The following is a 248,084-nucleotide window of genomic DNA, read 5'->3' as shown; positions in this document are numbered from 1 at the left end:
AACCAAGCTCAAAAATGTGGAAGAACTTGCTCAAGATCACAGGACTGGATTCATGCCAGATTTCCAAAACCTCTAACTGTATTGCTACCCCGTATGGACCAGGGTAAAGCAAGTGACCAGGGCCCTTGTTCCTCTCCTGCCTGCCCTCTTTTCATTTGCTGGAATGCTGGGAACATGAAGAGACAGGCTCAGGGGCATGGAGCTTAATTCCTCTTGAGATCTGGCTTTGATAGAGACATAGACCCCACAAAGAGATGCAAGGGCCCAGGAGGGCACGCAGCTGACAGACAGGACCATGAGCCTTTCAGAGGATGGATAAGCTCTACACAGAGGAACGTGCACAGGCTGGGAGTGAGAGCCTGCTTCAGTGTGCCCACGTGCATTAGATTCTATCCCAACACAATGTGCAAAGCTCCTAAGGGCAAGAAAAACAGGGAGGTAGTCATTTCCAGCCTTTGTTTCTCTTTCAGCCTAACTGGGAGTGGTCTAGACCTGTTCCGGCAGTTATGAGTGAAGATCCGTGGCCTTCCATCCTGCAGAAGAAACTGGGGTAAGCATGTATAGACAGATTCAGGCAGGTCCCATGCAGCTCTTAAAATCAGCCCTAGGCACCAAAGGGAGGAAAAGGTTCAGAATTCCTCCCTTTCCAAGCAACCCCTATCCCCCCACCCCCAGCACTGCCTCTTAGCCCCTGCTGCCTCTCACACAAGCAACTCCTGAGCCCCCTAAGAATCATCCAGGAGCCAGCGTGCCCACCTTCCTGCACACTTGTTTCTGAAAGGATCCAGAGATGTCAGCAGTAGCCCAGGTGCAGCCACTAACCAGCTTCTCTTCTCAGCTCTGTCCTCAGTTTTTTGGGCTGTAAAACAAGGGAATAATAATACTTTCCCCGCCTATCCCACAGGCCTGTGGTGGAGAGCAATGAGATCATCCAAGGAAAAGCATTTTGTAAATTATGCTGATGATTATTATCACATTAATACATTGTCTGGTTTGAACCAAGAGACCCAGGGAATGAATCCACATGGAATCTGGAGACAACTTGCAGAAAATAAGCCATAAGGGTGAAGGGGATGAGCTTATTAAAATGTCCCTGGATGACATTTTTAGGGCTAGGGAGTGAATGGGGCTGCTTAATTCCCAGAGAGATATACCCTAAGCATGTCCATGGCCTCTCTCTGGAGGAAGAGAGATGTGGTGGAAGCTCCACCTGTAATTAGTTCCCTGCCCACTTCTATCAACAGCTAAGCAGAAAGTCTAATCAGAATTCTCTGGTCTGGATGATTCACCTTCCCAGGAATAACACCTGCACTCCCAGCTGACACTAATTGATTCTTAGCATCAGTTCAATTCCTTGGCAGAGTCACTACAAATCCAAGAAGACCCGGCACTGAGCCAGGCGTGGTGGCGCACACTTGTAATCCCAGTACTTGGGAGGCTGAGACAGGAGAATCCTGGTTTGCAGACAGCCTCAGCTACCTAGTGAGGCCCCTCCCAACTTAGTGAGACCCTGTTTCAAAATAAACAATAAAAAATAGAGCTGGAGGTATAACTCAGAGGTAGGATGCCCCTGGGTTCCATCTCCAGTAACACACACACACACACACACACACACACACACACACACGACAAAAAACTGATGCTTCTCTGCCGGAGCGGGCCGGCAAAAGTACGGGTTCCGAAGAGAGGAGTGAGGATGAAAGAATTCGATTCTTAAGAATTTAATTCTAAGAATTTTAATTTACTTTTCTTGAAGCACAGAAGGGTTGCTAATCTCTACTGGGCCCACCCTGGGTTCATTTCCCTTGAAGCTTTTATACAGGTTCAGGTCAATCACCACCTGAACACAATAAAGACAGATCCAAAACACATACATCACAGGCAGGTCAGTCAATACCCTCGTGCCATCACCACCTGATCTTTTCTCAGACCTTTTACTTTGCAGTTTCCATGACCCAAAATCTTGTTGACTCTGGGCGAAGGACAATCAGCTGAGTCAGAAATATTCTTTTAGGGGAAAACCTTAATGGCTCCCCACACTTCTCAGCTTTACAGAGGCTAAAGAGGTGGCCTTTGCCCTGAGGTTTCATTCACAGAGTTGGGCCATCCTTTACCACTGGGACAGGTTCTGTCCAAACAGCATGTAAGGCACCCAGTGTAAGGGAACCTAGAAATACCAATTAATTTGGTAGCTTATGAAGCCGTCTTTATAAGTCATACCAGTCTGAGTGGGTTTGTGAATCAGTTCAAAGCAGCCTGAAGTTCAAATCTAAACATAATCTCCTAGAAAAGCTTAATAACAAGATTTTGAAGCTGGTCATGGTGGCGCACTGTCTCCGCCTTCCAAGCACGGGGGATTACAAGCGCAAGCCTGGCCCTCATCAGTTGTTTTATACATCAAAGACAAGGCACGCCTGACAATTAAAGTTTATCACTTGAGATAACCAGTGTTTCCAAAAGGAATAAAATGGTGTGGTCCTGGGCAGCTGTGCTGTAGACCAATGTGCCCTTTCAACTAGCCTGTTGCAACTGCTGAGCATGGCTTGAGGTTCGCCCTAACCTCCCGCCCAGAGGCCCCTTGAATTCAGGTTCCTGTCTCTCCAGCTTTCCCCCCTGGCTTCCCCAATGTGGCACTTTACACATTGTTCAAACAGAATTGTCTGCCAGTTGCTAGATAAGCCACGTTCTGCTTTGATACCTCTCCCCTTCTTCTCTTGGGAAAGGCCTACCAGCTCTTCAGGTTAGGCCAAGGAGTCCTTTTCTCTGGGAAGTCCACTGTGCCTTCCCCTATGCCCACCCGACAGCCCCTGAACTAATCTCCCAGGATGTGCTTTGAACTTGTCCATAGCGCTCAGCACTCACAGCTACCATCAGCTACTTGCTTGTCCATCTCTCCTGTAGCTACTGAGTCCCGCAAGAACAGAGGACTGCATCAAAACACCTCTTTGTGTCCCACCCTCAGAGTGGCACCTGACGTATGGACAGGTCTATCTGAAAGTCTCACGAGGGTGCCGGCTCTTCTAGAGATGCTGAGAGGGCTGTTGTCTTGAGACAGTTTAGAGCTTCTGCTGAACTTTGTGACCAGAGGTCAGATGGCCACAGCAGCCCACAGGGAGTTTGCAACCAAATTATTTCTCTGAGGCAGTCTGATGGAGATTGGACTGATTTGAGGCTGCAATTCAGCCTTTGTGATGCTGCTACTAATTTGCCCATGTTTCAAGGGCACAACTCTTGAAATGGCAGCAGGAGCCTAGCGGTTCCCCTGATTCCCTCCTGCTCAGCGTGGGGAGACTGCTAAAGCTCTGCTCAAGTTCTCAGCCTCTTGCTGATTTATCAGCTGCTTGTCTATAGACAAATGCTTTACGGAGAAAAGGATCTCATACTATCCCCCTTGCCTCCACAGGCTCCTTTCTCTTTTGATCTCTCTTTTCCTGACCTCACAAACTTCATTTATGCCAAAAGTTCTACTTTGCCACCACTTTCTGCTTGGCAGCTTAGTCGCTCATAGTATGCTAATTGTGAGCTGGCAAATTTCTTGAGGGGGAAAAGCAACATAAAATGTGAAGCTCATCCCCATGGGCTTCCTTCTCCTTCAGACAACCTGCTGAGCCCCTCAAGTTCTGCTTCCCACGGTAATTCTCTAATGCCCTCAACTATTTTTATTTTATTTTATTATTATTATTATTTTTTTTTTTTGCGGTACTAGGGATGGAACCCAGGGGCATTCTATCTCCGAGCTGCACCCCCAGTCCTATTTTTTATTCTTTTTCTTTTGCGGGTCTAGGGGTGGAACCCAGGGGCATTTGACCTCCGAGCTACACCTCCTGCCCTATTTTTTATTCTTTATTTTGAAACCGGGTTTCACTGAGTTGCAGAGGGCCTCACTACATAGGTGAGACTGTTCATGAATCGCAATCCTCTGGTCTCAGCCTCCCAAATACTGGGATTACAAGCGTGTGCCACCACGCCCGGCTATTTTATTTATTTATTTATTTATTTATTTATTTATTTATTTATTTTGGTGGTACTGGGGATGGAACCCTTCTACTTCCGGGCTACACTCCCAGACCTATTTTATATTTTTATTTAGAAACAGGGTCTCTTAAACCAGCATGGCTGGCTTCGAACCTGCGCGATCCTCTTGTCTCTGCCTCCCAAGCGCGGGGATTACAAGCATGTGCCATCACGCCCGGCTTTTATTCTTTATTTTGAAACAGGGTCTTACTGAGTTGCAGAGGGCCTCACTAAGTAGCTGAGGCTGTCTGCGAACCTGGATCTTCCTATCTCAGCCTCCCAAATGCTGGGATTACAAGGGTGTGCCACCATGCCCAGCTCTCAACTAATTTTTTTTTTTTTTAACTTTCTGTACCAGGGATTGAATGCAGGGGCATTCTATTTCTGAGCTACACTCCCAGCTCTTTTTATTTTTTTATTTTGAAATAGGGTCTTACTGAGTTGCTGAGGCTGACCTCGAATCTGCAATCCTTCTGTCTCCACCACCTCCCTAGTATTGAGATTCTGGGTGTGCACCACTGCGCCTAGTTCCCTTCAAGCATGTTTGAATCCATCTTTCGTTTTTGTTTGTTTGTTTGTTTGTTTGTTTGTTTTTGTTTTTTGGTACTGGGATTGAACCCAGGAAAATTTTACCACTGAGCTGAGCTACACCCTCAAACTTCTTCTTTTTTTTTTTTTGTTTCTTTTTAATTTGATACAAGGTTTTGCTAAATTGCCCAGGGAAGCCTGGAATTTAAGATTCTCTTGCCTTAGCCTCCTGGGTAGCGGGAATTACATGTCTTTACATGTCTGTGCCACTATATATGGTTTAAAGTCACATTTTCTATTTTCCTTATTTGTTTGAGACTTCAAGGTTCAGACTATTGTAAATTAGTTAAGGGTAGCCAATACATCTGAAAGTAGTTAATTGCTTCTTCCTTTTCCTCCTCCTTCTTCTTCTGCTCCTTCTCCTCCTCCTTATTTTTCTTCTTTGTAGTACTGGGGATTTAACCCAATGGTGTTCTACCTCTGAGCTACACCCCCAGCCCTGTTTTATTTTTGTACGTTGAAAGAGGGTCTTACTAAGTTGCTGCAGGCCTCATTAAGTTACTAAGCTAGACCTGGAACCTGCACTCCTCCAACTATTAGGATTACACTAGTTCTCCATCACACAGGTTGTCCCTCTTTTTAAAAATTCCACTAAAAGGTTTCACTGAAAGAGAATTTCTGAATAGATTTTAAGATAATGAACATTTGTCTGAATTATACAGTAAAGGCTCATTATGAAGCAAATTCAACCATGTGCTTGGAGTTAGAGAGTAGGACAGCCATTTAAATACCATGGGTATTTCTTCTTACCACCTTTACAAAAACATATGCTAGACTGACTCTGAGATGGGAAAGACGATTCTGTCATCCCCTTGGCCAGCTTCAGTGCGAGCCCCTTGCCACACTGAACATGGTTCTAGAATGAGAAGGGACAGAACAGTGTTTGTCCAACAAGTTCCCTGTGAACCGCTGGCTCATCTTGTGTCTCACTCCTGTACCGTTTGAAACTATTCATGTTAGACTTGCTGAAAAATGATACCTTTCAAAGTGACACCTTTATAAAAAGGCTTTCTATGTCATTTTGAATTTTATGTAATTTTCACCTTTCATGCTGACTTTCAAGGTATTTCTCAATGTCAATATAACCCTACCCAGGGACGCCCAGGTTTCTGCTCTAATGACTTCACAGATTCCACCTCTGTGGGAGCAGGGTTGGCACGCCCTTCTAGGAAGCGTGCGAGGTGAGAGCCACCTCAGGAGTAAAAGGAGAGGACAAGAACCCAAAAGAGCTTTCTCTTCCCAGGTCGCACAGAGCCAGGAGCCAAAAAGAAGCAACAGAGAGGCTCCTGAATTTTAATCCCTTGTGTTTGTCTTTTTGATGTCTCTGCCTGGTCCCTTTGGGTGGTTAAAGTCACTAGATGAAAGGAGACCCTCAGGGTTGGGTGGTGGGTGTGCCTGGCGAGAGCCTTCTTGCTGCAGGATTCCATGGTGAGAAGCTGAAGGACATGGGTGGTGTATGTGTGAGAGAAGGAGAGAGAGAGAGAGAGAGAGAGAGAGAGAGAGATAGAGGATGAAGGAGGAGGAGGAGGAGGAGAAGGAGGAGGAGGAGGAGGAGGGAGAGCACTGAAGTCCTGGGATCAGAAACCTGCTCCTGAGCTAAGGATCCATTGAAGTTTCCACCTCTCCACACTGTTGCTGGGGATTACCTTGCAAATCGCGGATTCTGAGGGACACATGTAAGCCACGGCAGCAGTGTTCCCTTGAAAGCGCTGTATTCCTTTGCCAGGACTGCCATAACAAAGCAACACAAACCAAGGGTTCCAGCAGAGAGATGCATTGTCCCACAGTTGTGGAGGCTGGAAGTGTGAGGTCAAGGTGTTGGGGGGGACTGATTCCTCCTGAAGACCACAAGGAAGGATTGTTGTCTCCCACCTCTGTGCTTTATAACCCTCGGCATTGGTTGATTTGTAGGGGGACCACACTGATTTCTGTCTTCATCTTCATAAGGTGTTCTGTGCATGTGTCTGCCTCCAAATTTCCCCTTTAATTAGAACACTAGTCTCATTAGGTCCCACCCTAATGACCTTATTTTGCCTTGATTATCTTTTAAAAGAAACCATCTCCAAAGAGAGTCACATTCCAAAGTACTACTGTTAGGACTTCAACATTATCTTTTGTGGGAGACATGATCAACTTGTTCTTTCTCTTATTTCTTACCCCTTAAAGGTTTTAGGGAACTAGGTGTTAGTGGAATTCTCAGGAACATGTGCTACAGAGAAAGGACACTCACAAAAAGAAGGTTAAAGGATCATGAAAACCACAGAAAAACTGAGAAAGACTTCACAAGGCCTCTGGCCACTGAGCTCAGAAATCCTACAGAAAATCCAGGAAAAAGCACATCTCAATGTTTTGTTAAAATCTTGCTACAATTGACAAGGTCCCTGGTAATCTAATCTCAATACTCACTTTGGGTTAGGGATATATATATATTTTGGTGGTACTGGGGTTCCTGGAAACCCTTCTATCTCCGGGCTACACTCTCAGACCTATTTTATCCTTTTTTATTTGGAAACAGGGTCTCTTAAGCCAGCACAGCTGGCTTCGAACCTGCACGATCCTCCTATCTCTGCTTCCCAAGTGCGGGGATTATAAGTGTGCGCCACCACGCCTGGCCAAGGGTTAGGGATATTTTATAGGAAAAGAGAATGCTTAGATTGTTCTTAACAATCCTTTCATTAAACGTCTGATTAAACACTAAGACAACTGACTGGAAACAGGTGGGTGGATAGATGATTAGATTTCTAGGACATATCTTAATCACATTAAGTTAATCAGAAAATTGACAATTGAGTGCTTTAGTAGGAATGGTCATTTCTTCATGGAAGCAGATTTCAAAAGCACATCAACCAGCTTTCAGGTCAGAGGAGGTCAAGGTGCAGCTTTCTTCAGTCGTCCCAAATCCAGGTTCATCCAACACCAGCCACCTCCATCATGCCACCCAAATTTGACCCCAACCAATCAATGTTGTGTACCTGAGGTGTACCGGTGGCAAGGTCAGCGGCACGTCTGCCCTGGCCCCCAAGATCGGCCCCCTGGGTCATCTCCAAAAAAGTTTGGTGATGCCAGTGAGTGGAAGGTGCTGAGGATCACAGCGAAGCTGACCATTCAGAACAGACAAGACCAGATTGAAGTGATGCCTTCTGCCTCTGCCCTGATCACTAAAGCCCTCAAGGAGCCACCCAGAGACAGGAAGAAGCAGAAAAACATTAAACACAGTGGAAATATCACTTTTGATGAGATTGTCAGCATTGCCCAACAGATGCGACACCAATCTTTAGCCAAAGAGATCCTGGGGACTGCCCAGTCGGTGGGCTGTAATGTTGATGGTTGCCACCCTCATGACATCATAGATAATATCAACAGTGGTACAGGAGAATGTTCAGCGAGATAAAATACAGAGGAAAATATATCAATAAAGTATCATCTGATAAAAAAAAATGTTCATCAACCAAAGCGTTCTATTCTAGACCAGATTTAGAGTGTTTTTTCTTTGGCCCGGGTTCCACTCTGCTTCCAGCTGATGTCTGAGCTTCATTCTAAGGATTGGTGTCTCAGTGGCACCCATTCCATGAACACTTCTTGGCCACCATAGCAGCAGCTCCTGCCCAGCCTGTTCTTGCCCTACAAGAAACGGGAGTTATTCTCCTCTTGTGAAATGTAAGCTCCTTCTGTAGACCAGGGTGGTTCTGCCTCTTGCTACAGCATCTCATGCAGATCTTGAGAAAGCTCGGTCAGGGTACCCACAAAGGTGTAGCTCCTCCATAAAATATGTCTAGCATTCTCTTCTTCAAAAAATTATTTTAGGATTATTTGGATCAATATGTATAACTGGAATTTTATGTCTAAGCATTATAACTAAAATTGATGGGCAGCGGCTTGTGAGAGACTCAGACAACAAAGATTTTTTCCCCAAGGATAAAGTTTGGGCCAAAGATTAAGTTCAAACTGACCTTAGTTTGGGCCAATATATATGATTAAGTTCAAGATGGCCTTGTGATAAGACAAAGCATACTTTCTATGATTATTTAAATGTCTGGAACCCTGTCCTGAAGTCTGTAAAAGACTTTCTGTCCTTGAAGTTCCTGTTTGCATGACTATAAAGATTATAACAAATCCTAAAAATAAAATAAAATAAAAAAATAATAAGAGAGAAGCTGGAGAAGCTTCCATCAAAATAAAGTTTGAGAAGCTGCCATCTGGTCTCATATGTCAGTGTCTTCTCTCTCATGACCTCGACTCTTCTCTCACCAACACACGAACCTCGACTCTTGCTAGGGCTGGACCCCGGCAGCCTCTATCTTGATTCATCTCCTCTTGGCTCTCTGTCCTCCATCCACCTCTACCTCTTTGTGTTCTTCAGACTAGCTCTTTGGTGTTTGAAACTTTGGCACTTGCTAGACCCTCTGCCTGGTGTGTTCTGCAGAGCCAGTTCCTTCTCACCACCTGGGTCCCTGTTCATGGTGCTTTTTCTCAGGAGATGTCCTAGCTGTTCACTCTTGTTTGCTTCTGTCACAGCACTTAGCACCGTCCACATGTGTCTTGTCACTTGCTCATGGCCTCCCCTCTTTTCTCTTCTCCCTACCAGATGGTTAGATGCATCCAGTGAGAACCTTGTCTATATTGTTCAGAACAGTAGCCAAGCGTGTGGCACATGTAGCAGATACTCAATAAATTGTTGCTGAATGTGGAGTTTAAGTATGGGGAAACTGGCTTAGAGTAGTTTGCCTATGATCACACAGCTTGTATTGTGTGATCACAATACAAATTATTATTTTAATACAAATTATTGGAAAGGAGAAAATAGTTAGACTCATTCCAAAGCCTATATTCTTTTCACTCTTCTACTCTGTCTTAATTGTTAATCCTGGGGTGCCCACCCCTTTTCCTTCCCTTTTAGGTGTCCTCATTTTATGGGCCTGATTATGTAAAAGCTAATTTTCCATTGGTTCTCCATTTTTAATCCAGAGTACACAAATCCCATCTGATGCTGTGGGTCCTTTGGATAGCCCTTTGGTACCCAGTTTTCTCTAAGTGGTGGCCCTTCTTTCCAAAGCACAAGATGCTCCCTGTGTAGCCACACAGTGTGTCTTCTTCCCCATACTGGAAGCCTTTTATTCCTCACTTATGCAGCAAACCACTCTTAAGTACCTCCTCTACACCAGGACTGCCCTGAGAACTGTAGTCCTGTCCCTTCCTTTCTCAGTGAGGTCTACTGTTCCTTCACAATTACATCTCCTGTCCTTTTATAGTTTCTCTGAATACAAATCAATAACCTTTCCTATCTTTTCTTTTATCAGCTCTTTTCCTTCAGTGGCTCCAGTCCCTGGCCCTGTACACTCCTGCCTGTCCCTGGGATAGATGGAAAACAGCCTGTTCCTGGCTAGGTAAGAGTATTAATATATTTTTTTAAAAAAAAACTCTTATGGTTGCTCTAATGCAGCATAGCACCCAGGGCTTAGATCCAAATGGATTTTGAAATGAATGGTCTCATGCATTAAATTTCATGCATTGATGATTGATTCTCATGGAATAGGGTGAATTGGAAATCCCCCTTCTTGATCCTCCTAGAGAAATAGATACCCAAGCCCTGTGGCAAAAATATCCCAGGCTTCTGCAAACTCCAATCCAAAGGTATGGAGGGGGCAGGTTGGACTGCCAGGCTTTGCCTTGTCTCAAATGTGAGTCCAGGACAAATCTAAAATTAGCCACACCCCCTCCTAGTGCTAAACCTCCTGCAGCAGCCTGGGGGCCAACTACTTTTAGAAAACAGTCCTTTGGGGCTTAGCACTGAGCAACAGAAACAGGTGATGGAAACTGGGTCTGGAGAGGAGAGTTCAGAAGGTGGAATCAGAATGCCAGATCTGAGAACCAGGACTGCAAATCCAGGGCTGATGTAGCCACAGTCAACTAAGGATAATTGACTCAGAATCAAGCCAGAACTGCCCAGAGCTCATATTGCAGTGCCGAAGTCAGCAGGGCAGGATGCCGAAAGGAAAGGGACCTGATGTTTATAAGGTACGCATTTACATATGGTATCTCACTGAGTCTCACTGATAGGCTGGATATTATTTTGCTTCTTTTACTTTTAAATAAATGGGACATCAGAGATGTTCAGCAACTTAGCCAATGTCAAGTAGCCAGAAAGTGGCAGAGAAGGACTCAGTCCTTCACCTGTTTAACCTAAGCCTGGCACTTTCCTTTATGCTGCCCCAGAAGGAGCAGGAAGGGGGGTTTCCAATTCGCCTCATCCCAGGAGAATCGATCATCAAGCCCCTCATCAGTTTTGCTTATCGCCTGGGTCATATCCTGATGATTATCTGGGGACCTCCAGACGATGGCCACTGCTCAGCAACATCACCCAGAGGTTCTGAGCTCATTGTTCTGGGGTATTTTAAAGTCTTCCTGTTGTGCTTTTGGGGTTGAAAATCATGCTCTATGCTCTGTTGTAGGCCAGCTCCTCCTGGCAGGAGAAAGAGGGAAGGAACAGATGGTTATGCCCAACTCACCTGGGTTCTACGCCAGACAGACAGCACAGCTACCTAGCAGTGACACATTTCCACAAAAGCTTTTCTGGTAAAAGATGAGCCTCGAAATTCTGAAGTCCAGGAAAGAATTAAAACAGCATTCCCACAAAGAGGAGACAGAGTCCAGGAACCTGGGTTTAGGCGTCTATAAAGCTGGAGTGTTTCAAGAAGGGAGGATGGAATCAGCACCACTCTTCCTCCTCAGGTATCCCTGTAGCTGGATGTGGGGGCACATGCTGGAATCCCATTATTTGGGAGGCTGAGATAGGAGGATTGCAGATTTAAGTTTGCAAGTCTCGAAGTAGGGTTTCAGTAAGTTGCTGAGGGCCTAGATAAGTTGCTGAGTCTGGCTGCAGACCTGCAATCCTCCTGTCTCAGCTTTCCAGTACTGGGGTGACAGGTTCAAGGCCAGCCTTTTCAGCAACTTAGGAACACCTATCTCAAAAAAATCATATATATACATTATATATAATACATGAACAACTAGTTCAAAGCATTAGAGAGAACAAAAGCAGGAAGAAACTAGACACAACAATTGGGAGAAGGAACTATTGTGCTGGGGCTCTAGTTCAGTGATAAAGCACTTGCCTAGCATGCACAAGGTCCTGGGTTTGAAACACAGTACAAGGAAGGAAGGAAGGAAGGAAGGAAGGAAATGAAAGAAGGAAAGAAAGGAAGGAAGGAAGGAAGGAAGGAAGGAAGGAAGGAAGGAAGGAAGGAAGAAAAACTGTCTTAGGATGAAGTTTTTGATTTGTAGCTTTTAGTCTAAAATTTAAAATATGCAGGGCAGAGAAAAGGCCTTACACTTTAGTGAATAAATTCTGCTCATATCTCTGGCTGACTACAGATTTTAGGCTCAGCAATGGCTTACAAAGGTGAACTATAACTTCAACTGTTACAGAAGAGAGAATTTTGCAATTTGTGTTCAGCCACTTTTAAGTCATCATGAGAGGAAAGTCAGTTCTCCTTAGAAGAATATAATAGAACCCAGGCTTCCTGCAATGCATCATTCAAAGTGACCAGAATACACTCTAAAATTATCCTATATAGCACAAAGCAGGAAAAGATGACTCATTTTAAAGAGAAGAAAACCAACAGAGATCATCTCTAAGATAATCTAGTTGCTAGAAATAACAGACAAGAATTTGAAAGAAGTTATTAAAACTATGCTCAAGTATTGAAGAGAAATAGTTCACAATGAATGAAAATGTAGAAAATCTTAACATAAATATGGAAACTATAAAAAGAACCAAATGAAAATGTAAGGATAGAATAATATAGTATCTGAAGACATAAATTCCTTCAGTTTCTGTTTGTCATGGAAGCTTCTTACTTCCCCATCTAATTTGATAGATAGGTTTGCTGGGTAGGAAATTTTTGACTGGAGGTTGTTTTCTTTCAGAGTTTGGAATATGTTACTCCAAGCCCTTCTGGCTTTCATGACTTGGTTTGGGAAGTCTGGAGTGATTCTAATTGGTTTGCCTCTGAATGTCACTTGGCCTTTTGTTTTCATCACCTTTAAAATTTTCTGCTTGTTGCTGGGCGTGGTGGTGCACGCTTGTAATCCCAGCATTCGGGAGGCTGAGACCAGAGGATCGCAGTTCGGAGACAGCTTCAGCTACTTAGTGAGGCCCTCTGCAACTCAGTGAGACCGTTTTCAAAATAAAGAATAAAAAATAGGGTAGGGGGTGTAGCTCAGAGGTCAAATGCCCCTGGGTTCCATCCTCAGACCCACACACACACATATAAAGATATACATATTTATAGATTCAGAAATATCAAGAAGGGTTAACATCAGAAAAAATAAAAACATCTAGACATATTGTAGACAAACTGCTACAAATAAATTACTAAGAGAAAAGTCACTCATAAAAAGTATAAAAAAAGCCTGGCATGGTGGTACATGCCTGTAATCCCAGTATTTCAGAAGCGGAAACAGAAGGATTGCAGGTTTAAGGCCAGCCTCAGCAATTTAGCTGAGATCCTCAGCAACCTAGTGAGACCTGAGACCCTATTTCAAAATTAAAAAAAATAAGAAGGGCTGGAGGTATAGTTAAAAGGTGGAATGTTCCTTGGTTCAATCCCTAGTGCAAAAGAAAGAAAGAAAGAAAGAAAGAAGGCAGGCAGGCAGGCAGGCAGGCAGGCAGGCAGGCAAGCAGAGTGGTAGCAGTCATTTCAAAACCCACCGATATCTCACTAGAAGCAAAGGAGGCCAGAGGGCTGTGGATTCATATCCTTAGAGTGCTGAAAGAAAAATAAAACCCAGGATTTTATATTCAGTGAAAATATCCCTAATGAGTAAAAGTAAAATATGGTATCTTTAATATAATTTTTCACTAGCAAAGCTGCACTGCATGGTCTTCAAGACAGTCAAATAAAATCATATGGAAACAAGATTATTCAAGAAAGAATGAACTATAATAACTATAAAATATTTTTCTGCTAAATTCATTTAAAACTATGATTTCTTAAGAAAATATGAGCTGGGCATATTGTACATACCTGTAATCCCAGTACTTGGGAGGCTGAGACAGTAAGACTGCAGGTTCAAATCCAGCCTCAGCAACTTAGTGAAGTTCTCAGCAACCTTTTGTTTCCAAATAAAAAACAAAATAAGGCTGGCTGGGTTGTAACTCAGAGGTAATAATAGTAACAAAAACAACTTTAAAATATTCGAAACAGTTGAACACGAGAATGGACAAAATATAATAAGTGAGTAGTTAATAAGCACATAAAAACTTTTATATCTTCAGTCATCATAGAAATGTAAATTTGAACCACTCCATATTTTCCAGCATGGCTAATATTAAAGACTTGACATACCAAATATTGGTGAGAGTGTGAAGTGACTGAGGTTATTATATACACTGTTGATAGGAAGGGAAAATGGTACAAGAACACTGGAAAAAAATCTTGCATCTTCTTATGATGTTAATTATATAACTAACAATCCCACCCCTAAAAATTTACCCAAGGGACCTGAAAACAAATGCCCACAAACAAATGCGAGAGCATGTGCAAAAATATACACATTAACTTTATGCATAAACACCCAAGCTGGAAACCCAAGTGTCCATCAGTGAGAGACCGACATGTTCATACAGTAAACATTATTTAGCAATGAGAAGCAACCAACTTCCTTTTAAAAAATACTTTTATTGGTGCATTATAGTCTCATAGTGATAGAGGCATACACCCACACAACCCTTGGTGGGCTTTCCCCTGCTCTCTCCCCACTCCCCCCTTCCCTATACATGACATCGAGATTGACATTGGTATTCTCACATAGGCACATAATGTCAATGGAAGTGATTCCTTCATTGATCCTCCCTTTACTCTTTACCCCTTCCCCTAGACCACCTCTCTGGTCCCACTGGAGTTTCTCCTCCATTATCTGAAGTCCCTCTGCTATCTCGATTATTGCTTCCACATAAGAGAACAGATGACCTTTCACTCTCTGTGACTGGCTAATCTCACTTAACATAACGTTTTCCAGGTCTATTCATTTTCCTGCAAATGACACAATTTTTTCTTCTTTATTGCTAAGTAGAATTCCATTGTGTGTATATATTATAATTTTGTAATTCATTCATCTGTTGATGAACACCTATGTTGGTTCCATAATTTGGCTATTGTGAATTGTGCTGCTATAGACCTGGATATGCATGTGTTACTGTAATTCTCTGATTTCAGTCCCTTTGGAAAGTCCCTTTGGAAGGAGTGGAATAGCCAGATCATTTGGTAGATCTATTCCCAGTTTTCTGAGGAAATCTTCACACTGATCTCCATAGCAGTTGAACTAATTTGCAATCCCACCAACAGTATAGAAGAATTTCAATTTCAGCACATTCTCACCAGCATTTGTTGTTTTGTGTCTTCATGATAATTGCCATTCTGATTGGGGTCAGATGAACTCTCAGTGTAGTTTTTATTTGAATCTCCCTGATTGCTAATGATATCTACCATTTTTTCATGTATTTATTGGTCATTTATATCTCTTCTTTTGTGAAGTGTCTATTTAGTTCTAAATTGCCCATTTCTTGATTTGGTTAATTTTTTTAGTGTAAAGTCTTTTAAGTTCTTTCTATATTCTAGACATTAGTCATCTCAGGGATAACTGACAAAGATCTTCTCCCATTCTGGAGGCTTTCTCTTTAAACTCTTAATGGTTTTCTTTGATGAGCAGAAACTTTTTAGTTTAATACCATCCCATTTATCCATTTTTGTTTTAATTTCCTGAGCTTTGGGGGTCTTTTTGAGGAAGTTTCTACCTGGAAGCAATCAACTTCTGATTCAAGGAATGACACATGCTGAGTGAAACAAAAATTTCCACAAAAGAATACAAATCGAATTCTTTTATTTTATTAACTACTAAAAGGTAAAGCTAATATATGGTGGAAAACTCAGAAGACTGATTATCTCTAGGAATGTTTAGACAGGGGGTTTGCTGGAAAGATACATTAAAAAACTTTCCACAATGATGCTTCTGTTCTGTATATTTCCTTCCTTCCTTCCTTCCTTTCTTCCTTCCTTCCTTCCTTCCTTCCTTCCTTCCTTCCTCTCTCTTTCTTCTTTCTTTCTTTTCTTTCTTTCTTTCTTTCTTTCTTTCTTTCTTTCTTTCTTTCTTTCTTTCTTTCTTTCTTTCTTTCTTTCTTTCTTTCTTTCTTTCTTTCTCTCTTTCTTTCTCTTTCATAGTAGAGGTTAGCAGCCCAGGGGCATTCTAACTCCAAGCTACACCCCACTCAGCTCTAATTTTATTTTTTTTATTTAAAATGGAGTCTTGCTAAATTGCTGAAGGACTAAGTTGTTTAGGCTGGTCTTGAAACTATAATCCTCCTGTTTCAGCCTCCTAAGTGGTGGTACTACAGGCATGCACCACCATACCCTGCTATGGTCTGCGTCTTGATAGGAGTTTGGATTGTACAGGTATATGCATTTAGAGAGGAACTTACTTAGAGAGTGACGCATTTAGAATTTGTGCATTGTACTCTATATACAATTTTTATATGAAAAAAGAATTTTGAACAAAGATTGAACTCTGGTTATAATATTGAAGTATCTGGGCTGGAGGGGGGGGGATGTACTAATGTCTGCAACTCATTTTGAAAGGCAATAACCAAAATAATTGAGTTGCCTGAAAGATAGAAGAATGGGTAGAAAATCAATACATAACAAAGCAAATCTCATAAAATGTTAATTAAATTAGAAACTAGGTGGTAACTATTTCGGTGTTCACCATAAAATTCTTTCAATTTTTCCCATTTGAAATTTTAGTAGAATGCTAAAAATAAAAGATAATTGAAGCTAATTTGCAGAGTGCCTGTGGTATCTGGGTCCTGGAAAAAGAGCTGAGAGTCTGAGATATAAGGGAATAGGATAGGTAAAGGAAGCTCTGGGGTCCAGAAATTGAGAATTGAGAAATCTTTTCTCCATGCTAACTTTGGCAATGGACCCGAGGGTTGACACAAAGCCAAGGATCAAGTTCCTCATGTATTTCACAAAACCCAGTGGCTCACGCTCTCCCCAGTGGCCACAGTGACCAGATGCTGACCTCAAACATTCTCAGCTGATCTTTTCTAGAAGCCTGGAATGGAAAAGGGCTGGGGTGACACCACTCACTTTCCATCTACTGAGCACTTAACTGCCTGCTACTCTCTGTCCTAGGTTTGAAGACACTATGTTGAACCAAATTTAAAAAAAAAATGACTCCTGCCTTCACTGATCTTGCCATTGATGAAACGCTTTCTCTTTTCTCTTTAATTATTTATACCCTGAGCAGAAGCTTTGCAAGTTACTTTTTGTAAGCCATTTTGACATTTCTTAAATCTTCAAGTTCAAAAATCCTCTTCTGATGTGAGATCTGAATATCTCTCTGAATGGTTCAGAAAGAGATATTTTATTGTTTTATCCTCTTTGGAATGAAACTTGACACAAGAAGGTCTTGAAGCCTCAAAATAGCTCAACAGGAAACTGAATACATGTCTAGTGACCCAGAGTCCGCCTGCACTCTCCTGAAGGAGAGATGTGGGAGACAGGGCGGGCAGTAGTTGAATTCGACACTTTGCCCCACTTCCAACCAAGGTCATGTCAAGAAATCTGGCCCAAAGTTTAAATCAAGGACTTGGCATCAAGAGGAAGTCAGTACCCAGCCCACCGGGGAGCTTGACATGACCTTGAATCCCTTGTTACACATGCAATTACTTCAGCCCCACCTTTAACACACATAAAAGAAAATCCCTACGAAACGCCTCCTTTCCCAAATATTTCTGGTAGAATGTAGGCACGTTTGGAGCTGATATATTTATATTACAAATAATCCCAAATTGGATAAGCGGTGCTATAGTCAACAAAAAGAAAATAAAAATCAGTGGCCTTTGTAAGCGAGGTCACCACACTGTTTTCCTATAATGACTCACTTTTTTTGCTTACATGAATACTTTTACCTCTGCAAAGTCCAGACAATTACCTATATGTCATCTTCGTGTGCTTACAAATCCACCATCTCTGAGAACTTCTTAACAAGGCAATCCTTTCCAGTTTCTTTCTGACAAGAATATCTTTGCTTCTTCTAACCTCCCCCGACCTTCTTCCCCAGCCAGCGGGCATTCTATTTCTGAGCTGCACCCCCAGCCCTCTCCCACTTATTGCTAAGTTGCTGAGGCTGACCTCAAACTTTTGTTCCTTCTGTCTCAGATTCCCAAGTACTGGGATTACAGGTGTGTGCCACTGCACCTGGCTTCCCCCAATTTTTAGCGTTCAGAAGTCTAAATGTACATGTTCGATGGTAGTATTTCCATTAATGAACCGCAGTCTTGCAAGTATTCATTTTCAACATGACTTGTATTATAATGTAAGATGATAATGCACCAATAAAAGCATAGAAAAAAGAAGTCTAAATACTTGTTTTCTTTTCCTAGAGTACTATTTTTCAGACTTTTGGCTTCTTGGGAGATAATGATAAGAGCCAAGGAAATAAGTGCATGGTTTTCCTGTGCCTGGTGCCAGTGAAGGCAATAGGTGCTTTAGGACCTGGTGCGGCTCCTTGAGAAGGACAGGGCCGGTCAGATTCCAGCGATTCACCTTGTGAGGGCTGAGCGTGTCCGGGCAATGGCTGCATAATTTGGATGGAGTCATCACTAATGCAGCAGAGTTGGCTCAGCCAGGGAGCACTCGTTGCTCTTTTAAACTCCACGGCACCAGAGATGAAGTCACCTTTCTTCTTTTAAAACCGAGCGGATTTGCCCTGCGAGTTCCTGTCACTCCTGTTAGAACTGAGAGTTTTTTCCACTGCTGGCCACCGGGACGTTCTCTCAGGTAAGGAAACTTTTACTTAATGGCTTCCCATTCAGGGAAGCTTGATTTCAGAGGACTTTTTTTTGGGGGGGGGCAGTTCTAGGCATATTTGGAGTGAGATCAAGGGTGGCTGGTTTTCTGGCAGCTGGCCCCCACCTGGTGGGGTGGCAGACCCTGGCTGGGTAAGCTCTCCTCTGAGCTTCTGTGGCAAACATGGAAATCTAACCCAGGCTTTGTTTGGTGCCTGTTTTAATAGTTGTGCAGTGAGCACTGTGGTCAGTCAGCTGTAAGTGGTCTCCTCTGGGCTGGCCTTTCTTCCCTCTTTGCCCTTACTGGTTTGATGTGTGGGTAAACCCTCAGAGCATCTCAGGATGTGCGGGAAAACAGCAGCTATCTCAAGAGCTTTGGATTGCTCTGTACCTGGCGTGAATGCTTTTTTCCTTCCTCAGGCATGTAGCGAGGAGACAAAGGGGCCAGGATCCCTGTCCTGACCTGCAGGTACCTGTGTAAACAATCGCCATGCTGCTGTGGGGGTGGGGGCAGAAGTGTACAGACACATCTCAGTGCCTGTCTGTACAAGTTTTCCCAAGAAAGCGAGCATGATATTTATTTCCCTTGTGTGTGTATTTGTGTGGGTACGTGTGTGGGCAGATCCTGTGATCCTGGAGAACACAGATTTCCCTGCAACACTTCCTATGAGTTCTGTGGCTTATTGTCACTGTTAATAGGAGTTCCAAAACTCTCATTAGCTTTGGAAGTTTCAATCAAGACACCTTGTCTATAACAGAGGCGCCTACAGGATAATAAATGGTGTTTGAAGAGAGAGTTGAACCACTAGCAAGTGAAACCACTGAGACTTGTACAGGTGTGTGTGTGTGTGTGTGTGTGGCAAATATTTGGGGGTACTTGGCATATATTTGATAGTAATTGGCAAAATATTGAAGGGATTAAAAAAAAACCTTATTTAGATAAGAGAGACGTTTCCTTTGTTTTAAATGCAATTGCAAGCTGGGCATGGTGGCACATGCTTGTGATCCCAGTACTTGGGAGGCTGAGACAGAGGGGTGGGGGGGGGGAATGTAGGTTTAAGACCAGCCTCAGCAAATTAGCCAGGCCCTCAGCAACTTAATGAGACCTCTGTTTTAAAATGAAGAATTAAGTAGGGCTGGGCAAGTAGCTCAGAGGTAGAATGGCCTTGCGTTCCCTTCCCAGTACCACCAACATTAAATAATAAGTAAAGAAACAAAATGCAATTGTATACTGGCTGCCAGTGTCTGTTTACACATTCATCCCAAACTCACCACACTCAGAATTTGCTTTCACCTGTTACCAATTCTCCCTTCTCTGCACCTATCTCAGCAAAAAGCACTGAATATTCATGACAAATTTTTGAATTTCATCCCTGACCCCTTCTTCTTCCTTATATTTTCACATTTAGTTTGGCAAACTTTCAGCAGATTCAAACTCCCTCTATCTCTCAAATCCATCCAGTTTTTCCCACATCCATGGGTATTATCCTTTATTATCTTCCTCCAGAAATACTGAAGCCTACATAGGCTTCATCTCTCCAGCCTTACTTTCTCAGCAGTAGCAAGAGTGATGAGTCTATAATAATTGGTCCACACCCACAAAATTCTATCCACAACAATCCAGTTGATTCATTTTTCACACCTGGGCATTCTATCACTATCAACTTGGTCCAACCCAACAGTGATCACAGTAGCCTCTTAGCTGGTCACCATGCCTCTGGACTCCCTACAATAAAGTGCTTTAAGCTTTTTGTCTTCCCAAGCTTTTAGAGGACCATTTTAGCAGAGCAGAATTTGAAATGTTTTATTGCCTTATTTGGTAGCCAGAAGCATTAGCATTTTTAATGATTCTTGTAAATATATATGTATTTTTTGTATGGTATTGGGGATTGAATCCTTGGGCATTCTGTTTCTGAGCTACAGCCCAGCCCTAGTTTACTTTTTTTTTTTTTTTTCAAGTCTGGGGATGGAACCCAGGGGCATTTGACCTCCGAGCCACATCCCCTGTCCTATTTTTATTCTTTATTTTGAAACAGAGTCTCACTAAGTTGCAGAGGGCCTCACTAAGTAGCTGAGACTGTCCGCAAACCGCGATCCTCCGGTTTCAGCCTCCCGAATGCTGGGATTACAAGCGTGCCCCACCACTCCCAGCTCCTACTTTACTTTTTATTCTGAAACAAGGTCTCTTTAAGTTGCTGAAGGCCTCAGTTGCTGAGGCTGGCCTCGAACCTGTGATCCTACTGTTTCAGACTCACAAGTACTGGAATCATAGGCATATGCTACCACACCTGGCTTGACTCTTTAGATATTTTAAGGAGCAAGGCCAGGATAATGAGGGATGTGGATTGCAGTCAGAAGGCAGCCTGACAAGTGAGCAAAGGTCAGATTTAGGAACAATGGAGGCCTTCATTTCCATTCTAGCTCCTCTACTTCCTAATGTGGCCTTGCAGAAATGGTTCACCCTTCTTGAGACCCATCTCCTCCATTGTGAAAAGGAAATAACAATGCTGGCCACACTAGGTACTCTTTGGGCCTTGTCCCATCTTCTTGTGGGATTCATGAAAAGAAGAGGATAAAACAGAGAAAAGATGAAGCCAGAGAATTTCCCTAAGTCCTAAGACCTGGTGGAAAATAAATGAAACCCCTAGAAAAAAAGCAAAGATGAGAACTGAAAACAAATTTCAGGGAAAATACAGGGACTAATGATTAAAAGCATGAATTTTGAAATTACATGGCTCGGGGTCCGATCTAGACTCTGATCTTTTCTAGTTGGCTGATCTTGAAAACTATCTAGACATCTCTTGTGTCGGCTTCCTCATCTTTAAAATCTGGATAATGACACCATTGTACAAAGTTCTTGTTAAGATTGAGATGATATTTGTAAGGGGCCTAATAAATGCTCAGTGCATAGCATATGCCTGTTAAATAAATTGTGGCTAATAGCGGTAGTAGTGATATGCTGCTATGGTACTTACTGGTGGTACAATTGTCGCTATCCCAAAGCCAAAGGCTCCCTGGCAAACCCAGACTTTAGTTATTCAGCTACACAAGAGGTACCCAAGAAAAGTCTTTAACAACTGAGTATCTACCTCTGGAATATCTATCCTGCTGGCATTTTTTTCTCTTTTTGACCTCAAATGCATTAATAAAAAGCATCACTGTGCAATATGAACTGAGACCTTGTTTTCTCATTTCTTGTGAGTCCTCTTCTTACCTTCTACTATTTTGCAAGTAGTTGAGTAGTTTATAGCTCAATACAGTCTAACTATTATATTTTAAGACTCTTAAGTAGAAAGTAAAGGTAGGTGACTTTTGCAGGGATCAGGAACCTGGGATGCTCCCAAAATTTCAGGTTTATCAGCCTACAATTTCCACCACTTTGGGTAGGATGGTCAGGGTGAAATATGAAAATCACTCCCAAGAGCAAAGTGTGAATGTTAAGTTCTACTATATTCATTACTGTGTGAATAAGAAATTTTAACCTATGAATTTATTTGTGGCAGCCAGATTACATTGAATTTATGATTAATCTAGTCACATGGAGTTTTTAGACAAAGAGTGATGCAAGCACTCTGTTAATGAATAGCTACGTCACGTATTTTTAAATATTTATTATGAAATATTTATAGATTCATGAGTCCACATCCACTTCACCCAACCTGCCCCAATGTTAACATTTTGTAAAGTATTTTTGACAATTTACAATGTCAAAACAAGGTAATTGATGTTAGTAAAATCCACACCTTTATTCAGATTTTGCTAGTGATATCTGTTTGCTGGTTATATGCTCATTCTCTCCTGTGTGTATATGTGTTTACAATTGTATGCAATTTTTATTACAATATTTTCATATAACTCCCACCACAGTTAAGATGAAAAAACTAGAGCATAAACACAAGGCTTTGTACTACCCCTTTGTAGCCACTTTTAATTTCGAATCCTTTAAAACACTGTTGTCAATCTATATAAATGTTATTTTAAAAGTGCTATATAATGGAATCTGGCAGCACATACCCTTATGATATTCTCTCTTTGCATTCAGCATAATCACCTTGAGGTCCATCCAAGTTGTCGCTTGCTTTGATGTTGGTTATCCTTTGTTCCTGAGTGTGAATGCACTAGAGTTGGCTTAGCCGTTCACCCATTTACCTATCTCAATGCTACTTCGAGTAGCATTCACGTTTTGGTTATCACAAATAATGCTACTGTGAACATTTGTGCACAAGTTTCTTCATGAACGTAAATTTTAATTTCACTAGAATAAATGCCCAAAGGCGTTATGCCTGGCTCTTCTGGTAAGTCCATTTTTAGTTTTAAAAGAAACCACCAAGCTAATTTTCCAAGTGGCTGTAACATTTTTATTACCACCAACAATGTGTGAGTAATGGAACTTCTCTGTATCGTGGCCAGTGTTTGATGTTATCACTACTTTTCATTTTAGTCATTCTGATAGATGGGAAGTGATATTTTATTGTGGTTTTAAGTTCCATTTGCCTAATTGCTAATGTTATTGAGCACCTATTAATGTGGTTATTTACTATTTGTATATTCTTTCAGGGGGTTGTGTATTCATGTATTTTGCCTATTTTCTAAATGGCATTGTTTTTTTTACTGTTTTATGGGTATTATGAATATGAAATCTATTGTAGATTCAAGGTTTGGGGTTTTCAAATATTTTCCATTACTCTGTAATCTTTCAGAGAACAAAAGTGTTTAATTTTGTAAATTCTAGTTTATCAAATTTTCCTTTAACAGATTGTTCTCTTTGTGTAAAATTTATGAGCTTTTGGCATAGCCCTAGTTCCTGAAAATTCTTTCCTGGTTTTCTAAAAGATTTATAGTTTTACATACTACTTTTAAGTTTTTAATCTATTTTGAATTAGTTTTTGTATGTGTCTGGTTTAAGTCAATTTGCTCCTATATATGTTCAATTGTTATATTGCTGTTTTTTTTTTTTATAAAAGCTTATCCCTCCTTCTCTGAATTAGTTTTGCACGTTTGTAAAAAATCTGTTGGACAGATTTACATGATTCTGCCCCTGAGTTCTAGTTCTTCCACTGATGTGTCTATTTCTTTGATAGTAACATATCATTGTGATTACTTATAAGCCATAGATATGTATATGATATTGGTAATTTATACTTATAAGCCATAGATGGATAAATTGCATACAATTGCATATACAATTGCATATACATACACACACATGAGAGAATGAGCATATAACTAAATTAGATATAATCTATGGCTTATAAGTTAAATAATAATTATATAATAACCCATAGGGCTATTCCTTCCACGTTAGTGTTCTTTTTAAAAATTGCTTTGGCTTGCCAGGCGTGGTGGTACACGCTTGTAATCCCTGCACTTGGGAGGCAGAGATAGGAGGATCGCGCAGGTTCGAAGCCAGCCGCGCGCGCTGGTTTAGGAGACCCTGTTTCCAAATAAAAATGTAAAAATAGGTCTGGGAGTGTAGCCCGGAGGTAGAAGGGCTTCCAGGAACCCCAGTACCACCAAAAAAAAAAAAAAAAAAAAAAATTCCTTTGGCTTCATTGGGCCTTTTGCTTTTTATATAAACCTTAGAATAAACTTGTCTGTCTACAAAAACCTTGCTGGATTTTTATAGGATTCCTGTTGATTTGGAGAAAAGTAACATTTTTAGTTATATTGAGTCTTCCAATCCTTGAACCTGAAATTTTCTGTAATTATTTAAGTCTTACTTGATTTATTTCATTAGCAATTTATAATTTTCAGCATACTAATTACATATTTTGTTAGATTTATATCTAAGTATTTCATTTTCTTTGGAGCAACTGAAAATGGCATTACATTGTTAAATTTCAGTTTCTGTATATATAGGTGGTTAATATGTAGCAGTAAAATTAATTTCACTTGTTAATAAATAATTTCCTAGTGGACTCATTTGGACCTGGAAATATCTTTTTTCAGAGCTTTTAAAATAAAATCAATTTCTTAGCCAGAAGTGGTGGCGTACGCTTGTAATCCCAGCGCTTGGGAGGCTGGGACAGGAGGATCGCACGGGTTCGAAGCCAGCCTAAGCTACTTAGTGAGGCTCTCAGCAACTTAGTGAGACCCTGTTTCCAAGTAAAACATAAAATAGGTCTGGGAGTATAGTCCGGAGGTAGAAAGTCCCTGGCTTCCACCCCCAGTATCAGAAAAAAAAAAAAAAAAGTAAAATCAATTTCTTAAGTGGTTGTAGAACTATTCAGATTGTCTGTTTATTGTGGTTTTGAAGGCGTTGGTCCATTGCTTCAAAGTTGTTGAGTTTATGATTATAAAGTTGTCCATATATCACTTACTATTTTTTTTTGTAGTACTGGGGATTGAACCCAGGATCTACACATGTGCTAACACTGAGCCACATCCTCGTCCCTGCTCACTATCTTTAAATGGCTACAAGATCTGTGGCAATAGCTTCTGTTGCATCCCTAGGATTGGTAATTTGTGTCTTTTTTCTTTTGATCTATATCAGTCTCACTAGAGGTTTATCAATCTTATTTATTCCTGCTAATGACCAGCTTTCTATTTCATTGGTTTCTCCATCATTCTCCTGTTTCAGCATCATTTATTTCTGCTTTTTATTATTTACTTTCCTTTGTTTTCCTTGGGTATGTTTTGCTCTTCTTTTTTTTATTATTTCTTGAGCTAGAAGCTTACCTTATTGATTTGAGATCTTTTCTTTTTTCTAATGTAGGTCTTTCATGCTACAAATTTCCCTCTCACTACTCTACCTGTATCTCACAAATTCTAATGTTGGGGTTGTTTATTTACTTGTTTTTTTCATTTTAATGATGATCTCTCTCTCTCTTGCTCTCTCTCTCTCTTTCTTCTCTTTCAGACATATGTATTCATCTATGGCTTATTTAGAAGTGTGTTGCTTAATTTCCATGTGTTTAAAGTTTTCCTAATTTGTTCTTTTATTGATTTCTAGTTTTATTCCGTGTGATCAGATAACCCTATTTAATCTAAATTCCGTATGGTTTGTTAATAGTTATCTTATGACTCAGTCTTTAATCTATTATCATAGTGAATGCTTCCAAGTGGTTTATGTTCTCTTGTTGTTGGATGCAGTATTGAAAATGTTGGCCCTGTTGCGTGGTAGTGTTTTTGGTTTTTCTACATCCTTACTGGCTGTGGTGCAGTTGTTTGATCAATTGCTGAGAATAGGATGAGGGACCCACCTCTAACTGAATTTGTGTATTTTCCTCTGAGCTTTATCAATTTTTGCATTGTAATTTGGAAGCTCTTGTTTTTGCAAATACGCTGTTAAGACCACTGTATCTCATTCATTGACTCATTCTGTGTGTGTGTGTGTGTGTGTGTGTGTGTGTGTGTGTGTGTGCACGCGCACGCACGCGCACGTTTATGACTAAGGATTGAACCCAGAGTGATCTACTTATGAGCTACAACCCCAGCTCTATTTTATTTTTTTATTTTGAAACAGGGTCTTGTTAAGTTTCTGAGGCTGACTTCAAACCTGCAGTTCTCCTGTCTCAGGCTTCAAAGTACTGGGATTACAGGCATGTGCCACCACAATTATGATGTAATTTTCTATTTTGCCTATAATAATTATTTTTTTTCTGACATCTACTTTATCTGATGTTAGCATAACTCTTCCTTTTTAAAAATAAATGCTTACATGATACATTTCATTTTTTCATTTTTTATTTTAACTACCTACATCATTATGTTTCAGTAAATTTCTTCTAGATAGATTATAGTGGGTTTGTAATTTTTGGGGGGGGGTAATACTGGGGTTCCTGGAAGCCCTTCTACCTCCGGGCTACACTCCCAGACCTATTTTATATTTTTGAAACAGGGTCTCTTACACCAGCGCGGCTAGCTTCGAACCTGCGCGATCCTCCTGTCTCTGCCTCCCAAGCGCAGGGATTACAAGCGTGCGCCACCACGCCCGGCTTGTGGGTTTGTAATTTTTTTAAAGCATTCCCTCTGCCAATCTCCATCATTTAAGTGAGATAATATTTTTATGTAACATAAATATCGTGGTTGTTTAATATTATTTTATTTATTTATTTATTTGTTTGTTTATTTATTTATTTATTTATTTATTGGTGGTACTGGGGTTCCTGGAAGCCCTTCTACCTCCGAGCTACACTCCCAGACCTATTTTATATTTTGGAAACAGGGTCTCTTACGCCAGCGCGGCTGGCTTCGAACCTGGGCGATCCTCCTGTCTCTGCCTCCCAAGCGCGGGGATTACAAGCGTGCGCCACCACGCCCGGCATTTAATATTATTTTATTATTCAATTTTTCTTGTTTTGCTGCGAGTTACTTAAGTAATTATTCTTGTGTATATTGCTTTGTATAACTTTTCTAGTGGTTGTTTTAGGTGTTATAATATACATACATAATTTATCAGAGCCTACTGGTATTGACATTCTACCTCTTTAGTAAATGTCTAAAACCTTACTTTCAACCAGGAAACTTAGTGAGACCCTCAGCAACTTAGTAATACCTTATTTCAAAAAAAAATTGGGCTGGGAGTGTAGCTCAGAAATAGAACGTCTCTGAGTTCAATCCCCAGTATTGCGTTCGCGCGCGCACACACACACACACACACACACACACACACACACACACGAAAAAAAACTGTACTTTAGTCCCTTTACTCACCCCACTTAAATCATATAATTGTCTTATCTATTTTCTTTACATACACTGAGTACCACACCAGATGGTGTTATAATTTTTTTTTTTTTTGCTTCAACCATTAAGTAAGTGTTAAGAAACTCTTAAGCTGGGTGTGGTAGAGCACGCCTGTAATCCCAGTACTTAGGAGGCTGAGACAGGATGATGGTAAGTAGTTAGCTAGGCCCTCAGCAATTTAGCAAGACACTGTTTCAAAAATAAACAAAAATTTTTTAAATAAATGAGGCTAGGTATTATCTTGGGGTGGGGGGTAAAATGCCCCTGGGTTTAATCCGCAGTACCTTAAAAGAAGAAAAAGGAAAAAGAAACCCTTGAGAAGGATACCTATAATATTTATCTCTATTTTACCCATTCTATTGTTATCCTTTTCTTTCACAAGTCCCAGCCCTCAGTTATCATGTTTTTCCTGTCCAAAGAGATTCCTTTAGCCATTGTTTAATGGTAGGTCTACTGGTAACAATTTTTTTTCAGTTTTCTTTCATCTAATGTCTTTATTTGCCTCGTATTTTTAAGAGATAATTTTGTTAGATATGATATTTGTGGCTTTTAGTTTTTTCTTCCAGCACTAGAAAAATGTTTTGCTAGTTTATTTAGGCCTTCAAGGTTTCAGATGAGAAACATGTTGCCATTCAAATGGTATGTGTCTGCAAGTGATGCACCATCTCTCTCTGGCTGTCTTTAAGATTTCTCTCTGGCTTTACTTTTGAGAAGTTTAATTACAGTGTGTCTTGATGTGAATTTCTTTCAGTTTATCTTATTTGGAATTCACCTGGCTTCTTGAATTTGAAAGTCTATATGTTTTACCAAATTCAGAGTGTTTTCAGCCATTATTTTTTTAAAACTTTTTCAGCCCCATGCTATTTTCTCTCCTTCTGAAACTCTGAGCATAGAAACATAATTTTTTTGTTTTAATCCTACAGAGCTCCTGAGGCTCTGTTAAATTTTATCAGTCCATTTTTTTCTTTCTTGCCCAAATAAATTATATTGACCTGTCCTAAAGTTGACTGATTCCATTCTCTCTTGTCTCCAATCTACCACTGAGCCCCTCTGGTGAGATTCACATTTGTTATTGTCTATTTAAATTCTGTTTGTTGCATTTAGCTTTTTTAAAAAATAGATTTTATTCTTTCTTCCTTTCTTTCTTTCTTTTCTTTGGTGATGGTACTGGGAATGGAACCCAGGGGCCTTGTACCTCCGGCTATACTCCCAGACCTATTTTATATTTTATTTGGAAACAGGGTCTCTTAAACCAGGTGATGCTGGCTTCAAACCTGCACGATCCTCCTGTCACAGCCTCCCAAGCGGGGGGATTACAAGCGTGCGCCACCACGCCCGGCCATAGATTTTATTCTTTAAAGGAATTTTATTTATAAAAAATAATTTGTAATGGTTGAAACATTTTTATAATGGCTGCTTTAAAATCTTTTGCAAATAATTTCAACATCAGAATCACCTCAAAGTGGAAATCAATTAATTGTCTTTTCTTGTTCAAGTTGTGTTTCTTCTCATTCTTGGTACAATGAGTCATTTATTTCCAGTTTTATCTGGACATTGGGATATTATGTTAGGAGACTTTGAATTCTGCTTGCATCTTTTATTTTTGGTGGGCGGCTATTTGGGCCTAGCATAAAAGTCCTGGCCTACTTTTGTGACTTGACAATTTGATTTCAGAATTCTTGCAATGCCAGTCAAGTGTACCTGTTTCTTATGGCACCCTCTGAGCTACTGCTTTACTGCTAGGAGTGTTTCCTGGACTGTTGGAGGATGGAGAAAGAGACAGGGCCCTAGCTGGGTCTGCCCATGCTGCCCTCGAGGATGCATTGGTCCACATGCTGTCTTGGTTATAGTGGTTCTAGAACAGAACCTCTACTGATGCTGATGCAGATAGAGCTCACTGCTGTTCTGGGTATGGGTGGGGTTCTCGCTGATGTTGACTCTGAATATGGGGGGGGGGTTGACAGCAGGTGTGAGATGATGATTAAGTCTGCTGTGGAGTCATTGCTATTATCTTCCTGTTAGTACTCTGCTAGGTTCACCCTTTCTCTGCCTTTGGCCAGAGAAAGTAGGCTTTCCTTGTTTGTTTGTTTGTTTGTTTGTTTGTTTGTTTGTAATTCTATGTTTATTAGATTCAGGGCTGTAGCCTCTCTGGTGCACAGTATACAGAAGCCTAAGGAAATCGTTATGGTGTCTTGGGTCCTGAGGCACTTATGCTCCTATGATTGTCTGTTATTTCCAGAGCAGTTAGTTCTATTTATAGGAGAGGAAGAGGGAGAAGTCAGGCTGTAAGATCTTGTTCCATTATAAACCTTTAACATTAGAAAATGAGAACAGGCAATTCCCAGGCAGTCAGCAATGTGGGGAATAAACTCTAGCCACTCTAAATATTAAAGCATCTCACAAAATGCAATAAGTAAAATATGGGTACAAAACTAGAGAGGTCAATGGAAAAGACGAAAGAGTCCCCAAATAGACCAAACAAAAGTGACATTGTGGCATTTCAAGCTACCTATACTGAGAGAATTGACTGATACTTGGAAGGAAAAAAATAAAGCTGGATTTCAGTCTCCGAATAAATTCCAGATTAATAAAACATGTGTTAAGTATTAAGCAATAAAATAGTTTTTAAATTGGTAAATGATTAAATAATCTTAAAGTAGCAAAGACTTTTTCAATCATATCACCAAGCCCAAAAGCTATACCCCCAAAGCTGTAACATTTAATTACATAAAATATTAACAACATATATGACCAAAATAATACAAATGAAATAAAATTATAAATGACTAATAGAAAAAGTAATCTGCAACATTTATGTAACAGAGCAAAACATATTTTTTCTTAAAATTCAAATAACACATTTAATAAGAAGAGAAAAAAGTTGATAAAAATAAATACCTACAGCCGGGCATGGTAGAACATGCTTGTAATCCCAGCATTCGGGAGGCTGAGACTGGAAGACACCCTCAGCTACTTAGCGAGGCCTTTTGCAACTCAATTAGACCCTGCTTCAAAATTTAAAAGACTAAAAATAAATAAATAAATAAATAAATAAATAAATAAATAAATAAGGCTGGGGGTGTACCTCGGAAGTAGAATGCCCCTGGGTTCCATCCCCAGTACCACAAAATAATAAATAAATACCTACATTAAACTAGAAAGAGCTGGGTGTGATGGCACATGCCTATAATCTTAGTACTTGGGAGGCTGAGACAGAACGATCTCAAGTTTGAGGACAGCCTCAGCAATTTAGTGAGGCCCTCAGTAACTTAGTGAGATCCTGTCTCAAAATGAAAAATAAAATAGAGCTGAACTAGAAAGATTTCAAATAAACAATTTAATAATGTAACACAGAATTAGGAAAGCAAGAGCAAACCATGCTCAAAATTAGTAGAAGGAAAGAAATAACAAAGATCAAAGCAGAAGTAAGCAAAATCAAGACTAAATAAGGCAAAAGATCAAGAGAGAGGACCCAGAGAGCAAAATCAGATATATAAAGGAAATATTACAACTTTTACTACATAAAGGACCATCAAAGACTATTATGAGTAACTAATTGTATGCCAAAAAAAAAGCCTAGTACAAATGGACAAATTCCTGGACACATTTAAGCCACCAAATGTGAACCACTGAAAGAGAGAAAAACTGAACCAACCAATGCGAAGCACTGCCAAAATGCCTGTGTGTGTGTGTGTGTGTGTGTGTGTGTGTGTGCGTGCGTGCGTGCGTGCGTGCGTGTATGTGTTTTGCTGGATTTGATTCAGGGAGATTCTACCTTTGAGCTACACCCCAGCCCTGTCTTATTTTTTATTTTAAAAGTTGATGAAAGCCTTGCTAAATTGCTGAGGCTGGTCTCGAACCTCTAGTCCTTCTGTCTCAGCTTCTCAAGTACTGGGATTACAGGCATGTGCCACTATTTCCAGCTTCAAAATATAATTTTAAAAAACTATTTATGAATGTATTCTATTAAGATCTGAGAATATCTGTTTCTTCAAATAGTCACATAATTTTCAGATTGATCAATATTTCCAAACATTGTACCTAAGTATAAGCAGAAAAAAGCATTTTTATTTATTTGTTTTGGCACCTGGGATTAAACCCAGGGGCATTTTACCTCTGAGCCATACTTTCAGCCCTTTTTATGTGTTTTTTGTTTTGTTTTGAAACAGGGTCTCAGTAGGCTGAGGGTCTCACTAATTTGCTGAGGTTGTCCTCGAACATGCAATACTCCTGTATCAGCCTCCCATGTACTGGGATTACAGGAGTATACCAACACCCCCAGCTGAAAAAACATTTTTAAAACTTGTATTTTCAAATGAGACAATACCTCATCTCAGTGAAAAATGTATCCACTTTTCAAAACAAAACAAAACAAAATAAAACTTGTATTCTCTGAGTACAAGAACAACTGTTTTTATGTTTATAGTTTATGTGTCATCAGTTCATTTATTGTTATTGTCAGTTTCTTATGGATAAATAGAAAATTTTATAGTATGGTATTAATTTTTTTATACATGTTGTAAATATTGCCTCCCATTCTTACTTTTATTTTACTTTCTTTATTATGTCTTCCTCTATAGAAGTTTTAATTTTGATGTAGTCCAATCTGTCTATCCTTTATCTTATGACATCTATGCTTTGTGTCTTATTTAGTATAATTTTTTTACCAATCCATATGATTAAATTATTTATTCTAACATGCTTAACGATTTGCTTTAATTGTGTAGAGTTTTATTCATTTTAAACTCATATTTTATATACTGTAAAGTAGGAATCAATTTTTTTTTTTTTTTGCAGTACTGGGGATTCAACCCAGGGGCATTGTACCCCTGAGCTACACCTCCAGCCTCATTATTTTTTATTTTGAAACAGGATCTCATTAAGTTGCAAAGGGCCTCACTAAGTAGCTGAGGCTATCCGCAAACCATATTCCTCCTGTCTCAGCCTCCCAAATGCTGGAATTACTACCATGCCTGGCTCAAAATCAACTTTTAAAAAAATGAAATTGATTAACCTACTATTTATTAAGCAGTCAATTCTTTCCCATCTGATTTGAAATTTTTATTTATCAACTTCACTCATTGTCTTTTGGACTTTTTATTCTATCCTAACAAATAATTTGCCTATTGTAGCAATAAAATCATACCTTAACTTTATTGTTTGTGTAATTATCTGGGAAAACAACTTCTTAACCCTTCCATAGTTTTTCTTTCTTTCTTTTTCTTGTAGTTTTTCTTTATCAAGAATTTCTAAGCTGAGCCTATAAATCCAGGCTCAAAAGACTGAGGCAGGAGGATTGCAAATTCTAAGCCAGTTTCAACAACTTAGTGAGATCCTGTCTTTAAAGAAAAAGAAAAAAAAAAAAAGGCTGGAGATACAGCTCATTGGCAGAGTATCCCTGGGTTTAATTGCAAGTACTGCAAAATAACAATTATAATAATTTTTAAAAGGGCTGGGGATATAGCTCCAAGAAAGAAAGCTTGCCTAACAGATGTCAAGCTTTAGATTCAATCCCCAATTTAAAAACTATTTTATTGCTTAATACTTAACACATGTTTTATTTATTTATTTTTTTACAGTAACCAGTACTGTAAAAAAAAAAAAAATCTAGACTAAAACCAAGATATATTAGTAAGAGAAAAGGTCATCCCAAAGGGTTAAAAGTGTGTATATACATATACATATGTATATATGCACAGGGGTTAAAAGTGTGTGTATGCACACATATACATATTTGCATAAGCATAGTGAATGTTTGAAAAGGCACACAAGAAACTATAATAGTCACCTCTAGGGAATGAGAATGCATTCTTTTTTTTTTTTTTTGCGGGTCTGGGGATGGAACCCAGGGGCATTTGGCCTTCAAGCCACACCCCCTGTCCTATTTCTTATTCATTATTTTGAAACAGGGTCTCACTAAGTTACAGAGGGCCTCACTGAGTAGCTGAGGCTGTCCGGGAACAGTGATCCTCTGGTCTCAGCCTCCCGAATGCTGGGATTACAAGCGTGCGTCACCACGCCCGGCTGAGACTGAATTCTTGATGAATAAGATTTTTCACTTTGGATTAGTCTCACTGTGAATATATTCTCTAGAAAGAAGAATAAGAATATGCATTTCTTTTATAATTAAAAATAGCCTGATTTCCCCTGCTGGAAACCCAAGCCTGTGCAAGGGCATATTCTGTATGTCAGTATTTCTCAGTTGTGGCTCACATTAGAAGTACTTGGGGATATTTTAAGAACTGTGGCTGCCCAGGGACCCACCCCCACTCATGCTGATCTCACAGTCTGGACATATTTTAAAAGTTCCTCATGTGGTTCTAACATGCAGAACCACTGCTGAACATAATGTGAGGCGTTCAAGGGTCCCCAGAAGGCCTGTGATGAGGTACCTTCAGAATATAATTACAAAGTAATCCATCACCTCTCTATCAGGCTGCGTGTTGATATGAGACTGAGCGCAAACAAGTCCAAGGGGAGAGGTAGAAAAGAACAGTGCTCCCATTGTGCAAAAGTATCCATCCCTGTGGCAGGCCTTTTTATCAAAATGTAGACTTGCTCAGGCTCCCTCAACACATAAGAGATTCTTGTAAACTAGTTATGACCCTGAGAGATACAGAAATCTCATGAAAGACCAAAAAAATGGCCAAATAGCTGTACCTCAAACTGATTAATAGCCAAAGGTTCCAAAAGAGCTCCAGGAAACAGGTATTTTGAGCCCCTCCCACGGGTTTTCAGATTTCTTTTGTAGGGAGAATCGCTTTGTTCTAACGAAATGGCTCTTGGAGGCCTGAAAACCAATGGAGAAGGAACCAGAAACCCTGCATGTGTAGCACTCTTTCTTCTATTCTTCCTGTGTTGTCTTTTCCATGCTTCCCTGTTCCAGACCGATTCTGCCTCTGCTCCTGACAGATGATCTGATAGACTCAGCTAGCCCAGGATGGCTGGCCACCGATCAGGTGAGATTTTCCATAGCAGGTGACTACACAGATGGGTCAAATGGTTCATGGAATCATGTGACTATCCCTGGTTAGCCGGCCCAGAGAGGGATTGGAGAGCAACACAAGTGGGGTGCATTAAAGCTGCCTTGGGATTAGAGGTGAAGGGTGATTTCCCTTAGAGTGTGAGAGTGGATGGAATACACACCACAATTATCCTGTTCAGGACACGCACTAAGTCAGAGCTCAGTGAAGGCTGATTTGGAGGGTGTGTTTCAATGGGAGTGTGAGACTGCTTAAGTTTAAATAAAGATGGTAAGGGGAAGCGCAGCAGGAAGATGCCTTCTTCAATCCCAAGGCAGCTTCATACATCCCACTTCTATTGCGCTCCACCTCCTCTCTGGGTCAGCTAGCCAGGGATAGTCATATGATTCCATGAACTACTGACCCATCTTGGTAGTCACCTGGTGTGGAAAATCTTACTCAGTCAGTGGCAGGAAGATTCAGGAGTCCCTGAGTGCTGAACGTCTCCATAGGTCTTTTCTGGCTCTAAGAATCTGGGCTTTTAAAAAGGCTATCCACACCGGGCGTGGTGGCGCACGCTTGTAATCCCCGCGCTTGGGAGGCAGAGACAGGAGGATCACGCAGGTTCGAAGCCAGCCGCGCGCGCTGGCTTAGGAGGCCCTGTTTCCAAGTAAAAATATAAAATAGGTCTGGGAGTGTAGCCCGGAGGTAGAAGGGCTTCCAGGAACCCCAGTACCACCAAAAAAAAAAAAAAAAAAAAAAAAAAAAAAAGGCTATCCAGGCCTGGGATGTCAGGAGAATGACATTAATTTTTCCCTTGACATTGGATCTAGGCCACATGTAGCTATTGAACCTTTGAAACATGCCTAGTTCAAATTGATATGTGGTATATGTGAAAATACCCACTGGATTTCAAAGCCTTGGTATAATTTTTAAAATCTAATATTTTATTAATGATTTTACATTGGTTACATGTTGAAATACTATTTTACTATAATAGATTAAGTAGGGTATGTTATTAAAACGAATTTCACATGTATGACTTTTGTTCATGGGGTGCTGTGGATCGAGTATGCCATCCCACTCCATACATATACTGACACTCTCAAATCCTCAATAGGATGTTATTTGGTGGCGGGACCTTTTTCAGGTGATTAGATGATGAGACTGTGAGGGTGGGATTCCCATCATGGGATTAATATCTTTATAAGAAAAGGAAGAGAGGCCAGGAGTGGTGGTATACTCCTGTAGCCTCAGACTTGGGGTTCAGACAGGAGGAATACAGGTTCAAGGCCAGACTCAGCAACTTAGCAAGCCCTCAGCAACTTAGTGAGATCCTGTTTCAAAACAAAAATTAAATAAAATAGGACTGGGGGTGTAACTCTGAGGTAGAATGTCTTTGGACTCAACATCTAATAGCATAATAAATAAATAAATAAATAGGAAGAGAGACTGGAGCTGGATCTCTCTCTAGCACATGAGGCCATAGGGGGAGGATGGTTGACTGAAACCCAGGAAGAAAGTCCTTTTTGGGGAATAGAATCAATTGGCACCAGGCATGGTGATGCATGTATGTAATCGCAGTATTTGGGAAGCAGAGACAGAAGGATGGCAGGTTTATAGCCAGCCTCAGCAACTTAGTGAGACCCTGTTTCAAAATTTAAAAAAAGTAAAAATAGGGCTGAGGGTGTAGCTCAAATGTTGAACATTCTCCTGAGTTCAGACTCCCCCCCCCCTCTCTCTCTCTCACACACACACACACACACACACACACACACACACACACACTCACACACTCATTCACTCACTCACCTGGCACCTTGATCTAGGATTCCTCAGCCTCCAGAATTGTGAGAAATAAATGTCTATGAGTTAAACTGCCCTGATTATGGTATTTTATTATAGAAGCCTAGCTTGCTGAGACATGCAACCATGAAAACATTTAAAATTATATATGTGGCTCACATCTTTCTAATGAACGGTGCTGCCGTTTTCTCTCTCTCTCTCTCTTTTTTTCCTGACATTTTCCTCTGTTCAGCTGTGGTTGTAAAGATCTATGTATGAACAACAGCCACCCCTTGCCATGGGGCCCGGTCGACAGCCTATTTTGGGTTTGTAATCAGAGCTGTGGCAGTTTATCTTGTTCTGGCTCTTTGTCTCCCAGACTTCAGGTTGCAGTCTCTCAGGAAGCACCACTTAATCCTCTCCTGCAGTTTCCTGGCATCCCACACTCACTGGTATTAGCTTATGGCTTTGCCTCAACAAGTCCTTACTGAACGTTCCTCTGCTTCTTCACCTCTGTTGCTCTTTCCTGACTACTTTCTCCCTCCCTTTCTAGAACTGGCACACAGCAGTGGATTCACATTTACACTCTTACCCATTTTTTCCACTGGTCTTTTCCAAAGAAGTGTACTCTGGCCAGCAGACCTCCCTTTGAGATAAATGACTGCCACATAAAGCCTCCTCACAGCTCTGATTCCTCATGGAATGATGAAGGCTGTGGATGAAACCACATCACTTTCAAAGCATCTTTATTTCAAGTGTTAATTATAATGATAATAAAATAACTACTATAATTATTTATTGAGTATTACCAGCCAGGATTTCTACTAGGTATATTATAGATGGCAAAAATTAGGCTCAATGTCATTATATACCTCGCTCACAGATCACTGTCAGTAAATGGTGGATATGGGATTTAAGTCCAGATCTGTCCCCAAAGTCCTTGCTCTTACCCACTAGGTTTAAACTGCCTCCCACATGTTATGTCAATTCCCAATTGGGCAAGTGAGTTGAAATTCAATGCTGTATAGCAAGTGATGTCTATAAGCAACTTGGCTGAAATAAACAGTACAATTGTGCACTGTTTAGATGATTCTCCAGATGACATTTGATTTCCTCTGTTAAAGATGGAAAAAATAGACTTTATGAGACCTATTTTCACACACTAGACAAAGTTTGAGGCAGATAAGGTGTTTTTTTTTTTTTCTCCCAGAGTCACTATATGAAGGGGGAGGAAAAATCCCAAACCAGATGAGAACCCAGTTCTCCTGAAATACTAATTTTATTTCTTCTTTGCTCATCAATTTTTACTGGGACATTGAACTGCCTGGATGGCAGAATTTGGTGATAAATCTTTTGTTACGATTGCTGATTTAATCCTGAGTTATGTGAGGAGTTTGCAGATATAGGCTCGCTTGAATTTCTCAGCTGAAGATACGTCAGTCTCCATCCAACAAGTATGACCTCAGGTCCAAGCTGGCCAGATATTGTGCTAACGGTGAGAATGGACATATGGATAAGATGTAACTTTGTCCTGAGGAGGCAAACTTCTGTTGGGAAAGACAACCATCTTGTAAATATGTTATCCTCTAATGGCAAAACATTGTCCAGATAGGATATAAAGGCTTCTGGGGAACACAAAGGGAGAAGGACCAGAATCTGCCTGGGAAGGTTTCCTGGTAGAGGACACTTCTGAGTTTGATCTCAATGGACTAACTTTAGAGATAAAAAGCCCGAGTCACTGAGAGTTCTGCAAAGGCCCCCATAATTTATTTACTTCACTAGGTTTCCTAAAAATATGCTGTTGCTACAGTTCCTCAGAGAATAGTAGCATACATTATTTATTGGAACACTTAAAATATCAACATCAATAAATTCCATACTAGCTTTACTCTGCCTGGTTGGAAAAGCCAATTTGAAATACTGGTTTTCAACTTACTCAAACTTTCCAATTCTACAAAGTTGATAAAGGTTCTTGGAAACAGTAAGATGCCTAAAATAATCATTTCAACTCTCCAAACACTGGCCATTTCAGACAGAAGAGGATTCTTTCCTCTAGGACTTTACATCCTTTCATTCATGCAAAGAGGTGGTTGCTTAGAGTATGTTTTTTTTCTTCCAAAAAAGTGTGGTATTTAAGTTTAGGCTGAATAGATATATACTAGGGAGTTACGCACAAGGCAAGGGTTGGACACAGGTCCTAATATGTAGAACCGTCCAGTTCTGGATTCTGTTATTTGCAGATTCTTCATTTACCCTGTGCATGCCTCTTTTATGCTTAGCACAATGTTCTTTAATGATATGTCCAGATATTTGTCTCCCTTGCAAACCTGAACATTTCTTAAAAATATTTTCTATCCCAAGTGTTTACCGTAACTAGTATATAGGAGATACTAAATGAATATTTATTAAATGAATGGATGAATTTATTTTATTTATACATATGTATATTCATGTATATCTTGATTTATATATGTATATCTTGGTTTATAGTTATCAGCAAGTAGTCTTGATGCTGTGATCGTGTTCATGTTCCTGAGAACCAGTGGTTGCTAAAATACCAGAATGCTAAAATATGCCACACGGTTCTCCATGCATGTCGCTTCTAGTTAACTCCTCCTCTAAAGATGGAACCATAAAATGGCAGTTAAGACAGGGCAGAAACATCACGGAGGCTTTTCTGAATTTGTATTCCTAGGTCATGTCCCTGGTGCCATAAGTGAGTGTCAACACAGTGGCCAGAGCCCTAGATGTGACGCAGTTGCAATAGGTAGGCAGGTGTCTCCCATGGGGTATCGGGAGCATAGTTTCATCCCAGGCTGGGGAGGAAGACAGATGTGTGAGGGGCAGGGACTCCAGAGCACAGTGGGCAGAAGGAAGGGCAGGTGTGCAGGCTGAAGGAGGAGCCTGGCTGAGGAAATCTCAGCCAGTGGGACTAGATGAGGAGCTTACCATGGGGCCAGGAAGCAAAGGCAGATACGGTATGGTTTGGGGTTGAGAATTTGCCAAAAATGCAGAGGAGGTAGGCGAGGTCACACTAACAGACAATTACAATACAGTGTGCCAAATGGTATTACATGTAAGCACAGGTAACTCATGCAAGCCTTTGAGGAGCACATAGTTGAGTCTAAGATGAAATGTGGTGGCGCACGCTTGTAATCCCAGCATTTGGGAGAGTGAGACAGGAGGATCATGGTTTGCAGACAGCCTCAGCTACTACTTAGGCCCTTTGCGACTCAGTGAGACCTGCTTCAAAATGAAGAATAAAAAATAGGGATGAGGGTGTAGGTCGGAGGTAGAATGCCCTTAGGTTCCATACCCAGTACTGCAAAATTGAAAAATAAATAAATAAGCCGGGTGTGGTGGCGCACGCTTGTAATCCCCGCGCTTGGGAGGCAAAGACAGGAGGATCGCGCAGGTTCAAAGCCAGCCGCACTGGCTTAAGAGACCCTGTTTCCAAATATAAATATGTAAAATAGGTGTCTGGGAGTGTAGCCCGGAGGTAGAAAGGTTTCCAAGAACCCCAGTACCACCAATTAAAAAAAATAAAAAATAAATAAATAAGTAAATAAATCAAAAGAAAGGAAGAAAGAAAGAAAGGTGAAGGGTAGGCTATAATTAGCACAGTGAAGAGGGTGGGCCGGAAGAACAATCATGCTAGAGTTCTAGAAATGGCTGAATATCCAAAAGACCAAAAAGAGGTATTATTCAGGTACTGAAAATACCTTGTCAGAGTTGATTTGGCCTTATACGCCATATTAAGTAGTCCGAGCTTTCTTCTGGAAACAGTGAATCACTGGAGTATTTTAGTCAGGGAGCAACATTATCAGATTTGTGTTTTAAAAATATTACTATAAACTGGGCACAGTGGTGTACACTTGTAATCCCAGTACTTGGGAGAGTCACACACTCATGGTACAGACTCACAGCCAGCCTCAGCAACTTAGCAAGACCCAGTTTCAAAAATAAAAAATAAAAAACATGGTTGTGGTAGCAGAGGTAGAATGCCTTGGGTTCCATCTCCAAAGACACCATTTCCCCCCAAATTCTATAAACCAGGCTTACTGGCACACTTTATTTATTTATTTATTTATTTATTTATTTATTTATTTATTTTTGGTGGTACTGGGGGTGGAACCCAGGGGCTTTCTACCTCCGGGCTATACTCCCAGACCTATTTTATATTTTATTTGGAAACAGGGTCTCACTAAGTTGCTGAGAGCCTCACTAAGTAGCTGAGGCTGGCTTCGAACCCGTGTGATCCTCCTCTCTCACCCTCCCAAGCGTGGGGATTACAAGCGTGCGCCACCACGCCCGGCAGTGGTACACTTCTATAATTCCAATATTTGGGAAGCTCAGATAGAAGCTAAGATTCGAGGACAGGCTCAGCAATTTAACAAGACTCTTTGCAACTTAGTAGAACCCTGTTTCAATATAAAAAAAAAAAAAGAAAGGGCAGGTAACTTGGAGGTAGAATGTCCCTGGGATCAATCCACAGTACTACAAAATAAATAAATCAACAAACAATTATAACAAAAGTGTGGAGAATAGGATGAAGGGAAGTAGGACCAGTATTTCAGTAAGCTAATGATGGATCAATTAAAGCTGAGGAAACAAAAAACAGAAGTACCTATCCATCTTGAGACATTCAGAAGTTAGGACAGAGCTTAGTGGTTGACAGAATGTAAGATGCAGTCATGGATCAAGCGTGGCCAGGTTTCTGACGTGGGTAGCTGGTAGACGGCTCACTGTGGAGGGACAGCAGTGAGAGGAGTATGTCAGTATCGGGAGCATTCTGGTCACGAGTCAGTCAGAGAGTCAAACCTTCGTCAGTCTAAACTGCCTCACGCCACTTCATCAGAGTAGATGTGTCTCTTTAGGGAGTCTAATGAGATATAAGACCTGGCTAAGGTCCTCACTCACTGGTTATTATCATTTAATCATCCACTTAGTCAACTGATATTTATTAAATACCAATATGTGTTCATTCCATAGGCACCAATGTCGTTCTATGCAGATGGCTAAGTTCTATACAATCGATTCTCAGAGTCAGAGTTACAACTGTAAGTTTTCAGTAGTCTTTCCTACTCATCCCAGCCCAACTTATGAATATTGCTTGAACTGGCACGTGATTCTGTAAAGGAAAGTATGTCCTCGCTTCCTGTTCCTATAATTACAGTCACTTTTTTTATTAAATGCTCATGGCTGCCTTAAATTTTCGTTTCTTCTTCATGAACTTAGTTTTTGATAGAGTTTTTACTTGGATGGAAGTTAAATACTTTCGGGAAAACCCTGAATAAGTTGTTTTATATGCCAGAGGCTGGGAAACTTTTCCAGGTTCCAGAGCTTTATGAGCAACTCTGAGTCTTACTGTGACTCAAGGGATAGTGTTGGAGTTTCAGGAACATATGTGATTGATCAAAGTCTTCCTCGCAATACTTGTATCTGATGCAATTTCATTTCACATTTGCTGCTTGGCTTTTCCAAGCTGAGGTGTGAAATTTGAGAAGCAGAGAAATCAGCAGGCTTTGCAGGTTGACGTTAATAAAACACGCAACATGAACCAATGTAGTTCAGATTAATAAAATGAAATGCATACAAGAGTCTAACCTCACATGTCCAGAAGATACCATCTTGCAAATTTGTTTCCTGGAGGTCAAAGGGAGTCTAGGGATTGAAGGAGGAATGGGGAATCTATTTTGAAAACCACTCTGATTAATCAGGAATGGTTAGTTTTGTCAAAGCTCTTAGAATCTCCAACTCACTTCTCAAGGATACTGCTAGCATTCATGAAGTGATTTGAAATGACCTGTGTATTGTAAATTAGAAGAACGTGCTATAATTGTTCATGTTATTTCATAATCAATAAATATATAAAATGTTAGATAGTTATTTTAGTTGATTAAAAGATATCAGTGTAACCCTGGTTCAAAGCTGGATTTTTAATTTTGCACAGAGAACATTATTGCTCAATAGCAGACTATCTCTTGTTCCAATTAGTCACCTCTCATGTATTGTGGCTGGTGTCTCAGTTACCTAATGGATAAACAATACAGCTTCCTCAGCCCCCTGAGGTAGGTGGATAGGTTGACTTTGTATCTAATAGAATAACATTACAGCCTGCAAATCTCGGAAGCCTGAACAGGTCTAACAATGCCTATTCTTATTAAAAATATATTTTTATTGGTGCATTATAATTATACATTATAGTGAGGCTCAAAGTGATGCAACATACATGCACATAGCATTTGGTGTTTTTCCCTCTGGATTCCACCCTGCTCCCCCCTCTCTGCACCTGTTAGTAAGATTAGTAGTGATACCTTTATATATGAACATAACATCATTTGAACTGTTACCTTCATCAAGCCTCCTTTTTCTCCTCTCCACTTCCCTCCCCTACACTCTGTCTATAATTCTACTGGTATCTCTCATTTATCTGAAGTCCCTTGTGACAACATCTATTCTTAATTCTCTTACTTAAAGCTGAGTAAATTTAAGCCCAAAGAAAGTAAGTGGTTTCCCTCAGAGTCACCCAGTTAGTGCCAGAGTCAGGACTAGCAGCTGGGTTTACTATTAAGCCCAATGTTCTCAAGATTGCTTTGTGCTCTGGTCACACTATACTAGAATTCTCTTCTAAAACTATTGGGTGGACTCAAATTCCTAATAAACTAGTACCACTAAAGTGCATTCTAGTCTTTTGTACGTCCTGGTATTTTATTAGAAATTTGTGTTTGTTTGGTGCAGCTCCCACGAGCACACCACTTCTCCAGGCTGACAGCCAAAAAACAACAAGTGGATCCGCCATGTCTGCAGTCTGGTAGGCAGTGCTGGAACCTGCAGGGCAACTTTGAACTGCATTCTAGAGACCAAAGCAAGCCAGCTGGTCTGATTACAGCAAGCGATAATCAGTGCCTATCCTAATTAGGCTGGCAGGATTTCTGCCACAGTGAATGTCAAAACTGGCTGCACTTACAGATGTGGCGACTCAGTTGCGTTCAATTATTCAACCACTTTCCTTTGAAGATCTGCTGCATGCAGAGTGTTATTAACATCTCTTTGTTATTTATTTATTTATTTATTTATTTATTTATTTATTTACTTTGCGGTACTAGGGATGAAATCCAGGGGCATTCAACCTCTCAGCTACAACCTCAGCTCTATTTTTTACTCTTTATTTTGAAACAGGGTCTCACTAAGTTTCCGTGGGCCTCACTAAGTAGCTGAGGCTGGCTGTGAACCTGTGACCCTCCTGTCTCAGCCTCCCAAGTACTGGAATTACAAACGTGCGCCATCACGCCCAGCTCGTAGATCTTTTTATCATATGGGCTCAAGTTTGGCCAGTTTAATCAATCTAGATACAATATATCTGTAGAGATTCTCCAGGATAATTTTCTCAAATATGGCCAGGGAGATGACCTTTCCAGGAGATCCAAAAGCTCTCAGGACGGATACCTTTCTATTGTGATTTTAAAGAGAAAGTGGAAAATTGGTCTCCAGGTTCCCTTGGCTATGGGGTTTTTCTGTAAAATAATAATTACTGCATACTTTTTCAGATTACAGAATCCATACACATTCAATGTAGAAATACGAAAAATTTCAAAGAGAATAAAAAGTAGTCATAATTCCAATACAACAAAAGGGTATGTATGAATATATTCTTCCTTCCCTCCCTCTCATTTTCCTTCCTTCCTTCCTTCCTTCCTTCCTTTTTTTCTTCCTTTTCTCCCATTCTTTCTCTGTGTTACAGAATTGAGACCTTACTGTATACGTCCCTGAAATTCTAGGAGTTTTATGAAACAGGCCTAAGTAAATAAGAAGCTCCTTGCTCAAAGCCTAACACATGTTAGTTACTCCATAATTTGTTAATCAAAAGGACATGGACACTTAGTTTGTGAGCTTGAGCAACCTCATACTCAGGCTGTGCCCAAATCTAGACAACAAACTTCATGCCAGAGGAACATAATGAGATGAAAACTGGCTACTTTTTATTCCCACAAAATCTTCCCATTGCCAAGAGAGCATCAATAGTAATTCATATCCCTTTTTTGTGCTTCTTATGTATTCCAGGAGATTCTGCTTGATCTGAGCGCTGCACATACAAGGGGCTTCCTGGAAATATGGATCTCGGTGAAAAATGGGCTTTGGAGGAAGGAAGCTGGGTGCCCCACAGTGGAGTCCATCATTTTCCCAGCACCAGAGGGGGTATGGCCGCTTTTGATGTCCTCAATACCCGGAGTACCTTCAGCTCCTGCACCTTCTACCCTCGGCCCAGCTGTTCTTAGCATGTGCACAGTACCTGTTGCCTCTGGGTCTGCTTCAGTACCTGAAGCAACTGGGTCTTGTTGAGTTGTGGAGGGTCTTGCTAAGTTGCTAAGGCTGGCCTCAAGCCTGCAATTCTCCTGTGGGATTGCAGGTGTTTCAAAATAAAAAACAAACAAAAAAAAAAGGACTGGGAGTAGGGTTAATAGCGTGGAGGTAAAATGTCTCTGGGTTCAATGCCTAGTACCAAAAAGACCAAAAGAGTGGCCAGGTGGAGAAAAGAGGGAAAGGGCTTTGAAGTCTGAGAGATCTGGGGTCAGGCACCCAATTTCTTCCTTACCTGGGCTCTAGCATGAGAATAACAATGTCTGCTTTTTGGGGGGAGTGGGAGGGAGAATTTCCTTTTTAAATTTTATTGGTGCACTATAGTCTCAAATCGTAATGTGGATCATGTTGACAATGGCTTATATTCACACGGTACTCGGTGCCCCCCACTTCCCCTTTTCCCTCCCTCCCAATACTGAATGTTCATGTTAACAATGTTATATTCACATGTGTGCACATATTCGAATGCAGCTCCTCCATTAATCAACCTCAGCCTTCTTCCTCTCCTATCCTCCCATTCTAGCTTTGGTGAGATTTCTCCTTCATTGTCTGGAGTCCTTCTGGTATCGCTAATACTCCCTAGCCTGAGCATAGTAGAGAAAACATATGCCCCTTCTCTTTCTGTGCTTGGCTGATCTCAATTAACATAATGTTCTCCAGGTCTTTCCATCTTCTTGCGAATGACATGATTTTGTTCTCCATTAGCTGAGTAGAATCGCATTGTGTGTATTTCTCATAATTTTGTAATCCATTCATCTGTTGATGGAGACCTAGGCTGGTTCCATAGTTTGGCTATTGCGCGCACCCACCATGCATCAGGCCCTGTGTTCCCGCTTTGCTCTGGAGGATGCTGCAGGGATGACTAGCTTGCCCTCCCCTTCTTTTGCTTTGTCCAGTTATTTGATTAATGTGACTCAACTTTAAACGATGGTGGGGATGTTGTTACTTGTATGTGTGTGTGGTACTGGTGATTGAACCCAGGGGCCTTGTACCTCTGAGCACCCCCAAACCCATTTTATTTATTTATTTATTTATATTTATTTTTGTGGTACTAGGAATGGAACCCAGGGGCTTTCTATCTCTTGGTTAAACTCCTAGACCTATTTCATATTTCATTTGGAATCAGGGCCTCACTAAGTGGCTGAGGCTGGCTTCGAAACTATGTGATCCCCCTGTCTCAGCCTTCCAAGCGCTGGGATTACAAGCGTGCGCCACCATGCCCGGCTTTATTTTTTATTTTGAAACAGGATCTTTCCAAGTTGTTGAGAGCCTCACTAAGTTGCTGAGCCTGATCTTGAACCTTTAATATTACGGTCTCAGCCTCCCATGTGTTGGAATTACAGTTGTGCGCCACCATGTCTGACTACTCTAGCACTTTGTAGGGGTTATTAAATCAATACCTCTTCACAGCTCATGGAATTAAAGTGAACCACCTTGGCTGAGCATACAGGCCTTTCTGGTGAAACTTCTCTTGGCTGCCTCTCAAGACTTAGGCCTGCCGCTCATCGCTAGAAACACCCCCTACCCTTTTGCTTGAGGACCTCCTTCTGGGGCCTCACATACTGTGGACCTCTGCAAAGCCTATTCCCATTCACCTTCCACTTGGCCAGTCCCTTTTAACCTTTGAAGCTCCAGTTTAAGTCAGCTGTGCAGAGATTTCTTCCTGCCATGGCCACCTGCCCACCCCCATCCTGGTCTTAATGAGAGTCCGTCCACAGTGCGGCCACAGCACTTTGCACATGGCTTTGTGATGGTCTAGATTCTGAACAGCCTGTGAGCTTTGGAGGCAAATATTTATGCATCTTTGCATCTCTTCCACTGCAACATAGTAACCACTTCATGCATATTTGATGACTAGCCCAGTGGCTGGATAAATGAATGGGTGGTGGGTAGGACCACATCCTCTGCTTTCACAGAGAGGCTGTAGCAACCCATCCTCTGCTTTCACAGAGAGGCTGTGGCAATACAGAGCTGCTTCTGGCACCACCATGTCACTTCACCCTTCTTTCAGCACACTGACAACATTTCACTTGATGGCCCCAAGCTGATTTACCAAAACTTGAAGGTAGAGGAGGGAAGGGAAGTAGATGGGTTTGGCCCACTGGTGATTTTGTAACCAAGGCAATAGAATCATCCAACCTAGAATTTTAGAACTGAAAGACACCTTAGGGTTTCCTGTAACAAAGGGGCCACAATGCTTATTGTGACCAGCTTCAGACACCACACCACCCCTTAGTGAGTTCACATGGAATACACCTACACTCTTTGGGGCAAGGTTGGCCAGTCAGAAGGGGAGCCAAACTCGTGTTGAGGTCTGCTTGGAGGGGAGACACTGCTGTTGGGTAAGTGATGATCTTGGTGGCAGCAGATTCTAGAAAATCTGGCCCCTGTTCAGATAATCAGTCTGCAATGATAGAGCTGAACAAGATAAGGCATGGCCTGTGTTCCTGCATAGTATAAGGGATGAGCAGGGCTGAAATTTGAGACTCCTTGCAGGCAGCTGGTATTAGGATGGTGCTAGGCCAGGGCAGGGATTTAGGAAGGATGTGGGTCCCAAATGGACTGAGACGGGTACCAAGAAGGGAATCTGATGGAGTCTTGAAGTGAGATGAGGAAATTCATTTGGAAACAAAGTGTGCTGGCTCCACTGAGCCAGAGCTAAGTCAGAATTGGGTAAATTAAATTAATAAATAACCTTATTAGGTATATGCAATGACACTACACTAAGCCTTTTTTGCATAGACATAAATTATCTTAAACAATTCTCATAACTTTATTAAAATTCTACAAATGATAAAACTGGGCCTGAGAAGGCAGAGAAACTTGTTCGAGGTCATTTGGCTTATAAGTGACGGAGCTGAGACTTGAACCTACATCTTCCTTATCCCAGCCACCGTAGACTATTTGATCCTCAATTCACTCCCCAACACTCCCTACTCTGCCATCATAACTTAAGGTTCTTTTGGTGCAGTTACCAACTTTTATTACTGGAGATTTGTCACAGTAGAAAAGAGCTAGCTCTGAGCAGGGCCAGAAGAGAAACAGTGCTATTGGAACATGTGGATTGTCATCCAAGCCTGCAGCCGCCTCAGCAAATGTCCAAGGCCTTGGCCACCTGCTTCTGAGCATCTTCTCTGTACACTGCATTTCTCGACCCCACCCTTCCCCACCACTAATACCAGCTGCCCCATCTGAACCCTCATGTGGGTTAGTGGAGTTTGCATTTCTAGTGAATTACGAGGAAAATGCAGGAAGTGTCCGGGTCTTGGGAATTTGTTCTTGGCTTCATGGAGTCTGGAGAGAACTGCATTATCTGCCAGGGAGGCTCAGTCATCCTGTTGAGTCACAAGCCTCTTGGCAGACCTACACAACACCTGCCCCTGTGTTATCCCTTAGAGGTTCACAGGCTGCCTTAAGGCTGGGACTGCATCTAGGATGCTGCCTGGGAGAGCCCCAGGTGCCTGGTGGTGATAAGGCCTTTCTGAAGGAAAGTCCCTCTGTCCTAAAAATACTCCCCAAATATTCCCAACGACCTGAGCTAATGGGGTTATTAACTTATTTGCAAGGTCTGAGGCACATTTTCCAAATAAAATTGCATGTAGTCCCTGGCTCATGAAACACAAGGGGACACTGTCGGCCAATGCCTTGCTTCTGACTGTCTCATTACGAGTGGACCTGGCTCTCCCTTTGGTTTGCCCCCTGCCACACCGTGTGCATGGGGATTTGGTGCAGGAGGAGAGGCTCTTCTCAGTGAATCCACAGAACATTTCTTCTTCTTTGAGGTATGCTCACTCAGCTATTTGGAGATCTTGCTGTCACTCACTCTTCCCAGGGGACTCAGCCTGCTTCCACTCCTCATTAAGAGAGAGGCAGGAAGTCTGGGAAGCACAGCCAGGCTGCGTGGGCAGGTGTACCACAGAAATCCAGTGGGACTGTCTCCATGACGCTTCCCCAAACAGGAAGGAGCAGGTTTCCCTTCTGGGGCCTCTCAGGGTCAGGGAGAGTTTTAACATTGCTCCGGAAGGAAGGAAGCTACCCTGTCTGAAAGCTGTGTGCCAAGCAATCCCATGCATGGGATTTCATTATTCAAACCCTAACTGGAACCTTGAGAAGTAGTTACTCTCATTTCCATTTTGCAGATGAGAAAATAGAATCTCAGAAAGGCCAGTGGCTCCTTTGGCAAAACAGTAGCAGAGCTCATGTTTGGACTCAGGTTTTACACTCTGGATCCATTGTCTTATCCTTTACTTTTCTGTTGGTTCCAAAGAGTGATGCCATTTTACATTTCCGCCTTTCTGTGAAGTTTGATGCTATCTTGCTTGCATGAAAGACGAAAATAAAAATATAATAGATTCTGTTACCCATGGTGTGTGGGGGGGGCACAGGCACCATTGCGTGCACGCGTGATGCTGGGCAGTGAACCCAGGATCATTCTACCCCTGAGCTACACCTCCAGCCCTATTTTATTTTTTATTTGGAAACAAAATCTCCATAAGTTCCTGAGGCTGGCTTCAAACCTGTGATCCTCCTGTCTTAGCCTCCCATGTATTGGGATTACAGGTGTGTGCCCCCACTCTCAGCTCCCTGTGACCTTTCCAATGTGCTTGTTCCAGTATGCTTGCTCTTCTACCCCATCTGTTTAATGGACACGAGCACAGACGAGGCAGCTTTGGGGACTCTTAACAGATAGTGATGAAACTAGGGTTAAAGCCCAGGCCCCTGCTGTCCCTCACCACCTATACTATGAGGACAGCTGAGGCAACTTACTGGAAAACACACTTTTATGTCGAAGAGGAGAGGTGCCCATGCAGCCTAGAAGATTCTATTTGCAGCTCTGAAAGAAACATTCTCACTCAAGCTTCTGTCCGGGACTCTGGTGAAAAATATAAGATCACGGTAGTTTCTGAATTTCAGTAGACACTCATATTCATCCAACAGATTTTTAAGAATAGTTTAGTCATAGATTTCAATTGCGGCAAATGCGTTTGCCCTTAATCTCAACACAGGATATTTTGTCTGATTTTGCTCGATAGATCCAACTGTGTATAAGTTGGAAGTATATGATTTTCCTCAGCAGGAATCTTTTTCTGTGTGTATTTTTGGAATTGTTCTTTATTCTGATTCATGTCTATGTCTACATACACCATCTAGTATCTTCTTGGCTCAGCCTTTTATTTCCTTTGAAATGATGTCGAGTGAGGGTTCTTTTGAATCTTTATCTTTGCACTATACTTGGCAATAGGAATCTGGGGTGGGGGGCTGGATGGATATGACTTGTTTGTGTATTTTATTTTGCAAAACACCTGGCTTTTGTTAATAGAATCTCTTGCATTGGTGTTTAGATTTTTTAAAAAGACCATATCTAGTATTTTCACCAGAACAAAACCTTGGCTTCCCAACACACTTCAAGTCTGATTATCTTTCATATTGTTTCTGCTAAGGACAATGACTTTTTTGGGGTGAGATATAGTTAACTGTCTTTTTTTTTTTTTGCGGTACTGGGGATGGAACGCAGGGGCATTCTATCTCCAAGCCACAGCCCCCCCAGCCCTATTTTTTATTCTTTATTTTGAAACAGGGTCTTGCTGAGTTGCAAAGGGCCTCACTATATAGCTGAGGTTGTCTGTGAACTGGGATCCTCCTGTCTCAGCCTCCCGAATGCTGGGATTACAAGTGTGTGCCAACACGTCTGGCTTAAACTGTTCTTATAGAACCCACTTCTTCTGGAATTTATAAAGAACTAAGGCAATTATCTAAGGTTCTGTTTTAATTTAGGGGGAAATAAAGCAACTGTATTTTCTTCCTTCTTTTTTATCAAATATTATAAAGTGAGCTTGTGCTAAAAGAGAATAATATTAAGCCCTAAGAGAAGTAGTGCATGATGGTGATCCCAGTATTTGGGAAGCAGAGACAAGAAGATCACAGGTTCACCGCCAGCCTTAGCAACTTAGTGAGACCCTGTCTCAAAAAAAAAAAAAAAAAAAAGACTGACGGTGTAGCTTAGAGTTAGAATGCTCCTGGATTCAGTCTCCAGTAACACACACACACACACACACACACACACACACACACACACACACACACACACCCTAAGAGAAGGGGAATGTCCGTTGGGCCAGTTCAGCCCAGGAACTAATGCTGTGACCAATTCATTACAAATTCTTTCTGATACAGCCTTACTAGTGGGCCCTGCATCTGTCCTTGGTGTCATCTGATGGCATGTCCTAAGAGATGCAGATGAGAGACAAGGACACAGAACAGTCTTGCTGTGCTCAGGAGGCCACAGATCTTCTCTTCCCTCCCCAGTCAGCCCAAATCTGGGTGGACATTGCTTCTCTGCTCTCTTCTGCTATGCTGCTAACTAGCAGAGGCCCCCAGGAGCCAGATGGTGACCTGCAGAGAGGGCGGGCAGAGGGCAAAGTCAGGCTAGAGAGAAAGGCAGAGAGAGGGCTCCACTCACTTCCTCCTGTCTTTCATACTTGAAATTGGTGACCTCCCCAGGAACTGCGTTGGGAAGGCAATGAACAGAAGCTGGCAGGCCCCAGCCAACATTGTAACTTGTTATTTTGTCATCTCTGGGGCTCTTTCTTGCAAAGAGAATTGATAGCATACCTTGGCTGGAAAACAACTTTTTCCCCCATATGGCACTAACCCCCTCACCAACTTCTGGGAAGAAGAAGTATATCTGGATAAGAACCAAACTCCTTTGTTCCTGAACCTAAGTGTTTAGTCCCTGAGGGACCCATAGAAGCCCTCTCTTTGGACTCTGCTTCAGACAAACCTGGCAGTTGAGGCAGGTCCCGCCACCTCTGCAGCAGAGGCTGGCCAGGGGCTGATGGCATTCCCAGACTGCTCAGGGCATGCTCCTGGCTCAGGGCTGGAGACCCTACACACAGTGGCACGTCAGTGCTAGGCATTCTGCTAAAAATTCCTTTGATCCCAGAGTTGTGTCCAGTATTTCTGTGACTGTGTGTATCCCACTTACTAAGACATGAGGGCTCTGACTGTCCCACAAGACTGAAGTATATACTTTAAACAACTAAATTGTGCTTAAAATTTCACTGATTTAATAGCTAATAAGGCATTCTACTAACCCTTAGGACTTTGTAATGCACTATCTTGTCTTACTAAACAGAGAATAGGCATGCTTCAGCTTATGTTAGGGGCGGAGAAAATTTTCAATTAAAAGTGTATTGCCTTTAATTTGGAATCTCTATTATATCCAACTTATTTAATAATTCATATACTCTTTTAAATATGCCTAAAAATATCTATCAGGATGCTCTGTAAGCTGTGGGGAAGGTTTCAGGCTGGGGATGGAAACTGGGATAGGGTAGGATAGGATAGGAAGTTGTTATTTTTCAGTTAATGCCATATGTACTAAATTTTTCTTTACTTCAAACAGATATATATTTACATAATAAAATTAATTTAAAAGGTCTAGAGTAATATAGAGAAAAAATATTGAACTGAATGGGCTTCCAAAGGCCATTCAGTCCATCATGTGTCGGGTAAGTAGTAACAGTGACTTATGTAAACCTCACCTTGAGCCACTGACATACTTCTCCTGTCTGTGTCCCTGCACCATGGGTCCCACTCTCTAGTAAATGCTGCCCTCAAAGTAGGAGCAGGGACCCCCTACTGCTGTCTTCAGGGGCCATGGCTAACGGGGGAACAGGAAAAAGAGGGCACTTTGGCATGCTCTATAACCCTATTAAAAGGAAACCGAACATTTAATAAACACCTGTCGCATGCTGGATACTGTGGCTGGCCTGTCTCATACTTTATTTTGCTACTTCCAACAATCCAAAGATATAAGTATTTTTAGGAAACTGAGACTCTGGGAGAGTTAGTGACATCTCGGAGAGATTGCTCCTTAAAAATTGACAGCTGAGCCAGAGCTGAGACACATGCCCAGTACTTGGGAGGCTGAGAGAGGAGGATCACAGGTTCAAAACCAGCCTCAGAAACTTAGCAAGGCCCTCAACAATTTAGTGAGACCCTGTTTCAAAACAAAAAAAGTTTGAAAAGGGCTGGGGGTGTGTAGCTCAAAGGTAGAATACTCCTGGGTTCCATCCCCAGTACCATATACATAAAAGAAAAAAAATTAACAAAGCTGAGATTCAAACCTATAAACTTGTGCATTATCTATTATAACTCAGTGGCCCTCTAGCAGAACCATTTCTCTGTTAAGAAGCCTAAAAAGGTCATATGACTAGGCTGTATAGACATTGCCTGAGATTCAAGAAGGCGGAGGGCATGAGGGTGCGGATTATCTCTATGTCCCCAGTGCCTAGCACAGTGCTGAAAGCATGATCAATTCCCAATAAATGTCAGTTTAATATTAAATATTACTGTTTGCTTTGCTTCATCAGATAGAAAATTGGAATAATATTACTTAGAAGCATTTTCAACAGTAATTATTGAGTCAGGAAAAATGTTATTTTAATTAGCCTACAGTTGATTGGAAAGTTCAAATAACTAAAGTGCTGCAAAGAAGGTCCTTTGCTTACAAGTTGAGTTGTTCATTCATATGAACAAATCGAAAGGGAGTTCACTTTGAATGAGAGCAGTTTGGCAGAACAGCTGGGCAGGTTCCAGACTCCAATCACCTTTTGGTGATTTGTAATACTCTTTCTCTTTATCAGCTTTGTGCTGCTACAACAAAATACCAGAGACTAGGTAATTTATAAATAATAAAAATTTATCCATGGTTATGAAAGCTAAAAAGTGCAAGAGCATGTTGCTGGCATCTGCACAACCTCTGATGGGGGCCTCCTCTCTGCATCATAACATGGTAAAGATGATGCAGAGCAAATGTACTAGCCCAGATCTCTTTTTCTTTTTAAAAGCCACTACTAGCCAGGCATGGTGACGCACGCTTGTAATCCCAGCATTCAGGAAGCTGAGACCGGAGTATTGTGGTTTGCGGACAGCCTCAGCTACTTAGTGAGGCCCTCTACAACTCAGTGAAACCCAGTTTCAAAATAAAGAATAAAAAAATAGGGCAGGGGTGTAGCTCGGAGGTCGAATGCCCTTGGGTTCCATCCCCAGACTTGCCAAAAAAAAAAAGCTACTATTGCCACCACTGGAACCCTGCCCTCATCTAATCCTATTTACTTTCCAAAGCCCCCACATCTAAATACCATGAAAAAAAAATTATATATATATATATATATATATATATATATATATATATATATATAGCTTTGAATGTGCAATCCTCTTGTTTCATCCTTCCAAGTACTGGGATTATAGGTGTGCACCACCACACTCAGCTTTTATTATTATTATTATTAGTAGTAGTAGTAGTGGTGGTGGCAGTTTTTTTTGTGATACTGGGGATTGAACCCAAAAGCATTGTACCTCCAAGCTACACTCCCAGCCCTTTTTATATTTTGTTTTGAAACAGGATCTTACCAGGTTGCTGAGAGTATCAATGCATTGCTAAGTCTGTCCTTGAACCTAGAATCCTTCTGTCTCAGCCTCCCAAGCACTGAGAGTAAAGGCATGCACCACCACACCTGGCAATGAAAGCTTTTTAAAAATTATTTTTAAAGATAAGAAACTAGCATGCCTGTACACTTTGGGAATGGCCTAAGACAAAGGAAAGCATTAATTTAGTTGGGAAATAGTGAAAAGCCTTGTGAATGGGATCTGATCCACAATGGAGTTGACTTTGGGTAGAATACGGATGCCTCTTTCATAGTAATAGAAAAGCAGGGGAGTAAATAAGCCAAAGATAGGGTAATTGCTGGGATTCACCAGGTCCACCTGTGCTTAGGGTTCAACAATTGAAATAAGACCAGACAGCGTGATTTCACACTTCTCCACTCAGATTTAGCTGAGTGTGGGCAGAGAGAATGTAGAAAATTAGATTTTCCTAGCATTGTGTTTTTTTTTTCATTAAAATAGTTTGGAAAGCCAGGCATGGTGGTGCACGCTTGTAATCCCCCTGCTTAGGAGGCAGAGACAGGAGGATCGCGCAGGTTCAAAGCCAGTCTCGCTGGCTTAAGAGACCCTGTTTCCAAATAGAAATATAAAATACATCTCAGAGTGTAGCCTGGAGGTAGAAGGGTTCCATTTCCAGTACCACACACACACAAAAATAGTTTGGAAAGAGAAAAAGACTGAATTTGAGGATATATGTAAGAGATAAATGATGATGGCAATTAACCTAAAAACTAAAGATGGGAGGGAGGTCAGGATAAGAGAGAAACAGAAAAAGTCATATGGTAGGTAAATGATAGCTGCTAGCAGCGTCAAGGAGACACTGGGCTACGATAACAGAGGGAATAAACCAGGAAGATATGAGGTGGTGCCACGTGGGAGAGTCGGATAGTTGGCATTGACCTTGAGGATGGTGTCGCTAGGAGCTGAGGGGCCTGGGCTGGTGGAGCAGGCCAAAGATGGGAGAGGAAGTCAAAGTCCAGAGTGTGAGAAGGATCCACTATGTAGGTATGGAAAAAAACAAGGATTGTCACAGGAAAGCTCTTGAGGGAAGTAATGGTCAGCCAGATGCCAATATCTTCAGAGAAGGATGTGGAATAACACCAGTGTCTGTGGATGGCTGAAATAAGCCAGAGTGGCAGGAAATAGTTTGTTATTTTCCAGGAGAGTCAGGTTTTGGACAGATAAAAAAATTACAAGACACATTCAGAGAGGAGAATGAAGATATAGAGGAGTTTTGCTAATTATGGACCAGTAATTTCAGAGAGCAAGTGGAAGGATTTTAAGCAACAGAAAGAGATGGGGTGATGTGTGTAAATACTCGTTCAGGTTTTTGTCACTTCTTGGATTTGGGAGCTTTGATTATCAGGAGCAGGGCAATAGAAGGGGGTGAGGAGGTAGGCTAAGCAGCTCTTGAATGGCTGCGTCGGCTAGGCCCCATGAAGAGTGCTGGCTAAGTGCTTCTTTCTGTCCTTCATGGTGATTTGTAAACCCAGAGCTGACAACAGAAAGCCCAGGATGCCGAGTGCTTACAGGATGAGAACACGCTGGCACAGATCTGGGACCCTTGGGCTGCTGTGGCTGGAGCTCGGATCATTTGGAGACAGTAGAAGCCCCTCCAGCTGTCCGTCCTCCGAGGATGGAGAAGAGACAACCATGTTTGTTCCACCCTGACCATAGACTCCTCCCCAGGTCTTCAGCTAAGGGGCTCTGTCTCTGGATCACAGAAACCCAAAAGCCCAGGCCCTCTCAGGGAGAGCAGTCACAGTCAATCCTGGGTAAAATACATAATGCATCAATGCATCTGCCTGAGTTATTCAGGCCACTGACCCAGAGAGAGAGCTTCCCATAATGTGACACTAACTACGTTAGCACATCCAACTCTCAGATCCTAATTTCTGTTTCTGCATTCTGTATTTGAAACCAGTCAACCTCTTATAGAGTAGAAGGGGCACTGCCCCCTCTCCAATGCTGTGCAGTTCTTCATAAATTACTCTTTTTTTTTTTTTTTGCGATACTGGAGATTGAATCCAGGGGCAGTTCTACCTCTGAGCAAAACCCCCATCCCTATTTTATTTTTTATTTTGAAACAGGGTTTTTACTAAGCTGCCGAGGGCCTCACTAAATTGCTGAAGCTGGCCTTGAACCTGCCATCCTTCTGTCTCAGCCTCTTGAGTAATGGGGTTACAGGAATGCAGCACCACACCTGACGCTCCATAAAGTACTTAACTTCCAAACTGTAGTTCCCCTGGCTGTGAAATGGAGATAATATTATTTTGCCTACTTGAACAAGGTGGTCATTTAAAAGGAGGAAATAATGTTCGGATTGGATTTGGCATTCGGGTTCAAAAAGGAGGTAGTGTGGAACATAATGAGGTTCCTTCTCCCTTGAATTTTGCAAGGCAAGTTTAAGCTCTGAAAATCCTGTCTCCTGTATGCAATACAAAAGAGCAAAGGATAGTTTGGGAGCAGAATATATGCTAATTTTTAATAAATGAGCAAAGGGGTTGTGGATGGAAGAGCACACCTCCAACACCGAGTGGGGAGGCGGCGCTCTGCTGAGGAGCATGACGGCCACGGTCGCCTAGCAACAGACCGGGATGCACGGGACGCCCCGCAGGGAGGGTACCCGGAGCTCGCGCGGCTGCAGCCGGCTCTTGAGCCTCCTGGATCCAGGGGAAACTTCGGGGTTTCTCGGCGCTAGAGTGTGGGCACCGCGCCCCTGCGTACTGAGCAATGAGCCGGGGCTGAGGACAAACAATGGGGTCACGGCCCGCTCCCCGCCCAGGGAGCCAAGGGATACCTTCCGCGGAAAGTTGGCGCGCACCTGCCAGAGCCTGGAAGATGTTTGGTCCCTGGGCCGAATTACACTACCCCCTTCAAGTTTCTTTTGCAATTCCTTACCCTTCGTGGATCAGGTGGTCTGATTCTCTAGTGGGCTCAAGATCACAGATTCTGATTACTAGGAGAGAGAAACTCGCGCTTTTCTTAGAGACCTGCGCTTTAACTGATGCTTAATCGATTCGCCCTGAATGGTTGCGATTCAATTTCTGTTCTCTGCCTTTCTCCTTCCTCCAGATAGTGAGTTTGTAGACGCCTCTCCTGCACCCTACAGCCCGGAGGAGTTAGGTAAGTCTGATCCTTTTCCTCCCTAGAACCTCGAATTTTGGGGCGCCGAGACAAAATCAGGCAGAGAGGTGGATGGAAAGAATCCAAGATAGTTCCTGGGGCAGCAAAAACCTACCTTCTTGGAAAGATTGGCTGTGTGTGTGTGTGTGTGTGTGTGTGTGTGTGTGTGTGTGTGTTCAGGTAAATGGTGCCACTAGAAGGACCCCAGCACAGCAAACTTCCAGACCTGAACCCATCTTGCCTGGGAAAATGCGGTTGTGGCTGGTTCTGGCTAGCCAGGTACCTTGCAGAAGAACAATGGATGGGTAGTCCTGAACCTGAATTTAATGAAGTCTATGACTGGAACTGGTGTAGCCATTTAACTACAGGACCTGGGACCTGCCATCCTCTCTGGTTCCTGTTACTCATTTGGTCTGTAGCTATTTTGGAATAAGTCACTCCATCCTCTTCTGCCTGTGATGGGTGAATGGTGACACTTATCAGAGACAGACTTTGCTGTGTGAAGAGAAGGAAATTTGCAAGGTCAGGATCCCTCTACGCATTCCTGCCACCTGGTCTCACTTGGTGTCTTCATCATTGCTTGCTTCTCTCTCTCTCTCTCTCTCTCTCTCTCTCTCTCTCTCTCTCTCTCTCTCTCTCTCTCTCCCTCCCTCCCTCCCTCCCTCCCTCCCTCCCCCCTCTCTCTTCTTTTCTCTCCCATTTTCTCTCCCATCTTTTCTTATCTCATGTTTAGTTTTCCTGCCAACAGCCTGGTCCCACAAGTCAATTCTTGTTCTTTTATCACCAGATTTATTATCATGACTTCCATGAAATGAAAGGATTAAAAAGTGGTGTGCGTTGACAATAAAGAGAAATTGCCCACAACAGTTCTAAAATGTTTATCCAGAGTCACAGTGTCAGAATTGGACACCTTGTTTCTTGGTCAGCCTCTTGTCCTGGGATATATGTTCTTATCCAGGACCATACCATCCCAAGTAAAATTTCACTGTAGCAACGACTTTTGCTCATTCCTGGGAATCAGGTACTAAAAATAGGTCTGGATTAAGGGTGGCATTTTGAGGTAGGGAAGAGTTCCTTGTGTACTCAAAAATGTGATGAATTGTAAGCAACTGCATCCCTGTCAATGGATCATAGATTACATGCACAAGCAAACTGGCTTTTACAGGCACAGTGTGGGGTGAATCCTTTCATGAAATGAAAATGACACCCTAAGCCATAGCTCTGTGTGATGTGTGATGTGATTTATTAGAGGGCAGGTCAGGTACCTTGGTGATAAGCTCCATGCCTGTGTAGTTGTGTATGGATGGCACCAGCACTGACATTTTGCAGTGTGACAGAAGTTATTTGGTCCTCGTAAACTTAAGGTGACCATGAGCAATGGCCGGGTGGGCACTGCCTACTTGGAGAAACCCCACTATCTGACTGATAAGTGGCTTGCCTTCACAGAATGATGTATGTAATGGAGAGGAGCAGGTGTTTTGCCCTCTTTCATCTCCATAACCCCTTCTGGGATCAACATGCTGAACTTCCCTGTAAGGCACTGATAAGTAGAGGGAGTTCTTCGAATTAGCAGTATACATTAAGAAAATGACCTTTTTTGTCTTCAACTTAGGAAGTAGGAAAATCAGCTCTCATGTGGGGAAACACAGATTTCTCAAAAGAAGGTGAGAGTATGTGCCTTAATCTGCTTGGACTGCTATAACAAAATACCGCAGACTAAGTCTGTAAACAACAGACATGTATAAGCTTTGGTTGTGCCAGGCAATTGCAGGCACCTTCCACTTCTAGCCTCTTAAGATGCTGTGCAGCACTATAAAGCAAGGAAACCCTAGCCAGGCATCATGGCACATGCCTGGAATCCCAGTACTTGAGAGGCTGACATAGGAGGATTGCAAGTTCAAGGCCAGCCTTAGAAACTTAGAAAGACCCACAGCACTTTAGCAAGACCCTGTCCCAAAATAAAAATAAAAAGGACTGGGGATGTAGCTTTGATAGAATGACCCTGTGTTTGGTCCCCAGGATCAAAAAAGATAAAAAATAAAAAGGCTTATAGTCATTAAGCCATTTGGTCTGTAGTCAAGTTCCATGGGTACATGGTGTCCCCAAAAGCTGTCCTCTTCCTACCATAGCAGCTCTCTGGATGAGACTGCTTTGTTTCCATGCAATTCAGGTCAAAGAGGGAGCTCACATTTCTCCCTAGGAAATAGGTATGTTAGTTTTTGATGCTTTTTTTTTAGATCACAGCAGGAAAAATGCCTCTTAGAGCAACTGACAGTGTGTGTGTGTGTGTGTGTGTGTGTGTGTGTGTGTGTGTGTGTGTTTGTATACACTAAGAGTTGAACCCCAGGAATATTCTACCTACAAGCTACAATCCCAGCCCTATTTTATTTTATTTTATTTTATTTTATTTTATTTTATTTTTTTATGTTCTTCATCACTGGCCATCAGGGAGATGCAAATCAAAACTACACTGAGATTCCATCTTACCCTAGTCAGAGTGGCAAGCACAAAGAAATCAAACAACAAATGCTGGTGAGGATGTGGGGAAAGAGGAACTCTCTTACACTGTTGGTGGGAATGCAAACTAGTTCAACCACTATGGAGATCTGTGTGGAGATTCCTAAGAAAGGTGGGAATAGATCCACCATATGATCCAGCTATACCACTCCTGGGTATCTTTCCAAAGGGGTTGAATTCAGAGAAATACAGCAACATATGCATATCTATGTTCATATTTATTTTTAAATTTATTTTTAAATTGTGAAGCAGAGACCCCCTAAATTGCTAAGTTGTTGAGGCTGACCTCGAACCTGTGATATTCCTGTTTCCACCTTCCAAGTTACTCATATTATAGGCATGTGCCACCACCCTCAGCACAGTCATTCTTTTAGAAGCACAAATGCTCACAGGGTTAGCCCTAGCTAGAATAGAATATATGAAGAGGTAGAGGGAAGTTAAAGGAAAACTGTTTCTCTGCTCACAGCACTGCAGATACCCAATGTGTGGGTTTCCCACTCCAAACAATTGTCCAAATCTATACAGACATCACCCAGGGGTCCCACAGTTTAATTACATTTAGACACTACCCAGAATTTGTTCAAGACTTCATAGGTAAAATGCCCCGTCACACAAGGCTGTCTCCCTTCTCAGGCGCCAATTGCAAGGAGTGGTTGCTCACATTCCCCACAGTAGGCCAACGTAGCTACAAATCAGAGGTTCCCACAACCTTCTTCTTAAGTTCAATAATTTTCAGTAACAGCTCACAGAACTCAGAGAAAGAAATATACAGATGAACAGCCAGATGATGTATAAGGCAAGGTCTGGAAGGATCCCAGGCGCAGGAGTTTCTGTCCTGGTGAAGTTAGGGTACGCCACCCTTCTGCCACATGGATGTGGCAGAACCTTAATTTAGTTGCTGAGGTTGCCCATCGTGTAAACATCATGTAAACAAAATTAATTGGATAACTGGCCATTAGTAGTTAATGCAGTCCCTAGCCCTCTCCTCTCTCTAGAGGTCAGGTTAGGGCAGAGGGCACTAGAAAGAGTTTTATTTGTTGAAAGTTGCAGTCCTCTAATAACATGGTCGGTTTCCCTGGTAACCAGTCCCATCCTACCACTTTACAGGAGCTTTTAGCTGTCATTCATTTCACTGGCATAAACTCTGGTATGGTTGGAAGGGGCTTGTTATGAATTTAGAAAAAATACTCCTGTGACTTCTCTCATTCAAGAAATTCCAAGGGTTTAGGAGCCATGTGTCAGGAACCCAGATATTATTATTATTATTATTATTATTATTATTATTATTATTATTATCTTTTTTTTTGCTGGTACTTGGGTTCCTGGAAGCCCTTCTACCTCCGGGCTATGCTTCCAGACCTATTTTATACTTTTGTATTTGGACACAGGGTCTCTTAAGTCACCACAGCTGGCTTCGAACCTGCGCAATCCTCCTGTCTCTGCCTCCCAAGCGCGGGAATTACAAGCGTGAGCCACCACGCCCAGCAGGAACCCAGATATTCTAACAAAAGATTCTCTTATCATCTCTATCATCAAAGCACTTACAAGGGTTGTAGGACCCCTGTGCCTATAGCAGAGATAAACCCAAATGTATATTTTTATTAAATAAAATCATAGAAGTCCTAAAAACTTAGTTTGAATTCTCTAACTGCACTTAATTTATGACCTTCATCAGTAATTAAACTGCTCTAAGTCTCAGTTGCTTTGTCAGCCTAACTGTGACCTTGTAGAGATGGTAAATTGTGTAGCAAAGTCCTAGTACCATGTATTGAATGCAAATGGAATTTAGGAAATGCTTTAATTTTATTATTTTATTGTTATTAATTTGAAACACAATTACTTCCCATTCATTTGAAGGATCAAATTGCTTTTATCAAATGTCCTACCTAGCAACCAAACTACTTTTTTTTATTTCTAGAAGCTTCTAGGTAACCTACCTATTCTCCAAAAACAAATAGTTGAGGATGGTGATTGAGTCATTTGAATTATTTAGTGACTTTTCCCCGGTTCAACATGAGAAATGGTTTTCCATCTGAGGTCTTTGGTGACAATGCCACTACTTTTTTTGTCACATGCCTGGTAGTCTATTTCACCTCTAGATTTTTTTTTTATCAGTCTCCGAATTATGAAAGACTCCTTGGGGGATTTATTCCCAGTGTCACAGCAATATAATATAATTAAATTAAGTCATCAAAACAAGAGTTGTTGGAAAAGGAGTGTGTCTCTGGATGAATGGCGTATTGAAGACCATTGGGATGGAGAGTCAAGGAATAATAAGCTGGGTTTTTGTTGTATCCCTGTAATCCCTGTACTTAGGAGGGTGGGACAGGGAGATACAAGGTTAGAGGCCAGCCTCAGCAACTTAGGAAGACCCTGTTTCAAAATAAAAAAAAATAAAAGGGGCTTGGGGTGTAGTTTGGAGATATTGTCCCTGGGTTCAATATATAGTGAAGAAGCAAAGGAAGAGGAGAAGGAGGAGGAAGAGGAGGGGTAGGGGTAGGGGAAGGGAGGTAGGGAGGGAAAGAGGAAAAGAAGCCCACTCCTGTTGTGGTAGCATTTTCTAAGGGGGCAGAGTACACACATTTCCACAGCCTTTCTCTAGTCCTATCTACAGGCAGAAATGGTTTCTCTGAGGGTGTTAGGAAGAGTGCTTGGAGTCGGGATGAACCATATGCGACCATGGCTGCCCCTGTTTAATCATTTTTTTTGACTCTCCTCTACCTAGAGATAGATCCTTGGTTTGATAGGACCTGTACGACCCACATCAGCCCCATCCACTGTAACCTGTTTATATTGGGGAAGTCCTTTAAATTCAGATGCTTCCTCTGCCTGCACACCCTTCCTCCTTCCCCTTGCTGCCTATCTGGTTACCTCGGAACCATCCTTCAACATTAACCCCAAGTGTCATGTTCTTAACTTTGGCTAAATGTTAAAATAAGAAGTTCTTTTAGAAGACCCAGAACCAAGTCACAACCCTGAACTGTTCAGTCACAATTCTTGGGTATGGGGCCAAGCATTTTTTTTTTTATATCACATCTCAAGTGATTCCAGTGTGTAGCCAACATTGCAAACCACTGCACTTAAGTTGTGACCACCTCATTCTCCTTTATAAATGTAGCCGTCGACTTAGAGCCTGGCACAAGTGAATTGTATTGACTGAGTGAGCGAGGGAATTACTCCTGAGCAGCTGGATCTTTTCATAGTTACATCTCTCTGAGATTCGCCTCTCTGCTGGTTCTAACAGTGCTTTGGGGGACTAGACCTTTTGACCTGTGACCTACACCTGTCTTCTTTGTTCATTCCTTAGGCTCACCCAATTTATTTTATTTTATTATTTTGCGGGTCTGGGGATGGAACCCAGGGGCATTTGACCTCCAAGCTACACCCCCCAGCCCTATTTTTTATTCTTTATTTTGAGACAGGGTCTCACTGAGTTGCAGAGGGCCTCACTAAGTAGCTGAGGCTGTCCACGAACCACGATCCTCCTGTCTCAGTCTCCCAAATGCTGGGATTACAAGTGTGCGCCACCACTGGCTTCACCCAGTTTATTTTCTTTTTTTGGTGTTACTGGGGGTGGAACCCAGAGGCTTTCTACCTCCGGGCTATACTCCCGGACCTTTTTTATATTTTATTTGGAAACAGGGTCTCACTAAGTTGCTGAGAGCCTCACTAAGTAGCTGAGGCTGGCTTCAAACCTGCGCGATCCTTCTGTCTCAGCCTCCCAAGCGCGGGGATTACAAGCGTGTGCCACCACACCCGGCTCTCACCTAGTTTATTTTCTATCTTTAAAATTTTAACGTGCTTAATATAAAGAAAAATACACGATTATTTTATTTTATGTACTCTTATTGTTGCTTTGTAATTATACATCATGTGAGGTTCAGAGTGATGGAAACACACACGCACAGATCATTGGATGTGTTTCCTTCCTAATCCTACCTGCTCCTCCCTCTACCCTCCCCATATCTGTTAGTGGGAGGGGTAATGATACCGTCATATATGGACATAACATGACTTGCACTGTTTCCTTCCTCCATCTCCTTTTTACCCTCCCCATCTCCCTTTTCCAGGCCCCTCCCGCTACTCTACTGGTTTCTGTGCTCATTTGTCTGAAGTCCCTCTTGTTTCTTATTTTCTTCCTAGTTTCCATATATGAGAGAAAACACATGACCCTTGACTTTCTGTGACTGGCTGATTTTACTTAGCATAATATTCTCTAGTTCCATCCGTTTTCCTGAAAATGACATAATTTTCCTCTTCTATATGGCTGAGTAAAATTCCATTATGGATGTGTATGTGCTTTATTATCCATTCTTCTGTTGAAGAACACGTAGGTTGTTTCCTTGAGTTGGCTAATATGGATTGTGGTACAATAAACATGGGTTTGTAATACATGCTTTTTTTTTTTTCTAAGAAAATTTGGACATTAGGAGGAATGGAGAGAAACCTAACCCACACCATCCAAAAGCAAACTGGTCCCTTGTTTCCTGAACTTGTCTAATGTGTTGTCCTGTGGGGTTGGCTGACCCTTGGCATGCCTGAGGGAGCTCAGCTGCTGCTCTCCTTGCGCAGACCCTGTGAACTGCCCTCCGAAGGCCGGAAGAAGAGCATCTCCTGAGAACTGCATTCTTGGGAGCCAGCTGGGTTAACTCCCTGAGGGCCGATATATCATGAGAAAGGGGCTTCTTGTGCTATTCTTGCCTTCCTCGTTCAGGCAGGATGTATGGGGCTTATTAGAAAAACTGATAACATTTCTGTTAACTTCTTTAAAATAATAACCGAAATGTTTGCCAGTTCCTCCCCCACCATCCCATCCTCCTCAAACATGAGATGAGATTGTAGCTCTGGATAACAGAGTTTAAGTTGTCCTCGGGATAGCTAAATCCAAATGTCAGTGGCTTCCCACAATAAAGGCTTGTGCTCTAGTCTAGTGTTGGGTTGTTAGAGAGCTCTGCTTCATGTGGTCACTGAGAACCCCAACCTTCACCATCTTTTAGGGGCTCAGATTCTTTTTTGAGGTACTGGGGATCGAACCCAGGGGCATTCTATCTCTGAGGTATACCCCCAGCCCTATTTTTAATTCTTTATTTTGAAACAGTGTCTCACTAGGTTGTGAAGGGCCTCACCAAGTAGCCGAGGCTGGCTGCAAACCTCTGATCCTCCTGTCTCAGCCTCCCAAGTACTGGGATTATAAGCACGTGCCACTATGCCCGGTTTAGGGGCTCAGGTTCTTCCAGTACATGGTTTGTAGCCATTTTAACAGAAAAGATAATCTAGTGAGTTAGGAAAAAGCATGCGCACCCTTGATTATCTCAGCCTGAAGATAAAATATTTTCTTCCCTGCATGTTCCCAAGGTGAGCGCTAGTTCCATAGTTCCATAGTCTCACCCACATGAAAGAGTCTGGGACAAATAGTTTAGTTATGTGCCAGGAAGAAGAGAAAAACATCTACATTGGTCTAACAGTCTCTACCAGTCACATTTCAAACCACCATGACAGAACCTCATTTTGGCCGCATAGATGCTGGATTTGTATTATTTAAGGGCACGCATTGGGCTGCTATGACAAAGGCCCAAATGGCAATTCTTAAACAACTTGCAGGTTAATTTTGCTTTCATTCACAGTGCAAGCAGTCCAGAGAGGATATGGTGGCTTTGTGGTGCTCTGTATCTTCAAAACCAGTGTCGTGCAGAAGTGTAAAGTAGCTGGCTGAGAGCACAGCATCACATTAAAATTCTAGTCCATAGGAAGGAGAGAGGGAAAGTAGAAAGCACAACTTGAAAGCTCTGTGTACAATTTCACTTATGTTTCTTTGGCCTGAACTTTAGTTGAATGATCATACCTAGCCCCAAGAAGGCTATAAATTGGATGGGGGTCAGAAAAAGTTTCTCTCTCTCTCTTTCGTGTGTGTGTGTGTGTGTGTGTGTGTGTGTGTGTGTGTGTGTGTTCTAGGAATTGAACCCATGGACATTCTACCTCCAAACTACACCTCTAGCCCTATTTTATTTTTTATTTGGAAATAGTGTCTCACTCATTTGCAGAGGGTCTCGCAAAGTTGCTGGGGCTGTCCTCGAGTTTACAATCCTCCTGTCTCAGCATCCCAAGTACTGGGATTCTAGGTGTTTGCCATCATGCCAGGCTGGAAAAAGTCTCTTAGGGAAAGAATGGTTGGGTAGAGTGGAGGAATAACTAGGAATTTTAACAAATTATGGGAAGTGTGTCTCAATGGTTAAGAACGTAGAGCCTACCACTGAGACATGCCAGATGGGTTTGAATTTTAAACTTCAATCTACAGTCACAACACCCTGAATGCACCTGATCTCCTCCAAATGTTAGCTCCTCTTTTTAACTGTGTTTTGACTATGGGAAAGTTACTTAATCTGTATCTTCATTTAATAATCTCTAAGCCATTTTCTGGTGCATTTCCAAACCTACTCACCACTCTTGTCACACTGCTTTGTGCCCTGGAGAACTGACTTTTACAGTGCATCCTCTGCTTTCCAGTTTAGCCCGTGAGCAGTACTGGCAGGATCTAATTGCAAGCAAACAAATGAACAAACAAACACCAATCAGGGTGCTCATTTCCTCCCTGGTGGGATGGCATGGCTGGATGATTCTGCTGAAGACCACAGCTCCTATAGAGTGGCCTTCTCCCACAGCATCTAGCCATGCTGGATTCTGGATGTATATGTGGAGTTTTTTGTATTTTTATTTTTTGTGTTGGGGATTGAACCTGGGGGCATTCTACCTCTGAGCTCCATCTCTAACTCTTTTGAGATTTTATTGTGAAATAAGGGCTTGCTTAAGTTGCTGAAGCTGACCTCAAACCTACAATCTTCCTGTCTCAGCCTCCCAGATATTGAGATTATAGACATGCAAGATCACATACAGCTTATATGGGGATTTATTAGGAATTGGCTCACATGTGGAGGCTTAGAAGTCCCATAATAAGGTGTCTGCAAACTGGAGCCCTGAGAAGTTGATGGGGTGACTCTGTACAAGTCCTATAAGCCCCATAAGCAGGGGAGTTGATGGTGTCACTTTCAGCCTGAGGCTGTCAAGTTGACACCTTGAATTAACCGTCACAGGCGTAGCAGCAGCTCCCCGTTGGGGTGCTTCACCATCGCTTGTTTCCCCTCAGCTGTGCCCGTCATACCCTTGTAGAGAGTCCCTTGGTCACACTCGTAGCAGGTACTCCTTTTGAGTGTCCTGTCCTTTCCTGACCAAGCCTTGACTGATATAGTATATAGTATAGGGATAATGATATGCCAACCTCAGCCCCATGATGAATGTTTGAGTACAGTTACCACCACTGAATGTCCTCCTGTCCCCAGGCAGGGCTCAACACCTTGGACAGATTTAAGTAACATGAAATATCACCGCTCACTGTCTCTTCCCCACCTGAATCAGGGCGATGCATCACGACTCAAGAGGTGTGCATAAATCCGTTCTAGATCAAATGCATCTTGTGTTCAAAGTTTTCTCCCTCCCATATACATAGATAAATAATTTTTTTGTTTTTTAGTTTTAGGTGTTTTTTTTTAATTTGGTACTGACAATTGAACCCAGGAGGTTCTACCTTTGAGCTATACTTTCAGCCCCCCTCCCCACACTTTTTTGGTACTAGGAATTAAATACAGGGACAATTTACCTCCAAGCTACACAGCCCAGCTCTTTTTATTTTTTATTCTTAATTTTGAAACAGGATCTCACTAAATTGCTGAGGGCTTGCTATGTAGCCGAGGCTGTCCTTGAACCTGCAATCCCCCTGTCCCAGCCTCCCAAGTCCAGGGATTACAAGGTGTGCACCAACACACCCATACCCCCAGCCCTATTATTTATTTATTTATTTATTTATTTATTTATTTATTTATTTTAAGCAGTCTCCCTAAGTCGCTCAGGCTGGCCTCAAAGCTGTGGTCCTCCTGGCTCAGCCTTACAGTACTGGAATTATAGACATGTACTATTGTAATTGCCATCTAGAAATGAATAAAGAAAAAGAAACCACAGTTATCATGCCCCTACTCTGCTAGGAATGTTACACATGGAAACAGTATACCCAGCTTACAAGCATGGGACTGAAATCGTGCTACCCACATTGGCACCCTAAATATAACAATTTCCAATGACTCACCTGCCCATATTACTAATAAGTCAAGGCTTTCCCCAGGCATAGTGGCAAGTACATGTAATCCCAGTACTTGGGAGGCTAAGACAGCAGGATCGCAGGTTCAAGGCCAGTCTCTGCAACTTAGACCCTGTTTCAACATAAAACAGTAAAAAGGGTTGGGGCTATAGCTCAGACATAGAAGGTCTCTGGGGACATTGTTTTTCTGGGTCCTCTGAAGCCACAGAGTGGGCCCAGAGCCTTCTGATTACTACATAAGCCCAGAGCCACCCGGGGCCTGTGGTCGTGTTGGCTACCTGCCCAACTCTGAGCTGGCTTCAAATGGCCACGAATGTCCACCCTACCCTGATCCACCCCTGACCTCTCCACTCTTGGAAACCCAGCAGGCCTGCCTTGCTCCTCCCAGGCTCTATCCATAGCTTCTGCAGGGAGGGAATTTTCACCCCAGTTTAACTTTTTCTCAGGATGATTGACAGTGGAAAATTCAATTCCCTTCCCAGGAAACCTCGCCCTACCACAGGGGTGTGGTCCAGCCTCCTGGCTCCAGTACAACAACCGAAGGAGAGTTCAACATTGTTACAGTTCCCCAAATCTGGGCAAATTAGTCTCTTCTGTGATTGATCTTTTGGCTCACTTTACCCACAGAACCGAGCAGTGAGCAGATGAAGTTATTTTCAGTTTATGGAGGAGAAAACAGAGGATCTGAGAAGTTAAATTATCTGTCCAATATCACACGGCTAATTAGAGGCTTAGATTCAACATGTGATCTCTAGAGCCAATCTAGAGATTGGTTCTAGAGCCAATCTGGTTCTAGAGCCAATCTGGGTTTCTCCTGGGGAGAACATGCAAATTGCCCTCCTCCCAGGGAGATTCGGTTGTTGGGCTTTTTCAGTTGGCCTGCTGTATCTGCTGTGAGTTCTGCATTTATAGATTCATCTAATTGTAGAAAATATTTTTTAAAATCAGACCTGGCTGGATGTGGTACACACCTCCCAGTACTTGGGAGGCTGAGACAGGAGGATCACAGGTTTGAAGGTAGTGTCAACAGCTTAGCGAGAGCCTGTTTCAAAATAAATTAATAAAAAAGAGAGCGAGGAATGTAGCTGGGAGGTAGAGTACCCCGGGGTGGTTCAATTCCCAGTCACATACACACAACACATACACACACACACACACACACACACACACACACACACACGTCTATACCAAACATGTGCAGGTATTTTCTGTTATTTCCTAATCAATACAGTATAGCAATTATTGACATCAAACTTACATTGTACTAGTTATTGTAAATAAGTTAGAGATTATTTAAAGTCTATGGGAGATGTGCACAGGTTATATGCAAATACTACAGGTTATATGAAAATACTATGCCATTTAGCAGTAGGGACTTGAGCATCCATGGATTTGGGTATCATGGGCAATGGTTCTAGAGTCGATCTCCCATGGGTATGGAGGGGTGACTGTATCAAGAAGACCTGACAGTACATGGCTGTGCAAGACATTTTTGCTGAACACATGCATGAATGATAACTGTTTAAAGCTGTATATATTTTATTTTTAGTTTCAATCTCTTTTTTTGTGGTACTGGGGTTCCTGGAAGCCCGTCTAACTCCGGGCTATGCTTCCAGACCTATTTTTATACTTTTTTATTTGGAAACAGGGTCTCTTAAGCCAGCACGGCTGACTTCGAACCTTCACGATCCTCCTGTCTCCGCCTCCTAAGCGCAGGGATTACAAGCGTGAGCCACCACGCCCGGCCTTATTCATTTATTTTTTAGTACTGGGGATTGAACCCAGGGGCATTCTATCTCTGGGTTACACCCCCACTCCTTTTTTGTTTTGTTTTGTTTCAAAATAGGGTCTTTCTAAGTTGTTGAGGGCCTCACTAAGTAGCTGAAGCTGTTTTTGAATCTGCGATCCTCCTGTCTCAGCCACCCCAGTACTGGGATTACAGCACGTATCACCACATTTGGCTTATGTTATTTTTTTAGACTGCCAAAATAATAACCAATATGCCCCCCAATTTTCCATAATGGGGTCCAAAGCATGAAAATTCTTCTTGGCTTCATTCACTTAATTCTTGCTCTTTCCTTACTGAAGCAGAGTCCCCAGAACACAGAACCTTTCATGGTTCCTGGTGCTGCTGACCGACTTCTCCAGGAAGCCACATGTCACAGAAGCATAGTGTGGGGTGGGCAGTAGATGTCCGGCAGAGTCTGGCGGCACAGCGGAGGGCAGGTAGACACAGATGGGGTGTGAAGTGAATCACCACTCCCCTGAAATCAATTTGCAAAGTGATACTATATCTCGCTCAGAAGGTGAAGTTTTATTTCAGGGCATCCTAGTTGGGAGAGAGAATGGACCAGGAAGGGGGGAAATGACAATAAATTCTAGGGGATATATGTTTATCTATCTTGGCCAAAACAAAAACACAACAACAATAAAATCAGAAAAGAAAAAAGCCAAGAAAGCAATATGGAATTTTATTTATTTATTTTATTTATTATTATTATTATTATTATTATTATTATTATTATTATTATTATTATTTGGTGGTACTGGGGTTCCTGGAAGCCCTTCTACATCCGGGCTACACTCCCAGACCTATTTTACATTTTTATTTGGAAACAGGGTCTCCTAAGCCAGCGCACGCAGCTGGCTTCGAACCTGCGCAATCCTCCTGTCTCTGCCTCCCAAGCGCGGGGATCACAAGCGTGCGCCACCACGCCCGGCCAATATGGAATTTTATATGACAAAATATGCACACATACACAGAGGAAAAGGGAAGGGCATTTTCTTTGACAAAAAGACGTTTCTACTAGAAATAAACAGGACTGTGTGTGTCCAGTCGCTCCTAATATTAAATGTGAGTGTGACCCCCGCAGAAACAGTGACATCCCACCCATTGTTAAGGACCCTGGAAGTCTGAGGATTGTGTGAATAACCGACTTGATTGCTTCAAGGATACTACGATGATGGTTTCTGGGTCACATTCCTACTGGATGCTCACTCTGGAATATGTCCTGTTTGGTTTTCTTTCTCTCACACCCCTCAAAGCAGTTTTATGCAGGGTGGACACATTAACTGGACTTGCTGCCGTGTGTTCTACCTGTCTCTCTTCTCCCCCACGCTCTTCATTTCTGTTTCTGCCTTCTCTCCCTCTCTCAGTCTCCCCATCTCCCGTCTGACTCTGTTTCCGCAGGTCGGTCCTCCCCTCCCCTCCTCTAGCTCTCTCCTTCTTCCATGTTACATTGGAATACAGACAGCAAAGGCAGTGCTTGCCATCCTGGGGCCCTCTGCCAGAAAGTGGAACAGGTCAAATTATAAAAGGGGATTAAAAAAAAGAACGTTCCCTGGCAAAATGGGGGAAACAGATGTTGAGGGATGGCTCTGCTCTCTTGCTGCCTCTGCCTGCTGGAGCGTACCCCTTAAAGAGCAGAGGGGCTAGAAACGAACATGCGTCCCAGCCGCACATACGTGCGGTTATTTCAATGTCAAATATGTATACATACTATTTCTGCTACATTCTCTTCTCCCTAAGACCTTTGGACCCTCCAAGCTGTCTTTGGCAAGATTACTGACCACCTGGTAGCAGGACTATTTGTAAACTCATTGGAGAAGGTTTTTCTTTTTTTTTTTTTTTTAACTATTGGGAAGAGCGGATCAAGTAGCTGCTTTCAGGTCCCCATGCAACAGTAAATATTTTAAGGAAATTTCAGGTTCTTAAGAAAACAGAGAAAGGAAGTGTGGGAGTAGAGCCGGGTCTGGAATGAAGCTAAGGAGGCGCAGGCGAGGGCCAGAGAAGAGCTCCGCCTGGTTTACAGCCGACTTTTGTAAACATGCGGGGCTCCTTTGTTTCTGTTTCCTAAAGGCTTATCATGTACTGGTGGTTGACCTTAGGGGCATGTCCATTACTGCTGCTCTTTTGGCTGGCCAGAGAGCTTAACCTTTCTCCTTCTTAAAAAAAAATTAAGATTTTGTTGTTCTTTTTCCTGCCTGGCACAGAGGTGTACTCCTCTAATCCTAGTACTTGGGAGGCTGAGATAGGAGGATCGCAGGTTCGAAGCCAGCCTCAGCAATTTAGTGAGACACTTAGTAATTTAGCGAGACACTGTTTCAAAATAAAAAACTAAAATAGGGGCAGAATGCCCCTGGGTCCAATCCCCAGTACCACAAAAAGGAAAAAGAAAAAAAAAATTCCATTTGACTCTAAATGCTATCCCTACCCCCAACCCTGATTCAAAGGGACACTCCAGACTCTGAGCATTTGCTGTGGACTAAGAATGGTGGCAGGCAGTTTTAGGTCCGCCAGACTCCTATATAAATTAATCTCAGGTGACCACCTGCTACCTCCACCTCCCATTCTCATAGGAGTGTGATTAGGATCAAATGGAAAAGCGCCTCTGAAGCCCTTGGCACTGTGGCGCATGTCGGTAATCCCAGTACTTCAGGAGGTTGAGACAAAAGGATTTCAGATTCAAGGCCAGCCTCAGCAACTGAGCAAAACCCTGTTTCAGGAAAAAAAAAAAAAAAAAAAAAAGTAACATAGAGCTGGCGGTGTAGCTCAGAGGTAGAATGTCCTGAGTTCAACCTCCAGTATCCCAAAATAAAAAATAAAATACTTAGAACAGTGCCCAACAACCCGCATTTAACAAATACTATTCTCATTCTACCACCGTTCTTCTCACTCTTGTGTTCTCACTATGCTCGTCACCATGTTCAAGTATGGCTGAGGTCCCCGAAATCCAGGCTGTTCCTCCTCCCCTGTTCTGTTGACCTGGTGACACTGAAAGACGAGAAAAGGAAAAAGGAAACCCACTACCAAAGTGCAAAGCCACAGCGTTCATAAGACTGGGTAAGGGCCAGGGAGCAACGTAGGAGCAGGTCCTCTCTAGGTGGACGAGGAACCAACAGTGTCCCCGCTCAGTGAGGAGACAGCGAGTGATGGTCAGCCCCCACTCCTGCCCACACTGTGCAGGGAAAGCCTACAGAGCTGAGCATGGGAGCCCGGAGTCCTCCATCCCAGCCTTCTCATCCATATTTCTTCCCTTTCCTAGGACCTGTTTCAGTGTTGTGTAAATACTAAAAAGACTAAATTTTCCTTTGAATAATTCTGGGGATTTTGGGGGGGGACTGAGGGTTGAACCTAAGGGCATTCTACCCCCAGGCTATACCCCCAGCCCTATTTTATTTTATTTTTTATTTTGTAACAGATCTAGGTTGCCTCGGGTCTTGCTAGGTTGCTGAGACTGTCTTCAAACCTGTGGTCTTCCTGTCTCAGCTTCCCAAGTATTGGGAGTATAGGCATCTTGCTCAGCTTTGAATAATTCTTTTAAAATAAATTTCTCCTGTCAGGTGTGGTGGTGGACACTCCTAATTCCAGTATTTGGGAGGCTAAGACAGGAGGATCACAGGTTCAAAGCCAGTCTTGGCAACTTAGTGAGGATCTCAACAACCTAGTTAGACCCTGTTTCCAAATAAGCCAGGCGTGGTGGCACATGCTTGTAATCCCCACCCTTGGGAGGCTGAGACAGGAGGATCGCACAGTTTCAAAGCCAGCCTCAGCTACTTAGTGAGGCTCTCAGCAACTTAGTGAGACCCTGTTTCCAAATAAAATACAAAATAGGTCTGGGAGCATAGCCCCGAGGTAGAAAAGCCCCTGGGTTCCACCCCCAGTACCACCAAAAAAGAATGTCTATGTCAATATTTCAAAAGAACCTTGTGAAGCAGGTACTATTATTCTGCTCCCTTTACAGATGGAGAACTGAAGCTTAGGCATGTTAAATAATTTTTCAAGTCACATGTGGTAAGCAGGAGAGCCAGGGCTTGAATCAAGCCCTGTTCTTCTCTACTGCTAGTCTTAACCATCATCCTCAGTTCCAGAGCAAGACACTAGATCTCAGACTCTTGATTCTTAGTAGCAGATTCTTGGCAGAACTATAAGATGCAAATAGGTCTATTTGACTGCAAAACCAGAGGCTGACTCATTTGCAATACCGCCTGCAATGAGCTCCACACTGCAGGCTAGGCTTAGGGACACAGGGTAAATAAGATGCAGTCCTTCCCTTGAAGACTGGTGACCTCACTTGGGAGAAAAGATCCCTAGGCAGAAAAATTTACAACGTGGAACTCTGTCTCCTTCAGCCCAATGGACACTAACTCTGTGTGACCTCTGTGGGCTTTGGGTTTCTCTGTGATAAAGGGATGCAAATACAGTCCTGTGCTGCACAAAAAACACAAATACAGTGGATAGATAATGGCCACATAAGATAATAACGGAAAATTCCTGTCTCCGAGTGATGTTATAGCTAAAGTCATAGAGCAATACATCATTTATGTTTATGTTTAGATACACAAATACTTACCATGTGTCACAGTTGCCCACGGTATTGAGTATAGTAACATGCTGTGCAGGTGTATAGCCTAGGAGCACATAGCATAGGTATGCAGCAGGCTCTACCATCTAGGTTTGTGTATACCTTATAATGCCCACACAATGATGAAATCACCTAGTAAGATAGCTCTCAGAGCATGTCTACTGTTGAGTGATACTTGGCTGTACCCACTGCATCGGGCTGCTGGGAGGGGTCAAGTTAATATATGTGCTTCATACATAGTGAGTTCTCCCTGAGTGATTGCAGCTTTTGTTATTCTGATGAATGCAGGGGGCATGGTACCCCAGAAAAGAGGAACTGATTCAGTCATGGAGGTCAAGGGGAAGCCAGGCATACTTCCTTGATGAGATTCATCCTTCACAGTGTGACCAGTAAGAGTGAGGGCATAGGGTGTGAACAGCATCATGTGCACCTGATAATGGCTGGTGAGCTGTAATGAGTGCCTCCTCCGTGCTCCAAGAGACGGAGCAACCAAGTGCTGGATAGTGGAACACAGATCAGTGAAGCTGAATCGTCTCCCTCGTAGGCGTGGATTAGCATGGAAACGCCATAGAGTGGGTCTGTAACTTCATTATGCACTTCCTCAAATGCTGTGCATGTTCCTGATGCCTTAAGAGTCCATTTGTCCCATTCTTGAGAGGCCCTTAAGTTTGGGTCAGTGGTTTTCAGTGGGACAGAGCTGTTACACCATACCCACTTGCATGTCACTTTTCCCACTATTGCTATCAGTATTGTTTGCTTGCTACCATCAGAAATTTCACTGTTTACCAGAGGAGAGACTGAGGGATTCTCTAAAGCACTTTTGTTTAGTTTTGTTTTGGTGGTACTGGGGTTCTTGGAAGCCCTTCTACCTCCGGGCTACACTCCCAGACCTATTTTGTATACTTTTATATTTGGAAACAGGGTCTCTTATGTGAACCTGCGCAGTCCTCCTGTCTCTGCCTCCCAAGTGTGGGGATTACAAGCGTGGCCACCACACCCGGCTTCTAAAGCACTTTTGAAAACAGAAGCCAGTATAGGTTACTAAGTATTTGCCAGACCTGGTAAATGAAAACAAAGGATGTTCAATTGAACTTGAATTTATTATTAGTATAAACATGTTACCTAGAATATCTGGGACATACTATACTAATTTTTTTGCTATTAATATAAAATTCAAATCCAACTGGTGTCATCTTTTATCTGGCAGCCCTAGGTACAGGAGTAACACTTGGGCAAACTTTTTGTGTTGGTTTTAGCTTGCTCTTTTAGTAGTTGTGCTAAAACATAGCTCAGTTCCTTGCTACCAAATATCTAATCTTCACCTGCCTCAATTTAGGTGCCTACAACAATTAGACTTGATTGCTGATGGGTCTATTATTATATCGCCTCAATTAGAAAAAGGATGCTAGTGCTAGTAATTAACTCTTCCTATAGACTCAAGGGTTTACTGTGTACCCCATTTTTGTTTAATATGTAAGCCCAGAATCAGCCCTTCTCTTGGATTGATTACATGGCTTCTGAGTCTGGATATTAAGATTTTGACTTATCCATTTTCTCTTTAATCATAAATTCAGGTTTGGTCTACTTTATTTGGAAAGTTAGAGCATCTTAGTGCCCTCATGAGAGTGAACACCCAGTGCCATCCTTCCTTAATGAGTTGTCATTCAACCCTTTCTAGAACATCTTTTGGGGGAGTGTTCTATGTATGGGAGTCTTGCTTCCAGAGAAAATCTTGTCTACTGTTGTACAGTGGATCATTATTATAAAGATTTGTGCATAGGAGCTAAAACCTGACTTCTTGTTTCTTTCACCCAGTTGATCATATTTTGTCTTCTATAGCTTTCAAACTTTTTTTTTTTTACTTTGAACCAAAATGAGTGTATGTTTTACCTTCGGATGTTGTTTAAGCTAGCTTTTCTTTCACTGTGACCAAAATGCCTGGTAAGCACAACTTAGAGAAGGAAAGGTTTATTTGGGCTCACAATTTTGGAGGTTCAGTCCATAGTTGGCTGGCTCCAAGGCAGAAAATGTGGTGGCAAGGCATGGTGGAGGGATGCCCCTCTAACACCACAGCAGCCAGAAGGAGAGAGTGTGAGAGGAGGGGACCTGGGACATATATGGTTCCCAAGATCACATCCCAGTTACCCACCTTCTCTAGTCACGTCCTACCTCTGAACCTTCCTGCATTGGGGGACATGCTTTCAACAGATGAATTTTTGGGGGGACATTCTAAACCTATACCAACCAGACCCACACATAAAAATATTAAATCTAACTCAGCAGAAGCCTGATGAAATAGCAATTACCTTTCTTAGATAGGCTATAACTGGTAATTTCTATTATGTTCTATTTTATTTATGATACTGGTAATGTTAATTTGATTGAATGACTCATAGTAGGTTCCCAACCCTATTGTTTGTAAGACACTGTGCTAGGGTGTCATGAAGCAAATATAGAATTAATCTGTTCCTCCCTTTTCAAAGCTGTTGGAGTTTCTGGAGCTGGGCACTCTACATTATGTCTCTGTCTTCTGCAGGTAGGCGTGCTCTGATTGCTCCATTCACTCCATCCTATACCATATCTTTTGCGTGCCTTCCATTTGAGGAATGTTTCTCTTAAGATTTGGCTGAGCACTGAGCACTTGCTGTCACATAGAGCTTGTCTAATACTTAGTCTCAACCCTCTGCCCAAGTCTATATAAGTTTATGAATTTATTACCATTTAACTATTTATTAGCTTACCCCCAAATGCCTAACCTAGCCCATTTCCCCCCATTTTGTCTTAGGGTATCTTGAGATAGTCTTATTTGTGGGGTGGATGGATAAGGAGTTCAACTTGATATGCCTATCACTCATTTCTTGTAGCTATGCAAAATCCAAGAAAAGTAAAAAATATTGCAAAAATTATTTATAAGGCACAGTAGTGCACACTTGTAATCCCGTATTTAGGAGGCAGAGACTGGAAGATTGCAGGCTTGAGGCCAGACTCAGCAAGTTAGCAAGACCCCCAGCAACTTAGTGAGACCCTGTTTCAAAACATAAAAAGGGCTGGGGTGTAGTCAGAGGTAGAACACCCTATGTTCAATCCCTACCACAAAAACAAACAAATAAACAACTCTTATAAAATGACAATTTTCAATAAGATGATTTCTAACAAGTTAAGCACAATAGCTAATAGTTATGGAACATGTTCTGTGTACTAAATATCAAACTAAGTGTTTTACATATGATTGATGAGTTTCTCACAACTCCTGGAGGTGGGTAGCATTATAACCAATATTTATGAAAAGAAGAAAAACTAAGCTTTAGATAGGTTAGGTATTTTAGCCACCATCATGTAACTAATAAGTGGCAAGCGAAGAGTTAATCCCAGGCCCTTCTGACTGCTAAGCCTGTGCTTTCAAATACGAAATTGCCTTCCATAGAGAGGAAACGGCTCCTAGTGGTTTAGAAAGAGTGTATGTATAGCATAATGCTTCTGTAGGGGCTTGAGAAATCTCACTCCTTCCCGATTGGAAAGGGAAGAACTTAATTATAAGTTCAGGTTCCAACAGCCCTTAGTACCCTGTAAAAATTGCCTGTATCCATTAGTCACTACACTGGGGTCTGGCTTTGAGTGCTTTGTGATAGGCAGTAAGGCCTGGAAGTCAGGGAGCATCTCTCCCGGACAAGTAAGCTAGTATGTGTGTGTGGGGGTGGGTGGTTGGAGCAATATAAAATCATGTCAAGAGTACAATCCTACGCGAGAGTTCTGCACAAACATGCTTGAGTCCTAGTTCTATTGCTTACTATCCTTTTGATCTTAGGTAATTCATACAACCTCACCTAGTCTCCTTTCCTCATGTATAAAACTTGGGTAGTGATACCTACCTTGCTGGGGTGATATACTGATGAGATGAAGTAGCCTATAAATTTACCCGGCACAGAGGAGAAACTCCATGCATAGCTTGTGACAAGAAAGTGGATCTTTTTTAAAAATTTTTTATTGGTGCACTGTATTCATACATCATAGTGGGATACAAACTTTTGTAGACATACATGCACACATCTCCCAGTCAGCCCCCACCTGATCCCCACCCCATTCCCTCCTCATCCCTCCTTCCCATGCTTGGCTTAGTGGTTGACATCTAGTATTATAGCAATTTATCAAAAATTAAAAATGAGAGGACTTCCGGGAAGATGGCGACCGAGAAAAGCGGGGCTTAAGAGCCCCGCTAACAACAAATCTCCATTACCACAAAATCAGCGCCTTTCATAGCCAGAAAACACCATCACCAGTGAAACAAAAAATCACCAGGCTCCAGAGAGAAAGCAGACTGAGAACAGAGCCACAGAGGAGATACACCGGCCTCGCGCCTGAGGACGCTGCAGCAGCGCCATACTGCCGGCGGCACCGGCGAATTCACGGGACGGCTACAGCAAGCCGAGGTGAGCCACTGCGGAACAGCCAGGCGGGATTTCTCCGCGCAGAGGGCATCTAAAGCTCCCAGTGGCCGAGCTCAGCACACGCTGCAGGGATTCAGAGTAGAAATCAAAACCAAGAAGAAAAGCGCCAGTCCCACAGCCGAGGGCGTAGCAGCGGCGCCATATTGCCACCGGCGGCAGCAGCACCGAATTCAGCGAGGCCAGTACAGCTACATCTGCGTACTCAAGAACAGTGAGTCAAATTGCGGGCCACAGAGGAGAAATCCCAGTACTGTTGGATATTTTTTTCTAGATTAGAAACTATGCATTCATTTTTGGATTGCTCATCTTCCAAGAGCGAGATTCTGTTCTCCATGTGGTCTAATCGGTTGTTTGTGCTTTGAATTGAGGCCTTTACTTCATTAATTGCATCCTTTATCTCTTTTTGGCTCTCTCTGAGTTCTTTTTGAAGCACCTCTATTATTTCTATAGTTATTTTCCTGATTTGATCTTCTAGAAATCTCTGATTTTCTGTTTTATCAGGTTCTGATGTTGTGGGGTTGTGCACATTCATTACTCCAGTGTTATTCCTCTTTCCCATGATTTCGGAGGTTTGTGCCTTCTCTGGGTTCTTCCCTTGGGTCACTATGATTTCACTTAAGGTGTTCTGGATCTCGAGTAAGTAGTATCTCAGACCCCACTACTCCTTTACTGGGTTGTATCACAGAGCCTCCGACCCAGGGAGTCGATAGAGGCTGCTTTAAACTATGGGGGGTGCCAGATTGCACGTTCTCCTATGGTGTGATATTTCTGCCACCACCACTCCCTCACTGGGTCAAGTCCCAGGAGGCCCAATACTGCGATTTCTCCTCTGTGGCCCGCAATTTGACTCACTGTTCTTGAGTACGCAGATGTAGCTGTACTGGACTCGGTGAATTCACTGCTGCTGCCACCGCCGGTGGCAATATGGCGCCTCTGCCACGCCCTAGGCCATGAGGCTGGCGTATTTTTTCTTCTCTGGTTTTGATTTCCACTCTGAATCCCTGCAGCGTGTGCTGAGCTCAGCCACTGGGAGCTTTAAATGCTGTCTGCGCCAAAAGATCCCGCCTGGCTGTTCCGCAGCGGCTCACCTGGCTTGCTGTAGCTGTCCGTTGAGTTCGCCGCTGCCGCCGGCAGTATGGCGCTGCTGCCGCGTCCTCGGGCTCGTGTGTCTCCTCTGTGGCCCTGAGCTCTGTTCTCAGTCCGCTTTCTCTCTGGAGCCTGGTGGTTTTTTTTGTTTTTCTGGTGATGGTGTTTTCTGGCTATGAAAGGCGCTCTTTTTGTGGTAATGGAGATTGGTTGTTAGCGGGACTCTTAAGCCCCGCTTTTCTCGGTCGCCATCTTCCCGGAAGTCCAATATAAATCTTAAGACTATAAACTTTTAGAAGAAAATCTGGGTCATAAAACCTCACAGTATTGAAATTGGCAGTGGTTTCTTGGATATGACTTCAATGGCACAGGCAACAGAAGAGTATACAAACTCCCTAAAAAATAAAAAAAAAAATTGTATATCCAAAGACAATGTAAACAGAGTTAAAAGTTATTGATTGAATGGGATAAAATATTTCCAAATGCTATATCTGAAGGTATATTAATATTCCAACTAGAATTCCTAAAAATTAACAACAATAAAAGCAAACAATACAATTTAGAGATAGGTAAAAGACTAACATAAGTAATGAATCTCCACAGATAACTAATCTTAGTTGTCTGTTGGATGGAAAATCTTGTTTCTCTGGTTCTGGTGTGTGTTACCTATTTCTTCTTTGTAGTTAATCTCTTTGAGTATTTTCTCTAGTGCTGGTTTTGAAGACATAAATTCCTTCAGTTTCTGTTTGTCATGGAAGCTTCTTATTTCTCCATCTAATTTGATAGAACGTTTTGCTGGGTAGGACATTTTTGGCTGGAAGTTGTTTTCTTTCAGAGTTTGGAATATGTTACTCCAAGCCCTTCTGGTTCTCATGACTTGGTTTGGGAAGTCTGGAGTGATTCTAATTGGTTTGCCTCTGAATGTCACTTGGCCCTTTGTTTTTGTTGCCTTTAAGATTCTCTGCTTGGCTTCCACATTGGTCATTTTGACAATTATGTGGCGTGGGGATCCTCTTCTCCGATCCTGTCTAAAGGGAGTTCTATAAGTTTCCTGGACCTGTGTATCGACCTCTTGCTCTATGTTTGGAAAATTTTCTGCTATTATTTCCTTGAAGAGAGTGTTGATCCGTTTGGTTTCACCTTCTTTTCCCTCCTCTATTCTAATTATTCTTAGGTTAGCTCTCTTAAAATGGGCCCATATTTCTTCAATGTCAGATTCCTGCTGTTGGATATTTTTTTCTAGATTAGAAACTATGCGTTCATTTTTGGATTGCTCATCTTCTAAGAGCGAGATTCTGTTCTCCATGTGTTCTAATCGGTTGTTTGTGCTTTGAATTGAGGCCTTTACTTCATTAATTGCATCCTTTATCTCTTTTTGGCTCTCTCTGAGTTCTTTTCGAAGCACCTCTATTATTTCTATAGTTATTTTCCTGATTTGATCTTCTAGAAATCTCTGAATTTCTGTTTTATCAGGTTCTGATGTTGTGGGGTTGTGGGCATTCATTGCTCCATTGTTCTTCCTCTAAGAAAGTGGATCTTGATCATTTTGTTCCTTCAATATCTCTTGCCTGGTTTTTCATTTTGGTTGGTATTCTGGTGCATAGAAATGAGTCTCCATGGCCAGGTGTGGCGGCGCATGCTTGTAATCCCAGTGCGTGGGGGACTGAAACAGGAGGATCGGACTGGTTCCAAGCCAGCCTCAGCTACTTAGTGAGGGTCTCAGCAACTTAGTGAGACTGTTCCAAATTTTATAATTTATTAATTATAAAATAGGGCTGTGGTTCCACCCTCATACCACAAAAAAAAAAAAAAAAGAAAACAAAGAAGTGAGTCTCCGTATGTCCCAACCAGTGGTTCTCAGAGTTTAATCTCAGACAAGCAGCATCAGCAGCATCTGGGAACTTGTTAGAAATCAAATTATTGGGCCCCACCCAGACCTCCTGAGCCAGAAACCCGGGGTGGGGCTCAGCAGTGTGAGCTTTAACAAGCTCTTCACATGATTCCATGACACTGAAGCCGAGGAACCACTGCTTTGACAGCATGGAGGATTATGGGTCTTCCCCTGTTTTAAACAGGACTCAGTGGACACCTCTAGAGAGATCGCCAACTGGGCTGCTCAGCACAGGTCACCTGCAGGAGCTGCACTTCCTTTGCCACCTTCAAGTTCTCTGGACTTGTGGAGGCCTCGGCTGCTCCAAAATCTCTGCACACACTGCTCGGCCTGGCTGGTGCGCTCTCCTCCATTCTTCTCGGGGTTCAACCTTCTTGTCCTGTAGGTCTCCACTTAAATATCACCTTCCTGGAAGGCTTCCTCTTATTCCCTCTAAGCAACCACCTTCTCCCAAATTACCAGTCCATTGGTTATTCTAGGCTTCTCCTTTTCTTCATCACACGTAGCCCAACTTACAGTCATAGGTTTGTTTGTATATATTTTAATAAGACAAAAGAGTAAAACATGTTTGCAGAGCATTCAGAAACTAGCAGGGTACCTGGCTTATCGATGTTGTCAACAATATCTCTTAATGCATGATAAAATGAATAGGCTCTTACATTGTTCCTCCTTCTTCCAAACTCTACTGTGCTTTCAGTTCATCTGTTTAGGACTTTCCCAGAAATAATTTTTTCCTAGATATTTCTAATTAGTCTTCTCTCAACCTTGAATTTTTCTGAAGACTCTTCCCCTTAGCATGATACTGGCTTTATCACAGATGCATAATTTAAGTACTTCCTGATTTCTGTATGGATAATTTTATAGAACATTAAAGGTAGAGTTTTACTCTCTCTCTTACTCTAAGTTTATGTTGTAAAATGAATTTGTCTCCTGAATTGAACCATCCCCAGTGCCTGGAGCTGTGAGGAATGGTGGGTATTTCTCCACTTAACTATCTTGGCTTGTAAGTAGAAGAGCTGCTGGCCTGCCATGCATATTCTGGAAGAAGAGTTAGAGTTGCTGTATGAGTTGTGAGGGGCCATTACTCCCACCATTCTTTCTAGCTATGAACCAAAGAGACATTTCAAGATAAAATACCCAAGCATTCTGTGCAAAGTGCAGATTACAACCCATTGTGATGCCCCAGTATGAATGTTCTAAGTTGTCTTCCCTTCGTCGTGAAAATCCTCATTTTAAATAATGGCTTTACATTGCTGTTGTTTTAGAAACTCAGTATGCTTCCAGTTTTAGAAACAAAAACATGTGTCCACACCATCACTGGAAATAAAAGAGCAAAACACGATTCGGTTTTTGTTCACAGAAAGAGAACAAGGGAGCAATTACCGTCGTGTGATGTATTACAGGGTGAACAACACAGAGACGGCCTCCCGTTAGTGCACAATTGGACTCACCCACAACTCGATGGGATGATCAATATGGTTAGACTCTCGGGGTCTCTTTTTCCTGGGCAGCATCAATTAATCAACCAACTCAGTAATCCTCAGCCAGGGCAATTTAAGCCCCAAGGGGACATTTAGCAATGTCTGGAGCCTTTTATTGTTTTCATAACTGGGGGTCAAGGAGGTGGTTGCTACTGGCATCTAGTGGGTAGAGGTTATTCTGCAAAGCACAGACCAATCCCTCGCACCGAAAAACGATCAGCTTCAACATCAGCAGTGTTGATACGTTGCCCTAAGTTGAGAAAACCTTAGTTAACCAACCAATCAAAACAAAAAGTATGATAAGCTTTCAGTACTCCTAAGGTTTCTGTAGTAATAACAAATAATCAGAATAATTATCCTTTATTGAATATTTGCTGTATGTCAGGCCTTTTATATTCACAGTTACTCTGTCTCATTCAGGATCTGACCCCAAGTCTATTTAGGGCTATTACCTCTAATTTCCAACTTGCCTGTTTGGTTATGCATTTTCTCTGCATATAATCATATCTGCACTCTCTTTCTTGCATTTACATGGATCAAATTTTGTGTTGAATGCATATTAGGTAGTAAAACTCACAGGAGAGAGCCATGAGACAAGCAGAAACTGGCATGTCACAATGGGTGTGAAACTAAAAGCATCCAGACAGGCAAGCCTCAGATCCATAACTTATGCAGTAAGCCAAGCCCTCTGTGTAGGGTGGGTAGTGCAGAGCCTGGCTCTTAGTAGGTACCTAATAAATATTTGTTGGGAAATATTTTTCATAATTGACACAGAGTCCTTGGGTAAATTCCAAAGGGAGCAGAATTTCCAAATGATTCTTTCTGTTATATAACAACCCTCCCCAGGAGCTCTTTCCTCATCCACAGGCATCTAATATTTCCAGAACTACAGAGGTATCTTGCCTTGTGTGTCTTCTCTCTCACCCTTCATCCCGCGCCTCTCCCTCTTCACAGTGACACACACCCACTCCTAGTATCCTTTGAACTGTGCCCCCCGCCAACAGTTTGCAAGATGTGGGAGGGCATGTTTTAGACTCTCCAGAGCAGGCATGGGCTATAGGAAGAAGATTATTTAATAATCTGATTTTATATTTGGAAACAAGTGGGGGTGGAATAGAGGGTACACTAACTATTGTCTTTATAAAACACAGAACTGAAAAAAAATCTTTTTGCCTGGAGATAGTATAGTAATTCTCCCTCTTCCAAGAGATTTATGTTTCAAGATTGCCAGTGGATGCCTGAAACCACTGACAGTATTGAGCCTTATACATACTTTTCCCCTATACATACATACATACATACATACATACAAGTTTAATTTATAAATGAGGTACAGTGAAAGATAAACAATAATAACCAACAATAAAATAGAACTATTACAATATACTGTAATCAAAGTTATGTGAATGTTGGTTCTATCTTTGTTTAAAAATCTCTTATACCTAATCGGAGGATGTTGTATATGGTGTGGATACACTTGACAAAGGGATGACTCAGGTCCCAAGTGGAACAAAGTTGGGCAGCTCACAATTTTACTACACTATTAAGAAGAGTACACAACTTAAAGTTTAGGATTTTTTTTTATTCCTGGAACTTTCCATTTAATATTTGTGGATGGCAATAGACCAGGCTAACTGAAATCACAGGAAGGGAAACTGCAGATGAGGGGAACCACTATACAGGAGTTTATCCAATGGGCCTGGTGTTGATGTGATCATTTTGTGGTTATGCAAAGAAAAAGCTAAAGGAAAAGTGTTGAGAAGCACAGCAATGTGTGCTTTTCTTCCTTGTGTCTATACACTTACTAGAAATATTCTCCTTCTCTTGGAACCTGCCCTTCTTCCTCTGTGTAAAACCACTCCCTCTTCTATGCTCCCATAATGCTTTCTTTTAGCCTCTATCATCCATCATCCTTTACCTTTATCACAAGAAGCTCTGCTGTTGTAGATGCAAGAGCTTGGATATTTTATTCTGAAAATGTCTTTTTAATTCATAGCTAGAAAGAATGGTGGGAGTAATGGCCCCTCACAATAGATAGAATAGTGGAAGAGAACTGGGGAAGGAAGAGGGCTCACCTGATTGAATCAGAACATCCTTGAGACTACAAGCTGTGCCCACCACCTCATGGAAGGTCTAGGGATCTGTAGCAGCAGGCAGAGGACCAACTTCTTAAATTTCCTCTGGCTTCCCTGCTTTTGAACTTCCTAGCTCTTTTTCTTTCTCAAATTCTTCTTTTTTCTCTCTCCCCATTTTTTAGTTGTGGGTATTCTCCATGTGAACTGATATTCACTGCTTCAGGTCTCTTTTTCTTTATTTCTCTCTCCTTGACTTCTGGCCCAGAAGACAGTAAGTCACTCAACATCTTTCACAAACTAGTTCCTCCTCTCAACTCTGCTTCTGCATCGTTGGTCTAGTGACCCCATTTTCCCAAGAATGGCCCGTTTTTCCCTATGACTCAGCTCAGACTTGGCCAGCTAGGTATCTTTGTTCTTTTCCCCAGGATAGCCATTTAGTCAGTGAAAAGAGTGAAATTTTGCTTCAAAGATTTGCTATCTATCTTCATAGTATTTGGTATCTCCAAAGATAGACTATCTTTCTCTTTCTTTCCATCTCCTTTATCCCAACCACACAAGTCATAGCTTCCTACCACTGTCCTAGATTATCTCCTTATCTCACGGGGTCACTGGAAGGTTACTTGAAACAATGTGTACCAGCAGGACACAGTGGCCCATGCCTGAGATCCCAGTGTTTTTTAGGAGGCTGAGGTAGGAGGCTGGCAAGTTCAAAGTCAGCCTTGGCAATTTAATGAGATCTGTCTGTAAAAAAAAAAAAAAAAAAGTAAATAAATGGGCTGGGGATGTAGCTCAGTAGCAGAGCATTCTGAGTTCAATCTCTAGTACTACAGGAAGAAAAAGCAAGAAAAAGCAAGAAATGCTCAATACTTATTAGAATTGTGCTAAACATTTCACATTTGTTATTTTACTCAATCCTTACAACCATCCTGCGAGGCTTAGTGTTATTTTCATCACTTTGCAAGAGAATACTGAGGTTTATAGAAGTCAGGTGGCTGGCCCAAGGTCACATGGATAGTGAGTGGCTGAGCTGAGACTCAGCTCATGTTTGTCTGTTGATGCTGGTACCTAGTAGGGGGGATTAGAATATGTTACTTAGCTTCTTTCTTTCATTCTTTTATATTCATTACCTCTTTTCCAATCTATATTAAATTAGTACAAACACAAGATGAATCAGTGAATCTTCATTGCCTGTGGAATAGTCTCAACTCTTAATTGCTACTGAAGGTTTATCATATGTGCTAGAAAATACACCAAGGTAGAAGTTGCTCTGCCTCTTTGCTACTAAATATGTTCTGTCACATTGGACAAGACATTTGATAGCTAGGTCTGAGTTTTCTCATCCACCAATTCAGAGAGTTGATTGATAATATCTTAGATTCTTTTTGAGCCTACATTTTGTGATTGCTCCTGGTACAGACTTTCCTCTCAATTTATATTTTCTTGCCATGCACTCAGACCTTGTCTACTCCCTCTGGGCTGAGCCTCTGCCTGCCCAGTGCTGCAGTTCCCCTTCCTGCTGCATCTGAACTCCACCTTCCTAGGTTTTCCTTTCTCCTGCCGAGAGCTAATCCTTCTGGCACTGTTTCCAGGCATCTCTTGTTGGGATCTCCTGCACCGTTGCTTTCCCATTTTTTGTTTGACAACTTGTCTTCTTGAACAGATAACACATCCCTGAAGGGCTGGTTTGCTGCCCTGCCTCTTCTGTGTGCTGTGAAGTACTAGAGTAGGTGACTTGGAGCAGGTGTTCGATAAATAATTGTTAAATGGTTGCATTTGGGCTCTATCTTCATAGCAGAAGTTACTGCAGGGCCATCTATGGAATCAGAAGAATAAACTGGAATCAGGACACAAAACCCACCAGAACGGACTAGTGTGGTAAAGCTACAGGCGGATTAGCTAAAGAACTGCTACAACCCAGGCAGGAATCCCTGAGGGCCTGGTGAGAAAGGTCAACAGAGTGGAGGAGGGCGAGACAGGAGGCTGGGTGCCTGCTGACTTCCCCTGCTACCTGGTGGGCAGCAACTGCACTTTAGCTGCCGTCTTCTCTCTGGGGAGCAGAGCTGTCCCAGAAAGCCAGCCAGGCATTCCTAGTGCTCTGGGGCAGGTTGGGGCACCCCGATCTGGGCTACAGAGGGCAGGCAGTATAATGGGGTGGGTGAGGAGTGCTGCTTCATAAGCCTCATTTAAGAGGTGGGGGCAGGATCAAACACTTCCCCAGAGTCACATTCTTTGCCTCTGCTCTGGAGAAAATCGGCCCCAGGGGTTTTTGCCCACAGGATATTCAAAGTGGCAAATTCAAAGTTAGCCTTGGCAATTTAGTGAAACCTGTCTCTAAACAAAAACAAAACAAAACAGAAAAACAAGTAAATAAATGGTCTAGGGATATAGTAGAGCATCTCTGAGTTCAATCCCTAGTACTACAAGAAAAAAAAAAAAAAAAGGAGCCAGATGTGGTGGCACACGCTTGTAATCCCAGCACTTGGGAGGCTGAGACAGGAGGATGGCACAGGTTCTCAGCCAGCCTCAGCTACTTAGTGAGACCCTGGTTCCAAATAAAATATAAAATAGGTCTGGGAGTGTAGCCCGGAGGTAGAAAAGCCCCTGGGTACCACTCCCAGTACCAAAAACAAAAACAAAAAAAAAAAAAAGGAAAGAAAAAAGAAAGGAAAAGCTCAATACTTATTAGAATTGTGCTAAACATTTCACATGTGTTATTTTACTTGATCCTTACAACCCTCCTGTTCAGTTCTGCGAACACATTTGGTATTTCAGATTGTTTGGGTTCTTCTCAACAGAGCACCTACTAGCTATTTGTCGCCTAATCCCAGTGCAGGAAGGATGCCCTGGGGGGCTGGGGACTGCTGAGAAGGGCATGGTCCTTTTCCACCTAAAATTCCACTGAAGGGAAAAAAAAATTTATATATATATATATATATATATATATATATATATATATATATATATGCATGCAGAGCCTAACCTGGACTTGGCGGACAGATCCATGCACAGAATGCGTCCTGGTGGGAAGGACGACCACATGGACCGGCTGCCCCGCGAGTCTGACCGCGGCGCCCGGCAGGGGGCGGGCGCCGGGCGGGCGGAGCCGGCGGGCTCTAGGGCCCAGCGGCGGCGGGACCCTGGCGGGCGGGGCGGGGCGGCTCCCGGCGCCCTCCCTCCCGCGCCGCCGCCCGCCGAGCCCCGGCGGACCGAGCTGGCCATGCCGGCCCCATGCGGAGGGCAAAGTCGCGCCGGGGACCCTGCGAGCGCGCGGCCAGAGGTGAGCGGCCTGCGCGGCGCTCGGGCGGGGTCGGGCGGGGGCCCGGGGGGCCGGGGGGGAGGGGGCTCGCGGGCCCGGGGAGGGCCCTCGGGGGGCGAGGGGGTCCGCGCGCCCCGCACACAAAGGCGCCCCGCCGCCCGCCGCCCCCCGGCCGCGCCGCCCCTTCTTTGTTCTCCCCGGACAAGTTTCTTGACAAACCCAAAGTTTGCGCGAGCTTCCCCGGCCTCGGGGAGAATCTGGTTTCGGGGAAGGGGGCGGGAGTTAAACTTTCCCAGTAGGACTTTCTTGAATGTGACGTTGTGGCAGGAGGGAGATTGGCACGATGGCTCCTGACAGCCCCGCAGCCCTGCGAGGGCTGAGCCCGGCTGCCGCGCTGGAGGGGGAAGGCCGGGGAGGGAGGCCGAGGAGGGAGGCCGAGGGGGGAGGCCGAGGGGGAGGCCGAGGGGGGAGGCCGAGGGGGAGGCCTGGCGCCGCTCCCCGCCTCGCCCACGGCGCCCAGCTCAGATACCCTTTGCAAGTTTGCCCGTGGACCCCAGGCTGTGCACCCCGGGTCTCGCCTCGCCCACTCTTCGTTCCTGATGGGTGACTGCGGAGACTCGCCGTCCTGCGTTTGTGAGAAGGCTTCTGCCATCCGTGTGGGTTTAGCCTCCGAAGAGCAGAGTGGTGTGTGGACCGCGGGACCGGGGGCCTCGGCGGAGGAGCCCGCCTCCCGTGAGGCTCCTGGGAGGCGCTGCACCGACTCCCGGGGTCCTTTGACTGCACCGTGGCGCGGCTGCCCGTTTCCTTCCCCCGAAGCATGGCATATGAGGATCGAGTTTTTGACTTTCTCAAAGTCCTTGCTGGTGCTGGGGGTCGGAAGTCATGAGAACCATTTGTGAGGCTTCAAAGATGCTTTTGACTACCCGAAACCGTGTGCAACTCGCTCATCACCAGCGAATAAAACCAGAATAGCTACAATTCCACAAAATGTCTTTCCTTTTCGGGTAAAGAAAAGTCAGGGCTTGAAATACTGAACAATCATGGCTCTCAGCTTCCAAAACGGGCTGTGGGTCCCTGCCAAACTGGCTAAGATTTCCCCTGGCCGCCTACCACCCCTGGACCCGGGCAGCTGCAGCTGGACTCAGACCCAGATTCATGGCTCGGGATCTCTTTGAATTTCAAGTTCTTGAAAAATCTAGAGGAATGAAAAATTTCTTAAACTGTGCCCTGAACATTACAGGGTATCTATGTGCTATCAATACTCTCTATGAAAATAATATGGGACCGATACTTAAATACACTCTACATTGTTTTGGAAGAAAGTGCTGATTTGACCAGCATGAAATAGAGTAGGATAGAGAAGAGAGAGAACCTCTTCTCCACCGGGTCCAGTGCTTGGTAGCTAGGGGGGAAGGGAGTGCGCTTTAGTTTCTGAGTGGGAGTACTTTGTGTATAGGGGTGGGGGGCGGGAAGGCAACCGCGTATTGAACCTAGGGGCATTCTGCCTCCAAGTTACACCCCTAGCCCTTCTTAGTTTTGATTTTTAAACAGGGTCTTACTAGATTGCTAAAGCTAGCCCAGAACCTTCTATCCTCCTGTCTCAGCCTCCCAAGTACTGGGATTACAGGAGTGTGCCCAGCTACTTTTACTTTTATGTGATACATTTAAAAAAAACAAATTGTAAAGCTTCGGGTGGACAGGAGGGAGTAAAAGTGCCGTCTCTGTAACTTCCCTCTCCCTTCCCTTCTTTTTAAAAGTCTGGGTCTTGTGGGTTCTGTGCAGATGGCGGAGGGTAAAGAATATTAATGTACTGAAGGGCATGTGGAGATCAAAGCGTTTAAAAGTACATCCTTTCAGGGAAGCTAATGGAGGACTTTGAGTTTAAATGAGATTTTTAAAGTGCTGTCCTTAAGAAAAGCACGTGAATGTAAAAATGTGAGTGATTTTTTATGGGAAGGCAACCTGCTGATTAGACTTGAGAGTGTCTGCCCTTGGCCAGTTAGTCCGGAGCCTGGGTGGGTAGAGCTGAGGTTTTTCTGATGTATGCCCCTGTGGAGATATGTGGACCCTGGGCCTGCAGGAACAAAGACCCAACTAATTGAAATGAGACAGCTGTCTGTCTGATCAGAGTTCCGTTGCAAAGTCTAGCCTCTAGGTACAGTGCTGCGTTTCTTGGTAGTCATTTGTGGAAGTGCTTTGAAAATGATAAAACACTACATAATGTGAGACTTTAAAAAAATTAACATGATATAGTGAAAATTATAAAAATTTGATTTAAATTTTTAAAAATCTGTTAATATTTCTCATATGCAGAATTTCCCCTACATTAACACTTCTTTTTGGTGTGTGGCCATCTGCATTTTAAATGCACATGGAAGCTCAGGTGAGGAAATCCCGCAGTGTTTTGAATAATTATGACCCAGAATTCAGTAGGTAATGGAATCCTTGAAAAGCAAGAGGTGGTGTGGAGGTCAAGCAGGAAGACATATTTGATTACAAGGTTTGTTGCAAATTACTGTCTGAGGTTGTTGAGGGTTTCTTTTTGTTTGTTTGCCTAGTGATTTTTTTTAGTTTTGTTTTGTTTTCATTTTGATGGTTTGACTTTGTTTTGTCTTGGAGGAGAGGCACCATGTAAATCTTAGCCATCCTGGGTAGGTTAGAACACTACTTTTGCTGGAAGGGAGCCACTTCTGCTCATGTGTTGGCACAAACTAAGTTCTTCTGTCACCAGCGAGCCCCCTGGCTCCACCCTGGAGGCCAGGCCTTGTGAAGCCCGAGGGTACATTCGCTTCAGAAGCTCAGGGGAGAACTGCTGGGCTCCAAAAGGGGCTTACACTTGAGCCACTTTTTTAGGAGTAAAGTGTTCCATCTCTAACCCCAACCCCATAGTATTAGGTGTTGAATACAGGGGCATTCTACCTCTGAGCTATACCCCTAGCCCTGTTTATTTTTTATTTTTTTATTTACTGATTCATTCATTCATTTTATTTTATTTTTTATGTTGGGGATTGAACCCAGGGACTTTCTACCTCTAAGCAATATCCCCAGCCCTATTTTATTTTTTATTTTTAAACGAGATCTCACTAAGTTGCTGAGGGCCTCACTAAGTTGTCAAAGCTGGTCTTAAACCTGAGATCCTCCTGTCTCAGCCTCTCAAGCACTGAGATTACAAGACACTCAACTGGATTAAACTTTTGAGAAAACAGTCATCCTACAGTGTGTGTTTAAATCTGTGGTGGTTCTCTTGCTAGCCAGTATCACAGTTGTATCCCTCTTTTTCTTTTTCATTTTGTCATTTTGTTCGTAAGTAAAATGTCTGTAGGTTTTTTTTTTTAAAAAAAACTTTTCATTTTGAAGTGATCATAGCTTCAGAGGAAATAGCAGAGAGATCCTGTGTACACTTCACCTATTTTCCCCCATTAACAACTTACACAACCATAGTACAATAGCAAAACAGGACCTTGACGTTTGTACAATCCATGGAGTACTCAGATCTCACGAGTTTTATATTCACCTATTTGTGTGTGTATTTTTATGCATTTTTCACATGTGTAGATTTGTGTGACCACCACCACAATCAAGATAAAATTAATTCATCACCTCAAGCATCTTCTTTGTGCCACCTGTTTATAGGTTTACATTTTCCTCCCTGGATGCCAGTCACTCCTCATCTGTTCACACTCTCTGTGATTTGGTCACCTTGATGGTGCTACATAAAACAAATGCAGTGTGCGACCTTTAGAGATTGGCTTTTCGCGCTGCCTGATGTCCTTGAGGTCTGTCTAAATTTTTGCTTCTGTCAGTGGCTTGTTCCTTTTTATTGCTGAATAGTATTCCATGGTATAGATGTACTGTGATTTAACCATTCATCTGTTGAAGGACACATGGGTTATTTCCACTTTTTGACTACTACACATAAAGTTGCTATGAGCATTAATGTACAGGTTTTTATGTGGACATAAGCTTTCATTTCTCAGGGTTAAGAGCTCAGAAGTATGATGGTTGGATAACATGGCAAATGTATGTTTGGTTTTATTTATTTATTTATTTATTTATTTATTTATTTATTTTTTGTGGTACTGGGGTTCCTGGAAGCCCTTCTACCTCCGGGCTACACTCCCAGACACCTATTTTGTATTTTTATTTGGAAACAGGGTCTCCTAAGCCAGCACACGCGCCTGGCTTCGAACCTGCGAGATCCTCCTGTCTCTGCCTCCCAAGCGCGGGGATTACAGGCGTGCGCCACCACGCCCGGCGTATGTTTGGTTTTAAATAGTTTTGCCAGTCTATTTTCCAGAGTGGCTGTGTGATATATCATTTCTGTCAGCAGCGTAGGAGAGCTCTGGTTTCTCTGCATCCTCGCCAGCCTTTGGTGCTGTCACTTTTTAGATTGGTGTTTAATCTTACTGTGGTTTTAACTCGTGGTTCCCTCACGGCTAATAATGTTGCACATCTTTTCATGTGCTTATTTACCATCCATATGTCCTCTTTGGTGAGATGTCTATACACGTCCTCTGCCCATTTTTTAACTGGATCATTTATTTTTCTGTTGAGCTTTGAGCTTTCTTGGTATAGTCTAGATTCAAGTCCGTTGTCAGCTATGTGCCTTGCACATATACTTTTCCAGTAGGTAGTTTGTCTTCTGAGACTGTGTGTGTGTGTGTGTGTGTGTGTGTGTGTGTGCGCGCGCGCGCGCGCGCGCCCTGGAGATTAAACCCAAAGGCATTCTACCTCCAAGCTATACCTACAGCTCTATTTTTTATTCTTTATTTTGAAACAGGTCTTACTAAGTTGTGGAGGGCCTCACTAAGTAGCTGAGTCTGGCCGTGGACCCGGATCCTCCTGTCTGAGCCTCTCAAGTACTGGGATTGCAAGGGTGTGCCACCATGCCTGGCTCCCAAATATTTTTTCTATGTTTTCTTTTTTTACACATAAATTGTACTTCACATTCATCATTTTAAAGAATAATATCTACAGCCAGATGTGATGACACATGCCTGCAATCCTAGTACTTGGAAGGCTGAGAGAGGAGGATTTACGTTTGCAGCCAGCCTCAGCAACTCAATGAAGCCCTCTGCAACTTAGTGAGACCCTGTTTCAGAATAAAAAACTAAATAGAGCTGGGGGTGAAGCTCAGAGGTGGAATACCCTGGGTTCAATCCACAGTACAAGTAAGTAAGTAAATAAGTTTGTGTGCAATGATCTACCCACTAGGAGCTGGCCAGGCGGTGGGTGCTCTGGGGATGCACAGAGGGTGATGAGGAAAGCTCTCGCCCTCAGTGCTCACAGCTCAGTGGAGTACATTGGTGGCGTGTGGCATGCTGTGGACCTCTGTGCAGGGAGGTGGCCTTTGGTCCAGGTGGTCATGGACGCATCCCTGGGCATGATGCCCAAGCATGGTGGGAATGTAATTGATTCTTGCCTTTGATCCAGGTTTTGTACACCTCTGTTGGCATGGGATCCTTCGTGTGGGTTATTCTAATTCGAGGGCCCATTCTGAAGGATCTGGAGTAAATGGAGTGGTTGAGGACTTTTTGAACGGCGCAGGGCATTGACAGTGGCAGGACAGCTGGGAACACGTGAAAAACACAATGCTTAAAACGGGTGTGGTGGCACAGCTTGTGATCCCAGCATTCGGGAGGCTGAGACCGGAGGATCGCGGTTCACGGACAGCCTCAGCTACTTAGTGAGGCTCTGCAACTTAGTGAGACCCTGTTTCAAAGTAAAGAATTAAAAAAAAAAAATAGAGCAGGGGGTGTAGCTCAGAGGTAGAATGGCCCTGGGTTCCATCCCCAGGCCCGCAAAAATACCAAACCAAACCAAAACAAAACAAACCCCTTCAGTAACATGAATAAAGTTGAATAGATTGAAATAGAATGTATGTGAAAATGATAAAGGTCCTATTTGGGGATAAGAACAGACAGACCTGGCTTGTTTCCCAGCAGTGCACCTCCTTGCCATGTGATCCACTGAAGCTTCATGAGTAAAATGGGGACAAGAGTAGTTGTGCACCATGGAGTCGTAGAAGGGTAAAATGAAATCACACACACTTACCACACTAGGTACATTGAAGGTCTTCAGTAACTGCCTACTGTCATTATTATTAAAACAGCGGGGTGGTAAATTGATTTACAGTGTTGTGTGTATTTTCATTTATGATTTCTTCTCTGAGAAACTTAGAATCCCAGTTCTTACTCATGGAAGCTTACCTTTGCATAGCTTTGCATACCAAATATTATTTATAGGATGCTCTGTTCTCAATCTAATATTGTATATAAAATATACATTTTTCTGCCTAGAGAACTAACATTTTTCTGGGGTGATCTTGACTGCAGAGGGCAGCAGGAGATATGTGTGTGTCTGCTGTCCTGAGGCCAGTTCAGCATTTATGGTGCTTGTTACCCTAGGTACAGAAAGTCAGAGCTGATGTCACCAGTTCATGTCCCAACTTCATAATTGGTAGCTCCACTTCCTTTCCCTCAGTGACCAAGTTGTTTGTTTCCCTGAGGAAAGGGATGGAGCAGGAAAGGGATGGAGCTGTGGATGCACAACACCAGGGCAGTGCTCAATCGTGGCATCAGGGTGGTCTCAAGGGCTCGGTACAACAGCGCTGCACCTGCCAGAGGTTCTCTTTTAGTAGGTCTCACATGGGGTCTGAGACTTTGCATTTCCAATAAGTTTTCAAGTGAAGATGGTACCGGTCCTGGGGCCCTACTTTGAGAACCAGTTTTAGAGCATAGTCCTATCATCTATCTATGTCTGTCTGTCTGTCTGTCTGTCTGTCTATCACCTATTTTCTTGGTACTGGAGATTGAACCCAGGGACACTTCACCTCTGAGCTGCACCCATCCCCCTCCCAGCCCTTTTTATTTTTTTAATCTTGAAACTGGGTCTTACCTGAGGGCCTCACTAAATTGCTGAGGCTGGACACGAACCTGAAATCCTCCCAAGTACTGGGATTACACATACGCTCCATCATGCCCAGCCGTAGTCCCCTTTAAACTGGATTTAGGCTGAGTGTTTACCCTTTGGAACTAAGTCTGTTCATCTTTTGATGGTTGAGCTTGGAAGTGATTGATCTCTAAAGCCTATCACTACACTCTCCTCTCCTTTCTCTTCCACACATCTTCCCTACCATGGCTCTTCCTCCCTCAGTTGTCACTCACTACTTGGAAGGCATGCCACACTTGGGTCTGTGCTATTATGGACAAGCCCACTGGCTAAGTCACTTAGCCTCTGTAAAATGAATGTGTTTGCTAAAAACTTATATCCCAAAGCTATTGTGGGGCTTCAGTGAGATCTTAAGAGTGAAAGGGCTACACAGGAGGTAAAGCCTGGTGCATAGTAGTTTTTTTTTTTTTTATTGTATCGTACATCCTCTATGTCTCTTTGGAGCATAGTCCTTGGACTTGGTAGTCCACCTGTCCTGATTCTAGGGGCACCCTTGGTAACAGTTGTATAGAGATCAGCAGGATGTCACACAGAAGGTTTCCTGCAGCAGATGGACAGCTGGGCTGGGGTTTCCGAGGGCTTTTCAAACACTCGTTTTGGAGGCAGATTGATGTGTAATAATGACCAAAAAAGAGAACTCAGTGCTGGAAAATTGCTTGAGCAGATGGCTGGAATGTTGAGAGAGTGAGCTGCCTTGCAGTAGAGAAATATAATTCCATGCAGTTCTTTTCCTATCAGTTTAGGACAGATGTGTGTGTGTGTGTGTGTGTGTGTGTGTGTGTGTGTGTGTGTGTTTAATGTAGACCTACACTACTCATAGTAACCACTAGTCACTTGTGGCTATTTAATAAAAATAAAATTCATAATTCAGGTCTTCAGTTGTACTGCCCACAGTTTAAGTAATTGCCATTTCCATCTCTACAGTAGTTTCTGCTGGCCAGAGTTGATCTCAGTGAAGTTGGCTGTTTGCCCAATGGTGGTCCCACTGGGATCAGAGGATGGGATGAGGATATCTTTTTGAATGAAATGTGCCACTTCTCCTTTGGAAGTCTGTTGTGACCCTAGGGGGAGAAAATATCATGGGGTGAGTGTTAAATTTCAGGGCTTTGGAGAAAAAATTAAAATAAATATAAATACTTATATTTAATGGCTTAGTAATAATAATAAAACGACTAAGACCACTTTATTAGTTTAGGGACATAAAATGGGGTATGTATGCTCGTATAATGAATAGGTTTTGTAGTACTGAATCAGCTTGAACCTCATTTTTGCCACTTGTGTTTTTGGAGGCTCATTTCATTTGGAAGGTGGATCAGTAATGGCATCTGGGTTATGCTGGGTCAGAGCTTACCAGGCCATTATCAGGAGATGCTTCGTAGGTGGGTACAGTGGTGCACGCCTGTTAATCCCAGTGTTTGGGAGGCTGAGACTGGAGGATGGTAGGTTTGAAGCTAACCTCAGCAATTTAGTAAAACTTAGCAACCTGGTGAGACCCTGTTTCAAATAAAAAATAAAAAGGGGTGGGGTGTAATGTGAGGTTGAATGCCATGGGTTGGATTCCTAGTACAAATAAATAAATAAATAAATAAATGGAGAGGGGAGAGAGAAAATGGTTTTCTGTTTCTAGGGAAGTTCACTTGATGGAATTCTCCCAGGGCTCTGGTCCTTGAGAGAAGTGAGCAGTGGGATTAGCCCGAGAGACCTTATCCTGGGGCAGCCACCAGAGGCCAGCCTGGACTCCCCCACCTTGGGTGTTCTGCTATGGAAGCTGTCTCTGTCAGCGGGAGGCGGGGGCTGCCCTGGCTCGTCTCTCCAGTGCTTGGGCTTGCCCCACACCATCGCATACCGTGTCCTCCCAACTGGTGTCTCCTTTGAAACCATCCCGCAAATTGTAAAGTTCCTTTCCTTGCCCACATAATCCAGTCGGTCGCCATGTCCATGTAGTGGAGCTTCCAAATGCTTCCTGCATTCATTGTCTTCCTTTGCATGTTTTTGTAATCCTACTGGCTTAAGGGCTTATTACCTGCCTCCTGGACTTTTGTTTGTGTTAGCCATCCATATGACAGACCTTCCCGCTGCAGGGCCTGTTCCCATCTGTTCTATCCTTCCTTCTTTCCCTGCTTTCCTCTGCTTTTCCTCCACTGTTCTCAGAACAGGCTGAGCAAGACAAGGATGATAGCTATCTTGTCTTCCTGGCTCGCCGGCTTCCTCTGGATGAGGTGGAGCTGTGTACCCGCCCCGTGGCCCATTGCCAGGGAGGAAGGAGGCATCTTACATGTGCTGCTTCTCCTAGCTCCAATGATGGCGGGGGACCCAGAGTGTGACCGGAGTGAAGCAGGCCTTCTGCTTCCTGACACGGGCTGTATTCTGAAAGGCTCTGGGAATCCATGAGTGAGCCTCCTAGATCTGGGGGGTTGTGGGAAAAGGAGAGAGCCTGAAATTCCCTGATCAGGTCCCATTTTCCCAGGGACTGGACCCTAAGTAGCACTGCAATTAGGCTGATTACCCATCCTTGTGATTTGGGGGATGTTGAAATATGCAAGGGCAGACAAAGAGGCTAGGAATATGCTTTTTCAGAATTTTGGAAACTGGGTGAGGCAATTACATTGCAGAACACATGGAAAGCCAGCCTAGTTTTTGAAAAGAGAAGTAGTCTCATGGTCCTTTCTCCAGAAGAATCAGGGAAAATGTCTTTTGCAATCACAATAAGCCTAAATTAAGTTAAAGACACCTGGAAAAGTCCAGTAAAAAGCATCACAAAACCATTAGTACAGACCATGAAGATAATGAGGGTGTCAAGCTTCCTTCGTAGGTTTGTTAAAGGATGCAGTCTGGTCAGGCTTACCTTTCCTTGGTGTTGGTGGTGGAGAGCTTAAACTCTGGCAAACAAATACACCTTAGCTAATTTTTAGGTATATATTAGAAAAGTAAGCATATAGAGAGTCTAGAAGGTCTATTCTGAAAATGGATTTTCTTAGCTCTGAGTTGAGATATGAAATTTCCCAGAATTGTGAAGTTTCTCCAAAATAAATTTCAGGGGTTTGGAGAAAAAATTAAAATAAATATAAATATACTTAATGGCTTAGTAATAATAACAAAGTGACTAAGATTATTTTATTAGTTTAGGGTCATAAAATGGGGTATGTATAATTATGCTCATATAATGAATAGGTTTTATAGTACTGAATTTAGTAGATTTTTAGGCAGCATCATGAAAATATGAAATGAATTTACTTTGAGTATTTTTAGTTTCTCTTATGGAGGAAGATACATGCTGAACATTAGGTAACATGACATTTCTGGTATTTGGACGGAATATAGATTAGGCAAATATTTGGATACAAAAGCACCCAGCTGCTCAGTAAATGTCCTGAGGAATGAATAACTGGACTGTGTAAGTCAATATTGAAGCGGAGAATACAATGAGGACACAATCAAAGGATTTAGTTCATTCCTTTGATATTTGAGGGTCTGCCAGGTGCCAGGTACGGCATGAGTATGGTAGGGTATACGTCCTCTGCTCCTGTACAATTTCTATCCTAAAAGGAATATAAAGTAGTAAGATGTTGGGAAACAGAATGCAAATAGATGGGGCTTATTTCACTCTGAGAAGGCCAAGGAACAGTTCATAATTACCCTTGAAGCATTTTATTTTTGCTTTGAACTTATTAAGAGGAACTGTGTTTGAGTTACAGAGGCCATGATCCCAGGGGCATGGGAGGTTCCGTGCTGGGGAGGCTGGTCCACCACAGAGACGGCGAGGGCAGGTGTGAAGCAACCAAAGAGTGAGTGGAAGTGGGAGGGTGTCTCATCCTAGGAATCTCTGAGTAGGCCTGATTTAGTATGGTGGTTGGGGCAGGCCTGATGGCTAGGTGTCCTGTGTTCTCTGGATACCTTTTTCTATTTCAGCAGTTATCCTTAGTTGTCTATAGTAGTTATCATGGTTACGACTCATAAGCTAGAAACCTGTATTCACATCCTGCCTGTACCACTCACTGGCTTTATGGTCTTGGGGATATTACTTTCTCTGTTATGTAGAATTTCTTCATATTTGAAATAAGGATAACAATAACATCTACCTCCAAATATGGTTATAGAGATTACATATTAGTTATTAAGAACAAGATATAAAACATTGATATCTAATATGTGAGCTTTTAAATATTCCAACATTAAGCTTTTTTTCAGGAAAATTATATGGTTTAGATCTTCCTTCATTCTAAGTTCTTAGAAAATTGAAAATGTGGTTTTAGCCTAGTTTGTGTATTAATAGTCTGACCTAAATGAGGCTCTAAAAGCCTTCCTCTCTGACCTGTGTGTGCATCTTGCTCTTATCTTGTGCTGGGGTGGGGAAGGAATTACTGGAGATTGAACCCAGGGGCGTTCTACTTCCGAGCTAACTCCGTAGGCCTTTTCATTTTATTTTTTATTTTGAAACAGGGTCTCACTAAGTTGCTGAGGCTGGCCTCGAACCTGTGATCCTTCTGTTTCAGCCTCCCAAGTACTGGGATTACATTTATGTACCACCATGCCTGGCTTGCTGCTATTTTTAAAAGCTCATTGAGTGGGGCATGGTAGTACATGCCTGTAGTACTGGTACTTAGAAGGCTGAGAGAGGAGTCTCTCAGGTTTGAGGCCAGTCTCAGAAATTTAGCCGGACCCTCTTTCAAAATGAAAAATAAAAAGAAAGAAGATTAAAAAAAATCCTCGTTTGATTATCTTGAAAGTGGATTTTACAGTGGTGATTCCTGTTCAATTTCCCCATTTTCACAAAATAATCTAAAATGTACTGAGCACTTACGGTGTGCTGGAACACTGTTCATAGCCCTTTTCATCGTCTCATTTAACCTTCACAGCAGCCCTGTGTCGTGGGTGTTATTATTTACATATATTGGTAAGGTAATGGGCTCTAAGAAATCAAACCATTTGCTTCAGTTCACATAGCTAAATCAACGTTAGGCCAGAACTCTCATTGTTTAAGAAGCAGATTTGTCTAAATAAAGCAAAAAGCATGGTACATTCTTCCTTCCCATTTAGTACATATTTTCTTCTCTTTCTCTTCTTTCTTTCTTATTCTTTCAGTCTTCCTAGTACTATGGTCTTTTGACTGGACTTCATCATTCTCTTTTCTCTTCCCTCCTCATAATCTTAACATCCTTTTCTTTTTGTCCAAAGATAGCTAGAGTTTCCTGCTTGAGAAGTCATAGTTTCTTTTCTCCTCGCCCTCCTGCAAGTAATCTCATAGAGGCTTTTATTTTTTTTTTCAGTGGAGTAATCATTTTCATTTGTATTTCCTTTTATAAAAATTTCTCAAGGGCAAGAAGGGGCACTGGTGTGCAGGTGTGCTCCGCGTGGGTGGCTGTCTGTCTTCAGATGCACTTTCTTTAATCAACAGGGGTCCATTCATTTGACAAGCAGAGTTCAGCCGCACTATACATCAAAGGGCCTCTGTGTGCTTTCTTCAGATTTCACCAGCTCTGGCTCTGGGCATCTTCCTTTGCCTGGACAGAGAGATAATTTATTCTGTTATAAACTGTTTTCACCATTTTTAAGTTCTCCTTAAGTGTCTTCTGGAATTTCCCCATGGAAGAGGTTGTATAATATAGAGCAGTTTCTCAAAGAGTGGTCTGTGGAATCTGGGAGAAAGGTGTCTGAGACCTAAAATCTACTTTCATCCTAACACTAAGACACACGTGCACCTTTTGACTGTGTTTCGCCTTTTTACTGATGGTGCACAAGCAGTGAGGAGCGAAATTGCTGCTGCCTTGGCTGAAGAAGGGTGGTGGCCCTGGATTGTGCTAGCAGTCTGTTTATTCCTCACACATGCACAACTTTAAAAAATTTCAATTTTATTTAAGAACATATTAGTTGAAGTAGTACAAATGATTGTTAAATCTCAAATCTTGGGTACTCTTTAAATATCCTGTGTGAACAAATGGGATGTACACATAAAATGCTTTTGCTGCAAACTGAGGAAAAGTACTTATGTGATCAAATTGTAAGATAAATGTTAAACTCATTGCATTTTCATGGAAAGTTATATAATGACTCAATCCCTGTACTCCCTCCACCCCCCAAAAAGTCATACTTACTTGAAAGGACAATTTTCAAACTATGGGTATTTAGTAGATGATAAGGACTTGTCATTTCTCATGAAACAACTATTTGCTATTGGTTGAAAGTTGAATTTTGTAATTCTGAAAAACTTGTATCTGCCACCTTTAACTTGGTGCTTCTTAGTATAGAAGACTTTTCTGATTATATAAGTACATGATACGTTAATGAATATGATTTTCTTGATATTATATCCTTGAAAGGTTTCAGGGTACAGGCAGTCTATATTTTCAGTCAGTCTCTATTTTCCAAATGACCAGTGTATGATGCTATAAAGTCTTGCATGTGAAAAAAAAAAACCCCAACTTCCTTCATAGTGAAAGATGGGCTAGTAGATTTAATTGTAATAGGGCATAGATGAGTATCCATAAGCAGGTTTCTGATACATAGCTTCATACTTCACATTGCAGTTTCTTTGAAGAAATTGCCATTTGTGTTAGTCAGCTTGCAGTTACTGTGACAAACACCTGGGATCAAACAACTTTAAGAGATGAAAGGTTTATTTTGGCTTACAATTTCAGGGGTGTCAGTCCATGCTTGCTTGGCCCTATTGTTTTGGGACTGTAGTGAGGCAGCATATAAAAGCAGGAGTATGTGATGCAAAACTGCTTACCTCTTGATGGCCAGGAAAAAAAGGCAAAGATAAGAAGGGGCCAAGGTCCCGAAATTTCCTTCAGGGGCACCCCACCTAACTTCCTTCCTCTACGCCCTACCTCTAAAAGGGTCCACCAGCTTCCAATAGCTCCATAGTTGGCGATCAAGCCCTTAACACATGGGACTTTGGAGACGCTTCTAAGCCATAGCACCACTTGTTGAATTTTGGAGTAATTTCAAAGGATAGTAGCAGTTATCTGAAAAGGCTATTTAAATACTCCCTTTGCTAACTACATATTTGTAAGAGGCCAGGTTTTCTTCATCTACTCCAACCAGAAATCACTTAGCAACAGATTGCAAGCAGATGCAGATAGGAGAGCCCAGCTGTCTTCTATTAAGCCAGGCAGTAAAGAGAGTTCGCAGAGTCGTAAAACAGTGCCACATTTCTTACTGCTTTTTTCCAGAAATGAGCCATTTTTCATAAATTTTCACAAAAATATTGTGTATGATTTATATGGGCTTATTATTATATACTTAAGTGAATTAATGTATGCACTGTTTCACAGTTTTAACTCCCAATAAAGTAAATATTGATAGATATGGCCTGCATAAGCAAAAGCTTCTTGGGTCCTCAGTATCTTTAAGGGTGGAAAGAAGCCCTGAAGCCAAAAAGTTTAAGTACTTTTAGTCTTCTGGGAAAAGCCATAGACGCTGCAGTCAGATTAGCTGGACTTAAATCTTGGTTCGGCCCCGTACTTGTTGTGTGACTTTAGACAAGTTCTTCTCAGTGACTTGGTATCCTCACATGAGACAGGGGACATCATAAAGATGGAGTGAATTAATATGAATCACTAAAAGAGAACAGTGCTCTGCCCCCAGAAAATTCTTAGAAGTGTAGGGCAACTTCCCTTCGCCCCTTTCCAGGGCCTGTATTTCTCAGCATGTTTCCCTTCATTCTCCCTCCCAGCATTATGGATGATGGTAAATTCAGGGTTTTTAAACTGTGCTCCTAGTGAACTTCATGAAACTGAACGTGACATTTGTGTGTGGGGTATTCTTCTAGGCATAGGGAGAAGCTCTGTAGCATGTGATGGGTTCTTTTAAAGGGGCATCAGTGATCCAAAAGAGGAAGGCAAAGAGGAGGAAGAGGGAGGTGAGTGCTGGGTAGAGCTGTAGGGCCTGCACAGATGCTTGGAGGCTGTTGGACACTGGCACCCAGCTCACTCCACATCACCACCAGCCCATGCCTTCACTGTGTGTCTGCGCTGTTTGGCCCTGGTCCACTTTCTGTGTCTGTCTCTTTCACTAGACAGTCAGACTTGGGTCTTGTACCTATTGTTGTCTGCCCTGGGACAGGTGTTCAATGTTGTGTCTTTGTTGACTGAGAGAACAATTGGAGAAGTGAATGCTCATCAAATTCACAGGCCCGTGATCCTTTGTAACTCATGGGGATTAGAAAGAGCCCAAATACTATCACGAGGATCTAGGTCTTTGAAAGTGTCACTTAAATTCTGTGGGATGCTTTGGAGCAGTGAACAATGAGTGTGCTTCCCAGCTTTAGGGCTGTAAGTTAGGTAACCCCGTGTTATGTCATTCCTGTCTTATTTGGGTATAGAGGAGATGATGAAACCTCATTCTCAGGTATGTGAGAGCTTCCTGAGATGATGATAGCAGGTCATGCTCGGTAACGTGTCCTCAGAAGCTGCTTCTGACTCTGGCTGAAGTTGGCCACACAACTAATATGTAGTTGGTTCACATTAGCTCACTTATGTCCTCATAACTACCCCGTGACAATTATTCCCATTCTTGGCTGAGTAATTCTGACTTTCAGATTTATCAAGCAGTTATGTATCCTATGCTAGACATTTTTACAGGTTTTTTCTCATCATGATATTTTCTTAGATGTGTTATTTGATGTAATCACCTTGTTACTATATTTTTATGAAAGTATTTTAGATGTAACTCAAATTGTCAGATTCCCCTACCCAGTCATTCAGATAAGCAGTAATAAAATATAGGGCACTAAAACTATTGACTTGAAATCGGACCTTATTAAAAAGTAACAAATTACACAAAAGAGTCTTCATTTTGCTAAGGTAGTTAATACAGGTTAGTTTAGAGTTAAGTCTCCTTCACTTCTTTATCATTATTTGGCCTCATTTAATCCAACACAGTTTGTACTTAAAATATACTTAATTTACAAAATTTCAGTTTCCCACAACTTTTTAGGAGTGCAAGTGCTTTCTAAGAGTTCGCATAGCAGAGATTATATTATATACTAGAAACTCTTAGATTCTATAAACATATGAAAGTAATTCATTGATTCATTGAATTCCCCCAAGTTGTCTGGGAAGGGTGGTCAGGGAGTTCACTCCTGGCCTGCCCTGGTGGAGAGGCCAGCATTGCAGGTGTGATGTGGGGACTTGAAACTGATGTGTTTAACACTGCAGGTTTGGGATCCATTGTTAAAGTGGAAATGCTGTCATAAAATCATATGCAGCCAGATGGAAGGGATGAGGAAGGGTGGTTTCCTCAACTGCCCCCATCTTCTGGCAATTGGCAGGGAATATGCTTTTATTTCCCCAAGCTTTGGTAAAAAATAACACAAACAAAATGGTCCTGGATCCTTCTCTTCCTCATACTTGCAGAGAGAGAAACTTGCCCAGTACCTTTCCCTTTTATCGACAAGCAAGGACATTTTATTTAAACTACCCTAATTTTCAAAAAATAAAACTAAAAGGGCTGAGGATGCAGCTCTTTGGTAGAGTTCTTGCCTAGCATGCACCAAGCCCTGGGTTCCATTCTCAGCACCACAATAAAAATAAAACAAAAACTCTAATTTTCATGTAAGAAGTTAGGAAGGAAAAGAAGACTTAAAATTAGCTTTTAGCTTTTATTGTTGCTGGGCTGGTGATGTAGCTCGGTGATAGGGCGCTTGATAGCATGCATGAGTCCCTGATATCTCCTGCTATTTTTGGCTATGCTCTTTTATTTCTAAGAGGATATCTTGTTTCCGGGGGTGGGGGAGATATTGTTTGCTTTAAGTGATTAGTTCACTCTTGAGCCCATAGTGATTTATGAACTGGGTTAATGTCACCTGCCTCTCGAGAGAGTCCCTGTCCCTGTGGGATGCTGCTGCTGCTGCCTGACAGGCATCTCAGTGTCACCCAGTTGCAACAGCACTGGAGGGCTGGAGAAATCCAGCAGTCGACCAGAAGAGCCTGAAGTGCTCCTCCATCTTGGTGTTATGGGTGAGAGGAGCTTTGAGGGGCGCAGTTATGTAGACATAGTATCACTTTATGTCTTGAGGTTTATTGTAAAGCTTTTTGTCCTTTAGCTTTCCTTTGTTCAGAAGAAAATTAAGTACTTACTGTGCACACAGGGACATAAACATTTAAACAGTGGTGCTTACATGCTGGTGACACTTGTCTCTCTCAGGTTTGAGGAACATAATTATATAGACATATTGTCCTTTTGTGTCTCAAGGTTTATTTTAAAGCTTTTCATCTTGTTTGTGTTCCTTTATTAAAAATAAGTAAGTACCTCCTGTGTACATACAGAGACATAAACACATTTATACAGTGCCCACTGGTGATACTTTTCTTTCTCAGGAGGAACAATATATGTACCAGGGTCACCCAAAAGATTACTTCTGTGGTCCTGAGATACTTTCAGGTAGGTATATACAAGATAGGACTAAAGAGTAGTTAGATTCCAGTGATTTAATTAGGTATAGGCTTTTTAATAAAATTTATCTGAGGAAAAGCATCTCTAAAGTCCAGGTACTTTAGTCCTTTAGTTTTACATAAATTACATACCAAGGACATAAACAGTAAATATGAATTATGATGTTACTGTGAACAAGTTGAGTTGGGATATTTAAGTAGCCTCTGGATTTTATGTTAAAAATCTAAATTTTAAAATCAACTTTCTTAGCCAGCATGGTGGTGCACATTTGTAATTCCAGTACTTGGGAGGTTGAGACAGGAGGACTGCAGGTTCACAACCAGCCTCAGCTACTTAGTGAGATCCTCTGCAACTTAGTGAGACCCAGTGTCAAAATAAAGAATAAAAAGAGGACTGGGGGTATAGCTCAAAGTTAGATTGCCCCTGGGTTCAATCACCAGTACTGCAAAACAACAACAACAACAACAACAACAACAACAACAACAACAACAACAAACAACAACACAACCAAACAAAAAACATGCCTTTCTTCTTGTAGGTAAAGCACTTTTGTTATGAATGCCCTTCCTTATGCACTTGCTGTGTCTCTGTATTACAGGCAGCACTGGGAAAATGCTTTTTTATTTGTGGTGAGTGAGTAGAGCTGCGTTGACTCTGCTCTGGCTGCAGTCCCGGGGCACAGGCCTGTCTGCAGGGAGTGGGGAGGAGGAAAGAGCATCTTGTCTCCAGTGCAAGTTTGTGCTCTGGCTACCAAACCCCTGTGATGTTAGTCCTAACAAGCTCAGCCCTCCGGAACTGGATCACAGTGCACTTGTGATTAACTTGTTCTTGCACTAGGTGGTTTTCTCCTTTTTTCTTTTCTTCTTTTTTACCCCAGTAGCTTTAAAAAAAAAAAAAAACAAAAAACCAACACCTTGGTTTCTTGAGTAGTTTGGAAGAGATGTTTAACTCACCTTTGAACTAAATTATATAGAATTGAGAATATGTTATAACTGGTTTTTTTAAAATGTCTTTAATATCCAGTTGATTAGATACTGTAGCATGTACAAATAATTTGTTGTAGCCAGGGGTGGTGGCACATGCTTGTAATCTCAGTACTCGGGAGGCCGAAACAGGAGGAATGTGATTCTTGGGCAGGCTCAGCTACTTAGTGAGGCCCTCTGCAACTCAGTGAGACCCCGTTTCAAAATAAAGAATAAAAAAAAATAGGGCTGGGGGGTGTGCCTTGGAGGTAGAATGCCCCTGGGTTCCATCCCCAATACCGCCAAAATAAATAAATAATTCATTGATTCAATGGCTATATGTGCTGAGTACTTACTATGGTATTGTTTCTACTAGCAATTGTAGATACAAAGGTGATTAAGACTTGGTCCCTGCTGTCACAAATTTACAGGTTAAACGAGGGGAGAAAAACTAAATATGTAAACAATTCAATATAAATCACAATCATCAATATACATAAAATGCTATGGTAGCACAGACCAGCACCCAGAGATTTGGAGAAGGGGTGGCTGAATTCTTGTAGGAAATAGTAGAGTAGAGTTTCAAAAGTCTTTTTGCTAGAATATATATTTTAGTGCCCACTGTGTGCTGAAATAAGAGTTTCCTAGACTTAAGAGCAGAACAGAAAGATTTTCCTGATGTAGGAAGCTTTGGGGGAACTGCAAGTATTTCTCTAGGTTTTGTGCAAAGATAGGGCAATTCAAGGTAGATGGTGCTAAGTCATTTCATATGTGAGGTACAAACAGCTCTATCTGTGATAGGAAGAGGGTCAGGACAATTTTTTTTTAAAAATATAAATCTACCAGAGATTCTTGATTGCAAGCAGTACAAAGTGACTTTGGCTAACTTAAGCAAAAGATAGCTTAACTGCAAATATGTTGGGCAGCTCATAAATTAAGGGGAAGGCTCAAATAATGGCGGCCACTCCAGCAACCACGGCTGCTCCTGGACTCTTGGCGACAGGACTGCCAAGGAAAACAGACCAACACCCTTTTGTCTTATGTCATTTCCTCGAGAGTGAGTCCAGTTGACTGAGTCTAGGTCATTCCAACTCCTGGAACAGGGAGGGAATGCTGTAGCTTCTGTAATGAAAGGTAGAACTTGCCCCCAGGACTTCCACAGTGAGCTGTGTTCTCTAATGTTAAAAGTATTTAATTAGCCGGATACAGTGGTGCATGCTATAATCTTAGTGCCTAAAATAATAAAAATAGGGCTGGGGGCGTAGCTCAGAGATAAGTCTGAGATTTAATGGGTTCCTGGGCTCAATCCCTAGTACCACAAAAAATGAATGAATGAATGAATGAATGAATGAATGAATAGGGTGGGGGTATAGTGTAGCGGTAGAATGCCACTGGGTTCAATCCCCAGTTTTCTACCCCCCCCCCCAATTAATTAGGTGATTTTCAGGAAAAGATTGTATTAGGTAGGAGTTAGAAGTTGAACGGCCTGATCTCTAAATTATTTTTCCGCTCTATAATGTTATGAGAATAACATACTAGTGTTTTTGCAATCACCCCTGTAAATGCTAGATTCTGGGTCTGCAGATGTGGCTTCATCCTCTTCCTCACCTGCTGCCAGGCTGCTCTGAGCTCTGTTTCTTAAGGAGAGAACCGCTTCCACACTCAACCCCATGTGTCTGGTGCCCCGTGATGGACAGGCTCCCTTCTCTGCCTCCCCTCTCCACCCACACAGGGTTAACACCTCCTTGTTTTTCTCTGCTCACCTGACAGGTTTCTTTATCCTTGTCACTACGGCTCCACATCACTGGCCTCAGCAGTGGCAATGCCCTAAAGCATCCTGTTCGTCAACAGAGCACTTACTCTGCAGTGCTGTTGGGCAGCTGTGTGCATGTTGGTCTCTGGGACCAAACTGGAACCCACCAAGGCCAAGAACTGATTTACTCATTTCTTTGTATTTATAGCTCCCAGCACAGTGCTCTCTTGAACTTACTTTAAAGATTAAGCATGCACTCAGCATTTTGATTTCCATTGATACCTCAGATGTTTCTAAGTAAGCATTACGAAGTTCGTCTGTAGACAAGTTTTCAGTTATCACACATTGCACGTTGGGAGAGTCTAAATAAAATAGGTGTCGGTGTATAGCTTTCACTTATTGAATAGACAGATTGGTCCAGGGATTAGAATTCAAGTGTGATGCCATGGATTAGAATTCAAGTGTGATGCCATTTGCCTTGTGGGAAATCTCGAAAACCCTATCCCTACCTCCTAATCCAAATCTGGAGTTTCAAATAATCTTCCCTGGGAGCGGGGAGTGATAAAGCATATTCTGGTGTATGCTTTGGGTTCACTGGTGGAGATTCCTGCTTCCTCTTTCAATGTGTGCATCATGTGCAGGTGTTTGCAGAGGAGCATGCCATGCCTTTACATGTTTCAGTTGGGTGCCTGGACCCAGTGAGCTAGCTTGCTTCCACATGTGGCCATGTGAACCGGCTGCCCTGATTTTCAGGTACCAGTCATGAGTTCTCCAGGCTCCCTCTAAACATTGTTTCAAGGGCCTCCACCTCCCTGAGCAGGGTATTCCTCTCTTGGGTAAAACCTCAAGCTGGGCCAGAATCAGAAAGCTTGGTTACATCGAACTTTGAGGCCACTGGCACACTCAGCAAATTCCTTAGTCCTTTGAAAGGAAAGGTAGAGGCCCTGGAATTGTTTGTTGCTGTGGTTAGAATCTGTGCTCCTGTTTTGGCAGGAAGGTTTGCACTTTGGCGACACCTGGGAGTTGTTTTGCAGTTAGCTGCATCTTTGAGGAACCGGCCTCTGGCCAGCAGAGCAAAGGGAAGCGCAAGTGCACCTGTATTCCAGGGAACAGAAAGATGCGAGGAATTATCTGGGATTCTCAGAGAGGTCTTTGGAAGGAGCTTTGGCCTTCTCTTTGAACTCTGACTTGGTAGTGAGACTGTTCCTAAGAGTAGCGCCATGTTCTCCCTGTCCATCTGCAAGCTGTCAGAGAGCGTGCACTTCACATGCTGCTTGCAGACATTACCAAGTGCACGGCGTGGCGCCTGTCTCCAGAGTGCCTGGACTATCACCAGGGCAATAGCACCAGCTTAGATTGAATGACTGCTGCAAAATGCTAGGGCGTCTGTGTTGAAGTGCTGAGTTTTGTGTGCCTTGGATCATAACTGCTATGGCAGATGAGGAGACGGGGCCAGAGTGAGGGAGGGCACTGCAGAGGAGGTAGATTGAAGAGATACATTTACCTGAATGAAGTTTTAAAGTAGTTGGGGGAGCAAGGTTGATGGCTTAAAGAATGAGGTGACTTGCTCGCAGGATGCTGGGATGCTGAGCAATACTATCAATAGCTAAAGGGAGGGCCTGATTATAGGTGGCCTTTTGACCAAAGTCTGACCTGGAAGTTATAGCCAAAGGGTTATGTGCAAAGGAACGCCATGCCTGAGTGAAATTTGAGGATAGGGGATTCCCAGCCCTGTGTGTTGAATGATAATGAAATGGCTGTTTAATGTCCTCCAGGGTTGAAACCTAAGAGAGAGTTTGGAGCCTGGTCCCTTGGCCTGATGGCAGATGCGGGGTCTGCTCCTGGGGGTTCACCAGTCACAGGGGCGGAGGAGCACTCACCAGCTTTCTACTGTACTCTTGCCTCCTATAGAAAACTCACTTGGTTTAACCTTAATTCATTTTTTTTTTCAACAATGAGACCCTTTGTTATTGCTACTATTGAGTAAGGAAAAAGTCTTGTCTAGGTCACGTTACCTGCAGGCCTCTGGGCAGTCACAGTGAAAGCCACAGCCTAAACCAGAATGGGAAGGAAGTCTCACACTCCTGGAGCAAGCCAGAAGCAGTCACACTCAGGGAGAGGAGAGCGAGGATTCCCCGTGTTGACCAATGCCATGTGGATTTTGTAAAGGAAAAGGAAGCACTGTCGGTGAAATGGGTCTCAGTCAATGTAATGCAGAAATGTGGAACGCTCAGACTAGATTTCAGAATGTCGCCCTTTGTTGAATGTAGCACAAACAGATGTCTGCTTTCCTTTGGTACAGGGGTCCTGGGATCTGCGCATGCCTCTCCCCCGTCAGAGCCCTCCGAGAGCTGACTCCTTCTCGCTGGCCTTGGCTCAGTTCCAAGTAGTAGGTTTAGCTACTTCCCCTGGCACACCAAAGCTGTGTAAGTGGTGCTCCTCAGACATGCTCTGGTCTGCAAGAAGTAGGTAGCTGTCAGTTATGTACCAAGACAAGAATTCCTTGTATGGAAAAATAGTCCCTATGAACTCTGCCTCCACCCCAGCGATTGCACTGTATGCACCGCACACTGTGGAGCCAGCAGAATCCTTGAGAAGCCGCAGCCCACCCTAAACTTGCACTCTTGCTGGCTCCCTGGGCGGGAGCCAGACCTCACAGGGGTTTTCTGGGTTGCAGTGGTATCTGGGAACCTTCTGTGGTTTCTCACAGCTCTGAACTACCAGCAAAGAAAACAGCTCTCCCTGTCAGACTATCGATTTTCAATTTCACATTTCAGACATCTTTGACCCTGTCAGTTAGTTAGATCATGTGTCTTGCGTGTGTGTGTGTGGGGGGGGCACTGGGTATTGAACCTAATGGCATTCTGCCTCTGTGTTATACCCCGGCCTTTTTTATTTTTTGTTTTTAAACATGGTCTCACTAGGTTGCTGAGAGTCTTGCTAAATTGCTGAGACTGGTTTTGAACCTGTGATCCTCTTGTCTCAGCCTCTCAAGTTTGGGATTATAGCCATGTGCTTAACATGTGTCCTGCATTTTACTTAAGAAAATAACTCCCCAGGTTTGGTGATATATGTTTCTAATCTCAGTACTTGGGAAGCTGAAACAAGAGGATTGCAAGTTCAAGGCGAGCCTCAGCAACTTAGACCCTCGGCAACTTAGTGAGACCCTGTTTCAAAAAACAAGACAAAGCAAGACAAAACATCAAAAAATAAAAAGGGCTGGAGGAGTGGGACATGGTGGTACATGCCTATAATTCCCATATTTGGGACAGGAAGATTGCAGGTTCAAAGCCAACCTCAGCAACTCAGCAAAGCCATTAGTAACTTTGTGAGACCCTGTTTTCAAAATAGAATGATAAAAGGAAAGAATCACAGACTGAGTGTGAGAACTTGGGAATTACATATTGAAGCTCACCAGATTAAAAGCAGAAGTAAGGCGGCCAAGGAGTTCAGGTATGGGGCCTATGTACTTAGAATAGGAAAACTGGAATTGAGTGGAGACTGCCTCAAAATATGGAGAAGGAGAAGGAAAGGGGAGAGACAGGGAAAGAAGCAGACTGTATAATGTTATATGCGTGTATGAATGTATCACTATGGATCTCACTGTCATGTACGATGACAATCCACTGATAAAAATGTTTTAAAGAATATGTTGGTGAGCAGTGTCAAAGAAGGGAAAGGACAGAGGAGCATGTTCCATAAATATGGGACATCATAGCCACGAATATGTTCACTTTGTCTTTACATTCTATTACAAGGATACTTTTATATTTTAATGTTTTAATTAAGAAATGATATTTTAGTTAAAAAAATAAAAATCAAACATAAAAGAGGGCGGGGGCTATCACTCAGGTAGAATGCTCCTGGGTTCAATCCCTATTACCACAAAAAAGGGGGTAGCTGGGGGCGTAGCTCAAAGTTAGAAGGCCCCTGTGTTCAGTCCCAACAAAAGAGAAGAAAATAGGCCCAGCCTGTGCTGCAGATATTCCCAACGAGGACAGTAGACTAAAATAAGCAGGGAGGATGTGGTCCATGTGGAACAGGACCAGGTTCTCTCTTAGACTTCTTCCGTGTGGCCCAGGAATCCACACTGGCTGGCCCTGTGATATGACATACATCGCTGCCACTTTTCCTTGTCCCACAAGTGAGAAGGCAAGGAGTCTGAGTCAGTGCAGGGGTCGCTCACCTGGCTGTTTCTGGGCTGCAGTGGAGGGGATGAAGGCTGAGCCTGTGTGCCTGCAGGGCCTGTTGCGCAGCTCTCTTCAGCACCCAGGAGCGAGGCACTGTAAGGCAATGACTGTGTGAGCTCCCAAGTGAGAATAAAGAAGTCTTAAATGTTCATTGACCTGTGGTTGGGCTTGTGTTCCTCAGAGTGTGATGTGTGTGTGTGTGTGTGTGTGTGTGTGTGTGTGTGTGTATTCCATGAACATTCTGTGACCAGTGGAGTGCATTAGTTCTTTCATAAGGTTGAGAGCAAAATGGTGAAAGGTAGCATATCTTTGATGCCTTTGGTTCATGGGCCCCTTCAAAGACTGTCCTCTGTATAATGTTCTGTGGCCTGGAGCTCTTGAACCTACTTTCAGATGGCAGGTCATGTGTCCCATGGTGTGGAAAGGTGTGGAAAAGTAATTGTTACCAATGCAGTGGCAATACATCCAAGTAGTGACTGTGGAGGGCTGAGTGCAGGGGCCCATTCTGAGCTCAATACTGAAAGCACACACATACCTACGGCCTCCTGTGCATGCATTTGTATATACATATATATCTTAATTTTATTAGTACTTTGCTTCCATCTCATTTAAAATTCTTAGCTGGGAGTGTTGATGCATGCCTGTAATCCCAAGTCCTTGGAAGGCTGAGACAAGAGGATCGTAGGTTTGAGGGCAAACTCAGCAACTTAGTGAGACCCTGTTTTAAGATGTAAAATAAAATAGGGTTAGTGAGTATCTCAGAGATAGAATGCTTCTGGGTTTAATTCTCAATATCACACATACACAACTCATAAGCAAGTCAATCAATCAATCAATAAATAAATCAATCAATAAAATTCTTAATCATGTGACTAGATGGTATCTCCTGAAGTTGTAACATGATGCTGCATGCCATTCATGACCTAGATGTATTTTAGGAAAACACTGCACTTTGATTGAAGCTCATGGCCCTGAGCTCCTCTTGTATTCTGACTTGGTGGGAGGGATAGGGTGAGGTGCAAAGGCATTTTATGTTTTCTTTCTTGTGTGGGCATGGTTCACCCTCTAGCTTTGGGCTTCCCAACTTTGGCTGCACACTGCTCCCAGAGATTCTGGTAATTGAGGCCTGGGTGCTGGGTTTTGAAAGATCCCTGGGTGATTGTAATGTGCAGTCAAGAGTATACCTTGTACCTCCTTAGTTTCTCACCTGCCTAAAAGGAGAAGCCAGGTCAGGGTTTGACTTTGGATCTAAAACATTTAGGATGTAATTTTAGCCCTAGACTTTCAGATTTATAGATGTAGAGGATGAGGCCCAGAAAGGGGCTGATTTTCTTTTCAGAATAGTCCTTGCAACTTGGCTGGAAAAAAACAAAAGTTGACAAGTACTGTCTTATCCATTTGAATTATAATATCTCCATGCAATGTGTCATTCATACTTGCTCTAAATTCATTTTTAAGGTGATTTCATTATTTTAAATCTGTAAGATAAATATTCTAGTTATCAAAATCTTTTTCTTGAAGACAGTTGTGCCTTTGATACAGGTGAGTAAACAAGCAAATGTTGTTTCACGTTCTGAGTTTCCTTAGAGACTCAGAAAGAAGATAGGCACATTTCCATCTTAACAGCCCATGGTATGTGTCGTCCCTTACTAGTAGTTCAGCCTTGTGGGAAACAGGTAGATAACAAACCTAGGAAGATATTCAAGTGACCAATTTGAACCCATTGCTGAAAAACATTGTTTTTCTTCTAGTGGAATTATCTTTGTGACAAAGATTTTAATTTCTTAAAGAGTATGACTCCTTAGAGTAAACTAAGTTGCTTTTGTCAAAAAGAGCCTTAAACTTGGTGCCCAGGCAGAGAAATCAGCAAAGGGAGCAAACAGGCTGCCCCACACTGCTGAAAGTTCCCATGGACATAGCATGCGCATTCACTGTCATTGTGATTGTAGCGGTATCTCCTGTACAGCGATGTAGGGCGGAGCGCAGTGTCACGTTTAATTGGACAGGAAGCACGCTCTGGTTTGTGTGTGAAGCAGATAAACTGGAGCGGACAGGCCGGTGCTTGGCAGAGGCCCAGAACCCAGAAGCCCAGCTTCACACCGTAACTTAAGACTTAAGAAACCTTCGAGAGAGGCCAGGAGTCCTGACCCGGACTGGGACATCTTACTAACATGTGGCCTGGCAAAGTGACAGCCCATTTCTGTATCTTTTATACATTTTGAGAGACAGCTGCCCTTTGCACCGGTGGTTTTCCTTTTCTGCCCTCTCTGCCACCCTCTTTCTATCTAACCCACCTCGATCAGTGCCAACTTGGTGACTTGTTCCTTTACAACGGGACTTGGTGCTGCTGTTGCAGCCCTTGCGACTGGGTGTGTGAAAGCGTTCATGCCTCTGCCCAGAGTGTCTTGGAGATGGTTAGGTTGACCTCGGGGGTCATTCTGGTGGGTGGCTGGACTTGCGATAATTCTGAATAGTAACTTTGGAATTTTATGAATCAAAAAGATGGCGCTCCCGCTGCGGGTCAGAATGTGGGAGAATGCCTTTTGGGCTCTCGTGAATCACACAGGAAGGAGGGGGCAGTTGATTGGCACTAACATACATGCCACTTCCTTTCCCCAGCTCCCCCTCCTACCTGCTTCAGCCCCGGCAGTCCTGTGCAGATAGAAGACCCCAACTACTTTTTCCCAGACTTCCAGCTCTACTCTGGGAGGCATGAAGCGTCTGTTTTGACGGTGGAGGCAAACAGCAGTGTCAGGGAGAAAATTGGTAAGTCCTTTCTCTGGCTTGCATTGGGAAAGCAGAATGACCTTATGTTTTCTTTATCTCTTTTGGTGCAGTAGTCTTCTCTTTTCTGAGATTTCACTTTCCTCAACTTCAGCTACCCAAGGTCAACTGTGCTCTGAAAGTACTAAGTGAAAAAAAAAAAAAAAAAACCAGAAAGAAAAATGTATACATCTTAAAGAACTTTTATTACAATATTGTTTTAATTCTATTTCATTTATTATCAGTTATTTTTATTAGACTCTTAGCATACCTATTTGTAAATTAAACTTTATCATCCATAGGGAAAAATGTGGCATATGTAGGGTTCAGTACCATCCTCAGTTTCAGGCATCCCTGGGAAGTCTTGGAATTTATGGCCCAAGGATAAGAGGGGACTACTGTAATTCAGACTTTTCTGTATTCTTTATTCTTATCCTAAAAATCAACATACTGGTGCTTGGAAGGCTGAGATAAGAGGACTCTGGAGGTTCTAGGCCAGTGTATGGTAACTTAGTGAGACCTTTCAAAATAAAAAATAAAAAGGGCTAGGGTTGTAGCTCAGTGGTAGAGCCCCATTTGGCTTATCCCCAGTATCACAAAATAAAAAAAGAAGTAAGTAAATATTCAGCATATTGGATTACTGGTTGTCTGTGGTAGGTGCCTTATTTTCATTCATGTTGTGTTATAATGTTAATAAGACTAATTTACTCTAATATGTGAATTTCTTTCTGAGAGTCATATTTAAGTATGGAGGAACTTCAGAGTTACATCATTTAGTCGCTATTTTTCTCTAATTTTTAAACAGTTTTACCTACCCTTTCTCAGAATCTTTCATCTTTATTTATTTTTTTTTTTGCAAGTAATTCAGAAATATAGAAGAAAGCATTTAAGACCGTAGTAGGGAAGGAACTTTGCTCCTTGGTAAAAACTTCCTGCCTATTTCTGAGGGCTTTTGAAATTGGTAAAACTACAAAGGATTCTTTAAAACCACATTAGGGGAAGGATATTATTTCTTGCCAGATGTGCTAATAATTCATTTTTCTCTTCAGTAAAAAAGGAATTCAATAGTTTTTGTGGTTGTTGAGACCCATTCCATTTATTATTTTTCCAAATAAATCATTTTCCATTAGAGTTATATTTTTGTTTTCATTTTGTGTGTGTGTGTGTGTGTGTGTGTGTGTGTTTTCCTGGGGATTGAACCCAGGGACATTCTACCTCCGAGCTATGCCCTCAGAATCATTTCATTTTTTAATTTTAAAACGGGTTTACTAAGTTTCTGAAGAGCTCACTAAGGTATTGAGGCTAGTTTGAAACCTTCGATCCTCCTGTCTCAGCTTCTTTTTTTTTTTTTGGTACTGGGGTTCCTGGAAGCCCTTCTGCCTCTGGGATACACTCCCAGACCTATTTTATACATTTTTTTATATTTGGAAACAGGGTCTCTTAAGCCAGTGCGACTGGCTTTAAACCTGCGCAATCCTCCTGTCTCTGCCTCCCAAGTGCGGGGATTACAAGCGTGTGCCACCACACCTGGCTGTCTCAGCTTCTTAAGTACTTGGATTATAGGCATGTACTACCATGCCTGACTCATTCAAGTTTTTATTCTAGTTTTATTTTAAAAATTTTATTCTTATTTAAATATACTTAATCTATTAAGCCTTTCAGATCCATTACCCTGAGAGGCTAAGAGTTCTGTCCTCTTCAGTCTCTTAACTTCAGTACCTGCACATATGTATGAACTCAGTATGTATTTGTTGAATGAATGAGCAGCCTAGTTGAACTGCATTGATATGTCTTTTGAGTTGTTCATTATTACAATTATTTGGCAATTCATCTTGTATGGACTTAGTTTTGGTAATATCTTTTTATTGTTAAATTTTGGGTGTTCATTCCACATATTATATAGTCTCTAGAGTAAGGAATAAGTTTGACTCTGTATACTTCACATATGTTCCACAAGGCAAATATTTTAGACTCTTATTTTTTAGAGGAGAGAGGTTCAAAGAAGGCAAATAATTTGCCTAAAGTCACAAAGGTGAGATATTTAGTTCTTTTATTTTTGCCCGGGGCAGAGGAGAGCCACATGATGAAGGCTGAGTTTCAGGAGCCAGTCTGTGAAATTCTTTATTTTGCTCAGCAGTTATTTCCTGAATGCTTCTGTGCATCGGGCACTGCCCTGGGCACAGGGATACAGCCCCAGTCATAGCAGACAATTCTCTCTGCCACAGGAGCTTGAAATCTAGTAGAGAAAGCAGATAATAAGTTCAGTGTGGATTGGAAGAAGAGGCTAGACACAGAAGGTTTTAGGCAGCTAGTCACGATATCTCAGCAGCTGGTGAAGAAACCTGGCACCCAGGGAGGGTTGAGGGGGGTACTGAGGACTTCATGGAAGAGCACATTGGTGTGGAAATTAGGGCTTCATTCTGAATTCTATCATGAATATGAAATTTCCTAAAGAATATTAGGTGGCCAACTTAGAGCTGCTGCCTTTTGCTATTGCAAGGACACTAAAATGTCATTTACTTACACCCTATCTCAAATCTTATTACCAAAAAAATAAAAGGGATTTAACCCTTAGCAATCTTTGCCAAAAATAGAATTGTAAACCTTGCAGTGATATCTGTCTGTGTAAACATATGTACAGATATATTAGTATATATATATATATATATATATATATATATATATATATATCTTGTAAGCAGTCACACCACTTTAATTTTTTCCTCATTGCATTATAGAATGAAAAAAATCTAGCTTGGCAGTTGATTAAATGTGAGGCACAGAGGAGAGAAAGGGTCAAAAGCAAATAGGAAATTTCTAGTTGGATGGTTCATATGAGAAAAAGACATATACTTGAGGAAGAAAGGGGTTTTTTTGTAGGGGGAGGGGGAAATAATGTATTCTCTGTATATCTGTACAATAAGATAGAGCTGCCGTTGCTTGGAACTATAGAACTGCAGGCTGTCTAGAGATGCTGTAGTCCACTTCTCTCAATTTACAAGACAGGATATTGAGGCTCAGAGTAAAGTGATTTGTTCAAGCTCATGCCAGTAGTAACTGGTGGAATTTTTGTTTTCATAATTCTACATAATATCCTTAGTACTTCATAGTGTTGTAAAATAAACTAGGCATTCTATTTCATGAGGCTCATGTAGGTATTCTTTTACTGGCTAAATAGTTGACACTGGCATTGAGCTGTGTGCTGGAGAAACACAGATGAGAAGACTTGAGTCTTGCTTTTGTGGAGTTTAGGGTCTTGTGTGAATAAGTAATTGCCACCTACAGTGATAATTGCTCCACTGTCAGCAAGTGTTGACACTATATACACGTGTCAGCATATGCAGATGGAAGTTTAGAGAAGGAGGCCCCCGCCTGCTCTACTGTAGTAGGAAAAGTTTGACTCAGAAGGTAGCTTTGGAGCTTCCACTTAAAGCTTGGAATTTCCTAAGAGACATGGTGAATTGTCTCTTTCTAAGGAAAGAGAAGAATGCCAGCACAGGCCTAGGGGGTGTAGAGAGAGTGTCTCGGAAACTATATCTGCCTAGGCATTACCGGAGGAGTTACCACCAGTGTAGTGCAGGAGTGACATGAAATGTTGCTGGGTAGGTGGGCAGTGCCTGCTACAGCATAGGATGGAATATCAGCTTCATCTTGTAATTAATTATTGGGAGATTTTGTGCAGATATGTAATATGATTAGATTTTCCTGTTGGAACAATTTTTCAAGGTAGCGTGGAGAGTGGGGTGGGGCCTGGGGGTGGGGTGAGTTTGGAAGTGGAAGTGAGACTAGAGTCAGGGGTATAGATAAGGACACGTTGGAATGCTCTGGATCTGAGATGTCAGTGGTTGCAATGTTGGGAAATGAACAGAAATTTAGAGTCAGATCCTGGCGGTGCCTCTTCTGACCTCTACGGTTTCTGTGATTTACCTTCTCTGAGCCTCTTGTCTTCTGTAATCTGGGGGAGTTAATATCTGCTTCATAGGATTGTATGTGGAATAGACTAACACATGGAGAGAGTTTAGTGCAATACTTGACACATCATACATATTTTTAAAATAGTTCTTATAGTTATGTTGCAGTCATTCATAATAAACTTGGAGATTGGCGTGGGAATTAAGAGGGTTGACGGAGGTGTTTAGGAGGCAGATTGACAGGTGGTAACTAAGTGGAAGTTGGGGGTAAGGGAGAGGAAGAAATTATATAAAGCTCCTAAGACTCTGGCTTGACAAAAAGTAGCTGGGGTGGGGGCCCAGGGGTGGGTGTGGGTAAGCGTGTGGGGAGAGGGAGACTCGTGCAGCTGCTGGCTGCCGTGTAGATGTAGGGTCCTGACTCAGGAGTTGAAGGCGAGGGTAGAGATTCTGTTGAGTGATCCTGGAAGAGCGCTCAGGATGAAGCGGGGGGAAGTGCGGAGTAGAAGAGGGAGCCAGAGGAGTGTGAGAGGCAGAAGGAGGCACTTCCTGGATGACAAATTAGGAGAGCATTTTAAGAGGTGGGTGATCATCTGTCTCTAGTGCTTCAGAAAGGTTAGGTGTGTAATATGAGAGCTGGAAAACTCTGGGATTTGGTTACTAATCAGAAGAGTAGAGGGAGCATTTGGAACCTGGAGACAGCAAGTGTAGAGTGCTTACTGGAGACAAGAGAAGGAAAGGAGAGGTGCAGGGTTAAAAGAAGGTGGTTTCTTTGTGTTTGATTTTGGTTTTGGCTTTTTTTTTTTTAATATGGGAATGATGGGGCTGTTTTTTGGTTTTTGGTTTTGGTACTGGGGAGGAACACAGGGGCATTCTACCTTTGAGATATACCCCTGGCCCTTTTTATAATTTTTTATTTTGAAACAGGGTCTTGCTAAGTTGATGAGGCTGGCCTATAACCTGAAATTCTCCTATCTTAGTCTCCCAAGTATGGTTTTTGTATTTTTTAGGTGAGAAAGACTGGGCTATGTTTCTCTGATGAACAGAAGAGGCCTCTGGAGAAGTTAAAGGAAATGGAGGGCTGAAGGATAGGATAGGAAGAAAGGGAAAGGAGAGGAAGGAGTAGTATCACTGTGAATAGGAGAAACAGGTCCATGAGACATTGCTCAGTAGATGGAGGAAATGGTGTATTTGAAATCTTATCCTTAAATGCTACTGTAGGTAGAATGTTAATTGTTCAACATATACTAAAGGTACGCATCTCCTTGGGAGCAAACAGCCTCATATCTTTTTCCCAATGTTTATCTTCCAGTTGAGGATCCTCACTGTAACTTCCACTCCCTGAACTTCCTGAGGATCTCAGAGGTGGAAATGAGAGGTTCCGAGGATGCAGCAGCTGGCACAGTGTTACAGCGGCTGATCCAGGAACAACTGCGGTATGGCACCCCGACCGAGAACATGAACCTGCTGGCCATTCAGCACCAGGCCTCAGGGAGTGCAGGACCAGCCCACCCTACAAACAACTTTTCTTCCACGGAGAACCTCACTCAAGAAGACCCACAAATGGTCTACCAGTCAGCACGCCAAGAACCGCAGGGTCAAGAACACCAGGTGGACAATACGGTGATGGAGAAACAGGTCCGGTCCACGCAGTCCCAGCAGAACAGTGAGGAACTGCCCACCTACGAGGAGGCCAAAGCCCAGTCGCAGTTCTTCAGGGGGCAGCAGCAGCAACAGCAGCAGCAGCAGCAGGGGCCCGTGGGCCACGGTTACTACGTGGCTGGGGGCACCAGTCAAAAGTCCCGCACGGAGGGCAGGCCCACGGTGAACCGTGCCAACAGCGGACAGGCACACAAGGACGAGGCGCTGAAAGAACTGAAGCAGGGCCACGTCCGCTCCCTCAGCGAGAGAATCATGCAGCTGTCGCTGGAGAGGAATGGGGCCAAGCAGCACCTCCCTGGCTCAGGGAACGGGAAGGGCTTCAAAGCAGGAGGCGGACCCTCCCCAGCCCAGCCTGCTGGCAAAGTGTTGGACCCTCGTGGCCCCCCACCTGAGTATCCCTTCAAGACCAAGCAAATGATGTCGCCTGTCAGCAAGAACCAGGATCACGGACTCTTCTACAGTGACCAGCACCCTGGGATGCTCCATGAGACGGTCAAGCCTTACCCTGCTCCTCAGCCTGCAAGAACAGAAGTGGCCGTCCTGAGGTACCAGCCACCCCCCGAGTACGGGGTTACCAGGTGATTATCAAGCCTAGAGGGTCAACTCAGCTTTCCAAAATTCACCAGTCACGTTTTGAGTACTTATTACTTTGAAGGCATGTTGGGTTTTTTTCGTTAGGGTTTACTTTCTTGTGTATAATATTTAATAAGCTATTTTTGGGCCGAGATGCATAGGGTAAGAGTTGAGGGCAACTGCAGATTGCCTACAAAACAGAGAAATAGGATTGGTGAATACAGGGCTGCTGCTAGTGCCTCTGGAACTCTGTTTAGAGGCCTGCAAAGGAGAAGTTCTCCTGGCTGGCCTTATGGGGAGCATCCAGACTCCTGGGTCATATTGTTACCAAAGGGTTTTATAGTCTGTCTTTATTGTAGACTTTAAAGGAAAATAAACTGAATGATAGAATGGAAGAGTTAAAGACACTGGATATCACACAGCCTCTCCCCCATTCAACGGATGGAAAATTAAAACCTGGAGAGTTTGATAAATGTCTGCAGCACACGACTCTGCAGCAGCTGGGGGCTGGGCTCGAGTATTCTGACCATTAGCATCTTTTCATCCTTCGTTTTCACCTTCCTTCCTATTTTTGCCCTTGATTGTGTCTTCTGGCTAACTGACGGATTTAGCTACACTTACAGAGTGTATACTTTGTGTAGCCCAGTACCAGGTTCATAGGAAAAGATATGGTTCCTGCCACCAAGGACCTTGTAGCATTGTCCCTGGGGAAGCCAGTATCCAAACAGATCACTGCCATTCAGTGTGCTTCTTAGGGTAGAGGTACGCAGGAATTATAGGGGAACAGCAGGCTAGTATGGCTCACAACTAGAGGGATTGGAGGGAGCTTCCCAGAGGAGGTGGCATCTGAGTGGGGTCTTGAAGGATTAATAAGAGTTCCTGGATAGAGATGGAGCAACAGGATGTACTGTGCAGAGTGAGTGTCATTTCTTGAGTCAGAAAGGCCATGCGAATTTGTCTGGAATGACAGTAATGCAGAGCGCAGGTGTGCTAGTTATGCTTAGATGTGGCAGAGGATATTTGGACAGGAAAGTTGATACCGCTTGATGCAAGTCTTAAGAGTGCCATGCAGTGGAGTTCAGAATGTATCCATAAACATTTAGGAAATATGATGTCTTTAAGGAGGAAGTGTGTGTTGGTTTTAATAGCTGACTTCAATGGCATTACAGGATGGATTAGGCCATATGTACATTCCCTTGGCCCTTGTGGTGTGGGGATGCGGGGGCAGGTAGACTAATGGGGGACAATAGTAGCTTCATGTGCAATTGGGGGGCATTGAATACAAATAAAAATGAGGGAGCGGTGGTGCCCAGAGGGGTGCTAATTAGAGGGTGGTAAGCCAATAAATCTGGGAACATGGTGGTGGAGGTCTTGGGGTCCTTTAGGGACAGTTTTAGTAGTCCAGACAAGAAGTGTGAGGGTGGACAAAGCTTAGGGCAGTGGGAATAGAGGAACATTCTCTGTGAAGAGAGGCAGTGGAGTTGAATGGGCAGTATTCTGTGATTGGTTAGACAAGGAGTTGAGGAACAGGGCAGCTGGGAAGAGTGCAGTGGGAAACCAGCTCTCAGGAGACAACTTGAGAGTTGCCAGTGTGTGGATGTGGCCGAGCTTGCGAAAGAAAAGTACAGAACATGAGCAGACAGAGGGCCCCTGCCTATTATTGGATGTGTCATTCTCATAAAGGGTTTATCTGTTTCTAGATTGAATGAGAAGCATGGAATGGTGGTGCACACCTATAACCCCAGTACTTGGGAGGCTGAAACAGGAGGACCACAGGTTCGAGGCCTGCTTCATCAGCTTAGTGAGACCCTCAGCAACTTAGGGAGACTCTTTCATAATTAAAAAAAAAAAATAGGCCTGGGAGTATAACTCAGAGGTAGAATGCCCCTGGGTTCAGTCCCAAGTACCACAAAAACAAATAAGTTGAATGAATCAGGGTTTGCCATGTGACCCCAATGCTAGGCATGTGGCTCTGGACCCCCATCCCTACCCCAGCTCTGGGCACCCCAGTGCCCACCTTCTGAAAAGGGAATGACTGGAGCCTGGGAGAGAATGCAGTCTGGCAGTCTTTTAGACCTTGACAGGCTTGAGAATGCACCCTTTCTAATGTGGGCATAATCCAACTCTGCTGGGGAATCCAAGATAGGGCCCAGGAACTCTTCTGCTTTCCCTTTTATAGTTCCTTGTGTCAAAGGGGAAATTTTAACTAAAATCTTTCAAATCTCTTATTTGTATCACATTGATTTACCTTAGCTGTTTAAACTAGTCCATGGCATTACTGCAGAATCCTAGAGAGCTTCTGACATTGCACACTTGCACCGGAACGTTTCCCTCAGCCCCTGGAGCTCGACAGGGGTGGCTAGCTTCCCGATTTGTTAAATTGGAGTGCATGAAATGGGTCGTTCTGGTTTTTGTCCTTGGACAACATGCATGATATGAGGTGGGCCAAGGGTCAAGGGGAGGGAGGCACTTCCTGGAGGTCTACTGGGTTCTGAATGCAAAGTGTCATTTGTCTCAAAATGACAATATTAGAAAGAAGGAAGGTGGGAGGCATTTGAGCTTGTTGCCAGGCTTGGCAGCTGGATTGACACGACACATCAAAAGGTCTGAGAAGATGTAACAGAAAGGCCATTGAGACTGGCCCCAGAGCTGTAAGGCCGCTTTGTGAGCCCACCCACAGCTAGCCAGCTTGGCTCCAGTGGCGCAGCCTTTGGCTGACTGGGTAAACAAAGTTGCATCCACACAGCCCTATTTCAGACACGTTTAACATAGCCCGAAACTCTAAGGATGGAAAGTGAAACTCTGCAGTGAGTGATGTTCAACTCACCTGTGACCAAAGAGACAAGCAGAGCTCTTCTGAATTTCACTGACATGTTCCCTGTGCTTACAGGGTTATTTATGTTTGTCATTAATAGTGATGGTCTAGGAAGTTGCAGGCTGTGAGATATGTACAGATCATAGCATAAACTCCTGCACTGGGGCCGGGCGTGGTGGCGCACGCTTGTAATCCCCATGCTTGGGAGGCAGAGACAGGAGGATCGCGCAGGTTCGAAGCCAGCCGCGCTGGCGTAAGAGACCCTGTTTCAAAAATATAAAATAGGTCTGGGAGTGTAGCCTGGAGGTAGAAGGGCTTCCAGGAACCCCAGTACCACCAAATAAATAAATAAATAAATAAATAAATAAATAAATAAACAAACTCCTGCACTGGACAGAGAGGTGGCCTCTGAGGTCACCTCTATCTCCCTGCCTCATGCTGGGCTCAGAAGGTAATGAATATTCAGAGCTTCACTCCAACCCATTATACTGTTGAGACCTGACTTCTTTTTACCAAAAAACAGAAAGGTCCAAAGAGATAAGTCTAGACCTTACAAGAACATTAAACATTGGGTTCCTTTCCTTCATTCCTGACTCATCATCACTTACAAATCCTCTCAGTTGCTCTGAAGTGCTGAAGATGGAGTTGTCTGGAGGATGCTGTAAACCGTTTTAGAAGCCTTTATGGGAACCCTCAGGAGAGGTCACTAGCCCAGGCTTAGTTGACTTGCAGCACCCTGGCCCTCATCAGGGTGCTAGTGTGGTGGATGGTGATGGAAGCTCTAGAGCAGGGCCTGCAGGGAATGTGAGCTGCCTGGAGATAGAGGCTCTGGTTTCCCTCTTGCTCTTCTTTGCTTTATCCCTTAACCTGAAAGTGGAAATGGGTAGGAATGAGGACACAATAGGAATTTGTAGTTACTATGGAGAATCTGCTTCTCCCCATCTCCATAGTATGTGGTTATTAATTCTAACTCACTTTGTGGGAAACAGAGCACTTCCATAAGAAGTGACTTGGCTTATGCAGTCTGCACTGTCAATGAAAAGCAACGCATGTATGGATTCCAGTGTATGATTTGGAGTACATTAGTAAGCATGCATGTATTTTTCCTAAAACAAATCTTTTTATATTTAAAAAGAAATGAAAACTAGAGATGCCAAAAAGTTACTTATCAATATACTACATTCCAAATACAACTATTAACATTTTCTTATACAAATTATTTTTTCACATTATAGTCATGAAGTATATTCAATTTAGTATCTTAGCTCTTGTTAAGGTAGCATTGTCTCACAAAGGTTTTTCTACAATCCTTTATTATTTTCATAACCATCCATTTTATTGCTATATAGCTTATAATGTATGTAATTTATTCCACTTTCTTTATGAATAACAGTGAACATCATCATGCATATCAAAATTTTCCCACTTTGGCTTGCTTCTTTAAGAGTCATTATCTAGAACTATTGTGTAAATTACAGTGTACATTTATTGGCTTCTGATGTTGGATAACTTTGTAAAAATATTGCAGTGCCCGTTTTACTGCACTTTGACCAACATTAGTCATTGTAATGACAACAGCCTTTCCAATTTAAGAGGAAAATGGTGTTAACTCCCTGTTTTAATTTGCAGATCCTAGCTAGGTTAATTTTTTATGTGGTATGTTTTACTAGTTAGAGGTATTTGATCTTGAGAGTTGGCTTTTCATGTTCATAGGATTTAACTTATGCAGGATCTACACTTTAATGGCTCCTGCTTAAACTAAAGCCTGTTTTCTCTAGCACTTGCTCATGTTTTTCATTTTCTAGAGCTCTGTCTGCATCCCTAGTGGGTGACAGTGGTGGAACACTGGACCAAGCTTCACACAGGGAACAGTGGTGGCAGGAGGACCGAGCTTCACCAAGTGCTCATTGTGCAGTTGGTACACTTAGTTGCTAGAGTTCTAAGGAGTGGGTAGGATCAACATACCTATTTTTCTCATAGATGATAAAAACTGATGCCTAGAAAGAGTGGTGACAGTAATGGGGTCATAGCCAATAGCATGGTGATGCGAGAGCTGGGGTGCAGACTTATTGCTTACCTCATTGCTGTACCTTGCACCTTCCATGAATCAATCACATAGCCACTGTACATTGCATTGAACACACAGACTTAAGTTTTCACTTGGCATTACCTATCTGGTGAATTTCTAATCAGATTTGTAGAATACATTACATATGATGTTCAGCCCAGGCACAGCCTACCTCTGTGTTTTTCAGGAGGACCAGAATACGGATTAAGTAAGTACTCCAGACCCCAGGAGGAAAAATCTGGATGCCACTTTTTCTCCAGGATAGCCTGGAGCCTGGAAGCAAACTTAACTTCGTTGACAGCTGCAAGAGTGTGTGCTTTTGTCTGTCTTTTGGTTTGTATTCATTAGGAGTTGGGTACCAGGGGACTGTTGTGTATTATCTTTAGATATTATTTAGACATTACTAACTGTTTTAATTATGGAAAATAAAAAATATTAACTTAATAATAATTTCAAAGTTTTGGGTGGGATTAGTTTGGAAAAGAACTTGTAGGGACTCCTGTTGATGAAAAGAACACTTAAACTATATATATTTTTATTCTCTGAGCCTGGGAATTGTCTTTTCCTTTTCTCTTGGCTCACTCTTGCTGGTTTAACACAGTATGGTTGATTTACTAGCTTCCTGGAAGCAGAGAGAAGAGGAATAGCTGTTTATTCATATTTTGTTTATCTATGAATGTACTGATTTGATTTTCACTGTGTAGATACTTTAGAAGAGCCAGCCCTTCTGTCCTAGACTGATAAAAACACCTTCTTATAAGATGATGTCAGAGAGAGGTGCTATGGATTTCATTCTACAGAGCTGGCTTCTTGTCACAGGCATTTCATCAGCAACACCTTCTTTTCTTCAGCGCAGGGCATGTGCAGGATTTGGTGTTAATTGAGGGAAACTGCAGTATGACCAGTTCTCATAATCATCAGTTTCTCTGAAAAAATGCACTGTGAATTATTTTCCAGAAGATGTCCTGAGTTTGTTTATTTTAGAATAGAGGCAAAGGTCATTCTTTGGGAATATTCCAAATGACAGTGCAGCAAGAAGGAAAGGAGTGAACGGGGGAGGAGAGAACTCCTGTATTACACTATGTGGCAACATAAAGGTGACACCTGCCCTCAAGGAAGCCCTGTCAGGCTGGCTGGACAGCCAGAATGTAGTTTAACATGAAGAAGCATACCAGACAGCAGGTCTTACTCCCAGTGGTCTCTGTGTGAAAGAAGAAAGTAGCATCTTTGAGTTAGATATGGCTAGAGGAGAGAGAATAATTTTGGAAGTCTGTGTGCTTCCAAAGTGTGAATTATAATTTGCAGTCTGTATAGTCATGAAAGTGAACTGCTGTGTGGGATCAAAAACTAAACCAGATCCAGGGCTGTTGGATAAAATAAAATCTGCTTTACATTTAGTGAAAATGAGGCCATGCAGCCTACCTTAAAATCCATCACATAATTGTGTGTTTGAACACCAGCATGAGAACTCAGGTGTTTCTACAGTTTTTAGGCTGAATTATGGCTGGATAAGCCAAGGATAAGGCTCTGTATGTCCTGAGAAATAGCACCATAGTAGTTAGGGTCAAGTTTGGATTAATTTCCCAGGAAATTTGATGCAATTCCAGCTGTGGTGCATTGAAGGAGTGACTTCTGTAAACAGGATTATCTGAATTCACCCCCATAGCAACAATTTTGATCTAAGTTTACCCAGGAGTTAAGGCTTAATTTGAATGTTCATGAGATGTACTGTGTCTACATGACCAAAAGGTTTCAGATAGGGGAGTTACATGGGTTTGAGAAAAGAAAATTCAAAGGGATTCTATTAAGGCTCTCCTACCTTGAGGGAAATTGCAAAAATTCTCAGAGCCTGATGTGTAATAGTAGGTAAACCCAGAGCTTATAATATTGTGTACCACTTATGATCTCCATTCATGCCCATTAATGTGGAATGAGGCCCTCAGACTGTTGACCTAACTCGTTCTAATGTTCCCTGAATTCTGCCCTTCAAAGTGAGGCCCTTAGGTGTATGTGTAGGATGGTGTAGAGTAGCGCTGTTAATAGAAATATAAAGTGAGACATGTGACTACTATAAAACTTTCTACTAGCCACTTTTTAAAAAGTTAAAAGAAACAGATGAAATTTATTTAAAAAGATATTTTAGTTAATCCATTGAATTCAACATTTAAAAACCATATTGCAGGTAACCCATTATTTCCAAAATATCATTTCAGTGGGTAATCAATATAAAAAAACTATTAATGAGATATTTTATACTTTTTATCTTAAGTCTTTGAATTTTGATGTCTGTTGGGCACAGGGTGTATCTTAATTTAAACTAGCCACATTTCAAGTGCTTAGTAGCTAAGTGTGACTAGTGGCTACTGCTTTTGACAGCGTAGGACAGGAAGGAATGAGAGTCTGTCTGAGAGTGTACTGACATTGCCCTGAGACTGGGCTCTGTTTCTGCATTTCATCATGTTCTGTGTTCCTGGAGCACACGGGGATTCCTTGTCGAGGCTTTAGAAATAGGGACTGTATAAGCTGGGCATAGTGGTGCACACCTGTAATTCCATTACTTGGGAGGCTGAGGTTGGAGGATCACAAGTTTGAAGACAGCCACAACAAGTAATGAGACTCTTAGCGACTAGCAAGACCCTGTTTCAAAAACAAGAAATAAAAAGGGATGGGAGCTGGGTGTGGTGGCTCACGCGTGTAATCCCAGTATTTGGGAGGCTGAGACAGAAGGACTGCAGTTTGCGGACAGCCTCAGCTACTACTTAATGAGGCCCTTTGCAACTCAGTAAGTCCCAGGGCTGGGGTGTAGCTCAGAGGTAGAATGTCCCTGGGTTCCATCCCCAGTACTGCAAAAAAAAAAAAAAAAAAAAAAAAAAAAAAAAATATATATATATATATATATATATATATATAAAGGTTGGGTGTGTAGCTCACAGGTGCAGTGCTGGGTTCGATCCAGTACCATACAGACACACAAGAAAGAAAGAAAGAAAGAATGAAAGAACAAAAGAAAGAAAGAGAGAAAGAGGTGAAGAGAAGAAAGAAAAAGAAAAAGAGAAAAGAAGAAGAATTAGGGACTGACTAGGGACTGTGGTTCCTAATGTTGACCACCTGGTTTCTGAAAAGGAGGGGAGACCTGAGAGTCATACCTTTTGCTTTTCTTCATGGCACCTTTATTCACAGTGTGGTAATAACAGAAACTGACAGTTATTAAGAGGATTCCTGAAGATGGACATTAAGTGCAATGCTTTATATGTATCAGTTCATCACTTCTCTGTGAGATGGCTAGTATTGTCAGCATTTAAAGGTGAAGAAGAGGTTTAAAATGTGTTTATGGTTACCAGGAAAAAGTTGTAGAGCCAGAATTCAATCTCAGGACTAAAGAAAGAGACGCCCCCTCCATATTAAGGAATAGTTCTATCTGTGTTACCATGACAGGTACTTGGTGTGGTGGAAGTATGTGGGTTCATTTTTTGCTGTATATGACTCTGAGATTTCATTTAGTCCTGTGGATCCTCTGAGCCTTAATGTGCATAGTTATAAAATAGAATAATACTGTATATAAAACGAGAGCCAATGAATGCCCAAGTTTGTGAGAATTAAATAACATGGTGGACGTACAGTGTGATTCATAGTACCTTTATTTACAGGCATAATGTAAAAACACAAGTTCAAACATGAAGTTTGTTGTTTACAGAAAGGACAAATGGCCTGTTGATTAGACATCTCAGATGTCACTAATGGCCTTGTTTCCTCAAACCGAAAAATCTTGCTGATTCTGTTCTGAGCTGCATTTTGTGATCAACCTGAACAGCAGGGCATTGTCATGGAGATGTTATTATACTGGTATCTATGGTTTCATGGCCTATCTGTAGTATGCAGAACAATCTAAATGCCAGAGATCTCTTCCTTAATGATACATTATTGAAGATTTATCTGTTTTTTCGAAACCCATCAAGCAAATGCAGTTCAACTTGCTCTCAAGCTTGGGGACTAAATCAGTCAACAAGAATTTACTGGGTACAAACTCAGAGTAAGTCATCATTTCCTACCGTTAGAAGACGTGCACCCTGATGACTAGGGGAGTCACACATGTATTTAAATAGAAATTCTAAAAACAGATGGCACAAGGCCAGTGGCAGGAGGCTGATCAAGTGAAGTTGTAAGTTCAGAGAAGAGAACTGGGTGTGAGTTCTGAATCCAGGCTGTGCACAGATTGGGCCACATGGTCACAGGAAAGACCAGCTTCAGAGGCTGTCTAGTCCTTTAGCTATCCCTCTTTAAATCCTGTGATTCCTGTTTCTCATACAGAACTGTGGACTTGAAGAGGAAATGCACTGGCAACCCAGCTCAGGTGTATTTATATAAATTGTTAGTTCAGTGCTATATGTATAAAGGTCACTTTCTAGGATGTTCCAATGCTCATTTGGTCCCTTGGGGAAAGTGTAGGACCTGTTTGACTTCAAGCTGTTTCCTCATGAAGATGAGGGTAGATAGGTGCCTGCCTCCCTTCTTGGGAGGGTTAAACAAGGTGATGAGGGGGTGTAGTACCTGACTCATAGCACAGACCCTCAGTAAATGTTAGCTGAATGTGCTCAGTGGATAAGACATTCATCTATGAAGCGATGACATTGTTGGATTTAAGTTACAGTCAAAGAAAACCACTCAGAGATATTTCTAACCCTCATGCTTGCCCTAAGTTTGCCTGAGCCTCCAGGAAGTTCTGGAGCTATAATTTAGGGTATGGATTGTGGATATTATTGATAATGGCTCAGACCTGGCCACAGGTGAGTGTTAGGAACTCAGGAGCAGAGGACCCCAGGATGGCTGCCTTCCCTCCTTGTTTTCACAGGATATGCAGTGAGCTGCTGGGACTCTGGAATCAGCATGCCCATGCTCTTTTATATTCTTACTTTTTCTGGCTGATCTGTTCTTAATATTTTTCTAGTTACATACCGTGCCTTGTTTTCCTTGTCTAAATAAACCAACTGCGATACCTGTTTTATAAAGGTCAGGAATGAGATGATGCCTGGAGCAGTAGATACCACAGTGACTGGAATGTCTGAGGTGCTCAGCAAATGTTAGCCATAACAGGAAAATGTACTGGGCCTCTCATGAATGCTCCATGCTACGCTCTGTTGTTAGGGGCTGTGGCATGCAATGATAATAGCGATAAGAATCGGATAGCAGCTTGGATTTGTGCAGGACTTACTATGTGCCAGACCTTAAACATATTCCTTAGATCCTTTGGCAGCTATATGAGACAAGTGAAATTTAGTCCCAGGAAACCGAGACACAGGATGTCTAATAAGCTTGCTCTCTGACTTCACAATTGGATAGGGGAAATAGTCTCACAAATACATAATTACAGCATAAAAGTATGGTCATACATATTTCATAGTAAATTTCGCCTCTCACCCCCTTCTTCCTTTTCTTTTTATCACCATTACTAGGAAATATTTTCCCTAATGTTGTCCCATCAATAGCATTATCTCTGCAAGCCATGAACAGGCTGTTTCATAGCACTGGTATGACTTGGGGTGAAATTTTCCTGTTCTCTCTATTCTTTTCTCTCATTTACACTAAGCCCAGACCTGCCTTGCACAGCTCTTGGAGCCCACCAACGTGGTCTGGCTGAATTGGGGAGCCAGGGAGCGCTCTGTGCTCTCCCATTGACATACCACCCAGGATGGGGGGGTGGGGGTTGTTAGGTTGGGTGCATAAGCTGAGTCATGTGATAGATTGGTACCCTCTCCATGATAAAAGTTCTGGAAGCCCTGTTCTCCCATCTTATTAACTTGGCACATACACATTTTTTGCATTCTCCTACCATCACCACCAGCTTGGGCCAGCATCCGGAAGACCCTGCCATCTCATTTCTGCCTCTCCTCTCGGTTTTCCTTGTTACATAACAGCAAAAGAGGTCTGAGAAGATGGCCTGCCATTGATTACAAGTGACATCCAAACCCCATAGTTAAATAAATGTTGGAGGTTGAAGCCCTGCCTTTAATTTCCCTGGTTAGGTGGAGCCCTGATTCTTCTGAGAGCAGACCCATCCCTCTCTGCTTCCAAGACCAGCTGTGTCTTCCCCAGTTTGTGTACAGTGTAAAGGGAAGGATCAGGAAGTGGGAAGGGGCACCTGCCTTTCACTCAAAGGCTGTGGTATAAATTGTGTTGTTTGGGCTCTTGGGAAGATAACTTTTTATGGAAAACACACTGTAGGGTTTAGCCTATTTAACAGAAAGCCTATTTAACAGAAAGGACTTACCCAGAAACAGGTCTGTGCAGTTTTGGGTACATGTTGGTGGGATGTCTTGCAACCTTGTATGGAAGTTGGCAGTGTTAAGGTACGACCCAGCGGACTTTCACTCTTGTGATGAAGTTGAACCTCCAAGAACACACAGAATGACACGTATGGTCACACACTTCCATGTAGACATGGCACCGATTCAACTAAGTACAAAATGTAGGCTAAAGAGGAGGCTGAGTAGTTATGTACAGGGTGTGTAGCGAACAAGGAGAGATGGGTTGCTTCTCAACACTGACCAACGTTTCTGTCTGAAATCTGAGAAGGTGAAGCTCACACAAAAGGTGAAGCTCACTTATGAAATAAAGAATTTCTTGAGTTCTGTGACATTTCTGCTTGCCCGGGCAACTTAGGTGTCAGTTACTGTAGAATGAAATGGAAGGGGCTCCCAGGCTGAAGGCAAAATGAAGGTCTGCATATCCACCCAGTGAAGGCCAACATGACCCTTGTCAATTCTCCTAGAGTCTGACATTTAGTTGCTAACTGCTGACATTCAGAGGAATCCTGGCTGTGAGAAATGTTTACAAAAGAGAAATGGAGGCCAGTTAGGGCCAGAAACATTCTAACAAATAAAAAGAAAATATAGGGCCAGGTGAGAAAAACAAAGTAGTGCTGGGAGCTTTGGCTATGGATGACTACAAGTTAAAGAGGGTAAAATACGTGACTACAAGTTAAAGAGGGTAAAATACGTAACTGTCACTGATTGGAAACAGCTGGACCTCCAGAGGACTCTGCTCTTTGACACATGGTACTAGGGGTGTTTGTATTGCTGCTAATTCTTACACCTCACCTCCAGTTTCCAGATGGAGACCTAGAGGCAGAAGTCAACGAGAAAATCAATTTTCCTATCTCTGTAGAAGGGATGCATCTGTGGTTGGAGAACCAGACATCAAGACTATGTTTGCTATTTATACCTGAACCTATAAAAGTTGTTGGGAACTCATGGCTTAGTTGAAAGAAATTGCAATAATTCTTCTGATACAGGCAAACAGAATAGAGCAGAGGGATTCGTGAGCAGGTAGAGACAGCATATGAACATTCCTGGTTTCAAATGTAAGTGCCATTACCTGGAATTTGAGCTATCACGGCTAAAATTGGACTTGATCTCCAAACCTCAAAGCAAAACAAACCAGGAACCAGCTCCTCTGCTCAACTTTCTCATTTCATTAACTGGTACGCCTATCCATTTGCACAGAGCCCCAAATCTAGGAGTAATTTTTTATTTTCCTCATTTTCTTTCTTCCGATTTTTTTTTTTTTTTTTGGTGGTATTGGGGTTCCTGGAAGCCCTTCTACCTCCATGATACACTCCCAGACCAATTTTTTTATACTTTTTTAAAAATTTGGAAACAGGGTCTCTTAAGCCAGCACGGCTGGCTTCAAACCTGCGCAATGTCCTGTCTCCGCCTCCCAAGTACGGGGAATTCCAAGCGTGCACCACCATGCCCAGCTTTCTCCCGATCTTTGATGTATGCAAAACAAATCTGGAGTGCCCCATGGTTTCTTTTCTTACTTTGGCCCTGTGAGCCCTCTTCTTTCACACGTAGGCCACCCAGAGGCTGCCTCAATTGGCTCTGTGCATCCATCCTTGCTGCTGCACACTTCTCTGTGCACCACTCCTGGCACAGGCAGACCCTGTGGCCTTTGTGAGCACTCTTAGGGGACGTCTCCCTTGGCTCACCGAGGCCCTGCTGTCTCTCTGGCCATTTTTGACATTGCTCTTTGCTGGCTGTGCTCTGTACCAGCTTGCTTTCTTCCATTTGCTTCTTACCATGTTAATTCCTGCCATGAGCTCTGTACCTTAGCTGATTCCCCTACTTGGACACTTCTTTACCTCCCACCCAAACCACACCTTCATTCTTATTTATCATTCAGGCCTTAGCTCCAGCTCTGACTCTAATGTTTTTTGTGTATGTACATAAGGTGCTGGATTGGTTGCAGTGCCCTGAGCATGCCAGGCAAGAGCCACATTCCCAGCTCTGACCTCCACCTCTCCACCCCTCACGGGCTCCTTTCCTGACCTCTCAGTCTGAAGTAACTATGCAGTCATTCCTTTCTTGAAAGAGTACGTCTTGATTTTTGGTACTGGGCCTTGTTCTATTGCTTGATGGCTCACTCTCCTACAACTGAGAGCAGGGACCTAGTCTGTCTTGTTTGCTGTGTCCCCAGTAGCCAACACGGTGCTGACTGAGAAAGAGCAGAGCAAATACCTGTGGAAGGAGTGAGGGAGCCTGTTGCTCAGCCTGGGACTAGGAAGTCCATGTCCACGTTGACCTCTGACCTGGAAGTCAGCGACAATGCATCTATCCTGGGACTTCCTTCCTGCTCCCACCACTTCCCCCAGGGTCTGATTGCTGGTCTTTTCTTCCCTTGCAGCCGCCCATGCCAACTTCCGTTCCCATCCACCGTGCAGCAGCACAGTCCCATGTCCTCTCAGACGTCCTCCGTGGGCGGGCCACTGCACTCTGTCTCCTTGCCACTTCCGCTTCCCATGACCCTGGCGGCTCCGCAGCCCCCGCCCGCCGCCTCCCCCAGCCAGCAGCTTGGTCCAGATGCCTTTGCCATTGTGGAGAGGGCCCAGCAAATGGTGGAGATACTGACCGAGGAGAACCGGGTGCTTCACCAGGAGCTGCAGGGTTACTACGACAATGCTGACAAGCTCCACAAGGTATGTGACTTCCCGCAGCAAGAAGACGCACAGAGCAACTTCTCTGCAGAGCAGGATTCTTGGCCTGCTCATGGAATGTTAAATCGATGACTCACTTACCAGTGTTTAACAGTGTCCCTAGTGTACCAGGTACTATGCAAGACTTTAGGAAAACCAACATAAATTTGACCCAGTGCCTGCCTCGGAGGAGCTTACAGTCCAAAGGGGAGAGGGTGAGGGAGGAAAGCTCCCTCCTCTAGGAAAGTGTGCAGGGTCGCAGTAGGTACAATGGACATGGCCCTTGACCTTGAACTTAGAAACTAAGCAGGATTTCCCCAGTGGATAGCTCTGGAAGGGAGAACACAGAGTACATGGTGGGATGAGTCAGAAGAGATCGATTTTCCTTTAAATCTAGGAATCTCAGGAGCCTTGCAAGTTGATCCTGAAAGAAACGGCATCACAGGAGGGTCAAGAGTACATTTATTGTGTGGTTCCGTGCTTGCCACTCGCCAGGTGGGGAGAGGCTGAGTCATCCCAGCCTGCCTAGGTGTCATGGGGATGTCAGACTGTGTGGCAGCCCTTGTCCTTAGAGCTTTATGCTAAGAGCCAATGTAAATAGGAGAGTAACATCCGGCAAGAGTGAACTGTTGCCGACAGTGATTTCTTGGTAGCTCACACATCAGTATCTCATGTGCCACAGGGAGGATGGAAGAGGAGAGGAGGACAAAGGTAGCCAAGCATTTTAGGGCAGGAGAGCCACAGGAAACTCCAGTTTCATTTCTGGGGCAAAGTGGCACTCGAGGTAACAGTGATCGTATGAGTCTAAATGCCTGGCTGTGTCCCTGGCAATAAGGGGCTTTGGTGAGGGGGGGAGGGGGAAAGCAGGAATATCAACCCTACCCAACTCTCAGAGCATTGTTCCTCTGGCTCCCTATATCTCCTATATTTATGGTCTGGCCGAACAATTTAGGGTTCATTATTTGGTACTGATTTCACAGGTAAAACCAATCTATTTGCTGCTCATGCTTCAGTGTTGTGGACCCCTTTGATTTCCCGAGGGCCGGGCATGGTGGATTTGGTACTGCACATGTTCGCAGACAGAATCTGCCCTGGCATGTTTGTGTAGAGCTTCCACTGCAAGAGGCTGGAGCCTGGAGTCAAGACCAGACTTGGCTGGGGAGCTCAGCTGCCTTTATTGGAGGGAAAAGGAGAGCCACAAACACATGGGGCTGCCTGGGGGTTGCAACCTCATTCCCACCCCTGCTTGAACCCTTATAGGTTGGGGCACTGGCCTGCAGTCTCCTTCGTCAGCCAGTAAGTGGCCACTCAGGCCCCAGCTTGCCTCTAATACCTCCTGGGCCAGCTTCTTGGCATTGCCTAAAAATTGGGAAGGGCCAAGTCAGCATTTCAGGGAAACAAATATTTCCTTCTTCTCCCCAATGAAGCTTCGTGGCAGACGTGTCCAGGAGCATTGCTTCCTACCTGAGGGCAGGATTTAATGCTGGGTCTCCTCACGTGAATACTGTTGAAGAGTTACATGGATGGTGCAGAAATACCACTGGTTTTTTAAGGGGTGTGTGTGTGTGTGTACCCCTGCTTTGGGTGGTCCCACAGTTTCATGTTGTAGGTACCACACCATGCCTACAAGTATCGTCCCATCTGGGAGCAGCATTGAGAGTGCTTTGGCTCTCAGATTCATTTTAAGGGCAGAACCAAAATAGATGAATCTTTAATTGCAGAGCTTAGCTTATGCATCTCATGCCAGGAACACAGCAGAAAAGAATGACTAAATTCAGAGACTGCCAAAGCCCAGCCTCGTACGAAGGCCCTGTTTCCAAACAGGCACAAGGTGGTGGTTATCACTGCTAATGTTGGAATGATGGTTGAGGGACCCTCAGAAAGAGCTGTTGTGTTAGTATTTTCTTTTGGTTACTCATTTTGCTTCTTTTTCCTCCTTGTTTCCCTAAACCTTAATTAAAGGGACAGAGTTTCCAGCAGGACCAGACTGTGTACTGTTGAGTGGTTGACCTCAGAAGCCATCAGGGTAGAAGGACACTGGGAGGGGAAGGGCAGAGCGTTTCAGTTACCCCAGGCTTGCATTAGTAAAGACACTCTCCTTTCGTAAGTGAGATGGTGGTGGCTTTGATGCGGCGGTCTGTGGCATGGACAAGCAGCTTTTCTTTGGTCCTGTGCAGCCCTGAGCAGTGCTTGGGAAAGCCTGTGCCTGGCACTTGGGACAGAGGTTTTCTGAGAGCCCTCTCTGCTCACTGCTTTTATGATAGCAATGCCAGCAGAAGCTGTGCAGGGCTTTCTCCTGTAGGACACCAAGTGCCTGTCCAAGGCGCAGCCTAACGCTCCCTGTACCTGGCTGGAGGAGGGCAGGCAAACCTGACTCTCCCTCTGCACACCGAATCCAGAGCCCACGTGGCCCTGATGGTTTTATTTTATTTTATTTTTTTATTTTATTTTATTTTTTTTTTTGGTGGTACTGGGGTTCCTGGAAGCCCTTCTACCTCCGGGCTACACTCCCAGACCTATTTTATATTTTTGAAACAGGGTCTCTTACGCCAGCGCGGCTGGCTTCGAACCTGCGCGATCCTCCTGTCTCCGCCTCCCAAGCGCGGGGATTACAAGCGTGCGCCACCACGCCCGGCTAAGCCCTGATGGTTTTAAATAATAACCAGGTGTCCAGCCTTCCCTTCATCGTTGACAGTGTTGGGAGATTAAAGTGTTCTGGATGTGGAAGGTCTGAAGAAGAAGGCGTGTCTGCCCTAAAGGAGTGTACAATCAGCAATAAAAGAGCTTTAGATTTAAGAGTGTTAAATGAGTCTTGTCAGACTTCCCATCTTGTGCTTCATATCTATGAAGGGAGGCTATTTATTTTGTCATTTTCTTGCATGTGTGCTACTGGAAATTGAACCCAGGAGTACTCTACTTCTGGGCTATAACCCTACTATTATTTATTTATTTATTTATTTATTTATTTATTTATTTATTTATTTAGAAACAGGTCTTGCTAAATTGCTAAGGATCTCTTAAGTTGCTGAGGCTGGCCTCAAACCTATGATCCTCTTGTTTCAGCCTCCCAAGTACTGGGATTATAGGCATGCACCACTGCACCAGGCTAGGCTATTTATTTTTTCATTGATAGTAGAAGACCTCACTAGTGGGTATTACTACCTACCCTTCAGGAAAAAAATAATTAGGACACACACTTCCTCAGTTGAATTACAGTCTACATTTCTTTAACTTCCCATTTTTAGTCATAGCCCTGCCCTCTGTAGACACGCGGAAAGAGACTAATCTTTGTCCACTGCTATAGCCATCACTTCTCACAGGAAATGCTCCATCCTGACTAGACCTTTCCCTTTCTCCCTGGGCACCCAAAGCACATAGCCAAGTTCCAATTTTTTTTTTTTTTAGTTTCATTTTTAAAAATTTTATTGGTGCATTGTATTTATACTTCATGATGAAGCAAAAAAAAAATTGTGTAGACTTAAATGCACACATCATCCAGCCAGCCCCCACCCAGTCCCCACCCCACTCCCTCCCCATCCCTCCCTCTCATGCTTGGCTTAGTGCTTGACTACGATATGAATAAGTACATCCTGTGCTTTAAAGAGTTTCCTTCTCCCCCCCCATCCCCACAGTTAGGCTGCCTTGTTTGCTCCTCTATAGGATCTCCTTTTTCACCTGGAGTTCCTCCTATGACCCCTTTCACCTTAGCTTTCACGTATTAGAGAAAGCATCCAATCCCTTACTTTTTGTGACTGACTAATCTCGCTTAGCATAATGTCCTCAAGATCTATTTATTTCCCTGTAAATGCTGCAATTGTGCTTTTTTTAATGGCTGAGTCAAATTCCACCATGTACATATCCCACAGTTTTGTAATCCATTCATCTCAAGTGCCAATTCTTGATTGTTTCAGCTTTTGAGATGATAAACTATGGCATGGAAGGATCCTGAAGTTTCTTTCTACACTGGGTAAAGAGAAGTTTTCAGTGAAATGAAAGAATTCATGGTCAGATATAGTTTATCAGATCCCAAGTTTGTTAAAAATGTACTAATCAACACAGTATTTTGATCATGGGCGAGATGCATTTGTATCATAGTGAGGGCTCTTTCTGCTCTTGAGGAGTTTATAGTCAAATTAGAGACACAAAATATGTGTGCACATCAGAATTCTGGTGAGGCAAGTAAGACAGATAAAGATACTATGCAATCAAATCCCGGTCATCCTGGGCTGCAGAATGAGCGGCTCTGTCATGGTGGGTGTGGGAGCTTTGTCACCTTCAGCTCTCTGAATGACTAGGAGATGCTCTGTGGTCTTGAGGGGGACTATCCCTGCGTATGCTCAGCTGTCCAAGGACCAAGGTCCCTTCTATGGACAAAATTATCATAGACATGGTGAAATGTTTTGGAGCCGACTCTTGAAAACAAAATTAAAAGGAAGGAACATCCTTTGTGGTAGCACTCTGAAGAGGATTCAGGACATGCTATTCTCTGTGCCCTACTACATTATCAACAATTCATGACCTCTCTGGAAGAAACAAAGTCCTTGTGGCAGTGAGGGGGTAGTGGAAGAGCCAATTCTCCAATAAGGAGGCCTTAAGGAAAATAACATGGTACCAAACGGGCCTTAGTGTCTCATCTCCGCCCCCATTGGCTGCCCCTAAGCGGAAGCCCCAGGGTTCCTCAGCCTCATCTTTGGCCTCTTCACAGACAGTCATGGATCTGCTGTAACCTCTGGGGGCACTGGCCATGACTTTGTATCCTTTTTAAAAAAAGATTTTGGCTTCCCTGCACTAGTACATCTCCCTAGTTCTTCTACCTCAGCCATCCACCAGGGTGACTGCTGCTCATTCTTGTCCCCCTAATCTGTTAATTTCCTAAATAGCTCTACTCTATGACCATCCACCATCTGTTTGTTGGTGACACCATGGCTGTTCTTCTTTCAGACTGTATCTCCACCTACCAACTGGAAATCTTTGATATTCTGAGGAGTCCTCAAATATAAAATATCTAAAGCCAAATTGGTTTTCTTTCTCTGGTAAACTGTTTCTCTTTTCACTTATTTTGGCTAAGTCTACTCCCATCTTTAAGCAATATCTGTGTTGTCTTTGATCTCTCTCTTCCTTCCTAGATAAACCAAGCCACCGAGACCCATTGATTCTACTCTTTAGTGTCCTTGGGATTTTTCCTTTTAGTTGTCCTAACTCATGTCCTTATCATCTGTCATTTGCGATTTACATTAGAGTCTTACCTGGTCTCTTTCCTCAATCCAGCTCCATCCTTTAGATTTATCTCAATACAGCTCTGATAATATGCTACTCTTATTACTCATCCCTCCCAAGTTTTCCCCACCTCTATAATCCTCTCTTGCCTGCAACTTCGAGTCCTTCCCCTGGCCCCGGCTCAGCCTCTTCCACCTTGCTGTCATCCCTGGACGACCTGTCATGTCAAAGCCATACACTTACTTTCGTAGTGATATGCTTCGGCTCATGTCCAATCTTCTGCCTAAAATGCCAAATCCCTTTGACTTTCCTTTTCTGTCTGGCAAATTCCTGTTTGTCTTGAAGAGTTTTAATTTTATCTGAAATCTTTTCTAAAGAAACCCCTTCTCACCCCTGTAGAATGCATCCCTTTTTCTCCAGGCATTGGCTGTTTAGACTGTGGGCTCTAGAGGCTGGGAGTTATCTTCTTATGTTGTAAGCAGACAATCAATATCAGTTAGGACATGTGTTATTTGCAGGTGTCTCTGCAGGAGTTTTCTAATCTGGCAACTGGGGTTCAGAAAAGAGGGTTCCTGGCCCCCAGTGAAATTGCTGTCCCGTGCAGAGTACAAACATGGTCCTGGACGCATGGTGCCAGCGAGGGGCGCGGGTGCTTTCGCCCCATCGGCTTTGCCTCCGGATCCGGCCTCCGCAGCAGCCCCTCATGCTTCCAAGTTTGCAGCCCAGTCTTTACCCTGCATCCTGCATTTGTGTTGCACAGTAACAAAATGGGATTAATTGATAGCCACTTCTAGAATATGATTATATTAGACTCTTAACACTAATAGCCATTTGTTACAGATTTTTAAGTGCCAGCCAGAGGTTAAAGGCTCCTCCAGTTACTGTTTTCAATTTAGTGAAATACAAAAACAGTTTTAATGCCATGCCTTTTACTTCCTGCCTATAACAAGGCTTTCTGTGGTATATTTGCATATACTTAGGTACAAATCCATTATTTCTTTATATAGATAATTTTGTAGATAAGGGGGAAGTGGAGACAGGTAGAAGGGTTTCTGGGAAGAGCACTGTGCTTAGGGTCTGGAAGTTTGGGTTTGGGTTGTAGAGCTTTAGTGGTTCTGTACTTTAATATCTTCATCATGTTAAATGGAAATGATGATAATAGTTATAAATAGCATATAATTGGTCTGAGGGAGACGGGGGAAAGCCCGCCAAGTGCTGTGTGCATGTATGTCGATATCACTATGAACTGTATTATGTGAGACTATAATGCACCAATAAAAGTATAAAAATAAAATATAAGCGGTCTAACTTCTGTTTAGATTCTGTTTCGATATCTTGCTGATATTGGTACAGAGGGACTTTTAGAAGGTGACGTCAGCGGGTCTGACTAGACTTATGAGCTTCTTATTTACCGGATCCTAATGTAGCCCTGGGCGGGCAGATGTCAGTAGTAGATTTAGTAGATGTGAAACTTGAGATCGAGAAAAGCTGCACTGAAGATACAGCCTTACGCTTGGAATATTACCAAATCAGTATTACTAAGACGCCAGCACGTATGTCACTTTAATACCAGTTCTTTCTTGCAGTTTGAAAAAGAACTGCAGAGAATTTCAGAAGCCTATGAGAGTCTGGTCAAGTCCACCACCAAGCGGGAGTCGCTGGACAAGGCGATGAGGAACAAGCTGGAAGGGGAGATCCGGAGACTTCACGACTTCAACAGAGACCTCCGAGGCACGCCACCTTCTGCTCATGTTCTCTCTGCCCTAAGCTACCAGTGCGCCTAACAGCCTGATTCAGGCCAGATTGCTTGGCCACAGGTTCTATTCTTCCTGCACTAGAAAATCTTATCAATTCCATCCACCTGGAGAGGGAGGAGAGGGCTGCTCTTTTCCTCCTTGAGGGTTGTAGGCTTCAGGGTGGAGCCAAGGGGTGACAACCTGCCTGGCCTGCATGCAACTGTGGGCGTCTGCACATAACTCCTTTCTACTTTTAGAGCGCCCATCAGTGATTGACTTGTGCCTGTTTGGGGGAAAATATTTAAAAAGACCAGTGTTGGATGCACAGCCCTTTCCACATCAGGCTGAATCACTCAGCATTCTTTGGAAGCTAGCACCTCACTTGCCAGGTGTGATACAGAAGACAGAGCAAGGCAAATGTTCCTTTTGGGGAAAGAAAGCCCACGGTTGTGAAATGCCATACATCATTCCTGAAAAATAGGATCCACCCGCCATGCCATGAGATCTTGGCAACCTCTCACACGCACAGTGGTTTAACTTGCAAATTTTTACCTCGTTTTGAGTCAGCCAAGCCACTTTTCAGTGTTTTCCTGTGTCCAAACACTCAATGTACTAGCAGTTGCCAGGAGCTGGAGCCTACCTTTTGTGTTACTACAAGCCCTTTTGTGTTGGATAGCATTTACATCCAATAAATATTTGTTGAGGTGGGTTATTTAATTGTATAAAGAGATACGAAGTGGTTTGAGCAAACTGAACTCACTGTATACAGTCTTCATCCATTAGGTCATTTTGACTTTTCTTCTGGCATTTACTTATCATTTTTATTAATTGTTTGATTCTGAGCTTTAGATAAGCAGGCACTGGCTAAAGTATAGGGCTGATGGTCAAGGTTAGACGTGGGCTGGGTTTGAAGGTATATAAACTAAAGCTCTCTGGGAAGACTTCCTGGCAGAGGTCTGCTGGCCTTGGAGGCAGGGAGGCGGCTTCTCTCTCACCATCCTTAGCTCCCTGCTGCTGGGGCATACTCTTTGGCATTGGATTGCATAAAGAGAGTGTGTGGCATAGGAAAGCTTTTCTCCTGACATTTTGGAACGCAGTTGCTGTTCTCCCCCAAGAGTTGCTCAGTTTTGGGCTCCTGCCTGAGCATCTCTTCATATCCAACTCTTGGCACCTGTTCATTTCTCTGTGGGATGATCACTTCAATCCATACGCTTTTCTTTTTAATCATTTCCTCGTTGTTCGTAGATCGCCTGGAGACAGCCAACAGGCAGCTGTCCAGCAGGGAATACGACGGACATGAAGACAAAGCTGCGGAGGGGCATTACGCTTCCCAGAGTGAGTTTATGCTTATCTGTCCCGCAGCTGGGGTTTTTTTTTTTTAAAACTGTAGGCTTGAGGGAAGAGTTATATCAGTTTGAAGTAGGTTTTGTGCTGCTTGCTTTTGTTTGTTAATTTAGCATAACAAGCATTGGCCTCAAATGAACTCTGCTAGAGACAAAGCTGAGGCCAACATATTATTTCAGTGTTGCTGATTTTTGTCCTACAGGTTCTCTCTGTTGCTGTATAATCCCCTCCCAGGACTTAGCAACCATACAGTGTTTCCTGGCACTTGCTACTTCAAATAAATAACAACTCTTTTTCTCTAGAAATGGGAAAGAGGGGAGCCGTGTAGTTTGGATCTCTGGACAGGTCAAGTTGTTTAGATAGGCTGCCTCTCCTCAACTTATAATTCATCTAAATGACCACACTATCATCTCCATGCATGATGCTCATTTTCAAAAACCACCAAACCCATTTCAGCCAGGAATGATGAACATTGGTTTCAGAAGCCTCTCTACTTATTTGGAGAATATTTTATTAATTTTGCCAAAGGCAAATAATAGAATTAAATGGGTTTTTAAAAATATTTTTATTGGTGCATTGTAATCATACATCACATTGGAATACAAGACTTGAGAGGATATACAAGCACACATCATCCAGTTAGCCCTCATCCAATCCCCATCCCATTCCCTCCCCCTCCCTCGATCCCATGCTTGATTGGTGATTATCTTTGATACATTTGTTTACATACCTCCTGAGTTTTAAAGAGGTTCCATCCTCCCCCATCCCATACCCTCTGATTGATCACCTTAATTGCTTTGCTATAGGGCCCTTTCTATAACTCGACCTCCTCCTGTTACCCCTTTCCTCCTAGTTTTTGCTAATTAGGGGAAGCATCTGGTTATTTTCTGTGATATTTCTCTGTGCATGCCGCATTGCAAGTTCCGATCCCACTCTTGACGGCCTCAGTAGTGGCCTGGCCACCCGGAGGACTCTGATCCAGACCTCACTGGCTCCAGCACCGGCCTTGCCTCATGGGAGGCTCCGATCCTGGCCTCGCTGGCACCTGCACCAGCCTATCCCTTCGGCTGACTCTGATCCTGGCCTCAGAGGCCCCAGCACCAGCCTTGCCTCAAGGCAGGCTCCAATCCCAGCCTCGCTGACCCTGGCACCAGCATAACCCATCGGCAGGCTCCTATCCTGACCTTGGGGGACCCAGCACCGGCCTTTCCTCACGGCAGGCTTCGATCCCAGCCTTGCTGGGTCCGGCACCAGCCTTACCCCTTGGCGGGCTCCAGCCCAGGCCTCGGAGGCCCTAGAACCAGCCTTGCCTTACGGCAGGCGACAATCCCAGCCTCGCTGGCCTCGGCACTGGCCTAACCCATTAGCAGGCTCCAATCCCAGCCTTGGACGCCTCAGTAGCGGCCTTGCCTCACAGCAGGCTCCAATCCCAGCCTCCCTGGCTCCGGCACTGACCTAATCCCTCAGCAGGCTCCAATCTCGGCCTCAGAGGCCTCAGTAGCAGCCTTGCCTCACAGCAGGCTCCGATCCCAGCCTCGCTGGCCCCAGCACCAACCTAACCCCTCGGCAGGCTCCAATCCAGGCCTTGGAGGCCCCAGCACCGGCCCTGCCTCACAGCAGGCTCCAATCCCAGATTAAATGGGTTTTAAATAAACCATCAGTCAAGGTTTGAATCTCTGGAAATCCATTGCATAAGCCAGAAATTTAAAAATCCAACTGTAATCTTTAAAGCTGTTCAGAAAATTAAATTTGTTTCATAATTCTCAACATCATGAGTAAGTACTTACAAAGTGTAGATGACCCAAAGTGACAAAAGTTGTGTTTGGGCACTAGACATCTGTCTTGTGATCACAGTATTCTGATGTGTCAGCTCTTCAATGCAGCCCTATATTTTAAAAGCTGGGGATAACTGGTTAAACTTTAAATTTTAATACTATTTGATTGGGTTTAACTTTCTATGTTTCCCCCAAATTTACATATGATCACATTCTAGAATTTTTAGCCCCCTCTTTGTTCTTTAAATTCTGTTTATGGAAAGTGGGCATTCACACTGTCTAGGGCTATTCCCCTAGAACCCTTTGTAGGTAGGGATCTTGCAGTAGGCAGTTGGCCTTAGAGCAGATTCACATGAAGAGCTCTGTCAGCACTTGGAATCACTTGCTTTTCTAATAAAACTTATTTTTTCTTATGGATGTGGTAAATTTACCACTTGGTATGAGCTTTCATTTGAAAGGTCATGTGCATTCTTTGAATGCAGGACTTTTGGTGCACTGTTTTCTCACATCGTAATGTAATTCAGAGTGATAGGGATATACATGCACATGGCACTCACTGGGTGAGCTTCCCGGGCTCCCTTCACACTCCTTTACATGATATTAAGATTGACATTGATAATTTCACAATATATGTAAGTGAAGAGTTTTCTTCATTAATTCCCCTCCTCCTCTCACCCCCTGAGGCCACTTACATCACTCCATGTGGTTTCCCCTCCTTTATCTAAAGCCCTTCTTGTATCCCACTTACTCCCTGGCTTCCATATATGAGAGAAAACATATGACCCTTCACTTTCTGTGACTGGCTAATCTCACTTAGCATAATGTTCTCCAGGTCCATCTATTTTCCTGCAAAGGATGTAATTTTGTTCTTCTTTATTGCTGAGTAGAATTTTATTGTGTTCATATCCCATAATTTTATAATTCATTTATCTGTTATAATTGATTTATCTGTTGATGGACACCCAGGTTGGTTCTATGATTTGGCTATTATGAATTTGTGCTATTTATGTATCACTATAATAATATTCTGATATCAGTACCTTTGGAAAGATACTCAGGAGTGGTATAACTGGATCATATGGTGGATCCATTCCTGGTTTTTTGAGGAATCTCCACGCTGATCTTCATAGCAGCAGTCCTAATTTGCAATCCCACCAACAGTGGAGAAGAGTTGCTATTTCCTCACCTCCTCTCTAGCATTTATTTTGTTTGTATTCTTGATTATTGCATTCAGGAATTTGACACCATTTTTTGGGGGTGATTGTGTGCCTGGGGTAGAGTAAAACACATCTGCAGTGCCAGCTTTGAGTTCACTGCTGACACTCTGTCTTCTTATTGGGGTATAAGTTGATCACTTAGTTTGGTCAAAAAAGAGAAGCCAGTTTGTTTCATCTGATGGGCATTTGTTTTGACCTCCTGGCCAGGGTTGGTGCAGCTGGTATGATAGGATTTGATGTTGGTGAATTCTGACACATTCTTGAAGACTTTAATCTGTTGGCTCAATGCTGAAACATAAATATTCAGGCACCTGGACCCTTCCAGCTTTATAGGGAATGATTTGCTGTGTGCACACTTCCACTGTGTTTCAACTGTTTAGAGGTGTCCCAATATTGATGTGCGATGTATCTGAATCTAGGCTTTACATTTAAAACAGGTTTTGTGTCAGTGATATCTGACCAGTTTCCCCACACCTAATCTTCACAAGATACTTTGTGCCTTCTGCTTGGCATTAGAGTTATTTGCATTGGTTTTCTTCTCCTGGTATGGCCAAAGGATGAACTCAAGATGTTATTTCAAATTTAGATAGGTTATTTTTCTTAGTGAGTTCAAGAAACTTTTGTTTATTAAGGAAATTAGCATGCCCCCATATATGTTGTGGATCTTTTCCTCAGTGATTTTAATCTTTGATCATAGTGTTTTGCATATTATAGAAGATGTATGTATGTATTTGTGCCTCTGAGATTTTTGTCATGCTTAGAGATACATTTTATACTCTGGGATTATAATAGTCTTTATCAATGTTTTCTCCAAATATGAGTGTGATTTCACTGTTTACACGGCTTATATTATTGGAATCTATTTCAGGAAACAGAGTAGTCAGGCTCACAAGGAACTTATCTAGAAGTAAGGTGACTAGTTAGCAGGCATTTTAATTTCTGAAAAATGATGTAGAGGCCCTGAACTAAGACAGTAAAAGTAGTAATGGAAAATAGGTACAGATAAGAAGTGACCCATTAGTAGGACTTGGTGACCAGATGAATAATAACAATGATAGAGGAAGAAGTATGACTACAGCAACTAAATGGGTGGTCACCCTTACCAGTAGAACTCAGAAGGAAGAGGTTGAAATTAGACAATGGGTTCAGGTTTGAGCTGTTGAGTCATCTCACCTTGCAGCCCTAGCTCACAACCAGATATAACAATAGGTGCAGAGATACCACAGGCTAGATGGGAGGTGATCTATGTCAGGCTTTCATTTTAGCCTGTGGATGCAGAACAGCAGGCAGGAATTATGACTTCTCATAGTTATTACCATGTCCCATTATCTGAGTACTCTTTTATTCTAATACCTCTACTAATTATAATTATGATTACCCACTCAAGGGAAGCTATCCTTTTCAAATGAGCCTTTTTGAGCTTCTAGCTCTTGGTTCAGAGAAAGGAAAGACAGTATAGCAATAGTAGTGACATCTCTGGATAATCTGTACCAAAGAGCTAGCGCTAGTCCTGAAGTTCCAGACAACCACCCAGGCCAGTGGAAACGCCACAGGGTGGGGGAAAGTGGAAAATAATGTGCACCATGCTTTTCTGCTACTGTTTATATTGGAACTGGGCATCTAAGTTTAAGAACCCGAAGCAACTCTGCAGAACAAGCAAAAGCTAAGTTAATGGAGGGAGGAGTTCCTTTCTGGACATATTTTTAAATTTTCCTGCTGCCTAGCGTAGTTTTCTTTTAAAAACTCGGCTCTGCTCTTAAGTTGGAGCCTGGGAAGGTGTTGGTGGACTGCCTGAGTAGCTGCCACTTAATTCTAAAGGTCGAAATGGACATTGAGCAGGTTATTCTGTTCCTCTTTGTTATGAGACATGTCTGCATTGAAAATTTTGAAGAATTAAATGCTTTGGAGTTTTGACAGCTTGAATGAACAACCCCTACCCTTTTAATTTTCTCATGGTGTGGTGACATTCTCTTGGAGGGATCCAAAATTTGTTTGTTTATTTGCTTTCAGGTTTTGCTTTTTCATTTTTCTGAATTTCTTACAGCTTATAGAATAGTAATGTTGAAGCTGAATTGCTCCTGAAAAGCAGGGCCTCTAGCCAACTTTTGTTTGATCCTGCTGTGAACATCTGGGGCTTAAGTGAAATTGTCCATTTTTCCGTTCGTTTATTTATGATACACACACACACACACACACACACACACACACACACACACACACGATGCTGTCTGCTAAAAACAGCCCCTGGGAATGTCTATCATTCTCAGCTATGTCTTTTCAGTCAGTGAAACTTTTTTAACTATTTCTTTCTGAGAATTGGTAGCACTGCACAGTTCCATCTGCTTAGGCAAAAGAGCCAAAAATAAAATATTAGATGTGGGAGAAATAGACTGGTGGAGATGAAGTTTCATTTTTCTAGATTTTTAAATAGATGTGTTAGTCCTTGTTACACTTTTGAATCGAGTGGATCCTGGTTAGCTCTGTATGCCTGTTATTCCGGGCTATTACTAAGTCATTTCTAAAGAATGAACAAGAACCTCTTCCCCCTTGAGATTGTGTAGGTACTCCAGGTTCAACATATCTGGTTAAACTTAAGTCTATATTAGTTTGATTCTGGCTATTAAATAATATTATGCCTCTCTAGGGAAAATTTTTTTTTAAATTGAGTGGTTTGTTTAAAACACCATATTGATGAGTAATGGATATTAATGAGTCAGAACTATATCTATACTTGATTTTCCTTAAAATTCTTGTGGGCTTAAAAATTAACAAAAAACGTGTGAGGCTACATTTTTAAAAATAGCAATTATTTGCCATTTTTGATGTGCCTTGTAATCATTATTCTCACTCTTGAATCTTACTTTAGATACTTTCGTTTTCTGTCTCATTTGAAACTTGAAAGTCTCAAAATAATTTCCTGAAAGAAAACACCTCTGATTTTTGTATCTCTATAAGATCTGTGTGAACAACAAAGCAGAAATTCCTATGACATAAACATATAAACATATATTCTTTTGATCTCCATAGAGCATAAAGAGATTATTTGGAATCCTCTTTGGGCTTCATTATGTCGGATGTGGTGCGTTTCTATCCAGCTGCACTGGGAGGGAAGGTGAGCTGTCACACACAGGCACACACTGGCTGACCCTGTCTTCTTCAGGCCTCCCTGTGCTTGCAGCTCCTCTGCACAGGTGCTGGTTGCTGCAAAGCTTCTTTAACAGCACTTACTACTCTCTGTATGTTGATGATTTCTTTGCACATTTCTCCTCCACTAGATGGTAGAGTCATAGGCAAACTTTAGCAACAGTCACCTTCGAGGCCCACAAAAACACCTTATATTTTACGTACCTGGCACTCAGTAAATGTTTATGGAGAAGATGAATAAACATAGCAGATCCAGCCAGACATGGTGGTCCACACTCATAATCCCAGTAGGAGGCTGAGACAGGAGGATTGCAGGTTTGAGCCAGCCTCAGCAACTTAGTGAGACCCTCTGCAACTTAGTAAGAACCTGTTTCAAAATTTAAAAAAAGTAAAACAGAGCTGGGGTTGTAGCTCAGAGGTAGAATGTTCCTGAGTTCAATCCCCAGTACCACACACAAAAAAGTAGCAAATCCTAGTAAAAATAGGCTTGAAATTCTTATGCAATATCAATATTAATTTTTTAACTTAATGTCTTCAGTCAAATGGGGAGATACCCTAGATAATTCTTTTATTTCAAGGCATTGGGTGAAATTATTAAATGAATTATTATTAGAATAGAGGTGATTTTAAAAATACCCAAATTCCTTTTTTCTTTGTTTTCTCCTTTCTTCCCTTTTTCTTTATTCAAGTAGGAGAATGTACAAACATTTTCACTATTAAAATTGATAGTATTTTTCAAGAAAATAGATGTTAACTTAGCCCATTCAGGGTCCCCTTGACTCCTCTCTTTGCTGTGGCTGTGTGAGAGGTGAGAGTTGTCTGTGGCATATAAAAGTTTCTGTAGCAACCAGCCAGATTCTTACACTGACCAATCTAGAGACCTTGCCACAGGTCTGCACCCTGGCGAAGGACCTGCCTTTGCACGTGCCACAGTGTACCATTTTGATCAAGAAGATTGTCATGCCCCAAGCGGACTGGTTCTCCTTAAAGCTGAGCCCTACATTTAGTTGGACTGCGGTTCTAATATGTGCAGGGCTGTAGGCACAGGCTCCAGCAAATTGGCTTGCATCTCTGCTTCATCCTCTGATTCCTAGTGTCTCACTAATGTGCGCAGTGGCCTATAGTTAGATAATAATCCCCTCTGCACCTCCATTTCCTTTAAAATAATAGAGATATAATCTCCCAGTTTAGCTGAGAATAGCCAGGGATTGGAAATGTAAAGACTTTATAAAGTGCAAATATTCTGCAACACTTCTGGCTCCTTGCATCTCTCTCAGGAGTCACCTTCTCTGGAAGGACCTGCCAATTTCCAGGGAAAGGCAATGGGCTGTGTTCCCAAAGAATGCCTGTGTGCCTTACTTAGCCTTGCTGAATTTGGAAAGCAGAGCATGTGAGCGCGCGAGCCCACTTGATCAGTCTTGACAGGCAGCACTGAGAAACCTCAAGCCTTCATGACAGCCAGAAGTGCACGCAGTCTGCAGGGCATCTGTTTATGTTCAATCAAATCTTCTCCCCAAGTGTGAAAATTAATGTTACTCAATTTAGGCTCTGACTTTCCATGCTTAAAGAGCAGAGCTGACCAAGAACTGTCTCTTGGTCATGTGTTGGTGTCTGGTCTCTAGCAAGTAAGCATGTTTATGATTTTCACATTAATGGTTTTAAATTTTTTTTTCTCTCAGTATTCCTGTTGTATGGTTGAGAAATTGAACTTCTTGAAAAGTGTGTGTGTGTGTGTGTGTGTGTGTGTGTGTGTGTGTGTGTTACTGGAAATTGAACCCAGAGGCATTCTATCTCCAAGCTTTGCCCCCGGCCCTTTTTAAATTTTCATTTGGAAACAGTCCCACTAAGTTGCTGAGGGCCTGGCTAAGTTGCTGAAGTTGGCCTCAAACCTGTGATCCTTCTATCTCAGCCTCTAGGTACTGAGATTACAGGCGTGCTTTCAGGTCTGCATTCCTTGCACTCCATAGCAAGCTAGATGGATGGAGTAAGCACAGACTTAAAAGCAGACGAAATCCATTTGCATTTCCTGTGGCATGAAGGAACCTTCCCTTTCCCTAATAATTCAGAACCAGGAAATGCATGTGCAGGTCTCAAATTAAATGGCCATCACTTAAGGGAAGACTTCCTGAGATAATAAGTTTCAATCTTTTTTTCATACATGTCCCCAATGCCCTGTACTTTTTCCTTAATAAACACTCACCACAACCACAAGCAAGTCACTGGATAATCATTTTCTATGTTCCTGTTCTGAATTCCATACAGGCTAAGTGCAGGGGCCATGTCATGCTTGCCATTGTAACCCCAGCTCTTTATGTTTCCACAACCTGGCACTGTCACTGGCATTTAGAGGCATCTAATAAATATTTGCTTAGTGTTGACTGAAATGATGATCATTATACTTTGTTCAAACAAGCAGATAAAGGCCACCTACTATCAACTAGCTGTGGTCTAGGCCACAGTCAGCAGACTTTCCATTGAGGGCCAGATGGTAAACAGCTCAGGTTTTGAGGTCACACATACTACTCTCTGTATTGCCCCAAGCCATCATCAACATTCAGAGGCAAATGGGTATGGCTGTGTTCCAATAAAACCTAATTTACCAAAAAAGTGGGGTGAATTTGCTGCCTCCAATTTCAGGCACTAGTCATGGAAGAGAAGAGGAAGATAGGACCCCAGCAAAGGGAGAACATATTGAAAAAAGATGTAAAATAGAGAACTTCAAAAGTATCCTGTAAGTCTTTGTAAATAGCCTTAATTTTGGGGGGGTACTGGAAATGGAACCCAGGGGCATTCTACCTCCGAGCTATACCCCCAACCCTATTTTTATTTTTTATTTTGAAACCGGGTCTCACTGAGTTGCAAAGGGCCTCACTAAGTAGCTGAGGCTAGCCACGAACCACAGTCCCCCAGTTTCAGCCTCCCGAATGCTGGGATTACAAGCTTGTACCACCACACCTAACTTAAATAGCCTTAATTTTAAAACCATGAAATAATTAAATTTTCTTAATGCTATATCAGGGGGGCATGATTATTTTAGGGGAAAAAAGGCAGTCACAAATCTTAGTTACTGAATGAGGATCTAGAGCTGGCTATTGATGGAGGGGAGCTGGTGGGACTAGCCTGGGGGTCAGCCATGAGTGTGCCTGGCCTAGACAGTGAGGTCCTAAGGCTGCCTCTCTCTGTGGGGCAGTAAGTTCTCACCACGAGCATCTGGCCATGAGACTAGAGCACAGAACTGAATGTTAAGTTTGGAGAGTACCTTGAAGATTACCAGTCTGGTCACCAGATGCTTGTGTCCTCTGAAGCAGGACTCATTACCATCTGGTGGCTGTTACGAGTGGCAGTGTCCCCAGCGGCTGTTGATCTCCTACATAAAGTTTATCCTCAGGTGGAGCTGTAAGTTTCCTTCTATTGTCTGTCCTCCTGGTTCTGGTTCGGGTCAGCCTGGGCATGACCATCCAGCAATAGCCACAGCTCAACAAGCGCTTCCTGCAGGCCCAGCACTTCGCTGCCTCAGAAGGCACATGGCCTCTCAATCCTCCAGAAGACCTTGTGAGGTAGAAATTACAGATGAGGAACCCAAAGCCTGCAAAGGCTTAAATGGCTCGTCACGGCCATACATGCCGGTAAGTGGAGCAAACAGGTGTTGAGCCCAAGCCATTCTGATTCCGCCACAGAGAGGCCACTTCCTGTGGACCAGGTGGACGGGGAGAGGCTAGAGCGTGAGTGAAGTGACAGCGATGAACTTCCTGTGATTTTAGAGCTCAATAGATCACCCACCTCTTACAGAAGCAGAAACCGCAACCACCAGTGATGGAGCAGTTGCCCAAGACCCTACAGAGATTTGGCGGCTAAACCACAACCAGAATTGGGACCTCTATTTTTTTCCCTTCTTTTTCTTTTCTTTCTTTTTTTTTTTTTATGATACCAAGGTTTGAACCCAAGGGCATTCCACCACCAAGCTATACCCCCAGCCCTATTTTTAACTCTTCATTTTGAAGCGGTGTTTGACTAATTTGTGAAGGGCCTCACTAAGTAACTGAGGCTGGTGGTAAGCCATGTAAACCAAGTACTGGGATTACAAGCGTACGTCACCACACCTGGCTTCAGACTTCCATTTTTGTCTTCATTTTTTCAAAAAATCAACTCTGTCTATTCTGGGGATGAATGAAGATTTTATATTTTTACCTTAAGAAGAAACTTGAAGTGACAGCTGAGCATAATCCCAGTACTTGGGAGGCTGAGATGGGAGGATTGCGGGTTCACGGACAGCTTCAGCTACTTAGGCTCTCTGTAGCTTACTGAGACCCTGTTTTAAAATAAATCATAAAAAATAGGGCTAGAGGAATAGCTCATAATTTGAATGTCCCTGGGTTATATCCCCAGTACTGCAAAAGGAGAAGGAGAAGGAGAAAGAGAAGAAGAAAAAACAACCTAGGTGGCAAAGAAACTAAATTCTTGCAGTAGAAATCTTATTTGGTCATAAATAATTTAGCCCAGCACTGAGACTTGATGATAATTTATTCAGATTTTTCTGGTGAATTGTAGCTATTAGAACTATTTGTGCTATACTTTGGACTTTATCTAACTTTGAACTAGAGCCAATTAATAATAAGAGGGCTGTTTGATAGTCTATCATGTCCCTTTCAAATAGCTCCCCCAATAATTTTTTTTCTGAGAGCAGAATAGAATTTAGAATCTAAGAAATAGTTTTCTCAAAATGTCTGTGAAGTAAAACTTTTTGTTCTCTGGATGATAAAATAAAAAAAAAATAAGCAAAATGCAATGAATAACCGTGGCATGGTTTTTTACAATTAGTTTTTGGAACTATTTTTAGTTAATGAATTATAGTGAGAGCCTACAGCTGTAGCTTGATTGAACTAGAGAACTTTGAGGGGACAAAGTGTTTGTTTTAAATCCAAAAAGTTTGGTCTTCAGCCATTAAAAATAAACTGGCATCTGCTACTAATTTTCTTTCTTGCTTACAAAGATTGTGGTTTGATAGGAGAAAAAAAGGATTTGTTCAAGGCAAATTACAAAAAATGACAATGGGAAGTTTTATAGAAGTTAAAATAAAGGACAGGAGAATTTAAAATTACAGGCAACATAGTTTTATTTTTTTTTTTCTCCCTGACCAGTCTTTCTCCAGATATAACAATTTCATTAGCATCAATTTCTTTTTTTCAAGGGTGTGTGTGTGTGTGTGTGTGTGTGTGTGTGTGTGTCACTGGGGATGTAATTCAGAGACATCCAACTTCCTACATTATACCCCCAGCCCTATTTTATTTTTTATTTTGACTTTTACAAAGTCTCACTAAGTTGTGGAGGCTGGTCTCACACCTGTGATCATTCTATCTCAGCTTCCCAGATACTGAGATTACAGGCCTGTGCCACCACACCTGGCCCTAGCACCAACTTTTTATCTTTGAACCAGGCTCTGGTGTTAAGCCACATCTCCCATTCACAGGGGCCACTTAAAAAAATATTTAGGCTGGGCGTGGTGGTGCACGCTTGTAATCCCAGCATTTGGGAGGTGGAGACCTGAAGATAGCGATTCTCAGACAGCCTCAGGTACTTACCGAGGCCCTGGGCAACTCAGTGAGACACTGTTTAAAAAAAAAAAAAAAAAAAAAAGACGCTGGGCATGGTGGCACATGCTTGTAATCCCAGCGCGCTTAGAAAGCTGAGACAGGAGGATCGCACAGATTCAAAGCCAGCCTCAGCTACTTAGTGAGGCTCTCAGCAACTTAGTGAGACCCTGTTTTCAAATAAAGTATAAAATAGGTATGGGAGTATATCCCGGAGGTGGAAAAGCCCCTGGGTTCCAACTCCAATACCAGAAAAATAAATAAATAAATAAATAAATAGACTAAAATATAGGACTGGGGGTGTAGCTCAGAGGTAGAATGCCCCTGGGTTCCATCCCTAGTACCACACACAAAAATATATATATATTTTATAATATATATTTAGGACTGGGAGTGTAGCTTGAGGCTCTAGCCTCAATCTTTAGCACCACCAAAAAGGAACAAACAAAAAACAACAACATAAAAACATAGTTTTATATAATGCCTTAGTTTAAATAAATATATACACACTTAATTGCATTTATATTACTTATATGTTCTTATATTTGTTTTAAGGCAATATTTGCATATGATAAAATTTATACATTTTGAGTGTACAGTTTGATGAAGTCTTAACAACCACACAATCAAGATTTAGTCAGCCCTCCATGTGTGAATTCCACATTTGTTGCATTAGACAATGATGAATTGAAAATATTTGGGAAAAAAGTGTCTGTAATGAACATGTACAGACTTTTTTCTTGTTGTTCCTTCAACAGTACAGTGTAATAACAAGTTCCATAGCAATTACACTCTATTAGGTATTATAAGTAACCTAGAGGTAATTTGTGTGTGTGAGTGTGGTACTGAGGATAGAACCCAGGGGCATTCTACCTGTGGCTACACCCTCAGCCCGGTTTCTTATTCTTTATTTTGAAACAGGATCTCACTAAGTTGCATAGGACCTCACTAAATAGCTGAGGCTGGCTTCCAACCTGCGCAGTCCTACTGTCTCAGCCTCCCAACTACTGGGATTACAAGTGTGTACCACCATGACCAGCTAGAGGTAATTTATTTTTATTTATTTTTTTATATTTGGTGGTACTGGGGTTCCTGGAAGCCCTTCTACCTCCGAGCTACACTCCCAGACCTATTTTATACTTTTTTTTTTTTTTTTTTTTTTGGAAACAGGGTCTCTTAAGCCAGCACAGCTGGCTTTGGATCAGTGCGATCCTCCTGTCTCCGCCTCCCAAGTGTGGGGATTACAAGCGTGTGCCACCACGCCTGGCCAGCTAGAGGTAATTTAAAGTCTACAGGAGGATATACTTGGGTTTACAATGCCATTTTATAGAAGTGACTTCAGCATCTGCAGATTTTTATATTCTTGGGGGCCCTGGAGCCAATACTCCGTGACTACTAAGGGATGGTTATTTACCTTGTATAGCTCTTCTTCTCCTCATCAAAGAGATGGCACTGCCCTCTTCCCATCTGTCCATATATGGTCACATTTCATTGTTCTTCATAGTATGTCTTGCTTTTATGGTTGTTTTCTTCATGGAGAGCCAGATGTCTGGAAGGATCTTACTTTGTCATACCTGGTAATAGAATTATCCTTTATTTTTTTATATTAAGTAAAAAGTCAGGCATGGTGGCGCTTGCTTGTAATCCTGGTACTTGGGAGTCCGAGACAGGAAGATAGCAGGTTCAAGGCCAGCCTCAGTTACTTAGTGAGACCTTGTTTCAAAATAAAGAATAAAAAGTAAGGCTGGGTTATAGCTGGAGGTAGAATATTCTGGGTTCCATCCCGGTACCAAACATCAGGCCTTGCATTCTGAGATGGTTATAGAAAGCTTCAGTCTTCAGATTTAATTTACTTATAATTGACTCATGAATGTGTGCATAGTAAAAACGAATGCCCTATGTACCCTACGTTCATGTGTCCTTATTAATTCATTTTCTAATTTGTTAGTATGCTGTCAGTAGTCAAAGTAGCAGTGCATTTTTACTTCAGGCAAAACAAAGCAAGGTAGGAGGTTAACAATACATTTGGAAGCTAAGCTGGATGAATGGGTGTATATTCAGTCAAGTGTGCAGAATACATAAGTAATATATTTAGGTAAGTAAATAAAATGTTTTAGGTAGATAAATAAAATGTTAAATGTTTAAGTACACGTTCTAGAATTAAAATGTAACATTTTAATGTGAAAATGACTAGGTTAGAAAATTATTGAGAACTTTTACTGGTATTTAAATAAGTATTTTACCAACTCTTACCTAAAATAACTTACTTTTGGTCTTTAAATTTATTTTGGGGCCAGGATATCAAAAAACAATAGATAAATATATAAATTAACAAAAATGTAAGATCACCATGTATTATTTTTATATATTAGTCAGTAGAATGCTTTGTTACTTTCCAGCACCAAATGTTTTAAAAGTATAAGGCCACTTAAAATTTTTACCTTAAAGAGTAACTTACAACATGGCATGATGGTACACACTTGTAATCCTAGTATTTGAGAGGCTGAGACAGGAGGATCGCAGATTCCTGGCCAGCCTCAGCAACTTAGTGAGGCCCTCCCTCACTTGGTGAGACCTGTTTCAAAACAGAAAAAGAAGTTTAGTTAGCTCTCAACTTTTTTAGGTGGAAAGTCTAAGAATGAACAGCCCCATCTATCCAGCCTCTAGTAGGGGCTTTGTGGCTGGTAGATGATATCAGGTAAGAGTGTGTGCAGGATGTAGTAGGACAGGAAGCAAGAGACACTCTAGGGAGGTGCTGGGCTTACTTATAACGGACTCATGAGAGCAAAAACAGCCCAGGAAAAAAGCTTTCAAGGCTTCTAGTCCGGTACCTCTGTGACTTAATCACTTGAACCGTGGTTCACCTCTTAAGGTTCACCACCTCAACACTGCCGTCCTGGGGCCATGCTTTGAGCACATGAACCTGTGGACAGTAAACTCAAACTATATCCAAACCACAGCAGCCCAGCTTTTCTTCTCTCCCTTCCTTCCTTCTCTCTATTCCAGGGCTCTGAAGAACAGAGTTTGGTTGAACTCCTCTTCTTAATTTCCCATTACAGAACTCACTTATTTGGACACCTTTTCATAAGAGGGATTCCCTTTCAGCAGTATTATGGAGACGTTTCTAGTGACAGAATCAATACCATTTGTGCTGGTCACATCCTACTGTAGTGCTTTCAAACTACCAGGTCCTTTGTAGACGGAGAAGGAAGAAGAGATAAGAGAAGACACTCCTAGTGATTGCTTCATTACAAAAAGACAAATCTGCTTGAGCTAACTTAGCCCCAATTGAGAGGACTGTTCTTATAAACATGTAATGGAGCCCACAGGCAGGAAATGCAGGCAAGCCTCCCAAGGTCTGGAGGCCAGGGCTGGAAAACCCATGTGTCAAGTGAAACCCCGTATCTGAGAGTCTGCATTTGTGTGAGTCTGTTTTACTCTCTCCTTGCCGTGGATCCTCATCTACCTTTCTGTCTATCCGTGCTTGGTCCTTCATGCCTTTCAGCACTGTTCCTCCCAGGCTCCCGCTGTAATATGGCCATCTAGCCTGAGCTGGGTTACTTGTCCTGTCTGTCACCAGTCCTCCTGCTTACAGATTCCCAAATGAGACACTGGTTGGACTAGCTTGGGTCAAGTGGCCCTGCTGGTTTAATCAGCTATCAAATGGGAGTGGTAGGGGAAGGCTATGGGAAGGACTTTATTTTGTGGACATGGCTCCTTGCCAGAACTATAGATGGAGGATGGTAGTACACAGCCCCTTTGAAATGAGTTGTTGGCTGAGATGATACATTGAAAATGGTCTACCCCAAAGAGAATTCCAGGTTAGGAAGCATTTGCCTCCTGCAAGCCTTCTCCCCGTGAACCTCCAGTCCTGGTTGTGGGGCCTCTGCTATGGTCCATAGAGGCCCAGGGCGCTGTCAGCCACATCTCCCCTCAGAATCCCCACCCAGCCTCTTCTTTGTCTTGGCCTCTTTTTTGGCAATGTCTTTTTTTTTTTTTTTTTTTGGTGGTGGTGGTACTGGGGTTCCTGGAAGCCCTTCTACCTCCGGGCTACACTCCCAGACCCATTTTTTATATTGTTATTTGGAAACAGGGTCTCTTAAGCCAGAGAGGCTGGCTTCTAACCTGCGCGACCCTCCTGTCTCCGTCTCCCAAGCGCGGAGATTACAAGCGTGCACCACCACACCCGGCCTTGGCAATGTCTTTTTAAGTTCTCTTCACTTAGAGAGTCTCAGACACTATAAACCCCAATACCATTCTCATCAATTAAAATGAGGTTGCTAATCATTGGACTTTCAGAAAAGGTTTGTTGGATTGTGTCCATCTTCCCTTCCTTCCTTTAACTCTGTCACCACCATCCCATCTTCCCATATCCAAAAGCAACAAGAACCTTCCTGAGAAATGCCAGAGAGATACCTGGCTCTCTAGAACCAGATGCCAAGATAGGGTAATTGTATACCACCTTGGGAATATTTGCAGCATGAACAGAATTAGCTTGATATGTGTTTACGTACAAACACACACACACACACACACACACACACACACACACACACACACACTCCAAAATAGATCTAAACTCCAATCCAGTCTGGTAAGGGTCAAATCTTGGTTCTAGCTGAAAGAAGCAAAGAGGAGCAGGAAACCTCATCTTGTAAATCACCCCTTGGCCAAGCTGGCAGCAGTTGGGCTCCTCCATCCCTTCAGCTATAGGCACCTTAGGAAACAGGCTTAGAGATTAATTCTTACTTAAGAAAGGGGCCAGGTTAAACTGATGTCCTTATGAGTTCCAACCACAGGTTGGACCACTGAATTAAAGCACAGCAGTACAGCATGCCCTGATCCTCCCACAGGCAGACCCCACTCTCAGGACTTCTCTGTGGAAGTTACTATAGTCCACCATCCTGCTCAGACAGCGACTGCAGAAGCAGTTGCAATGAACTGCCCACTTGGAGGTGGCAAGGAAGAGGGTAAGGTGGAAAAGGAGCATCCTTGAATTAGGGCCCAGTTCTGTTTTCAACCCACTTCTGCTCTTTCCCTGACAAGGAGACACGGTGGGACTATGATTGACCTTGTACTGGTGTCACAGTTCATTTTGCTTCAGTTTTCTTGTCAAATGGGGTTGATGTGAGGATTAAATAAGGTCTTGTTGTAACGCTCCTGGCTGGGTGCTTGGGTCCTGGTAAGTCTCCAGAAATATATGTTAGCTCATTATTATTTATGAAGTAGCTGTTGTGTGCCAAGTCCCCTGGGAGGCATTTTGCTGATAGGCATTTTAATTCTCAACAGCAGCCCTGCAGATACAGCTCATGAGTTCCATTGGAGGAGATGGGGTCTCAGAGAGGTGAAGTCACATGTCCAAGGTCAGTTGGTGTATGAAGGCACCAGCATCAAACCAGGCCGGCCTGGCTGTAGAGCTGTGCCATCGCTGTGGTTTCGAGAGCAAACTGTGTGAGCAGACATCCTTCTGTATAAATGGGACCAGAGCCATCGGGCTAAACAACTCCTAGCTCCACACAGCTCTGGGTAATTCATATCCACTGAGTAAACACTCCACTCTGGGCAGGAATTCCCTTGTGTCAACTTGCCTGTTCTAGGAATTCTCAGTATATACATTGAAGCCCAACCAAAGTGTGAGGCTGGCCTCCCTTGAGATCCAGCCCAAGGGGCTTAGCTGATTGTAAACTGAAGAGGCCTTCTCATTGAGGTCATTTCACCCTTGGTATCTCCCAAAGGATGACTTTTTAGAAAGGGTCTGGTACACCTCCGAGTGGCCCTGTCTCTAAGGGCTTGAACAGTACAGCTGTCCTGCCTGCACCTCATTGCTGTGAATCCCCTCTTCCTCTCCCCTAGCCTTATTAGACATCCTCTGTGTGTTCTTGTGGTACCTTGAGCATGCATCTGTCAGAGCATCTTGTCACACTGCCTTTGGCCTGGCCTGACCTCTCTTTCTGTCAGACTGAGAACAGAATGCTACCTCCAACTCACCTTGCAGCCCCAGAATTGGTCACACTTCCTGGAAAGATGTTAATCACCACAGTGTTACCACAGTTGACATTTACTGGATATTTCGTAGATGCCTTTTGAAGTAGGCACTGTTGTGATCCTTACTTTAAAGTTAAATAAACTGAGACACAGAGGTTTGTTTATTTCGAAAGGTGCCAAGGGGTTCACTCATTTTGAAAAGTGCAAGACCGTAGAAGAGCTGGGTTTGAGCTCAAGCAGCCTGTGGCTAGAATCAGACTTTTAACCAGCACTCTCTGTGGCCTCCAGGTAGTGCCTAATTAATGGGTGCATTGATGGATACACATGTGGATGTGTTTTAAGAAATGTGATGTGATCAGGACATACTTAAATCTGTGACATACTTAAATCTAGCATTTTGCTTGTGTGGGTCTGGATTGTAAGTCTTTGCATACTTGCATAATAGAGGTGGTTTTCGTGAATATGCATTAGGGAGCTACAAATGCAAATCCTGCCTTTCCTGTTGATGCGTGTCGCTCCTGTGGGAAAGTTACTCATACAATTCTTAGTTTCATTTTTCCTCTGCTGGAAAATAGGAATGACACTGGTACTGACTTCAGATAGCTTAGAATTAAGGAAATAGAAGTAACCATTCCTAGAACACACTACTCATTTAACAAATATGGGCAGATACTGTTGTTATTACTATCATCATAAGCATTGTATTTTTAAAAACTTTGTAATCAAGAGTACTATTTTAGCCGGGCGTGGTGGCACACACTTGTAATCCCAGCATTCAGGAGGCTGAGACTGGAAGATCCTGGTTCAGGGGCAGCCTCAGCTACTTAGGCACTCTGCAACTTAGTGAGACCCTGTTTTGAATTAAGGAATAAAAAATAGGGCAAGGGGTGTAGCTCGGAGATGAATGCCCCTGGGCTCCATCTTCAGACCCATGGGGTGAAAAAAAATAGGGCTGGGTATGTAGCTTGGAGGTAGAATGCCCCTGGGTTCCATCCCCAGTACTGGGGGGGAAAAAAAGTACTATTTCCCATCAGTGAACCAGCATGAGTGATGTTTATTGATATCACTGCAGAATGAAGTCCAAAGTCACCAAATTTAGGACAGGTGTTTTGACACATGTATTTCATAGGCCTCCAGAGTATTCCAGAGCTAATGAAGCCTTTGTCCAGTATTCACATCTTTATACCATAATATACACTGCAGGGTTCAGAAAACCTAGGCAGGGAATGAATTGGAGGTATCTATGGTCAATACCAGCCATCTAATGAGTAGTGACTTCTTTTTGTATGTTTAATGCTGGGAGTTAAACCCAAGGACATCCTACCTCTGAGCTATACTCTTAGACCTATTTTATTTGCTTATTTATTTATTTATTTATTTTTATTTGGAAACAGGGTCTCATTAAAGTTCCTGAGTCTCTCTAAGTTGCTAAGGCTGGCTTTGAACCTGCAATCCTCCTGTCTCAGCCTCCCAAGTACTGGGATTACATGCCCAGCTGAGTAGTGGCTTCTAAATAAGCAATGGGATTGAAGGTAAAGTGGACCATAGTATAACAAAAGCTGGTGAAAAGATCACAGAGATGCTGAATACATAATAGCTAATAAGAGCTGCGATTTATTGTTCATTTGGCATTGGATTTAGCACACAAAAGAAACTTAATATTATCATTCAGCCAGGCACCTTTTAGGCCCATGGAATCAATAATGAAATAGACATATCTCACCGGGCGTGGTGGCACACGCTTGTAATCCCTGCACTTGGGAGGCAGAGACAAGAGTATCATGCAGGTTTGAAGCCAGCCGCGCTGGCTTAAGAGACCCTGTTTCCAAATAAAACCTATAAAATAGGTCTGGGAGTGTAGCCCAGAGATAGACGGGCTTCCAGGAACCCCAGTACCACCAAAAAAAAAAAAAAAAATAGACACATCTCAAATTCAGGTCCTCGATATGTGTCATCTCCATGAACAAAAGCATCTCAAAAATACTGGTCTGTGACTGTTACCATTTTCACTTGATAGATGAGGGAGCTGAGGGTTAGAAAAGTTAAATACTTGCCCAAGGCCTCAAAATTGGAAATTGGTGGATGTAAGATTTGAATTCAGGTCTTCCTGATGCTGAAGTTTGTTCTTTAGACACCATATGATGTTAAATATCAAGGAACTTGCAAATGCTGGAAGTGTGTGTTTGAAGGGGTTGGGGCATTTGTTACTCAGAACTTCATCTAGATAGCTGTCATTGTGATATAGCAATAATTGCAGTCATCAATTTGCAAAACATAGAAAGCTTTGGTTGTCGCTTCTGTTCACGGGCTCAGCCTGCCATTTTACTTCTTCTGTTCAAACCAGTGTGTACTTGGCTGCTTCGACAAAGAGAAAGTTTCATGCTCAGGTTGATAACCAGGTAGAAGCTCTGGAATCCAGTGGTTCATTCCCAGGCATGTCTACTTGGTAATTGCTGGGTGTCCTCTAGGGCTGGACAGGGCCAATAGGCACCATGCCCAACTAAACGTTACCCAAACCCAAGGAGTTAGCGCTCAGACGTCAATGAGTTTGGACAGAAAGAATGAAATGCTGTGGTCAGTTCAGGCCTGTGGGCGGCGGGGCCCAGAGCTGCTGACCCATTTGTCTTGCATGCCTGTTTTCCGTGGATTGGAGAGGAAGTTTAACAGGCAGCATTTCAAATGCCACTGGAAGGGGGAAGAGGGGAGGTCAATTGGCCACTGCAGTGGGACATAAAGAACCTAAAAGTAGTGTTCTGCCCTGGGCCAGGATCTTAGTGGGCTCATTTTGCTTCCAGGGGCTGCTTTTGCTTCTAGGAAACACAGCCACTACTTAGATTTCAAGTCTACTCATTTGGTCTGTTCAGAGGCTGTTCCATTGCCCTCTGATCCCATCGACATAATTTTACAACACAAGGGCAGTGCAGTCAAGTGGGAAGGACATCTGGAAGGACATCAGTAGACCCAGATTCTGGCAGTGGATCCTGGCCAAGTACCTTTGCTCCCCCCTAGGCTTTCCTTTCCTCACTCATAGAGCGAAAGGAATAGAACTTAATGTTGATGATTCCTGTGCTCCCTTTTGGCTCTAAAACGATGTATATCTAGTGTCTGTAGTCATGAAGCATCTTTTTAATTTTCATGCCCGATACTCAAAACCACATTTTCTCTTCCTTCAGTGCAGCATTCTTCCTATCATTCCTGAGCCCATAATGCTGTGCCTTAATGTCTGATAGCTGTTTGTTAAATTAATGAATGACCGACTATAGGAGGAAATAATGAATGGATGTGACCACTGTTCACATGCCGGTGTAGCTTCCAGACTTGGGCTCTCTGTGTCTCAGTGTGGATTGCTAGAGGATGGCAGTAACCCACAGGAAGCATTTGAACGAGGTGGGCACACTGAGCCTACGCCTCACTATTGCTGCTGCTGCTGCTGCTGCTGTACTTGTGTGTCTCATTTGCTATAAATGTGGAATAGTATGTGTATGGTTTTGTAACCAGCTTTGATCAATACTGAGATTGTTTTTCCATGTAACTCATTTTGTGTGTGTGTGTGTGTATTACTGTGGATTGAGTGAAGAACACTCTACCACCAAGCTACATCCCCAGTCCTTTTTTTATTTCCTGACAGTCTCACTAATTTAAAATGCTGAGGCTGATCTCGAGCCTGTGCGCGTCGTCTCAGCCTCCTGAGCCACTGGATTTCAGGCATGTACCACCACAATCGGCTACTGGCTACTAATATCCTCTTGTTTACTTTCAGTGGCCTATTTCTGTTGGAGAATTTACAGTAGTTTGTTCAACCAACCCCTTGCTCGTAACACATTTAAGTTCATTCCAGTTTTTCCATATTAAAAGCAACATATTTAAGTAGTCTAATAAGAAAATGTATTGCTTTTGTAACAGGAAACATGTTTCCTGTAAGATATGCTCACCATGACACTCTAGACCCCGCCTGATGAACCTGGAGCAGGAGTGTGTCCAGGAAGGTGGGGAGGCCGCTGGGGAGGCATCAGCCTGACCCCCACATGCAGAGACTGTGATCACTGCCAGTTATATGGTCACCAAAGGAGAGAAAAGCAATTTTCCTAAATCCTAAGCATTGCCCCCTCTTGAAGAAGACTGGGAGAAAATTGGGGCCTGGTCATATGGGAAGAGAATCCAGCTGGGGATTAAAGGCCTGGACTTGAAGCTTGCCTCTACTCTCTGGCCTCAGACAAAGAGCTTCTCTCTCTGGACCTTGGTTTATTTTTCTATGAGTGAGAATATTAGTATTATTACTACTAGTTGCTGTCCTTTCATCACAAGCTTGGAAGATGGAAGCAGAGAAGGTTGTGAATGTAAGATGAAATAGTAGAGCTGGGTATAGTGGTACATGCCTGTAATCCCAGGACTTGGGAGTCTAAGACAGGAGGATCGTGAGTTTGAGGCCAGCCTCAGCAACTTACCAAGGCCCTCAGCAACCTACCAAGACACTGTTTCAAAATAAAAAGTACTGGGAGTGTAGGATAGAAGTTAAATGAAATGGAGAGAGAGGAAGGGAGGGAGAGGGAGAGAAGGGGAGAGAGCGGGGGATGACACCCTTGAGGCAGTGTGGTAGAGGAGAATGGAGTTATGGAGGGCATGGGGCCACTCATTCTTGTGTACACTTCATCTCTGGAACTGTGACCTGGAACGTCTCTGGAGGTAACAGTGGTTTTTGAGAAAGTCCTCACCTTACACACCACTGCTATTAAGGGAGAGCAATAGCAGTAATTCAAACCTTTACCATTTGCACACTTTTTTTTATTTTTAATCCTTGCCAGATGTAGACTGGCAGTAAGCCCAGAGACTGAGCTTTTTCTCATAGAGGTGCTTTTGTTCTTGTTTCCCTTGTAGACAAAGAATTCTTAAAGGAAAAGGAGAAGTTAGAAATGGAGTTAGCGGCAGTGCGGACTGCAAGCGAGGACCATCGGAGACACATCGAGATCCTGGACCAGGCTTTGAGCAACGCCCAGGCCAGAGTCATCAAGCTAGAAGAGGAGGTGAGACCCAGCTGGAGAAACTGGGCCGGGGAGAGGGAGGTTTAGCCCAGAAGCCTCCACTTCCTTTCCATAACACAGCTACTTCAACCAGAGCCAATCCTGAGGAGTCAAGACAGGGGAGGGATGCTGGAAACCTCCCAAACAAAAATGAATCAAAGCAGAGTTTATCCATCCCAGATCCTGGCAACGTAGGAAAGGCACACATGAATACCAACAGCAGAGAGCTCATGGCCTGCAGCCCATTGGTAGGCAAGCGTCCAGGGCCAGAAATAAATAGAAGGACGGGAAACCACTGGTGCCTCTACAGAAAAGGGACTAGAAGTCTTTCAAAAATAGTTCAGTTGCTATGTCTTTAAGCTCCTAAATGGGTAGAAAAAGGCAAATGTCCTCTGATGGGTTAGGGTGGTGGTTGAGTTCGGTAGCACTACTGCCTCCAATTTCCAGAAGTTGGCTTGTCCGTGCCGTAGTGCACACCCCCAATCCAGCAAATCTTGATCCTGATGTAGCATTATAGATTGAATAGTTTCTAAGGAAATCACCCTTTAGTTTCACTTTTATAGAGCAGTCTTTCCCTGTAAGCTGACTGAGGAATTAGAATGATCATCTGAGGTCCAAGCTAGAGGATCCGGTTTAGAGACTGGCAGACAGGAAACTGTGCCTCCCTAGGGTGGCGCAGGCTCTTCTACGCTGTGGAAGCTGACCTGAGCAGGACCCATCAGGGAAGTAGACACGGAAGTCCACAAGAGCTTAGCCAAGATAGCCTACATCATATGGAATCGGAGCTTGGCACACAGAAAACAGTTTATTTTAATGTTATTAGTCAGACTATTGTTGGGGGGAAAACACATGAGAAAACATTCAATGCCAGGTAACTCGGGTATCCCTAAAAACTTTAACTGCAAGAGTAACCTAGCTAGAGAGGAAGATTTCTACATAAACACCGGCTAGTTAGAAGCCTTTGAAACCACACAGGTCCCGTGTAGAAACTACAATTCCTTGTCACCACAGAAACAGGCCTTCACCCCCAAGGACAGGAGGGCTGCTCCTGGGGAAGAGAAGCCTGGGCTCCCTATTGTTGTCACTGTGGAAATCACTTGAAGCTATTAAAGCAGAAGTTAGTTATAAGACGTTTGAAGACAGGTTCCTTCTAATCACCATTTTCATCCTTTCTTGACATTATTTTAATGTAACATCTTTGTTTGAATGGAACCTCTCCAAAATGTCTCATATGTCTGGCTTCCAGCCTCACTTCTTGTTCTTATTAAAGTTTCTTTTGAAAGGCCTTAATTCAGCCCACATGACTTATACCGAGTCTCACTGTAGCTCACCATGGTGGTTAAGAATGGACGGTAGAGCCGGGCTACTAGAAATGAGATGAATGGGCTTTATGATATGCCAGCTTTGCGACCTTGAGCAAGCCACTTAGCTGCTTCATCCTCGGTTTTCTTATCTGTTAAATGGGCATAATAAAGGACCTTACCTTTTACTGTCACTGGGAGAATTAAATGAGATGCTCCATATAAAATTCACAGTACTTACTGTGGTAGTGATATGAAAATATTGGCTGATATAATTCCTGTCATTAATAGTTCTCATTGTAATATGCTCCTTGCTAGACTTAAAGTTGGTATTAATGGTGAAGGAACAATTCCATGACTTCAGGAAACTTGCAGTTGCTCAGAGATAATATCATTCATTCATTCACTTATTCATTCATTCACTGAATCCATTTTGGGTACCTTTTGGATGTTAGGTACTGACATCAGTTCCAGGCACTAAGGATGCACAACTCTCTCTGCCCAGAAGGGACCAAGGTAGATAAATCTCATGGTGTCTGTACTCTAGTGGGTATACAGCTCAAAAAGCTATGTACAGTGGAAGCCATGGTGAGTGATGTGAGAATGGTACATGCAAGATGTTTGATTCATTGAGCCTTCTAATAAGCACAGGAACCTGTTCTTAGGAGGTTCTCAGAAGTCTATTAAATTGGAAGTCTACTAAATCAATAAAAGGGCCCAATAAAAATGGATCCCAGAGCCAGGCATGATGGCACACACCTATAATCCCAGTACTTGGGAGGCTGACACGGAAAGATCGCATGTTCGCGGCTAGCCTCAGCAATTTAGTAATGCCCCCTGCAACTTAGTGAGACTGTTTCAAAATAAAAAATAAAAAGGGCTAGGAGTATATCTCAGTGGTAGAATGCCCCTAAGCTTAACCTCCAGTTCCCCTAACACACACACACACACACACACACACACACACACACACACACACACACACCCCAATCCCAGAAACAGGTGTAGAAAAATCTGAGGTTGCTGTCCCCTCCTTGAAAGATCAGGTGCATCTCCATTTTCTTCCATTGGCTTTTGATAGGACAGGATGTAGGTGTCGTTCATGGCAGTACTGCCTGCTAAGCCAGAATCCTCACTTAGCAGAAAGCTGCTAAATCACTAGCACCTTCCAGCTCTCCCATGTGACTGAGGCTTGAACTCAGGACTGAGCCACCTGCAAGGCCCCTGCACACCCAGGTGCATAATGGTAGAAAATAGCATCTGGTGTCTACTCACCCAAGATCAGACGGAGTAAATGCTTCAGCCTGATTTTTGGCATCAGCCATTTCCCAGAAAGCTAGAAATGTGCCTGGATTCATGAACATGGGCCAGACTCCCAACTGGGAGAAAACAAAGTCTGAGAGTGAGAGTCTGAAGTTGCTGGTCATGATCCTAAATCCACACCTGATGTGACTTTTACATAAATCATTTTAACCATAATTTCCATTTCTTCAGTCATCGTGTTGAGAGTTCATTATGCCCTTTCTGTCTCTTTAGGCCTGTCAACTACCCTGTATATATCTATAATAAGAATTTTTTATATGCATAAATAGATATATATGTACTACATATATAATTTCTCTATTATAAAAATAATTTATATTTATTATAAGAAAATAAGAAAATAGAAAATAACAAAACAAATTTTATTCTTTGTACAGAATATTCTTTACACAGAAATTACTATTCTGCTATACTTATGAATAAGATTGATGTCTTAAGTATTTTATCCCAGTCTTTTTTTATAATGTTTATACAATATTTTATTTAGAATTTTCATTTAACATTATAAAAGAAGTGACACACGCTTGTAATCCCAGCATTTGGGAGGCTGAGACTGGAGGATCACAGTTTGCAGACAGTCTCAGCTACTTAGTGAGGCCCTCTGCAACTTAGTGAGACTCTGTCTCAAAATAAAGAATAAAGCCAGGCATGGTGGCACACGCTTGTAATCCCTGTGCTTGGGAGGCGGAGACAGGAGGATTGCGCAGGTTTGAAGCCAGCTGCGCTGGCTTAAGAGACCCTGTTTTCAAATAAAAAAGTATAAAAATAGGTCTGGGAGTATAGCTTGGAGGTAGAAAGGTTTCCAGGAACCCCAGTGCCACCAAAAATAAAATAAAATAAAGAATAAAAAATAGGGCAAGGAGTATAGCTCAGAGGTCGAATGCCCCTGGGATCCATCCTCGGACCTGCAAAAATAAATAAATAAATAAAATAAGTATTTCTTTATGATATTAAAAACTCTTTATTAACCTCATTTCCAGTGTCTGCAAATACTCTAAGTAAGCAATAACCAAGCCTTGAGCTCAAAACTGTACAAATTACCAAAAGCAGGTGCCTGAGGGGAATCCTCCATTTCAAACTTTCTTGCCACTTTGGGTAAGTGATGGCCTTTATGCAAAGCTTTTCTATCCCAGCACACCTAAGAGAAAGGAGCAGAAAGGTGCACACACCTACAGCTTCAGTAGGATCTCCAGGTCATCAGACCCCCACCTCCACCCAGCACTGAGAACCACTGGTCTCAAGTCTTTGTCTTTTCTCCTCTTCTCTGCGCAGCTACGAGAGAAGCAAGCGTACGTGGAGAAAGTTGAGAAGCTGCAGCAGGCCCTGACCCAGCTGCAGTCTGCGTGTGAGAAGCGAGAGCAGATGGAGCGCAGGCTGCGGACCTGGCTGGAGAGAGAGCTGGATGCGCTGAGGACCCAGCAGGTAGGGACCAGGGTGGGCGGCTGGTCAAGAGTCACTAGGTGGGTGCCTGGGGCGCCTCCTGCAGGCCAGCCACTGCACTGAGCACTGGAAGTGAGATCCTGTCCTCAGTGAGCCCGCACAGCCACCTAGGGGCAGTCCGGGCTCCACTCAAAGTGTCTGTGTTGGGCATTCAGGAGCAGGAGGTGGAGGAAGAGAACATGTGAAGGAGAGGGCCAGAGAAAGGCTTGGCAAGTCTGGAGCTGCTGCGTGCAGCCACTAGTGGGAGTGCCCAGTAGGGTGTCTGACAAGAAGGCAGTGGCCATTTGTAGAAGGTCAAGTGGAGATATTAGACTTTTCTGTAGTCAACAGAGAGCCAAAGCCTAGGAGGATTTAAGTTGGACAGAAATGTGGTGCCAGAGGGTCAGGGAAAGAGCCATCTGGTGGGGTCAGAGGACTGGAGGGCAGATGGTAGAGTCAGGGAGGCCAGCGTGAAGGCTGTTGGTGTGGCAGGGTGTAGTGAGAGTGGAGTTCATGGAAGAGCTGAAGGTAAGAGCAAGTGAGAACTCATGGGACATGATGACCACTGGGATTTACAGGAAGGAGTTCAGGACCACCCCTAGGAAGTTATACTGGCCAGAAGCTGCTCCTCCTGCCTCTCCTGTGCTGGTCACAGCTGATGATGTGGCTCAGCTGTGAATAAGGCCACACCAAAACACTCCAGCCCCGGGGCCCTGTGGAGAGAGAAGCCGTTCTGCTAGAAAACTCCATTCTAGACTCGGCAAAGCCTGCAGATGACCCTGAGTTTGTCCATCATCTGCCAGCATGGTGGGCAAAGCCCTCCATGGAGCTGATGAAGGGAAGGGTGTGCTCTAAATTGGAATGCCAGGGAAGGGAAAACAGGCTCCAGGAATTATCTACTGGACAGGGCATAGTGGTTGTGGTTGAAACACTTGAAAACACTTAAATGCTTGTGTTCAGGCCAGCTCACCCTCTTGCCTGGCAGGCCACGCACTTTTCTTGGGGTGTTTGCACTTGGCTGGAGAAGGAGGTGTTACCAGGATTGCCCAGAAAATTAAGAAACCCACCCTGTTCTCCCACCACCATGGCTCAGGTGATGGCTCCTTGCAAAGGGTGGGTTGTCTCAGGCCTTCTGATACTTAACAGCCTGTGCCACATACTCTGGCATGAGCTGAGCCCTTCAGCTGTTCTCTGTGGCTCAGTTATGGCGATCTTAACCTCCCAACATGAGGGCCTGTCTTCTCTGGTACCTGGGGCAGTCGACCCTGAAGAGTCTTTGGCCGACAAAATGGGCACAGCTCCATTTTTTGAGCCAAAAAGAATGTTCTTTTCCAGTTAATGTGCCAGTCACACTCTAGAGTTAGATTACGTTTACTCGCCTCTTCTATTTTGAGTGCTGTAAAACTAGGCTCAACTCTTTGATCCTTGCTGTGTTTCAAGAAGAAGAAACGTAAATCTGGAAATATGTGAAAAATACCATCACTGCCCACAGAGGACAGGTCACTGTGCCTACATGCAGACCCTTGCCCACTGACCCATGTGTTCTAGCAGGCCCGGCACAAGCAGTACAAGTCAGAATTGGGGCCCTCAGGGAAGTCACTCTGTTTGTACATTGGCTTTGTCTTCGGGAACTAATAGCAGAACTACAACTGTGTGTGACCGACACGAGACCAGAAAGGGGAAGACTGTCTTTAGAATTGAATAGAAAGCCGGGCGTGGTGGCGCACGCTTGTAATCCCCACGCTTGGGAGGCGGAGAAAGGAGGATCGCGCAGGTTCGAAGCCAGCTGTGCTGGCTTAAGAGACCCTGTTTCCAAATAAAAGAATATAAAATTGTTCTGGGAGTGTAGCCCTAAGGTACAAAGGGCTTCCAGGAACCCCAGTGCCACCAAAAAAAAAAAAAAAAAAAAATGAACAGAACTTTGTGCTCAACATCTTTTTTTTTTTTTTTTTGGGGGGGGGGGTAATACTGGGGATGGAACCCTTCTACCTCTGGGCTATACTCCCAGATCTATTTTACATTTTATTTGGAAACAGGGTCTCTTAAGTCAGCACAGCTGGCTTCAAACCTGCGTGATCCTCCTGTCTCTGCCTCCCAAGCGCAGGGATTACAAGCATGCGCCACCACGCCTGGCATGCTCAACATCTTTTTATAAATAATATTAGTTTTTTTTGTTTGTGACACTGAGGATTGAACCCAGGAACATTTTACCCTGAGCCAGACCTCCAGCCCCATTTATTATTTATTTATTTATTTGTGAAACAGGGTCTTACTAACTAGCTGACCTGGTCTTCCCAGCTTTGAGGCCAACTTCAAACCTTTCTCCTCCTCATTCACCTTACACAGCCACAAGTGTGCTTGCCCCTCCTTGACACAGATGTGGCAGCCTGGGGGAGCTTCTGCAGCTCACACACACCTGCTCCCTCAGCCCCGTAGCAGAGGCATTTATTTGACCCCCTCAGAAATCTGCTGAGGCCACAGTGTAACAAAGCCCAGGACCATCTCCACCCTCAGCAGAGCAGTAAGGCCAGCCACCTTGCCTGGCATGATTCTGCAGAGACCTGAGACAGCAGCTTAGAATGCGTACTGTATCAACACCCCCACGAGGGCTCCATCCTCACACTGACACCGAGATGCAGCTGAGTCTCTCCCCTGACCCCTGTGACAACACTAAGCCCCCAGTGAGCTCCGGTTCTTCCTATGAGGTGTCCTGGACCCTTCCAGAAAGGTGGCACCCTGGAGAGGAGCAGAGTGCCATGGGATCCTGCATTGATTCAAAGCATGGGCTCCAGGGTTAGATGGACCAGGGTAGAATCCTGCCTCCTACCCGAGAGCAGCCCTGGGTAACTCATCTTTCTAATAACTTACTTCCTTAACTTCTTTATCTACAGTGAGGAAAGCAAATTATATCTCATACTTGTAATTGCAATTAAGAAAATTACACAAAGTACTTATCACAGTACATGGTACTTAGCAATTGATTTGAAGGCTTAGGGCATTCTTGGTACCACCTCCCAAATTTCCCATTTATCCAACATTTTCACTGAAAATAAAAGGGTGACAGAAGTGTTTCTGTTAAAGAGGAGAGAAGGAAAGATCAGAACAACAGAACTATCAGGACAGAAGCTTAACTAACAGTTCTTGTCATTATAGGTCATCTCTCCCCTACCATGGCAGCATCAGTAGAAACTGCGAGGGAAATGAAAGAAATAAATAAGAAAGGAGGGAGGGGAATTTACCTTTTTAACAATTCACAATTTTATCTTTCTTTCAAAAAGCTCAAAGTAATTTTTACAGTGGTCGTTTGAGGTCCTGTGGGTAATGGTGGGGTTTTTCTGGAAGAGAGAAACAAGGCCCAGGGAGGTAAGGGGCCAGCCCAAGGTCGCAGAGCTCATTAGGACTTCTTCGATGTGAACACATCAAGGCTCAAGATTTTTCATATATATACATATATATGTATATGTATATATATATATATATATATATATATATAATTTTTTTGGGGGGGAGTGGTACTGGGGTTCCTGGAAGCCCTTCTACCTCCGGGCTGCACTCCCAGACCTATTTTTACATTTTTACTTGGAAACAGGGTCTCCTAAGCCAGTGCGTGTGGCTGGTTTTGAACCTGCGCGATTCTCCTGTCTCTGACTCCCAAGCACGGGGATTACACGCCTGCGCCACCACGTCCAGCAAGATTTTTCCTATATTTTTTCACTGCTGTATCCCCTGCACATGGTACATGCTCAGCATGTATATGTGGACTAGGTGAGTGGGTGTCAGAAGCTGTCCAGCCTGACCCTTAGTTCAGTGTTCAGACTAGTGTATTGAGCTGGCCCGTGAGACCATGCTACCTCTGGAATCTTGAATGCTGAAATTCATGCATTTATTAAATGGTTCTTAATGACCTGACTTAGAGGGCCTGTGGTGAGTTGTCATGATCTCATGTAAGATCAAGGGGATTCTGCAAAAATAAGCCAGCTGAGATGGTAGCAGAAGGGATTTAGAGAGAAACTGACAAGCAGAGATGGCAGCTTACCGAGGCCATGGGAGGTTTTTCTTGGAAAGTTTCTAAAAATAGGGGAGCTTCTCATCTTGGTGGGCTGATTCATCTGTCCTCCTGCCTGAGTCGGGGTGCCTGGCCAGATGGGCCCAGTGACTCCCTGTATAGGTCAGGCAAGGGCAGGTATTGCCTTCCACTCTGTTCTTATTTAAATGTTCGTCTCTGGCAAGCTGCCACTTCCCAAAATAATTTACATTTGGAACTTTAAAAAGTGGAATCGAAGCATATGGTTTACAAAAAGCCTGTAGGCCTGTTTGTTGTCTTCTCTGTGGTAGGATTAGATTCCATTGGTGCAGCTCAAATGCCCAGCTATTGCTCTAGGAATTCCCCAGTCCTTTTCTTTTCTTTTCTTTTCTTTTTTTTCTTTTTTTTTTTTTTTTGATGGTACTGGGATTCCTGGAAACCCTTCTACCTCCGGGCTACACTCCCAGACACCTATTTTATATATATATATATTTTATTTGGAAACAGGGTCTATTAAGCCAGAGAGACTGGCTTTGAACCTGCAAGATCCTCCTGTCTCCGCCTCCCAAGTGCGGGGATTACAAGCATGTGCCACCACGCCCAGCATCCCAGTCCTTTTCTTAATCTATGGCATTGCATGAGTCTGGGTAAAACATGCAAATACCTTTCACCTTGCAAGCAGCTCTGCATTTAAAAATTGATGATTACTGGAAAACATGAGGGGAATGTGTGGTCCAGGAGGTCAAATCACTGGGGTGAAATCATTGCAAGCACAAAAGAACCTGGTTTATGTTCAGACTGGGCCCCTCTGCTCCAAGACTCCAAGAAGACCTGTCTCTGTTGCTAATCTAAAGTTAGAACCTCCATGAAACCCCCACGATCCCCATGTCACAGTCTTTTTTTTTCTTTTTTTTTTCTTTATTTTTTATTGGTGCACTGTATTCATACATCATAGTTGGATACAAACTTTTGTAGACATACATGCACACATCGCCCAGTCAGCCCCCACCCGATCCCCACCCCATTCTCTCCCCATTCCTCCTTCCCATGCTTGGCTTAGTGGTTGACATCTAGTATTATAGCAATTTATCCAAAATTAAAAATGATAATTTCACATAACAGTTTCATTTGTCTGATACCAAGCTTTTGATGACTTAAAGATAACATTTCAATATTTCTTTTTGCTTTCTTTCTTACCAGAGAATATTTTTTTTCTATTTTTTTAGGTGAAACTATCATATATTTATATATTTATTTATCAGAAAAAAAATCTATCCTAATATGGAATATGAACTCTAGATACCCAAAACGATCTCGAAAAAGAACAAAGCTAGAAGATATATATTTTCTGATTTCAAACCATATAAAGCTACAATAATTAAAACAGTATAGTACTGTTCTAAAGGCAGATATATAAGCCATTGGAGTTAAATAAAAGCCTAGAGCTAAATTCTTCCCTATATTGTCAAGTTATTTTTGACAAGGTTTCCACGAACATTTGGTGGTGGAAATAATAATCTTTTAACTAAATATTGTTGAAAAATAATAATTACATGGAAAAGAATAAAATTGGACCCTTACCTAATCCCATATACAAATATTAACTCAAAATAGATAAAAGACCTAAATATAAATCTTAAGACTATAAACTTTTAGAAGAAAATCTGGGTCATAAAACCTCACAACACTGAAATTGGCAGTGATTTCTTGGTTATGATTTCAATGGCACAGGCAACAGAGGAGTATACAAACTCCCTAAAAAAAAAAAAATATTGTATATCCAAAGACAATGTAAACAGAGTTAAAAATTACTAATTGAATGGGATAAAATATTTCCAAATGCTATATCTGAAGGTATATTAATATTCCAACTAGAAATCCTAAAAATTAACAACAATAAAGGCAAACAATACCATTTAGAGATAGGTAAAAGACTAACATAAATAATGAATCTCCACAGATAACCAATCTTAGTTGTCTGTTGGATGGAAAATCTTGTTTCTCTGGTTCTGGTTGGTGTGTGTTACCTATTTCTTCTTTGTAGTTAATCTCTTTGAGTATTTTCTCTAGCGCTGGTTTTGAAGACATAAATTCCTTCAGTTTCTGTTTGTCATGGAAGCTTCTTATTTTTCCATCTAATTTGATAGAAAGTATGGCTGGGTAGGACATTTTTGGCTGGAAGTTGTTTTCTTTCAGAGTTTGGAATATGTTACTCCAAGCCCTTCTGGCTCTCATGACTTGGTTTGGGAAGTCTGGAGTGATTCTAATTGTTTTGCCTCTGAATGTCACTTGGCCCTTTGCTTTTGTTGCCTTTAAGATTCTCTGCTTGGCTTCCACATTGGTCATTTTGACAATTATGTGGCATGGGGATCCTCTTCTCCGATCCTGTCTAAAGGGAGTTCTATAAGTTTCCTGGACCTGTGTATCAACCTCTTGCTCTATGTTTGGAAAATTTTCTGCTATTATTTCCTTGAAGAGATTGTTGATTCCTTTGGTTTCACTTTCTTTTCCCTCCTCTATTCAATTATTCTTAGGTTAGCTCTCTTAAAATAGGCCCATATTTCTTCAATGTCAGATTCCTGCTGTCGGATATTTTTTTCTAGATTAGAAACTATGCGTTCATTTTTGGAATGATCATCTTCTAAGAGCAAGATTCTGTTCTCCATGTGGTCTAATCGGTTGTTCGTGCTTTGAATTGAGGCCTTTACTTCATTAATTGCATCTTTTATCTCTTTTTGGCTCTCTCTGAATTCTTTTCGAAGCACCTCTATTATTTCTACAGTTATTTTCCTGATTTGATCTTCTAGAAATCTCTGATTTTCTGTTTTATCGGGTTCTGATGTTGTGGGGTTGTGGGCATTCATTGCTCCAGTGTTATTCCTCTTTCCCATGATTTCGGAAGTTTGTGCCTTCTCTGAGTTCTTCCCTTGGGTCACTATGACTTCGCTTAAGGTGCTCTGAATCTCGAGTCTGTAGTATCTCAGTCACCACTACTCCTTTACTGGGTTTTATCACAGAGTCTCCGACCCAGAGAGTCGATAGAGGCTGCTTTAGACTGTGGGGGGTGCCAGGTTGGGCGTTCTCCTATGGTGTGATATCTTTGCCACCGCCACTCCCCCACTGGGTCAAGTCCCAGGGAGTACAGTACTGGGATTTCTCGTCTGTGGCCCGCAATTTGACTCACTGTTCTTGAGTTCGCAGATGTAGCTGTACTGGACTCGGTGAATTCACTGCTGCTGCCGCCGGTGGCAATATGGCGCTGCTGCCACACCCTCGGCCGTGAGGCTGGCGTATTTTTTCTTCTCTGGTTTTGAGTTCCACTCTGAGTCCCTGCAGCATGTGCTGAGCTCAGCCACTGGGAGCTTTAGATGCTCCCTGCGCCGAAAGATCCTGCCTGGCTGTTCCGCAGCGGCTCACCTCGGCTTGCTGTAGCCGTCCGGTGAATTCGCCGCTGCCGCCGGCAATATACCGCTACTTCCGCGTCTTTGCGCGTGAGGCCGGTGTATCTCCTCTGTGGCTCTGAGCTCTGTTCTCAGTCTGCTTTCTCTCTGGAGCCTGGTGATTTTTTTTGTTTCTCTGGTGATGGTGTTTTCTGGCTATGAAAGGCGCTGATTTTGTAGTAATGGAGATTGGTTGTTAGCGGGGCTCTTAAGCCCCGCTTTTCTCGGTCGCCATCTTCCCAGAAGTCTCCCCCATGTCGCAGTCTTTAGAGAAACAGCACCTGAGTTCAAAGAAAAAGCACCAAAATGTGAATACCCCGCTTGCCGTCAGTCTAGATAACAACTGCTTTATTTCCTCTCACCTGACAGTGGTGGGAAGAGCTGGAAAATGAGCTTGTCTTGCTTGAGACACCTTCTGCTTTCGCATGCTTTAAGTTGCTTTGCATTCTCAGGCCTCCAATGGAGCCGATCTTGCCACCTCCTTTCCCCGAGGAGAGCCCGGCAGCTGAGAGCACGCGTGTTATGTGTTATGGCATCTCACTCCCATTTTCTCTGCCTCTCCACTCATCTCCCCGCCTGAGAGGGAACAAGAAACTGAAACCACTTCCTTGAATTCTGGAGAAAGTGTCCTAGACTGTATTCCTGCTCTTGGTTTTAGTATAAATTCACTCCATTGTGTTGGTCAGGCTGCTTTTTGTCATGCAAAGTCCTTGAGCTGTGGACCCATACCTGGGTTCGAATCCTGACTTCTACTGAATAACTGAAAGACAGTTCACCATTCATATAACCTCTCAGAAGCTCAGTTTTGTTTTTTCTGTAAAATTGGGATACCATCTGGTTTTCAGAGTTGCATGAGTATTAAACAAGAGAGAGGAACCTTGAGGTGAGATGGCATCGCATTAGGATCCACCAGGTGTGGGTTGTACAGTTGGAGAGAGGGAGCATGGGCATGTGTTGTCTGCTGCAGGACCTGGAGACCTTGGGCTCCCCACGGGTAACCGAGCAGACCAGGTTGACATGGCCTATCTCGGGGCCCATTTTGAGCATCAAAATGTTATTTCTGCTCTTCTAGAAACATGGAAATGGCCAGCCAGTCAGCATGCCAGAATACAATGCCCCAGCCCTCATGGAACTTGTGCGGGAGAAGGAGGAGCGGATCCTGGCCCTGGAGGCAGACATGACCAAGTGGGAGCAGAAGTACCTGGAGGAGAGCACCATTCGACACTTCGCCATGAATGCCGCAGCCACCGCTGCTGCTGAGAGGTGAGGGGGAAGCACTGCGCCTGTCAAAAGAGCACTACTGGGGAAAACATCAAAATAAAACAAATAGGGTCCCGTGGTCTTGAGTGCTGGGCCTCGGATACAGGGACAATTGCTGCCCATACAGGCTGGCTGGACATCGGGCTGGCCAAGCCTCTCACTGCATTTTACTCATAGTATGCTTTTTGTCCAGAAGTCATTTAATTTAGAGTTATTTGGGATTCTTTAAAGTGTAGGGTCAGTACATTTAGAGAGGATCCTCCAATTTCAAAGCAACATCTAGAAAACTGGACTTCTTAATAAGAAGGGCTATAGTTCTTTTTGGAATGGGGAAAGCTGAGGATGCAGCCCCTTATGTAGTCAGTTCCCTGTTGCCTTGGGTTGCCTTGTTTCCTCTTTAATGAGGATAGAAGGCCTGCTGGGATGAAGGAGGATACTTTATAAGCTGTTCATGGGCTCTTAGCCTCATTACTTGAGTAAGAATCCCTAGCAGCGTGCTCAGGTGCTGACTCCAGGAACGGGAGAAAGCGGTGGCGTTGTGTGGATGCCGTCACCTCCATTGGGCATCCAGCACGCTGACTCCCGGAAGACTTGCAGACTCCTACAGAAAATGAGCACTTTAGGATCATTGTCCAACTTATGTATTCTTTATGTACGTCTGTGCTGCGAGGGTCACAACCCACAGGGCTCATCAGAAGGAGACTCGAGGAGTGGAGATAGACACCTGAGACAAGTGTGGACACTCAAAAGTCAGGGGGAGGTGGTGCTGGACTTGTGGCCTCCAGCTTTGTCCCTCTCTGTAGGCGGGAATAGTGAAGCTTTTGGAACATTTCTTCATTTTTACATAAGTTGAGATGTTTTTATTTTCAGCCTTTTGTTTTTTTAAGCTGATAACTATCTCTCTGTCTTGAGGAAGAGAATTAAACAACTGCAGAGGGATTTAGCCTTTTTTAGGGAGGCCAGATTTGAACAAATGTATTGCCGTCAGTGATTTCCCTGAGAGTTTGCTTTCTCCATGTCAGCTGAACAGAACATACACTTCACAGGGATGCTGGAACCTAGAACTCAGGCCTTCTTCCTCTGATGCTGATTTTAGGTGTGTGGTTCCGAACAGGACCTTCTGAGTGTCTTAAACCTTGAGTATGAAATGGAAGTTATCATTTTATAAAGGTTGAGAGTAGGGAACCCGACCACATTCCTCTGGCTGAGGACCCTGCACCCCCATGGCAGTGTAAATGTGTTACCCCGGAGGGATAACACAGGGATGTTCGTGAATAGTTTTTCAACTTCTATCGATTTATCAGATTAGATGTCTGGTTGAGACCCTGCCTGGACTCTGAGGGAATGAATGAAACTGGATTGTACTGTCAGAGTTGGGGGATGAACAGAGACCCTGTGGTTGGCACAGGTAGGGGAAGGTGAGTGGAACTAGTCAGACCCCAAACAGCAATCACCCTCTCCCAGATTCTAGGCCTAGTCTCCTTCACCATCCTTCACCCAAGAGGAAATAGCTCTCATCCTACAGAATGGTAGTTCTATGATATTTCTCCAGCCCTGCTGACCTCTGCTCTATTGGGAGGCCTAGATAGATGGATGGAGTCCCTTTCTACCATCTCTCCCCTAGCTCCCTTTTTTGCTACCAAATACATTTATCCAGCATTTGATACTCTGTGGGAAACCACCCTCCTCTTTTTTAGCCAACCTCTTCCCACAATCAGAATGAGGTAAGAGGGATGGATTTGAAGACGCTCAACTACTTAGCTCCAATTTTAATGTTCTTTCCAAAGCAAACCTCTGTAATTTCAGCATTGCTTTTCTGTTGATAGTAAGGAAAAAAGGAAAATTAAGCCTTTTTAAGAAAGGCTGAAATTCCGAGCTCATGTCTAGAGCTAAATTGCTGCAGATAAATTGATGAAAAATTTCAGCCTTTAGTTCTGTGACTTTTCAGTCACTGGTGCATGCTTCGTGTATATAAGGAATAAGCTATAAACAAAGGATATCATTTTTGTACACCTGCTGGTTTTTCCATCTTTACACATCTTGATACCACTGATTAGGATTTTTAGGGGTTGAGCTTATTTTTCATGTATTGGGAAGGTGTTGAAACTTTTTATGAATTTCAAAGCAATATAGTATTTGCTGTCTAAGTTATTTTTATCTAATAGTGCCTGCTTTTCTTACTTGGCACTATAGACTTGAATTTTTAAGTTTGTCTCTAGTTTTATATAAATTCCCCAAAGTAAATTAGTTGAAAATATTTCTAGCCACCAATTACTGTATTGGTGATTTTTATGCACTGTACGATGAATTTATAATTTTGTAAGTATGTTTAAAACATTTTGTTTACTTCTTATATTTTTATGGTATATTTTCAGCCACAGTTAGCATTTTTGAGGCACATTCACACACATGCCCTCTTCTTTGCTAATTTTATCTTTATATATCTTTGCTGAGGTCTTCTCCATAAAGATAACTGAAACCTGCAGGAGCATAGAGGAATGGCCAAGGACTTAGGAGGCCTTAATCTTTGGGGGAAAAAACTTTAAGGTTTTCAATATGATTATAGACTGTGAAGTTAAAGAGATGTGGGATGTTTGGCTAAATCATTTCTTATGTACTTAATATTGACATAATCAGAGACGTTGTTCTGTTTTTATAATATACTTTTCTCACATAAGTGGTTCCGTTAACCATATCTTTGCTTATCATTGTTAGTTAGGAGTAATTAAATTGACAAAACCAGTGGTAGGGAGCATTATCTTTGGCCAGTTCTTTTCAGACACCTACTTCCAGCTAAATTGCTTTTGAATCCACTTGCATCTGTCCCTGTGTCCTTGGGCTCACCTCAGCTGAACTTTCAGGCCAGAGCGTCTATCTTCTTCATTCTGCCCTGGTGCCCAGCATGTTTGCTACTCTGCAGTGACCTAAATCCTGGGCAGGGGCCCCTAAAACAAGAAGGGAGGCAGAATACAAAGGGGAAAGAAGACTTCAGCATGAGGCCTAGACTGATCTCAGTATGGAGCCATTACTCAACCCCTTATATTGTAAAATATTGAAATAGCTGCTTCATGGGTGATGCATAGAGTAGAACTTTAATTCTGATTGGAAATGTAAGATAAGGCAAGTATGAAGTGCATAAGCATAGAAACACCAACAAATATAATGACAGTGATAGTATCTATGTGCTAGTAGATTAAATCTGCAGGTGCCCCATCTACAGGTTCATAACACACCATACAGCTTAATACAAAATGTTCTTAGTAAAAGGAGAAGGGAATTTTTATGTTTGGACTTTATTTTGCTTTCCACAGACATTGCCTTAATTCTATTAAGGTGAGGGGGAGAATCGGCCAGGATTTAGGAGAGAGAAGGCAGGTGAAGGAGTTTATGGAGAGATTTCTGAGCACCATGCCTTTGATTACCTCTGTACAAGTGTTTGCACCATGCTGTCTATCAGCAGCTGATGAGACTGACAACCGAGCTGGGGAAGTGGGGATTGAGGCCGTTAGGATCTGGTGGAAGTTGAAGAGCAGATCTCTGTTTCAACATAAAAACCAGCTTCTCTGTTCTGTGTCTGTGTGTGTGTTGGAAGCAAGCAGCAAGGCTCCAGTTACCCAATGCCTGTCCTGTGTTCCCAGGGACACCACGATCATCAACCACTCAAGGAATGGCAGCTACGGCGAGAGCTCCCTGGAGGCACACATCTGGCAGGAGGAGGAGGAGGTGGCGCAGGCCAGCAGGAGATGTCAGGACATGGAATACACGTAAGGCACTGCCGCATGCGGCTGAGGCGCCAGGCGCTGCTCTGACCATTCACCTCTGACCTTAGCGGGCCACCAGCTGCTGTGGCACACGCACACAGTGCTGTTCACACTCTGGCTCTTTCAGAGAAGATTGCTTCTCTCTCCTGCTCTGCAGGCTTTGAGGAAAATCACACTTAAGCAAGTGGCAGCAGAGGAACAGGTACCAGCCTCTCAAGGGCATAATTGCAGGTCAGTGCAGACGCTGGGATGGAGGCTGAGTCTAATGATGGGAATTTTTTTTTTTTCTTGCGGTACTGGATGGAACCCAGGGGCATTCTACCTCCGAGCTACACCCACAGCCCTATTTTTTATTCTTTATTTTGAAACAGGGTCTCACTAAGTTGCAAAGTAGTAACTGAGGCTGTCCACAAACTCGGATTCTCCTGTCTAAGCCTCCCAAATGCTGGGATTACAAGTGTGTGCCACCACACCCAGCTAATGATGGGAATTTAGATATGCAACAGCCTTTCAGATACAGTGAGCTAGAAAAGAGAAAATAGGCCACCAAAGGTCCAAAGGTTTTTATATATTCCAGCCATAGATAAATTAGTTACTGCACCCCCATCTTAGTTAATGCACTCCTTTTATGGCCGCATGAGGTCTCCAGCAGGGTTTTTGACATCATGAAACTAGCCCCACTTGATTGCCTGAGGGTCTGTGGAGCCCTGGGAGTCTGATCTGTCAGGGTGCAGGTGTGTAAATAGGACCACACAGCTGAGCCATCAATAGGCTCTATGCATTACTAGTGCAGAAAGAACTCGGGTGTTTACTGGTTCTCATTTTTGGCCACTAGAAGGGAAAAGTCCCCTTCTTCTGGAGAATCAGTTAATCTCTTCCTTTTTCCATTAGAAAACGAAGATTGACTTTAGTTGGCAGCCACCATGTTTGAGGCCTCTGAGTTTTTGTGCTTCCATGTCACTCCCACTGAGTGTGGTCCCAGGGAGTCCCCGCGGGTGGTCATGGTCATTCCCACTGCACCTCCCAGAAGCCCCAGAGTCCCTTGCGGTATCACAGGAGGTGTACCCTTTTGTTCTGCTACAGAAGACCCACCTATAAGATCTGGAGACTAAATATTTGAAGACTTGTACTGCACTTGACTCTTTATTGCAGAATGTCAGTTGAAGTGCCTCGCACAGCCTGAGAGGAACATTTCCAGTTTTTCTAACCAAATAGCTTTTTTCTAAGACTGTTTTGTTTTGTCTTACAGTATTAAAAATCTCCATGCCAAGATCATAGAGAAGGACGCCATGATTAAGGTCCTTCAGCAGCGATCCCGTAAAGATGCTGGGAAGACGGACTCCTCCAGCCTGAGGCCTGCACGCTCCGTCCCATCCATCGCGGCGGCCACCGGGACCCACTCCCGCCAGACCTCGCTTACCAGCAGCCAGCCGGCCGAGGAGAAGAAGGAAGAGAAGACCTGGAAGGGGAGCATAGGTGAGCCCCGTTCCTCTTTCAGATGTGGATCCAAAAAGCAAAGCCACACAAGCCTTGAGAAGTGGCCTCTCCGCCACTCGTGTGACACAGGAACATCCCTGAATTGTGTCCCTACCTGAGTTCACGCACCTGTAAAATGGGAAGGAGAATAATCGCACTTGAGTTGTGAAGATTAAATGAAATAGGTGGAAGCCCTGTGTAAATTCTGCAGGCCATGCCTGCAGAGTAACTGTCAGTCTGGGGTTGACACATGTCAATGTTGTTGAAAGTAGAGGTGACACCACACAAATGTCCTAATGGAGAAGGTGTAGAGGAATGAGGCCTCTGCACTAGACTTTGCCCCAGTCAGCTGTGTGACCGCTTCAGCTGTGCAGCCGTGTCAAGAAAAGGAGGACAACGCCTGCCCTGCTTCTTCACCCTCTGGGGTGTGGTCTTAAGTGTAAAGGATTGGTGGTGGTGGTGAGTTTTGCTGTATTGTTGAGAATTCTGCAAGTGTGGTCTTGGCCAGGAGTGGGATTTTTGGAGTGAGGACTGGGCTCTGTGACTGGCTGGGCTAGTGAGCCTGGAGAGGAAGCAGGCAACGCACACATACACAAACACGTTACCCTGCACTCTGCAACTCCAGGGCTCTGGCCATTCTTTGATGCATGTCCCTGGCTCAGTGTGTGTTTTCTTTCTCTGTTGAACCCAGAGCCATTTCTCCCCAGTGTAGGACCCCAGAGGAGCCTGGCTGCTTTGTGCCAAAGGGGATAAGAGTTTCCATATGAACCCAGCAGAGTTGGGGAGATCAAAGGCTCCCAGCCAGCATATCTGTTTGAAGTCCCTCTGCTGGTGGCCTCAGCGGCCCCTGCCCTCATAGGAAATGCACTTCATAGAAGATGCGTGTGGGCAGCAGCTGTGGTCATCAAAGACAGTGTCCAGGACACAGCTCCTAGTCTATCTAAAGAGTGGGAAGCGATGCTCATTCAGGCCCAGTCAAGGAGTTTGAAGTGTGCTCAGCTCTGATGGTAACCAACCTGAGAAGCCCGTTAGATACCTACCACCAGACAGGTATCTTTGGTGTCTGTTCCCCGGGATTTGCAGGTCTAAGCCAGGCCTGGGAGCAGAGAACCTTGGCCTTAGGAAGGGTTCCTGTGTTGTCTGCAGTGGTATTTCTCCTTGTTACCGTAATCAGTGTCCATGTCTCACAAACACTGGGAGTTTCTCTGAAAGCCAGGCAGAGGTACCCATCCAAGGGCCACTGCACAGTCCCATGTTTCCACCATCTCTTGCCTGACAGAGGAGGAGGTGGAGGTGACAGCTCAGGGGCTCACACAGAGCCAGCTGGGTAGTGATTTAGTCAACCCATCAACTCCTCAAGAACATCCTATCAGACAAATGCAGAATTTAACAGGCAGGGCGATAAGGTGGAAAGAGTGTAGATTGTGTTCCAAGTCTAGCCCAGCAGGGTTTAAATCCTATTTCTTCTGCTTCTTAGCTGATAGGTAATAACTTCGCTGAGCCTCTATTTCCTTCTCTGTTAAACATAGGATAAGATCTCCCAGAAATTTTGTGAAATATAAGGTGAGATGATGTGTGTAGCCCCCACGCAAAGGCCCTTGCTGCTCAAAATGTGGGCTATTTGCCGGTAGCACCTGCATCGCTTGGGAGCTTGTGAGAACAGCAAAGGCTCTGACTCCAGTCCCTGAATCCAGTCTTCATTTTAATCCATAGGCACATTGCACTTTGAGAAGCATGCTGTAGACAAAGAGTTGCCCTGAGTTAGGAATGGGCACCTTGAAACAGCCCTGGCTAGGATACTTTATGAGTTGCTGGCACATTACCAAGTAAGTAAACAAATACTTGATTGTGCTTGCCAGTTTTCCTATAGGCCAGAGTTGTGGAGTTCTGACACTTCTGGGCTATATTTAAAAATAGAAAAGTTACCCCCCTGTCCAGCTTTGAGGGAAGGGTTTGAGGAAAAGGACACCCCAACCCATCAGGCCTCCCTTTTCCATAGCCAGCATGCCGTTTTTCCCACCCCAGCCTCAACACCCTCTGGAGAAGGACCTCCCAGGAGCCCAGCTGGCCTACTGCTTCTTAGGGGCCATACATAGCTCTTTGGGGGAGTAATTTGTACAACTCAATGGCTGTTCCAACAAGGGAATTTGTTTGTATTTGAACCAGGTCTCCAGGAGATTATCCATCTGTTCCAAGATGGACCAAGGACTTTCAAAAGATCAAAAGGCCTCTCTAGGACCCAGGAGGCCTTTGAGTTGCCCTTAAGCACATGAAACTACACTTCTGGCGAGCCCTTTGGGCCATGGTGGGTAAAACAAGGATGGCCTTCAGAAATCCTTGCAGGAGGCTCCCCACTCCTGCTTTCCTATTGGACACCTTTTTTGTACCATCCAGTAAATATTTTACCCTCCAGCTTATCAAATTATAACAGATTTACCAGACAACTCCTTTAGTCCTCCACAAACTACAATTTGTTTGTTTTTTTTTCCCCTAGAGAAGAGACTAAGTCTTTCACACATTTTTATTCCCTAAGTGTTTGTCATAAGTGGTTATTAAGTGTCTGGCGAATGAGTCCATCCATGAGTGAAGTGATCCTCATTCAAGAAGGAAACAATTTCCAAGTCTCATTTTAAAAAAGACAAAAAGAATATTACTGAAAAAGCTGTTCTTCTGCCCACAGGGCTGCTGCTGGGAAAAGAGCACCATGAACACGCGTCTGCCCCTTTGCTGCCCACCCCACCTGCCTCTGCTCTGTCCGCGACGGCGTCTGCCACATCGGCCAGCAGCGCCCACTCTAAGACAGGCAGCAAGGACAGCAGCACCCAGACGGACAAGAGCACCGAACTCTTCTGGCCCAACATGGCCTCCCTCCCCAGCCGCGGCAGGCTGAGCACCACCCCATCCAGCAGCCCTGTCCTGAAGCACCCAGCGGCCAAGGGGACCGCGGAGAAACTGGGTATGTGGTCCAGCTCGCCTGTACACGAGACCCCGTGGGACGGTGGGCCAAGGGACGGAGCCTGTTGCTGAGAGGGAGCAGGAGCACCAGTCGGCTCTCACTCAGGATCATGGTCGGCCCCAGGCCTGGGGTTGTGCGTGTTCTTTGTTTTCGTGGCAGTAAAATGTGTATAGATGCTCTGAAGTGATTCACACATGAATTGAGCATACAGCTTCAGTCCACCTTGATAATGCACCATTTTTTTTTTTTTTTTTTATGGTACTGGGGATGAAACCCAGGGGCATTCTACCTCCAAATTACACACCCCAGCCCTATTATTTTTATTCTTTATTTTGAAACAGGATCTCACTAAGTTGCAGAAGGTTTCACTAAAGTAGCTGAGGCTGTCTATGAATCGTGATCATCCTGTCTCAACCTCCCAAATTCTGAGATTACAAGCATGCATCACCATGCCCAGCATAATGCATGCTTTCTAACTAACCCTTTACCAGAAAAAACAGACCCACTGAGAGCTATTAGGGAATTAGTGTCCTCCAGGACCTCTGGCTGCTAGTGTGAGGTCCATGAAGGCTTCAGGGTGAGGACGTTGCCTTCAAGGCCTTGGGCTTCAGTGGACAACATCCTATGGAGAGAGAAGAGTTTTAGCTCAGAGCTGGTTAAATTGCAGCATAGCCAGGGCTGACGAATTGTTTAAAGCACTTAAGACAGCTTGAAAGTGAGCTTTGCAGCTAATCTAGAAGTATTCAGGGGGAAAGTAGATGCATCTTGGACTAATCAAGAGGACAAGCCTTTTCAAAAGGAGCACCTTTTCTGGTGGGGGCTCATTAGGTAATAACTGTTTCTTCCAAAGAAGTGGACTTTATTTTCATCCTCCAGAACAGACAAGTTGTTTTTTGGGGTGGGGGATATATTTTCAAATAAGGCAGAGAATGTGTAAAAAGTGCCTGGCTGAGCTGGATGTGGTGGTGCACACCTGTAATCTCAGTACTTGGGAAGCTGAGATAGGAGGAGATCAGGTTGGAAGACAGTCTCAGCAACCTAGTGAGACCCTGTTTCAAAAACCAAAATAATAAAAAAATTTAAAAGGCCGGTGGTGTAACTCAGGCAGAACATCCCTGGGTTGGGTTTGATCCCCACTGCCACCAAAAAAAAAAAAAAGGTGCCTGGCTGGTAGTGAGCACATGAGTTTTGAGTAGAGGGAGAGTGGGTGAGAGGTCTCCTACACAAAGTCTCAGTGTGATCCTTCCCAATTTAATCTTTTCCATCACCAACCCAGCTGATTTTATTCATATCTGAGTCCTGGCCCCATCATTCAGTCTTCGCCCTGTGAGGCAAGTTCCATGTGGCCTTCCTTCCACACACTGTGCTGAGTGAGACTCCTTGTGAGCCAAGGCCACTGAAACTTGTCCACTGTACAGCTTCTAAAGCCCGGGCACCTCCCTGCAGAGGAATGGCTGCTGATACTTCCTCTCTATTTGGCAGAGAACTCTCCTGGCCACGGGAAGTCACCGGACCACAGAGGCCGTGTCAGCAGCCTGCTGCACAAGCCTGAGTTCCCGGATGGAGAGATGATGGAAGTGCTCATCTAACTTTGTCACCCGTTGGATTTCATTGTGGGACACTGACAGACAAGGAAACGTGACAGAGAGAAGAAAGATCAGAAAGGTTGCAAATGGGAAACCAGGAATGATGTGAAGAAAGATGTCAAATAAGAACACTTTTTATAAATGTTAAAAACAAAAACAAGAAACCTATGTGAGTGCAGAGAGAAGAGAATGCTTTGGATTTTTATTGCAGAGAGTGGAAGGGAGAAACATGTAGGCTTGAATACAAAGTTAAGAAATAGGAAATGGGCTTTTTCACTGCACGGAAATTATATCTCCTGGAAGGCTCTGTGTACTCTCTTTCTTTGGTTATAAACAGATAAACCTGAGCAAGGGCCTTCCTTAGGATATCCCCACTTTCCTTGACTCTCAGCATGTTCGGTTTAAGAAAACCTCTAGAAATCTCTAGAGCCATTCTTGGCATAATACAGAATCACGGTGCCATCATGGGGTGCCCTGTAAGTGTTTGATGGTGCGGCAGTGAGAAGAAATGTTCATGGGTGATGGGGAACCTCAAAGGTGCCCTTTACCTAATTACTTGTTTGGTTTGGATTTTCAGGAGATTGTAGGGCTACTTAGCTTTTCTGAATTCAGCAGTATTTTCTGAACAGGATGGAAGTATTATGATCTTAGTCTTTACCCTCCTAACTTATCTGAGTTTATCTCTGCTTTACATTTTTAATTTTATTTTTTTGATGTTTCCTCATCTTTTGAGGTTTTTGTTTGTTTTGTTTTGTTTTGTTTGCGGTGCTGGAGATCAAACCCGGGGTCTTATCATGCTAGGCAAGCACACTACCATTGAACTACATCCCCAATTTTTTTTTTTTTTTTTTGGTTTGTTTTTAATGAGACATGGCAGGTTCTTTGGGTGTGGGACTTAGACAGCAGCATCTGAGCTGTCATCATCCCCTCTGTTATCTAATAATGGCCAGCAGGAGAGAGCCAGTGCTGACTTCCTTGCTGCTTCCTCCACCCGCGTAATTGAGCTGGCGCTATGAATCCCGTTCTGACTGACAGCTGGTGCGGTTCCAATGAGGCAGTAGTGTCCGCAGGTCACTTTGACATCCTGCATCGGGATCATGGCTCTTGATTTTTTTCTCTCTCACATCAGCTGTCTTTCAAAGAGCCTCCTATTTCCACCCCATGGTTCTGTTAGGGTAAGACTTTCAGAACAACAGCACTACAGGGAATGGATGACAGTTGTAAATGGTTGTCTTGTTGGCATCCAGAACCCAGTCAGGAGCCCTGTACCTTTTTCTTGTTCCTGGGGCTCAGGAGGATGCTCCCACTCTCCTTCCCTCCACCACACTCCTCTGACTGGTTCGTTGATGAGTATGTAGACTTCCTCCCTGTGTCAGTTTCTCTCTGCCATGAATTCGCTTCCTCACCCGTCAGGCCAGTATGCGTGCAGTGTGGTCAGTCACGCGGCAGCTCGAGACCATGGAAAGGAGTGAGTGAGGCAGTGGGCCCCCACCTCCGCTGCCACGTTTCACATAGGACTCCACAGCACTGGCTTCCTTCCCTTACAAACCCAGGAGGCACGCTGGCTTAGAAAAAGAAGAAGAGGAGAAGCTTACTGGCTATCAGATGTTCTTGCAGAGTGTTGGATGTTTCTCCCAGGTCAGCTGGATCCATGTTTTCCCTTTTTGTTATGCTTACTTCAGAGAAGAGGGGAGAAGTCCTAGGTCTATGACTTATTTAAGTACCTCCTCAATAAACACTAAAGACAGTGCTACTCAGGAAGCTTTGCTTGGGTAGCTGAATTTAGTACCTCTTTTCAGCATATAGTGAGGTTAGAACATTCTTATATTGAGATGGTAGAAGGAACACCAGTGGTGTCTCTAGCTCTCTAGACAGGAGGAAATCAGTGGCTTTAACCAACAGGCCTCTGAGCTGTCTCATAGGACACTGTGAGTCGGAGCTGAGCCTCCAAGCCCTGCTGTTCAGTGGGCACCGTGCCTGTTGCTCTTGCTTATTACCTCCCGCAGTCTTGTGTTGAGCATCAGAGGAGGTATGCAGAATGGAAACTGAGGCAGCTCTGAGCGGTGAACACTGAGCGTGCCCCATGCCCCAGAGTGTGGGAAGAGTACATGGAGGCCTTTTCAGTAGAGCATGGGTTGAAGATAGTTAGGGTGGGGATGGGTCAGAGGGATCCCACCCCAATTTCTGTTCCCTATCACTTTTCATGAGGGATGTTTGGTTGATGGCAACTAAATCTCTTAAGGACATTTGGGTCCCAGTTAACATGGGGGATATACCAGAAAGGAAAGTGTCTAGACATGGAAAGCAGTCATCTCTGCCAGCACCACTACTATGCCTGAGCCACCCTGAGCTTGGGCTGTCTCCCCAACAATGGGCAAGAGCGAGAGCCGCAGCCCAGTTTCTCCCGAAGCCTGGTCTGTGAGTTCCAGATGCCACAGTGGCACCCTCGGGCGTGAGGCTTGCTTGCTCTCTCCGGGGATATCAAGCATTTTTCTGTTACAATGCAAATGGAGACGTGACTATCTTCCAGAGCTTCGCTACAGTTGTGCTGTGGTTTCTGCCATCTTTTCTTCTCCTAACCTACCAAGCCTCCTCCTTAAGAAAGGGGATCTTGCAACTTGTCTGTCGTCTTTCATGGGAGAGCTCCTGCTGAGCCAGGACCTCATGCTTTGATCACCATGACATCTCGAAGCCCAGCGTGCCTATAGGGGAAAGGGAAAGCAGGTGCTCAGCACCCACTCTGAGTTGTGAGCAGTTTACACTATCTCGTATCATGTGATTTTTTGAGAATAGTGCTTGCTATGTCTTTCAATACTGACTATACAAGCACTCTACTGACTTCTTGTTTTAATTAGTCCACAAATCACCTGGAAACCAGGGGCAAGTTTTCTCTCCTGACTGCAGGGATACAGAAGCTGGCTCCGGAGGGCGAGTCTTCCTCAAAGCCTCAGAGCCAGAAGCCAGGATTGAAAGCAGAAGCTCAAAGAGGAGCTTAAACCACAGACTACACAGCCTGAAAGAGGGCCTACAGCACTACATCTGAGCTCTCTCTGTTTCTACTTGTGATGTGTTTGCATGCGCGCACACACACACAGGTGTTAAATTTTGGGGGGTCTAAGAAATAGGACTACACCTGGAACTCCTAGAATTGTCACGAACACCAGGCATAGATGGAAATATTTGTGTTATTAATAAGCACAGCTTCAAAAATATATCTAAAAAAGTACTTCTGGGCTGGGGGTATAGCTCAGTGGGAGAGTGCTTGCCTAGCCTGAGAGGCTTAGGTTCAAACCTTAGCACCACAAATAAATACTTACACATTTTCCAGAGGCCTGGACTTCTTTAGAACTTCCCAAGGGTATCTGATCATTGAATCTGAAGGTTCTATTTCAGGGTGAAGGGTGAAAGCTTTTTGTGAAAGTGTTCCAGAGTAATTGGGCTTCATCTTTGAATGGGTTATCTGGTCATTTCTGTGTGTTGCCAGGGTATGGTATGAAAAATTAGAAGTCTTTAGGATCAGGTCCCTTGACACTAGACAGTCGCTAAACACGTGGTTCTGTACATCAAATAAACAACATTACTTTCTTGGTGGTTCCATATAGCTACGATGACAGGAAAAACACATTATTTTCCAAAAATGTCAGAGTGAGTATAGAACACTTTTTTAGTGCTTTCTTCTCTTGGTGTTGCTTTTGCTTCCCAGAGCCTGGTGGCCAGTGGTGGGGGAGTTCACACGTTTACACCACGCGTGTGGGGCAGGCTGCCTAGTTCATCCCAGCTTTGTTTGGGAAGGCAGGAATGGCCGAGTACCCTTCATTCCAGTCCCATGAGGGCTGCCCTGTGGAGCTCATGTGTAAGTTTGACTATACAGACCTAGTCAAACAAGATATAGAGACACTTGCTCCAAAAATGCCCTCAACTTGGAACAGAGAATTTTGTGATTGTTTTGGGCAGGAAATAGGCTCTCAGAATGCCCCTTCAGGAAGCAAGCCATTGCTCCTTTCTGCTCTCACCTGAGTCGGCCCTTCACCACCTGCGTCCTCATGATGCAGTAGCTGGAATTCCTTTATACCAAGTGCCAGTGGAATGGGAAATTCTCCTCCTCAGCAACTCTCTGAGATATGTGAACACAATCTGATAGGGCTAAGGTCCTAGGAAGCAGTGAAGAAGAGATTGGGGTGTATAAAACTTCTAGGCAGGCGGCTCACATGTAGATGGCAGGAAGCTATGCTGAGCAAAGGTTCGTTTTCCAAAACTAAAGCCCTGCTTCATGTCTGCACTTGAGCAAGTGTAGCACATTTCTCTGTGTTCTCTGAATCATCGTGCATGCCTCTTATGCAAAGGAGTCTCATGGCCAATGTAAGTGGGATCTCATGAATGTTCTTAGTGAAATCTTTGAGAAACCAGTGAGTATCCACCAATTGCTTCCCCACATCCCAACACCTGAGACAGCCATGGATGTTGGTTTTCTTTTTTTCTCTTTTTTTTTTTTCTAATTATTCAGTGTGTTTCAAATGTCTTCATTTGAGGTGAGGATTGTTTATGCCTTTGTCTGTGCTGTGTGGCTCCACAGAGATGGGCAGAGCAACTAAGAAGTTACCAGAAGCTGGTCTGCTGTGAGTTAGCACACCAAGGTCAGCATTTCAGTAAATGAATTTCTTCTGGAACTAATGAGCAATTTTTTTTCTCTTACTTTTAAGTAGTGTACTCTTTTCTTATTTAGAAATTTAATGATATATTAAAGTGTGTATATGTAATTGCATACATATGAGGTATGAATTTCTTAATATTCAGAAAATCCAAGTGTTTCATCTCACCCCACCTTGCTTAAAAGGTGTGGCTTTGGGAGACCTTTGTACTGATTACTGCAGTGCTGCCCAATAGTGAAGACATTTTGGGAATTCTTAGAAGTGGCCTTCAAGGCCTAGCATGTCCCTTTGATTCCTTTAGAGGTGTGAAGTCTCCCTCCTATGAGGATGGACTTAGGTTTTGGAAATAATCCCAAGTCATTTATAACACAAATGAATGAAGAAAGATGACAGTTAAGGTAAGTCACACCATTTGTTTCTAAAAAACAAAATCCCTGAGTGTCTTGGAAAGAGTCTTGGGATTCTGAGCCTCTGACAATGACTGCTCAAGGGAGGGCCGTACTCAGTAGTTAATGCAACTTCTAGAAGATTCTTTTTTAAAAACCTGTTCTCTTGCCATGCCTCGTATGTGTTCACATCTTTGCATACACTACAGATGTAAATGTATGAACATCTGGTAGGTATTCTGTAAAACCAAGTTATACTTAAGTGCATGTTATCGTCAATGTATACTGTGACCGAGGTGTTTCTTTGTCATGGAACTTTTGCTTCTTTGTGGAATTAAATACTGCCCTCTGTATAAGGCGGTCCATATACAGCCTTTTTTCTTGTATCAGCTCCTGAAGTTCTGGTGCCCGTGTTGTGTTTACGTGTGACATTGTCTAGGCTTCTGTTCATAGACACCTGTGAGTATTTATTACCAAGCAGAATGTAAGCACATTTATCCACGGTGGTTCTATTTAAATCAAAGTGTGTTTCCTTGTAAGGAGGGACAGTGGTGCCTCCTCCTCAACGAGGCACTTAAGGGAATCCATAAAAGTCTGGGACCCAAGGGCGAGTGCAGGCACCGAAGCCGGCCCGGAAGATGACAGGCCTCACGCGTGCTGCTGTGCCGCTGCCCTCCGCACCTGCTGTGCGTCTGTGTGTGTCCCTGTGCTTGGCCGCGCGCTGTGTTCTGCCCGGTGGCCTCCGGTATCTTGAGTGTAACCTTTTATCATCTTTGCTTTGCTGGTCTGTATTGGGGGTGGTGTACAGCCAGATGGGTCCGTGTGTGCAGAGTTGGGGGAGTCCGAGAACACGGTGCGTCCCCCACAGCAGATATGGATACTGTTGGTCAGCCAAAGATTTTCCTATTCTTTGCTGCTTAAACTTGTGCCTTAATATTGTATATAATAAATGGATAAAATGGTAGAGTGGCTCTTCTTTCCCTCTTACTTACACACAGGGTGCTGGGTACGAGGTGGGTTTCACTGCACCACGGGGACACCGCTCTGCGTGCTTTCCTGCAGAGGCCTGGCTCCCCCATGGGCCCAGCCCACACTGACGCAGAGCTCTCCACTCTGAGGAGGAAATGAGTCATAGCAACACTTGCAGCCCACACTCCGAGTTTATTCCTCCAGATAAATGAGAAAGGAAGCTTAGGGAGCCTGGGTCAGGGGCGGGGGATTGCATGTGGGCATCCATGTCGGGGCTCCAGGATTCAGAGTCTGGAAACTGAGCTCTGCCTCAGGGATGCTCCCCAGCAGCTGGACCCTGAGGACCGGCTGGGGTCAGAGGTGCCTCTGCACCCATAATGGACGTAGGGGATGATAGCTGCTTTGTTAGTACCACAGGGTCGTGGGATAAAGGGGGTCATTGGTAGAAAGAAGTCACATGATAAATTTGATGGCATTCAGGCCAGGAGCTTCAGGAGTTTCCAAGTCAAAGCCCCTGGGTGGGATGGTGGCCCTGGGATCCCAGTGCTGAGGAGGGGCACTACTCTCTGTTCCTTCTCTGGCTGCCCCTTTTTTAGAAGCCTCTCTTTTACCCTCCCCTGGTCACAGCCTGGGAAGAGCTTCCTAAACGTGAGCAGGGAAAGTGAAGGATGTGTCTCTAGTCCCCCGTAAACACTGGCGTGCTTCACATGCATTGTTTCAGTCCTCAAAGGGATAGTCACAATCACACTTTAAAAACTGGGTGCACAATCTGGCAGGGTGGGGATTTGAACCAGGCTGTACCTGCCCCAGAGCCTGCGGACTTGTACCTGGGGCCTGGATGTAGAGGAGCTCAGACTATCTGCGTGGCTTCTGATCTGTCCCGCCTGCAACCCACGAAATCTCCCAGGGGGACTTTATTTTTGCATGCCTCTGACTACGACTCATTTAGCATATAGACAGCATGTTATGCATATATATGAATGTGTTACTATGAATCTCGTTATCATATACTATTCAAATGCACCAATAAAAATTATGTATATACATATAAATACAAATATATACATATATAGATAGATCATCTTTGCAGCACCCAGCCCCCTCCAGTCAGAACTACTCTGGGAAGATTGCTGGAGGAGCCATGTGCATTCAGGGCTTGGCTTAGCACCTGCTGACTACCTTCTCCATCTCCACTATAATCCTGCCCTCACCCAGTATTTCTTGCTCGTGTGAGGTGCCCCCACCCCAAGCTCTGGCCTTTCTCTTGGTCCTTCATACCCCACAGGAGAGATCCTCGGTCCCTGCAGGATGTGTCATGTCAAGTGGCACATGTCATCCTGGCCTGAAGGAATGCTGGCCTCTGCTCAGGACCTGGCTGGGCCTCGGAGGGCTGCGAAGAATGGCCATGCCTCTTAAGTTCCCTGGGCTCATTATAACTCACGAGTTAAGGCACAAATGAGAAATCCAGAATAATGAAATTCCTTCCTTAAGACAAACTCTATGTTAACAACATGCAAGGGGTTTTCTGTCACTGAAGAATGTTATGTTTTATCATTTCTATCACCCTTTTATCAAGCATGGCATTATGTGTCTGACATGCTCTCCATATTTGCCTTATTCCTAGGAGGCAATATCCAATACCATATTCAGGTGAGCAAGAGCTCCTTCCTCAGGACAATTCCCTTTCTAGACTACTGGGAGAGGTATATATATAAATGATTTTAAAGACTGAACCTTAGAAGGAGCCAGAGAGAAGGATACCAAGTGCTGTGCACATGTATGCCCCTCTCACACTGAACTACATCATATGAGACTATAAGGCACCAATAAAAGTGTGTATGTATACACACACACACACACACACACACACACACATATATATATATACACATATAGATACTATATATATATATAGTATATATAGTACTATATATAGATACTATATATACACACATAGATATTTAACCTGGAGCCTCTTCAAGTCCAAAAGGAGACCATCCCCACTGGACGTGGAAGCCTATCCAATGGTGGTTGTGCCCACATTCCTGGATTTTTTTAATGTGCCCACAGAATATAAGGCTCACAGACTACATTGCTGAGTAATTTGTAGACTAATCGTGTCAACTGTAAAAGCTAATGTGTAATTTCATGTCCTGATTGGTTTTGCCCTCTGCATGTTTGAGGGAAACAAGACCTAACATTTATTGAGTTGATTTTGGAATGTTATTTCATATGAAGAACACAGGAAGTGAGTCTTAGGACACATTTTCAACCCTGTATCTCAGATGAGGAAACAGGCTCAAGAGAAATGAAGTACGGGCATGGGCATGGGCGTGGGCGTGGGCATGGGCTCCAGGGCAGATCCCAGGCCTGCTGTTTCCAATGTCCCTCCTTCCTCTGTTCATATCTTGTGGCCTTTGTCATTAGGTTTGTCTGTTGTTGTTTTCAGTACTGGGGATGGAACCCAGGGGCAATCGACCTCCGAGCTACACCCCCTGTCCTATTTTTTATTCTTTACTTTGAAACAGGGTCTCACTGAGTTGCAAAGGCCCTCACTAAGTAGCTGAGGCTGTCCGTGAACCGTGATCCTCTGGTCTCAGCCTCCTGAATGCTGAGGTTACAAGCGTGCACCACCACGCCCGGCTGTCATTAGGTTTGTTTTAACAGTTTGGTTTGAACCTAGGCTTGGTCACTCTGAAAGTCAAGACTTTTCTGTTATTTCTAACAGAAAAGTTTTGGATGCTTCAGTTAGCTCAACTTGTAGTAAGCCTCTATGGTCAAGTCTAATAGAAACTATAAGACAGGCACATAAAAAAAAAAAAAAAACTGGCAACTTGTTCTTCCTTCTTAGAGAATGTACACCAGAGGTGTATCTAGACATACCTCTTATACTCTTGCCACCTCAGCATGTGGAATAATCTTGGCCACTGGATCCCAGCTTTGCATTGCATCCCAGCCTCAGGGCATCAGGGTGGACATCCAGCCTGGTGAGAACAGAGGGCCCACTGGACGTGCCATTGGCAGTCTCACAAATGACACAGAGAACCAGGACTGGATCTGTGCCCTCATTTCTGCTATCCCTGCCACCACCAGGGGGCGACCTGCTGCCCTGCTGCCCTGCCCGGGCTTTCCCAGTGGGGTTCTCTCCCTTCCCCTTTCTCTGTTTTATTTATTTCCATGATCTAGTTTTACCTGCAAGTGGGTTGGTTGGAGGCAGCAAGCATAGAAAGTACATTTCCTTCCTTCCTTCCTTCCTTCCTTCCTTCCTTCCTTCCTTCCTTCCATCCATTCTTTCCTATGTGTTACTTGAGATTGAATCCGGGGCATTCTACCTCTGATCTATACCCTCAGCTTTATTTTTTATTTTTATTTTGGAAACAGAGTCTTACTAAGTTGCTGAGGCTGGCCTCAAACATGTGTATTCCTCTTGTCTCAGCCTCCCAAGTACTGGAATTACAGGCACCCAGCCTTTTACTTTTTTCCCCTCCATCACATCACCACTCCCCTTCTTTATTGGATTCGCAGACTCAGGGTTGGGTGCACCATACAGCTTGCCAGGCAGGTATAACCAGTGCTGTACATCAGTAGCAAGCAAGCAGTAAGCACAAAAGGCAAAGCCAGCCCCTGCTCAAGCGTTATGTGCCTCTCAGCATTGCTCTGGAGGAGAATGTGGACGCTCAGTTCATTAGGGCTTCCAGTAGAAAACACACAAATCCACCGCCACCCATGTATGTTTTCTGTGGAGTAATACTCTGCATTCACAGAGCGGTATTTCCCAGCCTGTGCACAAGGTCTGTCTCTAAAGGGCCCAAGTATCTTTCATGCTATTAACGCTGCCTGTGGAAACAGCTAGGAACGGATGGCACGGTTCCTTTATACAGAACTGGAGAAAAAAGAATAGAGACTACTAGGTGTGCTGGTGCATGCCTGTCATCCTAGTACTTGAGAGCTTGAGACAGAAGGATCGCAGGCTCAAGGCCATTCTCAGCAACTTAGTGAGGCTTTCAGCAACATGATGAGACCCTGCTTTTAAATAAAATAATAAAATAGGACTGGGGTGTATCTTGGAGATACAATGTCCTGGGTTCAAGCTTCAGTCACACACACACACACACACACACACACACACACACACACACACACTGAGTCTGAACATGTTCCCGTAGGGTAAAATGGCAGCAGAGCTAGATTAGAGCAAGGCCCTTTTGCACCCCCTTTCTGTGGTGCTTTTTGGGCAGGGGGGCATCTATGCTAATGCTATCTGAGTGGTCTTCTCAGAACCCTGCTCCCTGCCTGTGGATCTAAACTGAGAAGTGGGGTGGGGGTGGGTTAGGATCAGCCAGGAAGCCACATGAGAAGAGCTTCATTCTAACGAGCTTCCATCATAAGTTTTACATACATTTTCCTATTTATTCACCTCTCTACCTGGGGAGGCAGGCCCCTGTAGAAACCAACCAAAAAATGGAGAATGAGATGAGGTGCTGAGGGAGGACTTTGCAAACACAGTGCAGCAGCAGCATGGATGTTGGCAGGAGCTGGAACCAGTCAACCGCTGCGGAGAGTCCGGCCCACAGCACTGCGTCCTGCAGAGGGCGGGAGACCCTGGACTTTGACCATAGGAGCCATCTGTAGTTCCCAGCAGCATCTTCCCACTTACTACCTTCACTGCCAGCCGAAGCCATTTCTGCTTTGAGGGGGAAAGGGGCTCTTTTGTTATACAGAGAAAGGCACAAATGCAAAGAACTGCTTTAGACTGTGAGCGAGACTTGATTTTTTTTCTTTTTACCAGCTAAGCCCGTCTATAGCTTCTGTCATGCATAGAAATGTCCTGGGTACCATTTCTTCTTCTCCTCCTCCTCCTCCTCCTCCTCCTCCTCCTCCTCCTCCTCCTCCTCCTCCTTCTTCTCTTCTTCTTGCCTCTCCTAGGATCAGTAGGATCCTAGGAAATCCAAGGAATCTCCCCAGAGCCAGAATAAAAAGAGGGTTGAGCTCCCCACAAGGGTTTTGTAGACTTCATGAAAGCTTTTATAGGTATGTTCAGAAGAATGATAGGAAGCCAGGACCTAGATCTCTTGGATGCCCCTGCTCTTTGTCTAAGCCACTGAGGGGCATCCATCATTCCATCTCCTAGAATGCCCATCACCCTCCGTCTTCCTTTAAGCCTCTAACCACATGGTTAAACTAGGAGCTACCATCTTCTTATAGACCACACCTGGCATCTGCTCCTACAAGACCCAGGCCTCGTCCTCCATCGCTCCCCTCCTCCTTACTGCAGGCAACACAAGTGTCTATGCTGGACCATCCCAGGACAGAGACCAGGCTCCTGGGCATTCTGCATCTCCTCCACTCGGAACTTTCCAGCTTGAACTGGTTGCAAGCCTTCTGTGTAGAACAGCTGGGCTCAGCTGTACGGAAGCAGGACCGTGAGAGAACACAAAGAAGTGGTGTGAAGAGAGACCAGGAACGTCAAGGCTCGACTCCTGCCCCGGCTCCCATCGTCCCCGCCCCAGGTGCACTTTGTCCTTCTGTGAACTCAGCGCTGTGAACAATACATCTCTGCCTTTGCCTGAGCTTGTGAGTTGGGCTCCCCATTTGGTGCTGGAAGGGTCCTGAGTAATGCAAGCACAGAGTATCCCTGGGCTCAGCCGAGCGGCCTCCATGGCCCGCAGTAAAGATAACCAGAGAATACGAGTCATGTCCTCATCCCTCAGGACCTCATAACACCTTTCTTACAGACACAGACATGACTGCTGTGTGCTGCTCCCTACTGTGAGCTCTCCCACGGCGACGCAGTGAGGTCCGGCCCTGCGCACGGCCCCTCCCATCTACATTACCAGCTCCTTAGGCTTTCTGTCACTGAGACCTGCTTTCCTGATTCCTGTTGCTTTCCTTGCTTAGACTATTTCCTTTCCTTTTTAAAAACAATTTTAAAAAAAGACAACTAAAGAATGTCTACATGCCTGATTTTAATAGCCAGCCTTCCTCCAGGAGGCCGTGTGCTTCCCAAGATTCCGATGACAGGGAACCAGCTCTTCCCACAGAGCATTTCAAGAAGGAGATTTGACAGTACCCCTGTGTACGCACAGCTTTCAAAGAACACATCGATTTCGTGTTCTGAAAACCTCTGTTGCTCCTTTTCTTACCTCTTTTGGACTTCACTAGCGTCTCTCTCAGTGGATCCGAATGTGGGCTGTTTTTTTTTTTTTTTGACATTTGTTTGCAAATTCAATTTTATCTTTTATCTTTTCCCATGGATTTGAGGTGGCCAACAGCAAAGCAAGCACACGTATCCAAAAGGGATATGATGTGAGACTGTAATGCACTAATAAAAGTACATTAAAAAATAAGTTAGTAAGCCGGGCGTGGTGGTACACGCTTGTAATCCCAGCATTCAGGAAGCTGAGACAGGAGAATCATGATTGGAGGCCAACCTCAGCTACTTAGTGAAGACCTTTGCAACTCAGTGAAACCCTGTTTCAATATAATGAATAAAAAATAGGGCTGGAGGCATAGCTCAGAGGTAGAATGCCCCTGGGTTCCATCCCCAGTACCACAAATACCACTACTACGACGACGACAACGACGATGATGACGAAGAAGAAGAAGAAGAAGAAGAAGAAGAAGAAGAAGAAGAAGAAGAAGAAGAAGAAGTTTGTATAACTACAATCAGTATGGCAGTTCCTCAACAGACTTGGAATGGAACCACTGTATGACCCAGCTATATCATTCCTCGGTATCTTTCCAAAAGAATTGATGTTGGGATACTATAGTGATACATGCGTGACCCTGTATATAAAAGTACAATTCACAATAGCCAAATATGGAACCAACCAAGATGTCAGCCAACAGATGAACAGATAAAATGGGGTATATACACACAATCTAGTTTTATTCAGCCATAAAAAGAACAAAATTATGTCATTTTTCAGGAAAATGGAACTAGAGAATATTATGCTAAATGAGATAGCCAGCCTCAGAAAGTTAAGGAGCATACATTTTCTCTCTTATGTGGAAACTAGAGAGAAAATAGGAAACAAAATGGACTTCATGAAAATGAGAGAGACCAATAGTGGCAGGGGGGGTTGAAAGGAAGATGGGAAGGAGAAAAAGAGGATCGAGGAAGGAAACAATCCAAATAATGCTATATCCAGATGTGAAGGCGTCACTGCCAATCTCACTACCATGTGCAGGAAGGGAGGAGAGGGGAGCAGGGAGGGATGGCGAGGGATGACACCCAGCGCTGTGTGTATCACTTTGTTTTTTGTTTTGTTTTGTTTGTGGGTCTCGGGATGGAACCCAGTGGCGTTCGACCTCCGAGCTATACCCCCTGCCCTATTTTTTATTCTTTATTTTGAAACAGGGTCTCACTAAGTTGCAGAGGGCCTCACTTGAGGCTGTCTGAACTGTGATCCTCTGGTCTCAGCCTCCCGAACGCTGGGATTACAAGCGTGCGCCACCACGCCCGGCTTCGCTGTGCGTATCGCTTTGAACCTCACTGTGATGTATAATTACGACGCACCAATAAAAACAAAAATAATTAAATAAAAAAAATGTGTTGAAGCCTTTATGGGGTAATCAGGATGAGCACTCACTCCCTTTCTCTCAGTCCCATAGATGCTAATAACGTGTCCTATGGTATCTTAAGGAACAGAGCAGTTTGGTATCATGGTGTGAGTGACATGCTACCATTCTTTTGACACTAATCATTTCAAATTGAAAGAAAAAGAAATTGAATGCCTTGAATGTAGATATGATGTTTTTCAAAAACTATTACATTTTTTGACTAGAAATGAAAAAAAACATTGAAGCATCCTACAAATTTTCATTTCTAAAGAAGTAAACATCAGCCTCCACAATCCACTGAAGCTTAAAGCTTCTATAGTTCTTCTTATTTTTCTTATTAAAGCGGAAAAGTCCTTGGAGCCCAAATGTGAGCCGGACTGGGCCACACCCAGCGTGACCCGGCCATGTGACCTCACAAGGAGCCATTGTGAGGGAGTTTCCAGCGCGGCTATACAACGCCCTCACCACAGCTAGTTTTTGTTCCTTTAGTACAGGCAGCCCTTGGTGGTGACCTGTCAAACTCCAAGCTAGTTAGCAGTTGGTGTTTTGGTGACTTTCAATCTGATTTGTTGGTTTGGGCTTTGGGCTTTGTTGTTTTGTGTGTGCGTTTGTTTGAATTTGTTATTTTGTTGTATTTTTGTTGGTTTGTTTTGGGTGCTGTTGATTTTAGTTAGCAGAGTTAGTTGCTATTGCAGCTTTCGATGGACAGTTCTAAAAGAGAGAGTAGAGAGGACAGGCCAGGCCTTGCAGCTGGCTCTCCTGCAAGGATACACTCATGGACTCATGGACAATATATGGTCCTGAGGGCCATTGGCAAGGATGATTTTCTCCTGGGTCAAACTGGCCCACCGTATCCTCACCAGGACTGAGGTAGCTGTGAAAGTCACATCTAAGTTTAGTGACAACTCCTTCACTGGTTCTGAAATGGGCATTATGAGGACAGCGGAGCATCCCATTGTGATCCAGCTGTTTGAAATCACAGACAGAGCCGAATACATCTACCTGGAGATGAAGCACATGAGTGGGTGGGGGGCTGCTGCAGCACATCGGCCAGTTTGCTGGCATGGAGGAGGAGGCCCGGAGGGTATTCAGGCGGTCATGAGCACTGTGCACTACTGCCATGAGAAAGGTATCGTGCACCATGACCTGAAGCCAGAGAACATCCTCCTGGACACAGAAGGGAACTTCAAAGTCATTAGCTTTGGGCTGAGCTGCCACCTCGCCACATAGGAGAAACTGAACTCATTCTGCAGCACTCCCCGCTACTGAGCCCCAGGGATCTTCCAGGGTCAAGAATATGGCCCTGAGGCAGACATCTGGAGCCTGAGTGTGGTCCTCTATTTTCTGCTCGCAGGCCACCTCCAGTTCAATACTGCCAACCACTGATTACCTGAAGGCACAGGTGCTACATAGAAGATACTGGTTTCCCCTCACATTTCTGCCCAGGTGCAAGGGCTCATCTACTGCTTGATGCCTATTGACCCAGTTCTGAGGCCCACCGTTGCTGAAATCCTGGGGTACTCCTGGCTGAGACAGGGCAAGGAGCATTCACCTCCTCCTAGCAAGCTGCTCCCCAAAAGCCTGGACCTCACAATTCTGAGTGTGCTGCGTCACGTGGGTAATGACCCACATCAAACCTGGCTGTCAGTGATGAACAGGACATTTGACAATGCCATGGTAAGAGGCAGGTTAGGGCTTGAACACTGGGGTGTCCTGGTACCCCATCCCCAGCAGATCCTTCCGCCCTCCTGCTGCCCACGAGGAGGAGAACCAGCCATCCTGACCTTTGTACCTGCCGGTTAGTGCCCTCTAAGGATCCGCCATCCCAGGAGGACACTCAGTGTTGGCAGAAGGGTGGGACAGCCTGCCTGCCATTCCCCTGAGCTTCTGGGTGAAAAGGTCCCAGTATTTGGAAAGCTGAGACAGAAGGATCTCTGAATTGAGGTCAGCCTTGGTAACTTCGTGAGACCCTCAGAAATTTGGCAAGATCCTGTCTCAAAATAAAAAGGGCTGGGTGTGTGGCTCAGAGATAGAATGCCCCTAGGTTTAATCCCCAGGACCAAGAAGTAATACCGAAAAGAAACTGAAGACTCTTAATAATTGTGATTCTAAACTCCCAGTTTTGGTTACTCTAAAATTATTACAAATCAGTAACATAAAATAATTTCAAACATATGTTGAAATCCCTTGAAATTGGAGCCACTTAGCCTCAGACCACCCTTGGGGAGGGCAGGACAAGGTACATACTCTACAGCTGGGCAGCCCACTCCACCCCTCCCCGAGGCCCAAGACAGCCTCTAGGATGGAGACAGCAGCAGCCCAGGCTTGTAGGCCTCCTGGACCAACTCCTCTCCCTTCCTGCACTTTAAAGCCCTATCCTAGACTGTGCTGGTGCCAAAGGGGGCTTGTTGGGGACTGGCAGATGTTTTCATAGATTTCAATAAGTTCTCTCTCACACACACTTTGCTCCTAGTATGCCTGATAGTCAGATATAGCTTCAAAATAAAATATGTTCCAATGACACTTCCTTATAGTTCCTCATCTCAACCAGAAGACTCCTAAGGCCCCCTGTGATTTTACCTTACACCCAAAGTAATAAGCAATTCTGTTACTGTTTCATGGATGCTGGTAGAAAATGATGCTCCTGGGGAAGAGAGATAGAACTTTTGTTCTCTGTACAATGAACAGCATGAGCTCCACATTCATGTCAGTTTTCCAAGCCCCTAGATCACATAGGGCAATGAAGGGGCACCAGGCATGTGCTGAGCTCCCTGATGTGGTTCATCACAGCTGGGGAGCACTGGGACTGAGGAGTCCACTGCTTTTATAGTGAGTAGCAACAAGCCTCTCTGTCCCCCTGGACGTTGCCTCAACCCTCAAGGTTACTTGCTGCAAACATGACTCTGAGAAATGGTCTGGGCAAAGAGCAGTCAGGGAACTTGGATTCTCAGACTATTTAGTGGGAACCCGCAGGGAGGCTCAGCACCCACAGCAGATCATCTCTCCCAACAACCTTCATGTTAAGAATTCAGAGAGAGATTCGTGAATGGGCCTCGGTGGGAATGAGGCTCACTCTCTCACAACACCGAGTTTCCTTGGACTGCAACACCAGGAAGGACTACAGAGAGTTTCTTTAAGAAACTCTAAAAGTGCTCTAAGTCTATACCAGCCCAGACCCCTGGCTGCACATCTCTGACTGCTGACCTCACATCCAGTATCAAGAACATGGCTAACCCTTTGTTGTTTTTGTTTTGGTTCTTTGGTTTTTTGATACTGGGAGTTGAATCCAGGGATATTTTACCTCTAAGCTACAACTCCAGCCCTATTTTATTTTTTAATTGGAAACAGAGTCTTGCTAAGTTGTTGAGGGTCTTGCTAAGTTGCCGAGGCTGGCCTGGAACCTGTGACCCTCCTATCTCAGCCTCCCAGGTACTAGGATAGGAGATGTGTACCATTGTGTCCATCTCTGTGATGGTTAAACGTTAGGGGGCTCTGGCTATGCCTGGCACCATGTCAAGTCCTCTACATGTGTTATTTCCTTTAATCATCACAACAACCTTTCAAAGACTATGTTTCCTTCCCACACCACTAGGCATTTCCAGATGAGGAAACTGAGATTCAGAGAAGTTGGAGAACTCGCTGCCTGAAAACCAGCTAGTGAGTGATGGGCGCGGCCCGCAGTCTGGCTGGCTTCAGTCCACACCCCGCATCACCTCAGTGGTCTATAGGGACTGGATCGTTTAGTTTGCTTTTTGCCAGTTCTTTACCAAGATGAATTCTTCTTCATCCTCTTCTGACCTCCAGCTTCTGTGCCTACCCAAAGACCTAGCTGGGATTCAGCAGATGTTTAGTAGACTTTGGAATCAGCTTGCACAAATTGTGACCAGGAGGATGACAGGCAGGAGCTTCCCTCAAGGTGATGATCTGGGCTTCTGGAACAGCCTGTTGTGGCTCCACTTCCCTGTGGACAGAAGAATGACTGCAGCCATTCCAGGTCTACCGAGGGCTCAAATGCACAAATTAGAAAAAGGACACTCTTCCCTTAAGATGCTTGATTGCCATTTGCTACCACATATATGCACATCTAGGGAGATGCCTAGATGCACGTAGCCTGCTGCGACTGGGTAGTGTGTGACCTACACAACCACGCATGTTCAGGCCAAGCCAAACAGACCTGGTTCTAAACCTGGTCCTGCCATTTGCTGACTGAAGGACCTTGGGCAGGTCACCAGGCTCTCTGCAGCTCATTCCCATTAGAGTGGAGGCAAATACCTCCTTCTGTCCCCTTGATCACAAGGTTTGAACTAGAAAATGGGAAAGAAATGTTGCTCAAGTCCCAGCAGGAGAGTTTTTCCTCATGGTATAAGATGGAAATATTAAAAATCAGAGACTGTGGCCTAGTTGCTGGAGGATATACAACTCTCCCTGCCACACTTCCTTCAGCCCCAGGAGGGATCACTGAAATCCTTGTAAGTTCTTCCGTGTTTTCCTTCTCGAGGTGGGAAGGCAGTGCACCAGTAGCTGAGTCTAGTCCTCAGTTTCCTCTTCCCTCTTTCAAAGACCCAAGATTTCTATAAGACACAACTTCTCCCAAATATGTGCCTCTTCCTTCTTCCTTCCCTTTAAGGCCACTTTCAGAAAATGACTGATGAAGATCAACAGTCCTTTGGAGATATGCCTCTAACTTGAGGACAAAGATCTGAATGTAATCTTTGGATTCTGCATCAGGGAAAGATTTTGAAGCCAATCCTGCAGATGACATAGAAATATCAAGAATTTGACCATCGGTTCCACCTTTAGAAACTGTGTTGGGCTGAGTGTGATGACACATGCCTGTAATTCCAGTACTTGGGAGGCTGAGACAAGAGAATTGCAGGTTTGAGGCCAAGCTCAGGAACGTAGACTCTCAGTAACCTAAAGAGACCCCGTTTGAAAAAAAAATTTTTTTTTAAAGGCTGGGGGATGTTGCTTAGAGGTAGAATGTCCTGGGTTCAATCCTCAGTACCAATAAAAGTAAAATAAAAGAGCTGGGGATGTAGTTTAGTGGTAGAGCACCACTGAGTTAAATCCCTAATACTACAAAAACAAAACAAAATGAACATTTCTCTGGGAGGTCTTGACACCCTGAAGTCAGTCATGGCTCAAGGAACCGACCTTCTGTCAAGAGCTTGCTGTTCTGCTGGCAGCTCCCGTGGTGGCCCGCCAGGGGAGTGACCTCCATTCTCTCTAGGATCCAGCGTAGAGCTTCAGCTGCTCCAGCAGACACTGTTTGGGCTCAGAGGACGACTGTGGGTTCAGAGAGGCCTGGACCCGACTCTTGGTTTTTATGATCCTGCAAGCTTTGGGCAATTTAATATCTCCTGGTTTCCCTTTCCTCTTCTGTCTGGAGACACTTGGTTTCCAGGATTGCTATGAGAGTTTATTCAGATAATCCACATCTTCACAAGGCAGGTGTGGCCCATATTGAGGAATCCATAAATGTCAGAATTGTTAGTATTACTTTTTTCCTCTACAGAGACTTAGCAAATCTTCTTGATGAGAAGGAGTGGTGTAAGAAATTGAGGGCAGAGTGTAGAGAGATGGGAAAGGAGCGTTTTTTCTCTCCTCCTTTTTTCTCTCTCTTCATCCAGCAGCTACTGATGTAGGGAATACGGGCAGCCTCTTTCTGTCTGCAGATTACTTATGGAAAATGAGCCTAAAATGTCCCCAGAGAAGCCTGTGGCTATTAAAGAAAATGAGTGTCAGAAGGCTTAATGTATCTGTGCCTCCCAGCACTACAAATATATATTGTTCCTTAACCCCTCCATTCCGTAGGGAGTACCAGTTTCCATCCAGTGTTCAGATTTTAAGAGTATTTTTAAAACATTCTTTTGGATATATCTGTAGAAAGATACCCCAAATGTCTGGACCAGGTAACAAACTTATTTATTTATGGATCCAAAGGATGGTTACATGGCCCCCATTGTCTGCTTTTTTGTAAGATGTTCCTCTTAAATATCTAGTCATTTAAAAGTGATACTTCAAGCTGGGTGTGGTGGCGCACGCTGGTAATCCCAGCATTTGGGAGGCTAAGACCGGAGGATCGCGGTTCGCGGACTGCAACTCAGTGAGACCTGGTTTCAAAATAAAGAATAAAAAATAGGCAGGAGATGTAGTTTGGAGGTCGAATGCCCCTGGGTTCCATCCCCAGACCTGCAAAAAAAAAAAAAAAAAAAAAGTGATATTTCATATAAAAATATAAAAAAAATAAAAACTAAAAGTGATACTTCCTCTCTAAAGTCTCTTGTGGCTCTGAAATGTTGCTGCTTTCATTTCATGAACCATGGCTTCTCAAACCAAATCTTAGAACATCTTGAAAAATAGGGCACTCACTCACTTGTGAATACCAAAAACAGTGGGATTCTGATATTGATTTCCTGCTCACTGGGGTTCTGTTAATTCGATGCTTCTTATGTGCCAGCAGCTGTGTTGTGTTTTGAGCAAACCGAGATGAGCAAAACACACACACACACACACACACACACACACACACACACACCCTACTACTCAGAGCCCAGTGTTGGGGGTACAGGCTCTTATATAGACAATTATGATGCAGGTCATGGCAGGATAGAATAAGGAAACATGAGAATCATTAAATTAATTAACTAGAAGTGTCATTTACTCAGAACGGGGAGGAAGCAAGCATTGGGTGGGATGGTACTGCCAATGGGCTGTTGAGAAGATACTGAAACAGAACTTGGGGTGCAGGAGATTTGGTAGAGATTGACGTGGGTAAAAGCAGGATTCCCTAGAGGAAGAAATCAAACTTCAATGCGATCCTGCCAAAGCCTTTGCCAATCAGGCTTTGTAGAGTCTAGAGAGAAGATTGCCCACCAGAAGTTCCCAAGTCAGGCTGAAACTGCTGGACCCACCCATGTGCAAGGTCTCTGGATGTGGAATCAGCAGCTGAATGTTTTCTGTGGGTGTTTTCCTCATTGCTGGGCAGCAAGTCCTTGCTTGGAGGAGGATCTGGATAAGAAACATCTAAACCAAGATTCAAAAAGCAAATCACAGGTGATAAGGTGGGACATGTGAGGATTTGGGGAGTGGCAGGGGAAATAGCTGGAGTGGGAGACAGGTAGCACAGGAGGGACAGATAGAGGCAGAGCTCAGGGAAGGGGTGGAAGTGCAGTGTGCAGAGGAAAGATTGGATGGGGCAGGGGCAGCACCTTGCAGGGCCTCATGGGCCACATTAATGAGTTTGCATGAGGTGAGTTTCAGATATTGGCTATGGCCTATGAGGCAGGATGGATTGGAAGGTGAGACATTTTGGTGCTCAGAGGGATGGAAGCAAAAGGCCCTGTTGGCAGACTGTAGGTCTAAGAATTCTCCCAATGAAGGATGCCTGCTGAGAGCAGTGCCTCGTCTCCACATTGAATGTAGACTGGCCTGGGATTCCCTCTGGGCATCAGGAAGAGGCAGAGGACCCTCTCACTTTGCCAAAACCTGGCAGCTTCTGCTTTTGCATTCTTGAATGCAGTCCAACTGCTACACAATCCACAACTCATGGCCAGTCTTACTTCATCCATATCCTCATCAATTTCCCCTTTTGCTTATCATTTTGAAGCAAATCCCAGACATTATGTCATTTTACCCATAAATATTTCAAGATGTAGTCTTAAAATGAGGGTTTAGTTTTGAAAATATAGCCACAACATTTTGAAGAGATGGAGGAGTGGGGGTAGGGAGTGGGAGTTAGTTTTAACAAGGGGCCCAGAACCAAGCAGCACCAGAATTTGAGAAACCAGCAACTTGGACATTGGGGCGGCTGCTTTTCAGCGTGGGGTAGGGATAAAGGGCTAATCTTGCAGGGCGTATGTTTGTGGGGTCCTTTTCTTTGATTTCTCTACTCCATCTTGTTTTTGACAGTGAACATGTCTCAACCAGTCAGAAACATAAAGTTTGCTGCTTATTCCCAGCTTCAGGAACATGGCAATGCAGATGCAGATGAAGTGCAGCCCCGCTTCGCTAAGAAAATGTGATCGTATCTCTCCCAGAAGCTAAAAATGAGAGGCGGTCTGGAAAGAATTCATGGGAAGATAGGACTCAGGAGAAAAGATGTGAAGACCAAGAGGGATGACTGTCACTCAGCAGCGGGTGGTGATGAGGAGAAAGAAAATCATAAAAATGTGTGCCAGGATGGCAGGCAGTGCCTACAGCCTCTAAGGAGAGACAGCTGCGTGGAGATGTGGGTAACAAGGAAGAACAAGGACGACGTACGCTGTGGAGATTTCCTCAGGAATTTATGCAAATGGCACCAGAGAGAAGCAGAGTTTTGGGTCTTCTTTCTCCAACTCTCCTTCCGTGCCTTTCAGGCTGTGGTGGCCCCCTCCCCTCTGCCTCTCACTGGACATCTTGTCACTGTGACCTTCAGCCTGGGATTGGACATTTTCTTTCAGATAGGACCTTCTAACCACCTTTTCTTTCCTTTCTTCTTTCTTTTGTTTTTTTTTTTTTTTAGCTCCCAGAATCATTTATTCTGTGTCATTTCCTCAGAGTCTAGGTTGTGCTGATCGCATCCCTAGAGAATGTGTTCAGCATGTTCCTCTCTATTTTCTCAAAATCACCAGTTGGATGAGGAGAGTTTTAAATCAGATGAGATGGAGTATTCGACAAGACCAAGCTGGGCTGGCTGTTAAATAGCCTCAGATCCACAGCCAGCCCGTGGGGTCCGCCCAGCATGCTGTTAATAGGTGGGAAACGTGGGTCACATAGAGCACAGGTGAAAATAAAGAAGACAAAACCAAAGAATTCTTATACCCTGCGTGACTATTCAATGAGCTAATAAAATAACAACACCACAGACATCCCGGTGCTGATTTCCAATTCAATTCCAATTCATTTTTGGTCGGGGTCCATGGATCCTTTCCTCTGAGTTCTGCCCTATGCTTGCCCCATAAATGCTCTGGGCAGCCCTTTCCCTGAAGCAGGGGCCTTATTACTAAATGTTGAAAAGTTTTGCATTGTTGTTGATCAAAATTTATTTTAGGTAGCAAATGTTATTGTCCCTGTCGCTAAGGAGCTTTGCCTTTCCCGTTGCCCTTTGCATAAAGCTTCTGATGGCTGCTCATTGTAAGACAGTGAGCGACCTACATCTCAGTTTTGCAGTGACTTTGTTCTACTCACTTTGGGTCAAGGAAGGGTGATTGTTCTAGACTGGATGTGAGCTTAACTTCATGAATTCCCTCTTTTGGGAATGGCTTGTGGAAATCGTGAGGGAAATGTCCGGGCCTCCGTGTAGCCTTATTAGCGATGTTTCCATTTGCAGCAGTTCAAGGCTGTTATTGTGCAACCATTCCCCACCCAGTTTACATGGGTTGTACCAGCAGAATCATTATGTTGAAATATCTGAAGGATTTCCATGTGGTGAAACATGCCTGCTCCTCCCTGACCACTGTGGAGGGGAGCCTGGAGGCCCAGACTAATGGAGAAACAGATTTCTTTGGAGTAACAGAGAAACAGACCTGGCTGCACCCTAAGGAGTGGTTTTCTGATGGAGCACTCCATAGAGAGAGAGGACTTTCTGTCCTGGGTGGTGTTTACAGGTTACAGTGGGGACACCTGTCAGGACCGTCTTGGAGAAAAGCCCTACATTGTGTGGGTGCTCTCTTTGCAGATTTGAAGGTAAGGACTTGCCCATCTGTATGGCACCCAGGTTCTACCATATCTAAGTCTGGCTGACATCCCATTCCTGGGAAAGTTAACTGGCACCTGGGCAATCATAGCCATGACCATGATCTCATTTGTATTTTTCCTGTCATCCTTAGAATTGGTGCTCCCCAAACAGAGAAATGCTCCCCATTTCCTGAACAGAGACACAACATGCTGGGAATTTACATTTCAATGGAGCACAGTAAAATAAACACAATAGCTATGAAAAATCCATCCTGATGGCAATTTAGAAGACTTGTTTGTTTGTTTGTTTGTTTGTTTTGGTGCTGGAGAGAACTCAGGGACATTCTATCTCCTAGTTACAACCACAGCCCTATTTTATTTTACTTTTTAAAAAAATTTTGAAACAAGGTCTCGCTAGGTTGTTGGGTCTCACTACATTGCTGAGGCTATCCTGTCTCAGTGTCTCAAGTACTGGGATTACAAACATGCAGCACCATGCCCAGCTAGTTTGCAAGGGTTTGAAGCACGTAGATTCACTTGATCCTCATCACAAACTCAGTGGAGTAGAAGGAGCTGGAATCCTTGCCTCCACTCTACCAAAACTCAGGCGAAGACGTGACTCTCCTGGTACCAGTCATCAATCAGACTGTAAGTGTGAAGACAAGGATCAAGGCTCACTGCTTTCTGCAAGTGTAAAGATGAGGTGGAGCATAGTCCCATAGTCCACATTGACCCAGAACAGGTGCTGGAGAGGCTCCCACTCCGGCACGTACTCGGGAGCATGACTGTGAATGGGCCTCTTTACACTAAGAAAGTGTCAGAGATGCTAGGCACACATTCCCTTAGCATCCTTGAATCTTAGAGCTAAATAATTATCTTGTTTAGTCAGTCTTATCCTGCTCTTCAATAGGAAACATACTAAGCCTGTTTTCTTTAAGGTTCAAGTATCTATTTCACCATCCTATATTCTCAAGAACTTATTTCACTATGTCTTTCCCTCTTCTTCCAAGCTTTATTAAGCACTAGTTATATGTCAAGCATTCTGCTAAGCACTTTAGTTACATTGATATTTAATATTAATGGTATTTGTAATTGATAATTATATATATATACACCTTAATTTCTGTTATAAATGAATATTTGTATGGGGAGTGAATATACAGACAATATCCAGACCATATATAAAAATAGAACTCAGACCCATAATCTGCAGCTACCAATCCAGAAAGGCAAGCCACAACTCCACAGCAATCAGCAACAAACAGAATTTAACCGGAAACTTCTTGCTTCTCTAATTTTTGGCTCTGCTTCTAACTTAAAGCTGATCAGAAGAAGGCAAACACACCCATGGAGTGTCCCTCTTCTACCTAGAACCATGCAGCTTTCCCATGGCTCCAGTCCCTAATCCTGGCACCCCTGAACCCTAAACTTTTCCCCTTTCTAGAGCTTTTCCATTGCCTTGCCTGCCTTTAGGTTTCCCAAATGCAACTGATGGTGGCCGACTCGTTCATTATGGAAAGGTCTGCACAAATAGCCTTTACATCTCAACTTGGGTGGTCTTCACTTATTTTCATAACTGCCTATGAGTTATATACGAATAGTATTTACACTTTCTGTAAAATAGAACTGAGGCTCAAGAGCACATGATCAATAATTTCCACTCAGGAACTTAAGTCCAGATTGGAATTATTACAAAGACCATGCTCTGAAACCTTTTATCTTGGAGGCCTTCGGGGCCTCTGCTTGGCCAGAGCACCAGATCATGGGCTGCCTACCAGCTACTCAAGCTTTCCAGAATGTCCAGCCTCACTGTAAAGCCAGCCCAGGAGCCACACAGAACTTTATACCATTAAGCCCCAGGACAAATCCTCAGCCCCTCTGTTTCACTCCTGGGCCCTCCTCGTCTTCCTGGCCATTCAAGGAACCCACCTCACTTCCTTTTCTTCTCTTTTTCCTCCTTCGTCTTCTCTTTCCCTTTCCCCTTCCTCTTTTCCTTCTTCCTCTGATACTAGGAATTGAGTCCAGGGGTGTTGTACCTCTGAGATATACCCCAATCCCTAAGTTCCTGAGGCTGGCTTCAAACCCACCGTCTTCCTGTCTCAGCCTCCCAAGTACTAGGATTACAGACGCATGCCACCGTGCTCAGCTTCACTTTCTTCTTTAATCCTCTTATCACCTGCTTTGCTTCCCACTTTTCTCCCTGAAAACAAGGTAAAAACTGTCGGAGTCTTCGGATTCCCCCATTTTCCCTCTTTGTTGATGCCCCTGATGATTATTGCTGATGGCTTTAGAAAGCAGACAGGGCATGATAACTTATATAGTATTCGCTCTGAGTCAGCTCTGGTGTTACCAAAAATAACATCAGTCCTCATCACAACTCTGTGGCAAGTGCACTAATATCCCCATTCCACAGACAACGAAGTAGCAATGTAAGGCAACCTAACATCACTCAGCTCACAAGTGGCAGAGCTGAGATTCAAACTCAGGTAGTCTGACTCCAAGACCTCACCAGACACTACTACACTTGGTGGTAGATATAAGAAGGAACAAACACAGGGAGGGCACAAGGCTTCGGAGTCTCAGCAATGTTTAAATCTGGTGCGGGTTGTCTCCCTCTCACATACATTCCTCTGACCCCAGAACTAGCCCTTTGGAGTCATCTTTATTGCTGACAGTCTTCACTTATAGAGGAAGGGTCTCTTGAGGCATTTTCTTCCCTACCCCTAGCTCCAAACAAGTCACTCTGGCCCCCTCAGCTTCTGCAGACAGAGAACACTCGGAGAGAGATGTCTGAGCTGTATAACCTGGACCAAAGAGAAATGGGGTGAGTGACCCATGGGAGCAGCATGAGACAGACTCTGTCCTGTTTGTGGGATGGTCATCTCTGCATTTCATGTTGTTTTCCTACCTGGGGTTTATTAGAGGAGAGTGGAGGGAAGAGAAGACAGCTTCTCCACAAAGAGAGAGAAGAGCATGTAAGAAATTCTGGAAACCCGGGGGATTTAGTTTCAGGTGGAGCTTAGGGGGCTAGCTGGAACCTCCTCCTAAAGATATCAAATGTGTCCCCCTTGGATACTTGCAGGTGGGTGTGCAAGGTAGCTCAAGAAGGGAAGAAAGAAGTGTGTGTGGTGTGGGGGGGAGCTGGGGGGGCTGCACCTTGCAGGCTGCAGGTAGGTTGCAGTGGCATTTTGGGTGTCTTTATGCCTATGTTGGCGTAGGAAGGAATTCAGCCTTTATCCACAGGCAAGGGGCATCACTGGGTATCTTACAGCAGAGGAATAACATCCTTCGTCCATCCAAGGAATATAGAACCACTGGCCTGTGCCAAGTAAAATATGAGGTGCTGGAGAGACAAGAGAGTGTGAGAACAGTCAGGTTTCTGCTGTCTGGAGTTTACTGAGGAGTTCAGAGACAGCATTTCAACAAAGAAGCCCAGGAATGCTTCTCACAGGAGGCGACAAGCTGAGATGAAAGGTCAGTAGGAAGTGACCAGGCAAGTCCAGGGGAATCACCCTTTAAGAGCAATGAAAGCATATTTAATCCGTTAAAAGTGGGAAACCATAATGCATTTATTTCTTGCTTTGGCAAAGGAGAACTAAAAGAATAAACAATCTCTTTCTAAATAAAGATTAAAAACAGAATTGAAACTGGGCATGCTGGTGCATGCTTGTAATCCCAGAATTTGGGAGGCTGAGACTGGAGGATTGCGGTTCGTGGCCAGCCTCAGCTACTTAGTGAGGCTCTTTGCAACTCAATGAGACCCTGTTTCAAAATAAAGAATAAAAAATAGAGCTGGGGGTGTAGCTCGGAGGTAGAATGACCCTGAGTTCCATCCCCAGTACTGAAAAAAAAAAAAATTGACATAGAATTTGGTGGAGGGAGAGAGGATGTGGCATTCAGACTGAATTTAAGTAAAGCAGCATTTTGACTAGCTCAAAACAAAGAAGTCACTATCAGACCTGGACTGAGAAAATCTCTTTGGTGTTCTATTTCCTTGAAAAGGACTGAGTTAAGACAAACATGAAATGTTGTGTTTATTTGTCAGCTTTGAAACCATACCTATAAGCCTGGGCCTTGAACAGAGAGCTGTGAATGGCTGATTGGCCTTTGGGGCTTCTAATTACATAAAAGACTGGTAGAAAGATTAAGCCCTGGCTTTTTGGTGTTAGCCATTCGTAGAGCTCAGATCCTTCAGGCAAGAGAGAAATGGCATTTTCAAAATCCATGGAGTACAAAAGAACACATTAGCTGGGTGTGGTGGTGCGTGCCTATAATCCCAGAACTTGGGTGCTTGAGACAGAATGATCGATCAGGTTCAAGGACAGCCGCATCAAGTTAGTGAGGTCCTCAGCAACCTAGTAAGACTTTGTTTCGAAATAAAAAATAAAATAGGGCTGGGGTATAACTCAGAGGTAAAATACTCCTAAGCTCTATCCCCAGTACCACAAAAACAAAACATCGCATTTAAGGGATGAAAGAAGGCAAGGGTGGCTGTAGCAATTGAAAAGCAAGTGAGACCCAAGGATCAGGCAGAACACAGAACCTTAAACACTCAGTAGCCATGATGGGAGGTGGATTTTAGAGCCCTGCTTCTCAAACTTGTCTGATAGAATTACTGGGGTGCTTATTTAATAGATATTTTACTGAACATCTCTTCTGGAAATTCTATGACATCTGTACTGTGCCCTAAGGAAATGTACCTTATTTTTATTTTGAAACAGGATCTCCCTAGGTTGATGAGAGTCTCACTACTTGTTGAAGCTGTCCTCAAACCTGTGGTCTTCCTGTCTCAGCCTCCCAATTACTAGAATTACAGGCATGTGTCACTATATCCAGTTAGGAAATGTCTTTAAAATTTCTAGGTGATCATTATCTTTAGGAGAGTTTAGAAACTTAAGAAAGGCCATTGATTTTATTTTAGGTTGTTGAGAGAAGTGACCTAATCAAATCTGCAATTCAGGGAAAAATTTTAATTTGGAATGGGAACTGTGAAAATCTGTTCATAACAGTCAAAGTGAAAGCTGGGCTTGGTGGTACATGCTTATAATCCTGGCATTTGAGGCTGACACAGGAAGATCACAGTTTGTGGACAGCCTCAGCTACTTAGTAAGACCCTTTCAACTCAATGAGACCCTGTTTCAAAATAAAGAATAAAAAATGGGGCTGGGAAGCCAGGAGTGGTGGTGCACGCTTGTAATCCAGCATTCGGAAGGCTGAGACTGGAGGACTGCAGTTTGTGGACAGTCTCAGCTACTTAGTGAGGCCTTCCACAACTTAGTAAGACCCGCTTTTAAAATAAAGAATAAAAAATAGGTCAGGGGGTAGAGCTCAGGGGTCGAATGCCCCTGGGTCCTATCCCAAACTGCCCCCCCCGCCAAAAAAAATAGGGCTGGGAGTGTAGCTCAGAGGTAGAATGCCCCTGGGTGCCATCTCCAGTACCACAATAATAATAGTGATCATCATCATCATTAAAGTGGCAGATGTTGGACACTCGCTCTAAAGCAGTAGTGATGGAGATGGAGAGAGAATTAACAGGTGGCCAGAGGAAGAGAGTTGTGTTAGAGATGAGAGTTGAGTTCTGGCTCTTGCAACTGGACAACTGACGAGGCTAAAACAAGATTTTGAACAGACTGAGTTTTGAATGCTACTGATTACATATGTATATATATATATATATATATATATATATATATATATATATTGAGGACATGAGGACATATATAGAGTATATATATATTATATATACACACATATTATATATATATATATATATATATATATATATATATATATATATATATATATATTCAAGTAAGCAATTGAGTGAATGCCTCTAAAGTTCAGAGGAAATTTCTGGAATGGATAAAATATTTTTGTAATTTGCTTTCAGATGAATATTAAAGCTATGGATATGCTTGTAATTGTTGGGAGAGAGTATGAAGTAAGTACTGGAGATAGCTTAGAACAAAGTCTTGAGTAACTCTGTTTAAACAACTGAATGAAAAAGGTGAAACCTTCAGTGGGGCCAGAGGAGTAAAATTCAAAATGGTAGACGGAAAACGAGAAGACGATGTTCCCAAAGCCAAGATTTGATCTGTGGCTCAGAAGAACTCCTGAGGTCACTGTGATGATTTGATCTGGGCATGCTTTGAAGATCCTAAGTACTAACCTTCTTCAGCCACTGCATGAAATTTTCTTGAGCCTGTGTTGATACTCCTGGCATATTGCTTTATTTATTTAACTGATATTTACACCTGCAGCAGCGAGACTCCTAGATTTAAAGGGAAAAACAAAAAGAAAAAAAAAACCTTCCTGGCAGGCTGCAAATTTGCATGTTGGGGAACTTTCTCTTCAAATGGAACACATATAAATGACAGGTAAACTATTATTTAGTGAACCATTCAGAAGAAGAACTTGACCTGTGTTTTTTCTTTCTTTGTTTTTATCAAATACACTTTTGCTACATCACACTCCTTTAAAAATAGTTATATCTACTGTGATCTAGGACTAGAGAGTAACTCAGGATCCTTTTGCCTCTCATAGATTTTAACTCAGATCTAAATGTAACAGTTATGCTTTTATAGGTCTTCCTAGTTTTTAAATTACATTGGAAACCCCCTATGGTGAAGATGAAACAGTTAAACTGAAAAAATGGGGACAAAACCACGTGTTTCAGAAACAGGACAATTTTTAGCTTTAGCTGCTGCATTTGAGGATAACATTTGATACACAGAGAAGAAAAGGTCTCCTGAGAAATAGGGCAGTGCCTAGAAGTCCAGGGAATGTCTTCCCTGTGACTACAGCAGACACTTTTGCTAACGACATTTGTAAGCATTTTGCAGGAGGCCTTTTTTCAGAAGCGTTGTTCATTCATTCAATAAATATATGTGGAGCACCTATTTTCATCCAGGCATTTATTGTGCAAGGCACTAAAATGACTAAAGATGCATCGAAGCCAGGCACAGTGGCGCACACTTGTAATACCAGTACCTGGGAGGCTGAGACAGGAGTATCTCGGGTTTGAGGCCAGGCTCTGCAACTTAGTGACACCTGTTTCAAAATAAAAAAATAAAATAGGACTGAGGGTTTAGCTCAGAGGTAGAATGCCCCTGGGTTAAATCCCATTAACACATACACACACACACACACACACACACACACACACACATTTTGAACATTTCTTTTGACTGCATGACAACTCTGTACAGTTAGTTGCAAATAGAAGCTGAAATATCCAGAGACATTGTGGTGCAGTTGAAAGCATTGTCATAGCTAAGACAGCAAGTCTTTGAGCAACCTAGAGACCGAGCAGATCCACCATCACTTAGGAAGCCCTCTCTGCTGTGGACTTGGTACATATGAGTCCAGGATAAGAACAGGATCTGGACTGGGGAGGGTGACCCAGAACCCGGGTACCGAAAGGAGAGAGTATTGACCAAGACATGCAGAACTCTAGCTATTTTCAGCACCAATCCTTTTGTAGTTCTTATAATATCCTGAATTAAAAGAGCCCTTTTAGGTAAGTATGATGCAGGAGATATTTCTGACAAGATGAACCAACAGCTGGAGTCACCATTCCAGGACCAACATAAGGATGGACAAAGTGAACAGATCCCCCTTTCAGAACAATTCTGAACAGACACATTTCATTAATTTCACATCAATATAGTCCTCCCCAGCCTTTAGAAGGTTGATGTCACCATTGCCAGTGTAACAGCCAAGTAGGCTGAGACACAAAGTAAATTCTACAGCTGCTAGACGGTAGAGCCGAGACATAAACAACGAATGCTGCTGTCTCTAGAGTGTTCTCTTTCTTTGCTTGCAGTAGAGAATGGATGCCTGTCACTTACAAGTGTTTCATTTGGAGACAACTTTCCCCAACATGCAAATGTGCAGCCAGGCAGGAGGGTTTTTTTTTTTTTTCATTTGTTCCTTTAAGACTCAAAGATGGAGTATTTGGGAATTTTTTTCTGCATCTGAGCACAAATAAAAATTTGGGAGAAATAAGTTTAGTGGCTGCATCAGGGCCCAGCCGGTTTTGTGTTCACCGAGGCCTGGGTTTTGTGCCTGGGTTACATAATCTCAGTTCATAGCTGAACTCAGTGCAGGTGTGGCTGCTGTGAATTACGAGTGTCTTATTTCCCACAATTTAAAAATGCACACCTTGAGGGAGCCAGCTCTTCACCTGGATGCTTTTCCTGTAGTGTATTTTCCTTGGCTCAGGGCAGAGTCTGGGGCATATTCTTAGGCCTTTAAACCTCTCTTGACAGATTAATTAACTCAGCCTAGTAATTTGTCACTACATATGACTGGAAATCCAGTCTGACTGAGACTGACCTCCGAGGCCTGTCTGCTCAGGCTAGAGTCTGTGTGTAGGTACTTATTAACTATACAAACTTGGTTAAGTGCCTTAGACTCCCCAGGCCTCAGTTTCCACCCCTGAACAATAGAAATAATAATAGATCCTATCCTGTCTCAGAGCATGGCCTGTGTCCCAGTCACCAGCTGAGTGTGTGCTGTCTCTCACTGCCCCTTCTTCTGTCTCCAGATGGAGCTCCTGCACGGGTTGGCCCCTCCTTCATCTGGGCTCCCTCTCTTTACAGTCTGCATCACTGTGGCACGTTGTGTCATTTACCAAGAGCATGATGTTAGTCAACATGCAACATTAGGGGCTCAGACTCAAATTTTCCCCCAAGTCGCTCTGCCTGGCTGTTGAGCTGGGGGTACAGACTTCCCCTTTCACTCATCTATCATGGAATCATGGAAGAGACTGGGCCCAGTATGCCTTAATGCAGTTTTTAAAAATCCTCCAAAGCAAAATGATCAGTCATCTCACTTGAAATGCCATTGTTGCCATGGTGACCAGAGGCTAGTGAGAGACTTCCCTACTTCCTCCCCATTTCCTACCCCTCCGCACATTTCCTTAGCAAATCTCCACGGCATTCACTTAACATGTATCTCAAGGGCACTCCCCTGCCTAAAGAAAACCCTCCTCCTGCTTTCTGCCAGTGCATATTTTGTGTCTCTGTGTCTGGCAAATCTAATTCCTAGGACCCATAGGGCACTACAAGCGGGGGAGGGAGGAATGGAAGGCTCTGCCTAATTCTCTCAATCCAGAGCCTGCTCTTGCCTGATCCATCTAGACAGCTGCCCCTTGGAGACTATTCTGAACCACTTTTAGGAAGGAATGACATGCGTGTCTTAAACCAGGTTCCCTAGAAACGGAGCCTAATGTAGGGATGTGGTCCTTGTCATTTAATGAGGGAGTTTTCTCTAAAATCCTCAAGGGAGAGAAGCTGGACAGCCAGGTGGGGAAGGGAAAGGGGCTGAGCAAGGGGAGGGCTTGCTCGGAGTCCAGAGCCTGGGGTATTCTGTCCGTGGCTGATGCCAAGGTGGAGGGCTCTGAGCATAAACAGCACTTTAGTATTGTCCTGGCCTCAGCCCCAGCGCAAGAGGCCTGGCCTCTGGTTTCCCACTCTGGTCGATGGTTGGCTATCAGCCGCAGTGGGGGAACTTCCTGGACCTGGGCTCCTGTTAGCCAGGGTAATGATGTGGGAAATGAGGTGGCTGTGAGTTGTTAGGAAAACTCATATTTATTCTGTACCACCTGCTATCAGTGACTGTGAAAAGTCTGCGATATTACCTAACTTACCGACCAATAAGCTGGCTTGCCACAGGCTCGTGAGTATTAATAAATAACACTTGTGAGTCAGAAATAAAGGGCAGTTTATTATCCACAGCAATAACAGTAGCCAGAGCATCAGATCTGTATGCCAGTCCCCCAACCCCAATTCCCACAAGGTAATGCAGTGACAGTCAGGTGACTCCTACACATGATATGGCTTCCACGACAGGAGAGGGGCCGTGAACTGGGGAAGCCCAAACTCATAGCGGGCACTAAGCATGCACTCCCTTAGCTCTGTGAGGAGACACTATCTTCAATGCTATTTGCTATACAAGTATCTTTTAAAAGATAGTCTGGAGCCACGAGTGATAGCTTATAATCCCAGAACTTTGGGAGGCTGAAATAGGAGGATCACAGGTTTGAGCCCAGCCTCAGCAACTTAGTGAGGCCCCTCAGCAACTTCGCGAAACTCTGTTTCAAAATTAAAAAAAAATAGCCGGGTGTGGTGGCGCACCCTTGTAATTCCCGCGCTTGGGAGGCTGAGACAGGAGGATCGCACAGGTTCGAAGCCACTCTCAGCTACTAAGTGAGGCTCCTGGCAACTTAGTGAGACCCTGTTTCCAAATAAAATATAAAATAGCTCTGGGAGTGTAGCTCGAAGGTAGAAAAGCCCCTAGGTTTCATCCCCAGTACCACCAAAATAAATAAATAAATAAATAATAATAATAAAAATAGGGACTGGGGGTGTAACTCAGAGATAGAATGCCTGTGGGTACAACCTCTAGTACCAAAAGTAGAAGAAGAAGAAGAAGAAGAAGAAGAAGAAGAAGAAGAAGAAGAAGAAGAAGAAGAAGAAGAAGAAGAAGAAGAAGAAGAAGGTCAGAAACAAAGAGAAGTATGTGCCTTGTCTGCAAAAGTTTCTAAAATGAGAAATGGAGAATTCTCTCCTACATGGAACATATATATGTCCACAGTAACTTCATGAACTAGGTATGGTTACTTCAAAATTTTAAATGTTGCAATTGAAATTCAGGGCAACTTGCTTAAGCTCCCACCTTGCAGAGCCAGGATTCTAACCTAAATTAAGGCTTCAAAGGGCTTAAAGGAAAATAAGCATCAATTCTTTGGGTGATGACAGGGATACCAGAAAGCATCATAGAGGTAGCAACCCTTGGTCTGAGTCTTCAAAGCTGAGGAGATGGTTGCCAGGCCACGAGAGTGTGGGGTGGGATAGAGTGGCAAGTGTAGGGAGGGAGGCTGTTTGGGAATTCCAGGCAGACGGAACCTTACAAACAATGATAAGCAGACTTGTTTGGCATGCTTGGGTGTTATGTAGACATGCTAAATGTTCTAAAAAAAAAAAAAAAACAAGAGCAGAGCTCTGATCATGGAAGTTATCACAGGGAGCTGTTTCAAAGAGGTAAGTAATCTTAACAGAAGTTTCTGGCTTCTCATTCATTGTCTTGCTTGAGAGCATTTTGTCTCTCTACTGACAGTGATTTCATGGCTATTTTAAATCCCTTTGTTTCTCAGAGCCTAAAGTTGGGGATATTGTACCTCTGGGTATTTTCTGAAAAATTTCTTGGATTTAGGATAGGCCTTAAATTTCTCCTAATAACACATGAGTTGAGTTATTTCATATAAGATGCAAGCAGAAAAGCCATATTGAGGCAGGGCAGAAAACCTGGGAACAGGAAGGGTTCAAAGAGATCATCTGTGTAAAGAATAAAAACAGGGAAGGTTAATAAAATATAAAAATAACAATGATCTCCCAGCATTCGGGAGACTGAGACTGGAGGATCGCGGTTCGCGGACAGCCTCAGCTACTTAGTGAGGCCCTTTGCAACTCAGGGAGACCCGGTTTCAAAATAAAGAATAAACAATAGGGCAGGGGGTGTAGCTCGGAGGTTGAATGTCTCTGGGTGCCATCCCCAGACCCGCAAAATAAATAAATAAATAAATAAATAAATAAATAAATAAATACAATGATCCTGCAAGGATTATGGAAATCAAAACAAAACTTTAGCCCCTTCTGGACTGCATTCTGAGGACAACCTGTGTAAACAAAGAGGGGGGCAGGCGGGCAGACAGGTGGTGCCAGGGGGTGAGAGCCCCCAGCCCATGAGATGAGGATTCAAATTAAGGATTGAAACTGAGCAAAAGACACGGAGCCTCCAAGACCCAATTCTGACTAATCAGAAAAGAGCAGGTGCAGGGCTCCTAGAAGGTATAAAAGCTCACCTCCCAAGAACGTTTACAGTTACTCTCTGTGGGGAACCCTTTCCCCCTGTGTAGGGAAGCTATTTTTTTTTTTAAATTTTCCTTGACTTAAACTTTCTTATTTCTATACCCTTCATTAATCCTTGGACTTCATTCGTTGAAATCCATTGAACAAGAACCCCTGTACCATTTTGGTACCCCAGATGGGACCAGGAGGGAAGGGAACCCGTGAAGAAAGAGTTTGGCTACAATATTATCTCTCATTTTAGTTTGGGGAGATAGGTAATAGGGTCCCTGTCAAGCCAGCCAATTGCCTCGCTGGCTCTGTGACTCTAGCATGGCCCTAAGCCCTATGTGTTGCGGTGAAATATGTTCGGTGTGTGAGGGGAGAAATAACTCCCCCAGCACAACCACACAAACAGAAAAACAGAAAAACTGCAGGTTCGTGTTCTGATCTAAATATAAATCCACATTAGCCTGAACTCTTGCTGAAGATTTAAAGAAGTTTTTTTTTTTTTTTTTGGTGGTACTGGGGTTCCTGGAAGCCCTCCTTCCTCCGGGCTACACTCCCAGACCTATTTTATATTTTTGAAACAGGGTCTCTTAACGCCAGCACGGCTGGCTTCGAACCTGCGCGATCCTCCTGTCTCTGCCTCCCAAGCGCGGGGATTACAAGCGTGCGCCATCACGCCCGGCTAAAGAAGTTTATTAAAAAGATAGAAATAAAGAAGATAGTTACAGCCCTATGCCATCGGAGAATGGCACAGGGGGACAATTCGAATGAATATACCAAAAACCCCAGTATGCTGAGTGTTCTTATCCTGACCAAGTTGGTGGCAGGTCCTGTGATATTGAAACAGGGGTTTCTTGATAGGAAACCCAGTGAGTTTTTGTCTACGGTGAGCAGAGAATGACACCCGCAGACCTCAGGAAGGGGAGTAAAAGGTTTATTGGAAGCAGCAGGGAATGGGGGGGGGAGAGTGGCTGAACACCCCCAAAGGGGCTGGAACTCTGGGTCCAGCAGCTGCCTTCAGGACAATACTTGAGAGTAGCCCAAGCCGAATTGCCTTCAGGTGCAGGCTGCTTTCTTCCAGAGCCCACGCGATCTGCCAGAAGGGAATAGAGAAAAGTGGCCGAACACCTCAAAGGGGCTGTCGGAACTCCGGGGTCCAGTAGCTGCCTTCAGGGTCACTACCCGAGTGTTGCCTGAGCCAAGTGCCCATCAGTTGCAAACTGCTTTCTCCCAGGGTCCACGCGATCTGCCAGAAAAGAGGTACAGGTCACCCCTAGGGGTCTGGTCAGCCATGATGTCCAGCAGAGGCCTTCAGGTCACTACTCGAGAGTGGCCCAAGCCACGTGCCCTCAGATGCACTCTGCCTTCTCTCAGGGCCAACACGACCAGAGAGAGAGAGAGAGAGAGAGAGAGAGAGAGAGAAAGAGAGAGAGAGGAGAGAGAGAGAGAGAGAGAGAGAGAGAGAGAGAGAGAGAGAGAGAACAGCTCCCCAAAAGGGGAGGGGGTCCCGAGCAGGAAAGCCCCCAATTTGTCATCCTCCCATCCCTTAGGTCATCTGTCTCTCTTTAGAAATGTAAAGAGACCTCTTCCCTGGCTCCAGCTTTCTTTCCTTCTCTTTAGAAATGTAAATTACAAGTCCCTTCTTCCTGCCAGTCCTGGCTCTCTTTAGTACAAATGATATATTTTCAAAATTGGAAATCTTTCCCAATACTGGTAGATTAATACATTTAAAAACCTCTCCCCAATACTAGTACACTATGAAGTCTCTAAGTAATGGAACAGCCAATGGGCAAGAGTTGGAAACAAATGGATGTGATGTGGCCTTTGCCTTTTTTGCTAACTTCTTCTCAGACCTACTACCTGTTGCTCAGGGCAGCCCAGCCCTCCTGGTCCTATTTCTGCCTCATGAAAAAGAGGCATTTCCTGCTTTTCCTATTGGGAGCCTCCCTCCCCAAATCTTCCCACGTCTGTTTCTGTCTGTTTCCTTTTTATTAATCAGGGCTCCATTCAGATGTCATTGCTCAAAGGTTCCCCCTGATTGTTCCCCCTGATTACTGTAGCAAAAGCCCCTCCCATATCTTATATCCCTGTGGTGTGTCAACGTGACTGGGTCTTGGAATCCCAAGACATTTGGTCAAGCATTTTGTGTGTGTGTGTGTGTGTGTGTGTGTGTGTGTGTGTGTGTGTGTGCACCAATGATTCTGGATGAGATTACCATTTGAATTTGTAATGTAAAGCAAATTGGATTCTCTAGTGTGATCCACTAAATGCCTGAATAGAACAGAAAGCCCAGTAAGAAAGAGTTCTCTTGGCCTGTCTTCGAGCTGAGACATTGGTCTTTTCCTGCCTTTAAATTGGGCTCAAACTAGAGCTTACACTTCTGGTTGTCAGACCTCTGGATTCAAACTAGTCCTAACAGATCTCTTGGGTATCTTGTTCATTTGCAGATCTTGGACTTCTCAGTCTCCATAATTCTATGAGTCAATGCTGTATAGCAAATCATGTCTATGTCTGTACCTGTATCTATGTATCATATTGATTCTGTTTCTCTGCAGAACTTAGTCTAATACACCTGCTTGGAAACACTATCTACCCTATGACCTTTTATCATTATTATGATAACTATTACATGAACTTATCTACTTAATTTACCATCTTATTGTCTATCTCCCCCATCAAAGACAAAGCCAAATGAATAAGAAAATTTATTTCATTCAGACTATTGCAATAGGGGGAGCCCCAGATATGAAGACGAGACTGTCTTAGGGGGTGATATTAGTTTTTTATTGTGAAGATTATATGGGTTATAGGTGGGTAGTTTACAGGTGGGATTTTATTTTTCAAGCAGGGCAAGTCTCAATCAGTGAACTGATCAGAAAATGTCTAGTTCCGTGCCTAACTATTTTCGGGGACACCAACTTCTAGTCTCAATAAATTGTTCATGAGACCAAAACAAAACAAAAAGAGTTGGAGAGTCTGTGTCTGGCCTTCCAGCAAGTTCCCACCCACCTCATGGAGGGTTTCTCAGAAATCATGAGAGAGTAGACAGTGGCTCCTCGAACTGTGGTTCTTTGTGGTAATTCATATGTGGAGCATAAACAGGTGGGGAGATTCCTCAATCATTGCTGTTTTTAGAGCTCTGTCATCCTTAATTGAAGACTGTCTACTGTGCCCCAGCACGTGAACAGTGACTGTACATGGAACAACCGAATAAGATGTATGCACAGCTTGTCAGCATGATGAGTGACAAGTACTATTTGAGGGGAGAGTAGATGAGATAGTCAGCACTAAAGAGATTCCTGGAGGAGGTTCCCACAGCACAGCATGGAACAGGGAAGTGGTGTACAGGTGGCGTCCAGTTCTTTAGGGACAACAAAACCGTCCTCAGCTCCAGTGGTAGAGGGCATGCTTTCACAGTCCGTGCTCAGTACTGGATCTGCGTATCCCTCAAGTGAACAAGCAAAGTCCCCCAGGAGAAAGCAGAATGCCATGATTGTTGGACTCACCTAGAACTCTGCTCGAAATCCAGATCGCTCTCAAGTTACACCCAGCCCAACTTTGAGCCTCCGCCTTCTCATTTCTGAAGTAGGAATATGGATATCTAGCTGGGTGTCGTGGTGCACACCTGTAATCCCATGACTTTGGAGGTTGAAACAGGAGGATCACGGGTTTAAGACCAGCCTCAGCACCTTAGCAAGACTGTCAGCAACCTAGCAAGATTCTGTTTCAAAACAAAATCTAAAAAGGACTGGGGTGTAGCTTGGAGGTAGAATGCCCATAGGTTAAATCTCCAGTAAAAGAAATAGAAAGAAGAAAGAAAAAAAAAAGAAAGGAAAGAAAGAAAGAGAGGAAGGAAGAGAAAGAGAAAGAAAGAAAAAGAAACAGAGAGGAAGGAAGGAAGAAAGGAAGATGGACATCTCTCTGACAAGGCCCTTGTGTATAGTATATGATATATAATATGCAAAGCACTCGGCCCAGGCCCCATGCAGCAGAAGATCAGCAAATAAAAGTTTCCTTGTCGCCTTCAGCTACACACACACCTCCTCCCACTTACCCCACAGGCAGGGCGGCTCCCTCACACAGATCCTCCTCCACTTTCCTCTCCACCCCAGTTCTACTTCAAAATGCCAGAGAACTGCTGCCCCCCGCAGGAGTAAGTGAGAAGCTGGCCTGGGAAAGGGCTCCAGAGGGGAAGGATTTCCTGAACCTGGAGTTGAGAAGCTGGTGACAGAGGAGGTCTGGGCTGGCTCCCTGACCCTGGACCCTCTCTCCAGGGGAGGTTCAGTTTCTCCTCCCTGCCTGTTGCTGGGATCTGTGCCTCCAAATAATTTTCTTTGCTTTCAAAGCCTCTGAATTGTATAAAGTATACTAAACAACTGTGAATTAAGATTCCAGCTGGCTCCTTGTTTAAAGCTTACCTTGAAAATCTAAAAAGCAAAGGAATTGAGCTTTTCCCTGGATGCTGTATCCCCACTAATAACAATACTCCTGTTATGTGTCTCCCTATTATACTTTTCAAAATGTCCTCACTCCCCTAATCTTATAAAACTCTCCGAAGTAGTCAGGCTGCACATCACCAGCCCTTTTGCAGATGAAGAAAACTCAGTTTAGAGTTTGTGTTTCACAGAGATGGTCAGGGCCAGAAATTAAGTCATTTCAGGATTTATTTTTTCCATATAGGACAGGACTTCAGCCCACACAGCCATGCGGCAGTGGCAGACAAACACCTTTCCAGACAAATGCAGTGCACAGGGAAGCTGAACTCTGAGAGAGGGGGTAGGAAGATCCAAGTGTAATCCTGTCACGCACAACCCTTGACAAGATGGGCTCAGTTTTCTGTTTATAAAATGGGAACAATGGAGCAATGCAGCTGGGCATGGTGGTGCACACCTGTAATCCCACTACTTGGGAGGCTGAGACAGGAGGATCACAGGTTGGAGGACAGCCTCAGCAACATAGCAAGACTCTCAGCAACCTAGCAAGACCCTGTCTCAAAAACAAACAATTAAAAAAAAAATAAAAAGGCCTGGGGATGTAGCTCAGAGATTGAATATTCACCCCCTTGCCCCGTTCACTCCCTAGGACCATAAACAAATAAATAAATAAATAAATAAATATCCCCATGCCTATCCCTAAAAATCAAACCAGGTGATACCAATGAGACTGCTTTAAGAATATGGCATGTCAGCCAGGCATGGCGGTGCACGCTTGTAATCCCAGCATTTGGGAGGCCGAGACCGGAGGATCACGGTTTACGGACAGCCTTGGCTACTTAGTACAGCCCTTCACAAATCAGTGAGACCCTGTTTCAAAAATAAAAGACTGAAAAATAGGACTGGGGGTGTAGCTTGGAGGTAGAATGCCACTGAGTTCCATCCCCAGTACTGCCAAAACAAAGCAAAACAAAACAAAGAATACAGCACGTCAGCTCTACCAAGGATGAGGAATGAGGCTGGGTTGAGCTCATGCTCTTTTAGTACAGCTGCTTTGCTGCCTAGCTGGAGGGCCACATTTATAGAGAGCCAGGGACAGTGCCCGGCACACAGCAGGAACTCAGTAAGTGGCAGTTATTTTCATTGTGTGAGGCACCTTGGCAACCTCCTATTTCCAGTTTTATGTCCTCCAGGACGTGTTGGAGGTTCTGATCAGCAGCTGGGGATCGCATGGCATGGCTCTCACAGCCAGAGGGAGTTCTCTTGGCCTCAAAGTTCATATGGTGCAATAACAACGCCATTAAGTGACATTGGATTCGTGGAAAATCTGTGTACTCATCCTCCTCCTGGCCTGAAGGTCACATCGTGGCTCCTTGTCTGAGACGTGGGGAGTGGGCACAGGGGAAGCATCTGAAATGTACATCCCAAACTCTGCCTGGTTGGCTTTACTATTTTAAGAAATTCTAAGTTTCAATGAGACCCTGGTTGTCTCTGGAATTTTCCCTACTTATGCCTCAATTAACAGGAACAATAAAGAGTTGTTTCTGTTTGCTCCTCTTTAAAACCAAACTGGAGGCATCTAAAAACAAGCACTGATGGGGAGTGATTTGGGCCTGGGTAAGGGCGCTGTTCTCTAGACATTGGTATTAAAGGCCTGGAATACATTTACCACTTGATGGGTATTTATTGGGCCCTACTTTGAGATGGGTTCTGGCAATAAATTAATAAAAATGGTTCTCTGACCTTAAGATATTCATAGTTTAGCCGGGCATGGTGGGGTATGCTTGTAATCCCAGCATTTGGGAGGCTGAGATGGAAGGATCACAGCCTCAGCTACTACTTAGTGAGGCTGTTTACAACTCAGTGAGACCCTGTTTCAAAAAAAAATAAAGAAGAAAATATAGGACTGGGGGTGTAGCTTGGAGTTAGAATGCCCCTGAGTTCCATTCCCAGTACCGCAAAAAAAAAAAAAAAAAAAATCATAGTTTATTGTGAAATTCCAATAATTAGACACACAAGTATAATATAGTGGGAAAGATGCACTAGAAATAGGATGGGAAGGAGGCATTTTACTCAATTTTGGAGTGCGTGAAGGAAAAGCTTGGTGAACCGTGAGACAAAAGAAAGCTGAGGGTAGAATATTTAAAGAATAAGTAGAATTCACAGAGCCAGGGTGGAAGCTGAGTAGAAGCAAATGGGACACGTATTCAAGGAAGAGGAAGGGAGAGGGTGCAGCGGAGGCAGAGGATGAAGCAGTCAGTAGAAAGCTACTGAATGGAAAGTGTCTGCTAGATTTGGGCTGAGGCCCAGTGGAATCAATGGAGATATTGAGAGAGCAGTCTCAAGGGGATGCAGCACTACTAGCTTTCCAGAACTCTGGCTGGGGCAAAATCCTGACTTTGGGTGAATCTGGTACATGAGTATACATTATACTATTCTGTTTTTGTTTGATAACGTTATAATACCGATTTTATTGCCTTGGCTGCAACAAGATAGCAGTTGCTAAGAAGAATACAAATTTGGGAAGATTTGATGTTTGTTTTGATGAGAGAAGCATGAGCATGTTAAATCCAGGTGAAAGAATGTGGATAGAAAGGGAAAGAATGAGAATGAAATAGTGAAGAGGAGAGAGAATGGGGATGAAATCGCAAACACAGGAGGAAGGTTCTGCCTTCGTGGACAGAAAAGACACTTCTTTTGAGAAGGGAAGAAAGAAAATAGGATGTTTGTCAAGGAGGAGATAAATTTGTCAAGGCTGGGACAGAAATATCTGGAGATCCCTTTGATGTAGGCTTTATTTTCTTGTCAAATAGAGATTAGGTTGTTTAGTGGAAATGATGACCATGGCCATAGGAAAGTTCCTGGATGGTTACTGGGAGGATTAAGAGAGTGCAAGTACGGGTGTGTAGTTTTGAATAATACAAAGACACTCTCTCAAAACAGTCCTGCACAGAGGGCAAGGGCAGCCCTGTCTGTCACTTGAACCAGCATCTTGGGCCTGGAAACTGGAACTCTGGCACTGAGCCGCTGACCAGGGACACCCACGAGGATGGCACTGGAGCCACTCTGAATTTGAAGACCTTGTGTTAATCTGCACATGCATGTGATAGTCTCTTGCCAAATTTAGAAGGTTGAGTATAAGAAGGAAAAAAAAAACAGATGGGTTAACATTACCCAGAGTTGAGTTTTTGTTGGGTTAGTGGGAAAAAAAAAAAACAAACAATGGCATAGGAAAGTTGGAATCATTAAAAAGGAAGTTAGTGATGATGACAGATCATGGATCATGAAGATGGGCTGAGACATAGTTGGAGTTGAAGGAATAAAGGAATAGCAGACAGAGATTTGGATGAGGTCCAAGAAGATGCGAGGTGCATGCAGGAAGAGAAAGATCAGGAAGGATGGAAGACTGGGATGAGAGGTTGTCACATAGAATCTAACAGCTGGGAGCAGCAGTACTCTTGTAGAAGAGCCAGGTATGACAAGGGCTAGGTGTGGCTGCGGAGTGAAATGCTGAAGTGGGATGGAGGTGAACAGTGCTTCAATTTTCGGAGGTGTGTGTGTGCCAGGGGCTGAGGACCTATCCACCATGTTCCTGAATTTCCCTGCGGATGGTCATATAACTATGATGAGGAAGACCTGCGACCAGGTATAAAGTCCCCCATAAGTACGTAGGTGTGTGAAGGTATTTAGGGCTGGCAAAATTATATTGCTTGATATCAGAGTTATTGTTTTGAAAAACAGCAAAGTAGAAAAACTTTGTCTTTGGACTACTCCAGGGTTGGTGGTTTTGACTATTGGTCCTATTATCTGTTATTTTTATTCAAGGGTTAGAATGTGGACATATCTTTGAAGGGAGGGGCAACATTCAATCCAACATGGGAGGCAGAGGTAGAAATTCAAGCACAAGTTACGGTTTAACACACCTTACCTCGTTATTAATGCCTGCCGTGTCTCCGGCTTTGTTGGCACCCGAGAGAGGATCTGCTGCACTTTTGAGATCCTGCAGGAGATCCTTCCAGATTTGGTTGCTTCTGAGGTTGATAAGTATTTTGAACAAAAAATGAATTTGGTACATGAGAAACTGAGGCAAGTTGTCAAACAACTGTCTAAAAGGCTGAAAGCCCACGTCTATCTAGCGTGGGTGAGACTCCTAAATGAGGAATTTCACTTCTGGGGAAGGAATCGGGGACAGGTGGGCCTTCTGGCAGCCAGTGCACAGACTAGGTATTGCCATCGGCTGGCTGGCTCTTCTGTCCTCAGTTTCCCTTGCTGGTGAGAGGCAGCGGGATGAGGCTCACTGGCTTCCCATGGGTCCTCACATCTGGTTTGACTGACTGTCTACAGAGTGGCTTGAATTAACCCAGTATCTGAGTTATCAAGAGACCGATTTGTGTCCTCTCGAGTCTTCCAGTGCTGAGTGGAGAAAGGGTGCCCGGTGGTGAGCGGAGCAGCCACGCCAGGCTGCAGCACAGAGGCGCTGAGGCTTGAAGTGTGGCAGATTTATCACTGCTTGCTTGTAACAACGCCTTTTCTTTGAGTGATTGAAAGTGCTTGAAAAATCACACATCTACAGATTTTGTTTCTTGTTTGGTCATCATCCTGAGTAGTACTATGTGTAAGGGGCAGAGTGGGACATATTGTCTCCATTCTGCAGGTGAGGAAACCAAGTCCTCCAGAGGCTTAAGTGACTTGTCTCATCCAAGGTCACACTGTCAGTCAGTGACAGAAATGGAGCCACAGTGCACATTTCCTGGCTGCTGTTGAGGAGGTAGAAATAAATAGGCAGGTAGGGCTGGAGGGCCGTGGTGGAAAGACTTAATTCCCTGAGAGGGAACAGGTGCAAACTTACTTCCAAAACTCCTAAAAGGACCAGACCTCCTGAATGTCAAGTGCTAACAAGATCAAAAGCCTCCTGAGAGTGACCAGATGTTTACAAGACTCTAATTGTTCCTGCCTATAAGCAAGCAATCCCAGGAAATGGCATCTGAGACCCTGCAGAGAGAAGGACACTCAAAAAGAACACTAAATCCCAAGAAACTGCTTCTGGGACCTAAACTGGGAAAGAAACTCAAAGATGGATATAAACCTCTAGACAAGCCACTCTAAATGGTTGTTCACTTAGAACTCCACCATCTGGGAGCGCTCTCTCTCTCTCTCACTCTCTCTCTCTCTCTCTCTCCCCCCGCCCTCTATCTCCATCCCCCCCCATGTTGGTTTTGAGAGAATTTGGTGTATAAATGATGGCACTTGACCCAGACAACTCCCAGGTTGCACCAGAAGACATCAAGTCCCACTGAGGCCCGCAGCTCTCCTCAGTAGATCTTGTGGACTTTGGGAAGATGCAGTTTGCAATTGATGGCGCGTGGCTTGGACTACTCCCGAGGAGTGTCCAGAAAGCGGCTGCTGGACGTCAGGAGCCCGACACCCACAAGGGTGAGCTGCCTCATTTTCCCTTCTCCATTCACTTTCATTGAGCTCCCTGGCTGCCTTTCTGTTGTCTTTGGGTGTCATTCTTTGTACTTCATAGACAAGAACTGCAGGAAGAAAAATGTCTGTGTCACTGTTTGAATGCTCTTTCAAGTATACCATATGGATTTTTTCCCCCTAAAACAGCCAGGAAAGCTCTAAACCAAATGACCTGAGCTCTAGAAAGTCCTCATTTTTGTCTGAAACCCTCTTTTCTTTAATGGAAGTCTCTTGGTGCTGTTTGACCCAATTTCTTCTGGCTCAGGTCTCAGTGGGGAAGAGGAAACCCTTTGGGACAAGAAAACAAGAAATTCCTTCCCTGTGCCTGAGGTCTTGGTCCACCATCTGTTCCCTTGACCTCATGACCCTGGACTCCCTGGAAAGCTCAGGAAGGGTCAGACTGCCATGGGAGATGCTGTGGAAATTAGAGACGTCTACTGGAGATCTGTTTGCTTTGCAAGGAGCCTCCAGGACCAGGGGACCTCTGTGATATTTGGCATAAATTCAACATCTGCTGAAAGGTTTGTTTTGTTGTTGTTATTATTTTACTGAGTTCACTTAATCTTCCTCTCTTTAAGATAAGCATGGTAACAACCTTTCTGGCCCGATCCTACCCCCAGGTGGAGATGCTGAGGAGCAGGGCTGGGCTTATGGTAAGAGAGACTCCATCCTTTCCTTGGAACAGACCTTGTCATCCAGCAATGTGCCAAACGTCCATTCAGGGTGGTTAGCCTCCTCTTAGTCCACTCACCAGCCAGCTGGACTGTGATGATGGAAAGACAAGAACTGGAGTGGCTGCTGGTGTACAGTCTCTTCAGTTTCCTACACCAACCCAAACAAGCCTCCAGGTTGTCTCACAGGGAGGGTCGGGAGTGGTTTGGTGGGGGATGAGGGGGATGAAGCCTGTGAGGACTGGCGGCAGGCCTGGAGACCACCAGGGTTCTGGTGACGCATGACAATCCTGGTTAGCCTGCAGCCCGGGTGGGTGAGTCAGTGCTCAGGCAGGCCTGTGTTGCCATAGCAACCACTCCTGATGGCTGCTGAGGATACCCAGGGCTGGCAGGAAGAAGGCAGCTTCAGAGCTGGGCTGTGGGTCCTCCCTCTTTGCTTCCCTTCTGCCTTTGTCCTTCACTGCCTGGTCCCTCCAGGTTACACCGGGAAGTGTGAGTGGGGAGACTTGTCCTCTCTGATCCTAATTTGACATTTGCCAGGAACTTACTGAGAACCTTTTAGTAAATATTAAAAATAAAACTCAGCCAGGTGTGGCGGCCCATGCCTGTAATTCCAGTACTTGGGGACTGAGACAGCAGGCAGGTTCCAGGCTAGCCTCAGCAACTTAAACCCCCAGCAATTTAGGGATCCAAAATAAAAGATAAAAAGGGCTGGGGGCGTAACTCAGAGGTAGAACACCTCTGGTTCAATTCCCAGTACCAAACTAAAATAAAATAAAATAAGGCTGAGGGTACAACTTGGAGGTAGAATGCTCCTGTTCAATTCCCAGTAACTAACACACACATACCACAAAAACAAAACAAAACAAAACCCTCAATTGTAGTCAATTATAAATTTAAAAATGCAAAGCTCTTACTATACATCTGGATAGTTGAGAAAATTTTCCCTGTCTTAGGTCAAACATACAACCATCCTTTCCAGGGTGTAAGAAAAAAGGAAGCAGCTCACCTGGCCAAGCTAAAGACAGCAGCTGATTTCTGCCTCATCCCACTCCTTTAAAGAGTCCTGGCAGTGAAAGGCAGATTGAATTACCTATGAAAAAAGCAACTGGGCAAAAAAACTCCAAAGCCAGGGAAACCCTGTTTCAAAATAAAAAATAGAATAGGGTTAGGGGTGTAACTCAGAGGTAGAAAGCCCCCGGTTCAATCCTCAGTACCTCAACAAAATAAAATTAAAAAGGTGCATTCCACAGACGAATTTGCCGGAGTACTTCCACAGCTGTTAGTAGAAATTCAGTAACTGTTAAACAAATAGCTCTAACCTAATGGCAAAAGCCCCACTTGTTGTGCTCACTGCCTCCGGCTTGGGAATTTGGACAAGGAAAGCTTGTCTCTGCGCCACGATAGCGGGGCCTCAGCTAGACTCAAAATCATTTAAAGGTTTGTTCTTGTATATGTTTGGTAGTTGCTGCTGTCCAAGGGCCTCATTTCCGGTCCACTTGTGCATCACCATGTGTATCCCTTGTGTAACACCATCGAACTCTGAGTGGGCTCCTTTGAGCTTCCTTACAGCCCAGGGCTGGGTTTTAAGAGTGAGTCAGAGCTGGGTAGAAACCATATGGCTTTACATGCCCTCTCCTTGGAAGTTGTGTGCATCACACCAACCATACACTGTCTGTCAAGACTGTGACAAAGGCCTTCCCAGGTTCCAGATTCCCTTGATCAGAATGTCAAGATTCTAGGAAAAGATATGGGGCTAATGTCATGGTTTAGATCTGAAATGCCCCCCTAAAGAGCCTGTAGTGAAGGCTTGGTCCCCAGTGTAGCAGTGTTTGGAGGTGGGGGCCTGTTGGACAGGCTATGTCACTCACTGGGGTCATCGTGTGTGTGTGTGTGTGTGTGTGTGTGTGTGTGTGTGTGTGTGTGTGTTACTAGGGATGGAACCCAAAGGCATTCTACCTCCCAGCTAAATCCTCAGCCCTATTTGTGTGTGTGTGTGTGTGTGTGTGTGTGTGTGTGTGTGTGGCACTGGGGTTGGAATCCAGGGGCATTCTATCTCCATGCTACACCCACAGTTCTTTCTTTCTCTCTTTCTTTCTTTCTTTCTTTCTTTCTTTCTTTCTTTCTTTCTTTTTCTTTCTTTCTTTGTACTGTGGATTGAACCTAGAGATGTTCTAGGTTTAAGCTATGCCCCAGCCTAATTTTATTTTATTTTTATTTGGAAACAGGGTCTCACTAGGTTTCTGAGAGCCTTGCTAGGTTGTCAAGACTGACTTTGAACCTGAGATCCTCCTGTCTTAGCCTCCCAGGTATTGAGATTACAAGTGTGTGCCACCATGCATATCTGGCTTATTATTCTTTATTTTGAAACAGGGTCTCACTGAGTTACAAAGAGCCTCACTAAATAGCGGAGGCTGTCCACGAACCGTGATCCTCCTGTCTCAGCCTCCCAAATTCTGGGATTACAAGCATGTACTACTACGCCCCTCTTGTTCTTTTAGTTTTGAAATAGGGTCTTGCTAAGTTGCAGAGGGCCTCACTAAGTTACTGAGACTGGTGACAACCTGCGATTCTCCTGTTCCAGCCTCCTAAGTACTGTGATTACAAGTATGCAGCACCATGCCCAGCTGAGGTCATACCTGTGAAGGATATATTTCACCTCCCCATCCCTGTCCCCTGGGTTCCCATCTCAGTGCCAGGACCCCCAAGGCAACACTGCCAGGAATCCAGCTCCTTCACTAGGAGGCACTACAAAGCTCCCTTGCATTCCTGTCCAGTGCCTCCCATGGTGGTTAAGCGCGGACATAAAAATCCCCAAGTTCCCGCTCCTCCACACCGTGGACTCCACGTAGAACAACTGAAATGCATTCGATGGCCCTTTCTGCAGGAAATCTCAACCGCAGCAACGGCCAAAAGGAGGCTCTGAGGGACAGAATGCCAGTGATCTGAGCCTTTGGATGGCTGCTATTTTAGGAGAAGCCTAGCAAGGGAGGCTGTGAAGGCAGAATGTGAACAAATCAAAAGAGTAACAAACACAGTCGGAGCAGATTCAGGCAGAGCAGGAGACAGGCACAGTTCCCTGGAGGCGAGGAGTCAACACACTTAATGGGGCATTGGCACCTCCTGCAGTTATTCTGCTAATGATCCTCAACAAAAGAGAAAAAAGGGCCTGGATGTGCTTTTCCTGGTGCTCCAGAAAAGCAATCTTTCAGAGATGAGCATTGTTTATCGAATTCCTAAAAGGAACAGATGACAGGCTTGAAGCGATCATTGGGATTGTTTCTGCTTCACTGTGCAATCGAGCCATTTGTATTTATAATGTGATTTGAGAGGCAGGTGGTTCCTAACAAGCAACACTTTCTTGCATATTTTCCTAGGCCAACATAACAGGTGACAAATGTGAAGCCCAGTGTTTTCTCCTTTCAAAGTGCCCCTTGCTCGCACGTTTTCAGACCACGTGGGAAGCACTGAAGTGTGGCACTTATGATCCAGGTGGGAGCAATTTCCTCCTCTATTCCCAGACCACTACTCACAACTCCCGGCTCTTTTTGAGGGGGGAGGGTGAAGTCTGGGGATGGAACCCAGGTGCATTCTACCTCTGAGCTACACCCCCTGCCCTAGTTTTTATTCTTTATTTTGAAACAGGGTCTCACTAAGTTGCAGAGGACCTCACTAAGTAGCTGAGGCTGTCCGCAAACTGCAATCCTCCGGTCTCAGCCTCCTGAATGCTGGGATTACAAGCGTGCGCCACCACGCCCGGCTCTCCCCGCTCTTTATTATAGCTAGTGTGTCTGTGTGTGTGCACGCACATGCATGTGTCCCAGTACCTTCTCTCCTTTTAGAGCTTGCTCTTGTGCAGAACAAGGACTATGTTTAACTTATCTTTGATTCTCTGTCATTTTCCAAGTGTCTGACATCGCAGGTGCTCAATAAATGCTTACTGAGTAAATGAAGACCGAAAAAGCTGAAAGGGAGGCAGAGACAAACTTAAGTGGTTTTTTGCAGTACAGGGGAATGAGACCAGGGGGCGCCCTACCACTGTGCTATACCCCACGGCCCTTTTCTAGTATTTTATTTCAAGACAGGGTCTTCCTAAACACTGCCAGGATTGTTAAAATCTTGTGAATGAGGAAACGGAAGTACAGAGTTCAGCCCGCTGCCCAATTTCCCACAACAGTCAGCAGTCGATCTGGGCTACAGACAGACCCAGGCAGTCTGACCTAGACTCCCAAACACTCTACTACAGCAGTCCTTTCCTAGAGAAGGAGCCCAGGTCCTAAGAAAATGCTCTATGGCATATTTTTGGGGAAACAGGGGTATTAGGGATTGAATTTACAGATATTCTACCACCGAGCTATAATCCAGCCTTTCTTATTTTTTTATTTTGAAACAGAGTCTCACTAAGATGTTGAAGCCTTGCTAAGTTGCCAAGGCTGGTCTCCAACCTACGACCCTCCTGTCTCAGCCTCCCAAAAATAGGTGTGTGCCGCCACGCCCAGCTGGCACACAGTATCTTAAAAGAGCAGTATGCAAAGCAACCGTGTCTCGATGCCAAGGAGAAAGTGAAAGGTGATGGGGATTGAGCCTGTATTGATTGTTAATAAGATCTGTATTAATTGCTAATAAGAATAAGCTTTCGCTGGGCGTGGTGGTGCACGCTTGTAATACGCATGCTTGGGAAGCTGAGACAGGAGAATCACACATGTTTGAAGCCAGCCTCAGCTACTTAGTGAGGCTCTCAGCAACTTAGTGAGACCCTGTTTCCAAATAAAATAGGTCTGAGAGTATAGCCCAGAGGTAGAAAGTACCTGTGTTCCCCCACCCCAGTATCACCAAAAAAGAAAAAAGCTTTCATACTTAGGCAAAACAATAAAATCCTTTTCTCTGACTCTAAGCTGTCAGCCAAGAGCTGCAGCCAATATTAATCACGGTCAGGTAAAAGTTAGCTGTTAGCCCAGCTAACCATGGAATGTTAAAACAAACACTAAATTCACACAGTAGTTTAAATTAAGGTTAAGAGAACCCTATATTAATTACCAAGTACACAAAAGAGTTATAGCCCAAAGTCTCCATTCTTTAAAGACAAGTTTACATAATAAGCAATTTCTAGCAGATAGAGATAAAAATGGCTAAAAACTCCCCAAGGATGTGGGTAGATGGTACAGGCCTTCTCCAAAGTGGGCACATACCATGTAACCCCTGACCTTGTTACCAAGTAACACATCTTACACATCTTAGTCATAAATCTAACAAGAAAGGCTAACGCCATGGAGATAATCAGTGGACCAGTGCCTGCATTAGGTCAGGTGAAAAGACTATTGGCTAAGCAGGATGGGAGAAAGGAGATAATGAATCCTTATTAAAACTGTTTTATGTTCAAAACTTCAGTGTCATACCTTCAAGGCACTCCACTGCATCTCCCTCAAATGCAGTGCTTTGCTCTGTCCCTTATTTCTGCCTTTATAATAATAAAAATTGCTAAAGCTTACAGCAAATAGTTCTGGCTATTCTTTTCTAAAAATAGCTAAGAACAAGAGCCCATGTTGACATCTCTCAACTGTTACAAAAGGTGTGAAGGGTGAGCACTGCAGGAAGAGACCTCCAGGCTGGAGTCCCTGGCAGGCGGTTAGTGAGAGCGGCAGTCTCCGAGGTGCCACTCAGATCTCTCTGCAAAAGGACCTGTGCAACCGATGGGTGGTGCAGGCCTGTGACCCCAGTTCTTGGAGGCTGAGACAGGGGGATTACAGGTTACAGGCCAGCCTCAGCAACTAAGCAAGGCTCTATTTCAAAAAATAAACAACAAAAAAGGGGGTGGTGGTATATCTCCAAGGTAGAATGACCCAGTACCAAAAAAAAAAAAAAAAAAAAAAAAGCCAGTGAGCGCGTGCAGCTGTGCATGTTCAGATCCATCCAGGCCTCGTGCTGAGGCAATGGTCTCTAGGTGCTTCTCCCAGTCAACGGCCAGGCAGGGCAGGGAGGGGACTGCAGGCTGGCTAGCTTCTCAGAGCTCCCGGCAGTTAGAAGCTCCTGATTCCTTTTCCTCCATTCCTTCCTCCCTTCCTTTCCTCCTTCTTTTCTCTTTTTATAGGTGTCAGATCTGCATATCAGAAGCTGGGGAAGCTCTTTCCCCCTCCCTCTCCCCCATCTTTTGGTGTCCCCTCAATAAATCTCTTGCATGTCTAAAGGTGTCTTGACATTTGCTTCTCAGAGAACTTGAACTGACCTAACGGAAGTGAAAAAATCACTCTTTCTTCTTGATTTCACTATAATCTATTTTAAGATTAAATGCAAGCTGGCATGGTGGCTGTACTTGAGAGGTTGAGGCAGGAGGATTGCGGGTTTGAGACCAACGTCAGCAACTTTGTAATACTCTCAGCAACCTAGTGAGAACTTGTTTCAAAACAAATACTAAGAATAAATTTTTTTAAACAAAATGGGGGCTGGGAGTGTAGTCACAGGTGGAATGCCCGTGGGTTCAGTCCTCAGGGCCACAAGAAGAAAAACAAACAAAATAATATATAAGAAGTTGTTAGGACAGCATTCAAGGTATCTTATAATTTTCAAAATGTATTTATTCTCTTTACCAGAAAGGTTATATGCTACTTACACAAATATACATGATCCAGAAGGAGAACAGAGGTGGAGGGCATCCAGGCAAAGGCCAAAAGGCCCTGAGGAGAGACTTGCGAAGGAGGCGAAGTGGCCGGGGGTGCAGGTCGGAGGACCTGCTGGGAACTCCAGAGTTGCTATGAAGATTAAGCGGAAGACATGTGAACTCAGCAGATGCAGAAATAAGCTTCCCTTATCTGACTAAGAGCAGCTGCTAATGGGAAATGAGGCTGCCATCCATTCATATTGCTTATGAAGGGGAAATCCGTGTGCTTTGACCATCACCTGGCAATGGCAGGGGTAAACGCCTTTGAAATTTAAGTGACTGAATCCAAACATTTGCCTAGAAATGGTGTAAAAAGATAATTTTCAAATAAGCAGTAAATGTGCATGTATGGGGAATGTAAAACAAAGGAAGAGGGAAGGAAACAAAGGCCAGCTGACCCTGTCATTGCCAGGCACTGCCTGTGGGTAACCATTACTCCAAATGAGAGCCCAGCCGGGCATGGCCTACGGAGTGCCTCGGCTCACCAGGCACTACAGAGCGGAGACGACGTCCATGCTCCTTCTCCTTCATTAACTTGAATGAGAAGCTTGGGTACTTTAGATAAAGATATGGTTGTGGTTATGCTCTCGGCTCAAACTTCAGGGCTGACTCAAGTCACCACTAAAACTTTGGCCTAACTTGAGAAAAGCAAATTGAGTTTAATGGAGAAGTCAGGTAAAGAAAAGCAGTGGGGTTCTGGGGCATTTGAGTTATTTCTGCATCTCTCCAAGTGTATGACTCATAATCACATCAATTTTACTGCTCTCAGGCCTCATTTCTCTGAGCTGAGTGAATTGGGACGGAAGGTTATTTTTCACAGGACATTACCTTTACTTGAACTGTAATTGTTATTAATCTCCCTTTGTGCTTTAGCAATGGGGAACAGATTGCTCCTCTTTTCTGTACAGGCCAGAGGGGATGAAGGAGGTGCGCTTTCTAGCTCTCCTCTGAACACCTTCGTTCATATCTCCTCTGGCTCCGCTTTGCACATTGGCACCCTGGGTCCTCCTGCGTGCTGGTGCAGACTCCTCCAGATGCTGAGAATATAGCCGTGAGGAAGACACACCTGGTGATAGGAGAATGGGAAGAGGTGGGTGGGGGCAGGAGAGGACTACGGTTGAGTGACCACTTATTGTTAACTGTACAAAGAAAGCTGGTTGCAGTGGCACACACCTGTAACCCCAGGACTTGAGAGGCTGAGACAAGAGGATTGTAGGCTCCAGACAAGTCTCAAAAATTTAGTGAGACCCTCAGTTACTTAGCGACACCCTGTTCCAAAATAAAAATTAAAAAGGGCTGAGGGTGTGGTTTGGTAGAATGCCCCTGGTTCAGTATCCAGTTACAACAACAACAACAACAACAACAACAACAACAACAACAACAAAATATATATATATATATACACACACACACATACATGTATATACATATATTGCATACATACACAAAGAGCTTTACATGTATCATGTGTGTGTGTGGTGCTGGGGATGGAACCCAGGGGCATTGTACCTCTGAGCTACACCCCCAACCCTATGTTTTAGTCCTTTTTATGTTTGAAACAGGGTCTCACTGAGTTGCAAAGGGCCTTAGTAGCTGAGTCTGTGCAGGAACCGCCATCCTCTGGTCTCCGCCTCCCGAATGCTGGGAGTGTGTGTGTGTGTGTGTGTGTGTGTGTGTGTGTGCTGCCACGCTCGGTACGGCTTATTCTTACAAAACAGAGCTCGTTGTCCCCATTTTGTAGATTCCAAGCTGAGTCTCAAGGATATGAAATGACTGGGCTTACTATAAGTGGTGGAGCTGTGATTCAAACCCACCTCTGCCTGACTCCAAACAGGCAGACCGCTATGCCAGATAGAAGACCAGCTCTGTGTCCTAAGTGTCTTTGAACCCCCACATACAGTAGTGTTTTGCACACAGTAGGCACTCATTTGAAAGCACATCTTTAGACCTGTCTTCTAAAGGCACTGAATTGCTATTATGAGCAAGCCACATTCCAACTGTATTTCCTCTACACTCTCCTCCCTCCCACCCGCCCTCTACTCTCTGCTTCAAAACCACAACCATTTCCACATGCATGATTGTTCACGTTTCCTGGTACGCTGCTGGGCCTGGGCACTCTCAGGCTCCTGACAAACTATTAAATACTTATGTTCGGTCTCCATGTGTTTTATGAGCTCTTTCCGATGACCCAGCTCAAAAGATAATGGGAGGAAGACAGAGCTGTGTTTACCCCCCACCCCTAATGGATGTGTCTGCCAACATTTGGGAATGTTTAAGTAGAAGAAAAAAAGTGAAACTCACGAGGAACCTTTTTTTCCCCTCTGAGTTAGACGGCCTCAAGTAACTGAGCTCCTGGCCTCAAGTAACATCTGCTCCTGGCTCTTCACCCACCCAGCTCACCCTGCCTGGGACCTAGGTCAGTGAAAAAATGTCAGACTCTTCAATTCTGAGGGTGGGTCTCCTCTGGGGCTCTCACACTTGGCTTATCAGAGTAAAGGTGTTTTTTTTTTCTGTTTGCTTGTTTGGTTATTTATTTTTATTTATGTGTGTGTGTGTGTGTGTGTGTGTGTGTGTGTGTGTGTGTGTGTGTGTGTTACTGATGATTGAACGCAGGGGCATTCTACTCTGAGCTACACCCCCAGCTCTATTTTATTCTTTCTTTCTTTCTTTCTTTCTTTCTTTCTTTCTTTCTTTCTTTCTTTCTTCCTTCCTTCCTTCCTTCTTTCTTCCTTTCCCTCTTTCTTCTTTCTTCCCCTTTTTTTAAAACAGGGTCTCACTAAGTTGAAGAGGGCCTCACAAATTGCTGAGGCTGGCTACAAACCTGTAATCCTCCTGTCTCAGCCTCCCAAGTACTGAGATTACAAGTGTGTGCAATCATGCTCAGCTTGCTTATTTATTTATTTATTTTTGTTTGTTTTTTGTTTACTTATTTATACTGGGGATTGGACACAAAGATATTTTACCTCCAAGTTAAACCCCAGCCTTTCTTTTCTTATTTCTTATTTATTTCTTATTTATTTTTGTGTACTAGGGATTGATACCAGGGCATTCTACCTCCAAGCTATACCCCCAGCCCTATTTTTAATTTTTATTTTGAAATAATATCTCACTAACTTGATGAGAGTCTCACTATTTGCTGAAGCTGTCCTCAAACCTATGATGCTCTTTTCTCAACCTCTCAAGAACTACAATTACAAGTGTGTGTGTGCCACACCATGCCCAGTTTATTTATTTGCTTTTAAATTTTTATTTCTTTTTTTGTGGTACTAGGGATGAAACCCAGGGGCATTCTACCTCCAAACTATATCTCCAGCCCTATTTTTTATTCTTTATTTTGAAACAGGGTCTCACTGAGTTGCAAAGGGCCTCACTAAGTAGCCGAGGCTGTCCTCGAACCGCGATTCTCTTGTCTCAGCCTCCCAAATCCTGGGATTATAAGCGTGTGCCACCAAGCCGGCTTTTGCTTTTAAATTTTTAAACAGGGTCTTACTAAATTGCTTTGGCTGGCCTTGAACTTGCAATCCTCCTGTCTCAACTTCCCAGTACTGGGATTACAGGTGAATGTCATTATACCCAGCTAAGAATATTTTTACCTTAATTGCCAGCACATTTTCTTTGGAAACTCAATGAAATTTCCTTTTACTCTAAACTGAGATTTTTCTTTCCCTAGAAGAGAAAGGCTGGACATGGTGGCACATGCCTATAATCCCTGAATTTAGGAAGCTGAGACAGGAGAATTGCATTTTTGAGACCAGTCCCAGAAACTTAGTAAGACCTTCAGCAATTTAGTAGCTCCTGTAGGAGAATGCCCCTGGGTTCAATCCCTAGTACAAAAAAAAGAAAAAAGAAAAAAGAAAGAAAGAAAAAAAGAAAAGAAAAAAGAAAGAGAAGAGAATAAGAAAAAAGAAACAAAAAGAAGAGTAAAAGAAAGGAAGGAAAAAAAAAAGAAAAGGAAGAAAGGAAGGAAGGGAGGGAGGGAGGGAGGGAGGAAAGCTGGGCATAGTTGTACATGCCTGTAATCCCAATGATTTGGGAGGCTGAGATAGGAGGATTACAGGTTCAAGAGCAACCTGGGCAATTTAGCAAGATCCTATCTTAAAGTAAAACTAGATCAGGGAATATAGCTTAGTGGTAAAGTCCCCATGGTTTCAATCCTTGGTGCTGAAAGGAAGAAATAAGTAAAGAAGAAAGAAAGAAGAAAAAAATAAAAGACATTTAGAAATAAAGAGAAGTTTGGAATGCAGAACTGGGCTGGACATTCAGTAATAGAGATCAGTGGCATAAAACTTGTACCTTAGCCGGGCATGGTGGCACACACTTGTAATCCCTGTGCTTGGGAGGTTGAGACAGGAGGATAATCGTGCAGGTTCGAAGCCAGCCTAAGCTATTTAGTGAGGCTCTCAGCAACTTAGTGAGACCCTGTTTCCAAATAAAATACAAAATAGGTCTGGGAGTCAGTCTCACTGAGTTGCAAAGGGCCTCACTGAGTAGCTGAGGCTGTCCATGAACTGTGATCCTCCTGCTTGTACTTGGGAGGCTGAGACAGGAGGATCACAGGTTTGTGGCCAGCCTCAGCTGTTCAGTGAGGTTCTTTGTAACTTAGTGAGACTCTGTTTCAAAATAAAGAATAAAAAATAGGGCTAGAGGTGTAGCACAGAGTTGGATGTCCCTGGGTTCAATTCCCAGTACCCCCCACACACACACACAAATTACAGACTCCTCATTAGGGGCAAATATGTATTGTTTAGAAAAAGAGGGGAAAGTGAGCAGGGAGGTCTGAAAAGAGCGAGCCTGTTGTCTGATGGCAGTTGACCGTGCGTTCATGGTGATCCACCAGGCTGGAAGGGGAATCCTGTGCAGATGATTCCTCTCCTACAGAAAGAATGAGACATTGAAATTTCTTTGAAAAAAGTAAATCCTGGGTCAGAGAAAAGATTCTGTCACCCAGACTATCAAAATTTACCAGGAAACAATTTTTAAAAACATTTAAAAATAGATTGTCACATTATTTAAAATATATATTTGTAAGGGGATTTAAGATGGCAGAATAGAGGAAGACAGCATGTTTAAGGTGCTTTGAGACTCAGAACTCAACCAGTGGGGAAGACTGCTTCTGTGAAAGAGAAAAATAAAGCATCCAGAACTCAACAGGAGAACAATAATAGAAATGCAGTGGAACTGGATGCAGCACTGAGCAGAAGACTGAGAAGAGAACTCCACGGGTCTCACCTGGTGAGTGGAGAGTGGAGGCAGCGCCGTGTTGGTGAGCCTGTGCTGGAGCTGGCAGCTCTCAGAGACCAACTCCATCCAGCAGAGAAAGAGCAGAATCGTGTTGAACCAGTGACTGAAAAAAATTTATCAGCGGAAGCAACTGCAATCTTCTCCGTGTTCACATACATCAGACTGGCCAGCTAGATAGTGCAGCCAAACCCCATGGCTGCAGCTGAACTCATCTCTGCCTGCAGGGAGTCCAGTGGCTCGAGTCACAACTGAGTTTACAGAGCATCCCAGCGGGAGCCTGCCCTGATGGCCACAGGGACTTGATTAACAGGTCCATGTAGTCTGTGAGTTTGTAAATCATCCCTGTAGAGGTGGGAGTGGTGGGTGCTACAATCAGACACAGCAGAACTGTGAATTAGCAGACAGCCCCTAGGGACAGTTGCATGAGAAGGACCTAGGGTCAGTAGTTTACCTCACCCTTGCAGGGTCTTCAGAAATCACCATAGTGTTATGTTTTCTATTTGATTTTGGGGTTTTGGTTTTTTGGTGTTGTTTTTTTTTTTTTTTTTTCAGTACTAGGGATGGAACCCAGGGGCATTCTACCTTCGAGTTACACCCCCCAGCCCTATTTTTTATTCTTTACTTTGAAACAGGGTCTCACTGAGTTGCAAAGGGCCTCACTAAGTAGCTGAGACTGGCTCTGGACCATGATCTTCCTGTCTCAGCCTCCCAAATGCTGGCATTATAAGTGTGCGCCACCACGCCTGGCAGTGTTATGGTTTTAATGGTGTTATGGGCTCTTTTCCTCTATTTAACTAGAATTTTTTAAATAGGGAAAATAAAACTAATATCTTGGTGCAGCTTCAACAAGTCTTTATTAAAAAATCAGTAGAGCCGGGCGTGGTGGCGCACGCTTGTAATCCCCGCACTTGGGAGGCGGAGACAGGATCACACAGGTTTGAAGCCAGCCGTGCTGGCTTAAGAGACCCTCTTATCAAATAAAAATATAAAAATGGGGGTCTGGGTGTGTAGCCCGGAGGTAGAAGGGTTTCCAGGAACCCCAGTACCACCACCAAAAAAAAAAAAAAAAAAAAATAAATAAATAAATAAATAAATAAATAGAAAGAGAAGAAAAGCAAAGTAGTGTGCCTGACGCGCTCTGGAGAACCCCAAAATGGAACTCTGCCCCCTTCTCTATCCTCAGACTTTAAATAAAGATTTTGTGTTGGTATGTTCTTATCAGTGTTACCAAGGCAATGGGCTAGTAACTTATTTATTAGGCAGGTGGTGCCTCTTTGTCTCCAGACAGTACACTTACTAAGTGCAGGGGTCAATAATCTACCTTGTTCCCACCTCTATTGTAGTGGGTGTATTGGTTGCCCATCACCTATGGGTGCTTTGAAGCAGCACACAGAGTTCACCTTGCCTATATGCAGGCCAGGTCACAAAGAAGATGAGGTAAACAAAGGCACTAATTGCCTCTATGTATTTCTAAGGACAAAAGCTTCAATTATCTCTAGTGATTCTAAGGCTAAAGGCCTTAATTTTTTTTTTTACTATAGGTTAATCATTAGAATAAAGGGGAGAGAGAGAGAGAGAGAGAGAGAGAGAGAGAGAGAGAGAGAATATCTGCAATGTAACAGCTGCCGCCCTTCCCTGCCTAAGTGCTTGTATAGCACCAGACTCTGACTGCATTTTACATTTTGGACATTAATACTGGAGCAATTTTCCAATACTGGCACAATAGGACTGCCAACAGTCCTTTCTGTGGGTTGAAACAACTCAGCCAACCATGCTGCAAGCTTAGAAAGCTATAAACTTGTGCCTGGCAGTGTTTAGACACTACAAGTACCAAAGCCAGAGGCCAACATGATATCACATGATCTCAGCTGCC

General features: G+C 43.6%; 1 protein-coding gene and 1 pseudogene across 4 annotated transcripts; both read left to right on the top strand.

Moving 5' to 3' along the window:
• Positions 1-7,533: 7,533 nt before the first annotated feature.
• Positions 7,534-11,179, top strand: LOC308258441 (large ribosomal subunit protein uL11-like; annotated as a pseudogene). The gene is made up of 4 exons: positions 7,534-7,967; positions 10,529-10,617; positions 10,816-10,966; positions 11,052-11,179. The product of its transcript is annotated as a large ribosomal subunit protein uL11-like (transcript).
• A 7,103-nt stretch (positions 11,180-18,282) lies between these two features.
• Positions 18,283-188,666, top strand: AMOTL1 (angiomotin like 1; the record flags this gene model as incomplete). 3 transcript variants are annotated; one of them, XM_080711646.1, is made up of 14 exons in its annotated part: positions 18,283-18,440; positions 56,773-56,823; positions 114,956-115,102; positions 120,320-121,247; positions 134,805-135,096; positions 141,897-142,041; positions 143,292-143,381; positions 165,975-166,120; positions 170,014-170,163; positions 178,697-178,887; positions 182,523-182,648; positions 183,895-184,121; positions 186,802-187,077; positions 188,560-188,666. In XM_080711646.1, the coding sequence occupies 11 exons, from the start codon at positions 120,379-120,381 to the stop codon at positions 188,664-188,666; spliced, it is 2,619 nt and encodes an 872-aa protein (XP_080567772.1). The 3 variants fall into 3 exon arrangements, with proteins under 3 accessions (XP_080567772.1, XP_080567770.1, XP_080567771.1); XM_080711644.1 differs by lacking the exon at positions 18,283-18,440 and adding an exon at positions 43,998-44,082; XM_080711645.1 differs by lacking the exons at positions 18,283-18,440; positions 56,773-56,823 and adding an exon at positions 88,058-88,106.
• Between the last annotated feature and the right edge of the window lie 59,418 nt (positions 188,667-248,084).

The sequence above is a fragment of the Muscardinus avellanarius genome, assembly GCF_963383645.1.
Source record: "Muscardinus avellanarius genome assembly, chromosome: 1".
NCBI lineage: Eukaryota > Metazoa > Chordata > Mammalia > Rodentia > Gliridae > Muscardinus > Muscardinus avellanarius.
This window is presented reverse-complemented; position numbering and strand designations above follow the sequence as displayed.